Below are 288358 nucleotides of genomic sequence, written 5' to 3'. Positions count from 1 at the left end.
TGCGCTGACCTTTCTGCCCTGCTTTTCTAACCGCCAGGGAGCTACGGCCGAGGAGAAATAAGCAAGCAGTATATTACGCAGACACTGAAGTTAACCTCTAAGTCACCCCAGATACTGGAAGCCTCATCCTCTATAGAAAGGAGCAGAGACAAAAATCAGCCTCTGAGAAAGATGAGTCCAGGAGTATCTCCAGCCTTGGGTTCTCTGTATCCTGCACCTGGCCTGGTAGAGTGAGCCGCCAGGGATGCCGCGGCCCACCACTATGATGTGCGGCTTTTCCAGAGATGGAAGGATCGGGAACCCGGTAAACCTCTCAGTAGCGCCAAGAACCCTTATCCCTAGGCACAGCCTCCCTCTCTGACTTGACCCCATGGTGCACAGAGAGGACCTGGATTTAAAGGCCGGCACAGCATGTGACCAACAGTGAGGGGGAGGGGGACTGTGCAGGCAGGCAGGCAGCGTGTGTGTGTGTGTGTGAGTGTGTGTGAGTGTGTGTGTGTGTGTAAGGAGAGAATGTGAGCAGTGGGGGCGGCAGGCAACGGGCAAAGGTCAACTAGTAAAACACAGTTGGCTGAGAAGCTTAGGCAGGACTGACCGTGGTGTGGTGACAGCCATGAGGGGTTGGCCAGCAGGAGGAAGGAGCATCCCGTCAGGGCTGGGACAGAAAAGTCAGAGAAAATAGTACAGAGAACAAGAGAGAGAAGTTAGGGGGCTCTCAGCACCCATCTTTGGGAGCAGATGTGAGGTATGGAGCAGCCCTATAAAACTGTAGGCCAGCCGGTCATAAAACTATATTATGATATTATAATGATGTGTCCGCAGAAAGCATCGGTAACAATGTATTGCCTGTGGCCAGTTTCCACCTTAATTCCTTAAGGATGTGATTGAAATTAGAAGTGTGCCATGAGGCCCCGGAAAGGGGCCTGCGTGCTTTTCTTAAAGCAACCTTGTAGCAATTTCCTTACCCAAAGTAAAGTCAAGCGTGCAAAAAGTGGGGGAGGAAAAGGAGGAATATTTGCTTGGGTGGATGAGATCTTAGCAAAAGAAGTCACAAGAGCCTTGCGGGGAGAGCCCACTGGGGATACCTCCTTTACACAGAGAGCTCTTGGATTCCTTAGAGACTGGAGTCATCTGACCAGGAAATTTGCCCTTGAGCCTGTCGCCTTTCCTTTTTCTTCTCTCTGTGACCCTTCCTCTGTAGCATTTTCACTGCAACTCAAGCCAAGTCGGCTATTTATAGAGCGGGGACAATTTTACCACAGGGTGTGGTGTTTAATTTGAAAAGACGTCAAAGAGCGAGGGGCAGATGGCTGGGCCAGCCGTGCCTCTCGGTGACCTTGACGGGACCCCCAAGCCCACGGACTCACCCTGAATTTCATGCATTCGATCCTGAGTTGATCAAGCTCTGGGGAAGAAAGGATAAATTGATAATCCAGGTGCCTGCTTATTAATTTCTAGAGGATCTAGAAATGAGAGCAGTTCAGATGACCCATTCTGAAATTATTCGATTTGAGACACAATATAGATCACAAGATCGCTTGGATTTGGAAGATTCCCAAATCTTTTTTTTTTGGGGGGGGGGGTTCATAATGCAAACTGTAATGGCTATGCTACCGTGTGGTCCAATTAAACATTAAGCATCAATTCAGCATCTGGTATTAGCTACCACGGAGGAAGGTTTGGAGGTAACAATGGCTACGGCCATTCCCTGCCCTCAAAGATCCCACCGTCTATTAGAGGCGGAATGACTATTATATGAGTAACTTACTTAGCTTTTTCTCCCTGGCTGCAGGAGAAAGTTTAAAATATATTGATGCCGAGGTTCTAGCCCTGACCAATGAAACTAGAGCCCCTGGGATGGGACCAGCAGTATTAGTATATTTTAATAGTTCCCCGGGTATGATGGTCAATTGTATGTATCGACATGACTGGGCCACAGGGTGCCTGGATATTTGGTCAAACGTTATTCTGGTGTTTCTGCGAGGGGTGAAGGTCTGAATACAACTAAAAGGCTGACCCTCTCCTGAATAAGAGGGAATTCCTCCAGCCTGGTTGTCTTCATGCTGGAACATTGTTTTTTCCCTGCCTTTAAACTTGAACTAAAGCATCGGCTCTTTCTAGATCTTGAGTCTGCTGGCCTTTGGACTAGACCCACACCTTGGCTCTTCTGGGCCTCCAGCTTGCTGACTGCAGATCTTGAGACTTGTCAGCCTTCATAATCATGTGAGTGAATTTCTTATTTTATATGTATATATATATATATATATTTCCTTTGGAGAATCAGGTGATCTTAATATGAAACCAGCATTATTAAGAACCACTGACCTATAAATAACAGACAAGGGAATGATTAATTCTGCCTGGCGAGGAGACTTCACAAAAGCCATCACATTTGAGCTGGGCCAGAAAGAATGAGCAGTATTTACCTTGCCAAGCAGATGGGCGCAGAGGAAAGGGTATTAGCAAGAGAAGCAAAGAAGAGAGGTTGGGAAGAAGGAGGAGTAATTGGAGATGAAGCTAAAGTGGAAGAGTTGGGACCTGATTCTGACCTGCTGCAAACACAATGGCTCAATGGTAAGAATATTGAAAAGTGTTACATGTGGGAGTGGTGTGCCATTTCTGCATTTTAGAAAGATGAATCTGAAAACTGTGTAGAAGAGACTGAGAGTGAGGGGGAGCAGTTAGGACATCAGTGTAAAAGCCTGCTGTGGACTGAATGTTTGCGTCCCATCCAAATTCATATGTTGATACTCTACCCCCCAAATGGTGATATTAGGGGGTGGGGCCTTTGGGAGGTAATTAGGTTTCAATGAGGCCATAATGTTACCAAACTCAGGTCTGGCTGCTTGCCACTCAAAAACCAATACCTGAGAGGCAGTTTTTGGTAGAAAGGAAAGTAGCTTTTAATCAGAATGACTGCCGGCAGTCTGGGGAGAAGGTGGACTCATATCCCCCCCGCAAAACCAACTACCAAGATTCTGCTCGGCCATGAAATCTTTTAAAGGGAAAAAAGGGAACTCATCTCAGTTCATCATTGACATAGGGGGTCAGAGTGGTCACCATCTCCCACTGTGTGCAGGCTTGTCAACTCCTTGTGATCTTCTTTAGATGCTATCTTGTTCATGCAGTTTGTTTACACAGTTTGCTTGCGAGATTACTGAAGGGAAAGCTAGGGAAGAGATCTGGTCATCTGTTCATTACTCATTCTTCATTTCTACTTATTTGATCTATGGAAAGACCCAACAGGTTAGGCAAGGTATTGTGTGATCAAAAGATTTGCAAGGTGTGCTAGGGCCAGAGATGGGTAGAGCCTGGGGGTGCCTGGTTTCAGGTTAGTTACAATATAGCTCTGCTAAAGTGACAAGACAAAGGGGTTTCCTGCTCAGGGCTATTTCCTGCAAAGAGCTGCTTACAGTGAGGGTAGAGACCCTGTGGTTGAATGAGTACCCTTGTAAGTAGAGGAAGAGACACCAGAGCTCTCTCTCTCTACTGCACAGCAAGAAGGCAGCCATCTGCAAGCCAGGGAGGGGGCTCTCACCAAGAACCAGATCTTCTGGCACCTTCATCTTGGACTTCCTAACCTGTAAATCTATGAGAGATAAATGTCTGCTGTTTCAGCTGCCCAATCTTTGGTATTCGTTATAGCAGCCCAAACTAACTAAGAAAAATCTCAAGCAAGAGATGCCATGGTCCTGGACTAGAGAAGAACAGAGGATTTTTGGTATGTTTTAGAGCTAGTCAACAGGATTTTGGTGACTGGTCTTGAGAAATGAGGCGGTGTCAAATATAACTTCAAAGTTCCTAACTTAGGTGACTGAGAGGAGAGTCCTGTTAAGATTGGGAGGACAAGAGGAGAAACAGATTTTGTGAAGAACATAATGGATCCACTTAAATTTGAGGTGCCACAGGACATTTGCATGGAGATGTCCAGTGAGCTGATAAAAATAGATTTCCAGCCCTCAAAAAAGGGGTTGTGCTCTTTATAGATAAAGTTTAGGAATCATCAGAATAACAGAACTGATAGCAGAATTCATGAGAGTGGGTAAGATTAGCTAGGAAGAAAATGAAGAGGGCTGAAAACAGAAGCCTGGGATATATAACTGTTTAAGGAACAATGAGGCAGGGGAAGTTATCAAAGAAGCTAAAAATGAGTAATCAGTCGAATAAAAGTAAAACAGGTGAGGATGGGGTAGCAGAAGGCTTCTGAATCTGGATCTAATCAGTAGACAGAAACCACACATTCAAAACAGAAGTAGAATACAAAGAATTATTAAGCAATGATAAAGATAGAGAACTCTAAGGTTTACCCTAAAACTGAGGGAGAGTTTGCAAGGAGGAATAAACATAGAATTCAGAACTTATTGAAGAATATGTAGGTAGGAACATATACTCTTCCCATGGAAGTCAAGGAAAGGATTTAATATTTGCCAAGTAATAATCTAATCTAAAACAAAAGCGATAATTGTCCAGTAATTAGAGGGAAACCAGAGAAGAGATACACTTGGCCATCCCTGGGGTAAGTGATTAATATTCTAAAGCATTATCTTTCATTTTAAATCAACTGTGAATATATAATGGAACAGAAGGGGAAATTAGCATAAATTTTAAAGATTAAAAGGGGAATTTCAGGAAGTGTGTTTGCAGGTACATCTAGAACTACTGATACAAAGAACTTGGGTCCTAAGTTCTCCTCTGCCATTAGGGGTGCTGTGTTGGGAGAGTCTGAGCTGGTTCTTCTTAAAGAAAGTGGACCCATTTCTGAGAAAGTGCTCAGAAACTTCAGCTAAGCAAACTACCCCTTGAGTCTAAATTCCAATCTAGGGATTTAGAGCAATCATGGTAGTCCAGTGACTTTTTTTTTTTTTTTTTTTTAGAAAAAAGTAAAACCTGGGAGGCAATTTGGCATTTAGCAAGACTCATCTTACTGCTTCCCAGGACTTCTTTTCTTTAGAGAGAAATTATTCAGTTCCACAAAACGTTTTCTTCTATTAAAAGCCTATAAAGCAAAAGAAAAAGCTTTCCATTGGCTGATATGAATTCAAATAAGTGGCCATCTGGTCTTCCCATCAAGGCTTTCCAGCAACTCTTTGATCAGTCGTGACCTAGTATACTTTGTCTAAAAATATAGCAAAGCCTCATTCTCTGAGACCTGCTCATTGAAAATTGGTCCCTATCTTTTCAAGGCTTCTTTTCTCTGCAAAACTAGTATGGTTCCTTATCTTGTGACTTCTTTAGGAGAAAGCCCAGAACATTCACACAGCCCCTGTGGACGGTAATCATCTGGATCACAGTGTCCTCACTGCTTTGGACTAGAGGGCTCTAAGATTCTATCTCCCCCGGTCTCGGGGTCTCTAAAAGCATTGCTAGAATGAATGCTCTGCCTCGCCTCTTGTGACAGTTCGTTACATTGATGGACCCACAGAACACCCCTCCTGATACATGCATGTCCTGGAATTAGTGCCCTGTGTATTCCCCTCCCACTGAATCAGGGCTGGGCCTGTGACTTGCTTTAACCAAGAGAACGTGGCAGCAGAGGCGCTGTTCCTGTTTTAGGACCAAGCCTTACGAAGGCCTGGCAACTCCCACTTCGTCATTCTTGGGAGCCCTGAGGTGCTCTGTGAGACGTCCGGCTTCTCTGCTGGAGAGATCTTCTGGAAAAGGTGAGGCCCTGAGCCCTCAAGTAGAGGGAGAGAGAGAAAGAAAAAAAGAGAGGTGCAGCCATGCCAGCATCCCAGCTGAGCCAGCTCAGAGCTGCCTGGCTAGCTAACTATAGTCACATGAAGCCAGCAAAAGAATCACCCACTTGAGCTCAGTCCTAATAGCAAATCATGAGCAAGTAAAGTGATTGTTGTCTTTTTTTTTTTTTTTTTTTTTACAAAGGGGAGACAGATCTCAGAGACGTCTCAGGTGATTGTTGTCTTTGACCACTAAGTTGGAGGGTGGTTTGTTATACAAGAATAGACAGCCAAAAAACAAATACTGTTATGATCCTATAAAACAAAGGCTGGCAAGGGTTGTGTGATATGCCAAGGATCTGACCCTTTTCCTTGCAGAGGTGAAAAAGGTAGAATTACTAATTTGCCCAACCAATTATTGTATTAACCATGTCTTTTTATTCTGCATTTTTGATGTTCACCCCAAAAGGATTGCCCCTCCCTGGGATAACCAATTCTTAGAGATAATAAAGGGCGCCATACCTTTCATATGGAAACCAACAAATCCAGAGCCCATACCCACACCACCTCCTTTATAAAGTGCTCATATCTGGGCCACTATTCACCTGCCCTAATCACCCCAGGGCCAGGTACTAGACCACTAGGGAAGTCCCTATGCCCCAGAGCCCACTGAAATCATTCAAACTAGCCAATTCTAAGCCTACTTACCCTGCCTTGCCTATTCCTTCACTCAGAAACCACAATAAAGGCCCTTGTCCAAGTTTTCTCCTGCTCCCTCTGCCTCCTGACTAACCCTGGTGCTTCCCCGTGTGGCTCCCATAGCATGGCATGCCCCCTCCTCTTGGGATATGTGAATATAACAAACTATTTTTTCAATGGCAGTCATCACCTGATCTGTTGGCCTTGCTACAGCTAAATAATAATAAAACCTATATAATAAGACAATAGCTTGTGAGTAAAAACGAGAGGGCAAATATGGCCAGTGTAACTCTCACAGGAGACTAAGACAGATGAGGCAGAGGTGATTGGGAAGGACCACCTTGTAACACTGTGCAATGAAAAATAATAATTACTATTTTTGAATGCTCCTCATTAATCCTCAGGATAAGTCTAGAAGGTGGGTTTTATTGTTCCCATTATCCAGAAGGGAAAATTAAAGCTTAGATTAAATAATATGCCACAAGTTAAGTGGCAGAACCAGGATTCCAGCCCAGTTTTGCTGGAATCCAAGACCAGAACTCTTCTCCTATGCTGTCCCAACAATCTTTGCCAGGCTCACCATAGTTTGCCAAGGCTTCCTACGTGTTATACCATACCTTGGTAGGTTTTCTGTGTTGAATTTTTGAAAAATTAGTTTTATCTTCTTTAATCACCTGATTATAAAAGTAATAACTCTCACTGACAATTTAAAATATAAGGAAGACATTTTAAATCACTCCTACAAGCACTCAGAGATAACCACTATTAACATCTTGGTGTATGTCCTTCTGGTCTTTTTTCCATACCTATTTTGCATATATTTTACAAAACTTACATTAAACTCATTATCTCTTATAACCTATTTTCTTTTTATGCAAAAATATATTGTGAGCATTTTACCATGCCATTCATTATTCTCCTAAGATAGGAATTTTAATAGCTAAGTTTTAGTTTCCTAGTTCATAAATACTATAGCCATTTATTAGTGCTCCATTGTTATGTGAATAATTTCTAATATTTTGCTAATAAAAATGCTCTGCTTAATATCCTCATATGTCCTTATGCATAATTTTTTATGAACACCTTTGATATCTTAGGAAAAATCCCTAGGTGTAAATTGCTGAGTCAAAGAATATGCATATTTTTAAGACTTTTGATACTTTAAAATTTTTTATTGAGGTATAGTTGATGACAATATTTCATAAGTTACAGGTGTACAACCTAGTGATTCACAATTTTTAAAGGTGATATTCCATTAATAGTTACTACAAAATACTGGCTATATTCCCTGTGTTGTACAATACATCCTCATAGCTTATTTATTTTATACATAATAGTTTGCACCTCTTAATCCCCTACTCCTATTTTGCCCCTCCCCACTTCCCTCTCCCCACTGGTAACCACTAGTTTCTTCTCTATATCTGTAAATCTGACAATCATTTGTCAAATTGACCTGCAAAAATGTCATACCAATTCCCACTTACCACAGAGCCCTTTGTTGTTTTTTTTTGTTAATGTGTATTTCTGTTTTGAAGTATAGTTGATTTACAATGTTGTGTTAATTTCAGGTGTACAGCACAGTGATTTGTTTTATACACACACACACATATATACATATATATATATATATTCTTTTTTCACATTCTTTTCCCTTATAGGTTAGTACAAAATATCGAGTATATTTCCCTCTGCTATACAGTAGGTCCTTGTCTGTTAACTACTTTATATATACTAGTGTGTATCTGTTAATCCCAAACTCCTAATTTATCCGTCCCCCCCCAACCCTTTCCCCTTTGGTAACTATAAGTTTGTTTTCTATGTCTCTGGGTCTTCTTCTGTTTTGTAAATAAATTCAGTTGTATCTTTTTTTTTTTTTTTCTTTTTTTTTTTAGATTCCACATATAAGCAACATCATACGATATTTGTCTTTCTCTGTCTGGCTTACTTCACTTACTGTGATAATCTCTAGGTCCATCCATGTTGCTACAAATGGCAGTATTACATTCTTTTTTATGGCTGAGTAATATTCTATTGTATATATATATCACATCTTCTTGTTCCATTCAACTGTTGATGGACACTTAGGTTGCTTCCATGTCTTGGTTATTGTAAATAGTGCTGCAATGAACACTGGGGTGCATGTATCTTCTCAAATTATAGTTTTCTCTGAACATATGCCCAAGAGTGGGATTGCAGGATCATATGGTAACTCTCTTTTTAGTTTTTTAAGGAACCTCCATATCGTACTCCATAGTGCTGTACCAATTTACATTCCCACCAACAGTGTACAAGGGTTCCTTTTTCTCCACACCCTCTCCAGCATTTATTATTTGTAGACTTTTTGATGATGGCCATTCTGACTGGTGTGAGGTGTTATCTCATTGTAGTTTTGATTTGCATTTCTCTAATAATTAACAATGTTGAGTGAGCCTTTTATCATGTGCCTTGTTGGCCATCTATATGTCTTCTTTGGAGAAATGTCTGTTTATTAGATCTGCCCATATTTTTATTCTTTTTTTTTTTTAATATATATTAGCTGTATGAGCTGTTTGTGTATTTTGGAAATTAATCCCTTGTCAGTCTCACTGTTTGCAAATATTTTCTCCCAGTCCATACGTTGTCATTTAGTTTTGTTTATGGTTTCCTTTGCTGTGCAAAACTTGATTTTAATTAGGTCCCATTTGTTTATTTTTGTTTTTATTTCCATTACTCTAGGAGATGAATCCAAAAATATATTGCAGCAATTTATGTCAAAGGGTGTTCTGCCTATGTTTTCCTCTAGGAGTTTTATAGTATCTGGTTTTATATTTAGGTCTTTAATCCACTTTGAGTTTATTTTTGTTTATGGTGTTAGAGAATGTTCTAATCTCATTCTTTTACATGTAGCTGTCCAGTTTTCCCAGCACACTTCTTGAAGAGACTGTCTTATCTCTATTGTATATTCTTGCCTCCTTTGTCATAGATTAATCGACCATAGGTGCGTGGGCTTATTTCTGGGCTTTTACTCCTGTTCCATTGATCTATGTGTCTGATTTTGTGCCAGTACTATACAGTTTTGATAACTGTAGCTTTGTAGTATAGTCTGAATCCAAGGAGAATGATTTCTCCAGCTCCATTCTGCTTTCTCAAGATTGTTTTGGCTATTTGGGGTCTTTTGTGTTTCCACACAAATTTAAAATTTTTCTGTTCTTGTTCTGTAAAAAAAAAAAAAATGCCATTGGTAATTTGGTAGGGGTTGCCTTAAATCTGTTGATTGCCTTGGGTAGTATAGTCATTTTGACAATATTGATTCTTCCAATCCAAGAAGATGGTATATCTTTCCATCTGTTTGTGTCATCTTCAAGTTCTGATTTTTCATTGTTAGTGTATAGAAATGCAACAGATTTCTGTGTATTAATTTTGTAACCTGCAACTTTGATGAATTCATTGAGCTCTAGTAGTTTTCTGATGTTGTCTTTAGGATTTTCTATGTATAGTATCATGTCATCTGCAAACAGTGACAGTTTTACTTCTTCTATTCCAATTTGGATTCCTTTTATTTCTTTTTCTTCTCTGATTGCTGTGGCTAGGATTTCCAAAACTTTGTTGAATAAAAGTGGTGAGAGTGGGCATCCTTGCCTTTTTCCTTAACTTAGATGAAATGCTATCAGCTTTTCACCATTGAGTGTGATGTTAGCTGTGGGTTTGTCATATATGGCCTTTATTATGTTGAGGAATGTTCCCTCTATGCCCACTGTATGAAGAGTTTTTATCATAAATTGGTGTTGAATTTTATCAGAAGTTTTTTCTGCATTTACTGAGATGATCATATGGTTTTCATTCTTCAATTTTTTAATGTGGTGTATCACACTGATTGATTTGCAGATATTGAAAAATCTTTGCATTCCTGGGATAAATCCCACTTGATCATGGTTTTATCATCCTTTTAATGTATTGTTGGATTCTGTTTGCTAGTTTTTAATTGAGGATTTTTGCATCTATGTTCATCAGTGATATTAGCCTGTAGTTTTCTTTTTTTGTGGTATCTTTGTCTGGTTTTGGTATCAGGGCAATGATGGCCTCATAGAATGAGTTCAGAAGTGTTTCCTCCTCTGCAGTTTTTGGAATAATTTCAAAAGGATAGGTGTTAACTCTTCTCTAAATGTTTGGTAGAATTTACCTGTGAAGCCATCTGGTGCTGGACTTCTCTGTTTTGGGAGTTTTTAAATCACAGATTTGATTTCAGTACTTGAAATTGGTCTGTTCATATTTTCTATTTCTTCCTGGTTCAGTCTTGGGAGAATGTACCTGTCTAAGAATTTGTCCATTTCTTCTAGGTTGTTCCTTTTACTGGCATATAGTTGCTTGTAGTAGTCTCTTATGGTCCTTTGTATTTCTGTGGTGTTGGTTGTAACTTCTCCTTTTTCATTTCTAAATTTATTGATATGGGCCCTCTCCCTTTTCTTCTTGATGGGTCTGGCTAAAGATTTATCAATTTTGTTTATCTTTTCAAAGAACCAGCTTTTAGTTTCATTGATCTTTTCTATTATTTTCTCAGTCTCTATTTCATTTATTTCTGATCTGATCTTCATGATTTCTTTCCTTCTACTAACTTTGGTTTTTGTTTGTTCTTCTTTCTCTAGTTGCTTTAGGAGTAAGATTAGGTTGTTTATTTGAGATTTGTCTTGCTTCCAGAGGTAAGCCTGTATCACTATAAACTTCCTTCTCAGAACTGCTTTTGCTGTGTCCCATAGGTTTTGGATCGTCGTGTTTTCATTTTCATTTGTCTCTAGGTATTTTTTTAATTTTCTCTTTGATTTCTTCAGTGATCCTTTGGTTGTTTAGTAGTATATTGTTTAGCCTCCACATGTGTGTGTTTTTTGCAGTTTTTTTCTTGTAGTTGATTTCTAATCTCATAGCCTTATGGTCAGAAAAGATGCTTGATATGATTTCAGTTTTCTTAAATTTACCGAGGCTTGCTTTGTGGCTCAGCATGTGATCTATACTGGAGAATGTTTGATGTGCACTTGAAAAGAATGTGTATTCTGCTTTCGGATGGAATGCTCTATAAATATCAATTAAGTCCATCTGCTCTAATGTGTCATTTAAGGCCTGGGTTTCCTTATTGATTTTCTACCTGGATGATCTGTCCATTGATGTAAATGGGGTGTTAAATTCCCCCAATATTATTGTGTTACTGTCAATTTCTCCTTTCATGTCTGTTAACATTTGCCTTGTATATTGAGATGTTCCTGTGTTGAGTGCAAATACATTTACAATTGTCATATCTTCTTCTTGGATTGATCCCTTGTTTATTATATAGTGTCTTTCTTTTTCTTTTGAAACAGTCTTTAAAGTCTATTTTGTCTGATATAGGTATTGCTACTCCAGCTTTCCTTTGATTTCCATTTGCATGGAATACCTTTTTCCATCCCTTCATTTTCAGTCTGTGTGTTTCTGTGGATCTGAAGTGGGTCTCTTGTAGACAACATATATATGGGTCTTGTTTTTGTATCTATTCAGCCAGTCTGTGTCTTTTGGTTGGAGTTTTTAATCCGTTTACATTTAATGTAATTATCAATATGTATCTTATTGCCATTTTGTTAATTGTTTTGGATTTGTTTTGTAGGGGTTTTTTCTTTCTTCTTTTGTCCTCTTGTGATTTGATGATTATCTTTGGTGCTGCTTTTGAGTTCCTTTTTCTTTTTTGTGTGTATATCTACTATAGATTTTTGGTGTGTGGTTACCATGAGGTTTTGGTATAGCAGTCTGTATATAAACAAGATTGTTTTAAGTTCCTGATCTCTTAATTTCAAATGCATTTAAAATATCCTGCATTTGTACTCTCCTCCTCTCACAATTACTGATTTCAATATCATATTTGTGCGTGTATGGTTTCATGTCTTACTGTATGTTTGCCTTTAGCAGCAAGCTTTCCCATTTTGTAATTTTCTTGTTTCCAGTTGTGGCCTTTTCTTTTCTGCTTAGAGAAGTTCCTTTAGTATTTGTTGTAAAGCTGGTTTGGTGGTGCTGAACTCATTTTGCTTTTGCTTGTCTGCAAAGCTTTTGATTTCTCCGTCAAATCTAAACAAGAGCCTTGCTGGGTAGGGTGTTCCTGGTTGTATTCCCTTTCATCACTTTAAATATATTGTGCCACTCCCTTCTTGACTGTAGAGTTTCTGCTGAAGAGAATCAGCTTATAGTCTTATGGGGATTCCCTTGTATGTTATTTGTTGCTTTTCCCTTGTTGCTTTTAATATTTTCTCTTTGTCTTTAATTTTTGTCAATTTGATTACATGACATGTTCCTCCTTGGGTTAATCCTGTATGAGACTCTGTACTTCTTGGACTTGGGTGACTGTTTCCTTTCCCATGTTAGGGCAGTTTTCACCTATTATCTCTTCAGATATTTTCTCAGGCACTTTCTTTCTCTCTTCTCCTTCTGGGACCCCTATAATGGGAATGTTGGTGCATCTGATGGTCTCTTAAACTGTCCTCATTTCTTTTCATTCTTTTTTCTTTATTCTGTTCTACAGCAGTGCTGTCCACCATTCTGTCCTCCAGCTCACTGATCCTTTCTTTAACCTCATTTATTCTGCTATTGATTCATTCTAGTGTATTCCTCATTTCAGTTATTGTATTCTTCAACTCTGTATGATTGTCCTTTATATTTTCTAACTCTTTGTTTAAAACTTCTTGTAACTTCTCACTCTGTGCATCCATTCTTTTCTGGAGGTCTTGGATCATTTTTACGATCATTACTCTTAAGTCTTTCTCAGGTAGATTGCCTACCTCCACTTCATTTATTTGTTCTTCTGAGGTTTTGTCTTGTTCCTTTGTATGGAACATATTCCTTTTCTGTCTCATTTCGTTTAAATTTCTGTTTGGGGGCTTCCCTGGTGGCGCAGTGGTTGAGAATCTGCCTGCTAGTGCAGGGGACACAGGTTCGAGCCCTGGTCTGGGAAGATCCCACATGCCGCGGAGCAACTAGGACTGTGAGCCACAACTACTGAGCCTGTGCGTCTGGAGCCTGTGCTCCGCAACAAGAGAGGCCACGATAGTGAGAGGCCCACGCACCGCGATGAAGAGTGGCCCCCGCTTGCCGCAACTGGAGAAAGCCCTCACACAGAAACGAAGACCCAACATAGCCAAAAATAAATTAATTAATTAATTAATTTTAAAAAAATTTCTGTTTGTATTTTTATGTATGTAGTAGGTTAGTTGTGTTTCTCGATCTTGGAGAAGTAGCACTCTGTAGGAGATGTCCTGTGTGTCCCAGCAGCACACTCCCCTCTCATCACCCAAGGCCCAGGGACCAGCTGGTTCCAGGGTAGGTTCTGACCTGTGTTTGCAGACTCAGTTCCACAGGCTGTGGGATCATAGCTTTCTTGCTTCTGGTATCTGCACCCTGGTGTGTGAAGCTGGTATAGAGGCTTGTGCAGGCTTCCTGGTGGGAGGGGCCGATGCCTGTGCACTGGTAGGTGGAGCTGGGTCTTGGCCCTCTGGTGGACAGGGCCTCTCAAGGGGCATGTCTGCAGGTGGCTATGGGCTCAGGATGACTTTAGGCAGCCTGTCTGCTGATGGGTGGGACTGGGTGTTCCCAGTCCCTGATGGGCACCCTGATGGGTGTTGCCACCCTGTTGGTTTTTTGGCCTGATGCATCCCAGCACTGAAGCCTACAGGCTGTTGGATAGGGCCAGTTCTTGGTGCTAATGACCAAGGAAGATGTTTGCCTCCAGCAAGAGTTCCCATAGATGAACCCTCTCAGATATGTCCGCCACCAGCTTTTATCACCCTAGGGATAGCCACAATGGCCCTCCACCTCCTCAGGAGACCCTCCAAGACCAGCAAGTAGGTCTGGCCCAGGCTCCTATGAAGTCACTGCTTTTGCCCTGGGACCCGGTGCACACGGAACCTTGTGTGTGTCCTCCAAGAGTGGACCCTCTGTTTCCCCCAGTCCTATGGAGCTCCTGCAATCAAGCCCCACTGGCCTTCAAAACCAAATGCTCTGGGGGCTCCTCCTCCTGATGCTGGACCCCTAGGCTAGGGAGCCTGACATGGGGCTCAGAGCTCACACTCCTGTGGGAGAACTTCTGTGATATAATTAGTCTCCAGTTTGTGGGTTGCCCACCCAGGTGGTATGGGATTTGATTATATTGCAAGTGCACCCCTCCTACCATCTCACTGTGGTTTCTTCTTTACGTCTTTGGACGTAGAATATCTTTTTCTGGTAGGTTCCAATGTTGTTTTTTAATCAATGGTTGTTCAGTAGTTAGTTCTGATTTTGGTGTGCTCGTGAGAGGAGGTGAGCAAAGCCCTTTGTTTTTAACATAAGATAACTTACCACTAGGAATTGTTCTCTGTGTCTGTGTGTGTGTGTGTGTGTGTGTGTGCTTGAGTGCGTGTGACTAAACCACACACAGGGTCCTTTTCATGCTAAGTACAAGCAAAGTTTAGTCTTTAATTATCTCTATAGTTGGTAAATAGAGATAGTCCCTAGAATTGAAATCTTTGCTCTAAAAGAGCAGCTTCTCTGAGGGGCTTGCCAGTCTGATGGTGGAGTCGCTATTGTTTTTCAGCCACACAGAACTATGACACATGACTACCTATATTGTTTAAATGACAGGTTTCTCTGTGTCCCTCTAACATAGTCAAATATATGGTGAGGAAGCTGTATACAGTAAGTCTGGAGAGAGAAGGCCAAAAAGCAGTGCAGTGCATAGACTTCAATAAAGGAAGTGTGGCTGGAAGGGGTGGCATTTTACCTGATTCTAAAGAAGCGAGAGATGCAGAATGCTGGAATGCAAATAGGAGGCTGGATTGCTCCCCTCCACGCCTGGGCAAAGGAATGCACTACTTACCTGGTATGAATAAAGTGTCCCCCAAACAGATTCCTGCTTCCAAATGCCACTCCCCACCAGCCTTTTGTTGTGTGCCCTAAATTCTAAGTAATAACACCTTTGGCTTTAAGCTGAAATGTCCCTGTTAAGATGCAAATAGATGAGTTGGAAGGGCTAACACCTTAAACCATTAGCAGCATTAATAACTTAGCTCAGAGGAGCTTATCAAGTAGCTATAGTCACCTAGAAAGGCCCCAAGGAAATGAGACTGGAGTATGCAGTATTATACAGAAGCCAAAGTCAGGGTACAGTGGGTAGCAAATTAATGTCCTGGATGATCTGGAGACAGAGGATGGCTCTGGTGGCAAAAGGGACAACATAGGGTGTTTTTAAGGACCCTGAGGAGAGAGGCTTCTAGGGAAGTGTTCAGTGAGGTTCAGGCAAGTCATTGGACTTGTTGGATTGTTGGACTAAACCTAGAGTCCCATTCCCTGCTGGTCTCTTAACCACACTGGTTCAGAGCAGAGGTCACATCTGTGGCTTCTACTCGTTGCCACCCACAGAACTTGTAGCAAGCAAATTACTCCAGGTGGCCACACGGCTTATGTCTCCCTCCTCCAGAGGTATAAACCCCATCACATCCATTAACAAGGCCCTGGTTCCATCTACGGCAACCCTGAGGAGATTCTTCTGTGCAGAAGGAAGGCACTAAATATAATAGCCTCTTAACTGGCACATTGTTATTAGTATTATTATGGCTTCTTCTTCATGTCTGTCACTGGATTATGGTAAATTTTTTAGTCCTGGGTTTTAATCAGAGTTGAAGTCTCTGAGTTACTGACAGCTCGGGAGAGCTGTAACTGCTTCAAGATTGACTTCACACTGTCACAAAATCATAACACAAGGAGAAAGCTAGAGCTTCTCAAAAGCCTCCTCCTGCTAATTAAAACCAAAGCAACTTTCTAAACAGCAGGCTCTCTTTCCAGGCTCCACACAAAAGGGAGGGAGACAGAGGGCACCTACACCTCCCGCCTCCTCCCCTCAAAGTTCAAACCAGGAAACAATGATCCTGGCAAGGGAGGTCCTAGAAGCAGACATTGCAATTTTGCTAATGGTATCTACAGGAAGCTAGAAATCATTCCTTTGACACACTGAGGCACTTACACAGCATCAGGTCATGTTGAGTTCTCCTGACCTCGCATTGCCTCTTCCCAGACATTGTCCACGATCACTCATGTGAATGACCACCATGGACCAGAGTGAACGGGTAGCCATTCTCTTTGGAGGTGATGAGACAGAGGCAGTCAGAGCCCTGGCCTTGCCTTCTTATCATCACATGTAATGGAAGTCCCTTCCTGACCAAATGGGGTGATGACTGCTAGGCATCTAGCATTAGGCCATGTGTTAGGCAGAGATCACTACACCTTTTTCCTGTCACCAACCTTCGACAGACCCTAGATATTGCTCCATTCTGCCTTTGGGGTCCTTCTACTTCCTCCACATGCAACCACATTCCCTTTTAGTGCCATCATTCTTGGAACCCCATGACCAGCATCTAACTTAGTTTTGTCCTTCACGTCTATCCAAACCCTCATTGACTGAGGTCCTGATCTCAAGTAACTATTGTGGAGAGTCGACCTGAATACATCAGGCAGGATAAGCTAGGTGATGCTGCAGTAATAAACAATCCCAAAATTGCAGTGGCCAAAACAAGGGTTTCTCACTCCTGTTGCCCATCCATCGCAGGTTGCCACAGGGCTCTGCTCTTCAGAGTCACTCAGTGACCCAGAGCACCTTTAGTGACCCAGGCCACCATCTCAAAAGTTGCAGTCATCATCAGAGGAAAGAAGGCTCTAGAGTCTTTTCCTGGCAATTAAATGCACTGGTTCAGAAATTATAAATATTACTTCTACTCTCAAGTCATTGGCCAGAATTAACCACATTGCCCCATCTAACCAAAATTATCCAGGAAGTACAGTCCTCTTTTGTGCATCAGAAGTATAGAAATATTTGGTGCATTATATAAATGACTAACACACCAATTCAATAATGTTCACTAAGAAGAAAAAATGAAGGTTCACAAGGTGTTACCCCTCCCAGTGGTATCCACTAGTACAGTGATGCTTATGATAGTCAAATCTCCAGTGCTGGGCAGGGGCGACCAGATCACAGAAACAAGGAAAACCTCTCAATTCAGACCCTATACTTGCTTGATTGGCTAACAGTTCTCAAAGTGGTTTGCCAGAGTGAATCAATAATATATAAATATGTGCTGATGATGAAAAAGGATGTGGTGAGAATGTTTATCCAAAAAAATGCTAAATAATTTAAATTTAATTTGAGGGGATCAGGGTAGAAAGAATTGGAAGCCAAGACAGGAATCTGAAAGGGACTCTGGGATGATGAAAATGGAGCTGGACAAGGATAATTTTTGCTGCTGGTTGCTCACTTTCTGGAAGCAAGAAAACGAAAATGCCGGTATGAAAATCGTAACATCAGTCTAACATGGAGCAATTAAGGCTTGGAGTGGAGTTGGAAGGAAAGAGATATCTGATCTCAGAATCTGAGACTCTGGTGAAGGAATCATAGATATGATGAGATGGTGGTGTGGGGAGAAGAGGACCCTTGTTGTTCCCGGATCTAGGAAAGCAGCCGGGCACCAGCAGGAACTCTGGACATGGGCAGTGAGAAGCTGAGTTTCAGCAAACAGAAGGGCATCAAAATAATCTTGTGCCCTGGCGAATGCTATATATGTGCCCAGGGCAAAAAGAGCAAAGGCAGAAGCAAACCCCAAGTATGACCCATGGTGTAGTGTTGAGAACTCATCACCAGAGCAGGAGCAGGAGGGGGCAGAAATCACAAGGATCTCTGTGCACCTGGGCAGCAACTCCAGGCTAGTGGGCCTGAGGGGTGACACCACATCCCACCTGGCAGCCAATTCTGTGGGCTCTTCCATGTAACCAAAAGTAGACTACGTCTCACCACCTCCACCTGCCACCTTCCGCCAAACCACTCTACTCTCATGCCTGGGTTTTTTCAATGGTAGCTTCCTAACTGGTCTCTTACTTAAACTCTTGCCTCCTGAGTGTCTATTTTCTATGAAGCAGCCAGATTAATCCTCTTGAATAATCATTTCTCTGCTCAATGAGAACTCAGTGTCTTCCCAATCCACTCAGAGGATCCCGAGGCCTTCCCATGCCCTAGAAAGCCCTGTAGGATACAGTCCTCTGAATCTTCTGGGACTTCATCCCTTGTCACCCCTTCCCCACCCACTCACCTTTTGTTACATCAGCATTGCTGCTCCTTCTACCAAGCCTTCCACCTCAGGGCCTTTGCACAGACTCTCCTCTCTGCCTGGAAGGCCCTTCCCTCAGAGATCTGCCTCAGGCCCAGCTCACAGGCCTCCTTTGGATCTCTGCTCAGATACCACCATATCAGTGAGGTCTTTCTTATTCATTCTATTTAAAAGAACAACCCAGCTTCCAGCCCTGTAGGCCGTATCCCCCCTCAACTATCTTTCCTTAACCAGTTTTGTGTGAAATGACTCGTCACATGGAAATAACATATTTTATATTCTACTTGTTTAGCTGTAGTATAAGTAAGCTCCAAGAGGGCAGGAGGGTGTCTTGCCTGATTTGTTTACTGCTGTAACCTCGGCATCTAGAACATACCCTGCCACATAGTATGAGCTCCATAAATATGTTAACTGAATAGACTGAAATTTATCCCAGTCTTACCACCACACAGATTTAACGTCAAAGCCATATTCAAGAGACAGGCATTTCTTTTTCTTGAAATGCCCTGTGAGGATTCGGAGAATCTGCCTCCTCCTACCTGGTATCAGCTGCCATGGATACAGGTTTCTTAAAGGGGTCAAGGATGGGACAGATGCTTTATATTAGCTTTTATATTCTCCATAAAATGAACAACAAGCAAACCCTGAGGAACGGAGCTATAATTCTGTCTTGCAATTCTGATCCAACACAGAGTGTAAGAGCTTGGCTCTCAAGGCTAAAAGCTGCTTCCAGAAACCCTCAATGGAATTATACCTCTGTAATTCATTTACTGTTATTCATTTTATATATGTTTACAGATAGAACCCCCAAAAATCACACAGCCAGCAAAACCAAAGCAAAGAAGAAAAGAAAACCTAGTGGTTTTCATGTTTAAATTACAATCATTATGTAAGATATAATATTTTGTCACCCTACAGCTCTTCTAGACTAAATATGAAATACACTTCACAACAAAGTAAACATAATAAAATAGCTTTTTTAAAAAATGAATATTACCTCGCTCTGTCTTCAGGGATGTTATTCTCAATAACAATATCAATTCACAAAGAAAAGTCAAGAGAACAATTATGGCTCTTTAGCCAATAAGATTCATGGATGTGAACAAGATAAGCAAAAGTATTGGATAAAATCCTTGAAAGATCTCCACAGTTATTTTTCAGCTACATGACCAAACACAATCCAATAAGCCTTCATCATTTATGTCCCAGTTTCTAATGAAACAAACCTCATGCAAAATAAACAAGTATACAGATGGACTTGGAGAGATCTGGAATCAAATATGCCTCATTTTTTTTTATTTTATTTAGTTTTAAAACCATTCAGGGCAATCAACAGTGGTTTGTTAAAAAGAAACACTGGGGGGAAATGGCATTTTCCAAACACCAGAGACAGCGTAGATAAAGATAAGACAGATACACTTTCTCCAGCCAATGAGCTCCAACCTCACTTGGGAAGGAACACAGGGACCTAACAGGTTCTTGTGGTGTTGATTTCTATCCACAGGGCATTTGTCTGTCACTTACGACCCATTTCATATATAGGCCACTGAGCAGCCTCCAGATGGCGTGTATAAGATTTTACAAATGTTTTTCTTGTTCCAACCAGACATGACCTTTCAAATGTATAAAAGCATACACAAGAGCACTGCCCACAAGACTTCTAGAAAAATTCAGCAAATTCAATTCACAAATACTTTGGAGCACCTACTGTGTGTGAAACACCATTCTAGGTACTGAGGAAACGCTCATGAACAAAATGGACTTTAAGCCCCTGCCTTGATGAAGCTTCTATTCTAGTGTGTGTGTTGGGGTCGGGGAGGGGTGCACAGACAGTAAACAAAATAAATTATATATTTTGAAGGTGATAACTGCTAAACTCCTTTCTAAATAGAATTGGAGTAGGCGTCATTGGAAAAGAGACATTTAAGCAAAGACTTGATGGATGCCAATATCTAGAAGAGCCTTCCAAGCAGAGAAAACTGCAAGTGCAAAGGTCCTGGGGTGAAAACTTGCCTGGCATGTGACTGGGGCAGAGTGAGCGAGAGGAGAGCAGTGGGTGAGGTCAGGGAAGTAGTGGGGGCCGTATTTTTTAATGACTCTGGGCTTCTCTCCCAGTGAGGGAACCGTGGAACAGGGTAGTGACATGTGACCAATGTTTTCAAAGCACCACTCTGACTACTTTGTCGAGTATAGCTGCTGTAAGTAGGGGGATGGGAGGTGAGGGCAAAAGTAGAAGCAGGGAGACCAGTTAGAAAGCTATGGCATTAACATAGGCAGGAGAGGATGGCTACCACCCCGGGACCAAGGTAGTAAGTAGCCATGTGGATGATACAACACCGTCAGATTCTGAATATATTTTGAAAATATATAAGATAAGACAGGAACGGCAGGACTGGGCCGCTCCCACAGGCTCATATGGCTACTTTAAGTATGTATGATCCTCTTCCAACCAGGTCCAGAGCAGTGTTATTTACATCATCACTCCCCCATCAAAAACTCACTGGCATTAATGAATATTTTGAAGGCTAGTTCAGAAATGTGGCTTATTTTGGAAGATTAAGAACCACGTTAGAATTTGAGTTCCTGAGTCAACACAAGGCGTCACATCTCAATATGACATGTTGGAGGGGGTCAGGTTGACCCATCCCTGTGCTGGGAGCTGCCAGCAGAAGAGCCACGGGGGTACCATACCTGTGCTCAACGATTCCCAGTCTGGGATACGAGGTTACCTCCTCCTTTCTTTCTCTGCTCTTCTTCTCTGTTTTTCTCCTCCTCCTCTATCTCTGCCAGAGCTCCCTGGGGCCCTCGAGGCACCAAGGTCCAAAGAGCCGCTGACTCACACTCCTGACAAACATGAACTCCATGGAGACTGCTCTCTCCCGTTTGCTCCTGTGCTCTTGTCTGCTGCCTGATGCCCGCTTATGCACAGCTTCCCGCTCAGGAGTGGGGTGGCCCTGTCTCTGACTTCCTTCTATTTCTTTCTTTGGCTCCTAGTTAATAAAGTAAAGCCCAAACCAAACAGGATGCAGCCCTATAAACTCCAGGATCAACCTAAGATTAATGACAACGAGACCTTCCATGGGGCCTTTAACTTAGATGTTCTTCGACCTGCTCCTACCAGGAAGAAGGGAGAGTAGAGCATTCCTTTCTGAACAGCTGTGGCCCATGTTCCAGGTTACTTGGACCTTTCATTAAATGAGCCCTCCCAGTGATGGAGACCTACAGAAAGTCACTACTGTTTAGGCTCCTGATGCCTTTGAAGATACAAAGGTTTTGTACTGGGGATCATGTGGGCCTAGGAAATCAGAGTTTTACTGTCCACTTAGTTTGTAAACCATGTCTTTTCAGCATATGCTGTGGCAGATGGTAGGTGATACCACGGTGTATTCACTTAGATGGGCTTCTTGCTAATATCCACCTATCCTACCTGCACACTCCAGATGCCGGGACATTCTTGTACCTGTGCTAAGAAATCCACCAAAACCAAGAAGACATTGTAAAATGGTCAGTAACAGTAACGGGTCTGTGCTAATGAAAATGCAGAGCTTCTCCTCTCAGTGGAAAAAACCAAGTTGAAGCCGCTATCAGTGACTTTCCAGCGAGGCTGTCACTGTGATCTGTGATGCGCTATCAAGATGAAACTGGAACCAGTGTACTTTATTCAGGACATCTGTGAGATAAAAAATATAATGCTCCTTTTCTATCTTTGTGACATTGTTCACAACGATGTGATTTGGCTGTTAAAACCACTTGCGCTGTATCTCAAGGCTAAGGCTGACAATTCAAATAAAAGCCTCTCCCTGTCTTTGGTTTGTTATCAGAGCCGCATTAGCTGTCATGGCTGCTCTACACACAGGGGCCTTGGGGAGGGGGCGAGGCATTTGACTGACCTGCTCTAGCTTCCCATCTGACTCTGTGCTTCTGATCTCATTTAATTTCCTGGGGGTCCTGGAAAGTTTTTTTTTTTTCTTTTTCAGTGCCCTCAAAACCAAGTGCAGTGTTAAAAGACAAAAATGATGTTTAATTTTTAATAATTTTACTGTATGTACTTTGTAGAAATTTTAGAATATACATTATTGGTACAAAAAGGAAAATAGGATGCTACCATTTTCAATTAGCACTTTGAGTATTTCAACGCATTTCCTCCCAATCTTTTATTCTATGTGTGTGTGTGTGTGTGTGTGTGTGTGTGTGTGTGTGTGAGTGTGTGTGTTTTGGGCTTGTTTTTGTTCAAGGGGAGGGGTCTGAATGAAAATTTTGTGAACTCCTCTTTAATGATGTATAACAAACCTTATTCCAACAACCTTTAATTCTCACCAGATGTGAGCACGCTATTTTTTTGCCATCATCATTAATCTGCCAGGAACCCCATTTCAGACAAGTGTCTCTCTGATTTGTCATAAATCACTCTAGAAGACAATCAAAAGAAACCCTGTGAAATGTGTCTCTCTACAGAGATGCAGTGTTGCAAACAGAGAATCTTACCGAAAACACTCAAGTTCACTGGCCCTTTTGACTTGAGCTCCAGCAAGCACTGCATTCTTGTTTGCTTAACCTGAGAACCTCCAATATGCCTGGGATGGGGGGCCATTCTGGCCTGCAAAGGGTTCCCCCAGGGTGTCCTACTTACTCCTCTTTCTCCCCCAAGAGTGCTTCTGGCTTTCTGCAAAATAAGTCATTCTTACAACTAAACCCAAAGGGATTAGTCCTCTATAAGAATGCAACTTTCAGATAAATATATTTGTACATTCTCACTGGAGAGACTAGGTTATTGAGTTGATATTGAAAATCCATTAAAAGCCCGTGGTGCTAAGCAGGAGAAAGAAGCACAATTTAAATCCAAGAAAAGGAACACTAAAAAGTCACTCGTTGGGATCTAGCATTGGCTGGCAGTTATTGGGGCACCCCCAATATGTGGCACTGTCTTGTGACCATGGTATACCCCCCTATTAAGGAACCTCAGGGAAGCTGTAGTGGTTTAAGGAGGGGCATTGTGGCCTCCTTGAAAAAATTTCACTTTTGGAATAAGAAAACGGGGTGCAGTACACTCTTGTCTTTTGTCCTCTGAGCTGACCTTGCATCAAATTGGGGTCAAGATTTCCATCTGGGAGGCGGAGCAGTTAGGACTAGCCCGGGGCTGCCCTGTCACTTCAGGTGCCTGGGACCAATGTTCACGCTGACACCTCAGGCAGAGAGTTGCTTGCTTATTTTCTTTTTACCACAGTCAGTGTAGACATCCATTTTCAATTGCATACAACATTTTTAACATTTTGAGAGATGGACATAGAGAAAATGAAGACACAATCATTGTTTCTTGAGGGCTACAAATGGCAGTGGACTATGAAACAGACCTGAAATCTCATCTCTATCAGCAGGGGATGAAGAAAACCTGTTGTATTAAATCGTTATTAAATTCCCCTTTCCTGGGCTGTGGAAGGCGAGGAAAAGAGAGAGGTGCTCAAACTTCACTGGAACATTTAGAAAAAATATGGCTAAGACGTAGCTCATTGATTGCTACTAGAAGAAGCTGCATATGGGTTCTGTAATAGTCTTATTATTTAAGGGCAATCACAGTCCTGCAATGGTTTTTCCATCTCTACCCCTGATGATTTCCCCCTATTCCTTTCATCATTATAAGTTACTATTTCATGTATTTTTAAGTAACTACTGCCATCCAATAGGTGAATCCCAGGCTTCTAAGCAATGAGAGTTTATCTTTTACATTAGGACACACAACCTGAAGTAAACTCATTGATTGTATAATTAAAAATCCACAGGTACTAGTGGCAATCTCTTAGCCAATTGATTACACTTTGTTATGCTAGTTTTCATGCTAAAATTAATGGAAGATCCAAGTTAAAACTGCCAATATGAATCAGAGGGGGAAAAAGCTAGAAAAAACAGCTTTCAAGTATAGAAATATTGGGTTCAAGACCTGGCACAAAAATGAGACAATATAAAACGAAATTTCATTTTTATATAACAGGTCAGGGTCAAGGGCACTACCATTAAAAATAATATTCTATAAATATGGAAATCAGCCCATTGTTCTCGGGGAAATGTTGTGACACCTAAGAAGAACCTTGCAGGTGTTGGCATTTTCCGTGAGTAACAAATGCTGACCACCAAGGAAATCCATCAACAAATGCCTAACCTAGAAAAGAAGAAAAGGGAACTCTAGGAGAAAAAGACACCTCCAGAGAAAACCTGAGTGGTTCTTGTGAACTGAGGAGGGTGGAGGAACTGGGAAACTTGAGTGGAGAAGTAAATCTCAGATCTGATGGTATGAGGAGAAAAGAAACCAACCAAGGAGAACAGGAAAACTACATGAAATGGACAAGCTCACAAAACAGAAATCCCCAGTAATGCATGTAATGGAGGGTGTTTAAAGGACAATTCATTGAAGGGAATTGCCCGAGACACTAACACGGGTACCTCTGGCATCCCCTTGAGTGGAAGGCAAGATTTTACACTGCAGATTGGAACAGTCATTTCCATTTCATAAAGCTTACATCTCTGGAAAATTGGGTTCCATGAATTGAGATTTTTGTTACATTAAGCTTTACTTTTAACTTTCCAGTAGTTTTACAGGGGTAATTTATTTGAACCATTCAAAAGGATAGAACAGGCTTGTAAGATAAAAATGAGTCAAAAGTTTTAAAATTAATTGAATAAATCAATTTGATAAGTAGTCAAACAACACTGATTTTTCAGGAAAAATAAATTGCATATCAATTAATAAATCTGAAATTAAATGCAGTCAATTTTCAAATATCAATGCTAATGGAGAAAAGGCAGAAATGAGAAACAAGATCCACAGAGAATTCTGAAATCTCATTTCCATTCAATCTTTTCCCCCATTTCCATTTCAGTCTTTTTACTGAACAAATTTGAGTTTTAAAAAGCCTCTCTGTTTCCTTACTGGTCATTAAATAAACATTTATGAAGCACCTGCTATGTGCCAGGCCCTCAAAAAGACATTCAGAAGAAAGAGACCAGGGCCAAGGGGCTGACCAGGACCCTAATAATAACAGTTGGTTTCAGTTGTTTCCTTTTATCACCCCAGCAAAATGCAGAGCATAAATTAGAATTAATAAAAAGAAAAAAAATGTCCTTAGTATGTATGGATATCTTTATCACTTTTCTTCTCGAAAATAGAGTTTTCACTAGCTCTCATTTTTAATCCTGATCTCTGTGTGAACAAGAAAATAGCAGCTGGGGAAAAATGGAGAAGGAACAGAAACTAGGCAAAAAGCAAAAGCAAAGTATATAGAAAATTAAGATACGAACAGAAAAGCAGAGTATAATTCATCTACGAACAACATTGAAGTTAACCTCAATTTTCCTAGCAGATGAAGAGCTATAAAAATGGATTTATAAATGGGAATGTCCTGCTTGACAAGCAAAAGGCTTATATAGAGAGGATGTAGGAGTAAGACAGAAATGATGTCCATCCCAACAAGTAGCCAGGAGGAAAGGAAGCTGGAGAAATCAGTGAGTAGGGGCATCTGATCCACATTCATTACAGAAGAGACCGGTCAGCAAGTCTAGGACACAAGGAGCAGGTCAGGGCCATGATATGAGGAGCTCCTTCTACAAACTGTTTTCTTTTTTTTTTTACACAATTTTTAAAAATTGAAGTATAGTTAATTGACATGTTGTATTAGTTTCAGGTCTATAGCAAAGGGATTCAGATAATATATATATTCTTTTTCAGATTCTTTTCCATTATAGGTTACTACAAGATATTGAATAGAGTTCCCTGTGCTACACAGTAGGTTCTTGTTGTTTACCTATTGAATATTTTATATGTAGTAGTGTGTATCTGTTAATCCCAAACTCCTAATTTATCTCTCCCCCCACACTGCTATCCCCTTTGGGATAAGTTTGTTTCACAAACCATTTTCTTACCTACTCATTCCACAAACATTGGAGGTGCACCTATTGTGAGCCCAGCAACCAACAAAACCTGTCCACCTCAACGGTATGCAATAAGTTTTTTTTTTTTAACCAATAAACGAAAGAAGAATATAATGAATGATCAATCCAATGCTTCAGAAAATCCACCCATCCTTTAGCACCTGCAGCCCCTGCTAGGTATTTCCTTATCCTCGGCTTCTGTTGGGCTCTTTCTCATCTACCCATTAATAAGGACTCTTAAATCCCAATCGCTATGACTTCAAACTCTCACGGGCCACACCAACCAAATGAACCCAAGTGAATCTGGTCTATTAATGTTGAGGAATCTGAATAAAGGCAAGCTGTAGAATTCCAAGAAATAAGATTAATAAATCTTATTCTTACTTCCGTCACTCATGGACAAAATGGAAATATAAGTGTTACATTGCCAAATACCACAGAGAGAGCAGATATCTCCATTAGATAGCTTTAGTGTCTCGTAGAGAAAAGTTCCCCTAACTTGAGCCCTCACGCTCAGCCCCATGCCTTTCTGCTGTAATAAGACATGAACTGTGCATGATGTGATCTCAGGTGTCCATGACACTGGGTGGGATGACATTGCAGGTCTTGACACGGCCATCCCCAGTGGTCTAACGGTGCAGCACAGGCTCACACTAAAGTCAAATATGTGATACCAAGGGTTGAGAAGAGATGCATACCAGAGGCTGAAGAGTGTCACCCAAACACACGCCAATGCCAACAGCTGGAACAGAAGTATCACAGACCCAACTTAACTACAGAAATACAGAAGGAATTCTTCCAGAATTCAGTGCCTGATCAACACTGTCCCAGAAACCAGAGCTTAAGTAGTAATAAACTCTTTACACCTGACATGTATATATATTTTTAAAGCTCCCCAGGTGATCTCAGATTGAGAACCACAACTACAGCATCACAAAACTTCTGGTTCTTCCTCCTCCTCCTCCAGGCTCCTTCGTGAAAATGACAGGTTCTTGAAACATTAAAAATTCACTAGATAGGGTATTTGAGAGCGTCACAAGCCTTGCCCAAGGCTAAATCCTTAGGAACATGCTTGTCGACCTAAAATAATTGTGGGAAATTGTAGAGTAAAATTAAGTGGTTGACTGATCAAGGCAGTGGTGAAATGTGGTCCGTGCCTTAAGGAAGAGAACAATATGGTCTCTTGGGGCCCTTCCCCTAAGTTGTTTTCCCCTGTAGGGGAGGAGAAAACCTTTCCTTTACCCATCTTAGGTTCATTGGCTAGAGTCCTGCAAATTAGACTGACGAAAAAAACCAAACAGATCAACAAGAGAAAAACAAACAGAAGTTTATTCACACATGCATTGCACAGACACACAGGAGTACTCAGCAATAAGTAACTCAAAGGGGTGGTTAGAACTTGGGCTGATATAACATCTTAACAAAAGATGAATAAATTTTTGTAGAAAAGTGACAAGACAAAGGAAAAGAGCTATAGGCTTTCACGGGTAGCAAACTCTGGGGAGGTAAATATATGGGGGAAACTAATGGAAGATAAGGGTTGTTCTATGGATTCCTGTGGTGCTGCCACCTCTGGGCTGATAAGAGTCTAGAGTTGTCTCCTGTGATTAACAATTGCCTTACCCTTCCTAGTAGGAAGGTAGAGGGCAGAGAGGTTTTCTTGTCTACTTTTTTTTTTAAATTGCTTTCAGCTCAAAATAATCCTTATGCCAGAGTGGCATATTTGGGAGGAGCATACTCTGAACTCCTACACCCCTTCAAGGCTGTTTGATGGGCTGGAAAGCCCTCCGTGCTCTCCCCACCAAGTTATTCTCTCTATGTCATCACCCAGTTGATTTCTTCTTTGGCACTTGTCACTGAGTAACTAGTAATTACTTAGTATATTAGAAGCGATATTTTGAAAATTATTTAATTAGCTTTTCCTGTTTGCTTTTGTACTAGCAGGCCCAAGGTGTCCATCTGCCATGGGGGAGATTAGAATTTGCTGTGGGAAGTAACAAACAAAAAGGATAAGGGTGGTATTCACTTGTAACATGCAAAATAGGATTAGGCAGCAAAACAATAGCTTTACTAGCCAGGCATTTGTATTGAGAGGATTTTCCAAAGTCCTCTAAGAGCCACTTTATGAAGCACCATTGGTAGGGCTCTTCTGTTGTGGCAGAGAAGCTATCCCTTTCCTCCTAAGACAGGAAAGCTGATGAGGCTTGTTGCTCAATAGGGGGAGGATGTAACAAAGGGGAAGTTAAAGAACTAAAACAAACAACAAAAGCCTGGGGAAGACTGGGGTAGTGGAGAGGAAGAAGAGAGAAGAGAGAGTCTGTGGACCAGCTTTGAACCAGACAAGGGTAGTTGCTGTAGATAAATGAGGATGTGAGGGTAACACCAAGGGCAAGTATGGGCTCTTGCTCCCACCTTCTGTTAGGGTTCTGGAAGAGACCACCCAACTTCGAACTTGGCTGCTGCAAATTGGCCCGGCAATGTCATTGGGCAGAGAAGGCTCTAAGCCACTCTTGTTCTCATCGAATAGGAATTGAGTTGAGAACAAAGAATCCTGACATTTTGGTTAGCCTGTGCAGCCTTTCTGTAGAAACATGTACCATCTCTGTCAGGTTTATTGAAAGAGTGAAACTAGTTTTACAATGTGAAACTATAGTGTTTGTATCCACTCCAGCCAATATTCTGCAGGATAGTGAATTCTAGACACCCAAGCAGGAGTCAGGGGCCCTTTTCTATCAAGTACCAACATTTCCCCAACTCCCAACCCTGTAACTGTAAATACAAACATTTGTTTATTCATCCATCAGTCATCATTTATTGAGCACTGTGGTGTCCCATGTTCTGGGATAGGTACAGCTGAGACAGAACTGTCCTCAAGGGGCTCACAATGCAGTAGAAAGAGGTGACAATGTAAAAAAAAAAAGATTAAAATACTGCTATGAATTGAATTGTGTCCCCAGAAAGATATGTTAAAGTCCCAATCACTGGTACCTCAGAATGGGACCTCGTTAGGAAATAAGGTTTTTGCAGATGTAATCAGGTGAATGGTAGCAGAATCGACCACCCCAAAAAATGATTGTAGTAGTTCAAGACAGGCCACCTCAAATCATGACCCTTTAGTATTTTGATGATTTTGAGCTGTAAGCACTTGAGAAATAGCAAGTGCAGGGAGAGGATTTCTGTGAACTCCCCTTAACTACCTAAAGACAGATCCTCCAAAAGGAGCTCCGTTATCATAAATCCCTCCCCGGGGGTTTCATGAACCAGGGAAGATGGACTCTCATCACAGGAGAAGACACTAGAGGTGGGCACCACAGCCGGACAGACTTGGTCCCAAACCATCCCACCTTCTATCCTTCCAAGGGCTCCTTCATCTTTCCCAAGAATCATTTCCTCTCCCCTAAGAGGCCAACTTCCCGCTGCCCTCTTCTCTATTAAGATGGTATTTAAGCCCGAATTCTAAGCCACCTCAGAGAGTTACTCATTTTCCCTTGAGTGTCTCCCATTTATACATGAGGTATACATGTTAATAAATTTCTGTTTGGTTTTCTCTTGTTAATCTGTCTTTTCTTATAGGAGTCTCAGCTAAGAACTCAGAAGGGTAGAGGGAAGATTATTTTCCTCTCCTACACAAGTTAAGATGAGGTCACACTGGAGAAAGGGGGCCCTAATCCAACACAACTGGTGTCCTTAGATGAAGAGGTTAAGAGACGCAGACGCACACAGGGGAGGACACCACGTGGAGGAGTAAACAGAGACTGGAGTTAGGATGCCACAAGCCGAGGACAACAAGAATTACAGGCAACCCACAGGACCTGGGAGAGAGACGTGGAAACAATTCTCACTCAGAACCTCCAGTGGGAACCAACCCTGCCGACACTTTGCTCTGGGACTTCTAGCCTCCAGAACTATACAAGGGTACATTTCTGTTGTGCTAAAACACCCAGTTTGTGGTAATTTTTTACAGCAGCTTGAGGAAACCAGCACAAGTACCATGCGAGGGATGCTTCAATGGGGCATTCTCACAGGACCGGGAAGGGCAGTGAAAGGAGCATCTCTTTCTGTAGAAAATGGAACGCTCTGTCTCATGGGCGTGGTGCAGAGGTGACTGCAAGCAGCAGCTGCACGAAGTTGCCAGCTCAGCCAGAAGGACGCAGGAAATCTGAAAAAGAGACTTCTCCATACACAGAACCTGTCCTGTGGTTCCCAGAGGAAACCAAGCCTATGGTGGACCGAGATGGAAGTTAGTCTCAGCATGTAGGGCAAAGACATTTCTAACTGTAGAACAAAGGAAATGAGGAATTTATGACAAAACTTGAAAGCAGGAGATGGAACAATGATTCTCTAAGTCTGTGTGAGTTGCTCTAGTGCCTTAAGTGGAGGAGCCCTAGGAAATGAGGCATCAAGGGAGCAATGGAAATTCATAATATGCAGATGCAGACAGCCGGCCACTGATGTTCTGTGGAAAAAAAGGGACGAAATGATGCTCAATCTCTTTCTCAATGAGATATTATCATCTTTATTATTATTACTTCCACTTTATCTACCAAGCTGGTATTTCAAGAAAGGATTTCTTAGTTGAAATTAATTCCTATCTTTTTCTACCAGATTCTGAGAATAAATGCATACCCCAGAGAATGCATATTTGGAATTCCAAGGGGTATTCTAGGTAAAATCTACTCTGCCATTCTTTTAAAACATATGAGGTCGGTTGCACAAATACATGCATGCCAAACCATTTCTAAAAGAAATGCACATCAAGCTCCACAGATCATTTTTGAGTTTTTATTCCCATATTAAATGTCACTGTAAATCATAGAAAGAGTAGAGGTAAAAAAGCTTGAGCCATTGTTTCACATTGCAGGAAATGTTATTTTTTCCTGATTCCAGCTTAACTGAAATTATTTACCTTGCAGGGAAATGTTTCAAAATACAGGTAGAAGGAAACACATACATTTTTCTCAGTCAGACGATTGAGCAGAATCATTGGCAAGTCTTCTGAAAAAAACATATTTACCTTCTGTTTTTCAGAGACTGATTACCCAGGTCTGTCTACTCCCTCCTACTGTTGACTGACCAAAGTCAAGAAGAAAAGGCTGAATGAGTCAGAAGCTTCCCAGGCCCTTCTCAACACTTCTGATATGTTTGCATTTTAAGCTTTACCTCTATGAAAGGGTATTTGGTTCAGAAAGCATTATTTTATGTGGCACAACCTAAAATTTCAGAACCCAGTAAGCAGCATTCTCCTCCTCTTACGGATAAGGCCAGCTCTGCAAATCCAGAAATAAGTGATATTAGAAAGAAATAAGCAAACAGAAAATTTCGGTGCAATTAAGGACCCCAAATCCAAAGGGGTAATTTTGATTAACATGTACTCTTTTCCTAATGCTAATTCATTTGTTCACTTATTGGATTTCAGAATTGCACCCTATGCCCTCCAGCCTCAGCAAACAAAGACATAATTTAAAATACTGAGACACAAATGTGCTATTTATTACTGTGTAAAAGAGCCATTATTACAGTGACTTTTTTTTCTCCAGGAAACTAGCTCTTTTCAAGTTATTTACCATGTTGTCAATTATTACCATCATTAATAATGATAATGATAATCATTAAGAACTAGCAATGTGCTAGGGAATAAATAGAGCACAGAGCCAGGCAGGGTCCCAAACTAGTGAAACAATGGTGATTTTTGTTTCACCCCAGATTTCACAAAGTGAGGATGGCAGATAGATAGCAGGACAGTCTTTACCCATTATCCTCCCTCAACTTTTTAGTTTCAAAGCTCCCCTTTTGCAATTCCTTGGGCACGCAGAGGGTGTGAATTCACAGTCGCCCTCTTTTGCATGACCTGGCATGTACCCCAGCCCATGCAATTCCTCAGGCTGGCACTAATTGCCAGATTCCCCCACCAGCTGAGAGGGACTGGATGTTAGTCCCACTGGGTGTGCTATTAGTGGAATCTGTTATCAAGTCACAAGACAAGATGCCAGTCTGGCACTATTCTGCAAACTGGAAGTATATGGGGGAAACACAGACATCCTGTCTGACGATGAATAGCTAAGCTGTGAAACCAAGTGACGGGGCACCTACTAGAAATGAGCCTGTCAAAAATGATTGCACTGTATGAGATGGAACATGATGTATTCTTCTGTCTATTAGCATGCCTGTGCTTCCTTCAGCTTCATAAACGCATGTGTATGTCTATAACAGAGTCAATAACAACTGAATTTCTTGGGAAGTATCTTGCTTGGGTTAATGTGTTCTGATAACATTCTTCACATAAATCTAAGTGAAACGTTAAGGGCAAGAGTAGAAATTATATAATAGCTCTTTTCTAAGGAATAATTCTTCGGAATAATTTATCTCACTATTTTCATGGATGCTTAGAATGAAAAAGACAATTTATTTTTATCATATTATAGAATTTGACTTAATACAAACTTCAAGGCATACCCCTCCCTACAATGTCAATGCTTTTCATGCCAAGATTCTGAAGCTTTACATTAAACATGAGGAATATGGCTGTGAAAGAAAAGTAGTAGCCCTTCTTGTTGTCCTCTGCCCCCTTCTTGGCTTAGCTGTCCATACGACAGGGGTTGGAAGGAAAACCACGCAACACGGGCGAGGGGAGCACTGGCAGATCGTACCCTGGTTGGTGACATTTCTGTTTCATGGCCCCATTTCCTATTTATCCTATTTTTTTTTCACCTAGAGGCTACCAAATAAACACAGAGGATCAGGAAGGATCTCCATGTGCATGTGTTTGTGTGCACACACACACACAAACCCCTAAAACATAAGCTTTTCTGAAAGCCAGAAGTAGAGATCACTTAACAAGAAGGAAGGCAAGTACTCATTCTCTTAGCCCTCGTAACCTAGTTATTCAGTTCTCAAAAACTTTCTCTTCAAAGGCAGTGGATGGAGACCCAGAAACACTATGCATACATACAAACACTACATATGGACACAGGACACATGCATACATGATACAGATCAACTTCTGCTCTTGGAAATACACATATTGTTCTGAGATCCAAATACAGCCTTGGCTTTTGTATAATTATCTCAGCGGGAGTTATCTGTGTGTATCAAAAGGTGAAATTCAGTCTAGGCTAATTAAGTTTGTTTTGCTTTTATCATTTAGACATGTAGAGTGGTATTCCCAGAATACATTTATTGTGTTTTTAAGAAGGCCTTTTTTCTTACATACACTTATAAGTTAAAAGTGCTATGGATAAGGACTTAGTTGTCAATAACAATCAATTTTTTCTTCATTGGGAGCTACAGACCTATATCAGATTATTTCTCATGGAGACATTTTCCTTCAATATTTAGAAGAGGGAGAAGGTAGAAGGAATATTGAGCTTTTTATTTAAATGACCTGAGATTTGTGCCTTTAAACTTCCAATTAAAGAGCACAGTTTTGCAGCTGAACCTTCTGTAAACCTATCAGTTAAAAGCCTGTGTAGTTTGATGGCATGTCACTTCCAACCCCTGATTAGCAAATTGCAGGCCAAGCTTATACGCTTAAGCAATGCTGCTGCTTGTCTCAATTTGGAGGACTAGATCATTACAGTTTGGTAATTTAGATAAATCCTTGCAGCCTATACTTCTTCTCTCTGTAGAGATCTGTAGAGAAGGCACTCAGGGCCAAATTACACACTACATTTTCCTTATAAGAACATGCCAAAGAAATGTGCATTGATGGAATTTATAAGAGTTCATTGCATTCACTATCTGAAATTACCTTGTTCATTTACTCATTTATGGGTTGTTTCCTCCTATAAAATGTAAGCTCCATGAGATCACAGACCTCGTCTCTCCTGGGCATTGCTGTATCTCCAGATCATTGCACAGAGCTCAACAAATATTTGTTGAATGGATAGATTCATTCATTCATCCATTCCTCAGGTATTATAGATGAGAAAAATAAGTTCCCTGCCTTGGAGAAGTGCAGTCTTTTAGAGGAGACACAAACACCAGACCACTACAGTGCAAGTACGTGAGCCTTGGGGAGGGCAGCAAACACTAGATAGTACTCTTAAAGATATGAGCTACATATTACCTTCATGTATCATATATGTGCTATATATGAACATGGACATATTCACTATATTACCCACCAGTGATTACTTATTCAATAAATATTCATTGAGTACTTGGGCAATGCTGCCATGCTTAAAATTTAGAACCAAGTCAGAGCATAAAGCTGGCAGTCCCAGGGCAGAGGCAGCTTAGAGTCAAAGGCAAGCCGGGGTAAAGCTGGGGCTGATGAGTGGCTTAGCCAATCTAGTCACTGGTTGAGGTAGGCAACTAGTCTTGGAATATTTGGAAGTCAGGAGGGCAAAGTTCAGTAAGTTCTGTAAGTTCTCAATTTTTGCATCAAATGGAAAGGCCATGATGTCTGAAGCTATTCACAGATGCCCATGAAGTCAGGAAGACTGACTAGGAGATAATTCAGCCCTCTTCCCCTTGTTGTTTCCCAATTTCAAGCTTCTACTTTTCAAGACAGAATCAGTACTTGGCCCAGAGCCCTGACATCAAAATGTCTTCAAATGTTCTCACTCTATCCACCCCTGGCTTAAGGACCTAGGGGACCAGGGACACAGGACTGGAGGCCCTTTAGATAATGAGCCACCTTGTGCCAGGACAAGTCATCTCTATTTATTTATTATGTGCAAATTTATTTTAGTGCTCAGATTAAATTACATGGCTCCAAATGATGACTCAATGCATGGTTGATACAGTTGCTTTGTTGTTTAGCAGCTAATAACAATATAGTAGCTAATATTCCTTGAGTGGTGATTATGTGCCAGGGCACCATTCTAGACACTTTCCATTGACTAACCTGTTTAATATTCATAACCACCCTATAGGGTGGCTACTGTTACTATCCCATCTTACAGATGGACAAACAGGCCCAGAGAGGTTGAGTAATTTGCCCCAAATCACACAACTCATAAATGGTTGGATGCGACAGAACACACACTCCTGGCTCCAGAACCAGCAAACCCCTAACCACTGAAAATTGCTACCATATTTTGAATGCCAGCTAAGTGCCAGGGGCTTTACATTTATTTTTATCTCTGTAAGTCTGTTTCAAACAGCAACACTGCAAGGTAGACATTCTTTTCCGCATTTTGCAGACAAAGATACTATGGATGGCCCCAAAAGTTCTGAAATCAGGGTGTGAACCCTGTCTGTCTGTCTGTCTGAAAGTCCTATGCTCCATCCACTGCTCAGAGCTTCTTCTGTGACCTTCCTTCCCACTGACCTTGAATACTATCTTACCTGAGTCTTGCTTTTTCTATTCCTGATTTATTTAGTTTTCCCTAGTCAAAATAGCAACAACAAAATTTAATTAAGTGTTCATTAGGAGGTGCTGTGTTCCTTTCTGAGAGCCTTAATCTTTCACACTAATATACCACTATATATATTTCCAATAATGTTCATTTACATGCCCTCATTTGATCATCATAACATAACTAGCATAAAAGGTAGGCATTATTGTCCCCCATTTCTGGAATGAATAAACCTTATGAGAGAGAGAGAAAGAGAGAGAGAGTAACATGCCCAAGGGGCTTGCACCTGGTCCTGCTCTACTTTCATTTACTTGCCTTTGTTTCTACTTTGTGTAAACATCCCGAAGCAAAGGTCGATATAGGTGGGAGAATCGGGCTAACAAAAGGAAATATGGCTCCCATCTCAGAGAGACCCATATGGATTTCTGCAATAGCTCCCCTGCCTGCAATAAAAATATCTGAAAAGATATCACAGGGTTCTAGTTAAATACAGAGGACTAGACACTTGTATTTACCATTTCTTCTTCTTGAAATTATATAAAAATGACAGAAAATACATAAACAGAGCATAAACCCACAATAACAAAGATATGAGACAGAAGATGATCAATCTAGGTGGCCCAACATCTGAAGAGTAGGAGCCCTGGGAAGAGAGAACAGAGGGGGATTACTAGAAACATAATTCAAAATTTTTATCCACAACTGAAAGACATAAATTTTCAGATTGAGATGGTCAATGGAATGCCCAGCTCAAGAGATGAAAAACGACCCACATAAAGAGATAATGTTATGAAATTTCAGAATGTTAGGAATAAAGAGAAGATCCAAAAAGCATCCAGAGAAAAAAACAGGGGACATAAAAAGACTGAGAAGCAAATGGCATAGCACTTCTCAACAGTAGTATTGAAAACTAGAATAAAACAATGCCTTCAAGAAGCCTAGGGGGAAAAGAAAAAAATTCTGAGGAAAATTATTATTTTTTTTTTAATTAATTAATTAATTTATTTATTTTTGGCTGTGTTGGGTCTTCGTTTCTGTGCGAGGGCTTTCTCTAGTTGTGGCGAGCAGGGGCCACCCTTCATCGCAGTGCGCGGGTCTCTCACTGTCATGGCCTCTCGTTGCCGAGCACAGGCTCCAGACGCGCAGGCTCAGTAGTTGTGGCTCATGGGCCCAGTTGCTCCGCGGCATGTGGGATCTTCCCAGACCAGGGCTCAAACCCGTGTCCCCTGCATTGGCAGGCAGATTCTCAACCACTGTGCCACCAGGGAAGTCCCTGAGGAAAATTATTTATTAAAAATTATATTTGAATTTTAAGCTCATCCAAATTACCAATCAAGTATCAGGTTAGAACAAAATGCTGTAAGATATGTGTCTCAAAAATATTTACTGCCAATGTGTCCTTTCTCAAGAAGCTACTAGACAATTTGCCTTACCAAAACAAGGAAATAAAGCAAGAAAGAAGACAGCAGATGGGAATGAGGAAGTAGAAGGTCCAACATATTCACAAAGTGAATGGAATCCCCAGGATGATGATAGGATTATTCAGGAATACAGTTGTGTATCAGGACCAGGGAGCAACCAGCTCAGATTGGAACAAGAGGAAACAGAATGTTCCAGGAGCATGTCTCTAAAACAAAGATGAAATTGATAGACAAATATACGTTTGGCTGCCCTGAGATGCAATTTACACTTAAATTAAAAGCTTAGGAATAAATTAGGGACATACAAAACTAAGCAAAGGAAAAATAATTTAGTAAAAATTTTAAAAATATATGTAACTACAATATACTACATAACCCAGCTTTGAATCGTATTAACATAATAATATAAACATTGAGTACTGAGTGAATAAAATTATGACATAACTGTATTGGAAGAATGGGTGAAGGGAACTGGGAGTGGTATAGGCATTAGGGTGTAAGAGCAGTAAACTTCTCATTTTCCATAGTAAAATAAATAGATACTATTTAAAACAAGAAAACAATTTGCAGCACAATGTTGTTTTTGTCTGAAAATGAAGGTAAATATTAGGAGAAACAGAAAAAAGAGTTGAAAATAGTTGCCTCTAAGAAATGAGAATCAGAATGAGAAAGAAGATGGCAGAGAGGATATAGTTCTTAGCAATTCTGACAGAAGTGTTGTTGCCTACCATTCTCTTTTTCCTTGGTAATAGAATCCCAATTTTATTCAGGAAAGCAGTATGCCAAGATAAAATACCAGGTTTCTCTGTACCTCTGCAACTAGATGTGGCAATATGGGCTTCATTCTGGCCACTGAGATGTAAGCAGAAGTTGTTGGGTATGACATAACTTTTATCTTTCCCTTTTTTCCTTTCTGCTTCCTGGAATGCAGACATGAAAATGGCTGGAGCTTATTGTGACTAAGGACAGAGAAGCAGAAAGCTAGAAGGAGCTTATGTCCCTGACAACATCAGGAACTGCCAAACAAGCCCTGGACTATCTAGCACTAAACGGCTTGTACTATGAATAATAAGCCTTATATATTTAAGATACCGTCATTTGGAGGTTTCTGTCAAATGCAGCTGAATCTAATTCTAAGCAATCCATATTCCTTAAGTATGTAACTGGCTTATTAAACTATGTATGTGTTCCTTGTATCACAATTAAAATTGAAAGAAGGGATGGATGGTCAGCAAATGCATAAAGAAAAGAACTGCCAAGTACCCACTTTGGAAAAGTTCTTTAGGACCCTGAATATCCACATGATGAATGACTTCATTGCTAAAGACATGTCTGAGATAAAAAAATACACTGGATGGAACTTATGGTAGATGAGACATTAAAGAAAGAAAAAAAAAGATTTCTGACTTGAAGATACAGTAATAGAAACTATCTAAATAAAAATGCACAGAGAAAAATGAAATTTAAAAAATGAAAAGACCCTCAATAAACTGTGGGATATCTTTAAGAAGCCTAATATCTATGAAATTGGAGTTCCTGAGAAAAAGGTGGGGCAAAGGAAGAGATGGATGAAAAAAATATTTGAAGAAATAATGACTGAAAATTTTCCATATCTGGTGAAACCTATATATCCACAGATCTAAGAAACTAGACAAATCACAAATAGCATCCTTTAATAGAATAAAAATTTTATTAAATTTTAAATTTTAAAAATTTTATTAAATTGCTAAAATCCAGTGATAAAAAGAAAATCTTAAAATCAGCCAGAGGGGGAAAAATCATGCTAGGTACAGAAGAACAGTAAAGATTACAGCAGATTTCTTATCAAACACAATGGAAGTGAGAAGACATTGGAATGATATCTATAAAGTAAAGGATGAAAAAAAAAACCCAACAATTGTCAACCAAGAATTCTACTATGAGACAAATGAAATGAAAACACAATTATACAAAATCTATGGGATGCAGCTAAAGCAGTTCTAAGAGGGAAGTTTATAGCAAAACAAGTTTACATCAGGAAACAAGAAAACTTTCAGACAACCTAACCTCAAACCTAAAGGAGCTAGAAAAAGAAGAACAAACAGAATCCAAAGGTAGTAAAAGGAAAGAAATCATAAAGATCAGAGCACAAATAAATGGAATAGAGACTAAAAAAATAGAAAAGATGAAACTAAGAGCTTGTACTTTGAAAAGATAAACAAAATTGATAAACCTTTAGCCAGATTCATCAAGAAAAAAAAAGAGTGTCCAAATCAATAAAATCAGAAATGAAAAAGGAGAAGTTACAACCAACACCATAGAAATACAAAGGATCATAAAAGATTACTACAAACCGTTATACGCCCAAAAAATGGGCAACCTAGAATAAACGGACAAATTTCTAGAAACATACAATCTCCCAAGTCTGAACCAGGAAGAAATAGAAAGTATGAACACACCAATAATCAGTAATTTAATTTGAATCAGTAATTTAAAAAACTCCCAACAAGCAAAAGTCCAGGACCAGATGGCCTCACAGGTAAATTCTACTAAACATTTAGAGAAGAGTTAACACCTATGCTTCCCAAACTATTCCAAAGAATTGCAGAGGAAGGAATGCTTCCAAACTCATTCTAAAAGGCCAGCATCATAGTGATATAAAAACCAGACAAAGACACTACAAAAAAAAGAAAATTACAAGCCAGTATCACTGACCATAGATGCAAAACTTCTCAACAAAATATTAGCAAACCAAATTTAACAATACACTAAAAGGATCACACACTGTGATCAAGTGGGATTTATCCCAAAGGTGCAAGGATGGTTCAATATTTGCAAATCAATCAACATGATATACTACATTAACAATTGAAGAATAAAAATCATATGATCATAAATGTAGAAAAAGCTTTGGACAAAATTCAACATCCATTTATAACTAAAAACTCTCAACAAAGTGGGTATAGAGGAAACAAAACTCAACGTAATGAAGTCCATATATGACAAACCTTCAGCTAACATCATACTCAATGGTGAAAAGCTGAAAGCATTTTCTCTAAGATTAGGAACAACATGAAGATGCCCACTCTTGCCACTTTTATTCACACATAGTATTGCAAGTCCTAACCACAGCAATCAGACAAGAAAAAGAAATAAACGGCAACCAAATTTGAAAGAAGAAGTAAAACTGTCAGTGTTTGTAAATGACATGGTACTATGTATAGAAATCCTAAAGATGCCACCAAAAAGCTGTTACAACTAATAAATGAATCTAGTAAAATTGCAGGATACAAAATTAATATGCAGAAATCTGTTGCATTTCCATATACTAATAATGACCTAGTCAAAAAGAGAAATTAAGAAAACAATCTCATTTACAAGTGCATCACAAAGAATAAAATACCTAGGAACAAATCTAACCAAAGAGGTAAAAGGCCTGTACTCTGAAAAATGTAAGACATTGATGAAGGAAACTGAAGGTGATACAAATAAGTGGAAAGATATTCCATGCTCATGAATTGGAAGAATTAATATTGTTAAAGTGACCCTACAACCCAAGGCAATCTACAGATTTAATACAATCCCTTTCAAAATACCAAAGTCATTTTTCACGGAACCAGAACAAACAGTTCTAAAATTTGCATGAAAATGCAAAGAACCCTGAATAGCCAAAGCAATCTTGAGAAAGAAGGATAAGGAAATAAGTAAAGCAAAGAAAGACAAGCACCATGTGATTTTGTTTATATGTGTGGAATCTAAAAAACAAAACAAACAACAAAACAGAAACAGACTCCTAGATACAGAGAACAAACTTGCTGTTGCCAGTGTGGAGGGGACTAGGAGGATGAGGAAAGTAGGTGAGGGAGATTAAGAGGTACAAATTTCCATTTACAAGATAAATAAGTCACAGGAATGTAACGTACAGCATAGGGAATATAGTCAATAATATTGTAATAATTTTGTATGGTGATGGATGGTAATTTGACTTATTATGGTGATGATTTTGTAATATACAAAAATATTGAATCACTATTTTAGACACCTGAAACTAATATAGTATTGTAAGTCAATTACACTTCAATTAAACAGTGGAAAAATTTACATTTAAAAAAAGAAATTAAAATTTTAAAACAGTACCATCTATAATAGCACCAAATATAATATACTTAAGGATAAATCTGACAAAATTATGCCAGACATATACACTGAAAACTATGAAACATTGCTGAGAGAAATTAAAGCAGAACTAAATAAATTACACAAGACTCAATATTGTTAAATGTCAGCTCTCCCCAACTTAATCTACAGATTCAATGCAATCTCAAATTCCCAGCAACTTTTTTTGTAGAGATTGACAAACTGATTCTAAAATTTATATGGAAATACAAAGGACTAGAATAGTCAAAACAACTTTGAAAAAGAACAAAGTTGGAGAACTAACACTAACCAATTTCAAGATTTATTATAAAGCTATAATAATCAACACAGTGTCATACAGGTATAAAGATAGCCATATAAATCAACAGAAGAAAATAGAGAGTCCAGAAATAGATCCAAATATACATGAACAACTAATTTTTTTTTTACAGTGGTGCAAAGGCAATTCAGTAGAGAAATGATAGTCTTTTCCACAAATGGTGCCAGAACAATTGAATATCCATTAAAAAAAGAGAAAAAGAAAGAAAAAAAAGAACTTTGATCCATACCTTACACTACACAAAAACTAACTCAAAATATATCATAGAACTAAATGTAAAATCAAAAACTATAAAAATGTCCAAAAGGAAAATATATGAGAAAATCTTTGTGACTGGTTCCCAGATTCATAATTTTGGAGCTCCTCTTCTACAATGCAAAAACTCTTTTGCACATGCAGGGTGACATCTGGTTATCACACTGCCCTGAAAGGGGAGAGTAGAATGTGAGGAATATATATATGTTTTATAAATTTTAAAATCACACTATATGTCCCCCACCCCAGATAACTCCTGCACTCTCATGGTCTTAACCCCCACTTATCTTCTTATGACTTCCAATTTATATTTCTAGTCTAGACTTCTTGGTGTTCACACTGGTATTTTCCACTAGCCCTGCATGCATTCACTGAGATGTCTCACTGACACCTCAAACTCAATGTGTCCAAAACTGCACTTGGTATCCTCTTCCATACATCCACTCATGTTACTGTGGAGGCATCATCTCTACCGAGTCACCCATGCCGGAAACCTGGTGATCACACAATGCCCACGATGGTTAAGAGAGACAAGATTCACTTATAATTTCAATGCTTGTAGCCAGAATAACTGAGAGAGTGGTTTCTTATTAACAGAAAAAAAAAAAAAAAAGTCCAAGGATGGAACATTACGTTCAGGTGGTAAGATGCTGAGATTGTGGACGTGTTGATTTCTAGGTACTGGCAGGGCATCCAGGTGGAGATTCCTAGCAGTCAGTTGGAAATGCCACTGTACATGACAGATTGCTGATCTTGGTTACAGGAATGAAAGCTCAAGAGCTTTTCTGAAAAGTTTAAGCTGTGGTTTGACAGGAACCATACTGTTTCTAAGAGTGAAAACACTCAGAAGCATTCGGCTGTGGAGGACAGACCACAGGGAGGAAGGGAAAGAGAGCATTGAGAAGGAGGAGGCATGGCATTTGGAGAATGATTCTCTGGCCAGTTAATGGCCAGGCAGCACCAGCCACAGTTTTTGTGGTAGGTCCTTTACTAGAGAGTTCTTCACTATATGACTTCTCTCTCCTTCTCTGCCTGACAAAATCTCTTCCCTCTATTCCTGTTACATTTCTTATCCTATTTTTCTACCCTGGAGCCCTGCATGGGAGAAGGCAGCGTGGAGAGCAAAGGTCTGGCTGTAGGTTTTTCACTCCACTGAGTTAGGAAGGCAGACAGTGAGGAAGATGTTCATAGGAAAATTCTTAAGGCTTTGGCTACCCTTTTGATTTGTGCATTAATGCTGTGGAGTTGATAGCCTGCCTCAGAGAGGCTGAAGGGATGTGTGTTCTGCATGTCTGGAATTTATTCCTTTGGCTCTGTAATATGTGACACCACATAATGGCCATGAAGAAGTAATTTTGATCCTGTGACGGACGATCTTGGCAAAAGTTCCAGAAAGACATATGGACATAATCTTCTGGACATTTGTAGAGGAGCCTTCCCTTAGGGATGGTCTTTGCCGCCTTGGGTTCACTTCAAGACCTATGGCTCTCACTTAAGCTTTAGCCTGTTGTTACTTAGGAGATAAAAAGCTCAATTGTATTCAATTGAAAGAACTAAAAATATTAATGTAAGAGCAAGTCATCATTATGCCACATATCAATTTCTCACCTCTGAGGCGGTGCACAGAAGCAGGGCTCTGAGTAATAACCCAGCCATGATTAGGAAAAAAGAGCTCTAGTGGATCTTAGTACACACTGTGAAAATATGAGTTTTCACCATGATGGGAGCCAGCATCTTCAGCTATAAACTTACAGAGAGGTGACATAAACAAAAAAGTCTTCCTAGGAATGAAAACTTGCTTAAATATTATTCTGTAACAAGCTATTATGAATCTAGGACCCTACATATCAGGTATATTTAAGGAATTACTTATTTCTCACTGGAACAGATTTCAATCTATATACATTTTTATTTTAAAATAGTTGAGATAGCACAATAAATCCAGCTAACTTTCCCCTAAGTTTCTGTATGTGTTTGGGAAATAACCATTTATGCAATTCAAACTTCATTTATGGCCTTCATTTAATCCTAGTTCTTGTTTCTTTCCTTGATAAGTCTAATGTGGTGATAGAAAAAACTCAGAAAATACCAAAGCTCAGCCTCAGTCCATGGAGAATGACCATGCCTGCCCCAAAAGTTGCCCCTTAAAACCATCTCCCAGAAGAATGCCAGTTAGGAGGTCTGCCAGGAGACAATCTTTATTCATTTACTAGTGTTCTGTGAATCCCCTTTGAGAAAACTTTTTTGAGTTGTACTACTGGGAACAGGAGAAAGAGACTGAAACTGTGGAGACAGATGTTCTCTGGGGTATGAGGTCTTCTTTGCTTCGTGGTTTTCCCCCAAGGAAGCACTCAGAGTCACCTTGCTAAAAAATTGCCTTGGCTGATGGCCAGCCTTAAAGGGATGGGTTGTTTTTTTGTTTTGTTTTGTTTTTTAATCTCAGTGGTCACTACAATATCAAGATCTAAGCAAACGACTGTTCTATGAAACTTGGCTGAGAAAAATGAGTGATCACGAACTTTTCTGTATTCCTACTCATCATGGTTATACATGAAGTCAGTCTTTTAGAATCTGATGATAGATCCAGAGAATTACAGATCTTGAAAAGGCTCAAGAGGTCATCTGATCCAGCCTCCTGATGCTCAAGGCTAGTGGATAGTACGTTGCAGGGGTGCAGGGACCACTAGCAGGCTATCAGGACCTTAGCTGATGTTTGGGCATGTACAAACTAAATTCCCCCACACACGTCTGAGGCAGAGTGGAGGGATGTGTGTTCAGCATGTTGATGGCTTTCTTTTCATGGCTGGAAACTAGACTGCTGATAGGCCCTCAGTTTTACCCAAGTGGGACAAATTGTTTTCTTAGTTCTGGTCCAAACAAATAAACCAGGAAAGGGCTCTGATTGGTCTTACTTGAATCAGATATTCCCTTCCTCCAGGACCCAAGAAACCATGTTCTGTATGTACATGTGTACACAGTGGGACTGGCTTCATGGGCATGCAACCTGTACAGTGGTATAAGGACCTGTGCTTAGAAGGATCTCATGCTTGGCTCAAGGCTCTGCTGTTGCCACCTAGAAATTTTTAGTAATGTTTGAACAATGGATTCTGCGTTTTAATTTTGCACTGGACCCCATCAATTATACAGCCAACCATGGCATGGAGTCCTAGCTCAGCTTGGCAGTCCCGAACATAGTCACATGGATGGTGTAGGTGGGGAAGGGGAAATGATTCCCTGGATCAGTGGGTAGATGGTGGCCAGTATAGCTAGCATAGTTCTGAGAACTAAAAGGACATGAAACATGAAAGATATGGTCCTTGTACTCAAAAATCTCAGTCTAGTAAGACAGATTCTCTTTCTGAAAATTTGTTTCTGCAGTACACACATATCCAAATGAATATATTTATCTTGGGTGCTAATGGGAACATCCAACTGCTGTAGGAAAGCAGAGGCTCCTCAAGGAAAAAATAGAACTACCATATGATACTGTAATTCCACTTCTGGGTATATATCCAAAGGAAAAAAGATCGCTTGAAAAGATATCTGTACTATGTTTATTGTAGCACACAATAGTCAAGGCATAGAAGCAACCTAACTGTATATATATGGAGAGAGAGACGTTTAATATACAAATAATACATGAATAATAATAGACGGAATATTTTTCAGCCTTTAAAAAGAAGGAAATCCTGTCATTTGTGACAATATGGATGAAACTGAAGGGCACTATGCTAAGTGAAATAAGCCAAACAGAGAAAGACAAATACTGCATGGTATCACTTACATGTGAAATCTAAAAAAACAAAAAAATGGTTGAATTCATAGAAACAGAGAGTAGAGAAGTGGTTACCAGGGGCTGTGGGGTGGACGAAATAGAAGTTGGAAAAAGGGTATAAACTTTCAGCTGTAAGATGAATAAAATCTGAGGATTTAATGTATAGCCTGGAAACTGTAGTTGATAACACTGTATTATATAATTCAAATTTGCTAAGAGTGTAAAACTTAAATGTTCTCACTCCTCCAAAAAAAGATAAATATGTGAGGTGATACATGTGTTAATCAACTCAATTGTGAGAATCCCTTGACAATGTATCTGTATACCAAATCATCATGTTGTACACTTTAAATATCTTATCATTTTATTTGTCAATTATACCTCAGTAAAGCTGGAAAAAAATGTAAGTAAAGAAAATATATGGAGAACGTCCATCTTTGCTTTCAATATCACAAAGACTGGTTTTTATAAAACTGTAAGCTAGTCTATGATTACAGATGGAAGTAAGAGTCCCTTGTACAACAAGAGTGACGCCGTACTAGCAGCAGTCCCTTACTATTACAGACTGTTAAAAAAAATATTCTTTCTACCAAAGATACATGCACCTCAATGTTCATAGCAGCACTATTTACAAAAGCCAAGACGTGGAAGCAACCTAAATGTCCATCGACAGATGAATGGATAAAGAAGACGTGCTATATGTATGTATGTGTGTATGTATATATATATATATATATATATATATATATATATATATATATACACATACATGCTATATGTGTAAGTATACACACACACACACACACACACACACACAATGGAATATTACTCAGCCATAAAAAAAGAATGAAATAATGCCATTTGCAACAACATGGATGGACCTAGAGATTATCGTGCTAAGTGAAGTAAGTCAGACAGAGAAAGACAAATACCATATGATATCACTTACATGTGGAACCTAAAAAAAGATACAAATCAAATCAAGTACAAACTTATTTACAAAATAGAAACAGACTCACAGACATAGAAAACAAATTAGCAGCTATACACTACTGTATAGATAAACAACAAGAACCTACGGTATAGCACAGGGAACTATATTCAGTATCTTATAATAAACTATAATGGAAAAGAATCTGAAAAAAAATTCTTTCTACCAAGATCCATGAAGAATAGGACAAAGTAAGCCCTGGAATGGTGCCTGTAGCCTAGTAAGGACTCAATGCATAGATGGACTATAAACAGGAGAAAGAAGTTGAGTGAAGAAGAAAAGGAAGGAACGAAGGAAGGGCGGAGGTAATTTGGCCATGCTCTGTTTTTCAAGGTAAGCAAGTTGTCCGGGAAGATGGTGGGTGGAAACCATAAAAATGACGGGTAAGCCATAGCTAGAGCAATAAATTTTTGTATGAAATGTTAATTGGGTTAACTCTCAGAACTCTTCCTTTCATTATTCTGTTTAACAGCAAACACTAAAAAATTAATCAGAAAATTCCATCTGGCCAACAATTTTAATTTATGAAATTCCTTTTGCTTCTGAAAATTAAAAGCAATCCTCTGAGTGAATTGAGCATTCTAAGAGAGCCCCAAACAGCCCTGAACGAAAACTCTAGAGTGTTGCTTCCTTTTATATTGTAACATCTTTGAGTCACTTACAATCTATAAATAAATTTGCATTTTACAGGAATGGCTCTACAAAAAGCAGCCCCATGCTGGAATTCAGTACTCAAGGCTATTTTTTAAAGTGTTTTGATTTTTAAAAATTAATTATAGGCCCTAGATAACACAGCAGTTATAACTTGGCTTACTACAAGTTTTATGTTGCTTAACAAGTCTTTAAAACAATTCTTACACCTGTGCTTTAAGTGCACATCAATGTTACTTGAAGACTCCATTGAGTGTGGCTGCCCTGTTCTACAGCAGGAAAAACGGGATCACTAATATTCTGAAATCAGCAATTAATATTGTTTACCTTTAAATATATATATTTGGTGCTCCTGTTTTTCGATCTCTTTGGTTTCCCTAGGTGTAAAATAAGAAGCTGTCTGACACCAAAATGAATCTTTGAAACAGAAGCCGTTGCCTTAAAAACATACAAGAGAAAAGCAAGGAAAATTTTGAGGCAGTGTTCATCTTGGAAGAAAGGCATGTTCAACTGCAATTCTGTGAAAAAAATAACATTATGAAATAATGAAAACTTTTGACCTAAATATACTTTTCCAATTGAACTTGTTAGTTGATTCTATATCGGGGATAACAGAGAAGAGTTCTTGACGTAGAGGAGAGTTAGGTGAAACCACATGCCTGGGAAATATTATAGCCTTTTTCTCATGTCAAAAGGCATAGATAGTATGATATAGAAGTTGTAGTATTTGGAAATTTTAGGCCTCAGAAAGTAAATGTTAACTGCTCTTTCAAGAGTATGGGATTTAAAAGTATAGGAAGCAAGGTGATTATTTCCGCCACTATCTTAATTAACAAAGATTAAATGTCTAAGTCTTATCTGGGTTTTGCTCTAGAAGAACAATCTTTGAGTGATTTTCTCCTAAGAAGTCCTTTGGAGAGAAGCAGACATTAGCCATAGTCATCAGAGACAGGACAGGACCTCGGATACGTTACCCCTGTAACAGAAACAAATCGATTTTCCATAATTTGGCCTGTCTTGACACATTACATTTCAGACAGAGGGAAGATTACTACTTCCAAGCTTGTTTCTTGACAATGGAAAATAAATAGCAGCATTTTTTGAAAGAAGAAAGCATAAACACAACATTTGATTCAATGGTGCCATAGAAATCCAACAAAAAATACGTACTCAATTTTACTTTTCAACTCCATGGACAACTACTAACTTACACAGTGAGAAGCACAGTTCATGTACTCTATTACACAATAGAACCGATGCAAAGGGATATTATCACTTTGAAATGAGTGACACAAAAGATGATTTTTCGGAGACACTAGTCTGCCATCTTCTCGGTCTGCCGGCTTTCCGAATAAAGTCGTATTCCTTGCCTCAAAAACAAAAAAAAAGAAAAGAAATAAGTAACACCTTAGATCTCCGTTGGGCCAAGAGAACAGAAGGGCGTAAGGATAAGTCTAGTTGGAGTTTCTAGAAAGAGATAATAAACAATGTAGGCCAACAGCAAAATATTGTTGGCCTTCCTTGGGGAAGTGAGCTACTATTCCAGTAAACAGAATTGCTATAAGAGAGGTTGTTATACAGCCACTAATGTCCTCTTGCCATAGATCCCAACAGAAAGGCCCCGGGCACCTAAAATGGTTGCTGGTCTAGAGAACTAAGCAAGACGAATTATTTTCTTTCCTAAACTCAAGATTCTTCATTTTGACAGCTGCTCTGGACACTAAATTCTGAGAGATTGTGCAGTGTCAAACCAACCGTCATAAATTGTGAGAAGATTTCATAAGATTGTGTGAGTTTCAGTGTGGCAAGTAGAAGGTAATGCATTTATTTAATAAATCTATATAAAATTTTAAAAATCATGGGCTCTGAATCACGGCAAAATGTTTCCCAGAGATACTTTACCAATGTACTATGGCAGCCAAAATAAAGATAACAGCTTTAGAGAATGAACACAGAGAGAATATTAGGCTAGATGGGCCCTTGTTATTTGCTAGCATGGCATTTTACATAATCTTACTTTCTCTTGTCTTTTGAAAAACACAGTAACCAGTCCTATTCTTAACATCATTTCTTTTCATTACTACTACATGTGAAAGGGGTGAAAATGCCTTTTAGCAGGAAAGCTGGTCTAAGTGTAGAATCAACATCAACTTGAAATCATTGTTGAGTCAAGCTATCAAATCTTATTCTTTGATAAGAATAGAATCTAGAGTCGGACTCCAAGGAGACATGAATAATGTCTGTGCTGGTCTTTCCCTTCCTAATTAGTATTCATGAATCGCTGGGAATTTTTTGCTGTCTCTCTCTTTGCATTTATCTCAGTAGTTGTATCATTTGATTGCTAATGTGTTTGAATTAAGCTGCTTGATTTTAATTCAATCTGGCACCTCTTCGTGGAGTACTAAATTTCCCCTCAACAGCCATACGTTGAACTGCGGGGAGCCCTGAAGGCTCTGCCACCAACAAGATTTCAGCCTTTATTGCTTTGTGCAGCCCATCCATTCTTGGTTCAAGGGCAGCCTAGATACAGAGATCCCAGTTCAGATACTCACAGGTAATGACACCGATTACCTGACAGAATGTGCAAGATGATCCTATCTGTTCTCTTCTGTACCACCCTGGTGGACTCTGATATATCTTCCCTTCAATTATCAAGTAGGGGTTCACCCAATGAGGGAAAAGTGTCATCAAAGCTTATGCGTCTTGGTGGCATAGTTCTGTACTGTCAAAATTGTACTCCTCATAATCTTTGGACTTAAAATCAAGAGAACCATCTGACATCCAAAAACATCATGTTTTGAAACCTAAAATCCTCTGATCATTATCTTTGCAAGATCCCAAAAAAAGACACCACTTAGCTGTGTGTGTGTACAAACTCTGTAACTTTAAAGGCCAAATACCCGATTCCAAAACACAAAAGAAAGAGCTTCTTAGAGCATAGCAGAGATCTGACCACATAGCTTCCAGGCACGCAGAGTTTAACATGTTCTACTACCAATACTTGCAACTCAGGAGCATTTTCTTTCAAGCAAGCTGAGTCAGGGGGATGTGAAAAGGTGGAGCTTCCACACATAATTCCTGACTGCTTCCAGGATTAGTCAGATTTCTAGAAAAGCAAAGGCCTGGGAAAACAGCAAGCCATCCCTTGAAACCATATAGAAGAAGAAAGGGTGTGGAGAGATGATAGTTCACGGACCAGGCAAGCCTCACTGCAGCGATACACTGGCCCCATCTTCCCCAGACAGCACTTCATCTCTACAAAGACGTTGGACAGGGTGTTCTATTTCCCTGCTTTGGAAGGAAGAAAAAGTTATAGATTTCTTTGCCTCAAAGCAATCTTCCATAAAAAGTAATTGTTCCCTCCACATCAGTATTTTACCAGAATAAAGACTTAATTGTAAAATAAAAGAAAATGAATCCTGTTCTCCTGATTGCCCAGTATGCATGTGGTCCCAGCCCTTTTTCTTCCCCTAATGACACTCACTGGGTCCTACAAGGTGGTTTTTCTAAAAAGGAACTTTATGCTTTCAGAATGCTTTTTCAAAAACAGGCCCTCCTCTAGTGCCAGTGTCTTCCTTCCTGAAAATGATGCTGTCAGTTTTTGTCATCTGTACATCATCTGAAGTGGACTTTTTTCTTTTTTTTTAGAGAATTTATCCTGACCTTCCTTCCTCCCTCCCCACATGAATTAACATTCAAGACAGCAGGTTAGCTGCTGTAGCCATAGAACAGATAGAAACTAACAGTTGCACAGAGGAACTAAACTCACAACTGTGTTAAAAAATACTAAGATAGCCGTCTACATCCAGCTCTGTTAGACTGCAAGGGACATTTTGTTTATTAGTCTGCTAGATCTCTTTAAAGTGCTGCCTTTGTTTCCACAAAGCAAAAGTCATTAATCAAAGAATAGGTTAGTTAACACAATTTTCAGATTCAAAGTTGTATACAAATCGATTTTGAGATATACTGCCAGGATACATTATTAAAATGAGGAGTGGAAACTACCTCCTTTTAGTTTTACTTAAAATTTTAATGTTTCCATTAAAACTGTTTATTTCATTTTAAAAAATGGAAACAGAGCCACTTGTGTCATTCCCTCACATTGTACTCATGATACTGAAGAAGTTATAAATCCTAGAATACCATGTTTCCACACATCATTTTGCCCATCTCAAACCAGTGAAAGGATGAGAAAGAAAGTGATTACAATTAAACACCACTTAGATTTGGGGGGAAAATTATTTGTATTAAGAAGTCAATGTGTTTATACAGATACCTGGGGATTTAGAGTCAAACACAGAGGTAAGCCAGTCTGTTCCAACTCTGATATTCAAAGACTCTCTGAAGCATACTAAACAAAACCAACCATGTTATTTTAGGTATACTTCCTAACTATCGCCATTTATAAGTAACAACTCGAAATTCTGTCCTGGCTTCCATATCTTTTTAGGAACCTGTCCTAAATTTATTTGTCCTGTGTCAATTATGTGAATAAAATAAGAGCTGAGAGACTCTCCCTAAGAAAATGTTTTTGCTAGGAACCCTGTCCTGCCACTTTCTGAGCTTCTTGAAAATGAAAATCTCTGTGTCTTCCAGATGACAGTCACCTTTTCGGTGAAACCAAAATAACTCTCTCAGCTAGAAAGGTGTCAGTAAGAATTCTGATAGATATCAGAGTTGGCACGCAGGAGGAAGGCAAGAGAAATGGTTCCATGGTAGGAGGTTTGGTGGGAGTCCCTGACTAGGCAGGAGGGAAAACAATGCACCCCTAGACACTAGACCAAGCACGAGGAAACCAATGGGCATTTCCGGAAATGACAGATAATCTTGGGGGAGAAGGGAGACATTAGGTCCTGCAGGATTTTTAAAGGACTACGTCATATGCATCAAGCTGGAAGGTGTCCATTTGTTAAAAGAAATCAAATACACTTACATGCATGGGATTTTCTCTCCCTCTAGTGGTGGGGTGGGATATGCTATTACTACATGATACTACCTCATAAACAAAGATGAGTTTCCATTATAGCACATTTTGCCCATAAATAAGGATTTTCATGAGGTGTGCTGCTCTCTCTTATGGTGGTTTCCAAACACCCCCAAACCCTTCATGTTAGGGAATGAATTGCCTCCTAAGTAGGCTGATTATCAGTGGGAAGGTAGCAAGGATCTCCTTCTCCTTTTGGCTAAAGAATGCCCATGCTCACTTCCAAGATACAGGATGCCCCTCTCCCCTGTAGTTCCGATCAACAGGTTATTGATCAATAACTATAAATCTATCAGTGTGAAATATATAAAGTGTCCAGCTTTTTCCCCTGCTCCATACCATACGCAGTTAGGCATCAATGATGCTTATTTGACTTCTCCTCTTGTATGTCTCCAAGGCAACCAAAGTCATATTTTCCTGCAAACCTGTTTCTTTTCTAGTTTCCTTATCTCAGTGAATAACTTCATCGGCTATCCAGTTGTACAAGCCAGAAATTCAGGAGTTACTTGACCCCCACCTAGTCTTCCACCATCATATCCAATCCATCACAAGTCCTTCAATCTCACCTCCTTAATCTATCTCACAGAGGTCGATTTCTCTCTGCCTCAACCACCACATTATTTCATTATCTCTTTCCTACACAACTACTACTCCAAAGGGCATCCACTCCATCCCTTGTCAAATATGCATTCTTCACACTGCACTACTTCATTCAACAAATATTTTTGAGGGGCCTACTCTGTATTCTGGTAGTACTGTGTTGAATAAGGCAGACCAATTCCCCATTCTCAAGGGGCTAGTGGAGACAGGATATAGACATTAGATAGTCATTAGCATAATGTGGCGTCGTAAAATAGGGTGATCTAATAGAGAATGGTTGAATGGCTATTCTAAATTGTGTGTTCAAATACAAGAAATCAGTGGGAGTTTCAAGAGGGGATGAGTTTTGAATCAGGAAAACAGAAGTCCACGGGGATGATGGTATCTGCTATCAAGACTTCCTCGTAGGTAAGGAAAGTGTTTCAAATACTGGCCAGGATCAAAAAGAATAAGTTAAAATGTTCCTGAAGTTTCAATCTAGGTCTGTTTGTCTCCAAGCACCTCTGCTGAAATATAGTCCTTATTATCTATGTGAAACCATCCTATTTTCGTTAACTTTTCTGTACGTGTCGTCTACCAATAATGTAAGCTCCATGAGCAGAACGGCCATAACTACCTTGCTCATTGCTGAATCCCCAGTGCCTAAGAACTGTGTCTGGTATATAGTTGGCATGCAAATAGGTATTTGTTGCATTAATGCACAAATTGGTGTGTGAAGTGGAAAAGGAAACAGAAAAAATTTACTGAGTGGGTTTGGGGTTCACGAAGCCTTCGCGGAGATGTCAAGGTCATTTACTTCAGCTCGAACGGTTAACTGGGCTATAAAATCCTGGCCAGGTTTCTCCGCTTTGGATCTCTGGCACCACCTGCTCTCTCTCAAACTCACACACGTGCTCACAGCTACAAAGCTCTCCACCTCCCCACTAGGAGGAGTCACACCTTCCGACCCAGGACCCCTCCCACCCTCTCCCCTATTTCTCATTCCATTCCCTCCCCTCCCCTCTCCTCCCCGCCCGGTTCCGGAAGCCTTCGAGTCGCAGTGCCCCCTGGGAATAGTAGTCTTCCGGTCCGAGCCTAGAGCGGTTTATCCCTTTCCAGAACTACGCTTCCCAGAGAGCATTGCGGCAGAGGGAGGCTGTATCACCTGACCAGGATTCTGGAGAGGCAATGGCGACCCCCATGCTGCGCTGGTGCTGTCCTGGAAGGCGTTGGGTTTTCGCCGGGATTGGCGGCGGTTCTCGCCACGGAAGAGGGGTTCCAACTGGGTCCACGTCCAGCGGGAAGAGGGGACAGAGCTCAGTGGCTCAGCAGCCCCTCATCACGGCCCAGAAACCGAGGAAAGGGTATACTCTTTCATACCATTACTCCCCGCTTAAGCGTGAGGTGGAATTGCGTGACTGGAGAGATGATGGCCACTACAGCCCGGCCTTCAATCTAGACGTTTTGGTGGGCGGGGGGTGCTGGGCTGTAAGTTGCAGCGCTGAAACCTAAATGAAAGCACGAAACTGGCCCTCTATCAGCCCCGCCCCCACACATAAACCGCTGTCTTCAGGTAGACAGACATATTTGGGTAATTAGCGAGTGTAAAATAGCACGTGTTTTCCTGACTCGAAAGTTGCACAGACAGAAGAGTGGATTCAGTCACCTTAGCTAATAGCGCCAGTACTGGGGTTGGTGACAGTAGAAGATGAATCTTATTTACCTGACATTTATTTAGCGCTGTTACAAGCCAGCAGTGTTGTAAAGGTAAAAAAGAGCCTTTACCTACAAGCTCTGGTTGGTGGTGGCTTAATGTTATTAGTAAGAAAACACCACCTATCTGTGGAGGCGTTTCATTTTGAACATGTGTGTCTAGACCTAGGAGAATGCAGCCAATACAAGAGATCTTCCCTCTGGTTATGTAGAAAGTGTTGCTTATTTTGCTCAATATCCACTGAACAGCTGTTTATATTTCACTATATGAGACCTAAATAGTTTCTTTTTAAGTACAGAAACATAAGGCATGTGTCTAATATTCAGTTTTTCTTTTGAGATAGTTAGGTTGCCGTTATTTTTGCTTTTCTGTTGGAGGAGCAGAGGGAAAATGTCCAGAAACACTGTTTCTATTCCTTTCATAAATTAGGTTGTCTCACTGTGAATGGAAAGTATTTTTTTCTCTCATGTAATGAAACTGCAAAAATACATTGAAAAAGGTTTTAGTGAATGCAAATTTCTGATGAGTTCTTCGTTTAATTCCTCTCAATTACAGGTTGTGCTTCCCAACTTTAAAAAGAAGGAATTCATCAATACTACAGATATAGAACTTCATGTGTTGAAATGACTGAAACAAAACCAAATACATGTAAACAAAAATTTCGATAATATAGAAAATTGCTTAGGGGAAGAGCAGGATAGGAACAGTCAGACTATGGAGAGAGTAGGTGTACACCAGGTGATCTGCAGATTGCCCAGGATACATGGGATTAATAATAACCCATGGAATAAGCACACTTATAAGAACCTGGAGAGACCTCTGTATGGAATGTTCATACAGACCCAATAGAGTAGGAGTGGCCAGATAAGAGATTATTGTAGCATTTAGGTTGCATTATTGCAGCTTCATAGGTTTGGTAGCAATCAAGTATAAAACAAGCAAAGGAACCTGACACTAGATCTTTAGAATTTAAAGTGATCTGGGGAACCAGAAAAAAAAAAGCCACTTGCAATGGTTTAATGTTTCCCTTTGCACAAAATTCCCAGGAAGGGTGTCATTTAGTGGTGATCTATTATATCTTTGTCACTCTGGTTACTTTACTTGCAAACCATTGTTAGAAAATGAATTCCAAACATGACTGAGAATTTCCCTTCCTTTTTAATAATGAGATGTGCAACTATTTACCATTATTTCTCTAGTAATAAAATCCTGATGTTTATGTTAATTCTAAAAACGTTCACAAGATCAGCTTTCTTCATTTACTGAGCGATTAATTGACAAAGCACAGTTAATTTAGAAAATGCTGCTTTTCATTAAAGTCAGCCAAGCAGTCACCACCTGATACCCATTTCTAAATTGTTTTCAGATGCCAAATTGTTCTTTTCTGTTACCTTCTTGTTTGCACAGTGAACTCTCCTTATGCCATGTTGTAAATGAATTTTGCTTTGCCGGTCCTATAGGTGTTCATTTTGCATTGCTTTTGAGTTAGTCACCGATACAATATGACACATTTTTTAAAGTAGGATATAAAATTTTAATAAGTTAAAAACACAAATAGGAAATTAACATTTGTGGTTTCAGCTTTTAGAAATTCATGCATGGTGACAGATCTAAGAACTTCTTAACCATTATGTCTTCCTCTTTAGTGAACGTGAATGGGCAGCTGTGGTAGGTTTGGAGATTCATGCCCAGATTGCCTCCAACTCCAAACTCTTCTCTGGATCTCAAGTCGACTTTGCAGCACCTCCCAATTCTTTGGTATCTTTTTTTGATGCATCTCTGCCTGGAACTTTGCCGGTAAGGTTTTTATTGTATGCTGTTTTCATTACACAATGTTCATGTTTTATCGAACATAACTCTTAGGAAATACTTGTTTAGGGAGCTTTGCATGAAGTGGGTTGGACTAAATGTTTTCCAAAGACTCATCTCTGTAGTTCTGTTTCTAAGTCTAAACGTCATCCGTTTGTTCATGTATTCATTCACTCTTCTCACACACAATTTAGATTGTCTACTCAGTACCAGAGTGTCCGGTCTGTGCTATGAACTGAAACAGAAAGATGAGCGACGATCCTTGCCTTTGAGGAGTTCAGACTAGCTGGGGAGATGTGTCTTATGCACAGAGTACTGTGTCACTGCTCCTGTGGAGGTCATATGCGGAGTATGGTTTTGGAACCCCACGCAGGGACTTACCGAATTCAGTAAGAGAAGGACTGTTGTGAGAAATTGGGGAAGAGATAGGGTTGGTTAAGGAGGGGTTGTTGGAAGAGCAACAACCTTCTGAGCTAACTGAGAAGGCAGGCGGGAGTCAGGCAGATACATGGAGGAGGGGGAGGAGGGGGAGTCTCGTCAAAGGAAGCAACATATGCCACGTGATATTACAGTATAAGGTCAATAATGATTGTGGTTTTAGAAAATTAAGAACTGGTCAGTAATGGAGAAAAAAGTCAACCACAGTGTGCTTTGAGTTAACTACTCATTTATCTATTCATTTTCACTGAAACTGGCAATGACTGGGTCCAGTGTACTTACTCATCAGCAAGATTTTTCGCATATATTTTCACATAGGTGGTTGAAGTTTTGAAGGAAAGGATGGAAGGAACAATGTGAATATTTGGGCTAATACATGGCTCATAGTCTGTCCGGGACACATAATATCAACTGGGTGTGGGTTTCCTGCCCTCCTTGCAGGGAATGTGTAAGTGGTGGTGATGCAGGCAGGGAGAGGTTTCCTGAGTGAGTTCCACACTTTCTAACATTTAAATACAAGTGAAAACTGGTTGAACTGCGCACTGGCAGGCGTGCAGAGGCAGAGGTTTTCTTTTCTCAGAGTCACTGCCATGGAAGGTCATGGACAGTGCCTCCAAAGTACCTGCTGCACCCAAGGTTTTGGTTATACTGGGGCAGTGTCTCTGTCTTGGAACTTTTTCCTTACTTGTGCTTTTTGTCATGGAGGACTCCTATTCCTGTAAACCATGTTTAGGGTCACCTTTGACTTGCTGTTGGGTCTTTCTGGGAGAAGACAAGTATAGGAGTGTCTGTCCCTCCCTTCCTCGCTCCCTCTGCCCTAGAGTATCTATTGATGGAGAGATTGTTTTTGTTTGAGAAGAGACAATTTTCCAGTTATAAATGTACGAATTCTTTTTGGTGCAGAGACTCAGATATAGTAGAAATAAAGTAATATCTATTTAGACAAGTGAATGGAAAGCAATTCATCACAACACCTCTTCTTTCTTCCTTCTGAGCTCAAAACATTTTTTTTCCACATGGTGGTTGGTTCATTATCAAGAGACTAGACGTAACTGCTGAGTTCTTTCTAGGTTTCTCCAGCTGGGAATATAGTATCTAGCAAGGTATTCATTATAGTTCACATTGAAAACATCTATTTGCAGATAGACATGTTTTCTATAGATAGGCTCTTTACTTGTGGCTAACTGTGGTCAAATATTAGAGACAATTCAAAATAACTAAATGTCAACATGCTTTGAAGACATCTTGTTATGCCCCCAAAGAAGAAGATACTTGCCCAGTGATAGGCATATCAACATGACAGTGAAGTCGTTTGGGACATTGGAGCATTGAGAGCTTGGCTTACATTCATTAAATGACAATCAAAAGCTAGAAATCCAGTTTTGCTCGAGCTGGGATTTGTTTTTCCTCTTCAGAGCCTACCACACTCATTGTTTGAGCAGCCTAATGGGTTATTCTCGCAACAGAGTTAATCTGCCTCTTTTTCAGAAATGTTTCTGTCTTTAAAAGACCTATGTTAGCGTGTGACCCAAATTATACCAAAACTACCAGAATAAAACGTTGTCATTCCCACAGCCCTTCAAAACCCAGTGATGTACCTAGATAGAGATTTTAAATATACTGAAACATTTAGACAGTTGGCCTTCTCTAAGCCTGTGGAGATGGTGTATTGATGCTCTGATATTCTGACTCTGCATTTGGTTATTTTTATACAAAAAATGTTGACCATTTGTCAGATACACTGATAAGAAGATAGAAATAGGCAGCCAAAAGAACTTAGGTTATAGTGTCAAGTCTTTTTCTGTAGACCAGATTCATTTGCTCTGCTGGCCCATTAAAGAGAAAATATGATAAAGTGTGTCTTTCTGTAGGTATTAGATTCTTCCCCCTCTCTTGATTGTGTCTTTATTCATTCGCTCAACTGACATTTATTGGATGCCTCCCATGCACTAGCCATTGTAGAAGTTCTAATGATACAGGTTTGAAGAAGGTAAAAGATCGCTGTGGGTCTTGTCCTCACGGAGCTTGGACGATTAAGTGGGCAATTGCAGTACTTTTCAAAGAACATGCTGGTAGTGGAAATACAGTGTGCTCTAGGAGGGGCGTTCAACACAGATATAGGGAATTTGCAAAACTTGGCCAAATAAAAGTGAATGGGATGTACAAAGACCAGAAGAAAAACAGGGCATGGCTTGCTTTAGGAACTGAAAGAAGTTCCGTGCGTTGTAGCATAGAACTGGAATATGGTGTGGCAAGAGTTGAGGCCGGCGTGGAAAGCATAGTCTGTACCATACAAGCCCTGCTAAGGAGTGTGCATCCCATTGCAACGAGGTAAGAAGATGTAAGGAGAGTACCGGGTCAAAGACTCCAAGGGACGGAGTATTTTGAGGAGTGAGTACACGGTATCTAACTTACTGAGATTCAAGTAAGGTGAGGACTAGGCAGTAGTCATTGGATCTAATAAGGGGGATATCCTTTACAAGAAGCGTTTCCGCGGTGGGGTTAGAGGGGAGGTGGCAGAAGGTTGAAGATCTCGGGGATGTTGAGGAAGAGATGAGAGAGTGTGGGCAACTATTTCAAGAAGTTTAGCTTGGAAGGAAAAGAGAATGCAGTAGAGAATTCCCTGGCAGTCCAGTGGTTAGGAGTCCGCGCTCTCACTGCCAAAGGCCTGGGTTCAATCCCTGGTGAGGGGAACTAAGATCCCGCATGCTGCAGGGTGCGGCCAAAAAATAAATAAATAAAGAGAGTCGGTTTAAAAAAAAAAAAGCCTCATTTTCCTTAATGTTGGAGAAACTTGAGATTGTTTCAGTGCTGATGAGTTATAGTCAACAGTAAGGTATCGTCCACTTAAAAATATGTTAAGAGGGTAGATCTCATGTTAAGTGTTCTTTCTGCAATAAAATAAAATTTAAAATAATTTTAATGCTGATGAGAAGGAGCCAATGAGGGGGCAGTTAAAGAGGCTTTTGATTAATGTGGCAAATTGAACGTATACATGTTAATCTGTCCTTCTCCTCCTACCCCAAAAAAACCCCACTGAAATGACAGTGAAAGAATTCAAAGTTATAAACCTATGAGAGAGTGGGAGAGTAGACCAGAGTGCATGAGAGACGGTAGATGGAGGAGGGCCTGACTTGGCAGAACGAAGTTAAGTGTAACCCAGGAAAGGGACAGAAAGCCTGCAGAAAGAGACAGTAGTCAGAAATGAGATGGTGTGCCCTGTGCAACCCCAGAAGGGGTCCAGATGTGAGATCAACAGATATTGTGGAGGGTCAGAGGGAGGTAAAGACAAAGGGATTAATTCGGAGTCTGGATACAGAGCAGTTAGACCTGAGGTCCTCTTCTGCCCCTTGGTAGCTGCCCTACCTCCATAGGAATCTATAGTTTGGGGAGAAATTCAGCTTGTGACACACTCCCCCTAGAGACCCCAGGCAGAGCAAGAGGTACTGGTGTCAGACAGTGTCTGTACTCTGAACCCCAGGGCCTGCCCAATCCTTTCCCTGCCCCGTTTGAGGAGCTCAAGTGAACTGGTAGGGCCATCGCTTCTCTTTCCCACCTCCCACAAGCAGGAACCCACAGGAACCTGACAGAACTTGACATTTAGGGCGATCTCAATTAAAAAAGCTACCTGGCCACCTCACTGATTGTCCTAGAATGAAGGCCACCAATCAGCAAGCCCTGGATATTTACATAGAATGCTTAGTCAGCATTTTAGTACCTTACTTAAAATATAAATTGACTGGGAGCTCCCTGGTGGTGCAGTGGTTGAGAATCCACGTGCCAGTGCAGGGGACACGGGTTTGATCCCTGATCTGGGAAGATCCCACATGCCGCGAAGCAACTAAGCCTGTGCGCCACAACTACTGAGCCTGCGCTCTAGAGCCCGTGAGCCACAGATACTGAGCCTGCGCTCTAGAGCCTGTGAGCCACAACTACTGAAGCCCGTGCGCCTAGAGCCCATGCTCCGCAGCAAGAGAAGCCACCGCAATGAGAAGCCCACATACCACAACGAAGAGTAGCTCATGCTCGCTGCGACTAGAGAAAGCCTGCGTGCAGCAATGAAGACCCAACGCAGCCAAAAATAAATAAATAAAAAGTAAATAAATTTCCTAAAAAAAAAAAAAAAGATCATTTCAAGAGGTAAATTTAAAAAATATATATATGTTTGTGTGTGTATGTATGTATGTGTGTTTGTGTGTGTGTGTGTATATACATATATATATATATATATATATATATATAAATATAAATTGACAGCCAAATATCACCAGACATTTGAAGAAATTCTCCGATGTAGTGGACAGAGCCCAAAATAAAAAGAAAACAAAAAAATAAGAGGCAACAGATAATGCACAGGGTAAAAGAATTCTTTAAAAATTAAAAGCTTTTATAAATATCCTTAGATAAGAGAAGGTAGCTGCATCCTTGAAACAAGAACATGATACCACTGTTTAAAAATTAACAATCAGGGACTTCCCTGGTGGTCCAGTGGTAAAGACTCTGCCTTGCAGTGCAGGGGACGCGGGTTTGATCCCTGGTCAGGGAACTAAGATCCCACATGCCGCAGGGCAACTAAGCACATGTGCCTCAACTACTGAGCTCGTGAGCCTCAACTAGAGCCCACGTGCCACCAACTACAGTGCCTACGCGCTCTGGAGGCTGCGCACCACAACTAGAGAAGAGAAAACCCGCATGCCACAATGAAGAGCCTGCGCGCCGCAACGAAAGATCCCACTTGCCTCAACAAAGACGAGCCTGACTACACAGCATTACAGCTACACTTGAATCTCAGAATGTCAGGGTGCCCTCCCGCTTTATTTTTCTAAGTTAAAGTTATGATTGGAAAGTAATTGGCATATGAAATGTTTTTATCTCACCTGAGATGTATAGAGTAGTATTTTTTCTGAGGATCACTCTTACCTCTTTTAATCTTGACGGCGTTACCCGGCCTACTTCCCTGTTGCCATCACTCAGGAGAGGAGACCAGGGTGGGGCCTGGGCAAGGACTCAGACGCCGAATGCCTTGGGAACCATGATTTTGATTATTTTGCTGTTATGAAACAGCTATATGATTTTTTTTGTTGTACTAATGTGAATTTTTTCCTCCAAATGCTTCTTTTCCATCCTAGAGAGAAGCCGGCCCCAGAACGGTGAATAGTGTAGTGTAGTTGTGAGATTTCCCCTGTAGTTTTTCTCTCCGTGGACTTGAACCAAACGCTGCTGCCACATCAGCCTTTAAAGCACAGGCTCATGTGGGGCATCCTCCCCAGAGGGTCTCATCACTTGGGGGAAGAGTTTGTATATTTTTTCGGTTGGCTTTTCTTTACCAGTTTCTGGCTTTTATTCTCAATATATTTTTGCTGAACTTGTTTCACAAATTAAAAAAAAAAAAACAAAGATCCCATGTGCCACAACTAAGACCTGACCTGACGCAGACAGAAATAAATAAAATAAATAAATAAATAATAAATAAATCTTTTTAAAAAATTAAAAAATAAACAATCAGAACAAAAGCTCTTAGAAATTAAAATTAGGATGGAAAAAAAAATCCAGAAGAGTCAGAAGATAAAATCAAGAAAATCTTCCAGAAAGTGTAACACACACGCAATCGGACAATCGGGGAAAAAATAAGAAAATTAGAGAATCAATCCAAGGTGTCCAACCTCTGATTAACAGGAGTTCCAGAAGAGAGAAGAGAGGAAGTAGACAAGAGGAAACTATCAAACAAATGGCACAAATTAATTTCCCAGAACTGAAGGACATGAGTCTGCAAGTCAGACGGGCCTGCCAGTGACCCAGTGAAAGGAATAAAAATAGCCTCCCATGCAGAGCTGTCATCATGAAGTGTAGAATTGGAACACCAGGGATAAAGATAAGATACTAGAATTTACAGAGAAGGAAAGTCACACGCAAAGGACTGGGAATCAGAAAGGCATCGGACTTCGCAAATCAGCACTTAAAACTAGAAGATAATGGAATAGTGCCTTTAAAAATCGTAGGGGAAAAAATAAAATCATCCTAACCTAGAATTCTGTATCCAGCACTATAAATCAAGTGGAGCAGTAGAATAATGATATTTCAGACAGGCAGATTCTCAAAAAATTGTCCTTCCATTAAACGGGAACCTGCTGAAGTCATGGAGAGGCTTCAGATTGCTGGCTGTGTAGCAGTGGGAAAGGAGGAGATGGCTCCAGAACAGAGAGTTTTCGAGAAGAAAAGGAAGGTGGGGAGGGAAGAGCAGGTATCTAATGCTTGTGTAAATAAGAGATTTTACATAGAAACTGGAGTCTTTTTATTTTATTGAAGTATAGTTGATTTACAATGTTGTGTTAGTTTCTACTGTACAGCAAAGTGACTCAGTTATACATGTATGTGCATTCTTTTTCATAATGGTTTGTCGCAGGATATTGAATATAGTCCCCTGTGCTGTCCCATAGGACCTTGTTTATCCATTCTATATATATTAGTTTGCCTCTGCTAACCCCAAACTCCCAGTCCATCCCTCCCCCACCACACCCCGCCTTGGCAACCACAAGTCTGTTCTCTGTGTCTATGAGTCTGAGAAACCAGAGTCTTTGAGAATAATAAGGAATAGGCAATAAGAAAATAAAGCAAATGATAAAATGAAAGACCTATCGACTCCAGGAAGAAACAAAACGTTCAAGAAAGGACATGTAATCGGTGTGTATTTTACAGCTCAGCGGAGAGACATATTTACATAATAATAATAGAAACACCAACCACTCATGTAAAAAAAAACGGTGATATAATTGGGATATTGGCAAGTAAAAGAACTAAATTCTTATCTACCATAATCAGAAGTCATGTCCTAAATTGATAAAGTAAGAAAAAAGTAATGTAGGAATATGCGTTAGGAATATTTTTGGCCACAGATTAAGGGGAGCCTCTTTTTCCTTTTCAGGCCCTAAGTTGATTGATTGGTTTTGTTTTTGGTTTCGTTTTTTTAATTGGCTGTTATTATTTCTTTTAGCTTTTAATTTTTTTTAATAAGGTAATGAGTGAAAGATTTAGAGCTCCCAAGAGACAAATTATTAGGCAAAAGGTTTTTCAACAAAGTTTTAAAAGTTTTTATATATAGATAATATTAAGTAATAGTCATATATCACCTCTGCTGGTTTCTCAGCCTTCTGTTGGTGACATTTCTCTCTTCTTTGTTCCCAAAGTTCGAACAGTGACAGCATCCCACCTATTCCCCCACCTGTAACTCCCACCCTTACCCTACTCTTAAGAGAAAAGTCTCATCCACATTCTAGATCCTTCACAGCCAAGTTCAGGCATGTGGCAGGAGTCCCTGCTTCCCCATGGGTGGAATGACTTACCTACCTACCAACCTGACTTTTCCACTTTAATGTCATTCAAGTCATCATGGGCTTACACTTAGGGGCAGCTTATGTTGTTCTTGAATAGAAATGTGATAAAGTAACAAGCACGGGTAAATTCTATGGTACAGAATAAAACATAAAAGTATTGCAAAATATCTCACCTTGTAACTGATATACATTATCTCTTGGGAATGGCATGGGCCTAGTCTGGTGGCTCCATATTCCAAAAACAAGAACATTGGGTCATTGGGGCAGTTTGTCAAGTCTGTCTTTTCCCCAGATTAAGGAAGGATTGTTACATGGCAAATGGCCAGTAGCCTCGGCCAGAAAGTGATGGATTTTCCAAAGGTCCCCTGGCACAGCATATTTTTTAAAAATAGGAAGATAAATACCAGACATGACAGCTCAAAGATCTGAAGGTGGTTCAGGACTAGCAGCAGAGGGTGGCGGGAACTGCTGCTTTTCGTTGTAAATTATTGCTAAATACGTGCCTCTAATATTTTGTTAAACAATCAAAGGTAGGTTTAAAGGAGTGACATATAGGGGAGAGGAAATTATTGATAGAATCAGGTTCCTGAGAAATCCGGAGCTGTCCCTGGAGCACAGGGAGAAAGACATCTCTCCCACTGGAACCTCAGGGAAGGGGTGCCCCTCCAACCACAGCTAAAGACAACTTTTGGGGTTGGGTTGTGGAAGGTTGAGGAGGCTCCCATCTGATTTTTCCTTCTCTAGCAAACACTGTTTCTTGCATCTCACTCTCCTCCTGGGTGCTCTTTCCTGCCTCTGTTAGTGTGTCTTGAGTTCTGGGTCTGTGGGTGATCCACTCTCTCAGCTTTTCTGGCCTCCAGTCCCTTCTGTTTCTCCCTGGCTCTTGAATGACAGTATAGAATCCCAAGCTGACAGTTCTGTCCCCTCAGCACTTGGAAGACATGATTCCGTTGTCCTCAGGATCTGTTACTGCCGACGAGAAGTCTGCATCCTTTGTAGGAAATCTGTGTTTCCTCTCTGATAGCTTTGGCCAGGATATGTCCAGGTATGGATTTGTTTCTGTTTATCCTGCTCAGTACTCAGTGAGATATCTCCACTTAAAGACTCGCCCCTGGACTGTGGCGGCATCTCTGGAAGGAATTCATGGTGACTGTGTTAGGGCCCATTGGGCTTTACTGAACAGACAGTTTCTCTGTTCATTTATTGGCCCCCAGCTGTCACACCGCTTGGATGGTGCCGCCCTTCAAGCCCCACACCCACGCCAGGAACAGGGCCAGGGGCTCTAGGTGGGTGGCCTCCTCCATATCAACTCCTCAGTTGGTGGCACAAGATTTTCTGGCTGGACCAGGATTTTGTGGCTCCCGGCTCCCTGCCCCCAGTGGAATGCCAGCCTTGACTTCTGTGCCATAGGTTCTTGAAATCGCCAACGACTGGTGTCTCTTCAGTGTGGTTAACAATGCTGTTGGTAGTAAAGTCAACTAACATTTACTGAGTGCTTTCTTTATGTGTGTGTGGTCATTTTAACCTCATAAACTTTATGAGGCAGCTCCTGTCATTATCCCAATTAGAAAGTAAGTGGACAAGCTAGATTCAAACCCCGAGTCTGGCTTCCAAGTTCATACTCTTAACCCCTTTGCTGTTCTGTCTCCTGGAGTTATACCCCTGGGTGATGTGGGCGCCAGGAGATTTCCTTTCTATGTAAATGTCTGTGTGTGAAGACATAATACTTGATCTCATCCCCATGTCCCCCCCACCTCAGCATGTCTGCACCACCAGCTCTGTATCACTTAGGCTGCTGTCTTTACCAGTGGTTACAACCTCCCCCCTCCATTCTGATTAGTGACCCTTCTTCTGAATGTTTCTTAGGACTACAGGCACTTTATCTTATTTTACCTTTAGTTTTAGAATTATGTGGAATCCCATCATAAATCTTCAGACTGAAAAGGTTACTCAGCCTATTTTCCTGCTGGTAGGCAGGATTACAGCTAAACCAAGGACAACACTCTTTGTTTTTATTAGCAGGCATTCAGCTTCGCTCATTACTTTGACCTAATAAGACCCCTTACTCTGATACAGAATCTCCCTTAATTTATTAAATCATTATTTGTCTGTAGAATTATAGACAGAATCTTAGGTTAGTTGCTTCGAGTCAGTTATTTCCTATTTATCCATGTCATTCCAACTCTCTACTTGTAATATTTTGTATGTGAGATGCGAAATGGGAAGAAAAATAGGAAAGGAAATATATTTGTTTGATAAAACGTCTTGAGATATACAAGTCTATTTGTTCATAATTTACAAATGTTTCCAGTAATGGTGAGATTTCAGCAAGGCATCAAGTCTGTTTGAAATTTATGCCTGTGCAGACCGCCCCCCCACCCCACACACACACTCACACATACTCTCAAAGTGCTTGCTCCCTCCTGGTGTTGATCCCTGTGTAGGAGAAAGCAAAGCGAAGAGAACGTTGTTGCTTTGCTGATGCCGGCAGGTGGGAGGCTGTCAGTCTGTGGCCATGAGATACCTGCTGCTGCTGATCAGGCTGTGCCACATTCCATTAATGAGAAACTAGTACCTCTAACATGTTAATAAACAATACTGGTCGATTTCATTTCAAAAAAAATATTAAAGAGACTAGTAATTCTGCTCTTGTTTTACTTGTTTGAAAACGTTTATCTGTACATAACACAGAACTGCCTAGTAACTATGACTGCCTCTTGCTCCTAGAACTGGGGAAAGGGCGATAGAAGCTCTTTTCCCCACGCATATGCAAGAATGTTCTGCGCTTTTCTCAGGATCAGCCTGTCTGAAAAAGCATTGGGAGTTTTCCATGTCAAAGATATTTTAGATTGGCCCTGGCAGCTATGGCATGAAAACTGGAGCTGAGATATTGTTTACCCATTTTACAAAACTTTTCTTTTATTCACAAGAGTGTTACTAATGTTAGCAAGCAGAAGGGGAATGAAGAGGGAGGAATATCTGATGTGAATAAATCTAAAGTAATGCCTGCCCTGTGGGAACTAACAAACAATGCAGTTACCATGCTTTATGTTGGAGATTTCTTCTTGAATGTGTATGCAGATCACTCTGAAAGGGATCCTGCCCCTTTAAGAAAAGATAACGTGAATGCTTATGTAAAGTACTTAGAGATTAATTTATTTTTAAAATTTCTTACAGCAGATTTATTTAAAGCTGAGTAAATCTGCAATATTCTAGCTCTCGGAACATAGCAGATATTGGTAATAAGTTTTGTTTTGAAGGACCTAATAGATTTAGAAATACTTAATAGTTCTAGAGAGCATTAGGCTGAAGCGCTCTTCTAACCCTTAATTCTAAATGTAATTATAAACATTTTTTTTCTTAAATAAATCTAACTTTTTTTTTTAATAAATTTATTCATTTATTTATTTATTTTGGCTGTGTTGGGTCTTCATTTCTGTGCGAGGGCTTTCTCTAGTTGCGGCGAGCGGGGGCCACTCTTCATCGCGGTGCGCGGGCCTCTCACTATCGCGGCCTCTCTTGTTGCGGAGCACAGGCTCCAGACGCGCAGGCTCAGTAGTTGTGGCTCACGGGCCCAGTTGCTCCGCGGCATGTGGGATCCCCCCAGACCAGGGCTCGAACCCGCGTCCCCTGCATTGGCAGGCGGACTCCCAACCACTGCACCATCAGGGAAGCCCTTATAAACATTTTTTAACTCAAGACTTCTAAACAAAATAGAAATTCAAGAAAACAGCATTCAGGAAAAGTGTTTAAATGCATACATTTATAATCAGATCTGTATTTGCCTCTCTGCCCATTCACACTTAAATGATGGTTAGTTATTTGACTAAGAAGACAAAATGTGACAGTTTTCTATTAAAATGTTTTTCCACTTCAGTGATTTGCTTTAATGTAACCTGTAGAATTTATAATTACATTGTGTTCTCAGACGCTAATCTTGCTGTTGTCTGAGCCACTGTTATAGTTTTTCCTCATCCCTCTGTAGAGTGGGGTGTTCCAGGGGTGTGGTGTTCTGCCCTGTGACCCTTGCTTCTACAAAAGACGTGTGTCTGTGAGCTCACGCACACAAACGTGGAGAGGCTCCCTTTCAGCTCTTAAACTCTCTGATGGTCCAGACTTGCCCTCTGACGTCATTAACTGGATTTCCCCCGTGGACTCGGCTGACGCATGACCATCATGGACCTTCATGTCCAGTAGGCAGCGTGACCTCCCCTCCCTTCGGGGAAGCATTTAACTCCTTCCTGCCTCGGATCTTTTTCCAGCGTTCGGTGGGTTCTTGAAAGCCTCCCTCTTCACGACCATTCTCCCTTCCCCCACCCTTCTGCCATTCTCACATGCAGTATTCCCCACAGTGAAATCTAATACTAGTGCTTCTACGTTGTATCAATATATATTTCACAGTTGACTGACCATCCTTTATGTATGTTGTTTATGGGGATTTCTGCGTTTGATTGTAAGGTTCTAAAAAGCAGCTCATAGATCATACTCAGACCACTTGACAGTACCTTGCACAGAACATGTATGTATAACACCCGTAATAAATATCTCTCTATATAATTGCAGATACTTATGAGCACATACATGAGTCCACATGAAAGAATTTTCCAGGTATCTAAAACCCTTTTGGTACGTTTTAACTTCTTTATAGGAATCTTTCTAAAATGCATTTTCTACTTTTCTCCTTTTAAATAGTGTATGTTGAACATAAGCTAACCTTTTCTTGATTGCTCAAGGTTATCAGCAATATGTTGTAATATAATGGTGCCTTCAGGGTCTACTGAGGTGTGTAAAATTATCTGATCCTACAGGAAATGGCTAAAGATAGCCATTCTTTTTAGGTTTCATATTACAGTCTTTGTTATTGCAGTCATCTACCCCTCAACTCCTTCGTGAAGCTACTGTCAGTATATTTGATTCTAGGAACCACTTCTTGCTCATTTTTCACTTCTCAATTATTACTTCTGGTCTGCTCCAGCCCAGAAAGCCAGATGATTGCATTTCTTAATGTAAGTAAGAACAGGCTCTGAGTAGAGACCTGTCCTACAAAATAAAGTACATGAATGGTATGAAGCTAGTTAGCTTCTCGACATTGTAAACAGTGTGAGAATAGAGTAGGAGGAGATCCTGGAAGTCATTCAATTTAGTCCTTTTAACTTAGATGAGAGAACTGCTGTTGTGACTTGCCCGGCCGTCACTCAGTTACTTCATGTCCTAGTCAGATTAGAACTCATGTTTCTGACCTCAGTTTAATGCTCAGCCTCCAATCTCTGTTCTACCATAATTGCTGGAAGTCTTATTTATGTAGGTGCTATTATTTTGTAGGTATGTGTATATTACAAAACATGGATACCATCAACTGGTGTATTTGTGGTAATGTTAATAGATGTATGTCCACATACTGTACACACACACACACAGGCATTGACTGTTCAGCATTGACGCTGATCATATGTGCTATTTATTAGTGTCCAGTAGGTGAGAGATCTAAATCTGGGGGGAAGAGAAAAGAGGAAAAGAGTGCTGCTTCCAAAGAAGAATGGGTGAAAGGAGATCTGACCTAATAAGCTACCAGTTCAGTGCCCCGGACACTGGATTTCTCCAGACGCCCCACTAAGAGAGCAGCCCTGACTATGGGCAGCTCCCAGCTATACATTTTACCATGCAAATAGTAGCCATAATGAAATATTCTTTTAGAATCTTTTATCGATGTTTCATTCTGGGAAATTTTCTCTACATTTTCTGCCAGTTCACTAATTCTCTCTTTGTTTTATATGCTCTACTCTTTAACATACCCACTGAGTTGTTTTTTGTTTTTTGTTTTTTCACTGAGAGTATCTTTTATTTATAGAAATTCTGTTTTCTCTTTTAAATCTCTCCTGTCTTTTTGAAAATATCTTGTTCCTTTTTTATGTATTCAGTTCTTCATTTCTTTGGTAACTTTAAATCTAAATATTTTATAGCCTGTGTTCAGAAATTCTATTACCTGAAGTTCTTGGGCTATCTTTTTTTTTTTTTTTTTAAACATCTTGATTGGAGTATAATTGCTTTACAATGGTGTGTTAGTTTCTGCTTTATAACAAAGTGAATCAGTTATACATATACATATGTTCCCATATCTCTTCCCTCTTGCATCTCCCTCCCACCCTCCCTATCCCACCCTCCCTATCCCACCCCTCTAGGTGGTCACAAACCACCGAGCTGATCTCCCTGTGCTATGCGGCTGCTTCCCACTAGCTATCTATTTTACGTTTGGTAGTGTATATACGTCCATGCCACTCTCTCACTTTGTCACAGCTTACCCTTCCCCCTCCCCCTATCCTCAAGTCCATCCTCTAGTGGGTCTGTGTCTTTATTCCTGTCTTACCCCTAGGTTCTTCATGACCTTTTTTTTTTTTCTTAGATTCCATATATATGCGTTAGCATACGGTATTTGTTTTTCTCTTTCTGACTTACTTCACTCTGTATGACAGACTCTAGGTCCATCCACCTCACTACAAATAACTCAATTTCATTTCTTTTTATGGCTGAGTAATATTCCACTGTATATATGTGCCACATCTTCTTTATCCATTCATCTGTTGATGGACACTTAGGTTGCTTCCATGTCCTGGCTATTGTAAATAGAGCTGCAATGAACATTTTGGTATCTTGGGCTATCTTGTTCTGCTTTTTAATGTGTCTGCTGATTCTGGCAAATGGTAGATGATCTTCTTGTTGTATTTTGTATTATGAAGTCATGTTTGACAGGACTTTATTAGCGGGAATCTTCTGGCTGGGGTAAGAGGGAATCTCTCCAAAGAGCTTTTACTTTGGCTTTTGCCAGATACCCCAGGTCTAAGCCAGGCCATTTTTCACGTTTATCTCTTAGCTTGGGGGTTCCCAGACCACAGAGTTAGTAAATTTGAACCCCAGGTTTGCCCGAGAGCAGGTTGTGGCAATCAATTCTTAGGGCAGACTTTTTTGTTTTGTTTTAACCTAAGTCTGGGCTGAGACTTTACTACAATTGAAACTTTACAGGAGGGAACAGAGGATGTGACCATGTAGCTGGGTCTGCAGCCCAGGCTGTGAAGGTGAGCGACTTAGACTCCGACAGGAAAGGCATCTTTATGTTTCTCTCAGGCTTCCTTTCCTCTGCCACCAAGATATCCTTCCCTTCTGATTGCAGCTGAGGCTGAGATCTGTACACCTCCCAGCTCATCCTATCTGTCCTGTTATCACAGACACAGATCAAGTGATTGAGCTCTTTCCAAATTCCCTCTGGTTGTGCAAGGATGCACACTCTCACCCATTGCCTTTAAAGGTTATCACTTTCCAAAAGCAATTCAGCCTGAATGAATTGTTCCCTTCACCTTTGTGTGGAAATGGTGATGCCATCTTGTTCCTCTCAAGGAACAACAAAAAGTAAGACAGTAGAATTAAGAGGGACAGAGGATTTTGGCGGAGGGAACCCACGAGGAAGCCGAGGGGTTGTTTTCCCCTCCACCCCAGCCTCAGGGAACCTGAGGGACCTTGTCTGGCCTTCTCCCCAGGTGACTCTCTGACGCGGCCACATGCTCCTTTCTGGGAAAGGAACGTCTCCAGGCAGCACACGCATCTCCCCAGAGATTCATTCCTGAGCAAGAAACCTTCAGTATTGGGCTTAGAAAGGGCTTTTCTCCCATTTCCACATCCCATTAGGCAGGTTTATTTTCCCCTCAGAATATGCCCTTGGATGAGACATTGAGTACAATAACACCAAGCCCTTGTTAGAGGAGATAGCGCTCTACTTAGAACTCCTAAGTGTTTAAAATGAATTTGGTACACTACTGCACCCACAAGTCTGTAATGCTAAAAAATGAGGTGGGAATGTGTAGAAAATAAACTAAAAACACATTACCAAAGGTGCCCAGGAGTACGAAAGCTTAGAGGTCTTTTGTTGCTATAAATATAGAGTAGTTTAAAAAATTACCTAACACTGTTCTGTGACACAGTTTTTGTCTCTGCCGTTCAAGCAGCTCATACTGGCTTTGTTCTGGTGATTTACGCTAGAAGCCTATAATAAAAATGCAGCCTGAAATCATGCAGCTGGGTACCATTCATTTTTCTTCCACGGACAGTTCCAGAGCTTAAAAAATTGCAGCAGACCTGTGAAAGCTCTGCACCCACAGGACATGCATCCTCGGCCACGGCAGCTGGCTCTCTCAGGTTTCTTCTGCTCTATGGAGTCATTGGTGATGCTGTCAGGGTTTCTGGACTGGTTTAATGAGTACTAGAAAAGAGTTTCCAGGAAGATATTGTGCGGTTTTAGGGCATCAATAAAAATAATACTCCCTTCCCCTCTTGAGTCAGAACCAATTGAGAAATCAGCATAGAATTAAGACAACCTACCAGCTTCATTACTGATAACAGCTTGATTGAAAAATGTAACATGATGTATCCAAATGGCTTCTAGTACTTTCTGCCTCAGTTGAACTCAGCTCACCCAAAACCATAGGCCTTTCACTTGCAGAAAGCTTATCACATGGCCAGAGTAAACCAGAATATACCATCTCGGTGGGCATGCTGATCAGAAAGAGCTCAGACGGGCTGTGTTCTGGTGATTTCTACTAGAGCCTGTAATAAAAATGCTGAGCCATAAGGGGCTGACCACATGTGCTCGATTCCTTTTCCCAAAGTCACTCGTCAGAAAAGTCAGTCCTCTCTGAGGACAAAAGAATATGGAATAGAGAGCAGAATCCAGCCACATGGAAACATGGGGGCAGGAGAATGGAGGATGCCCAGTTCTGCCTTCATTAGCCCGAGCCAGTTTTACTGTGTCTGCCTTGCATCTGGGAGCAGGTGTGAGATACTCTTTTGGGGTGGGTTCTGTGGAATTCTTTCTCCACACCACAGGTATATACACCTGTCTTCTGAGGCCATTGGGATAGACCTTTCTTGACCATTTCTACATGTATTTTCAGCTTCATATTTAGTTTGGGGGAAGAAGTTGGCTATTCTCTACACTGCAGCATCTTGGGGAACTTTTCTCCTTAGCTCTTTTAAAAACCTTGGCCAAGTTAAGAAGTCATTTGCCATTGGCATCCCAAATATGACAAGCATAGGCTTGGTGATTCTGGCATAGTTAATGTAGTCAGGCTGGGCTCCTCTGAAGAGCGTTTTGTTACTCATGGCAGAGGGTTCTTGATAGCGAACGTTCATGTTTCCCAGCCTTCCACCACTGGTTGCATCCTTATAATAAGGCCTGGGTGCTGGGGCAGGGAGAATAAGTGGGAATCAGAAAACGTTAGTGTTCCCAGGAGCCTTAAAAGTACTCTATTCCAAATTTTGATGCATGAATCTCTTTTCACAAGTATAAAAGCAGGAAGCATATAATCAATCAAGAGTCTTTGTCATGCTCTGCAGCTTTCTTAGGAGATGCAGACAGGCAGTAATATGTGATTGTCAATAGCGTCTTGAATTTTCAGTGATGCTTGCCAACTCATAGGCCACCTCAGTGAACCAGGTTGGGGCTCCAACCCCAGTTGGTAGGAGAAGAAATTGAGTGCCTTTTGGACTTATGCAAGGTCACAAGGAGGTCGGGAACCCAGTTAAAAATAGAAGTGAGACTTGCCTGGTTCCCATTCTTAGCATAAAGCACCAGACTGCATTCCCTTCTGCAGAATTTGCTAATTGTTCATTTCTGACAACACAACAGGGAATTTTTCCTTTATAGCTGGTTGTAAACATTTAAGATGCCTGTCATCACTCATAACCTTTGTTTATTTATCACAGCTAGCTAGCTCTCTTATTTACGTATTTCTTGTTCTTTTCCATTTTTACTTCTATGCAGAGAAGTTAATGTATATGAAAGCACTTCATAAGTCTCAAGTGGCATGTAAATGTTACTTGCTATTATTATGGTACTCATATTCTAAACTTTGCACCATTAAAATATTAATACAGATAGTACTTCTAGTTTATAGTGGCCAGTAGGTTTCAGCACTTAAAATGGCACAGCTCACAACAGCATGAATGGCAATTAATATGAAGTTCTTCATCACAGATGTATTTCAGAGAAGCACAAATTGAGAAATTGCCTGTGTGTTTACATAGTGAGGCAACAGAATGGGAGCATTAACGGAAAATAAGATACCTATACAAATTTGGGAGAAGCTAAAAGTATTTTTCAACTAGAAAAGATATAATTGGGGAAAATTATTTTCCTACCAGGTAAAAGAACACATCTTCCCTTCATATTCTTGTTTATATATATGTTGTCTATACTTATATATAGATGGTACAGAATTCCCCGTTAACAGATTTTTCACATGTAAAATGAAATACTTAATAGTCCTACGAGTGTTGCACTATATACTTCATTATCTACACAAGGAACTTAATGTGTTGACAGCATAGGAAAGTTTAGACAGATTATAGTAAGTAGAATATTTTCTTTTCTACAACTGATTTTCAGCAATGCTGAATGGGAGCTTCCAGTACACATGTATGGTTTACAAGTTAGCATCAGTTTAAATAACTCCGGCCTCCTCTAGGCTCTCCTCCTGAGTTAAGGCTTGTAACATCTCCCCATCCTCTTAGATAGGAGAATTATCTACTCCTTTCTTCCTCCCCCAGACTTTTTATTTCGAAAGAATTCAAACTTATAGAAAAGTTGAAAGAATAGTACATTGAACGTCCATCCTGCACCTAGATTTTTTTTCCCCCTTTGGATTAGCCATTTGAGAGTAAGTTGCAGACATCATGGCCCTTCACCCCCAAATATTTCAGCATCTGTCTCCTAGGGATGAAAACATGCTCTTATTGACGGCTGTATAATTATCACACTCAAAAAAGCTTAACCTGCTTACAATACTGTTATCCAAGACACAGTTCATGGTCATCTTAGTATTATCCTTTATTTACTTCTTCCCAACCCAGGATCCAGTCAGAGATCACACACCACATTTAGTTGTCATGACTCTTTAGTCTCATTTTTTCTTTTTCTTTGTCCTTTCCCTTTCTTTCTCTCTCTTCCCACTCTCTTCCTCCTGCTTTCCCTTTTTTTCCTTTCATGACATTGACATCTTTTTAGAGTCCAGGCCAGTTCTTTTATTACCTACTCTTGAAGCAAGCATAACTAAGGAAATAGGGGGTTTGCCTTATGAAGGTTTGGCTTTTTTCTTTTTTTTTTTTTTTTCCTTTTAGCCTCCATGATTTCATGGCTTGCCATGAAGCCTCTAACGAGATGCCGCATACCTACTGGATGCATAAAATACAGGTTGGTTTTTTCTTCCTGAAAACTTGTGTCCTGATAGACTCTTCCAAAGGCTCACTCCTCAGGGCATTCCTGGGACTGAGGAACAGAGCTAGTGCACTTTCAATAGAATGGCAAGTGTCTCTAGGAATTGCTTTCGATATTTACAAGCCTTGTTCCCTATCCAACTTCCCTATCCATACCAGTAGTGAATACCTAGCTAGCATTTCTTAGAGTTCAGTTGGTTCAAGCCAGTTGCTTTGTTTCTCAGCAATAGTCAAAGCTTTCAACTAAGTACTAACCTTTTATTTAAAGATAAAAGTAGATCTCTTTCTGGGTCATTAGAGCTTTTCACTCATGAAATTAATGTTTCTTATCACTATCACTGATTACTCTTAATATGAAAAAGTTTGTCATTCCATTGAATCTCTCTAGGTCTTGGGAGTAAATTTTAGGGTAGGTTAGAAAAGACGTGGCAGTTTCAGTGTGGGGACAGTGATCTAAAATGAACGGATTTGTATGCTTTAGCCTTTTTAATAGTAATACACTCTTCTTAAAAGCTATAAACAAGAGAAAGACAAATATTCAGAGTTAAAGTTGGGGGAAATCTTTCTCCATTAAAGATCCTGGCCCGATCCCAAAGTTTTATTCAAAAAGGACAGTTATTGGGACTTCCCTGGTGGCGCAGTGGTTAAGAATCCGCCTGCCAATGCAGGAGACACGGGTTCGAGCCCTGGTCCGGGAAGATCCCACATGCTGCGGAGCAACTAAGCCTGTGCACCACAACTACTGAGCCTGCGCTCTAGAGCCCGCGAGCCACAACTACGGAGCCCAGGAGCCACAACTACTGAAGCCCGTGTGCCTAGAGCCCGTGCTCCGCAACAAGAGAAGCCACCGCAGTGAGAACCTCATGCACCGCAATGAAGAGTAGCCCCCGCTCGCTGCAACTAGAGAAAGCCCGTGCGCAGCAACGAAGACCCAACACAGCCAAAAATAAATTATTTTTTTTTAAAAAGGGACAGTTATTTTTTTCCCCTGAACAAACTCTTTATTTTTTTTATTCAAGTGTAGTTGATTTACAATGTTGTGTTAATTTCTGCCATACAGCAAAGTGATTCAGTTATATATACATTCTTTTTTAATATTCTTTTCCATTATGGTTTATCATAGGATATTGAGTATAGATCTCTGTGCTGTACAGTAGGACCTTGTTTATTGTATCCATTCTGTGTATAATAGTTTGCATCTGCTAACCCTAAACTCCCACTCCATCCCTCCCCCACCCCCTTCCCCCTTGGCAACAACAAGTTTGTTCTCTATGTCCGTGGGCCTGTTTTGTAGATAGGTTCATTTGTGTCGTATTTTAGATTCCACGTATAAGTGATATCATATGGCATTTGTCTTTGTCTTTCTCTTTCTGACTTAGTTCACTTAGTATGATAATCTTTAGGTCCATCCATGTTGCTGCAGGACAGTGATATTTTAAGACGTGATTCCCGTGTCTCCTTTATGCCTTCCTACATCTCTTCTCCACAGACTCTCTTTGAATTTCAAAAGTAGCTGCTTTCTTAGAAGACAGGAAGTCACAGATGTGTGGTGGGCAACAATGAGACGGCAGTAAAAATGGACTCAGTTATCTGGTATCTAAATGTTCAGCTTGTCAGAAGGTAGTTTCTCTCACTTAAGAATGGGAGCTTTTTCCAGCCACAGGCAAGCATACAGTTTATCCAAGAAAATTTTGCTTCACGATAAAACAGTTTATCCAAGAAAATTTCGCTTCACGATAAAACAGAGAAAATGAAGTCATATAAGCTTCCTGAGACGTTAAAAAATATGGTCTCTATTCCTCTGCAGATAACAAACTAATTATCACAAAAGGTGTTGGTTATCATTTAAGCGGGAAATATGATGTTGACATAATACATAATTTCAGCATCTGTTGTGCCTTACTTTGGATTGTAAATCCAGACTAATGGGTCTGTGGAACTGTTTAGACCCTTTCTTATTAGATTCCCTTGCCTCTTAGAAAAGCTTGCATATGAAAGATTCAGTTGATTTGGGCATTTTGCATTTAATAACACTTCCATTCTGAAACTAGTATGTACTAAATGTCTACCATATGTCGAGTAATTTTATTGAATTCACCAAACAATCCTGCAAAATAGTTATTTTTTTCCCCTCGCAGATAAGAAAACTGAGGCTGAGAGAGGTTAGGTGATTTGTGCAGGGTCAGACAGCTGATGAGTAGAGAGAAGATTGAGGCTCAGGTCTTTCCGACTCAGTCTTGACCCAGTTTGTGTTCTCGAGATCAGGATTAACTGCCATGCTAGTAACTGCCGGGAGTGCTCTGGGAACAAGGAGCAGAGCCCAGCCAACCTGCACTCCCAGTCTTGCTTTTTATTGGTCGCCAACCCTTCTCAAACCTTCCTCTCTGACCTGGCTCACTGGCCAAGTCTGAGGCTCCACAAGTGAACACTGGAGTAATTGGCTTGGCCTCCGACCCCAAAGTGAAGTCCAAACAAACCAGGCTGTGTCACGTGAGAGCTCTTTTTCCCTGGGCTAGAGGGAGGCGTGGATCTTTCCCTTCTTTCTCCTACAAGCCCAGAGGTGAATGTCAGGTCCTAGTATCCCAATGGTCCATGGAAAAGCAAGAGGGATTGCTCCAGTGTCAAAGGCCAAGCTGGTCCAGGCTGCCCTGTCCAGCCCTTCCTTGTGGGGGGAGTGTGGGTACCAGCCCTAGGCCACCTGACCTTGCCAGGGAGGTGGGGGCAGGAGGAGAATGGAATCCCAAGTGAGGAGAGCCGGCCTTCCGGCACTTTGGACCAAGGAAATATCCTTGCCCTTGATCCTGACCTGTCCTGGGGAGCGGAATTGGTGCACGAGGGCTGAGAACAGAGAGGATCCTGGAGCTGAGGGACCCCTGAAACTGCCAAACCACACCCCTCCTCTCTGAACAAGAATTGTTTCCTGTGATGGATATTTGATGGTTTTTTTTCCCTTTTGTGAAAGAGGGATTTAAGCAAAAGAGAAATTGTAACATTCACGTTCTCCTTTTCCCGAGGCAACGCCCGTGTTTAGGTGTAAAGAACATATATATTTATGTGGGCATATCTAGATAAATATTTAATATCTACAGAAACCTGGTAACTTTTGATGGTAGAAGTCCACTTTTTAAAAAAATTGTCTTAACTGAGCAGTTTTAGCAAGCTTAGTCGTCAGTGCTCTAAGTGTTTGTATTTATATCGGGTGATGATAAAAGAGCTCAAGGGTGAGAAGGAATGTGGTGGGGGGGGAGTCGATGGGATGGGGAACAACTTTCTGTACCATAATGAAAATTTATCTGTGTGGGAACTTTGGCTTTGAATATGAATCAGAGGGAGTTCGTGCTTTGAGACAAATTTATGGTTAGCGGTAAAATAAAATCACGTTTTAGTGCCTTATTTTTACTTAATAAATCTTAATTACTTTCTTTCCATAAATTAAAGCATTTACCATGCTATATCTTAATCATCAGGTTCGTCATGTATAGCATTAATTTCATAGAGTAACTGCCACTTGGGCTTTTTGTAAAACATCACCTTAGAGTCTTTGTTTGAATGCTCCAGAGGAGTTGCTAACCGGATTTTCAGTGAGTTACACTAGTCTTGTCATGTTGCCTCAATTTTTTAAGGAGGTACTGGTACCCATTGGACTAACTTTGGGTATCATGTCACTGTGGGCTCACCAGTTGAGGGTAAAGGAGGAAGGGGAGAGAAATGGTGTGAACTACAGACTATTTTGAAGACTATGCAGTTTTACTCCTTTGAAGTATATCACAAAATATTTCCTGGCATAGGTCCCCAAGACTGACTTCTGTGAATTGATTTATTTGTAATTTGTAGAATTTCACATAAATGTGCTAAAATCCTAGGGAATATTTTATTGACTAAATAAGTTATGGAGTCTTCTTCATTCCGTAAACTTACTTAGCAAATCGTTTCCTAATAGTTAATGTCACCTTAGAGTTCGGTCCAACCCAAGTTGAGTTATCACAAATCCTCCTTATAAATTAGTAACATTTCATAATTCTTGGATCCCAGTATGTGAAAAAGGAGTCCACAAGATTTTCATTTGTATGTTGATTGGATAGACTTGAGAGTGGCATCGTTTGATCAATTAGATATTTAACAAAAGAAGGAGTCATAGAAGTGAATATAAAAATGGATGGGATTTGCTGTGTGGTCGTGGCCTGCGTTCCTCAGATCCTCGCCTCACCATTCGCCCACTCTTTTGAGTATCACTGCGGGGGGGGGGGGCGAGGGGGGGCGGGGATCGTGGGGCATGTGCTCCCGCAGGCTGATGTTCCTAGTGTCCCCCCAACCCATCCCCGTCAGCTGGCTTCCGACTGGTTGGGCGGGAGGCTCTGATGAAAGACTGGAGCTGGGAGGAAAGAAGCAACAAGGAATTTCTCCTTCCCTCTTCCTCCGTCAGCATCTCAGGTAGTGGAGGGGTCATGTCCACTGCTTCTGCTTCTCCCCACCCAACCCCTCCATCCCTGGGGTATGAGTGTCTTCCTGCTGCTGAGAATCTTCTAAGTTGCCTTTTTGACATCCCGGCTCGTCTGTCATCTGTGTAATAAGGTCTCTGCATGAAATCTGTTCTATTTTACATTCTAAGAGTGGTTGCTTTTGCTTTTTCCTGACACATATTTTATAGAACAGTTTTGCTTTTATTTCATAGCTTATGGAGTTTGGGATGTTGATAAAGGGAATGCTAAATTATTCATTACCTCAGTTAATGTTTAATCAGCTGGTTTGCATTTGGTAATGGCTCAAAGAAGATAAAATGACTTGACTGCCCTCAGGGAGCGTAGTCTGGCTGGGGAGCCAGTGCTTTTCCAGAGCGCACGGGAGCTGAGAAGTGAGGGATACCTACGCTGAGGTACTGGTGGGTCAACCTGGAGTCTTGCCAGGTCCTAAGATCTTGCTCAAGTGGATGAGGAGGAAGGGCGTTCCCAGCAGAAGCAGCAGTTGGTACGAAAGCGTGTCACGTGCCGAGCTGCACAAGCATCTGTTGGGTTAGGGGTAGTGGAGGGAGAGGAAGCCAGCAAGGTGATGAGAGGCCAAGTCACAAAAAGCACTGAAGACTCCACCAAGCACTTGAGTTTATCCTTTCGGAGGTGGGGAGGAGCGAAGAAGGATTTTAAGCAGGGGAATTACATGAACAGATTTATCCTTTAGAAAGATCACTCTTGAATGGGTGTGGAGGAGAGATTATAGGGCTGAGGGTTGAGGTAGAGAAACCTGGCCAGGTGGCGGGTGCAGAAGTCTTGATTGGAGGGGAGATTGTTTGAATGGAGGCCTGAATTAAATCAGGGGATTTGGGAGGAGGGGAAAAAATCAAGACAGACTAAGAAAATAGAATGTGAATTACTTGATTATTTATTTATTTATCTTGTGTGTGTTGGGAGTTGTCGTTAAATGATTAAACGATTGTTGTGCTCAGAGATCAGGAAATGTTTCTTTGGTTAGGCTAAGTAAGTCTTAAAACTTGAAGACTGCTTCTCATATTGGGGTCACAACGTGTCCTTGGAGGTCTCATGATGTTTCTGGGCTGTTTATGCTGCCTTATGTGCTGGATGTATTTTAGGTTCCACACAAGTTACGGTTTCAGGACTGCTTATTTTTCAAACAAGCCGAACAAGTGATGATTCTTTTTAAAAACCATTCACTACCCCCCCACCCTGTATCCTTTTTCTGGCCGTGATCTACCCGGTCTCTCTGCTGGTCATGACATTTATTGGCTGTCTCATCTCCTGCCTCCACCTCTCATACCTTTCTTAACTTCCGATTAAGGAATTAGCTCTTCACTTATTCAATAAATCGTTTCACAGGTACTTGTGTCTAAAGGTTTCAGAAGTCGAGCGATACAACATCCCCTGCTGATCGAGAAAAACCGTAGGTCCACTCACTCTCCAGCTCCCACATGCCAGAGCCTGTGTACAGAGTGTTCTACAAAGTTCAGAGAACACGAGGCTCACCCTCTAAGAGCTTGACATCTGAAAACAAGACAATGCAGGTAGAAACTGGCAGGAAGAAAATACTGGAAACAATATCTGCCTTAAACTCTACGGAAGGGTTTGGTCTGAGCCGCTGCTACAGAGTTACGGCCTGAAGTTCGGGTCTTGAGAGCTAACACTAATGCACTTCATTCTTTGAAGACTTATGATGAGTGTAGCCGAGAGCCCGGGTTCTGGGGGTCTGACGTCCTGGCTCTGCCACTTACCGTGTGTGTTGCCTTGGGCCAAGTTACTTAATCTCTTGTGTTTCCCTTCATTATGTGTAAGATGAGGATTATAAGAGTATCTGCCCTAGGACCGCCGAGGGGATTCAATGGCACATGCGTGTGGTGTGCAGAGCACACCTCCTGACACAAGCTGAGTGCAGTCAGCACTTGCTGTTGACGGTTCCCGAATCCAGAGTGAGGTGTCCTAAGGCTCAGCTGAGAGAGTTGTGCTTTGTGAGTTCCAAGGAGCATTGCTTTCCTTCCACACGAAAGCTGCTGGGGTTAGCCGTGAGCTCCTTTGTAGTCACTTTATGTTAATTGCAAAGAAAGTTCTGTAACAGGCTTCTTCAGGACAAGTTAGTCTTTGGAGTTTTTGAGTTACCTCTTTGATCGTATCATACGTGATTGGTCATCACTTCAGGGCACTTCCAGAAATAAGTCTGAAGGCCAGCAGGTGGCAGGTACGACCTTGGAGGAGAGTGAGGCATCACTGCCTCTCTGAGACCCTCCCTGGATACCCGTCACCTCCCTCCTCATTTGAGTTCAGCACACATTGAGCACCACTGCCTTTCAGTTCTGTTTGAGGCTCCAGGGGTCCAAGGCTGAACAGACAATTCCCGTTCGCATGAAACTTAGTTTAGTGGAAATATATGTAAACACATCTAATCCACTGTGATACAAGCACAAATGGAAGCGTGTAGAAGGTCAGAGAGGTACATAGGAAGAAGCGTAAGGAAAGTTGCACAGACTTGGTGACATCTCAGTAGACTGTGAATAAGAATAGGGCAAGTCAGCGATCAGCATGGTTTGTACAGGAGAACTGGACCGTGGGGTGGGGTTGGGTGGGGCGCTGTGTTACTGGAGATAAAATTGAAAATGGAGGCTGGAGCTAGACTGTGTAAGAGCTTGGCCTTTATCATGTGGACGCGGGGGCTGCTGAATGATTTTAGGCAACAGAATGCCATAAGATTTGCATTTTTAGCAGGATCATCCTCACGTGGAAGATGAACTTGCAAAGGATGTAGGATGTGCCGGCAGGTTTATGTCCTCAGTGCACATTCATTGAGGCCAGCACCGGAGTCCTATGTCCCTCTGCATTCCTAAAGCCTAGTATTGTGTAGACACTGAAGACATTTTTTGGAATAAAGACAGCCCCAGTTGAATTTTCCAATTCTGCATCCTCTTCTCAGAACATGCTGACCTGGACCTCCATCTGTCACAAGCAGCTTGACTAGGATCGTAATAAATTCTTTTTTCTTGGCATTCCTTTAACTGGCACTCTCTATTTACTAGCCCTTCTGTGCAACTGTAGTGTGGTGGTGATTGATGCTTATAATTCTGACCCTGAAGTGCTCCAAGCCGTCTAAATCATCAAAAAAAGATGAAAGTATATTCAATATTGCTGTAATGTTTGTGTGTTTTACTGAATTCTTATTCTTTGGAAATTGATGGTTTATCAAGTGCTCGTGTACTCATGTGCATGCGGGGACAGTGAGAGTCTGTGATCATCCACGACTCTTCACTCCCGCACAGCACCAGGCGAGGGGTGTTTATTAGCAATGCACACTCAGAAATTAGCAAGCAAAACAGAACTGGGCTCTCTTCATGCCTAGAAGGAAGCAGGTTGGCCCCAAAGGGGCAGACTGGACAGAGATGAGAGAGGAAGCAGTGGTTAGAAAACAGTGGGAGTGATAAAGCAAGAACTGGACAGACAGCCAGTCGGGCAGTTTCCGAGCTCACCCATGCCGCGGCCCAGCCCCGGATGAGTGGGGTTCGGGGCCGGGACCCCAGCTTCAGGTTCTCGTGTGCCTTGACCCGGGTCAGATTTTCAGGCTTGGATTTGGCAGGATTTTCCACCAGCTCTGTTTGTATTGCAGTAACAACTGTTCAGTAAAATGCCAAACATTAGCAAGTGAAAACATCAATAATTAGAGCATCCTGTTCACGCCGCACACACATCTTATCGTGAAAACCATTATAACTGCAGAGCTGACAGTATTATTTGGCCCAGAATGAAGAGCTCCAAATGGAAGCTGTGAGATGGCTCCATTTTGTAACCCAGTTTCCAAAACCAGGCATGTGATGATGTTATTAGGAGGGAGGTTTGCTGTTGGCTTGTTCTTTTGGAGGTTGTATGTTGCAGTGAGTAGAGACGCCTCTTACATTTTCTTGTACAGATTTGTTTTTAAAATCTGCGTGTTTGATCAGCAAGTCCTGCCTGTGTCTGGGTGCCTGGTCCCTGCACCACAGGGATTCTGTTTGTCACCCTCTGGACAAGGGCACTTGCGGACTCTCGAGCTGGTTTTAACATTTTCTGATCCGAGATTCCAGTGAGTCTCTTGGTCTCTCTGGGTCTTAGTTTTTTCTTTTTCTGACATATTGGAATAATACAAACTCCCTCTTTACAGGGTTGCTGTGGGGCTGAAATAAAACGGCGGATGTGAAAAAGCTTAACTGGAAAGCCCTACGTAGATAATAACATACTAAACACACTAAAGGACATCATAAATAGTCTAATAAAAAATAGAAATATGTTTCATCAGCAAGCATAATGTCCTCAAAACTTTCCCCGAAGAGGTGTGGGGAAAATGAACCATTTATTGAATTCCTGCTGTGGAGTAGATTTGCCAGCTGTGACTTTGTCCCCTCGGCAAGGTAGACATTGAACCCCTGTCTCAGAGGTGAGGAAACTGAGGCTTCCAGCCCCACAGCTGTACATCTACACAGCGGAAGTGGGGTCTGGACCTGACTCCAGAACTGACTGTTCTTTCTCCTTATCTCTAGTTGTCTACCTCATTCCAGCCACCTACCCACCCCGCCAAAGTGCTAAGAGCTGTTTACGTCCCTTGGGGCCAGAAAGTTGGCTAGCCCTTTCTTGGTCTTTTGCTCCTGAAAGTGGGACGGGGTGGGATCCAGAAGGAGCCCAGGAGCCCCAGGAGCCCTGGAGGGACCAGCAGCTTGGGGAGGGGAGGGGGCACGCTCAGCCTCCACTTCTAGGGAGTCGGCCAGGCCTGGACCGAGACTAGGAGGCAGGAGTGCGGCATTTCCCAGCCCTTGAGGAGATGGCTGCAGTCCTGTCGTTTCCAGAGGTTCATTCTTTCTGTGTCACAGTGTCTCCCAACCTCACCGAGGTTGTTTGGGGAGCTGCTTCTCAGATCCTCCTCTCGGGGATCGGTGCCTCCTGTGTGTTCTGAGCAGCTCCTTGCTCTTCTAGCAGAGGCAGTGAGATTAAGTTTATTTCCTGTAGTAACCACTCTGCTGAGCTTTTCTGGGACCTTCCCTGTTAACTTTGATGTCGTGTCAGGTATGGGTAGGGGGGAAGGACCCCCGATGTGGCAGTTACTAGGTGCCCAGGGGGACCCACCACCGCACACATCTCCTTTTTTATATAAACTTTCCCTGACTCCAGATACACTGAGTCGGCTTGTAAGCCGAGCTGCCCACACAGAACCAGAGCTGATGCCCATCGAAGGGCCGGATGGCCAGATTCAGGGAGGATATCTGCAGGCGGAGGAGCGTTTGTTCAGAAGGTGGGTCTGAGAGGAGCCACGTACGTGTTCTGTCCCCCCAGGTCCTCAACAGGCGGTGTGTGGAAGCGGCCGTGATGACCGGCCTGGCCCTGGACTGCCACATCAACAGGAAGTCCTTGTTTGACCGGAAGCACTACTTCTACGCAGACCTCCCTGTGAGTAAGCTCTGCCCTCCGTCCATCCATCCGTCTGTCCACCCACCCGGAGCCGGGGCTTAGCCGCGGGAGGGGGCTGAGTGCGTCTTCAGCCAGAGCTCCGTCCATCCCGGCGGGAGGCCCTGCCCAGCCTGATGAAGCCAGTGCCCCCCGACGTTTACTAGATTGGATGCCAGGGTCCTGATCGCTGGCTCTGGTGGAGCCTCGTGCTTCTGGCGGCTCGCTCGTAACTGACTGTGGAGGGGAAGCAGCCCGCGCTCTCAGGCTCAGCCCAGCTGTGGGCTTTGGTGCTAATTGCCGTTAGGACAGAAGCTACTTCCGTGGCTGACGCAGCAGTCAGTGCATCCTGTGGCTCCGGACACAGAGCGAGGCGTCCCTCTGTTAAGTTGGAGGTCCCAGTAACAGGACCGGCTCGTCTGCAGACATTCGTGTCGTCCCCAAGCACTGAGTAAGCGGGCAAGAGCAAGCGGAAACGTGAACCAGAAGCCTGGACGGATGGCAGTAATTGGTCGAGCAGTAAACCCAATAATAACCTGCTTTTTCCTTAAAATTAGAAAGGTTTTTTTTCTTTAAGAGGAAAGCCAGTGTGAACTAGAGCCAATTTTTCATAATACTGAACTGAACCAAAACTGTAATGCCAAGTGGGTTTCCCAAAATAATGTTTGATTTGCTCTGAGCCTCTGATGGTAAGTGTGGCCCTTCTTGAGGCTTAGGAAATCAGTAGTGATGATATTGCTTCACGTTATTCTCTCTGAACTGAAGACGGGCGTGAGCTGTTTTCAGCAGGTGAGGGCAGGAGTAGAATTAAATAAAAAATACAGCTGGAACCTGAATTCTCCAACTGCTGCTGCTTTTTCCCTCTGGCTGCCAGCCTTGTAGTAAATTCTACTGCTTGGTAGGGTGGAGAGAATTAAACTGCATTTTTCTCATCTTTTAAGAGTGATAACGTGTTTGGTTCAGGTGGGAGACTTAGCAATATGTGACTAAAATGAGATGTTTTATTAACTCTGGCTTTCTGGTTTTTCTGGCCCGGGTAGCTCAGATAATCTGGAGGTCGTGTTGCCAAATATTACATGAGACAGACACACTTATACTAAAAAAAAAATTCAATTTTATCTGAATAAACAATGTATTCAGATTATTCCAATTTCACCAAGCATCTGTATTTTATTTGGCAGCCCTGCCCAGAGTTTAATTTTCACAGATTGAGACTTCCTGTCTCAGCACAGAGAGCAAATTGACCTAATGCAGTGGTTCTCACAGTGTGTTCTCTAGGCCACTAGCATCAGCATCTCCTAGGAACGTGTTAGACATAAATTCCCAGGCGCCACTCCAGACGTGCAGTCAGAAACGCTTCAGATGGAGCCAAGAGATCTTTGATTTGACCACTCTACCGGATGGTTCCAATGCAGCTAAAGTTTGAACAATGCTGGCCGGGTAGCTAGGAGCGCAGACTCTGAGTCAGACCATCTGAGTTCAGATCCCGACATTGATACTTACTAGCTCTGTGGCTTTGGGCAAGGCCTTTCACCCCTCCCTGCCCTGTAGCTCCTTCCTAGGGTTGTCTTGAGGATTAAATGGTGTGAAGTACCGAGAACAGTGTCAGGGGACACTCACTGTGTCAGTGTCATTCTCTGTTCTTCCCCAGTTCCCCGTCCTGACCTGCCTTCTCTTTAGTGTGTGTTGATGCACGTGTGCATTTGAAAGTAATTCTTCCTCCCCACTTAGAAGGTGGCGACGGGAGCTCTGGCAATATCCATCAGTATTTTAGTACTCCGTGCTTTCCATTAGCCGGGCGTGAGTGTCACAGCATTTTCTGGCTTGAGGAACAAGGGAAGTCGGGTCAGGGAGGGCAGCTGACATGATGGGTGAGCTCAAAAAGCAGGAGTGAATCCAGCTTCACCACACTAGCAACTGGTGTTAGTTGTGCTGAGAGTAGATGGCAGGATGCTTAGCCAGCACTTCCAATAAGAGGGTCTGTCAGGAGCCCAGTAATCAGATGCAGGGCTGAGCTAATGAGCTTAGTGGAAACAATACGTTCTTTTCTTAGAGGCTTCAGACAGAGAGATTATTGTTATTCCCCAAAATGGTACTCCCTAGGGAAGATAGGATCCATGTTTTTGACTGCTTCATTATTGGGGGTGTGGGTGCAGGGATGGGGAAAGGGGCGTCCAGAGAAGCCAGAAGAGGCCAGGCTAAATTACGGCCGCAGCACATAAACTGATTTGTGTCTCCTTTTCCTTTTTTCCTTTTCTGTTCTGTTGTGGTTTAAGTAAGCCTGTAGTTTTACGACATTAAAAGGAATGATCAACTAGTTCCCAGCTTTGACCTACAGACGAGTGACTCTGGCTCACATTTGCGTGCAGGCCGGCTACCAGATTACCCAGCAGAGGCTGCCGATCGCCGTGAACGGGAGCTTGGCGTACAGCGTCTGTGTGGGGAAGAGGTGGAGTCAGATGGTCACCAGGACAGTGGGGGTCAAGCAGATCCAGCTGGAACAGGACAGCGGCAAAAGCCTCCATGACAACCTGCGGTCCCAGACGCTCATTGATTTGAACAGAGCGGGTAGGCTTGGAGAGTTCCCATTTCCCTTCCTGCCACTTCCCTTCCCCTCCAGAGTTTTCCCAAACCAACTGAGGAGACAGGCCCCGGAGCCTGGCAGATGGCGATCAGAATATCAGCGTTGGTGTTGGCAGAGCTGATGAGAGAGCCGGGCTAGGACTGTGCTTTCTATGCGCTTGCAACTAACCCACCCCTAAATCGAGACAGCATCGCCGCCTAGTCACAGGCCCAGCAGCTTGACATCTGAAGCAGACATTGAAAGAAAAGAACCAAAGTTAAAAATCCAAAAGTGAGGGGAAAGAGAAACGATTCAGGGCCTGTCAGTGCTGCAGGGTTTTCCTAAGTTTCAGCCTGATGTATCTGCGGATCAGACTGGAGAGCTCCAGTCAGACTGACTCTGCCTCTCTTTGGTAGGGGTCGGCCTTCTGGAAGTGGTCCTGGAGCCTGACATGTCCTGTGGAGAAGAGGCGGCTGCAGCCATCAGGGAGCTGCAGCTGATTCTTCAGGCCCTGGGGACCAGCCAGGCGAACATGGCAGGTAGCAGCCACAGAAGCAGTGCCCGCCTCTTGCCCATCTCCCTTTCCACTCCCGGGCTCTCTCCTCACTGGAGTCTTATTCTCTGCAGCAGCTACGGTGGGGTTGTTTGCATCCTTTTCTCAGCCTTTTCCACCTCAGGGTTTTGGGGTTTTTTCCTTAGGATTTTCCTTGGATTTTTTTCTGAGCCCCCGACCAAAAATAAACACACAAACAGCGGCCCTGCAGAGGTGCTGAGCCCAAGAGTGTGAGATTAGGAGTCCAGGGACTGGAGGTGTCCTCCTGGCCTCTTGCATCAGGACGTTGTGAGAATTAATAAAATAATGTGTTTGAACAGCTTCATCGTCCTCAGAAGGCCCTGTGTTTATACAGAGTAGCTCTTAGTTTGTGAGTTCCTTGTGGGCAGTGCTTCATTGCTACTGGATGCTTTTCCTCTGGGTCTCTTTCCACCTTTTATAGAATTTTCATCCAGGTAAGCTGAAGCCAAATTGAATCGACTACAAACCAAGGTTATGATTTCACAAAACTTTAACTTTGAGCTAAAGTCTGAAATTCAATAGAAATATACTAGGGAATTAAACAGAAGAAACAATGTGAAAACTTGGGATCAAGGAAACTCTACATTTTAAGTGTTTGCAAATTGGATACAAAGATCACAAGTTTTGGTCAAACTCAGTTTCTTCATGAGCCTTTCCTAGCACTACTTTGCCGGCCCTTACATCCCTGAATGCTCGTCTCTCCCGTGGTTTTCCCCTATTTTCTGTTCCCAGGGGCTTTTAAAAAACGTCTGCCACTCGCAGAGCACTCCCTGACAGCGTGGAAGAAGGGTGCAGGTTCTGCATCTACAGTGGTGAATCTATCTCTCAGTACAGTGGTGTGTTAGTCAGGGTTTTCCAGGGAAACAGAACAAATAGAATGTGTGTGTGCACGCGCGTGTGACATGTAAAGAGATTTATTATAAGGAATTGGCTCATGTGACTATGGAGGCTGAGGCGTCCCTAAGATCTGTAGTCATCAAGCAGCAGGAGAGTCAGTAGTATAGTTCCAGCCCAGGACTGAAGGCCTGAGAATCAGGAGAGCTGAGGACGTAAGTTCCAGTCTGAGCCAGAGTCCAAGACAAGACCAGTATCCCCGATCCAAGGCAGTCAGGCAGAGACAGCAAATTCCCCCGATGCCGAAAGCTCGGCCTCTGTGCTCGGCCTGTGTGCGCTGGTGCCAAATCGAATCTCAGAGACAGAGTTTGGGGTGAAGTAGAAAAGAACAGCTTTACTCCTTTGCCAGGCGGAGGGGGACACAGTGGACTCATGCCCTCAAAACTGTGTGTCCCAAACCAGGGGGATTTGGTGAGGAGTTTTATAGCAGTGGTTCAAGGGCTGGGTTGCTGGTAAGGATCAGGGTGTGTACAGGGCCTGCATTCCTTTAATCTGGTCTCCTGATGAGCTTCTGTGGTTCTTGAGGCTATCACATCATGACCTTCTCTCTGGAATGAAGAATGCTTCATCAGGTCATTAACATCTTCCATTTGTTGGAGGTTTTAGTTCTGTAAAGATAGTGTTATGTGTATCCCTTGAGGGGGCACCAGGACCCTGCCCCAAGGCTGCACTGTTGTTTCTGGGCTGCTCCTCCCTTGTCTCTGCATCCCCTCCCTTCCTTGATTATCAGCTGTTTGAACCTGCCCTTTGGAATTCAGGGAAGGTCATGGAGGCTGGAGTCTGGTCTCTACAAACAAGAAACAGGGACACAGAAAGGCTTCCATGTCCAGGAGCCCCGCAGGGTCCTGCTTGGCTTCACCCCCACTCCGCCTTTTGCTCTATTCTGGTTTTCAGCAGATTGAATGAGGCTCACCCGCAGTGAGCAGGCAATCTGCTTTACTCAGTATATCAACTTGAATGTTCATCTCATTCAGGAACACCCTTATAGACACACCCAAAATAACGTTTAACCAAATATCAGAGCATCCCTTGGCCCAGTCAAGTTGACACAAAAAATTAACCATTGAACATGGTCACAGAGGGTGCCACTAAGTACCATTGGTGGGGATGATTCGTCTCCCTGTCGGTTTATCATACCATTTACCGACCATTTTGTCACACGTTTATTCACATGTTACAAAGGGACTTCGGAATTTGTAATGCCACATTTGTCACATAGGACATCTAATGGGCAACGAATTGTAACATCAAAGCCCTGGTACAAGTTGAATCTGGAGATGGAACTTGCCAATTTGCTCTCTTCTTTAAGCTAAAGTCTGGAAAAACACAGCCAGCCACATGAGTTTGAGTGGAGTGCTCTGTGTTAGAGCAAGAGAATTCTCCATTGTAGATTTATGGCTCATGCTGTCTTCTTACCCACAGAACAGAAATGAAATATGGGCAGATTGGATGGTTATCCATTTATGCCCTGTTGCTTTAAAAAAGTTTTATTATTCCATTCTTCTTCAAAATAACTGTGATTCCTACCAAACCTGTGGAATAATAAACAGGCCACCTGTTAGCTGAGAAATAGTCCCGTCGGGTCCTTGCCAAGAGATAAACCATAACAGCGAGAACTCATCAGGCAGTGACAGCTGAGAGGGTTCATTAAATCTCATTTGTTTTGACACTTTTTGTTGCTTTTAAATACAAATCAGACAGCTTTGCCCCCAGCACAGCAGCAGAGTGGCTGAGGTTGTCCTGAAGTGCTCTGGGTAGTGAAGGTCTGCCTGGAGTCTGCAGGGGTCCGGCTTTTGGTGCTCGCAGCACTTTATCAGCCCAGGCCCCTTTCCCATCCTTCTGTCCCACCACCATAGGCCACTGTGTCGCCATTGGAGAATGCAGCCTGGGAACCAACCGAAGGCTGCCCTGGAGAGCACCAGTGGACCCCCAGCGTGCTTTTGGAATGAAACTTAAACTGCTCCGGGCTGTGCTTCAGTGAGTTCCTGATAGTTTTGCTAATGAGCTTGGACTAGCTCAGCTTGGGTTCCAGAAGTCACTTCCTTCTTAGGATGTTTGCCACTGTTGAGATCCTCAAAGCAGTCTGCTGAGTTGAATGTGTACCAAAGTATATAGATACACTAAATGTTTCCAAGGTTGTAATATCTGCCGGTTTGAACATCGAGTATGTGCTCATCAGTTCAATAAGCATTTTTAAAATTAATTTATTGTCTCATTTAAACTTTATGACATTCCTGAGAGATGGGTATTACTGTGCCTACTGTACAGGTGAGGAGTTGAGGCTTCCAGAGGTTGGGTTATTTGGCCAAGGTGCACAGGAGGTGCCCGAGCCCAGGTGTGTCTGACTTCAGGACGCCTTCCTTTGTAAGCACTGTCACCCCGCTTCCTAGTGCCAGCCATGACAGTGTCTCCGCTGCTGTAGATAACAACCTTGAGGGCTTCCCTGGTGGCGCAGTGGTTAAGAATCCGCCTGCCAACGCAGGGGACAAGGGTTCAAGCCCTGGTCCGGGAAGTTCCCACATGACGTGGAGCAACGAAGCCCGTGCGCCATAACTACTGAGCCTGCGCTCTAGAGCCCGCGTGCCACAACTACAGAAGCCCGAGTGCCTAGAGCCCGTGCTCCGCAACAAGAGAAGCCAACGCAATGAGAAGCCCTCGCACCGCAACGAAGAGTACCCCTGCTCGCCGCAACTAGAGAAAGCACGCACGCAGCAAGGAAGACCCAACGCAGCCAAAAATAAATAAAATAAATTAATGAATTTAAAAAAAAAAAAAAAAAAACAACCTTGAGAGCTGGGTTAGCAGAGTGTGAGTGCTGAGGACACCGCAGGCCCAGACCTGGGTTGGAATCCTTTCCTACCGCTTCTAGCTATAGAAACTGGGCGAGGTATTTGACTTCTCTGAGCCTCCCTTTCCACACTTGTGAAACGAGTCCCTAAATAATTGTATACGGAAAGAGAAAGGAAGAAGCCAAAGAGGAGAGGAAGTCATCCAAGTCATCAAACAGAGTTGGGGCAGCAGGGTGGGAAGAGCAGGCGAGGACTGGCCTTGTGGAAGAAAACCTGGAATACCGTCCTGGAAGTGTCAAGTGTGAATTGCCTAAAGGACGTCTGAGTGGATGTGTCATTAAAGCTCTGTTGTAGGGAAAGAACGTGGTAGTGTGCATAAAACGTATCACAGGTCCTGACAAATAGCCTGTGCTCATGAAATGTCAGGTGCTTCTATTAACAATAATAAGTAGTATTACATTCACAGAATCACCACTCATTGTGGATGAATAAACTTTGTGATATATGTTGGATAAAATTGAGCCACATTATTTATTTTACTTTATTTTTTGTCAAACCCTGTTATTTAAGTTCTGGAGGGTATTCAGTGATCAGAATGAGACAGCTTAATAGACTTTCTCACTAAATCTTCAGGCCCCTGCTGTTTACAGAAACAGTTTTCTGCCCTGATGTTATATTTCTGATGTGTGAATGTGTTTTAAAAAAAAAAAAAAAAAAGTGACTGCACCATATCACTGTGCTCAGTAGTACAGTTTTTTCGTTTTGCTGTTACAAATCTCTAGTTCTAGAGGGTGGAAATTGAGCTTGATAACGTTCTTGTGAAGGCCCTCCCCCAGTGTTGGAGAATGCATTGAAGCGAACGTGACTGTGAGGCTTTTGTGGACTTGAGGCAATTTACCTTAATTTGTTTAAAAGGTATTTTGTCTTCACTGGGTAAATGCCTTTTGTGAGTGTTGGATAGTGTATTTGAATCCAGGCAAGTGAACTGTCTTTCAACACTGCAGGACACTAAATGAGTCCCCTCAGACATCTATGGAGTGTGGTCTTCTCTGGGAGAGACTGAAACTCATGCTTTTATTCCTTTTCCAAATTAAAAGTCGAAATTGTGAAAGATGGTTTTATTTTTAAAAGCAGGAGAGGTCCAATTCAGGGTTCTCAGGGCTCAAAAAAAGTTCTCTCCCAAGTATCGAGGTTTGGCTGGGCAGAGCTCAGCATACTTGGGAAGTTTTCCTTTGAGCTGAATGGGCCTTTCATAGGATTCAGTAGATTAGTCCTATTCAAACAGAACTTTAGAACTTGTCGGGAACCTACTGTGAGACCAGTCAGCTTACTCGTGGCTCAGGGAAATACCAAGGTATGAATTTATCAAACAATTACCATGGGCCAGAGGCAGCTCTAGGTTCTGAACAGAGCAGTGAAAAGGGCATTGTTCCTGCTACCTAGAGGAAATATTGTATTCATGAGGGAGACAAATACATTAACAAATAGAACAAAGTAGTTATACAGTGATAAGTGCTTTATGGAAATACAGAGGGTGCCGTGATAAAGAATACATTGGATGGTGAGGGCCTCTGGAGAATGACCCGAGGCCCCAGCCCCAGGGAGCTAGAGGATGAGCATCCAGGAAAGAGCCAAAGCAATGTCCCTGAGGTGAGGAAAACGTAGAGTGTGCTTGGAGGTAACACAGGTGGCAGAAGACCACTGTAGGGAAAGCACAAGGAGCAGGGGAATGTGGCCTCAGGTAAGACTGAAAAGGTCTGCGAGGGCTAGATCACCAACAATGATAAGAAGTTTGGATTTCATTCCAAGTGCAGTGGGAGGTCAGGGAAGGGCTTTTAAGCCAAGGAACGACATCTTCCTCCCTCGGCTGCTGTGACCTTACTCACCCTTAGCTGCCCCCCTACCTCCTGGACACTTTCCATGTCCGTGTCATTTGTTCCCATCCTGACATTCAGGAGTTATCAGAACTTGGATGGTGTTTAAAACCATATACATTTACAGAGAGAGTGCAGGTAAAGAAGACAGTCCTGAGTCTGGATGGGAACAAATGACACGGACATGGAAAGTGTCCAGGAGGTAGGGGGCAGCTAAGGGTGAGTAAGGTCACAGCAGCCGAGGGAGGAAGATGTTTCAGGGAGGAAGCGTTGGTTGGTAGGTCACATGCCGCCAAGGGCCGGCGTATCCAGTGAGGGGAAGACACAGCGTGTCCTGCGTCCGTGGGATTTGGCAGCCAGGGGTTGATGGTGACTTTGACGAGGCGATTTGCCAAGAGGTGGGGACAGAAGCCAGGCTGACGTGGGTGTAGGAGTAAATGGGAGGTGAGCTCACGGAGATGAGACGCCAACAAACAAGCAATACTTGTTTGAGAGGATTTGCTGAAAAGGAAAGCAGAGCAATAACAGCAGAATGATGGAGAGAGAACTGGGTTCAAGGGGGTGGGTCTTTGGGTTTTGTCTCTAGTGAGAAATACTGTTGATTATGGATACACATGCATAGAGGGAATGCTGAGGAAGAGAGTTAAGGAGTGGTGTGGGAGAGAGGAGAGAACTGAAGGAGTGATGTCTTTGGGAAGGCACGAGGGGTGGGAGTTTTAAATCTGGGCTCCATTCCCAAGGGCCTTCCATCTGGTCTCAAAGAAAAGACTAATTCAGAATAGACTACAATCACGTGCTCTACTGATTGCATGTATTCTGATAACTCCGAGGAGCCACCAGTGGAGGCCGGCCTACTGATGAGGGTTTCCAGGAGGAGAAGGTGGTACCGCTTATGTGGGACCTCGAAGGATGAGCCGAGGTTGAAGGAGGGACAGTATCGGTGATGACGAGGGCCTGTGGGAACCAGCGAGCAGGCAGAAGCTCCCCTGAAGGGAGGAGGCTTTCTCAGGGAATGAGCAGCAGGAAATGCGGGGTGCATCAGTCAAGACCAGACGAGGGCTCTTGCATACCAAGCAGAGGAGGTGGGATGACCCAGTGGGAGCCAGCTGTGCACTTGGTCAAGCGCTGGGAGTGATGCAACCGTCCTGTAGCAGGATGTGGCTGGAGCCGAGCTGGGGGTGGGGGGGGCTGGACCAGGAGGGGTCACTGAGTTGAAGGTCAGGATGGGATGCGGGTGCTCAGGCAAGGATGGCAGCCGTGGGAATGGAGAGGAAGTGACGGCTCTGAGGGATGTTTGGGGGAAGGAACTGACAGGACCTAGTCAGACTACAAAGGGCCAAGAAAACAGAGCAGCAAAGGATGTCGCAGGGTTCCTAGACCAAGAGTCTGATGATATCAGGAGTCGTTGGGACTTCTTGAGATTCAGGGAAGCACGTGTTGTCCTAAAGGGGCTCTGGGATTTTGTAAAAATGTGAAAGGTCCGTGCTGGAGACATAGAGTAATTTCTGGGCTGACAGGCACCTTCTCCCTGCCTGTCAACGTGGGTGGCCTTTGGAGCGGCAGAGTGGGAATGACAGCGACCTGTTGCAAGGGTCTCTTTTTCTTGGCATAGAATATATTTGAGCTATTGTATTATTTTAATATGCTTTTGCTATGAAACCTTGGAAAAGAAATTGCTTTCTTTAGCCAGTCGACACATTCCTCTTTGGCAGATTCTTTTTTAGTTCAAAGACTTGCCTAAGAAAAATCCAGCATTTTGTTCTGTTTTAAATATTGTAAGTGGAATTGGAGAACAGAGAATTGGGACCTTACCTTGCAGGGTATAAAATGTGATGATTTCTTATCTTTATCTCTCTTTGGCTTGAGATTTTGCCTCCCTCTCCTCCTCAAGAGCCTCTTGGCCCTCTCCAAAAACCACCTGCTTCCTTAGGGATTACTGTTCCCAAAATGGGAGGGCTTGCAGGGTCAGAGAAGGTCCTCCCAGGATGGGGATGGCCCCCTCTGAGTCCCTCCCCCACAGACCGTCCCCTTCATAACAGCGCTGTCTGTCTGCTGCGCAAACCCTTACAGCAGTCAGGAAGGATTCCGAGTCCTGTTTACAGAAGGAAGAGATCATTACAGTACCTGGAGGAAGGATGAGGGGAAAAGCCCAGGTTTCTGGCTCTTGCCCTTGAGCTGTAAATTCTCAAGGACTCTCTTATAAATCTCCCAGAACCACTGTTGGAAATCCACATTCCATTGGAGAGCAGTGTAGGGCTATCACATGATCATTTCTGAAGCCTTCCCCCCCAGCCCAGCTCTGACGCTTTGAAAAACACTTCGGAATAAAACTGCAGGGTATATCTCCATTTTTAACAGTGTTGTTTTTCTTATTTGGCATGAAAGAAATTAGATTTCCCAAGCCACTATATCCAGAATGTCTCCTGCCTTCTGCATGTGCACAAGTGCACAGAAATATACACACACACCCCTCAGATGCCTTAGGACTGTCATTCTCGCAAGTGGGCAGAAGTACTAGCCATGAACTTCAGGACCAACCTTACTTCCTCTGAGGTTAGGCTGCTGTAACTAAACAGCAACTAGAGTTAGACGTTGCTTGCACTCTCTTGCCTTAAAAAAAACCACGATTGCCTCAGAGAATTTCTAAAGTGTTGTCTTTTTTCTTTCCTTACAGAGGGCCAGTTGAGAGTGGACGCCAACATATCTGTGCATCACCCTGGGGAGCCTTTGGGTGTTCGAACCGAAGTGAAGAATCTCAACAGTGCCAGGTTTTTGGCCAAAGCTATAGGTGAATGTCAGCTGTTACTCCTCATATACTTCTTTTTATCAGTTATCTGTTGCTGTGTAACAAGCATACCCCCCCCCAACTTAATGGCTTACATGATAACATCTCAACTTCAGAGTTTTGTGGTTTGGGTGGTTTTTCTACTTGTCCTGCCTCGGCTCATTCATGTGGCCATGGGGAGCCAGCAGCTCTGCTGAGATACAGGGTCCAAGATGACCTCACTCACTTGTCGCAGCCTTGGTGCTGGACGTCTGCAGGGCTTCTCTACCCACGTGGGCTTGCTTCATTCACTTGCCTAGCCCAGCCCTTCTTATTTGGCAGAGGGGGCATCCCAGGAGGATGAAGGCAGATGCCTCAAGGCCTCTTGAGTCCTTAGCTCTAGAACTTGCACAGCATCTCTTCCAGCACATTCCATTCAAAGCAGTTTCAAGGGGACGGGAAATAGACTTCACCTCTATGGGAGAATCTGCAAAATCCTGTAACTCTGTTTTTCCATGTACCACATTCCTTCTGACCAGCCCGAACTGTATAAAGTCGTATTTGTTCATGATAGATTGGCCACGATCTGACCTAATTGGTCAGTATGTTTTTCTGCTTTTTACCGTTTTAACGAATAGATTACTTGGGCCTGTGTAATCAGGTATTGGTCTTATTTGTTCACATTGTGGATATTTCAGTGTGGACAAATGTATGCTAGTAGTTAAAATAGAACAATTGAGCAAGATCAACATCTAGGGTGGTCCATAGAAGTTGATATCTGTGAATGTGAGGGGAAGACATCTCAGAGGAATGAAAATATTCTTTAAAACCAAAGGTATCTAGAGAGGAAGAGAGGAGGGAGGAGGTGGAGGTTAAGGTGCATCCTTCAGGGTGCACAGAGAATGGGACGGATGAATGTGGAGTCACAGCCAAAAGGTTTAGTAGCATCCTGGGTATTAGAAGGAACACAGAAAAGATTTTCTAATCTTGTATAAAACTTTATTATCCTGAACATGAAATGATCAACTAGCCTCAGTGAAGACACTTTGAGTCTACAAATTTTCAGGAAAAAAGCATTAAAATGGTGAAGTGCATGACTTACAGGAGAGGAAGGTGTTGGGGAAGGTTCCCGCGTGAAGACAGACTAACGATGGTGGACTCTTCTGCCTGTAAAAGGAGACACAGTCCATATTTCTGAGTCCATGATAGGTTTGGGTCAGGGAAAACTCTCCAGCTCAGGTTTGTGAAGGGGAAGCTTGGAATGAACAGAAAGAAAGTTCCACTTCACCTTGTAGGTGGTGAGTGTTCTGGAACTCATTATTCTAAGAGGTGGTGATGGGAACCTAAAAGACAAACAAGATTTTAGGTAGATTCATCCCTGATGACCTATGACGGAGACCCCTGCCTGATTTTGGCTGTCCCTAACCTGTTATCTTATGAAGGACCCTTTGGAGTAGTCTGAGGCAGAATTCTACCTGTGGTCTGACTCAGGCTGGAAGAACCGAAGCTTTACTGTTATGGGCTTAATTCTCCAAGCCTGTAATTTTTCTACCCCATTTTTCTCCCTACATCACGCCTTTTAGCCATCCTCTTAGTGTTGCTGCTTTTTATCAGCTATGATAAGAGTTTGGATTTGGGCGAGGGTAGGTGTGGTACATGTTGGGGCGGGGAGTTGAGGGGGGAGGGGAGGCTAAAGCTGTCTTCATAAAGAAGCTTAGCAACTGTGGCTGTGCTTTGCTTACCACTTCTGTCTTGTTGGGTGGTGAGGGAGCGTGGCATAGAGCAGTGGCTGTTCATCATTTGGGGTCATAGATCCCTCTCCATATTTTGGAGAGAGGGTCCAGAATTTTCATTCTGGACCCTCTCTCCAAAATATGTGCCTGTGCACACATGCACATTTGCATATAATCTCAGGAGGTACTAGAACCCCTTGAAGGCCACCCATAGATCCTGGGATAAAAACTCTTGATAAGCAGCGATCTTAGATCTGGGGTCATTCAGCCTAGATATTGGTCCTAGCCCTGCTTCTGCCACGTTGTGTAGCCTGTACTGAGCCACGCAATCTCTCTGAGCCTGGGTTTTCTCAAAAAGTGAGGGAGCAGAGCTTCCTCAAAGGCCCTTTCTAGCATGATTATTCTATGACGGCAGCAAGAATAAAATATAGCATCTGTGGGAAGAATTATAAACAACTCCCTTGATTAGTTTTTGACATAAAGATTGAAAAAGATGTCTAATTATTGCTAAACTGGATGAAAGGAATCAAAATATGATACTAAACTATTTTTTTTAGACTATGAAATTCAGAGGCAAATCAGTGAACTCGAGAATGGAGGTAAAATTCTGAATGAAACTCGCTCGTTCGATTACAAGCTGGGGTGAGTTTGCATGACAGCATCTTGAATACAGGTAGGTGGGGTTCCAGTCTGGGCTTACCACAGACCAGCCATGTCACCTTGGAGAAGGTACTTAGCTTCTCTGCCCTTTGGTTTCCTCATTAGTAAAATTAGGAAAATACGGTTCCCTACAGGGTCGTGATATGCCCTCCAGGGCTGTTAAGAGGTTTCACCTGACTGCCATCAGACTTGCTGAGTCTTAAGTCCTGGCACTTCCCTGGCTTCCAGCTTACCTCCTTTGTTCCAAGAATTTTTACTTCTTTAAATTCTATCAGACCTAAGTTCTGCCAATTTAAGCTAGAAGTGGAAGAAAGCTTAGAACTGGTTGTAGAGGTGTCTTTTTCTGTTTAGATATCTTTGAGTCTAACTTTCTGACTCTGAATTTTGAGGATTTTATACACTTAACAGAAGACTGGGGAAAAAAGCTCAAGAGCCTAGAGTTTGAGCTGGTTAAATGTTGGAAATGTTGAAGCAATTTCTTTTCTTTTCCTTTAATTATCATGCTAAACATTTGTCTTTCTTTAATATTACTTCTGCAATGTATTCATGAAAGTGTCTCCCAAGGAAGGCTGAGGAGCTTGAATCCCCTGGGTCCCCTATTGGTAGGGAAACCCCTGTCTGCATCTACACTAGCTGATGCTGCATGCAGCGTTTTTTTAATGTTTTCTCGTTTAACTGTCACAGGTGCACCATGCCGATGAGAGACAAAGAAGGAAAACAAGACTACAGGTGGTTACTCCTCTTGTCAAAACTCCATTCTGTATTTGGGTCATATTCCAAATCCACTTACAGACCAACATAATGATCCTAGATTGCTTTTAGGAACCCCTTTTCCTTGTTGTTGTCACATAACGGAAAATCTAGGCTTCCTGTTTTACGTGTACACTGAGAGGAAGAGTATTTTCTTGATTTGGTATCCTTGGAGTACCTTATTTGACAGGATTCAACAGCTGGAGAACACTTGTTCACTCACCTCTGTGTCAGAGTTTTCATAATTGAGCTAAGAGGATGGCAGTTGTGGGGTGGGGCCTAGGCTGTTCTTATTCTCATGTTCAGTAACTAATGCAGTAACACTGAAGTTCTGTGAAAAGGTAGAAAAAAGAGATGTATATATTAACGGCAGTTCCCTTCAAACCTCAGGTGATGCTGTTTAACACGTTAGACCTCATTTGAGATCCAGAAATAAAGCAAATAATAAGAATAGCTTCCAATAAATTGAGGCTTTTGTTTCTTCCCCAGTTTAGCAGACTGCAAAAATTAAAGATTTAAGCAACAAAGTTGTGGGGGTTGGCACTTTCCTTTGCGAAGTGCAGGAAGAGGTAAGAGTAGCCATTGCTGTCAATGAGGAACAAATATAGCATCGAGATTTAGGAAAGACGAAGCTCACAAACCCTTAGAATGCATGTCACCTCAAGGACTCCTCTTGTGTGTCTGTCAAAGTCACCATTGTTCTAATTATAGTGATCCCTCTAGGTTCAGTCTGTTCTTCCTAAGAACTTCTTTGTTTTCCGGTGTCACCCCTACTCTGTTTATGCTGCTTTCTCACTGAGCGTGGAGTTGGCTTTTAGCACAGCCAGTGGCTTCAGCTCAGTCTCCCAGGTTAACAGATGGGATTCAAGAAGCCTCCCTTTGGTTTCCTCTTGCCTTCAGAAGTCAGACTAATTCATAGCACAGATTTGACATTGAGGTGATGGGTTGCTTGCCCTTCTGAGCTATTACCTTGGAGCCACCATTTATTCTGCATTACCCTGCTTTTGCATAAGCCCTTTGACAAGTATGGGCAGAGAGAAAACGTTAGATGCTAGAACAGAACAGAGGGAAGGACATCTTTATTTCACAAGAGCATATGCGGCGGTGCGGCTTCCACATTTTTTTAAAAATTAGTTGACTTTTTTAGAGCAGTTTTAGGTTTACAGCAGAACTGAGTGGAGGTTACAGAGTTCCCATATACTCCTTGGTATGTCTTGTATCCCCCCACCCCCCACACACACTCACACAGAGTTTCCTCTGATAACATCTTGCATTAGTGTGTAGTGTGGTACATTGGTTAAAATTAATGAACCAATATTGATACCTTATTATTAAGTAAAGTCCATAGTTTACATTAGGGTTTGTGCTTTATGTTGTCCATTCTGTGGGTTTTGCCAGATGTATAATGACATGTAGCCACCATTAAAGTGTCATACAGAATAATTTCACTGCCCTAAAAATCCCTTATACTCCCCTTATTCATTCCTCCCTCTCCCCTAGCTTCTACATTTTATTTAGGCAAAATCCATTTATTTCTTGCACTTCTCAAGAAAGAAAGTTTTCTTTTTCTTTGACTTTTCATCTGTTACACAAATGCTGCTAAAAATATTTTAAAATTTATAATCTTTCTCCCTAAAAAGTAAATTGTTCTCATTTGGTCCTATTTTTTCCAGCCTATGTCTTTATGAATATATACTTTATCCACAATTGTAAACCACAGTGTGGCATCAACACGGTGCTGTGCCTTTTTCACTTAATGCTCGTTTAAGCATAGAAAGTGGTGGATTTGGTCAATTTGACCTTACACTTGTACAAGGACTAGTTCCTGGAAAACTAGGAGACTTGATATTATGGGATGTTGGAAAATATTTGCAAGTAACATGGCATCCAGACACAAACTTTCATACTGACGATAGGTTTGTTTCTTCCAGCTAAACCGAATACTCAGTCATGCCATCTCCTCTGTGTGCCAGGTTCATGCCGGAGCCCAACCTGCCCCCGCTGCTGCTCTACGACTCGGGGTCCCTGCCCACTGGCGCAGACCCACAGCAGGTGATCGACATCGACCAGCTCCGGGAGCGGCTTCCCGAGCTGCCCCGCGTGACCCGGGAGAAGCTCGTGCGACAGTACGGGATGCTGCCGGAGCACAGCTTTGCCTTGCTGGTGGGTACTGATCAGAGGCTGCAATCAGCCCAGCCCAGCGGGGGGCGATGCTCTTCAGGGGGCTCTAGGTGCAGCAGCCCATGCCTTCAGCTGTACCGTAGAACCAGGCGCGCTAACCTTCCTCACCAGCCTTTATGGTAAATGCTCCTCCGAAAACCAGAAGATGAGGCAGGCTCTCGTGTCAGTCATTTCTTGTGTGTAGACACGAAGAGCTGCTCACAGCGGCCGTGGAGGCTTCTTGAAGACAGTCCAGATGTTATGGATGATTGTTCTCCCTTGCGTCTGCAGGGCAAAAGGAACTCAATGTATAGGCTTTCTAGATGTCTGGCAGTATTGAACCATGACAGGGTCTGGCAGGAAGTGGGGTTCTCAAAAAGCCAGCCAGTTGTTTTACCAGTTGTAGAAGAAACATTTATTCCACATGAAATGCTGAAAACTATGACTAAAAGTATTGGTCCTTGGAGGATGCATCTGAAGGGGCTGTTAAGAATCTGACACCGTGTAGATGTGCTCAGGGATTTCCATCCTTTCCAGGGCCGTTGGGCTTTGCAGTTTCCTTTGTCACGGCAACATTAAAGTGACACAGCGTCCGGGAGAGTGGCATTTCGTCACAGCTGTCTTCTGCTTGTCTGTCAGGGAGGATGTGGAAAGTTTCTCTGCTGCATCTCTCGGGGATGAGGTGTCTGCCACACTCATCATGCGGAGCGCAGAATCCCTGGAAACTCTGGGCTTTTGCATTGTAATTGACCGATAATAACTCCGTAGGGATGTTAGAATATTCATATTTGTATATATATGTATACACTTCAATAACAAAACCGGGCCATTTCTGGTACAAGGTAGGCGAGCGAATGCTTGTTGAATGAATGAGTCTCTCTTTATCATCCATAGATCAGCTCATTTGAAAAGTATCCAGAGTATACAAAACTCAGTTTTGTTAGATCGACCTTGGAAAAACACACGAATCCTAACAGGCTTTCTGGTTAATAGGTGTTCTGTACGAGATGCACGTGAACCCTCTTTCACCACCAGTGATTAGACATGATGGGTTATTTTCTCATGCTTTAGGCAGAGTTGCTCACCGCCTCCCATGGGCTGCTGTTGTATCTTATTCACACCTCTGAGGTGATTATGTCACTGTATTTTAATTCTTTGTTAGTGTATTTCATTCAGTGCCTTGAGGGCAAGGATGGTTTCATCCTCTCGCTCTGTTACTCGGTGCAGATTAGCACATCAGCAGTGCTGAATGCCAACTCTTTGTAGGAATCAGTTAGTGAGCTTCTTGTTCAGAACACCTCTTAACCTGAAACCTCTGGCAACTCACGGCCTGTTCCTCAGTTGATTTAAGAAACCTGAGTTTTAGTCTTACACATCTTCCCCACCATCTTGACTTTCCAGCCCACCTGAAATAAACTTCAGACTCAGTACTAAATGCTAAATTCCAGTCCTGCGTTTCATAACGGATTTACCAAATTAAATAAGGGATGGGAGGACACAGACCGAGGCTTCTCAGCCCCAGAGATAGTACCCTCACCTCCAGCAAGTTCTCTGAGGCAGAGACACATTCGCACTTGTGTCTGTGTCCCAGGCTCTGCTCCCGTGACCTTCAAGTGCCACAGCCTAGGAGGTATCGGATAGATGATTGCCGAGGGTGACAACTGAGTGAGTCTCTGTTTTCATAGTTTAAGGCCCTGTTTAGGGAAACTTACTTTTGATCTCTTCAGTACAGCACTTTTATTAGCGTCTCCTGTGTAGCAGGTACTGAGACAGTGACAGTGACTCTCTTTTCTGTTTGTTTGCTTTCCAGGAATATGTATAGATGACACTACAACTAACCAGCCCCCAGGGCAGACTGCACTAGATAGATGTGTGAGGTAGGCTGGGAGCCCAGAGGAGGTAGTGACTACCTTGATGGAACAGAGGGGAAAACTCTCAAGAAGGAGGTGGTTTTTGAGCCACTTTTATAGGGACTTATTTTTTTGGATATACTAAAAATATGCTTATCTTTATAGCTTGCAGATAATGTATTAGGTGACTCATTTCGGTTTTTTCTTTTTCTTTTAATGGCTAGTACTTGAAATTTTCAAGACGGTTGAGAAGAGAACTTAGTAGGAATGGAAAGAGGATGATTCAGACAAATTTTTTTTCCTGAAATTAGGCATCCTGAGCCCTTGATGACTTGATAATCACTGGAAGCTGAGTTACTCATAACATACCCGAAAATGGTCTGTTCACGTTTTTTCCTGCCTTCCTCAGAAACACAACAGATTGCCGAGAAGGGCAGATGCACAAATCTGATGAACTCTCTTTCAATTTAAAGAGTGCCCAGGAGTATTCATTAAATCAGTAGCCGTGGTGGAGGTCTGCTCTGCAGAGCGAGTCCCCGCTCCTGCCTTTGGGTCACTTACTAAATTAAACATTAAGCACATACCCACCCCACACGGGCCATACCCACAAATGATTTTAAAAAACTTCAGAACTTAACTCTAGTCTTTAATTTTTTTTAATTGAAGTATAGTTGATATACAATATATAAGTTACAGGTGTGTACAATATAGTGATTCACAATTTTTCAAGGTTGTACTCCATTTATAGTTGCTATAAAATATGGGCTATCTTTCCTTTGTTGTACAACTCTAGTCTTTAGTTTATCTTGTCGTCCTACTGTGTGGTGAGCGCTGAATTGCGTATTGATCATTTCTCCTTGGCATTTACAAAACTAATATAGGTCTATCTTAGCATTCACCACAAAGTCTGGCACACAGTAGGCATCAGTGAACGGATGGACAGGTAAGTGGCTGAATAGGGTACTGTCACAGTACTCGTGAAAGTCCTGGGAGAAGCAGCGTTCCTGATAAAGCATCCCTGTTTCCAAAGGTCAGATACATAAACCACCCTTTTGACAGCCCAGCAAATCACAGGGTGGTACCTGTGTACCTTGAGCTCTGGGGGAGAAGCCTGGGGTTTCCGCCTTAACCTCACGTGCCGTGACCGGCTGCAGGTCACTTGGTCTCTCTGACTCTTCTTTTCTGAACTGGTTTTTTTAGGACATTAAATATCTGCATTCTGATTTCATCTCTTAAACCCGTCTGATAATCCCCTCCGAACAGGTAACCTGTATGACTATTTCTTCCTCTGGCCTCATGGAAAGTATCATGTCCCACCTGAAACTTCAACCTAGTGAGCTAACCTTTCCTCCCTATCTTGTGTCAGACTCCCTTGATTTCTGACCTCATTTGTATGGATTATGGAATGGACATACGGAAGCTGAGATCACGGCATTAGGATTTTGAAAACTGAGAGATTGTAGTAGCAGAAGCATAGCAAGTTCTTCTCTGAGTCAGTGTATCCAGGATTAATTATGAGAACAGTCAAGGTTATATGCAGGTATGTTTTTCTTAGTAGGTAATCCAAGGTGTTTTCTTTGGGGGCATCTCTTCCTAAACCTTGCTTTGCTGGACTCGGAATGCAAACGAATTGTTGTCATTGGCTTGATAGGCAGCACAGAGTCGAGGCTGTTGGCTAACAGCAGGTTCTGCGGTTCACAGCAGACCACTTTCTAATCCATCCTCCCAGCACCCCCTGCTGTCGGTACCATCCATCTCCCCATTTTCCCGGTGAGGAAACATCACATCTGTGGTTGAGTGGTTGAGTGTAAAGACACTGAGTGACTTCGTCAGGCCTGTGAGGGAGCTGACTTCAGGGCCCAGACTCTTTACTTCCAAGCGTTTCTGCCTGCTGGCACATACAATGTGCCACAAGGCCAAATGGAAATAATGTTTCAAGTTCATTGCTGTTTTGACTCACCTAACAGAGAAAACAGAATGTTTACTTTTGTGGATATTAATGCTTTATCTAGCCCCACTGATGCTTCATGAAACAGAGCCATAGAAATTAGTCTATTTAAAACTTTTGCCTACACCTCTGGGTTTTTAAGATACCAGCCTGCCCTATAAATAAACATAAAAGGTGCTGTCTACTAAATTTAGTGAAAATCAGTCAACTCCAATGAAAAGCAGAAATTTTATTCATTTTCCAAGTAGAAAATTTAAGTCAGAGGAAAGAAATGTAAGCTCTTCTCTGCAGTTTTATTTATTTTGTTTCTTCGACTTTCTGCCTTAGGTACTTGGCCCCTTCTGACGGAATCATTGAGAAGGGCCAGCACATAGTGCGTGGGGTTTGTAGGTTTTGTGGGATGATTTTGCCCAGTGCCTCGTATCATGCACTTGGTAAGAATGCATCTGAGCTCACAGGGTGGCTGGCTGTGTATGAATTCAGTGGACAGATTTCAGTGTCATCTGTCGTGGGAGGTTTAGTGGAGGAATTACATAGCAGCCTCAATTCAGTGTTTCTTGAGAGCCCGCTGTACCCACCACAGTGCCCTATGCCGTTGTCAGATGTAAGAGCTTTATCTTTTCTGTGTTGTGTTTAACTCTCCTGAGGAGCCCTGCAGGGCAGTGGGTTAACACACTGACTAAGAGACAGACGCTCTTTTTTTTTTTTTTTTTCCTGACATATAGTTGATTTACAATGTTGTGTTAATTTCTGCTGTACAGCAAACTGACTCAGTTATACACATATGTACATTCTTTTTTATATTATTTTCCATTATGGTTTATCCCAGGACATTGAATATAGCTCCCTGTGCTATAGGCCCATGTTATCCATCCAGTCTGTATGTAATAGTTTGCATCTGCTAATCCCAAACTCCCATTCCGTCCCTCCCCCACTCCCCCCTCTGCCTTGGCAACACAAGTTGAGACAGGCACTCTTTCTTTTTTTTAAAGATTTTTTTTTTGATATGGACCATTTTTAAAGTCTTTATTGAATTTGTTACAATATTGCCTCTGCTTTATGTTTTGGGTTTTTGGCCCCGAGGCACGTGGGATCTTAGCTCCCTGACCAGGGATTGAACCTGCGCCCCCTGCATTGGAAGGCAAAGTCCTAACCACTGGACCGCCAGGAAGTCCTGAGACAGACACTCTTGATTCCAGATCTCACCTCTGGCACTGAGGAGCTGGGGGGACTCTGAGAAGGTGCCTGAAGCTGTTCCCTCCCCAGAGGAAAGAGGAGGGGAACGAGTCACTTACCCCGAAGGTGACAGGCAGCATCTTCACGGAATCTAAAAAATCTACATACAACCGACCAGACTCCCAAGAACATGCTGCCAGGGTAAAAGAGCACCAGACAGCTGCTAACATATCAGGAGCCACGCAGGGCAGAACTTTAGGAAAAATGCAGTATGGCTCCTGTGAGACTGTAGGGAGATGTGATTACCCTCTGAGCCAGTGACTTCTGCTGCTATGTGTCTGTCCGTCTTTGTGTGCAGCCTCAAGATATGTGGTCTTATTTGAACAAATTCCTTTGCCCAGCTGGTTATTCCCCATTTAAAGTCATAATCTTTTGTTTCTGGCATCATGGAAAAGGGTACGATGTCTCCGAGGAACAAAGAAACAGAAAGGATATCATGATGATGGTTGGTTGTCGAATGGATTGTTTTCCAAGAGTTTTGCTCTGGGTCTCTTGTTACCTTGAAATGGCCTGGTTTTCTGTCTGGATGAATTGCCTATAAAATAATTTCCCGTGATAGATATCTGTATTTCCCATAGGTAATACTACTTTAAAGCTGATAGTTAAAAAAGCAACTGAACCTTATTGACTGCTTTTAACCGCCCAGACTTATTGAGGAGCAAAGGACTCACCGTGTAACCATGGCTGAAGGAAAATCCATTTGGTCAACACCATCGCTCACCATATTTCAGCTTCATGCACTTTTCAAAATCGATTTTACTCTTCATTTTATGAAATTGCCCCCAGTGCTCGTCAGCTTAAGGGTGCTTTCACAGTCTGTGCACTGAAAAAATAACCAATGTGTTGTTCTGATCAAGTCGAATCAAAAGGTGCGTCTTCTAACTTGACTCCCGCAAAACCCACAGTTCATTCACTTCAGGTGCAAGAGACAAGGGGCTTTCAGAGGTGAGGCCCCTCTGGACCCAGGCACCTGCCCACTGCAGGGTGCAGTCCTGAGCGCCAGCCTTGGGGACTCTCAGGGGCTCTGTCCCCAACCCATCCCAAAGCCTCATTTCCTGTCTATACAGGAGACAGGTTTCCTTTTGGGGACAGTTAACAGAAAGCTGCAGCTGAGTAACACAGGTTTCGTCCGTGTCGGGACCATTTTGACAGCAGTGGTTTTAGGCTCACTGAAGTGTGATTACCATCAGAATTGATTTCTTGACAACATCCTCTTAGTGTCCGATTCTCGCAGTCTTTGATTACGCCTGTCTGCTGTCAACTTTTATTACCTGAATTATTTGGATTTTGATTGTCCAAGGGAAAGTCCTCCTCTCAAATTGGTTTCTCTCAACGTCTCTCCTGGAGTGAATGAATGCATCACGGAGAATGTAGACTCATTTCCATGCGTCTAAGACAGGGGTCAGTGAGAACGCTCCCCGAGTCCAACTCAGAGGTGTGTGCTTCCTGGCTTTGCTGGGAACAGAGCACAAGTGAAATTGATGGGACCGGAGTTTCGCTCAGATTTTAGGGGCTCCCAAGCTCTCTGGGAACGTGACCCAGAGGTGGAAATTGTGGGGACCAGAACAGGACTGTAGACTCATCTAATCATGTATTCCTTGAGTCAGACTAAAGAGCATACGCTTGGTGTCTTGAGCCAGTTTCAGAGCCGCTTGAAAGTGGCAGTGATGGTTCAGGATTCCAGCTTCCTCCACACGCTCGGTGGAGAGTGCCGTTTCCTATGCCAGCCTCACACCACCAATTAACTACCTTTTGTTTTTCCCCACTGATGAATCCTCTGGGTGAGTCTTTTGTTTTCCTTCTCTCTCCCTGAAGGATTTCCACAGCCCCTCCTTGTTTCCGTGAAAAGCAGAGGGAGGCTCCGTTCACAGCGTAGACCCCGCCTCCCGCCCCAGTCCCTCCCATGGCCGTCCCTCTTAGGGACTTCCTATCACCTAATTTACATTTCCACCCCAACACTAGCAGTGATGTTATCTTCAGGGCCATGTTTCACAAAGTTGTTGGGTCCGAGTTCTTTTTCTTCTCACCTTGTAAGAAGAATTAGACCCAGGAGTGATGGGGTAGCACAGAGCTCCCGTCGACGTGCAGATGCCGGGCCCTCTTCCCGTGGCGCGGTCCCTGTGGGTACCTCCCTCCGCAGGGCGACTCCTCGTGGCTCCTAAGAGCGCGGCCCGGGCGGAGCCGCTGTTTCTCAGTTGCAGGTACGGGGTCCCCCGAGCTGTCAGCCACTCCCCCCCACAGCACGACCTGCCCAGTTAGGTATAACCTCGTGCGTGAGTCACCCGCATCGGAGGAGCCAGAGTGCGACGAAATACCATGTGCTTGACGCCGAAACTACGTGAGTGACAACAGGGTTTGTTCTGCAGTGTCAGGGATGCTGCAGAATCGGGCAGCACTCATGCAGGCGCGCTCCTTGACTTCTCTGGGGAGGGGGGTGGAGGGACGCAGGAGAGAGGCCCCGGGGGCGCTCCGGCCGCCCTCCTGGCACCCCGGAAGCCCTGTAAGGGGGGTGCCACCGTTTCCCCGCCCCCCCCCCCCCGCCCCGACCTGGGAACCGGTGTGTGTCAGCCGCAGCGGAGAGCACCACGTGCTCTAGGTGTACGTTGGCGACGGCAGCACCTGAACTCGCCATTTTCTCTTCCTAATTTCTAAGCTAATTGCTGAGGGCCTTTGCTACATTTTTAGTATGTTAAGAACCTTTGAACAGCTGGCAGCTCTCAAAATAATGCAAGTGGTGGGGAAGTGCGTTCTTTGGATGTGCAAGTTGCCTCGTGTTGTGCCCGGCCCTGGCGGGTGCTCAGTTTCAGTCCCCAGGAAGGCGAGGGTGTGACTGTCCTTCGTCAGCGGCAGCGGAAACCAGAGGGTGAGAGCACAGGCTGCAGAGCCCCAGCTCTACTGTTTTCTCGCCGTGGGACCTCAAGCAAGTCAGTGCTCAAAGCGTCCCCACCTGTAAAAGAGAATTCCACTAGTACCTCGCCCACAGAGTCGGTGGTGGCCCTGGATGAGTTAATGTAGAGAAAGCACCCATTATTGTTGCTGTTGGAACTACTATTAACATCATTAGCAGCAGCAGTAGCCACATGCCGTCCCCCTGCCGTCCCCACCCCCTTCCCACGCAGGGCTGGCCGCTGATCCTCGTGTAGCAGGTATTCAGGCAATAAAGCCAGGGTCCCCATAGCTGACGGGTCACTCGCTGCCACATAACCAGCTGTCCCACAATGTGTGCTCTGTGGCCTTTTTCTTCTCCGAGTCTGCCACGGGGCAGCTGTCTCTATCGGGTTTCATTCTCCTTCTAAATATAGTCCAGCCTCATCCTGCCCTATCATCAGATTCCCAGGGTGTGTGACTTAGGACAGGAATGGCAGTTGAGAAATCAGCCGTCATTCTCTTGCAGCAAGTCTTCTGGCATTTGGTCACCTCTGAAGGTAGGCTGGGAAAGTTGGCTACGGGGCACCTGGCTTTAGGCCCTGATGCAGGCGTGGGTCAGGTTCCTTCCCAAAGCAGCAGGGAAGGGGAGGTGACCCCTCTGCCTTGCCTCACCCCAGCAGTGACCAGCGGACAGACCCACTGGCAGTGGAGGGTTCGTGTCTGCATCCAAGAGGCTGGCCTGGCATTGGCTCTGGGTGTCATGGGATGCTTTGGGAAATTTGATTAAAATGTGAAAAGGATGCTTCCCAGTTAGTCGCAGAGCTGTGAATAGTGTCTGGTGTTACACAAAAGCCAGGACCAATTGTCCGTGCCACTTGGGCTATCTCTTGAAGGAGCAGTTTGAGACATAGTCGGCTGGGAGGCTTGACTCCCTGTGTAGCTTAAGGTTCAGCTCTGTCTGATGTGGGATAGATTAGTGCTGGCTTGTTGCCTCTGAGAAGGACGTTAAGGGTCCCCTAATGCAGTGGCCTTTCTGCGTTGCTCTTTTTTTTTTTTGGCTGCACCACGCGGCTTGTGGGATATTAGTTCCTCGACTAGGGATTGAACCCATGCCCTTGGCAATGAAAGTGCAGAGTCCTAACCACTGGACTGCCAGGGAATTCCCCGGCGTTGCTCATAATATGGTTTTCATGTAAGGGAATTAACTGGTCCATTGTTTTCCTGAGAAAACCAGGTGGCTGCGCGGCCACGTTCACAGGGACCTCTGAGATCTGGACCAAGCTTATTAGCAGTTGCCAATCTCACAGAAAAACGAAGAAGGCCTTACCTAGAATGCTGTGTGTTTTTTTCTTGGTAAGCGGGCTTCTGATGTAACGAGCCCGAGCGGGCAGCCCATGTGTGACTTTGCGTCCATCTGTCATTCTCCGGGCGGTGGCAGCTCGGCCTCCTGCAGCCCCGCTGCCCACAGCTCGCCCTGTCACGATCGCAGACTTTCCCGTCCACTGCAGATTGTGTACTGAACCCACATATCCCCCAGTGAAGCACAGTTCCAGCTCGGAGAGGCTGCCTCACAGCACTGACATGAAAAGACAAACAGAAATCTGACTTGCCATGTTATCCATCCAACAAAAAAGCCACCCAAGGGTAGAGGAATAGATACTCATCACGTCCCAGCAACTCAGCCAGGCCTGTGAGTTCAAGTGCAATATTTCTAGGTGGATTTAGAAAACCTTTCCTCGGCAAGGCAGAGTCCTCCTCCTGACAGCTCTTTTCACCAGCAGGCCAGCCTCTCTGGGTTAGAACAAAGGGAATCCTGCTTATCTGATTTGGGCCGGTAGCGGGTTTTCTCCCTCTCCAGTGGTTTGTGTGCCGATGTGGAAGTTTGAATACTTTTCCATAAGTTAAACAGAACTTTCTCTTCATGCTGCCTGGGTTTGCCTTTATCTGTAGTCAAGCGTTGGCTGCTGAGGTGGCCTTTGCCCTGGGTTAGCATGAGCAGAATAATACCATCAGCTTGAAAAGAGATTCAAGAGATGATTATGGGATTATTCAGTAGGCTTGTCACCAGAGAATGCAACTGTTATAAAGGGCACGTAGTTTGTTTTTGTTTTTGTTTTCTTACGGAATTTCTATTTTAGCAGCTGTGTGCCTGTGTGTATACTACAGCATCTACAATAATGAAACATTGAGAGCACTTTTGTTAGTGTGTCTCGCTTCTTCCCAGTATCGTATTTTTCCAGAATGTTCTTTTGGTTAATGAAGGTTCTCTGAAAGGGGCGAGGGTGAGAGCCTTACCTGCAGTATAAAGTTAAAAAGGAATATTTTAAGGAAAGTGTGGTTTGACTTGAATTTCAGCAGGTAGGGGAAACCTACTATTTAAAATGCATTTGGAAACTTCAGCCTCCCAGATGTGGGTGGAACATGTTTTTATTTTCCTCATTGAAAAACAAGGGGTGGGCTTAGCCAAATTTCTTGGTTTTGCCAAATCCATCTGAGCAGGCAATGTAGTGTATAACTCAGTGAGTGCCTTGGGGGTTACTCTTAGGCATAATTGTGGCAATTCCAATATTTAAAGGTGAACATGGTATGATAAAGGGTGAGCATTCACATGTGATTTTTTTTTAAGAAAACACAAGGCGATGGGAGACGTTGATTCAGCCATCGATGCTAAGCAGGCAGCTGCCATGACCCAGCACTGACGGAGCTCAGGTCACAGGGAGAACGGGCAGCGTGGCCTCTGACTCACAGAGTTGGCGGTCCAGAGGGGGAGGAACAGTAGGGGCTTCTTCAAGCACGTCTGCTTGATGAGCCAACCCAGGTGATTGTTTTCACAGAGCGCAATGAGAGCCAGGATCAGCTGGGCCTCCCGCTGCTCAAAGGCCTGGCACCACCCTCTACCCATCACGTGGTCTAAGTGGGTCACGTGCCTGTGTTCTTCCTCATTTTGAAAACATGTGCAAACCGCCTCTGTCCCCTCTGGGGAAGATGTGAAGATGAGCACAGTTACCATCCACTTTTGATTTTTCAGAGGTAGAATATTCTGTCTGTTCCATCTTGATCTGCTGCTTTTCTTACCTTCTTTTTCTAGCCATCGCTAGGACTTATAGGAGAAGACAGGCCTGGAAAGCGACAGGACGGTAAACTCAGGCTAGACATGCTGCTCAAGGATAAAGGTTGTAGGGTAGGGTACCCATGGCTGACACTGAGAGGGCGAATGCGTTCAGGGGATGTCGGGTTTCATCATCCTCTGGTCCACAAAGTCCAGGCTCTCTGCAGTGTGTTCATTCCTTTGACAGAATGCTGTATAAATGCATGGTGACAGTAGTAGAAGTAGTAGAATACTTGCTATTTACTGAAAGTGATCAGAATTTTCTGGTGACATCTCTGTGTTTGGGGAAGTACCAGTAGATGTCTCAGGGCTGCAGAGGGTGACAGTTTCAGAATGCTGATCTTTCATTTTTTGGAGGCTTTATATCATTTTCTTTTTCTTTACAGAATGAAGTTGGCCTACTGGAGTTCTTCCAAAATGTGATAAAAGAAACTAGGGCAGAGCCAAAAAAAGTGACTAGTTGGGTCCTCAACACTTTTCTGGGCTTTTTAAAGCAACAGAACCTTGCCGTCAGTGAGAGGTGAGTGGGGTCTGGGGGCTCATTTTCCTTTGTGGTGAACTCTATGTCCAGAAGCAGTTGACACAGGGCAGGGCTGGTGTTCTGCCCTCCTTCTTCCCCCTCAGGATCTCCTGACGAGACACAGACATCCCTTGTGAATGTCAGAGTCTAAAGCTCTCCGCCATCCCCTTCACATCTGAAAGCTCATTTATTCCGATCTCTGACCGTCCATGCTGTCCTTTGTACTGTGCTGGGCTGGGGGCCTACAGATGAGTAAGATGAGGAGTTTCCTATCTGCAGGGCATCCAGACTGTAAGAAAGCAGACAGTCAGCTCAGTACGATCCCGTTGCATCGCAGGTGTGTTCAGGCCACCACGAATGCACAGAAAGGGGACCTGCACCGAGGCTGGGGCGTCAACCAAGCTTTCCCTCAGGAGGGAGAGTGAGGTTCCCTCAGAGACCAAGCCCTGAGGAGTTGCCAAGTGGAGGGAGGGTTCCGAGCATTCTGGACCATAGATGCGATTGTGTGACACTCAGAGACAAGAGGCGTGGTGGGCTCAGAAGGCCCAGACGCTCCAGGGTGCTCGGGAGGGAGCAAGGGAGCTGCAGGGATAGGCAGGGTCACCCGGGGGGCTTCACACGCCTTTGTCAGCAGCTGTCAAAGGCCTGAGAGCGCACGCTCGCTCCAGTTTCCCTCTGGGGGGATGGGATGGAAGATGGAGCCGAGGTGGGAAGCCCAGTTGGGCACCTCTTGCAGGCGCGCCCGTGCGAAACTCCCGGTGCCTGGGCCCGAGTGCGGTGGAGCAAGGTGAGGTCAGTGATCTCAACCCCACACGACTTGCACCTCCCTCACGTGGGCAGTGGGGTGAGATGGAGTGGGGCCTTTCCACCTGGTGGGAGGTAAAGGAAGAGGGACGGGTGGGGAGGGTGCCATGTTCCTTTTGGACACGCAGGGTTTGAGTTGCCTGTGGGACAGACGTCCCCCTCGTGGGGTGACTGATAGGCAGTCAGATATATGGGCCTGCATCTGCTGGGAGACGTCTGGGAGTGTAAATCCCAGAGTTCTCACTTGTTCAAAACTCAGCACGTGTTCATTGAGACTCTGCCCTAGGCTGAGTTCTGTGCTGAGCGTGGGGAAAGCCGGTCCGCGAGACAGACGCGGTCCCCGTGGTCCTTACAAAGCAGCGAGTTGGGTGCCCTGAGAAGGGGGAGAGAAGAGCTGAGCTCCCTGCTGAGTGAAGGGTGAGCGGGGCCCAGCAGACCAAGTCCAGCATGCGCTCCAGGCGTGGAGAGCAGCGTGTGCACGCGGCTCGAGGGGAGCCCGAGCGTGGCATCTCGGGGAAGGCAGTGCACGGTCCAGCGTAAGCGGATCGTGGACTCAGCGATGTGTAGACGGTACTGGAAGCCGTTGGAGCGGGTGAGAGCTGTCGGGGAGGATACCGTGTGACCGGGCCTGAGACTCCCTGGACTACCCAAGGAGCATGGGCAGAGAAGGAGGGGGAGAACCAGGAGCATGGGTGTCGCAGGAGCCAGAGAAAAGGAGAGTGTCAGGAAGGAGAGAACGAGCAGCGGGTGTGCATCAGGGACACACAGGCAGGTGGCGGGGCCCAGCTGGTCTGGGGGAGCGTCGTTGCTGCAGCAGCGCCCACGGCCACGGGGAAGCAGAGCCGGGGAGACAGGCGCGTGCTGACTGATACATGAGTCCAAAGAGTCGTCTGTTCAGAGAAGTTACCCCTGTGCGATGCTGGCTTCATGTTCGGCCTCTTGCTCGCAGTGTGTATGCACAGGTACCAGCGTGGCCACGTGGCTCTGTTTCACCTCCTCACGTGGCTTCTTACCAGCCGTGACCTTGGATGAGTCACCCTCAGTGCCATACCTGTAAATGACAGTGATAGTGCCTGCCTCCAAGGGTTTTTGAGAGGAAAACACACGGCGCCCGTGGGCCCCTAGTGTCCGTTTCCTTCTCTATTCCGTGCTGGTATGTGAGGTACCAAAATGATGCCCCCCCCCCGCCGACCCCCAAACTCCCATGGCATCTCTTGCCTGTTTGTCTTTCCTTCTTGTCCTCTCCGGTTTGACCTCTCTACTCAGAAACTTCAGTCTTCACACTGAAAAGCCCGGGCCCATTCAGGCAGAGTTGATGGAGGAGGTGTACCAGAGCCTGAAAGGATGGAGAGGACTTGGTGAAGGAGGGGCCAGGCGACATCTGTGGGGAACCAGGGCGTGGGGATGGCGAAGAAGCAGCAGCTTTGGGGAGCAGAGGGTGGAAAATGGCAGAAAAGTACAGTTGACCATATGACTGGGGTCAGGCCGGAGCATGGAGGGTGTGGAGAGTCGCGGGAGTTGAGCCGTGAATCCGGCACCGGCTGTAGAGCACCCTCTGTGCGGAGCTCGTGGAGAGCCAAGCAGGACCCCGGCCCGGCCCTGAAGAAGCTCTGTGTCCTGGGGAGGACTGGACTTGTGCACCAACGCTTTTACCTCAAGGCAGAATGGGGTGCCTCTTGTTTAGAACTACTCACAGTGCGGTGCAAGCAGAGAGGGACGAGACCACGTTCACCTGAAAGGCTCCGGGAAGGAGCGGTTGGAGCTTTGGGAGGAGATCTAACTCTTAGCTTTAAAAAAGCGTTTTCCATGTTGCTGGCTGATTGCTAGAGTCACTGAATTTCAGTCTCGGCAGAGACCTGAGCTACCTCTGGTTCAGCTCTTTCATTTAACAGAGGAGGAAATCCAGGCCCTGAGAGGTAAGGTGCACAACTGCTCAGACTGGAAGCCAGCCCCCTGACTTCCAGACCAGTTTCTCTATATGTTGATCTGTGACATTAGGGGTTTGCTAACAACCATTTTAGGAGCTTCTACAGGAGCTGAAATTGATAAATTAGCCTGTCAAGGGAACTTGGAGCCTCTGGTATTTATACAAACAATTTGTAAGCACTAGAGTCTTAGGAACTCCAAGGGCGGCTTCACCTGGTAGCGCAGTGGTTAAGAATCTGCCTGCCAATGCAGGGGACACGAGTTCGAACCCTGGTCCGGGAAGATCCCACATGCCATGGAGCAACTAAGCCCGTGCACCACAACTACTGAGCCTGCGCTCTAGAGCCTGTGAGCCACAACTACTGAGCCCGCATTCCTAGAGCCCATGCTCCGCAGTAAGAGAAGCCACCGCAATGAGAAGCCCGCGCACTGCATCGAAGAGTAGCCCCCGCTCGCCACAACTAGAGAAAGCCTGTGCGCAGCAACGAAGACCCAACACAGCCAAAAATAAATAAATAAAATGAATAAATTTATTTTAAAAAAAGAAAAAAAGAACTCCAAGGGCACCAAACTCTAAATAAAAGTGTGCTTGGTTGTTCCAAAGTCAAGCAAGGAGGAAGCTAAGGAACAGTTCTGTGCTAGAATTTATGTAGAACAGGAACTGAACAGGAAGCGAGCTCTGTGTAGCAGCTCTCACAGTCTACACAGTTCAGACAACCATTGCCTGGGCTGCATACACCAGCCTCACCTTGGAGCAAACATTAACCAGTGAGCAACCTCGGCAGCTGGGCTAACGTTTCCAAAGCCTAGAAGGGCAGTAGCTGCAAAGCTAGCAATAGTCTCATGATGACACCAGGCAAGGGACACTCCAGAGATCACGTTGGCAGGAAGTGATTTTGCAAGTGAGCGTTCATCTTTAAAGACCTCTGAGAAGACTGGTGTTTAAAGGGTCTGGCCAGAAAAGTGCTTGTTGAACTTGGCTTTTTCATTATTTTGAGTATATTGCTTTTTTGGTTAATAACTTATAACTATTCATACTAGGTTTGATTTAGTTAGGAAAGTGGAAGTTACTGATTCCGTGACCAAGTATTTCCTGGTAATATCAGGCAGGTGCAGCTGTCCAGTTGTTCACTCCAGCCGAGGGCCTGAACTTCCGGGTCAACTGCGGGCAGCAGCTCCTGAGGCGCTAGGAAACCAGGGAAGGCCTTTGAGCTGAGAAGGGGCTGAGGCTGACAGGAGGATTAGTCCGGCAGTGTGATATGCGGGGCAGTGTCCAAGAATGGGATATAGGAGGTGGGAGCCTGTTAGAGGTCACAGCCGCAGGCCTATTTGTATACAGCCTGTGAGCTAAGGATGGTTATTACCTCGTATATTTAGAAACCAAAACAAAGAAGACTACATGACCGAGACCAGGTGTGTCCTACAGAGCCTTAAATATTTGCTCTCTGGCACTTTCCAGAAGTTTGCCGACCCCTGGCTTAGAACGTATGGGGAGACAGGAGCCTGGGCCACTCCTGGCCAGCGGGAAGAGGTGGAGGAGGGCAGTCAAGGAGGGGGAAGAGAATGGGAGGCCCAGGGAGAAGGGGTTTTCTCAGGGGGCTGCAGCAGGGTGGGAAGCTATTATGTTTGGTAACTAGTGAGGGGAGGTGATTTTAAAAGAACAGCATCTGCAGAGGGATAGGGTTGGGATCCAAACAAGGGCAGACAGTAGCCACTGATGCTCTTCATTGGTAAAAAATAATAATAATAATAATAAGGTCAGGCAGAAGCAAGTGACTGCAAGATCACTTGGAGGCATTGTCAAGACAGGGCAGATCTGAGCACTTGTGAAGGTGTGGGGTCAAAGCCGCAGGAGGGAAGAACCTGGCATCCGAGTAGGATGCGTAGCAGTGGCAGGTGATGCAGGCAAGAGCATGGGTCCAGGGGGCTGTTTGATGGGAGAGGAGGAGGCGGGCACCCTAGAAAATTCTGAGCCTTCCATCAGCGGGTGACCTTATGATGCGGGAGGTGAGGGTCCGTGCTGAGCAGGGGCGTGGGCAGGAGACGCTCTAGAACAGCAGCTTGGGTGGGAGTGGCAGGCAGGGGCGCTGGGATATTAGCGAGATGAGTGGAAGGATTGCTGAGCAGCCGCTTAGGTGTCCGTGTCTCCCTGTCTTTCTCCGCGAGCCTCTGTGTCCCATGAGCTTGGGCCTAAAATGAGCTTGGGGGTTGCGATGGGCGGCACATTTCACAGGAACGGGGGTGGCTGTGGAGGTGTCAGGGTGTCTGCTTCCAGAATCCAGGCTGGAGATGGAGTCGTGATCCCATAAGAGCTCTAGGGGACTGGGTGAAGTTAGAAGGCTTGAGAGATGCCATTTCCCCTCGTCTGTAGATGCGCTGGCCTGGGGATGGGAGACTAGCCTTCCACGTCAGGCTCTTCATTAGTGGAGACACACTCACGGCCCAGAAACCAGCGTGATCTCACAGCAGCCAATCAGTAGCTTGTGCTTCTGCTGCCGTTCTGTTCCAAATCGGCTGATTTATTTATTTAACCTAATGAGGGGGGCCTTTCAAGGCCAGGGTGACAGGTCCTGATCTTTGTCATCGTCTCACTGGAGGTGAGCCCTGGCACAGCTGGAATTAGTAGACACAGTGTCCCAGCCATCCCTGTTGGGGGGAAGGAGTCTGTGACACAGATACTGCTGACCTACTATGTGTCGAGCACTGTGGGTACAAGAGGGCGATTGAGAAATCCCAAGTCAGTGGAGATATTTCATAGTGAATGAAGGTCATTGGATGAAAGGCAAAGTATTTTTAGTCATGCTGTATTCTATTTCTGTCCTTCTCCGTCCTCACATCCCTTTATCATCAGCTCATGTGGGAGTGGGGACCCTTTTGTTTGCAGGCTTGAGAAATCTAGTTCAACCTCAGTGCTTATTACAGGTTCTACACACAGTCTACACTCTAATTGGCCTTTATGTTTACTAGGATCGTAGAACATCCAAGAAACCCGAATTTTTAAAACAACCTGGATTCTTTATTACTTGTCAATAAGGTGGGAAGTTAGAGAAAGGGTGTCTTGATTTCCCAGCCCTCTGCCCCTCGTCCTGCTGAGATTTAATCAGGGTGGTCCAGACACTCTGCAAACCTAATATCCTCTTGGAATGATCTTTTATCCATACTTCGGGATAAGCAGACACTTGGCAGGACAGTGGGCTGCCTCTGTGTGTCAGCTGTCTCACGTGAACAGCCCTGTGAAGTTTCACTGTGCCTGAGTCAGACCTGGTGCACTTGCACTCTGTTGGCATGGAATTCCGGGAAATTGGCGTAGGGGCTAAGCGGTAGTTTCCTTTTTACTATCTAAGAGCTTAACAAAGAAATTAATAGTGAGTGATGGGAACTGAGACTTAAACAGAAGGTGTTTTCAAGTAGTGTTAAACGTTCCAGAAGCTTTCGTTTACACAGACACACTAACGTGCTATTTATAAGTCGTTCCAGTCTATTTAAAACTAGTCCCCTCATGACCTCAGACAGACAGCGTTTCATTAGCCTAGTTGCTGTATGTGTTTAAAAGTAGTAAAACCGTGTATTTTAAAAGAAATAGTCTGTAATTCAGTCTTTCCACTAATCCTAGGCACTCACTGCCCCCCTCACCCCAGAATGTCAATTAATGACACTTTACGTGTTTGGTTGCCTCTCAGCCTTTTATATCATGGGATCTTGGCAAATAAGTCCCTTCCTAGAAGTGTAGGTATAATGAATTCCAGGCCCTTCTGTGAGAAGCTGTTGAGAGCCTGCGGGAGAGAGCAGCATGTGGTTGCCCATGAGGATGGCTGATGACATGGCTGGTAGTCACTGCGTCCCTAAAAGACAAGCTCTTACAATTAAAAAGAATTTATATTTGCACAAAAACCCTCGAAAACTGGCCTTGTTAGCTGTTTTGTTTGAAGTAATTTTTAGGCTGATCTTTCAATCGAAAATATTTGATTACTGGGTTTGGGTTTTTTTCTCTTCTCGTCATGGTTAATGAATTTTGCAGCCACCTCCTTTTTTTGACTAATTAAACTGAGCAGTTGTCTGTCTCTAAAACTTCTGCCAAACTGCGGTTATCGTTGGGTAGTAAAATAAAGAAAAACAACACTGGTCACAAAAATGTGTTCTATCCTAAAGTGCAAAGTAACTAAATAACATAGAGCCTAACTGGCCTGTTACTTTTATTCCTGGGTGTGGATTTCATTATTCAAACCTACAAAATCACGTGCTTTGATTTTAAATAACCATAAGTGCATACACGGACAGAGTGAAATGTACATGTTTCTTCTCTCCTTTTCTTTCTCTCCTTTTTGGGGCTGCTAGTCCTGTCACACCCTCTGCCCTGGCTGAGCTGCTTGACCTGCTGGACAGGAAAGCCATCTCTTCATCCGCAGCTAAACAGGTATGTCCCCACCCCCCAAAGTGTCCGACCACCCTGCCAGCCCAGTACATGTTTTATGTGAAACTCAAATGCCATCGCTAAGTGAATTTCATCATTGAAGTACTAAATGCTTCTAAGTGCTACTTTTATACCGAGAGGTAGAAACATTTTATTTAGCAAATGAAATAAAGCCAGTACTATGTATGACGCAGGTAATTTGCTTCTCATCTTTGCTAACCAGAGGGGGTAGTTGTTTGGCTTTGCCTGGAACGTTTCCCCAACATTTGTTTACATGAAAGGTGGGCCCTGAAGCTCCTGGGGGCTCCGGCCTGTGCGCGTCCCCCGTGCCCTGTGTGGCCGACACTGCTCCCTGGCCCTTGTCCTCCCTCTCCCGTCCTCTGCAGCCTCCCACCCAGTACCAGGGGCTCGTTTGTCTTGTCACGTGGTTGCCCCTGAAAGTCAGTCTTCCAGCAAGAAGGGTGAGGCCAGACAGACTGCCTCCCGCTTAGTAGATCAAATTTTACACACAGGCCCAGTGTGTGAAAACCCGGAAAAATAGCATCCTCATCAAAGGCGGCCTTCCGCCTCATCTCCAGCCCCACCTGACAGTCTCAGGTGGGCGCAAGGTCCCTGGAACTCAGAAAACTCTTACAAATAAGCACCCAGAAGGATAATGAACACCAAGGCGGCCGCCTGATCTCGACTTCAGATATCACAGCTGTCAGTGCTTCAGCCAGTAACTTAATGTTATTTTAATGGTGCCTTTGGCATTTAATATCTATACATGTCCTCAGTAGTGGCAGGTTACATAGCGAGGCTTTGGAAAAGCGGCTGCTTTTGGCTAATTACGAGGCACCATGGAGCATACACCCAGCTCTGTGCTGTGAAACTGGGGACGGGAACTAATAAAGGCTCTGTTTACCCACCACCAAGTGAGGCTGTCAAGTATAGGGACTGCGCCACATTTAGGAAAGGGTTTTGGTTGCCTGGATGTCAGAGGAATACAAATGTTTATGACAGTGCTCAGCAGTAGCAGGATGATTAGATGGCCTGAGGGCAGAAGGAAACTCTGTATATACACATAAGAGCAAATGAATTGTTGCATTTGAAACCAAAGAGGAAAAAAACCTTCCCCTTCCTACTCCTCCTGCCCCAGCAAAGAAAACCTAGTGCAGATAATGTTAGGTTCAGAGGGAAGAGACTGGAACTGCGGGGGAATGCTGACAGCTGGGTTCAGATACAGATAGAGACATTTTTGGATTCTGTCGGCGTCCAGCATGTTTAAAGGAGGTGGGGTGAATCCTGGCTTCTGTAAGGCAATCACAGAACTAAACTAAAAATCTGATTGTGTGTCCCATGAGGGCATCTCCCTTACACACCATTGCCTTAGGGGATTTGCTTTTTAATTTTTCTACTTTGTTTTCTGTTTTTTTAAAAACTCACTGATCTTTTGGTGGAAAAAAAATGGTATTTGTTCATTGTGACAAACTTAAGTAATGCTGAAAAATATAAAGATTTTCCAATTCTACCACCTTGAAATAACTACCATTAATACTGGGTGAACGGGACTTCCCTGGCAGTCCAGTGGTTAAGACTCCGCGCTTCCATTGCAGGGGGCGCGGGTTCAGTCGCTGCTCGGGGAACTAAGATTCCACATGCTGCACGGCATGGCCAAAAATTTTTAAAAATTAAAAAATATATATATATATTGGGTGAACATCATCCCAGGCAGCTTTCTGTGCATACATAGAGTTAGCAGGGTGGATTGTGGGCTGGGCAGACAGGAGGTTAGAAAAATAAGGCTTGTGAAAATACGAGCTTTTAGTGTACTGTTTTTTAGTTTTATTTTTTAAGAAGCGTACAGTTCATTGGTTTTTAGTATAGTCACAAGGTTATAACCATCACCACTATCTAATTCCAGAACATTTTCATCACCGCAAAGACATAACCCTGCATCCAATTAGCAGTTTCGCCCCATTAACCCCTTACCCTAGGCAACTGCTAATCTACTGTCTGTCTCTATGGATTGGCCTAGTCTGGGCATTTAAGATAAATGGTCTCATACAATATGTGGCCTTTTGTGTCTGGCTTCTTTCACATAGTGTCATGTTTTCAAAGTCCATCTATGTTGTGTCAGTACTTCATGCCTTTTTATGGCTAAAGAATATCCCATCGTGTGGACAGAACCACATTTTGTCTACCATTCATCAGTAAGTGGACACTTGTGTTGTTTCCTGGTTTTGGCTCTTATGAATAATGCTGCTGTGAACATATATGTACACGGTTTTGTTGGCGCATATGTTTTCAAATTTCTTGGGGCTGTACCTATAGGAATGGAATCTCTGGTTCATGTGGTAATCATATGTTTAACATTTTGAGGACCTGCCGGACTGTTTTCCAAATGGGCTGCACCATTTTACAGTCCCCTCAGCAGTGTGTGAGGGTTCCAGTTTCTCCACATCCCCGCCAGCCCTTGTAATTGTCCTGCTTTTTGATTGTAGTCATCCTAGTAGGTGTAAAGTAGTAGCTCATGGTGTATTGATTTGCGTTTCCCTGATGACTAATTACATTGAGCATCTTATTTTTATAGTCTACTGTAAAATGTAACACATAAATGTGTTATAATTAATTTTTACTGAATCTGACAGAGGAATCCGAGTAGGCCTTAGGTTTTAGAAACCCTGGGAGGCAGAATGACTCTGGTTCCACTGGTTACTGGTGTTTCCTCTGACAGAACTGGAAGAGGTCCTACTAGTGATTGAATAACCAGGAGATGAGAAAGAAAGTTGACTGAGAAAATGACTCCTAAGGATGACAGATACGCAGAAGGAGTCACCCTGCCCTGGGAACGTTCTGAACTCCAAAGACTCTCCCACTTTACATCTAATTTATTATTAATCCACCTCTTGCCATTCGGCTCTCCCTTCCATGATTGTCCATTATTTTCATCCCTGACACGTTTCACTGCCCCTTCCCCCCAGGTGTCCCAACGGGGCTTCTGAGATTTACAGACCTCACCCCCTCAGCTCCCTGGGCCCCAGGGGAGTTAAGAGTTTGCTGCCATGAGGCAGCGCTGTCTTTCAGAAACAGAAACTCAAAGATTATTTATCATCGTGAGCAACCGCCTGGTAACTGTAGACAAAAGCACCCGGGCTTCTCTCACAGGATCCGGTTCTGTCTAATGAAGTGGCCCCCGTATCCTCCCCTCTCCAAGGACAGGGCACACCAGACTCCCACCTGCAGAATCACAACACCCCTGCTGCTAGCATGCCAGGGTCCTGAGCCTCTGGGGACTCGGGAGCCCCGGGCGTTGTCCAGACTGCTGGCCGGCCAGGCCCCAGGGGAGATCACGCCAGATGCCTACGTGTCTCCTCGGTGCGAGCCTGGAGTAGGTGCAGACGGTCCACCGTCTCCCAAGGATTGTCCCTCTGCTGCTTCCTGTGGGACCAGGCTGGACTGGGACTCCGCAGAGAGGGAAGTTGGATTTTAACACGCGAGTGTGCCATGTAAGCAATTTCCTCTTGTCTACTTTGGGGTCTACTTTAAACAGAAATCACCAAAAACCTTTTAATGTAGAAAATGTTACGTCGTGCAGTAAAACTTAGGAATGATTTAATGTCTTTTTCTCCCTTTTAGTGCGTCAGTTCTTTGCACATTTTCCTGTGCCCTGCTTCTCTTAAGGGCCTAGATTGATGTCTGTGCCTTTCTAGAAGAATGACCTTTCACGATACTTGCCTTTGCCCAGAGGGGCCCCCTCTCTGTCTGTCACCGCTCCCTCCCTGCCCTCTCCCTGGAACAGGTCTTTCCGCCACCCTCTGACCCTGGAAGCCCCAAACAGGCAGGGACAGGCCAGGAGCCTGTGTGCTCTCCTTTTGTCCTTCCCTCCAGATTCCTTAAAAATAGCTTTAGCTAGAGAAATGGTTGGGTAGTAGTTAGGAGGGCGTGTGCTCAGTCACCAGGAACTGAAGCCTGAGTTTCCGCCCCATGTGTCAGAGCCGGCTTCGGTAGTCGGGGTGTGATCGGGGGTCCCCAGCTTGCAGTACTCCCTACCCCGGTGGCCATTTATTAACCCAGATGACCGGCCCTGCACCAGGACCCCCTTGTGATGTGGTTTGTCTTGGGTGAGCAGCAGCAGGCCTGGGAGCCGCACGCCTGGCCAGAAACAATTGCACTTCGATAGCACTTCCCAGGGTGGTGATTAAACACGGACAAAAGCTGAGGATTTATGCCGCAGCACGAGGCTGGCAAGCACAGAGCCACGATGTCTGCAGCCAGGAGGCCAGGGGAGGCCGCAGAGTCTGGCCTGGAGGCGGCTGGGCCCCCTTCAGTGGCTCCCGCCCTGCTGGGCTACAGCCAGGAGGGCACTATCTGTGCCTTAAATAGGAACAAGCAGAGGATTGGATTCTGGAATCCACTGTGTCAGCCCAGGGGAGCTAATTTGGGAAGTGAGTAAGCTGATGTGTTCTAACTCTGGGAGTGGGAGAGCCCTGCAGCCACCGGGCATTTGCTCCTGGAGGCTGCTGAGGTGTGCTTCCCTAGGTCACTCCTTGGTACCCCTCCCCACCCTCTCAGGGAGCAGCCAGCCTCTCTGCATGTAAAAGCATCGTCCCAGCATTGTCCTGCTTCTCCTTCTGAAAGGTGTGGTTTGGCCTTGGTCCCTGACTGCCTCAGTTGCCTTTATTCTTGTTATTTTGGCCCAAGCAGATCCAACCAGTGTTTGGGCCTGTCGGGTCCCAGCTGTATTGGGTGCCAGGCAAAGGTTGACCCCTGGGCGGCCAGCTCAGCTCTGCACTTGCAGCCACAGTGGCTGCAGGGGCCTGTGACCACCAGGCGTTCAGCTCCTCCCAGGCCTGGGCTGCAAGCAGCGTCCACACCTGCGGGGCTTTCCTGTGAAGAGTTGCTGCGTAGATTCTCATAAGGGAGACCTTGCAGGTGATTTCTGTTATGAGCCAGGGATCTGATCTCTCTTGAGATCTCCAGCCTTGCTTCCTGAATGTTGGACATTTTCAACTAGAAACTTCTTTAGGAGACTCTGCAGATGAACAAAATAAACACTGGTCAAAATCTACCAGTAGGGGGTCATTTAATTAAATCATGATATTAGATTTTGTTGTTAATAAAAGAAAGTACTTCTGTAATCAGTGAAACAGAAGCAGGTTACAAATTGTATATGTGCTGTGGTCACAATTATGTTACAAAACAGAAAGAAAACCATGGAAGGGAAAATACCAGAATACTAACATTGGTCACCTTGAGGGGATGGGAATCGGGTAAGATTTCACTTTGTCTTTTCTGTATTTCCTTCCTTATTTTCTACAGTGAACACGTATTAAATTTTATAATTAGGAACAATGTTTTAAAATTGTAAGTCTTATTCAAGAGAAATAAATCTATCAGGGAAAGGGGGCAGAGAAGCTCTTCAGACACTGAGTCTGATCCGCATCACAGATTGTCTGTTCTCCGGTTCCTGTGCTGTGGGCACGCCATCAATACGTCTGCTGAGAGCAAGGGAGGTTCTTACCGGCTGTGTGCCCCTCTCTCCTCAATGCCTTTCTCATTGTCGGCTGAATACACATTTGAAGAATTGAGTTGGAGGCACTTATGTTCAGTATTTTTCTAAGAGCGGGGACAGGTCTGCGTATGCAGCCAGGGCTGTGTGGTGGTCGCCAGAGTGTGCCCTGTGGGGGCGCTTTCGGAAGGATGCCCCAGAGACGCCTCCGGACCACAGTCACCGTGGGTGCCCGACAGCCGAGCTGAAGGCACACTGTTCCGGGCAGGGGGGCTCCTGGCTGGAAAGTGCTCAGTGCTGACTGCTGGCTGAGCTGGAGGCTAACGGGATCCCCTCCCCTTCCAGCTCACACTAGAGAAACAGGCACTGTGGAAAACTGCCCTGGGACACCCCTTCTTTACAAATGTCTTCCTTTTTTTCCAACTTTATTAAGTTTGGGAATTGGTTATTTTTTTAAGTAGAAAAATACCCACACCGTCAACTGCTAATTATCCTAGCCAGGTTCGGGGCCACATCCACCTGTGGGGATGGATGTGGTAAGCCTTGGGCCCCGAGGATTGTGATTTATGTTTTTCGTTATTTTTCATTCTGTATCTTCGTTATGGGCCCCTCGCTCGCCCCCTCCCCGAAAAAACTCCCATTACCCAGCAGAGGCCGAGTTTTCATGACCCCTCTAAGTGCAGTGGTTCCCTCTTGCAGCCCGTGTGGCCCCATCCTTCACCAACATGTCACCGCAATTGATTGATTCAGTGGCATTCCCGTCAGCAGGGGCACTGTGAGTGATCATCTTCTCACACTCCCCGCCCTCCCTGCTGTGCCCTTGGAGTCGGCGAGTGGGGACGACCCGTCTCCGCCAGCGTCTGCACCGGCAGGGTCTCGGGCTCTGTTCTGAGGGCACAGCTCAGCGCGGGGAGGCCCCGGGTGTGTCTGCACGCGGCTGGGAATTCACTGACTGCTCTTCCACCCCAGCAAGTGGAGCTGGCAGAAGAGCTGACCCCGCCCCTCTCCGCCCGCAGGTGTTTGAGGAACTATGGAGGAGTAAGGGCAAGACCCCAGCACAGATGGTTGCAGAAAAGAAGCTTGAACTGGTGCAGGATGCAGAGGCGCTGGAGCAGCTCTGCCGCTCCATGCTGGAGGCGCATCCTCAAGTGGTAATTAGCCCCTCGGGGGAAGGGGGTCTTCACGCGCAGCGGCAGGTGGGCAGGGGGTTGCCGGCAGAGGCCCAGGGCCAGGGCCGCCTGAGGACTCAGCCAGGAGCCCCTCTGCTTCTCCCCCTTGCAGCCCAGCGGTGCTTCCTAATAACGGTTGGCCCGGTTTCATCAATAATCCCCCAGTTATTTTTGTCAGTTTTAAGCTAGAATCAAGAGATGAAATTAGGTGACTATTGGAAAAATACAGCTTTTCCTAGAAGGAAAACTCCCCCCTGGAGCTTAATCTCATGGAGTTTCGGTTGAAGGGGGTGTTAGCAAGTTTCGACCTCCCAGGCCTGCGGCCCTCTCCCAAGGTTGCCGAGCTCTGCTTTGTAAGAGGACCTCTCTATCAGGAAGCAGCAGGCAGCACTGCACAGGGGCAGAGACAGGGAAGCACTTCAGTTCCGTGCCTTTGAGAGCTGGGAAGAAAGGCAGAAGGGAACATTATTTGTAAATTACGGAGAAAATCCTTGACAGGAACATAGCTGGAAATCAAGTCATTCTGTGTTCTGAGCGTAGAACAAAATAGAACAGCTAAAATGAGGAGCATCCCTCCCTCCCCAAGTCTAATCATATCGTCCAGAGATACTTTTCAGTGGGGAATTAAATTGCTAGCATCCCTTTCAGAATGATACCACCTACCCAGACACTTGCGGGGACACTAACAGCTCTGTAAAGAGCTCTCGATAAGGAAAATGAGCTTGCGCAGGGTCTCGGCAATCTCCATCTTCCAGCCTCATCTGGAGTGACTGATAAAGACACACTTTTAGTTTCAGACTCAGAATGCAGCACCGCGCGCAGATACTCGCAGACGCTGTTGCCGATCAGAAGCAGGAGGTCGGGCGGGTGGCCCTGAAGGGGTTTCTGTTTGACAGGCACTCAGCGCCCCCTGCCCCGGCCCTTCCGGCCTGCCAGCCAGCCACTCCCCCACCCGGATGCTCGGGGAGCGTTGCCATCTCGTGGCTTCGTCTTCTAGCAAACGAGCTTCTTGGCAGGGAGTGGGGGGAGGAGAGCCCGCTGAGCCCCCGGAGGGTCGGGGGCTTCACGATCCGGCACCCGGGTCCCGCGCACCGAACCCTCAGCTGTGACACGTCACGGCCCTCCTCACTCCCTTTTAATCAGGGGACGGGCTAGCACACACCTCCTTTGCCAGAAGCCCAGAAACCTCCTCCGAAGGTCACCCCCTCCCCTTTTTCCTTTTCTCATTCTATATCTAATACAGAAAAAAGAAACTGAATTTAAGTTTCCATAAACGTAAACTTGATTTAAGATTTTTAGGCGAGAGCCTCTATTTTCTCCTCTAAAATAATCTGTCTTTAAAGGTCACGGATGTAAAGAAGGGAAACCCCAGGGCCATAAACAAACTGATTGGGTTGGTCCGAAGAGCGACTCTCGGCCGAGCGGATCCGACGGTGATAAAGGAGGTGCTGGAGAGGCAGCTGTCGTCGTGACGGCTTCGGGTCCCCCTGCCACAGCCGGGCTGGAGCCTGTGCGCTGACATCCTAGGCCCCAGCCTGACGCCCCGCCCGACCTGCACCTTGAGGTGCCACCTCCACGCAGACCAGGCCTGGCGCCGTTGTTCATCGACATCACACGCTTCCGGGGGAGGTGCAGCAGTGGTGAGAAACAGCACGTCCTAGTGCGCAGTGACGCCGAGCTCAACGCCACATGCTGTTTCAGATACTGTCACCGCCCTAGGAACACGTTTCATTCCGCAGGTCCCTCGACAAATGTTTTTAAGCCCATGCTAAGGGCCGGGCGTTGTTCCAGGTGCTGGGGATTAGCAATGATGAAGCGAGGCCATGATCTGGATGTGGTCTTTTGTTTGGGGCGCTCTCATTAGCCTTAGTACCAGGAATTAGCTGTATTCTCCCATCCACTGAGGAAAAGTGATGTTGCCCATTCAACGCCCAGGGATCCCAGAAGGCAGAGGTCTGAGAATAAATGATTTTTTTTTTTTTTTTTTTTTTGGTTAAAAAAGACAACAGAAGTTTTCAAATAAATTTAATGAATAAAATTTATACTGAAATATCACATAAAAAATTAACTTACACGTCGAAGATCGGGCAGTGGACAACCCCCCCTCCCCACCCTCAGACCGAAAGTTTTAAAAGGCGAAAAAAAAGCTGTAACATTAAACTGACTTGTTTTGCCTGGAAAGAATAAGATGGTAAGCTAGTAAATCAAAATCTTGACCTTTAATGGTAACTGTGGTACAGTTAACAGTAGTCCATGGAGGCTGCGTTGCCCTCACCCCTGTTCTCGTGGCAATAATACTATTTCTCCGTCGCACTGGGGCACCCCTTTGTTCACTGCACGCCTTTGTTACCTCTGACTGACAACACTAAAGACCAGTTTTGCAAGTGCTGTTTTTTAAAAGCACATGTCAAATAAACTGTGACATAAAATTTTTGGAGGCCCTGATTTTACACTGAATTCTCTCTTGTACTAAGAAGAGTACAAACATTTCCATCATGAACGGTGCTCCAGTGGCAGCTGGGGACCCGGAGGAGAGCCACCAACTTAGCAGCTCATGGTTCCTGGTTGCAGACGATCGCTCAGGACTTCTTCCCTAACTAGGAGTAAAGAGAGGACTGCCCCTCTTCCCAGCCAGAAAAGCAGGGACCAGTCATCTGGCTTATTTCAGACAAGCATGAAGAGGTAAGGTTTTTTAAAAAACTAACTTTTTAAAAAATGAGTGACTTAGAAGTGTTAAGAGAATACGGTACGTTACATCACCCAGGAAGCCGCGTGCCCCTTGCGCATCCCGTTGCAGTACTGAAAACTCCTGGGCCTGACAGTAAAATACTTTCATCAAACCTCTTTTCGAGGGAGAAAGGCAGGGCCAGTCCCCACCCCCCCAACCCCGTAGCTCCTGAGTCTGGAATCTGGCGGGATCATGATTTTGTAAGAAATGATAAGATTCAGTTTTGTTTTACAAACTCCATTTTCACCAAAGGTCTGGCTTCTTGGTCATCAACACTTACAGAAAGCACTGGACGATCTTTCCAGACCATTTTAAATCAAGGGCTTACTTAAGTGGGGTCTGGGGAGGGGCAGGGACAGCCAGATGAAGGCCATTTACCAACAATATCATGTCATATGTAAACCGTCTTATGGACTGATCAGGAGAAAAATGCCATTGCTGGGGTCAGGGGTAGAGGGAGGGCGGAATGGGTAAAGGGGGTCAACTATATGGTGGCAGACAGAAACTCAGCCTTTGATGGTGAATACACTGTAGTGTATGGAGAAGTCAAAATATAATGTTATACACGTGAAACATATAATGTTATAAACCAGTTACCTCAACACACAAGAAAGCACTTGATCTTTACAATGCTAACTAACTGTCATCCAGCTCTGACAATTGCTTGTTGTCTTGAAGGCCCACTTCTGAAATCCTAAAAATGAGATTGTGTTGTTATAACTGCTCATAGAAAGAAAAAAACATATCAAAGCACAGCGCAGATATCTTACTTGGAACCTGACTAGATATTCAAAATATATGTTTATCAAACACCCTAAGAAATTCACAAAGTATGGCTCTACTTGTAACTGGGCTTCAGTGAAATACAATTTTAAATACATTTTTGCATGAGTGTGAATTTAGTCTGGTTCTCTGTTTGCTATTCAGGGGGAAATCTCATTAAAAGGTATGAGTTGGCGCCATAGGTGAAGCCAGTGCCATCTGTCATTGGAGCCCACACACCTGGAGGCTGGGAGGGCAACATGCTGGAAGACTGGCTCCCCCGGGTGGGCCTGCACCAGCTCGGCCTGGTCAGGCCCAAACCGGGTGCCCTGTGGCTTGAGGAGGAGGTTGGTTGGTCGGCTGGTTCTGGGGGGAGGGGAGGAATGGCGGCCTCAGCACTCGGCATGCTACCTGGCACAGGATCAGTTTTTAGCAAAAGTTCATTAAGTTTATAAAACAAAATTAATCGACAACCTTTTGTGGGAGTCCCTCTGTATGAGGGGTGGGTGCTGCCATCCACTAGGCTTTTAAACTCTGGGTCTAGGAAGGAGCTTCTTGACTCTGTCCAGGCTTATGCGTCAAGGTGAACTTCTGTTCCCATCTTTTAAGATGTAGACAACCCAGGGGAAAAAACGTCATTATTTATACCAAGTTAAGGATGTTTTTAGCTGAGCTCCCTCCCTCCCTTCTTTTTGGTAATTATGGCTAATCTGGAAGAAGGCTATGAATTGTTTTCAAGTAAACACTCTCCTAGAGCTTTGCGTTGGTTGGTTAGTTCAATATATAGCTTACGGCCAGGACCCACGATCCATATTGTATTTTTCATATCTGATGAATTTAGCCGCATCATTTCAAGGATTCCACATAGGACTATTTGAAAAAAACCACTAGATCTATATGAAAGGCCTTGTTACTTACCCACCACCAAAAGCAGCATGGAAATGGCTGCCATGCCTCTTCAGCAGATTTTAGACAAGTTGCCTTTGTGGATTATTTGTGAACAGAGCGGACCCTCGATGGTGAGATGGAAAGCGCTGATTGAAATCCTCTCTTGTCTCCCTTAGACGTCTCAGCAAAAATCATTTAAGTAATATTGTCAACACCAAATAATCTCTTTTAAAATATCTGCAGGGCAAAATGGTACCTCGTTATAGGTGGGCCTTTTCTAGCCTTGTCCCAATAAAAAGTCAGCTGCTGCCCTAAGAAGCACAGACTTGTGCAGCCTCAGCTCCGTGAAATGCATAATCTGGCCTAAGAGCTACCATAACCCTTGTCCGGTTCGGAAAGCACACAGTAAATCTAAGGTTCCCCAAAGATGCCTGAAATATGTATGGAACGCATGCGGGCAGACCCTACTGGCTGCCTTGTTCCTTGTGTGGGTGACAGGAACAAAATTCACAATGATGACTGGACAGGGAGGGGCATTCCCAGCTAAAATCGGCCCCTGTCTTAGGGTTCCAAGTGCAGAGGCCGAAGAACTTTGCCCCTGTCCCTCTGGTCCCTACAAAGCCTCAGCGAAAATCTTTCACTGAAGCCCCTGTTTATCCAGTTAATGAGCTGCCAGGATGATCTGTCCTCCAAAACAAGTAATGGCCTAATAAACGCCTGAACATAGAGAGGATTTACTGAGGCAAAATTATCCCGAAAACAATTCTTAGTCTTTTGAGAGCTCTTTCTAAAGCGTTAGGTTTATGATGGTCATTCAAAAAGGAAAAAAAAAGTCAACTCCATTTTCTTAAAATGTTTCCTCCGTGATGTGATTTAAGAATGGAGTATAAACCGGTTTGACAGTGTTCTGTCATAAGCTGTTATCTGATGGAGAATGAGTGTTGTGTGATTTACAGTCTGATGGCTGAAGCGAGAAGGGGCCGAGAATATCTTCTTAATGACTTAAAGCGTTGTGGCCTCAGCTACAGAGGGCTGCTGTTCAGGAAGAGCTAATACCGCAAGGCTGGCTGGGACGCGAGGTGAGCCACAAATTACCCCGGCCTAGCCAGTGACTCGAAGTAGCACATGCAGTAACAGCTGTCCCGCAATAAAGTGTTGCATAAAAATGGCCAAGCGTGCCAGCCATTTCAGTAAATACACGGCTGGTAGTTAGCAATTACATTGACCCATCCCTGGGTGAGAGCTGGGCCTGCGCTGCAGACATTCACCGTCACACCGGTGACACATCCCACCCCCGCCGGGGCCGCACTTCCCAAGGAGAGCAGCCCAGGCACACTGACCCACGTTCAGAACGGGCAGCCTACCCACAACCCCAAACCTCTGAACACAGCTGGAAACCCACCCACACTGACCCTGGCAACCAGGCTGATTCAGAGACATCAAAAACGACTTTCAACCCCGAGTACCATGGGCTGCCCAAAATGAACAGGTAACCTGAACAGTCACGTATCCTGTCTCTAGATTCTACTCATACGAGGATGCTCTCCTGACAACACCCTGGACCCCTGGGTGTCTTAATGGATTGAAAATCAACAACTGCATCAGACCTAAGTAAAAGCCACTTGATGAGGAAAAGGTACCCCTGAGGACCCGCGGAAGAAGTGAATGCGTCCTCCCTACACGTGACAGAGACATCGATTCCAACCCCAGCCCGTCGAAGTATTTTACTAATAAGTCAAATGGGGACCATTTCACAATTCTTCTCAGTACCAGGGAAGGAAAGGAAGTACCTACTAATAAAACCACATCTCTGATTGGTTACTCCAGCATTCCCATTTCATGTCTGGGAATCTGTAATTTACTCCATAAAACTGTATTTTAGGCTAAACTCGACCTGGAATCGCTTTAAAATTTTAAAAACAAACGTTTTTAAACATTTGGCCACTTCCAAAAATCAATTTTAAGTATCCCAGTGCTCTCCTATATTTTGAACCACAAAATCCACTCCACCTAGAACTTTACGTCAGACTCTGAGTTGTGAATCAAGGTGAAGGATGTGATGTGCCAGGAACCGGTGACTCACCTCTGCTGCCTGGGGCCACCAGGCTCGACACAGCGACGCCAACCTCAGGGGCTGCACCAAAGCCCGTGTCCACTGAGTCCTGGGAGCCTGTCGCATGCAAAAGCATCCACGCACTGGCACATTTTAAAGCATGCCAAGTATCGTTCAAAATCCTTCCCCAAACTCATTGCAAAAGAGATTTCTAAGGGTGTCACCTATTACTTTATGACTAGAATATTCTACTTCATTACCGAGATTTTTCCCATCAAGGAATTCCCATCGCCACCCCCTGCTGTTCAGTATCTTCCTATCTATCTGCCTAGATCAATGTTCATTCCTCCAAACCCCCCAGGATTTGTTCTTCTCCTACTTTAGCTTCCGGTTTCTGCTGTGTTCCCTCTCGCATGTCCACACCACCCCCGAACCATCCTTAACCTAACCCACCTGGCTGTTCCCCTCAACTGCATGGGTTCACCAGTTCCCTAGCATATATTTCCAGATCCATTTTCTGACTTCATTTTGAGAAACCCTGGACTCAGTACTCTGGTGGAGGGCTGCAGTGGTTTCAGAAACCTGAACCGGTGTCCACCTCCAAATAGATTGGGTTGTCATGTGGGTTTGCTACCAGCACCCCACCATGGGAGTTAGTTAGTTAATTTTCCCGCCTCTCACCCCACACCAGTCATCTCTGTCCTCCTTTAAAGCAAATCTACTTTTTTTTTTAAGTACCTACTTAAAAAAATACTCTTGCCCAGATGATGCCTTCCACAAAGGGAACTGTGGTTTTCTATAATAGAGCAACACGGACTCAAGGAGAAGAATCGACACCATCACCAGATAATGGAGAGACGTGGAAATCAGACCAGCAAGCTGAAGAATATGGCTCTCAGACGTGACTTTAGCATCTTATATACCTGGTGAGTCCAAACTGGAAGATAAATACTTGTGCAAAACAAAGTTGGAGGACAATACAGTACAGCTGAAACTCATCTTCTGCTCCTCGCTCTCGGTCTCTGAGCCACTGACTTTTCCAGTAGAGACACTTATGCAAATACAAGTGGATGTCGGGAAGCCAAGAGCAGGCCAGTCCGCTGGGCCTCGTACATTCTGGCTGCTGCACCGCAGCCGGGCAAACCATCTTTCAAGACAAGTTTGAAGTCAGAAATGTACAACGAATCACTATCTTTGGTTCCTTGCCTAGACTTGGAAGCACCGCGAAGCTGGGCTCCTGAGAGCCACCCAGCCCCGGCCAGAGCTCCTGAGGCTTCATTCCAGGACTGGCTCACTCGCTTCAAGATCCCTGAAACACAAAAGGCAGCCTCGGCTCTGCAGCGTCTCAGATGATGTGCTTCTCTCCTCCACGCCCCTCCTATACTAGGGCCTGATTAAAACCAAACCAGTGCTCCTGAGGCACCACCACCAGCCCTGTGACTGCCCCCGGGGCTCAGCAAGATGCCCGCAGAAAGAACAGAGAGACCCGGGGCCTCCAATTTCCTTCCAAACGGGTCGGAGGTTGGGGGTCGGGGGGGGGGGGGTCCATCCTGCTTACGTGTTTCTCACCTGCCCACAGAACAGGAGAGTGGACTCTAATATCCATGAATATCAGTCTTTTATTGTCTCGTTCTTTTTTAGCCCACAATTATTTTGTGTGTTTGCCCCTCTCTCTGTGGTAGGAGACCATGGCTGTAAGTATAATTACACCTGGCAGAGCAGGCGGCAGAGCAGGCTGCAGAGCAGAGAGGCACTAATACATCACGGTGGGGCCTCCTGATGAACCCCATTACTCAGAAGGCAGCGTTTCTGTGTGGAGTGAGGCCCCAGCAGGCACTTGGCTTGGCGGAGCTCCCCGCGACCTGTTTGCCTTTACGTCCTGGTTCCCTAAGTGGCTGTACAGTTCCTGTTTCTCTACAAAGTGAAACATATTAGAAAAAGGAAACAGATTTTAAAACAATTACCAAGGTTTGTACAGATTGTATTTAGTTTACTTTTATCCTTTCCCCCACACCATACCCCTCCAAAAAAACCCACTATGAGATAGACAGTTTCACAGATGAATCAGTTTGTTTTTCATAAAACAAACACTTAAAAAAATAATGATGGTTGTCTTCTTACATAAGCATATACCACGCTTTGTTCATCACACTGATCAAAGTCCTAAAAGCCAAAGTAACATTTTGCATAGGCATAGTTCATTTTGTGCAAATCTTACTAAAATAAGGCTATTTTCAGTGTTTAGGTAGTGATATACTGAGCAGAGAAAGCCCTCGAGCAACAAGAACATTTCCCTGCATTCCAAATTCCCTCCAACTACATCTGACTTCCCAGGCAGAGAGCTGAGACCAGTGGATTTGCCTGCACTCTAAGGCAACACGTGTTGGGCGGAATACAAGCCTTGGAAGTAAAATGCAAAGGGACGGATGCTGTGTGCTTGTGTGACGGAGGCAAGAAGGGCTCCATCTTTATTCTTCTCTTTATAAGACGGAAGCCATGACGCAGAAGGCCACAGGGGCAGGTGTGCGTTCTTGTGTGCTGTTGAAGGGCCGGCCTTCTGAGGTGGGCACCTCCAGAAATCACTGACTCCCGGTGTTCGCTGGGTGTGATCTAAGCTGCCAGCTGAGTGACTCCGAGGGATGGGAGAATAAGGACCAAGAACTCTGAGGAGGAAAAACTGAGCCAAGACTTAGATTCTAGGGGGTACAAGGTGGGAAGATCTGGCTGGGGAGACGAGGTGCACAGAAAACCCCCCTCCCCACGTATCAAGTATCGTCAGGAAGTCTCAAAGTAGAGGTGTCTGTAAGCAGCTTTGCATTTAACGTTCAGTCAAGACACTAAAACCTTAAAAAAACAAGAACCTCTATGTGAAAAGAAAAAGCTAACAGTGGCTGTCATCCAAGTCGCCCAGGATCTTGCAGCAGAGAATGGAGTGTTCCTGGGCCAAGGCAGCCAGCTCCTTCAGGAACTCGGGGAAGAGGGCGGCCGCCAGCATGGCGTCCCGCACGGGCGGGGGCAGGTTGGGGGGCGCCCCGGCTGCCTTGGCTCTGTTCGTCAGGAAGGGCTGAAGCACTCGTGGGGGGCCATCCAGGAAACTCCTGCCGCTCCCTGTCCTGGAGGCGTCCTGAACGGGATCTGAAACTAGAAGGAAGACGGCCATGGTGATCCTCCAGAGCCCTTCCAGCCCACCCCTTAAATGAAGTGTGTGTGCTGCGGGGTGTGGAGTGGAGTGTCTCGTGCGGGCTCAGCTCCCGCTCTGACTGGAGTCTCAAGACATGGCCCCCAGTCCCCCCCCCCCCACTCCACTCTGAGACACACGGATCTGCCCAGATCAGCTCCAGCACTGGGCATGTGACATGAGAGTTTGATCCCAAATCCTGTAGGACGACCTTCATGTAGAAACTGTGGCAAGAATATAGGTTTATCAAGAACCCTCCCCGCCCAGGGCGTGGCGAGGGGGGAGAAGGAAAAAGGCACGTCCTGCGGCCGCATCAACCAAGTGAGGACACAGGTCACTGCGATGGTTATTTAGGGGCGTCCAGGGGCCCCACCTGCTCTCCTGGCCTCCCAGGGTCGGGGTGACCGTCCGCCCTTTGCCAGCTGAGCCCTGACCCCTGACCACCCGGCAGAGCTGCAGGAGGCCGCCTGGGTTACACCACGCCCTGCTGTCCGCAGCCCGGGCTCCGGCCTCCTGGGCTCCCTGCTGACCCCCAGCCCCTTCTGGCCAGGACTTCCAGCCTTTGTGGAGAATAGAATGGAAGAAGGCTTTTAAAGGCTGGAAATAACGGAGAGGAAGCTGGGTGCTGATAAGACCAGACTGGGAACTTCCCACCGCCGTGGGCAGCTCGTGGCAGCAAGTGGCTTGGACCTTCCCTTCAAGGAAGGTTTCCAGGAGTTTCGATTTCAGTTTCAAAAATGTAGGTCTAAGATGATATGAACCAAACTTCAACATACCCAAGTGATTTGCATTTTCATATCAAATCAGTTTTACCAATTAAAATGGTTCAACTTTCCCAACTATTTAATTCCTGAAGCTCTCCGGCCTTCACATTGACAGGAATTATTTATGCCTTCTTCTGCCCCTGACTCAAACCGACTCATTTCTCCTTATAAATCATTATATTCAAGCTCTTCATTATTTTGGCTGCTTTTTAGAATTCAGTCCCATTTTTCAACACTCTTCTCAGAGTGTCGCTTAACTGTGGTACTAAAAATTCTTGACATTTATAGTGCTTTCCACATCTCACTACTATCGTCTTTAGTGTTAAAAAAAAAAAAAAAAACTTCCGCTTTACTGCTTTAAATATCCTTTTAGATTAAAGCTTATCACAGTTCATGCCATAAAGAACTGGAGAAGTTGTTGAGAATCTGCTGCTACCTTTCAGCAGAAACTCACAATATGTCTTGACAACAGAGTGAGGACGAAAGTGTTGACCTCCCTGAGGACACTGCCAGCCTTGGGGGACCAGGCCTGAGTACCTCCACCCCAGCCCTCCAGCACTGCGGCACCCGGCTCTCCAAAGGGCCTGGCGAGGCTCACCCAGGAAGCTGGGCTGATGCCGCGGGGGATGGGACACGCCGGGCACCAGCCCCAGAGCCACACTGCTCGTGCTGGTTCCCCCACCTGGCATTCCCTTGCCCGTGTCTGCACACCTAAACCTCACCAGGCTTAGACTCTGCCACTTACTGGCTGAGCGACATCAGGCAGGTTGCTTTACCTCTCTGTATTTTAATGTCCTCATCTGTCAAAATCTCACGGCTGTAAGGATTAAGTGAGTCAATAGGTGTAACGTACACAAGGACCTCTTGGTAAGCGTCAGCCATCACACCACCGTCAATTCAGCCGTCACTGACTTTACAGACCACTCCCGTTTCCTGCCCTGGAAGCGATGCCCTGCTCTAGCCTCCCCCTCATTTTATTTACCAACTGGGGCTTGCAGTGCCCTTCAGACTTGTGTTGCTGTTTATGTTCTTTCTCCTCTACCAGGCTTTCAGGTTTCTGAGAGCTGAGCCCCTAAGCGATGTGTCCTTCGTGGCCCCTAACACGCTTCCTCACCCACAGAGGAAGCTAATAAACATCTGCTGAATGAACGAGGGAAGGGACCGACCAACGTCAGGTCCTCCCTATACCTGATCTTCCTGGAGCTGGTTCATTTCCTCATCTCCGTCTTTCTCTTTCAAATTCACTCCTCTTTTCCCCCAAAAGGGCTTTTGTGGATCATTTATCCAGCTCGATCCATGAATTTAAAAAGTGTCATCGCTTAGGCTCATTTACCCAGCTTGAATCTAAGAATCAACACTGTCTTCGCTAATGAAGGCAGGCGGGCGCCCAGGGAGGGAGACGGAGGGCCAGCAGGGAAGTCCTGGCGGTGGTTCTGTCCCGTCAGCGTGGGACTGGCCCTTCCGTGAGTCAGACTCAACTCAAAGACAAGGAGACCCGAGTTACGGTCCCTACCTGGCAACCAGCTAATCACATAACGTCTCAGTTTCCTTTTCCACACGATGGGGATAATACCTACCTGGCCCCCTTCTAGAACCAGAGATCAGTGAAAGGACTCTGAATACAGGTAAATACTAGAAAATACCACCTCTGTGGCTTGAAGGGAAAATGAAAAGACTGGCAAGTAGCTGAGCCTCAGAGACCAACAGTCTCAAGGGTGGCAATGTGACAGGGGCACAGGAAGTCCACCCGGACTTCTACTTCTGTTGGAAGCGTTAGGAGGCTGGTTTCACCAGGGCCTGCGTGATGGAGCAGCTCGGGCTGCGGGCGCCCCTCGTAAAAGGGCCCAGGGCACGGGTGCAGCACCCGGAGGGGAGGCAGGGAGGAGGGAAGTATAAGTAAACATCAGAACCGGGAGTGGTTTCCTGAAATGTTGCCCTGGGTCTGAAAAGCCACAACAAAGGGTTTTCAAGATACTACTGGGAAGACTTGAGAAGTTAGGAGAGAAATCCGTTACCCCTCACCTCCCTGTCAGCGGCATCAGACAAGGTGCACAGCACACGGACATGGACACCCCAGTATGTGGCCTCTTACAGGATTCTAATCACTCATGGCTCTGCGTCCCGGTGAGAATAGGGCTCCTAGATTCATCTCATTTATAGGCAATCACATCACACGCGAGGCTTCAGCTTTGTACAAGGGGACGGAGACCTTCGTCATTCTGTGAGTTGAGAGATTTTTGAAGTTGAGGGGAGGGTGTCACTTTGCCAACCTCAACGAAGTTAGGAGGTTAATCTGAAAAATTCCATCAAGCAGAAGCCTTCTATCCCGAGAGTAGCTTCCTACTAGTCAATGTCCCCTGAGGGTCACAGACCTTGGAAATCATCTGCCACAGCTGCCTAATTGACAACCTTACGCAGTGGGAACAAGATCCCCCTGGGCACGTATCTGGCAGCCGCAACCATCAGTCTGAGGCCAGGACAGAGCACAAGGCACGCTCACCCGTGTAAGTCAAGTGTAAGTCAAGGAGGCTGGTCAGGGTGTGTAGGCGCCCGAGCTTAGTGATCCTGGCTGACCACCCGGGCCTCTAACTTCAGCTTCCTTCTATGCAAATGAAGCTAACAGTACCTTTCTTGCCCATTGCACAGTGCTGTTTGAAAAGTAAAACTGTCTGGGAAAGCACTTTACAAACTGCAAGATACAAGTGAAGACCAAGCCCAGAGTGCAGTGTGGGGAGACTCAAGTCACCTTCTGTCTGGAAGACTGCAAGAACTGCCATAATCCCTTGCAGCTCTTCCCATCAAGAGGCGGGGGTCTGCTCCACTCCTGCACCTGGGCTGACCCAGTGGCTTGGCCAACAGAATACAGCAGAATCGACCCGGTGGAGTCCCGAGCTGGTGCCTCAAGAGACTGCGTGTGCTCCTTCTCTCACTCTTGCAAACCTACAGCCATGAAGCTGCCAAGCCAGGGCTAACCTGCTGGATGACGAGAAACACGGACCCCCATCACCACGGTCAGCAGCCACCCCTGTGAGCCGGGCCATCCCAGATGCCCAGCCACCCGCTGATGGCAGCCCCCGAGAGAATCCTGCATGCATCAGCCACGCCCACCCGGACCAGCAGATCACCCGGGCAACCACACAGACTCACGAGCACATGTGATGGCTTTGTCTTGAGCCCCTGAGCTTTTGTGGTGGTCTGTTATGCGTCTCTCGCAGGGTGAGCCACGCAGCGTGCCCCTGCTCAGGAGGGACAAGCCAACAGGCTGACTGTCCACGGGGCTAGGAGAGGCCACGTGGGGCCCGCAGGCCACCTTCCCACAGGCGTGGGCGCTCCTCCCTTCCAGAGATGGCCCGCCTGCTCTCATTCAGGGCCAAGGCTAGAAGCTGCCCCTCATTTCACCACTGGCACAGGGGCCCCCCTTTCTTTCAAAGTGTGCCTTGCGGTGTCCTAATGCCCTTCACACCCCGAGTCCTACAGCCAGAAAGGACTCGAGAGATGGAAGACAAACCCTTCACTTAAGAGTCGAGGAGGGATTTGCCTGGTGGTGCAGTGGTTAAGAATCCGCCTGCCAATGCAGGGGACACGGGTTCGAGCCCTGGTCCGGGAAGATCCCACATGCCGCGGAGCAACTAAGCCCACGCGCCACAGCTACTGAAGCCCGCGCGCCTAGAGCCCGTGCTCTGCGACAAGAGAAGCCGCCGAATGAGAAGCCCGCGCACTGCAACGAAGGGTAGCCCCCACTCGATGCAACTAGAGGAAGTCCGTGCACAGCAGTGAAGACCCAATGCAGCCAAAAATAAATAAATTAAAATTAAATTAAAATTAAAAAAAAAAGTCGAGGAGCACGAGGCCCAGTAAGGCCAAGTGACCGAGATCAAACAGCTACACAGAGGCAAGGTCATGCCTTCACAGGGCTGGGGTTTCTTCAGCTTCCCTCAAAGGTTTAACACTGCCCTGAGTTACATTTCTGCCTCTCACTCCAAATCGTGTTCCCAATCACATGCTTTAGCCCCGGACCAAGAGCCCTGCTTTCTCCACTGTTCACCTGCCACAAAGAAGCCTGGCTTGTCCAGGGGAGATGAGCGAAAGCCAGCGCAATGTGGGCCGTTCCCTGGCCTGCCCTCTCACCAAGGCTGAGGCCACAGCTCAGGAGACAGCTGGCGTCAAACCTGCGCCAGCAGAGCCCACTCGAGGCCAGGCAGCCCTCTCCCCAGGCCTGGCCGCCGGCAGGGCCCTCAGGCTCCAGTCAGCGGCCACCCCCACCCTCCCCGCCCACTTGGCCAGGCCTCCTGAGCCGATGGAAGGCGCTCTCAGGAGGGCTAAGGTGTGCATAAACTTTACTTCTCTTGCTCCAAGGGAATGGTTTTTACCTTCCAGAGCCCTAAAGCACATTCATTTGGGGACCGAGAGTATCTGAAAACATAATAAAGAGAACGGATGCCCTCCTTAGGGTAGGACCGGCCAAAAACTGGCTCAGGGTGTGCACATAATGCTTCCTTCTGGCCCACACGTGCTAAGTTATTTATTCTAGCGGCTGTCCCCACCTCACTCCTGCCCTACACTACTCTCGGTTAGGAAAACAAATGCCCCGCTAGACCCTCCAAACTGGGACCAGGCCGGGTGCGGGCAGGGTGTCCCCACCTCACTCCTGCCCTACACTACTCTCGGTTAGGAAAACAATTGCCCCGCTAGACCCTCCAAACTGGGACCGGGCCGGGTGCGGGCAGGGTAGACTTTCCTTTGGGTTTAAGGACGCTCAGAGGAGGCTCCTCCCTGCTGCTTAACAAAGGAAATCTATTTAGTTGCTTTCAGGGTCCAGGAGCTGAGGCAGCACCTGTGACTCCAGGTTGGGAAGCTGGGGCAAGGGAGGAGCGGCTGACCTTTGGTGGGTGCCTCAGGGCTCGGGTCGGACAGGTCCACGCGGAAGAGCAGGTACTGCTGGGCTTGGATGAGGAGGCCCGGGAAGTCTGTCTCCGCAGAGGCGAACTGCTCAATCTTGTTCTTCACAGACGCGAGGACCTGTCAAAACCAGCACTAATGACGCGAACGCTTCAGCACAGAGTTGCACCCTGCGTTATCAGGACATCTGTCAGGCAGAGGCCCCGCCGCAGGAACGACAGGGCTTTAACTGCCTGGGTCTTCTGGGGAGGGCCCTCTCGAAACATCAAACCAAACGAAGCCTCTAAAGCTTCGCAGTTTGTCTAGAAAAATCAACACAACCAGCGTAACAGGTAACAGAAGGGGTAGGAGAGCAAATGAATGAGAACGGGGAGGGGCGGGGCGGTACCTGGTAGAGGGAGCGCACGCTGGGCTGGAAGACCATATTCGTGTTGAGCAGGAAGGAGCGCAAGAGGGGCTGCGGGTAGCTGGCCAGCTGCGTGACGATGCCGATGAGCAGCAAATTCACGTGCAGCGAGTTCTCCAGCATGTTCTCCAGCTTGGACAGGACCACACTGATGAACGGGCCTGTGGAAGGACACGAGGCTTCAGGGCCGGCTGGGGGCACGGGCCACCTCTCCCGAAAACCGAGGAGCCGCCGGAGCCACCCCAGGGCCACCGGGTGCGAAACAAATTCAGACAAGTGCAGCTGACGCAGGCAGGTCGCCTCCTGCCTCAAAACCAAACCACAAAACACACCACCGCCACAAAAAGAAAGCAGAAACATGGGCGTGGTAGCTAGTATTTTGACTCCCAGAGCGGTTTTAGTACTTTGAAAATTATCATAGACCTTTAAAAAAACCAGATGACCAATAATTTAATTTTTAAAATCAAAATATACTTTTCATACTACTTCTGTATCTCCTGGGGCTGCCAGTGCTCAAAAACATGGCGTTCATCATCCCGTGACGCTGCGTGCTGTAGGGCGTCATGCAAACATTAGAGGCCATCAAAACTTTTAGTAACAAAAAAATCTTCGTGTCGTTAAAGAATAGCAAACACATACAACTATGTTTACCAAACAGCAGCACTGTGAACGGGGGACTGTCTATCCCCCAAAAGCACCTGAGAAACACTCTGTCTTGTCAGTGTCACAATGTGGAAGAACCAAAAGAAAAGAAGATGAGAGGTAAAGGTGGGCTTGGCTGTAATTTTAGAGCCACGCTTTAATTTTCAGGGGAAGGTGGGGGTGAGGGAGAGGGAAGGGACTCAGTTTGGGGAGCTGGAGTTTGGTGTGTCCTAGGTTCCTTAAACAAGAAAATCCCTATCACTATAAAAGCAGTTTGTTAAAAAAAACAATAGGCAAAAAGAAACTGTGACTAATCTGGGTCACTAGAAAAATAATATGCTTTCTGTTTGAGTTCACTGAAGACAGGGAAAATCCAGACAATAAATCTGGCATTAATAAAACTACTTGAAGATATTTTCCATTTTCACCATAAAAGTGGTCCACTAAACAAAATCAATGAGAAATTTCTATTTCCCCCAGTGGAGCTATTGATGATGTCACTAAACGATGGCATATTTATGACAAAAGCATATAACCCTTGATAAATAAACATGCCTTATGAAGATTCCAGCAACATTAATATGAGTTTAACAAAAACATACTTCATCACAAGATGCTTCATTCAGAAGCCTTGGTAGCGGAAGAGGGTAAACCCTTTGTAAGAAAGCAGAAGCTGTCTGTGAGAAATGGGAACAGCAAACCACACCGGCAAGTAACAGGATGATGGCAATATTCCCGGTGCCACAAGCACAGAGGATGTCTTCTAAGGGGCCTTGGAACTCAGAAGAGACACTTTTCCTTTGTGTGTTGAGATTAGCCCCAACTTCCCCATCCTTGGGGGTTGGGGGCAGAGCTCCTGAGTCACTTGCCATGACACAGGAGGTCAATGAATTCTTTGAATAGAGAGCCCTTGCTTACAAAACTGGGAGAGTTTGCCAAACACATTCAGAAACTCTGGACTGGAACCCCATTTTGAAAGCAACTTGATGGGGTTCCATCAAGAACCCCGAAAATGTCACCGGTAGCTCTTCTTAATTCCAGTCTTCCAGGCAGACAGGGGAAGGTTGCCGCTGTCCTCACTCCTCCATCCCAGACCCGGGCTTTCCCTGCAGTCCCTGGGGCTCAGCATCTATTTCCTTCCAGAGGAGCAGAGACAGGTGAATCAGGTGATACTTGGGTGGGAAGAGTCTCCTATAAAACCTGTCTCCTTAGTGGAGCCCTCAGCGTCTCTGCCATAGGCCCAGGCTAGAGCTGGCCTCACCTGGCCATCCTACAAACACGAAAGCTGCACGGTGCGGCGGCAGGGGAGAGAGTCTACAGTCCATCACTACTGAGAGGGAGGAAAAAAACCCAGCCTGCCCCCGCGCCCTGCGAGAGGCAGGGTCATCACTGTCTCACTTGAACGACAGAATATTAGGTCAAGGTCAGCAGATTGTCATTATAATCCACTAACAACATTAATTACAGCTTCTTAGGCGTGTGCAGTAAGGAACATATATTAAACACTTTCAAGTTCCTGTTTTATTCTTAGTTGCTTTCTAGCACTTAAAAAAAAACCTCCTTAGCAAAATGCAGTTGCTAGGGGAAACTGGCAAGCAGCTGAAAACGAGAAAACTCAGCTACAATTCAGAAAGCCACAGGTGGGGGTGGGGGCGATGGAGGGTGTATTTTCCCCCTTTTCTTCCAGGAAGGCAGATAAATTCTGCACCCATAAAATACTGAATTTTCAGAACAACTAATACTATGCCGTTTCCTTCTCTCCCCTCAAGCCCTCTTTTCCCTGCCTCAGTGGCCCCCCACCCCGGCTCCCAGACTCCAAGGGGAGCTGCCATCACTCTGCACCTCAGCTCTGCGGAGCCCACCCTGGAACATCTCCCAAACGTGGACCGCCGCCACCTCCCCTGCCAGAACTGCCTGACACCAGAGACCCTCATTTCTTGTCTGGACTTCAGCAACGGTTTTTCTATTTTAATAAAGACTAAAATGATTAAAAATGTTTCTGCTTCAAGCAGTATAGGAATATAAAATAAAGAACAGGCCTCCTCCCTGGAGGCAACCCATGTTAACAGATCCAAGTGTATTCTTCCAGAAATGTTTCACATATGTAATAAGTACTAATAACTGAATTATCATTCAAAACATTAATCACTTATTATGTGCCAGGCAGTGTTCTAAGCACTCTTAAAGTATCAACTTAAATATTCACAGCAACCCTACAAAGTGTGCTTATTATTTATCCACATTTAAAGATGACCAGAATGCCAAGTGCACAGTTAGTAAATGGAGTCACAATTTTAATTCAGACCATCTGTTTCCAGTGCCGGGACTCTTAACCAACACACTATCTTGCGTGTGTGTGTGTGTGTGTGTGTGTGTGTGTGTGTGTGTGTGTGTGTGTGTGTGTGTGTGTGTGTGTGTGTGTGTGTGTCTTGGTATTTGTTTTTAAACAAATGATAAAATGACAACACTGTCTGCACACTGTTCAGTCCCTTGCTTTTCCACTGCACAATATCTCCCAGAGACCGTCCCACATCAGCACACACAGAACTGTCTCATTCATTCACAAGATACTTGGTTGCCATGGGTGTTGCATTAGCAAAACAGTCCCCTACTGGTGGACATATAGGTTATTTCTAGTCTTTTTCTATTATAAACAACACTGCAGGGAACATCTTTGTGTACACATCTCAGCACGTCCATGTGAGCACAGCTGTGAAAATGTTCCTAGAAAACTTATTGCTGGTGCATTCCAAATCCTGATACGATGACAAGTCTCTTACTTTGATCTTCCCGGCACCAACCTCTCCTCACTCCAGTGCTCTCTCCCCACTCTCCAAGGCTGGCCTTTCCAAACACGGATCTGGTCACATCACTCGCCAACTCTGATAATTCCAGGGCATCTTCAGTGCCAGGAGCACAAGGCCCCCATTCCTCAGCGTGGCCCGAAGGCCCTCCTGAGCCGGCATCAACCAATTTTGTGGCTTCCTCTCTGCCCCCCAAGACCCATGCCTTGTCACCCCCATGTGCTGTCCGGCTCCTTTTCTTTGCCTGTTGTTTCCTCTGCCTGGACTGTCATTCTCAGCTCCTTTTACCCAGAAGCTTCTGTTCACTGTGCCCCTCCTCTGCGAAGCCTTTCCCACTCCCCACACTGGGCTCCCATAGGATTTGGATACAATGACTAATAACACATTTCTCAGTAAGAGAGTATAGTTCTTTGTTGATGTCTCCTCTGAAAGTCTACAAATCCCTTCATTTTTGTGTCCTTAGTACATAGCACAGAACCTGCCAACTATTAGGGGATCAATAAAAGCTTGCTGACTTCATGAATAAATAAAATTAATTAGATAAATGAAATGGAATGCTTTGATTTTGCTGAGAAGCAAATTCATTTCAGCGGAAATCAGGATTCCATGGAGAGAGGGAAATTAAGCCAAATGCTGCAGAACAAACTCAGAAGTTTGGACACTACAAAGTTCACAAACGTGGAAAGAGAAGCTGTGTACAAGTTTCAAAGGAGGAAACAGGCAGCATTTTAGTTAAAATTACCTGTATGTGTCCAAATCTCAGGTTATGTTTTGGCGGTATTCAGGTGTATCATATTCAAAAGATTGACGTTATTTTATAGGTGGTGTATTAGCGCTTTTTTTTTTCTTTTTTTTTGCCCTAAGCTATACTTTTTTTCCTCAATTTACATATTGCCCAGGGATGAAGCTCTTTTGTAAGAATAGGCTGGCATTCTAAAGAACAATCTTCATTAGCAGTGGGTAGTCCTGATGTCTTGGAGAACACTGCAAAGCTAGGATTCCTGCTGGGGGAGAGTAAATGGGGCAGCCCTAGGGCAGAGTTGGGACTGAGCTAGGCTACTCTGCCCTCTTCCTCCCACCAAGCTCTCCCCGGGCCCCCTCCCCTCCCTCTCCCCTTATCAACTGGGAAGAGCCAGATTATCTAATCCTTTTTACTTATGATTGACTGATTGAATTTTAATTAAAACCCGTTCACACTGAAATGTTATCTCCGCTAGAACCTCAAGCCTTTTAATTGTGGAATTAAAAGCTTTCTCCCTGTTTAAATAAATTTTCAGGCATCCGTAAACAGAGGACTAAAAGTTGGAGGAGGGCGGAAGAGCTCCTTGAGATCACGTTAAGCCTACCTGGCTGGACCGGAAAATGCTGTGACTTCGTGTATTTTGGGTGATCCGAGGAGGTGGGAGCATGATCTCCGCCCACCGAGCTGCCCCCTGCTGGCCAGGGAAGGACAAGCCTCAGCTGAGGCTGCCGGAGGCTGCCTGTGATAACAGTAATGACACGGCCCACCACCCCAGCCCAGGATCACATTTGCTCCTCCCAGAGTTAGGGCACCGAGGCCACACGGCTGGAAGCGCCAGAGCCAGGAGTCCCCACAGGCGTGACTGAAAGGCCAGTCCGTCCCGCTGAGATGTTGGCTCCTTAGGACCCTCTCCTCCAACTGAACACCATTCAGGGGTCCCACCCCAGCTATCCCTGAGCCTGAGGACCCCTCCTCTGTGCCAGGTCCCTCTGTACCACGATGTGCAGATTCAGATTTTGTAACAGAGCAGGACCCTGTGGGGCCTTCCCAGGACAGACCCCCGTTCCCCACCCCCTCCATGTCCTCCACCTGCCTCTCGCCTGTAGAAAAACTTTAGCCAAAGAATAAATATAATCAGAGAAATGCGAAACTAAAAAAGCAAAGGAAAATAGTCAAGCAAGACAAAATAATAACAGTCTAGCCATGAAACAAAGTCAAGGCCCTTTAGTTCCTCCTCAAGGGCTGTAGATAATATTCTGAGCCATATCCTTTGAGCTGTTTTGTAGATACTGAAATCCCCACCAGGTGGAAGAAGGTAACTACATGATGACCTGACTGTATCCCTGACATAAGCTGCCGCAATTCTAAGAACTGGCCTCAGAGAAATGGGAACAAACCGACCCTGGAACTGAAGACTAACTGTACTTAAAACAATCAAGATGACGACGCTGATCAGACCACTGCATGACGAATTTCAAGAAGACTGTCAGCGCGGACTGTGCTGTTTCTGCAGGGAGCCCCCTCCCTCCGCCTATACACCCCTGAAGCTCCCCTTTAAAAGCTCTTGCCCCCTGATCAGCAGTGGGGAATGGGCTTTTGGACACGAGTCCACCTTCCTCTCAGGTTGCCGGCCTCCTGAATAAAGCAATCTTTCTTTTCCTACCGACAAGTATTGGCTTTGAAGCAGCAAGCAGCCAAATCTGAGTTCAGTAACAATTTTACTTGGGTAATAATTTAATGATAATAATTCTATCGTAATTCCTAACCTCAATCCACTTACCTGATACCCCATCCTACCCCTTTGCCTCATCCGTGACTTCTACCTGCTGTTAGGGGTTGATCACTGGAACGCAGCCACTCTTTAGCACAGTGATGAGTTTATGTGGGTCTACTCTACTTATTTTTGGATGCAGATTTTGTGATTAACTGAAATGAGCTCCCAGGCCCAGGCAAAGGCACAACTAACCCCACTGGCCACTGCTGTGCGTACACAGCCACATTGATTCAAGGGGTATTCTGAGTACCTGCTATGTGCCCTCTCCACTGTTCAGCACCAGGGATAGAGCAGAGAACAAGCCAACACCTGTGCCCTCAGGAAGCACACATGCCAGTGGGGGAAACTGTAATTTCTTTTTTTAAAATATACATAAAAACAAATGCTAAGGAGAAAAATAAATTAGGCTAGAGGAAATGAGGCCATTAAATAATGAGACTGGATTTCTTGTGTGGTTTAGTCAGTCCTACTACTTTATCAAAGGCATATCAAGGGAAGTTACTCAATGGCAAAATTCAACCTCTAATTTGCCGGGGGCGGGGGGGGGGGGAGAAAAAAAAACGACAGAATAAGATAAAAATAAAACCACCCCTCCCTGCTCCTTACAAAAATATTCCACCCCTCTGGTAGGTAAACTGATAACGCTCCTTACCTGCACCTACCTCACGCTCCTGGTGCAACATGTACAAGCGCTTTCAAAAGCAGAAACCACAGAGCAATCTAAGAGCGTCACCTGTGAACGGGGTGCTCTGAGTCCTCGCGGGACGGTGACGGGCAAAGGCAGCCTCATCTCTCGCTCCGAACGGGGACGGCTGGGTCTCTGCGGCAGGAGCCTCAGCTACGAAAGGGTCAAAGTCATCCTCCTCCCCTTCTGCTTCCTTCTTCCCCTCCTCCTCTTCTCCTTTGCTCTCATCTTCCTCCTCTTCCGGCTCCTTTGTAAGAAGCAAGGGATCAGGTGAGGAGAAATTCTGCTTCATCAAGCCCTCGGTGCTGGAATCCAGTTCTTTAATGATTTGGTCATACTGGGCAATGAAATCTTCACCCTCGGGGTTAGTCACTGTCAGGCGTGCGCCGTGCTCTGCCTCGGGGGCGGGGGCCGCTAACTCGGGGCTTGATTCTAGGGCGACTTCAGGCTCGTTCTCTCCTCCTGGTTCCTTGGACACACCGTGAAACACGTCCGAATCGTCCCTACCATGTTCCTCCTCTGAATCTGTCTCTGGCTGAGGGCCGGGCAGGGGGCCGTTGCTCACGGGGGGACCCTGGACCTGGGTCTGGGCTTGGGTTGGGGGCCTCGCGGCGTCCTCCCGTGAACCGCTGCTGTCCTCAGCATCCTTCTCAGCACACAACCTGTACACCATCACGTCGTCCTGGAAGTCGGACTCTTCGATGTAGGCCCCTTTGAAGAGCAGGATGGCGTTCTTCTTCATCTCCTGGATGTGTCTGGGAGGATCCACGGGGGCCGGGGGGCCCGAGTTCTCTGCATCCTCATATGGCCCAGGGCAGCCCCCGCCCACCCCCGAGGAGATCCCGGCGTCGTAGCTGTCGTCCCACTCCAGCTCCGTGTGGCTCTTCTCCTTTCCGGGAGCCACCTGGGGCCCCATCGTCCCCGGGACCTGCTGCGGGAGCCTGAGCACAGGGTAGGTGGCTCTGGGAGCCCTCTCCTCGGGCGGGCCCAGCAGAGCCGGGCAAAGCGCCTCGGGGTCGGGGGAGTCTCCATCGTATAGGGCGGACCACACGTGGCAATCCCTTATGCAGCGGAGGATGTTGGTGTGGGCCTCCCAGAGGTACTGCAGGTAGCTGATGTCCAAGGCTCTGCCGTACTCCACGATGCAGGCCGACGGCGAGAACGCCTCTGGGGGCGGCTGCTCTGAGGGCCCTGCCCCGGGAGACACACAAGATAGAACCGGGCGGGGGGACACAGGCAATGGATGGGAATGCAACTCATCGGGCTGCCAAGGCTTTGTCCCACCAGCTACTTTGGTTCTAAAAATTTCTGATTAAATGATTTCCAAACAACAAAAAAAAGTTAGATTTTAATAAGGAAAAATAAGAATAGAAACTCTATCCTCATAGAAGATACAAAACCAATCTGGCTGGTCAGATACTGGCCATCACCAACAGAAGTCTGTTACTTGGTATCAGTCTTTAGAGAAACGTGAGCTAATGAAGGCAACCTCTCAAGTTGTTGGGAGTGAGACAGGCTGGGACCTGGGGCCCTTTGCTGCAGTGCTGCAATGCTTGCACCTGGACACACGTCTCCTCAAGCAACAAAATACAAAGAGACTGTATGGGACTAAAACTAACTGCGTGCATGCGCAGTTGGGGCAAATTCTGGACCCAAGAGATTCAAAGAGACCAAAAAACCCAACTGCCACTTTTGAAGAGCCGGAAGCAAAAACAGGGTGTCGGGAGCAAAAGCAGGGTACTGCGCGTGCCCCCTGCACACAACACCACCTAACGGGTGGGCGGAACGCCTAAGCCAGCCCTCCCGCCTGACCCCTGGACACACCCCTACCCTCACCCCATAGAAGGAACCAGCTCAGCCCCCACTCAGGGATCGAGCAAGCAAGGGAACCTGTTGTTTGCTCTCACTCCCCCACTGCTCCAGCAGGGGACCCAATAAAGCCTCACCTGAATTTCTTGTCTGGCCTCTAGTCAACTTCTGTTGATTGGGTAAGGCCAAGAACCCTGGTCGGTAACAGGAGGATTAAGTTAGGTAATATATCCAATATGGTACCTGCCACTGAGTAGGCAATTAAAAAGATTTTTACTTTGACTCTAAAGTGGAAAGCCTATATAATCCATGAATTTGGGAAACAGATTTTCTCTAGAAAACCCTGGGTTTTTCAAAAAGCCTCTTAATTCATTCTGCCTTCCTGGGAATTATTGGGAATTATATGTACCAAATAGTGACTTAAGATAAAGTCATATTCACTCCCAAAATAGCCCTTTTAACCTAAGAATGGTACCCTGACTACCTTTGATGTTAAAAGCTCTCAACCGTGTAACTGAAATAGGTATGGAAACATCTGTATTTAAATTTACATTTTTCTTTAGGAAAAAAAAAAAAAGAACTCAGACAAGGGAAAACACAAACTCTACCATTTCTTAAACATCTACTACATGGCAGGTGCTTTCTCAGTGCTATCTAATTTAATCCTCACAACAACCCTACATGGAGATACTATTTTCTCCATTTACAGATGAAGAAATTTAGGCTCAGAGACAATGATCACCCAACGAGTCAGTGGCAGAGCCAGAAGTCAAGCAAAAGCTGTCTTACGTCAACCTCTCTCCTTTTTTCGTTCGATGCCACACCTTTCAACCCTATTCATTGTCTAAATCTCTACCTGACTGGGCCACAAGTGAATCTTTAAGAATACACAGTTTCACGTCGTTAGGGTGGACATAATCCATTTTTTACAGCTCTACTGTTAAAAGTTTACCTCTTATCCACTTTGGCTACTGATAATATTTATTTAGCACTTACTACATACTGGGTAGTTTTCTAACAGCTTTGTATGTCCTACATCACTTATCCTTGGAACAACCCTTTGAGGAAAGCAGATGAGGAAAAAATCTTAGAAAGATCAAGTAGTCTGCCCAAGGAAGGAGCAGAGCCGAGATTCAGAATCCTAGCTCTTAACTACTGCACAAAAACCACATTATCTATCTACCCACCTACCTACCTGTGTAACCACCTATCCATCAGGGCACTTAGCCACCATAAGGCAACCTCAGAGAGAGGAGAGCGGAAAGAAATGGAATTTGGAATCAGAGGACCTACCGACTGTGTAACCTTAAATAAGTCAATCCCTCACTCTGAGTCTATTTCTTCATCTATAAAATGGGAATACTGTCTTCAGAGGATTAAACGTGATAACACAGGGAAAGAACGTGGCGAGTTGCAGGCACTCAACCATCATACGTTTAACTTGAAATCTGAATTCTGCAGAAAGGTCAGCCACAGACTCATTCTTAAAACAACTTTTTTAGTAAATAAAAAAGACATCAATTTTTAAATACGTGTTTAAAAATGACAATTCGGTAGGAAAATGTAAGATATGCATACTAGTTTACCTAACAGGAAAAGATACTGAAAGTACAGCTTGTTACACTGCCACATAAAGTATTAATTTCCATGATACACTGTATCTTTATTTAAAAACTAAGAATCCGTAAGACAACCTTAACTTCTAAAAAATTACATTTATACCAAGTATGCTGATATTTTCTTAGTCAAGTAGCCCAGCTCTTAGACAGAATACTTTTTACCGAAGAGGACTACAGCTGGGCGGACAGAAGGACACTGTCCGGGGGGGATATCAGAATATAGATGGAAACGCGGAAGTCAGCACGAGGCCGGGACCATTTCCTAGCGGTCACAGGATAGGCAGACTCTCCTGAGCTGAAGCAGCCTTCTGACCACCAAAGACACACAAACGCCCCTTTGCTGCCTGCCAGAGGGAGGGCCGCGGTTGACACGGGGGGGCCATTTAAATTTTACTTGTACAAGATCAGCTGTGGCTGGCAAACACCACAGGGTACTGTGACTTCTGGGACCATAAGTATTTATGAAAAACCCCTCATGATGTCAATCAAATGAATCATATACTCTTGCCATATCAGACATTTCACATTTTCGAATGATATATCATTGGCAGGCAAAAGCATCCACAAATGGGTCCCTTTGGAAATAAAAATAAGGGCTAATTCTGTCTTAGCTAGAACCACCTCCACACCCTCAGCCCCATCTTGTTTAAAAAGACACGCGGGTACACTATTCATACTGGACTCTGAGGATGGCGCTAGGAAGCCTAGTTAAAATAAATGTCTGGGAACACTGAGCAGGTAAGAGCTGGGCACGTCCGGGAATGCTGATTACCAAATGTCCAGAACTCTTTACAAAGCAGAAAAGGAACCCCAGGTAGTCAGTGACAAAAGAAATGGGACTCACTGCATCACTCCCTGTCTTCCTAGAGACAGACACATCCAGGAGAGATGGAATTTGGCATCCTTTTGTTTAAAGATTATCACTCGAGAGTTCCTCCCCTGACAGGCTGGGACCTGGGACCCTTCGCTGTAGTGCCTGGACCTGGACAAACATGTCTTCGGCTCCTCCAGCAACAGAATACAAAGAAACTAAAAGGGACTAAAAATAACTGCGTGCATTCACAGTTGGGGCCAACTATGAACAACAAGATGCAAAAAGGCCAAAACCCAACTGCCACTTCTGAGGTGTCAGGGGCAAAAGCAGGGCCCTGTGCAGGATCCCTGGCCTGACCCACCAATTCGCAGCCCCCCCCCCTCACCCCACTTAAGGGATCAGCTCACCCCACCTTGGGGAGCAAGCAAAGGAAGCCGTTTCTTGTTCTCCCTCCCTCGGGCTGTAACACGAGTCCCAATAAGGCCTTGCCTGAGTTTCTCACCTGGCCTCTCTTCAATTTCTACTGATTAAAGAAGAATCAAGCACCCAGGTCGGTAACACTCCTACCTGGACTATCATGCGTGCACTTTGACCAGAGAATATAATCCCTCTCTTGGTTCCCAAGCGTCAGGGTGATCCCGCTGGAGCAGCAGACGGGGGTCAGGGCGAGCAGCTTGGCCGCAGAAACAGAGTAACAGTCTCTCTCCTTCACAGCCCACCTCTGACTCAGCATCATGTGATTGCAAGGGATCAGATACCTGGAAAGCCAAAAAGGGCCAGCGTTCAGTGTCTGCAGGTCCGTTCCCAGTCCACCACCGCCTAAGCCACGATTGGGACCAGTCACAGCCAGGGTGGCTCATCGTCTCCCCAATCTCACCCCAGCCATCCTACCAGCCCCCAGGGCTCACTCCCGTGCTTAAAACTTGTCAAGGGCTTCTTCCAAGGGCCTTCACAATTTAACCTCCACAAACTTCCCCATCTCTTAACGGATCCGCTATCCCTCTGTGCCTCCGGGCCTTTGCACCTACCCTAACCGTCCCCTGCAATGTGCTTTCCCCTCCCCCTGCCTGACAAATGCCTTGTCATCCTGCAAAGTCTGGCTTCAGTGTCCTCTTCTCCGGGAAGGCTTCTGGGCTTCCTACTCCAAGTTGGAACTACCCTCTCCCTCCACTATGCTCACAGCCTTCTACTAAGGCACTATTACTAGAATCACAATCATTTCGGTGTCTGCCTTCTCAACATAATGTGCTATCAGAGCAAGCACCTCCTTCAAGAGTTTTGTCTCATGATCCCGGAAACTCTGGCTCAGAGTGGGTACTGAATGACAGCAGTTGCACAAAAAGGCAAAGGACCCGTCATGGTGCAAACCTCCTCTCGTATTCTCGCGGGTGAGCACGAGAACATATTGTGCTACAGGTGCTCCATCCCCAGTTCCAAAGGGTGGGTGTGTGTAAGGCAGGGGCAGGATGTCCCCACCCCACCAAGCAATCAGTGGTCCAGACATGAAGGTGTCCTTCAGTTCTGCTCAGGCCTGACGCTGTCTAGCCGGAGATGGCAGCGCACCCCACAGGTTAAGGGTTCGGTCCTACAAGGCTTCCCCCGACACCCCCAACACACACACACACTTCAGACGCCACTCACAAGTCCAGGCTGTCACCTGTGCTTCCGAGTAACCGGCAATACATCGGAGGTGCCAACGACCCCCGTCCTTGGGTTCGATTAATTTGCTAGAGCGGCTCATGGAACTCAGAGACACTTTACTTACCAGGTTGCTGGTTTATTACCTAAGGCTATAACTCAGGAACAGCCAGATGCAGAGATGCACGGGGCAAGGGTGGGGAAAGGGCGGGGAGCTTCCATGCTCTCTCCAGGCTGCCTCTCTCCCAGCATTCAGCAACCCAGAGGCTCTCCAAACCCGACCGTTGCGGGGCTTTATGGAGGTTTCATTATATAGTCATGGTTGACTGAATCACTGGCCATTAGCGCTTAATTCAACCCTCTCCCCTCCCTGGATATCAGGCGGGTGGGACTCAAAAGAAAAAGGGCAAAGACCAAATATGTATTTCTCCTTATAAATCACAACATTACAGTGGCCAAGGACTCACCGGGGAGCAATGGGCCCTGTTTCACACAAAACACTTTTGGGTGGTGAGCAAAGCATCTCAGGATCATTATGAACCTGGAGAGAAGAAAATCTGGGCAATCGTTTCTGACACGCTTGGAGCACACCAGCGGGCTGTGTGGGTAGAATAAAGTGTGTTTAAATGGCTTCCTTTCCTAACAGGGAGATAGACCATACTGTTTATTTAAACAAAGATGGAACAAATGGGATGGAGGCCTCACGGCCAGAGCCGAGTGTCCCACGTTTGTGCAGGAGCCAACTCCAGAGACCCCAAGCCCTTAGGCGAACAACCACAATCTTCAATAAACCAGAATGTTTTTGTTTCTGTATTTAGCTTTGAGAGAGAGGCAGTACAGAGGAAAACAAGCTATGATTAAGGATTCAGTGAAAAAGATAAAAGTACAACTTCCAGGGCATGTCTTGAGGCCAGTAAACATTAAGCCATCTCCGCAGCTCCTGTTGATCCAAAAGAGGAAAACCTATGTTTGCATTAATGACTGACCCACTGCAAGTGCCTGAGTCAAGGAGGAAAAGAGATTTAATTCTCTTCAGAGCAGTTTACACTTAAGGTCTTAATAATGTTCATGGTATAAAATGACAAACTTGCCACTTAACCTTCTGTTCTCAAAAAATAAATCAAACCATGCCTCATTCAACCCAAACCTTAGCTAGGTGGCCAGGTAAGGGGGTCCCAGTCTCCCCTCCCCGCACTCATAGGCATACAACACACACACACACACACACACACACACACACACTTGAGCCTAAATCCCTCTCCCTAAGATCCAGACACACCCTGCATGTCTGATGTGGCGGCATGGCATCTATTTGCATAAGTTCAGTTGCATGGGAGTCAAAGGTTCTAAAAACAAAAAGGAAAGATTGGGGCAGGGCAGGGGGTGGGGGGGGGAAGTATGGGAAAGAGGCCCAATCTGTTCTAATCCTTAGCCCAGCTTTGGGGACTTGTACCTGAGCCCTACTGCAGAAGAAACAGATCCTGTAGGTAGAAAATGAAGGAGCTCTTTTCACGAGGATCTCTGTGCGCAGAGATGCTTTGTTGACCAACAGTGAGGCAGAGGAGAGAGGCCTTCTCCCACCTGTCTGAATCCAGCGCAGCTCTGGCCCCTAGAACACTCGAGGGGGCAGCGCTGTTCCAGCACCCGAGCGCCATCCCCGTCCCCGAGCACTCTCAGGAGGGGCGGGGACACGGCAGGGACAGAGGGGACGCAGCAGCAGCCAAAGGGGCTCAGCAGAGGTGATGCTGCGGCAACCGTCTTGATCATGAACGCACGTAAGGCCCCTCCCTTGGGACCCCCCAGAAGCGACGGCTGACGCTTTGCAGGGGGCCAAGGTCTTACATGAGGAGCAGGGGTAAGAGCCAGGAAAACCCATCCTGTGGTCGTTGATGTGAACGCTTCTGCTCTCACAGGCGAGTGAGGCTCAGGGAAATTCAGATTACACAGGATTTTTTTTTTTTTTTTCATGGTTGAGAAAAAAATTTTATTTATACAGCATACATATAAGTTAAAAAGTGGCAGAATGTTAACAATTACTGAATCTAGATACAGAATACATGGGTGTTCATTATACTATTCATTCAAATTTTCTACATATTAAAATATTTCATAATAAAAAACTGGAACATAATAAAATTAAAAGGGGCCTAAATGCAATGAGGTACCCAAGAACAGGTCCCTGAGACAAAAAAAAAAATACATTAGTAGAAAAACTGGCGAAACCTGAATAAAGTCTGTACTATAGCTAATATTATTGTATTAATGGTAATTTCCTAGTAAATGAGCCATGGTTATATAAGATGTTAAGGGGAAGCTGGATAAAGGGAACTCCCTATACCACCTTTGCAAATTTCCTGTAAGTCTAAAATCATTCCAAAATAAAAAGTTATTTTTAAAAGGAGGCAACCAGTATATAAAAGCTAGAAGTTTTCATTGATTTTTTTTTTGACAGAATACATGAAATAGGACTACTTCTTAATAATGCTAGTCAATCAATAATGAAAATAAGTGATCAGTAACACAAAACATCTGACTGTAGGTCTTCCAAGAAAGGAAAAAGGACTAACAAACAAGAATATAGTGCTTTACCATTTACAGATCTTTCACATACATTCCATTTGACCCTCACGACATTGCTGTGAGGTAGGCAGCACAGATATTATTCCCATTTAACAGATGAGGAAAGTGAATCTCAGAGCAATTAACTGATGTGCCCAAGGTTCTACAATTAGTAAATAATTTGTATTCATATCAGTCTTTGGCCTAAAAATTCAGCACCCCACCTCCCCTCATACTTGCCTACCTACTTCACAGGGATAACAAAGATAAAATGAATTCAAGGCTAGAAAAATACTTTGAGGGAAATAATTTTCCACGATATATGGCTCATTCCTCTTCTTGTCCCAGCTTGTGTGTGAACACAGAATTTTATATTGCCTCTGTTCTGTGTTCAGCTAAGCAACTAAGTAAGACAGGGGAACGGTGTGGTCCTCTTTAAAGTTATATAAATTACAATCGGGGTAACTGCTATTATAGCAAGTTGAAAAACAACACAGGAAGGCCAATGTGCGACTACACAGGATTTACTGTATCCTTATTTTCATCATTAATTATTTAAGAAATAAACTGCTTCAATGCTTTTATATACTGCAGGAACTCAATGACTGCTTACAGCTCAAACAAAGCATATTTCATGATTTAAGTTGATATATGTAGATTTCTACTCTTTGTTTGAAGTACTAAAACAAAATAGAACAGTGGATCAAACCTAATAAAGCTATTTATCAAATATCACCAGTGGGTAGCTTGAAATTATATTAGAATAAAGAGTTACTGGGAATTTGCAACTCTGCAAACACATGCTTTCAGTAGAAACTAAGAACTTTCTGCTGAGTAAATCAAATAAGGGAGATCCCCCATAGGTTGAAGGAGGGGGTTCTATAAAATTGGAAAATGGAGAGTCAGTTCAAATGAATAACACCCCTGTGTTCAAAGCAGTACTTCTACTACTGTGCCTTTAAAACGAAGGATTATCCCAGAGGGAAGAGTGGGAAAATTGTACACTGACCCTCTGTCTCTCCATCATTTACACAGAAAGATTAGAAACAGAATAAAGTCAGAAGCTCCCCAAACGTCAAACATCAAATACACCACCATGTATAAAACAGATAGCTAGTGGGAACCTGTGGTACAACACAGGGAGCTCAGCTCGGTGCTCTGTGATGAGCTAGATGGGGGGGGGGGGGGGTGGTGGTGCAGGGGGAGGTCGGTCCAAGAGAGAGGGGATATATGTATACATATAGCTGATTCACTTCATTGTACAGCAGAACCTAACACAACATTGTAAAGCAATTATACTCCAATAAAAAAAATAATAAAGTGGCTGTCGCTAGCAGAAAGATCACTTAGGAATTTAGTACAGATGTCTGTCATCAAACTATCTTTTCATTTCAACTATATTTGCCTGGGGTGGGATTTTATTTAAATTCAGGAAGCAGTAAATATAATCAGAGACTAATAAATGGCTTTAGAGGCTCAGATTACTCAAAGCCATCCCAATGCAGCAGGAAAAATATATTCCCCACATTGTCCTCCCTTTTTTCATTATTTCCCCAACCCTCTGCAACCCTGGGTCCATTTTCTATTTTATTGGATATTACTCATTAAAATAAATCACCATCAACTTCTGAAACAATTCAGTGGTAACCAGTCAATAACAAAGGACACACATTGCCTACTGCTACACTGACAATAAAGACAAACAAAACAAAGCAGTGAAGTATGATGAAGTAAGCAAGGTGCTTCTTAAGAGATGATGATAGCCTCAGTAATGTACCAACAGGCAAAAATCTTAAAAGCAACGTTAGTGAGTTTCAAAAAGCTCGTTTGTTTTTCAGAGACATTCTGGCTGTGTTTCTCCTATTCATCTTACCCTAGACTGGCATTTTTTCTCCCCTCTCCTCCAGACACCCAATGCCCACGTAAGATGGGAATGTTCCTGAAGAGAACAACACGCAGCTTCTCTTCGAGCAAAACAGCCTCTATCTGAACGCAACAGGCGAAGCAGTTCATAAACCTGACAAATGACCAGCACTTCTGAAAGAAACACCCCAACCAGAATATTCAGAAATGGCATTCAGGGTATTAAGCAATTAAATGTTGCCTAAACTGGGAAGTGCCAAGAACATGCAGTTGATCTGTCACTTCACTGCTTGTCAGCATTTCCTGCCTGCCTTAGGCCTATCAGAGGTCACATCCCTGGAGGTGGGCAATTTCTCCTTGGTTTTCTGCTCCCTTAAATAGCCTCTCTTTTGGGGGACCTTATTTCAACTTACTTTTCTAATATTTTGCTAAAGGAAATAAACAGATCAGTTACAAATGGATTATCACTTTGAAATGTCAATAATTAAGAGTATTTAGGTTGCAACAAAAATTGATGCAGTTTATTTATCATGGAACAAATAACTTCATTAAAAGGATTCACATAATCTTCACTGCTCTATTGCCTCTCCAATCTACAAGTTTATCATGTATATTCGAATGACTACAGTGGCAACAACAAAAAGGACAGGTTATAAATCTATTTTTAAAGTTTAAATGACTAGAAAAATAAGGATTTTTCATTGTCCTTGCTTTTGGTACAGATGTTAAATCAGAAAAGACATTGTTTTCATTACAGTAACCCCCCCGCCCTTATCTGTGGAGGATACATTCCAAGACCCCCAGTGATGCCTGAAACCACGGGTAGTACTGAGCCCTATATATATACTATGTTTTTTTCCTATACATACATACCTATGATAAAGTTTAATTTATAGATTAGGCTCAGTAAGAGATTAACAACAATAGCTAGTAATAAAATAGAACAACTATAATAATACACTGTAATAAAAGTTATGTGAATGTGGTCTCTCTGTCTCTCAAAATACCTTATTGTGCTGTACTCACCCTTCTTCTTGTGATGATGTGAGATGATAAAATGCCTATGGGATGAGATGAAGTGAGGTGAACAATGTAGGCCTTGTGACGCAGGCTGCTATCGACCTTCTAACATATAAATTAGGACCATCAACTTAAGGTGATCCTGGATCACTGAGCCATGAGGATGTTGATGGCTGGATATCAGGGGCAGACGATGTCAATGGCTAGGGATCCTGGGTGGGACGGCGTGAGATTCCATCACAATACTCAGAACAGCGCACAATTTAGAACCTATGAACTGTTTATTTCTGGAATTTTCCATTTAATATTTTGGACCACAGTTGACCGTGGGTAACTGAAATCTCAGAAAGTGAAACCACGGGTAAGGGGGTTCTACTGTAGTTTAAAATGTATTTTCTAGAAAATTCCCCTCCCTTAAATTTGTGTAGTGCTTTACAGTGTTTCAAAACATTTTCACAGATATCACCACAGTTGATCCTCCCCAAAACCTTATGGGATAGCAAATTCCAAAACCAGAATAGGTCAAGGGGTCCTAACTGGATTCGTTACACCCTATCACTCCAGCCACCATTGTTCATAGCCTTGTTCTCATATTTTGAAATCTCCTTATGTCTTTCTGCTGCAAATTTAGTAGTAACTTCTTCAATCTATCTTCTAGTTCATTAATTCTCTCTTAATCTGTATCTTAAATGCTATTTATACCAAACACTCAGATTTTCATTTTAATAATTACAGTTTTTACTTCTAAAAACCTCAGTTGGTTCTTCAAATCTGCCTGTCATTTTTGCTTGATTATCAAAATGCCATTTTTATTTTAACAGAAAGTAACAAGTACTGGAGAGGATGTGGAGAAACTGGAACCCTGTGCACTGTTGATGGGCATGTAAAATGTGCAGCTGTTATGGAAAACAACAAAAAAATTTAAACAGAATAACCATATGATCCAGCAATTCCACTTCTGGATATATACACAAAAGAAGTGAAAGCAGGGTCTTGAAGAGAGATATTTGTACCCCCATGTTCATAGCAGTGTTATTCACAACAGCCAAAATGGTAAGCAATCCAAGTGTCCAGTGGCTAAGATTCCACGCTCCCAATGCAGGGGGCCTAGGTTTGATCCCTGGTCAGGGAACCAGATCACATATGCTGCAACTAAAGATCCCACATGCCACAACGAAGATTCCACGTGCCACAACTAAAATCCAGCACAGCCAAATAAATAAATAAATATTTCAAAGTGTCCATCGGCAGATAAATGGGTAAACAAAATGTAGTATAAATAATGTAACATTATTCAGCCTTAAAAAGGAAGGGAATTCTGACACCTGCTGCAATATGAATGAACCTTGCAGACACTGTGCTAAGTGAAATAAGTCAGGCACAAAAAGACAAATACTGTATGAGGTAACTTACATGAGATACCTAGAACAGTCAAATTCACAGAGACAGAAAGTAGGATGGTGGCTGCCAGGGGCTGGGGGAGGGGAGAAACGGGGAGTTAAGGTTTAAGGCGTGCAGAGGGTTTGTTTTACAAGGTGAGAGCAGTTCTGGAGATGGATGGTGGCAACGGTTGTACAATGCTGTGAATGCATTTAATACCACTGAACTGTATGGCTAAGATGGTAAATTGTAGGTTCTGCGTATTTTACTACAATTGAAAACACTTGTTAAACGTGGGGGGCGACCAGCAGTTCAGAGGACAGAGACCAGGAAGCAGAGGCTTCCTGCGCGTCTACCGCGTGCTGCATATGCCCCCCACTCGCTCTTCTAAGATTCCCCCAGGCAGTGTGACAGAATTAGAAATACAGAAAGTATTAAATAAAGGACAACTACTATTATTATGGTCTCACCATCATCCTCATTAAGGAAACAGAGAAGAAACTCAGACTCAGAGCGCTGGACCCATGGTTACGCCCAGCACTCTTTCCATGACTCCATTCAGAACCTGCGACCACGTGCCCTTCAGGCGCTTTCCTGGGAAATGATGGGTCCTTACTCGCCCTGGAAGTCACAGCCCTGACTTGGATGCCTAAGTATTTCAATCATGAGCTGATTTCTTCACCTTCATAAGGCACAGGTCTGGGTCTCAAAAGAAGCTTTGACCAGTACAACCTCTGAGGACAGTTTTTACAACAAGCACCGCCCTATGAGTAGACAAAGGCCACTGAACAGAAGTGTCCACCCCCTGGGCTCAGTCTCCCCTGGTGACCCAGAGCTGAGACGCCGGGCCAGGCTTCCAGGACCACTGAAAAAGACAGCTGCTTTCCATGCCATCAAAGAAGCAGCATTCAAGAATCTAACATTTAAATATAATCAGGATTTACCCTTGTTGGAGGCAAAGTCTGGTTTTTGGCAATAAAAAAGGCTTTAATGAGTTGCTCTGATGGATTTCATTCAGGCCTTGCTAATGCACTGTCACATCAGTAGAGACTTGATGGGAAGCAAATGTAATCCTTTTAGGACAGATAACTAATGCTCTCCCGGACTCCCCAGGGTGTTTCTTTATGAGCGGATTTATTCTTTGCTAATGCCCTAAGATTAGTTACTGATGACCTGATCTAAACCCCTAAAAAGTCCAAAAGCTCTCTTTAAACTAAAAAAATTAATAGGTGATACTCTCCCATAAAAGAGTGACTCAGTAAGGCCACCGTCGTTCCACCCACCAGCCCCCTGTGGTGTGTGCATCACTCCCTTTTGCAGGACGCCACGTCTACACTGCAGCCTTCCTCAAACCAGTGGTTCTCAAACTTAGCCTCGCACCAGAATCCGCTGGAGAGTTTGTTTAAAGCACAGCTTGCCAGGCCCCACCCACCACCAGAGTTTCTGATTCAGCACATCTGGAAGAAGGCCAAGACCGTGTGTTTCTCACGAGATCCTGGGGGATGTCTCTGCCGCTGTTCCCAAGATCGCACGTCACCAACCCCTTACTTTTCCACAACCACTTCTGTGGGAATGCTGGACATCCTCTTGGAACGCCAGCTCCTCAGTAATTCTGCTCACGTCACGTCTAAACCCCAGTGGGGACCAGGGGCAGCCCAGGTCTCCTCCCTCTTGCGCTGCTCTCAGCTCCTTCTGTCCTTCTGCCCGAGGAGGGGTCAAAACAGGGTCTAAGGAAGGAGGAGGTGGAGGGCGTGCCCGAGGACCTGGTTGGCTCTTTCCTTTTTGCTTCCACACCACCAGAGGGGAGTGAGGGAGCACAAGCCCTCGCCAACTCTCTTGTTCACAAAAGGAGATGCTTCTCTCAGGGACCCTGAGAAGCAGAGACAGGGGTAAGGCAGGATCTGGTGTTCCTGAGTTTCCTGCCAAACGACCAAACTAATGTTGCCTTAATAGCAGTCTACTTTGACTCCTGACGCCTGTCTTCAGACACCAGTCCCTTCATGAAACCTTTCCCACCTGGACGTCTGAAGGACATACCTCTTCCGCCTTGTACACATGTATGTCCTTTTCAGTTCATCCCCTCCATGCCTTATTCCCTTCTGAATTGTACACAGAAAGCACTCATTAAATATTTACTGAATTTAATTGAAACATACTCACAGGTCAGACAGTGAGCACTGTACCATTTCTAAAGCAAGAGTCATAGAAATTATACATCAACAGCATTTCATATTTAGAAAAGTTGTTTTCAAAAACTAGTCCCCGAAAAATGTACTTCAGGAGAAAGACATGCAGCTACAGACCAGAAGAGCGTTCATAATACTTCTGAAAGTTTCCAAACATTCTACTTATTCTTTCCAGGAGCACATGTATAATATAATGCATTTGGCCCCCTAAAAACTGTTAACAGTAAAACTAAAATTAACCTTGGGAAATAATGCAGAAATTAAATTGATTTGCTTGATGATTTTCTTTCTTAGAAGCATGGCCCTTACTTCACTTATATTACCAAAGAAAAATGTAATAGCGATAGTGTAGACCTTTCCTTTAAAGGGAACAAAAGATGGCAACTCACCTTAGAATTAGTTGTAACATCACATCTTCACAGTGTAAACCGATGAGAGTTCTAAATAATGCTAGGGACACCACACAAAGCTGGGAAGCAAGAAAAATATCTATTTCAGATATTGGAAGGACAGCTCTACCCCACACAGATGGTAAATAAATCAGAATTACAAAATAAAATGACCCTTTTTTCTTTTTTTAGCAGTTTTGATTAAGAAAAATGTAGAATTACCCTCCTAACAAAACGCCTGTGCTCATATTTCCAACTTGTAAAGATCCAGATAAATATGTCCCCTACAACTCCCCAATACACACACACACACACACACACACACACACACACACACGATCTCCTATTTATGTCATTTGTTTTCCTAGTTATTTTCAAATATGACACTGGTTATTTGCAAGACAGGGCTAACAGAAAATTGCACATACCCCAGCCATCTCTCTCTCTCCAGAGCCCTCAGCCCTAAGCCTCATCTCTTCTTGCCTTATCTCTTGGCTTTGGGGCAAACATTCTCCTGAGTTCCATTTCCCATAGTGCTGAGGGGTGATGATATACTTTCCTAGGATGTTCATTAAAAAACAAGAGTTCTTGCAATCTCTGATTTCTAAAAAGGAAAGATAAACTGTCCAACAGAGAAGGTTCCCAAAGGTGCATTATAAAATCACCGTGCCTTTTGGGAGTAAGCTTTTGCTGTTTCATCAGGCCACTTAAGTAATTTAGGCTCTCATTCTTTGTACAGGAGATAAGGGCTAGCCTGTGTTCTAGGCAGGACAGGTTTACAAGCTGGTCAATGAAGTCCGTAACGGTGTTGTAGAGAAAGAGCTGGACTTGGTGTGCCCCAAAACATCTCTTGCGCTCAGGACAGGTCACACCTTACAGTTAGGCAGAAGCAAATACTTCATTCCATTCCTTCCATGCCTTTGCACATGCTGTTCCTCTGCCTGGAATGCCTTCCTCTGTCTCCTCTGCAGGATAACCCTACTTATTCTCAAAGGCTGACCGTAGGCATCACCTCTCCTAGGAAATCTTTCTTCTCTTTCTCCCAGGATTACCAGTCAACACCCCCTTGCCCCAGTCCGAGTCCTCTCTATATGTTGCCATAGTAACCCGGGCAAATCACTGTCAAGGGTGCTCAGCACCCTGTATCTGTCTTTTTATTACTGAGGCCAGGGAGTTCATTATTCTACATTCAAGTATCTTATCAGACACATGATTTGCAAAGATTTCTTCCTATTTCGTCAGCTGTTTTTTCAATTTCTTAATGGTGTCCTTCGAAACACAAAAGTTTTTACTTTTTTTACAGATTTTAGATGTCTTCTTGAATCAGTTTCAGAAGTTTGTGTCTTTCTAGAATTTGCCTGTTTCATCTAAGTTATCCAATATTTTGGCATGCAGTTGTTCATAGTATTCCCTTATAATCCTTTTATTTATTTATTTATTTATTTATTTATTTACTTACTACATTTTTTATCAATGCATACAGATGTCATTAACTATGAAGAAAAGAGAAGGCATATTTATTACAAAAATCAGAATCATGGTTATTTCTGCAGGAGAGGGAGAGGGCTGTAATCAGAGAGGGCTACCGAGGGGCTTCTGAGGTGTTGGCAATGTTTCATTCTCCCCTGAATGATGATGACATGGTGTTTTCTTTACAATTAAACTGTATATTTTCGCTTTATACAGTTTTGCTCTGTATGAATATTGTATCTCATTATAAACTCTGACAAGGCGTCATTCCACTGGGCAGAGGCTGCAATAGTAGTTCTCAATGTCTGGTCCAAGTCTTCCCATGGGTACAATGGATATAATCCATTTTAGTTCTATAAGGTCAACAGTAATATCTCCTCTTTCATTCTGGATTTTACTAATTTGACTCTTCTCACTTTTTTTCTTAGTAGTCTAAAAGTTTGTCAATTTTGTCAACTTTTTCAAAGAACCAACTTTTTTATGAGGTTTTTTGGTTTGTTTTTATTGAATGAAAGATTCTTTAAATTCTATAGTGCTTTACAATTTTCAAAAGTTTCACACACATTGATTCCATATAATCCCATAATATCCCTTTTCCCCCCTACCCCTATATTGCCCTTCCTTCCTTCCCTCTCCCCACTGGTAACCACGTTTGTTCTCTATATCTGTGAGTCTGCTTCTTTTTTGTTTTATTCACTAGTTTGTTGTATTTTCTAGATTCCCCATATAAGTAATATACAGTATTTGTCTTTCTCTGTCTGACTTATTTCACTTAGCATAATGCCCTCTAAGTCCATCCAAATTTTGCAAATGGCAAAATTTCATCCCTTTTTATGGCTGACTAGTATTCCATTGAATATATATATACCACATCTTCTTTAACCATTTATCTGTTGGTGGATACTTTGGTTGCTTCCATACCTTGGCAAATGTAAATAATGCTGCTATGAACATTGGAGTGCATGTATCTTTTCAAATTAATGTTTCTGTTTTTTTCGAATATATACTCAGGAATGGAATTTCTGGGTCATATGGTAGTTCTATCTTTAGTCTTTTTGAGAAACCTCCATAGTGTTTTCCACAGTGGCTGCACCAGTTTACATTTCCATTAACAGTGTAAGATGGTCAAAGAACCAACTTTTGGTTTTGTTGATTTTCTATTGATTTTGTTGCTTTTCTAGTCTTCATTTCCTTAATTTCTGCTCTAATCCTTATTATTTCCTTCCTTCTGTTTGGTTTGAGTTTGCTCTTCTTTTTCCAATGTCTTAAAGTAGACGGTTAGGTTACTGATTTGAGATTTTTCTTCTTTTTTAACACAGGTGTTTACAGCTATATATTTCCCTCTTGGCAGTGTTATACTGCATCCCATAAGTTTTGGTATGTTGTATCTTCATTCTCATTTATCTCAAAGTACATTCTCATTTCCCTTGTGATTTCTTCTTTGACCCATTGGTTACTTAGGAGTACTGTTTAATTTCCACATATTTGTGAATTTTCTTTCTGTCAATAAATTTTAATTTCAATCCATTGTGGCCAGGGAACATACTTGGTATAATTTCAATCACTTTAAACTCATTGAAGGTGATTATCACATGGTCCATCTTGGACAGTGTTCATTCCACGTGCACTTGAAGAGAATGTACATTCTGCTGCTGTTGGGTGGAGTGTTCTAGATCTAGTTGGTTTACAGCATTGTTCAAGTCTCCTACTTCCTCATTCATCTTCTGCCTAGTTGTTCTATCTAGTATTAAAAAGTAAGGTGTTGAAATACCCCACAACTATTGTTGTATCTTCTGTTTCTCCCTTAAATTCCATCAGTTTTTGCTTCATAAATTTTGGGACTCTGTTTTTAGATGCATATATATTTATAATTGTTATATCTTTCCAAGGGGTTGACCCTTCATCATTATAAAATGTCCCTCTTTCTCTCTAGTAACATTTCTTGTCTTAAAGTCTATTCTGTGGCTTATTAGTATAGCCACTCCAGCTTTGTTTTGGTTGCTGTTTGCATAACCTATCTTTTCCTGTCCGTTAACTTTCAATCTACTGTTATCTTTGAATCTAAAGTGTATCTCCAGTTGGCAGCACATAGTTGGATCTTGTTTTTTATCTAGTCTGACAATCTCTGCCTTTTGATTGAATTTTTAATCTATTTACATTTAATATTATCATTATAGTTGGATTTATATCTGCCCTTTTACTTTTTGTTTTCTATATGTCTGATGTCTTTTTGTTCCTCTATTCCTATTTTACTGTCTTCTTTTACATTAAGTGAATATTTCCTCCATTGTAGCATTTTAATTCCTTTAATGATTTTTTTACTATTTTTTTCAGTTACTAGTGGTTGCTCTAGACCTTACCATATACATCTTAATTTATCAGACTCTACTTCATATTTATACTAATTTTAGTGAAATACAGAAATGTTACTCTTATATAGCTCTATTCCTTCTTACCCCCCTTTGTGCTATTACTGTTATACACATTACATCTACATATGTTACAAACAATAACATTGTTAATTATTCCTTTACCTTTTTTCACATTTTTAATGGAGCTTTTTTCTGAAGTATAGTTGATTTACAATATTATATTAGTTTCAAGTGTACAACATAGTGATTCAATATTTTTATAGATTATACTCCATTTAAAGTTATTATAAAATATTGGCTATATTCCCTGTGCTTTACAATGTATACTTGTAGCTTATTTATTTCATAAATAGTAGTTTGTACCTCTTAATCTCCTACCTCTAGCTTGCCCCTTCCCTTTTCCTCTCCTCCCTGGTAACCACCAGCTTGTCCTCTACATCTGTTTCTGTTTTGTTAAATTCATTCATTTGTTTTATTTCTTAGATTCCACATGTAAGTGGTAACACACAATATTTGTCTTTCTCTGTCTGACTTATTTCACTCAGCATAATGCCCTCCAGTTCCACCCATGCTGTTGCAAATAGCAGAATTTCATTTTTTCTATGGCTGAGTAATATTCCATTGTATATTTATACCACATCTTTATCCATTCATCTGTTGATGGACACTTAGGTTGCTTCCATATCCTCGCTATTGTAAATAATGCTGTTATGAACATTAGAATGCATGTATCTTTGCAAATTAGTGTTTTCATTTTCTTCGATATACCTTTGCTTTTAAAACAATAATTGCACTTAAATAGACACCTTTGGGGAGAGAGTTGCAAAGGATTACACTAATGGTATAAGAGGATTTTCAAAGTTAATCAGAGCGCCGAACTAAAGAATGACTACCTAAATTCACAACTGCCCAGACTTGCATTTTAAAACACTTATGGACAGAAAAATGATCTCTAAATACCCAGACTTGATACACTTTGGTTCCCTGGCTTTACCTGAACTTAATTAAGCCCGTATGTACCCCTGTGCCTTGTCTCCTCAGAAGCACATTCTGCTGGTTCTACAGAAGAAAGTGCCAACCCAGACAAATTGAGAAAAATGTCCTATGAAAGGCAGTAACTCCCACCTCCCTGATAGAAGGGCTCCTGATAGCAGAACAAATTATCTAGTTCATCTCTTCCAAAATAGAAAAGTAATGGCTGAAAAAAAAAAAAAAAAGGGAAGGGAAAGAAAGAAAACAGAATATTCATAATTTTATTCCAAAAACAAACTCTCCTGAAATCTGTCTTGAGCTATAAATTCCCTTCCTCTGGGGCCTTCCTTACCCGAAATGGGGTGTTGATTCGGCTCGTGAGAGTATCTAGGATGTGGACGTTCTCATGCTGGTGCAACAGGATAAAACGGAGGAAGATCTCAAGTAGTGCTGGCTCGGAGATGCTACGCAGAAAAAGGTCCAGATATGCAGTTGTGGTCATGACCTCCTCCACAGTCACCTGGGACCAATGACAGAGTGAGCACAGGTGAGCATCCCCTCAATGCTGTGATACATGCCTCCTCAATGGCCCCCAGCCTCACCGCAGTGACCCCATCAAGGCAAGAACACGCCTGCCACAAGAACACACTTCAGAGCTTCATCTGAAGCCCATAACCTATTCACATTCCACAAAACCTCATGCTGCTTCCGCCCTTTAATTCAGTAAGGGAAAAGCAAAGGCAGAAAGAAGCAATTCAAATGTTCCAACAACTCTAACCAGATGCAGTTCGAATACCATCAAGATTTTAGCATGTAATCACAAAGGAGAAAAAAGATAATAGAAAGTACTTCCATGGTCAGTAAGGGATTAATTAGAAAGCTCAGTACAACTTGTTTCATTATTAGTCATTCAATAAACCTTTATTGGGACCTGCTATGTACAAGGAGCTAGGAACATAAGAACATATTTTCTGTCTAGGAAGTTGGGTTATATATCTGCTCTAGCAAACAAAATAATTATATAATAAATAGCAAATGAGAGGTCCAGACACAAAATGCTGCAGATGTTCAGATATGTTTCTGGAAAGTTGTAAGCCAAATTTTTATAACTGAATAATATATATATAAGTATTATTTATAAAGTGCTATAAGAGTTTACTGCTTATGAAGTAACTGTGACTTTTTAAAAATAATACAGATTACTATTTTCTATGTGGTGTGATTTTCCCACGCAGTAAAATGTTGATCTTTCAGGAAATAGAACCCTCTAAACAGTCAAGTTTTTCAAAGAGCTGAGGATTTGATCCTTAAAAATCAAAATTTTAATTTTACACATTATTATTGGGAATAGTTTAAGAGCTAATATACGTTTCTTCGTCTTCCTAAAAGCAGAATAGGGGTCATCAATTGCCTTACCATCTGTAATAAAGAAAGACTCAAACAGGGGTACGTGAAAATCACCAGGGAAACAGTTCAAAATTTCAGATTCCAACCTTATACCCTAGAAAGCTTAGAAATCTCCCCTGCCATGAGTCTAATGCACTTGATGCTAAATGAAACAGACGATGATAATTTTTGAGTGATTACATCTTTTCTTTTCCAGTATTCCATCTTCTTTCTTCCTCCCTTTAAAAGTGTTAACTGTCACTTTATCATACTGTTACTGGGCCATTCCTTTAAAAATACATTCCTCTTCTCCTCTTCTGCCTTCAAAATCCACAAATCGGTTTAGAAACCAGATCTCCAGACCTGCTATATAAGTGTAGATAGGCCTTGTGTGGATGCATCTTTGCAAAAAGGCTTAAATTACTTTTATGAATTTCTTGGTTCTTAGGGATGTTCTAGATAGATGAGTCCAAATAGATAAGATATTACCAAATCAGTTCTGTCTGTTTTCTTTATTCTAAGCAAGGCCCCTACAGGACCTCTGAATCCACTCTCAGAATCTATTGACAGCTCACCCGGCATACCATGAGCGGCCCGAGCACTGCGTCGAGCCCTTCGCTCCCCAGCTCAGAGCCAATCCTGTGAGCCCTCAAACACTCAACACACCCCTGTGTCACCTGGCCAACTGTAAAGGGCTCTCCGTGGCCCAAATATAGCAAAGGAATAGGTAAGCATCAAACGCATGGCAGATAAATTACCTCGAGAAAAGTGCTTCACGTGGGCTGCCCTGCTTCTGAAACAAACTGCTCCTATCTTGTGTTTTCCCGTGTTCGCTAGTCCCAGGCTCACGACACTTGTAATACTGTCCTGGGACACAAGCTTTGACTTTTTCTTTATTACTCCAGCGCAATGCAAAGAGCCTAGCGCATAGAAGGTACTTAATAAGCGTTTCCTGAACAAATGACAATCCCCAAGGACCTAGCAATTTACATTTGCCAGAGTTGAGCTTAAGTTTTTAATTCCTCCCTCTTCTCTGCATGAGATCTGAAGGCCCCAGTGAGTGGGGATATTTCTTTATAAAGACCTATAGAATAACTGATGTCACCAGTATAGCTAAGGGGGAAAGCGTTTAGGCAAAAATCTAATTCCCTAACAGTCTTGATCACTAGAAAAAAACTAGCACTAATCATTCCAAAGGGGCCTTGCATGTAGTTCCTGCAATACTGTTTTTTCAGCTTACCTGTGGAGTGCTGCTAAGCTGACACGTCACACAGAATTCCAGGAGCTGCCTCTGCATCAGTAATGCAGCACGAGTTTTTCCCCCCTTAAGTTACGCATGACCGTAATAAGCTCAAAAGCACAGCAATAAACTCTTTAGAATCTAAGTCTCAGTCTTCAGGGCCTGGCATGAAAGAAGGGCATTAAGCATCTATTGTTTACTACTCTTAAGCTGGATAAATGAAAAGATTTTTCTTTTTTTTTAAGAAATCGAAGCTGTCATTTATAAGCTAAGAGGATTTAAGAAAGCACTTGGAGGGGCGGCATTTACATAACATGCTATAAATATTAAAAGCCCAATTCTATTAAGCATCAAGTTACAAAGTCTTTATAAATCGAGGTCACACTCATCTTAAACTAATACCCCAACCAAGAAAACTGGGTTCCATTCTCTATCCATCTCTTCCCTCCTCCATATTCTCAGAGCCCTTAGAAGCCTTTTATCCCAGAAAATCTTCTCCTGCCCCATTACCTTACTTCTCAGAAACTTCCTCTAATCCTCCAAATAGGTAACCTCCTTAGTGAGAATGAGACTAGAGCCTAAGTGTGATCACTTGAAAGCTAACAATGAACCACCACGGGAAGGCGGCTCTGCTGGGCAGACTGTAAAATTCAGGTTCCCCTGACGCCCCAAAGAGCAGGTACCAGCAAAACGGGAGACAAGCCTCCTCCTCGTGGTTCAATTATGAAGGACAATCGGCTGCTGATGTAAGGAGGACCTTCTGCCTTATGGCTGACTGTCAATATTTATTGACCTGTTCTATAAAGAACTGCAGGTAGCTACGAATTTACATAGAAATTCTACTAGAACTGGTAAGTGAGGTTCTGCCACATAATATGCAATAATAAAGCTTAAGAATGCTAAAGCTTAGGAATGTTCTTTCTTCTTAAAGGTAGACCGCAATGGCGGCAATGACCTAAGGAAAACTCGGTTCCCACAAACAAATAATTATCCTTGACAAGAGAGGTACAACCATGAACCCAAACAGGATATCTGTTTAGGCACTTTCACATGCTTACTTGTCAGCCCAAGTTCTAGAATGGAGCTCTGACTCAGGTACTTAATTTTACTGCTATCCAGTCCAGTTTAGTCTATTCTTTGAAATCTCTTTCTTCGCCACCTTCTCCACCTCCACCAGCCCTTACCTGAGTCCTCCTTCATGCCAAGTGCCCTTCACCAACCCCTTAAACTGGTGTTTTTCAAACAACAGTTTGAGACCCAAAAGTGGGTAGTAAAATCAATGTATTGGTCCACTCATGGTTTAGACCAGATTCAAATACAAAATATTAGAGTACACTGCACGTAGCATGAGTAAGTACTGTTTTGTGAAACTCCTGTATACATATTTGCTTCAAACTATATGTAATACAATATATTATGTATGTGACTTCTTACATGTTCAACAAAAATATACACACACACGCAAATGTATAAAATAAATTTCTGGCTATGTGTTACAGTCAAAACTATCTGAAAACCACTGAAGTAGTACTGCAATAATCCAACCAATTCACAATCCTTTCTGCCATCCTTTCCCCACCAGTTCCTTCTACTCCAGGCCATCACCCAGCATGGCCTGAATCTGGGTGAAGCGCACGTAGAGTTGAGATCGGTTCTCTGAACAGGATGGCAACTGAATTTACAGTCAGTCTACTCCTTTTTATCTGAGGCTAAGAGCTCCAACAGTGCATTTTTATTTTTTAATGAAAATTTCAAGTTTCTCAGAAATGGACAAAATAGAGGTTTTGTTTTCTTTGAAAAAGGGGGTGAGTGGGAAGGGAGGAGTTGACACTGTGTGTCACATTCCACTTCTACAAAGTCAAAACTCTCTCAAAAGGGAAGGCTAGAACCAAGCCCAGCCGTCATGCCCACTTAATGCACAGCGTAGGAGGGAAACTGAGCATATAGACATCTTGACCTTTCTGTAATCAGCTCCAGTTGGGCAATTCCATTTGCATCTAAATTAGCACCAGAATCCTCGCTGTAATGCCAGGTTTATTGTGTGTCCTGAAAAATATATTTCCCACCTGCTAATTGTGTGTGTGTGTGTGTGTGTGTGTGTGTGTGAGATATCTAGTCACATTGGGACAAACAGATGGGTCCTACCTTCTGTCGCCCAGGGAGGTGTCAGGCAGTGGGATCAGGTGACTGTAGCACCCTCTCCAAGTTAGAAGCCACCCTTCCTTGGCTAGTCCTTTGGTGTAGAGGAGAAAACTAGCCAAGCAAGGGTTCCTCTGGGTCCTCTGTGAGCCCTCAGCCCCAGCGGCTCCACCCAGAGAGCAGGAAACAAGGAGACCAAGGGTCCCCTGCCCACTGAAAGCAGCAGCGGGGAAGGAAAGATGAGGCTGGATTGCATGAAACAGGTGTGAAGGGGTCTTTGCAGGGAACACAGGCTAAGACCCTTCCTGCTGCTGCCAGAGAAAGACAAGCTAACAGACAGGCAGGAGGCATGTCCACCCAAGTGCTGTCAAGGGCGGCAGCTGGAAGGGCTCTTCCCAGGCATCTCCTTCCCTCCAAGGATACAGAGCACAAGGAACATTCAGGAACAGAGGGAAGACAGTCACCCTGGTTCTCAGGGAGCGGCCCCACTGTTTCAGCCAAATTCAGGACAGAAAACATTCAATTATTCCAAGTCTGAAAAGAGTCTGCAGTTGATGACTGAGGCTCCCTCCTGCCTGGCCCCTTCTGCTCCTCGACCTGCAGGCACTCACTGCGCTGACCCCACTGCCAGAGGCAGGCAGGGGGCCGTGAGTGGAGGTAACATCCAAAATCCAGAAGTGTGGCTATTCATTCCTAAAACACCTGAGGAAGGAGGAGATTACAGTGATGGCTACAATGACTTCAGCAACATATTTTTAGGAAAAGATGTTAAAAATAAAGCCAGTCTCTGCCTCTTTCCCCCAGCATTTCCTCAATGTATCTGTAATATATTAAACATAATCATTAATTAAATTAATTAAATATTAATTGATTGACTAATCACCTATGATAGGGACTAATCACCACCGGGGCGGGTGGGGGCTGGGAGCTCTCACGTATCATAAACCTCTCCCTGGAGAAGTCAACAAATTATTTCTAAAGCCTTTCTTCCTATTCTATGCGTGTATAATCTGTACCCTACTACTTCATTATAACGTAACTTATCAGAGTATAATTCAATATATGATCCGTTATATTTGAACCACATCCAATAGAATTTTGTTATTGAAATACTCCAAATATCACTAAGAAAGGTATTTCATAGCATGGATTTCAGGTCAGAAATAACAAAGAAACTCCGGAGTAAAATATATTTTAGCTGAGAAGCAGAGACCTGAAGAGTATTCCAATGATCATTTGATCCATCCCTTTCCTGTTACTAATTGTTCCAGAAAGATTCTTCTTAGTTGCACTACAAAGAACTACAAAGACAAAAAGGGAGACCGTCAAGATGGAGGAAGAGTAAGACGTGGTGAACACCTTCCTCCCCACAAATACATCTACGTGTGGAACAGCTCCTACAAAACACCTACTGAACGCTGGCAGAAGACCTCAGACCTCCAAAAAGGCAAGAAACTCCCCACGTACCTGGGTAGGGCAAAAGAAAAAAGAAAAAACAGAGACAAAAAAATAGGGACGGGACCTGCACCAGTGGGAGGGAGCTGTGAGGGAGGAAAGGTTTCCACACACTAGGAAGCCCCTTCGTGGGCGGAGACTGCGGGTGGCGGAGGGGGGAAGCTTCGGAGCCACGGAGGAGAGTGCAGCCACAGTGGTGCGGAGGGCAAAGCGGAGAGATTCCCGCACAGAGGCTCGGTGCCGAGCAGCACTCACCAGCCCGAGAGGCTTGTCTGCTCACCCGCCGGGGCGGGCGGGGGCTGGGAGCTGAGGCTCGGGCTTCGGAGGTTGGATCCCAGGGAGAGGACTGGGGTTGGCTGCATGAACACAGCCTGAAGGGGGCTAGTGCACCACAGCTAGCTGGGAGGGAGTCCGGGAAAAGTCTGGAGCTGCCGAAGAGGCAAGAGACCATTGTTTCCTGGTGTGCGAGGAGAAGGGATTCAGAGCACTGCCTAAATGAGCTCCAGAGACGGGTGCGAGCTGCGGCTATCAGCGCGGACCCCAGAGATGGGCGTGAGACGCTAACGCCGCTGCTGCAGCCACCAAGAAGCCTGTGTGCGAGCACAGGTCACTCTCGACACCTCCCCTCCTGGAAGCCTGTGCAGCCCGTCACTGCAGGGTCCCGTGATCCAGGGACAACTTCCCCGGGAGAACACACGACACGCCTCAGCCTGTTGTAACATCACGGCAGCCTCTGCCACAGCAGGCTCGCCCCGCATCCGTACCCCTCCCTTCCCCCGGCCTGAGTGAGCCAGAGCCCCCTAATCAGCTGCCCCTTTAACCCCATCCTGTCTGAGTGAAGAACAGACGCCCTCAGGTGACCTACACACAGAGGCAGGTCCAAATCCAAAGCTGAACCCCGGGAGCTATGCGAACAAAGAAGAGAAAGGGAAATCTCTCCCAGCAGCCCCAGGAACAGCAGATTAAATCTCCACAGTCAACTTGATGTACCCTGCATCTGTGGAGTACCTGAATAGACAACGAATCAGCCCAAAATTGAGGTGGTGGACTTCGGGAGCTACTGTATATTTTTTTTTCCTTTTTCTCTTTTCGTGAGTGTGTATGTGAATGCATCTTTGTGTGATTTTGTCTGTATAGCTTTGTTTTTACTATCTGTCCTACGGTTCTGTCTGTCCGTTTTTTGTTTTTTGGTTGTTTTTAGTATAGTTTTTAGCGCTTGTTATCATTGGTGCATTTGTTTTTCGTTTGGTTGCTCTTCTTTCTTTTTTTATTATTACCTTTTAATTTTTTTTATTTTTACTTTTTAATTTTTTTATTTTTATTAATTATTTTTTATTTTTATTTTAATAACTTTATTTTATTTTTCTTTCTTTCTTTCTTTTTCTCTCCCTTTTCTTGTAAGCCATGTGGCTGACAGGGTCTTGGTGCTCCCGCCGGGTGTCAGGCCTGAACTTCTCAGGTGGGAGAGCCAAGTTCAGGACATTGGTCCACCAGAGACCTCCCAGCTCCACGTAATATCAAATGGCAAAAGCTCTACCAGAGATACCATCTCAACGCTAAGACCCAGCTCCACTCAACGACCGGCAAGCTACAGTGCTGGACAACCCATGCCAAACAACTAGCAAGACAGGAACAAAACCCCACCCATTAGCAGAGAGGCTGCCTAAAATCATAATAAGGTCACAGACACCCCAAAACACACCACCAGACGTGGTCCTGCCCACAAGAAAGACAAGATCCAGTCTCATCCACCAGAATACAGGCACAAGTCCCCTCCACCAGGAAGCCTACACAACCTACTGAACCAATCTTACCCACTGGGGGCAGACACCAAAAATAAGGGGAACTACGAACCTGCAGGCAGTGAAAAGGAGACCCCAAACACAGTAAGTTAGCAAAATGAGAAGACAGAGAAACACACAGCAGATGAAGGAGCAAGGTAAAAACCCACCAGACCAAACAAATAAAGAGGAAATAGGCAGTCTACCTGAAAAAGAATTCCGAGTAATGACAGTAAAGATGATCCAAAATCTTGGAAACAGAATGGAGAAAATACAAGAAACGTTTAACAAGGGCCTAGAAGAACTAAAGAGGAAACAAACAATGATGAACAACACAATAAATGAAATTAAAAATTCTCTAGAAGGAATCAATAGCAGAATAAGTGAGGCAGAAGAACGGAACGGTGACCTGGAGGATAAAAGAGTGGAAATAACTACAGCAGAGCAGAATAAAGAAAAAAAATGAAAGGAATTGAGGACAGTCTCAGAGGTCTCTGGGACAGCATTAAACACACCAACATTCGAACTATAGGGGTCCCAGAAGAAGAAGAGAAAAAGAAAGGGACTGAGAAAATATTTGAAGAGATTATAGTGGAAAACTTCCCTAATATGGGAAAGGAAATAGCTAATCAAGTCCAGGAAGCACAGAGAGTCCCATACAGGATAAATCCAAGGAGAAACATGCCAAGACACATATTAATCAAACTATCAAAAATTAAATACAAAGAAAAAATATTAAAAGCAGCAAGGGAAAAACAACAAATAAAATACAAGGGAATCCCCATAAGGTTAACAGCTGATCTTTCAGCAGAAACTCTGTAAGCCAGAAGGGAGTGGCAGGACATCTTTAAAGAGATGAAAGGGAAAAACCTACAACCAAGATTGCTCTACCCAGCAAGGATCTTATTCAGATTAGACGGAGAAATTAAAACCTTTACAGACAAGCAAAAGCTAAGAGAATTCAGCACCACCAAACCAGCCTTAAAACAAATGCTAAAGGAACTTCTCTAGGCAGGAAACACAAGAGAAGGAAAAGACCTACAATAATAAACCCAAAACAATTAAGAAAATGGTAATAGGAACATACATATTGATGATTACCTTAAATCTAAATGGATTAAATGCTCCAACCAAAAGACACAGACTGGCTGAATGGATACAAAAACAAGACCCATATATATGCTGTCTACAAGAGACCCACTTCAGACCTAGGGACACATACAGACTGAAAGTGAGGGGATGGAAAAAGATATTCCATGCAAATGGAAATCAAAAAAAAGCTGGAGTAGCAATTCTCATATCACACAAAATAGACTTTAAAACAAAGACTATTACAAGAGACAAAGAAGGACACTACATAATGGTCAAGGGATCAATCCAAGAAGAAGATATAACAATTGTAAATATTTATGCACCCAACATAGGAGCACCTCAATACATAAGGCAAATGCTAATAGCCAGAAAAGAGGAAATCAAGAGTAACACAATCATAGCAGGGGACTTTAACACCCCACTTTCACCAATGAACAGACGATCCAAAATGAAAATAAATAAGGAAACACAAGCTTTAAATGATACATTAAACAAGATGGACTTTAGTGATATTTATAGGACATGCCATCCAAAAACAACAGAATACACTTTCTTTTCAAGTGCTCATGGAACATTCTCCAGGATAGATCATACCTTGGGTCACAAATCAAGCCTTGGTAAATTTAAGAAAATTGAAATCGCATCAAGTATCTTTTCCGACCACAATGCTATGAGACTAGATATCAATTACAGGAAGAAAATCTGTAAAAAATACAAACACATGGAGGCTAAACAGTACACTACACTTAATAACCAAGAGATCACTGAAGAAATCAAAGAGGAAATCAAAACATACCTAAAAACAAATGACAATTAAAACACGATGGCCCAAAACCTACAGGATGCAGCAAAAGCAGTTCTAAGAGGGAAGTTTATAGCAATACAATCCTACCTCAAGAAACAAGAAACATCTCAAACAGACAACCTAACCTTACACCTAAAGCGATTAGGGAAAGAAGAACAAAAAACCCCCAAAGTTAGCAGAAGGAAAGAAATCATAAAGATCAGATCAGAAATAACTGAAAAAGAAATGAAGGAAACAATAGCAAATCAGTAAAACTAAAAGCTGGTTCTTTGAGAAGATAAACAAAATTGATAAACTATTAGCCAGACTCATCAAGAAAAAAAGGGAGAAGACTCAAATCAATAGAATTAGAAATGAAAAAGGAGAAGTAACACCTGACAGTGCAGAAATACAAAGGATCATGAGAGACTACTATAAGCAACTCTATGGCAATAAAATGGACAACCTGGAAGAAACAGACAAATTCTTAGAAAAGCACAACCTTCCGAGACTGAACTAGGAAGAAATAGAAAATATAAACAGACCAAGCACAAGCACTGAAATTGAGATTGTGATTAAAAATCTTCCAGGAAACAAAAGTCCAGGACCAGATGGCTTCACAGGTGAATTCTATCAAACATTTAGAGAAGAGCTAACATCCGTCCTTCTCAAACTCTTCCAAAATATAGTAGAGGGAGGAATATTCCCAAACTCATTCTATGAGACCACCATCACCCTGATACCAAAACCAGACAAAGATGTGACAAAGAAAGAAAACTACAGGCCAATATCACTGATGAACATACATGCAAAAATCCTCAACAAAATACTAGCAAACAGAATCCAACAGCACATTAAAAGGATCATACACCATGATCAAGTGGGGTTTATCCCAGGAATGCAAGAATTCTTCAAAATATGCAAATCAATCAATGTGATACACCATATTAACAGACTGAAGGAGAAAAACCATATGATCATCTCAATAGATGCAGAAAAAGCTTTCAACAAAATTCAACACCCAATTATGATAAAAACCCTCCAGAAAGTAGTCATAGAGGGAACTTACCTCTACATAATAAAGGCCATATATGACAAACCCACAGCCAACATCATTCTCAATGGTGAAAAACTGAAACCATTTTCACTAAGATCAGGAACAAGAAAAGGTTGCCCACTCTCACCACTATTATTCAACATAGTTTTGGAAGTTTCACACACAGCAATCGGAGAAGAAAAAGAAATAAAAGGAATCCAAATCGGAAAACAAGAAGTAAAGCTGTCACTCTTTGCAGATGACATGATACTATACACAGAGAATCCTAAAGATGCTACCAGAAAACTACTAGAGCTAATCAATGAATTTGGTAAAGTAGCAGGATACAAAATTAATGCACCGAAATCTCTTGCATTCCTATACAGTAATGAGGAAAAATCTGAAAGAGAAATTAAGGAAACGCTCCCATTTACCACTGCAACAAAAAGAATAAAATACCTCGGAATAAACCTACCTAAGGAGACAAAAGACCTGTATGCAGAAAACTATAAGACACTGATGAAAGAAATTAAAGATGATACAAACAGATGGAGAGATACACCATGTTCTTGGATTGGAAGAATCAACATTGTGAAAATGACTCTACTACCCAAAGCGATCTACAGATTCAGTGCAATCCCTATGAAACTACCAATGGCATTATTCACAGAACTAGAACAAAAAATTTCACAATTTGTATGGTAACACAAAAGACCCTGAATAGCCAAAGCAATCTTGAGAAAGAAAAACGGGAGCTGGAGGAATCAGGCTCCCTGACTTCGGACTATACTACAAAGCTACAGTAATCAAGACAATATGGTACTGGCACAAAAACAGAAATATACATCAATGGAATAGGATAGAAAGCCCAGAGATAAACTCACACACATATGGTCACCTTATTTTTGATAAAGGAGGCAAGAATATACAATGCAGAAAAGACAGCCTCTTCAATAAGTGGTGCTGGGAAAACTGGACAGCTACACGTAAAAGAATGAAATTAGAACACTCCTAACACCATACCCAAAAATAAACTCAAAATGGATTAAAGACCTAAATGTAAGGCCAGACACTATCAAACTCTTAGAGGAAAACATAGGCAGAACACTCTATGACATAAATCACAGCAAGATCCTTTTTGACCCACCTCCTAGAGAAATGGAAATAAAAACAAAAATAAATAAATGGGACCTAATGAAACTTCAAAGCTTTTGCACAGCAAAGGAAACCATAAACAAGACCAAAATACAACCCTCAGAATGGGAGAAAATATTTGCAAATGAAGCAACTGACAAAGGATTAATCTCCAAAATTTACAAGCAGCTCATACAGCTCAATATCAAAAAAACAAACAGCCCAATCCAGAAATGGGCAGAAGACCGAAACAGACATTTCTCCAAAGAAGATATACAGATTGCCAACAAACGCATGAAAGGATGCTCAACATCACTAATCATTAGAGAAATGCAAATCAAAACTGCAATGAGGTATCACCTCACACCAGTCAGAATGGCCATCATCAAAAAGTCTACAAACAATAAATGCTGGAGAGGGTGTGGAGAAAAGGGAACCCTCTTGCACTGTTGGTGGGAATGTCAATTGATACAGCCACTATGGAGAACAGTAAGGAGGTTCCTTAAAGAACTACAAATAGAACTACCATATGACCCAGCAATTTCACTACTGGGCATATACCCTGAGAAAACCATAATTCAAAAAGAGTCATGTACCAAAATGTTCACTGCAGCTCTATTTACAATAGCCAGGACATGGAAGCAACCTAAGTGTCCATCGACAGATGAAAGGATAAGGAAGATGTGGCACATATATACAGTGGAGTATTACTCAGCCATAAAAAGAAACGAAACTGAGTTATTTGTAGTGAGGTGGATGGACCTAGAATCTGTCATACAGAGTGAAGTAAGTCAGAAAGAGAAAAACAAATATTGTATGCTAACACATATATATGGAATCTACAAAAAAAATGGTTCTGAAGAACCTAGGGGCAGGAGAGGAATAAAGATGCAGATGTAGAGAATGGACTTGAGGACACGGGGAGGGGGAAGGGTAAGCTGGGATGAAATGAGAGAGTGGCATGGACTTATATATACTACCAAATGTAAAATAGATAGCTAGTGAGAAGCAGCTGCATAACACAGGGAGATCAGCTCAGTGCTTTGTGACCACCTAGAGGGGTGGGACAGAGAGGATGGGAGGGAGACGCAAGAGGGAGGAGATATGGGGATATATGTATATGTATAGCTGATTCACTTTGTTATAAAGCAGAAACTAACACACCTTTGTAAAGCAATTACACTCCAATAAAGATGTTAAAAAAAAAAAAAGACAACAATATCACTGATCAGTTTTTGAGCACCAATGTGTAATTAAGGACTATTCTCATCATACTGTTTCAGCTCTTTGAGTCCACACCATCTCAGGCGAACTGAGTTGGCCTAAACAGAAAAGATAACTTACTGGAAGGAGCCTGGGATAGGCTAACAGAATCACCAGAAGCCTGGAAAGCAAGCTTAGAGAAGAAGGGAGGTCTGATGGTTGCCGACCAAAGGCAATCAGACAGGGGATTACACAGCTTCCTTTGGCAACGCAGCTCAGGAGGTCTCTGCAATCAAGAAAGCACGCCTCAGTGTACAGGAAGATTCCACCTGCTATAATTTAAAGTGTGCCTTACTCTGCCCTCACATTAAGAAGCGGTGATGGGGAAATGCTGTCTCCCAAAACTCAACTTCCCATCCTATTCTAAGATTCTTATTAAACCTCTCAGCTTCCTCTCTCCTAGACTAAGTCCATTCCCTTTCTCAATTTTCTTAATGCATTCATCCATCCTTTAAGATTGCAAACTTACTGTGGAAACGACTATGTCTGACCTACAGTGTGAACTCTCAAAACACATGGTATACCAGCAGGGACCCAAAGGACAATCAATAAATGTGTTAAGATGGAAATCAGCTGCCCTGTTACTAATAAAAGAACAAATGTGGTCTTCACAGCCCATGTTAAGGATGTCTTCATTAGCAAGGTAGTTAGATTAATTTGAAGATACGTGAACAGCAGAGGAAATCTTCCTTTTATAGTGAATAACATTTCATTGAAAATAAGGAGCCAAACTCATGCCATGCTCTTGATTATGGCAACCGAGAAAAGTGATCCATTGGGAAAAAGGAAATGCTTCCTCGGGCTTCCCCCTAATTTCTCTTCTTGATTAACAAGACAAAACTATTGAATTCTGACAAGACTGACATCAAACCCAATGGTGGAGGGGAAATGGTTCATGGACCAGTCTCAACCAGCAGCTTCTTTAGAATGAAGTATTTGAGAACAATTATAAGCTGGTGGCATCTAATGCCTGCCACTCCCACCCCCCATTCAATCTGCCTGCTGGGTTCCATGTATTATTTGGGGATGGCATTTTATACACAGACAGTTTTCTTAGACACCAAAACTATAACAAAGGCAAGTTCTGATGATAAAGGACGGATTTCACTCCTGGCTTATTTTCCATGAGAGATGGAAAGACCTCAACACAGGGAAGACTGAGAAAACACACAGGTGTCTGCCCCAACAAATTCAATAATTCTAGTCTTTCTGGTTGTTTTTCTCTGTTTTCCCAAACCTACTCATCATCAGGCACTGGATAATCACAGGGTAAGGCACACAGAGGGGCATCCTGTCAGAATTATTCTTTCTCTATCTCACCTAAAATGCAAGTCAGACATAAAAATGATGGGAGAGCAGGCCCTTAAAAGAAGTAAGTGTAAGTATGTAAATATTACAACTTTCTATGCTATTATGTAATCTTCTATTTACTGGAAAAGTCCATTGAGTCAACCTCCCCAGCCATGTAACTAAATCACTTTTAGAATTAGGAAATGAATAAATAAAATAAAATACACAATTTTTTAACCAAGTTAGTGTGGGGCAAAAGAAAATTATACCAAGAAGGTAAAATAAGCAGACTATAAGCTTCCTTTCTGTTCTCCTTGTTTTTTGGTTTTCTTACAACTACTTGAAGAAAAACTTGCAGGGCATTTGTTGCTGATACACTTTTAATGGTCTCTTAGGAGAGTGCAGGGAGAGAATAAAAGATTTACACCAACTCCCAGACCAGATTCTCCCTCCCCTCTCCACATCTGTTTCCAAGACAAATACCGCCTGGCTGCCTTAGATAAGGTGGAGTTTTGTGTGAGTTATTTTTTGTGTTTCTCTGTGTAGAGTAGGTGAGACCCTTCCTATCTTTTCATAATCCTAATGCTTAAGAACTGACTCCTTTGGTACTGCATTATCTCCCTCATGCACTTGTTGAAAAAGAAAAGAAGAAATCTGATTTTCCACTTCAAATCAAAAAGTAAGTGTAAGCTTAATTTATAGCCCTAACTTTCCTCTCCTGCAACAGGAGAAAAGTGACGTGAAGAACTACAGGGAGGTCAAAGATGAGGAGACTTCACAGTACCTGGGACCTGCTCAAATGCTAAAATGTTTACTGTGTGTGTGTGTGTGTGTGTGTGTGTGTGTGTGTGTGTGTGTGTGTGTGTGTGTAAGACAAGGAATACAGGTTGGTCTCCTAACTTCTATAGTTTTTTTTTTTTAATTGAAGTATAGTTGATTTACAATATTGTGTTAGTTTCAGGTATACAGTATATTGATTCAGTATTTTTGCAGATTATACTCCATTATAGGTTGTTACAAGATAATGGGTATAATTTCCTGTGCTCTACAGTATATCCTTGCTGCCTACTAACTTCTATAATTTTTAAAGTAGCAAATCTAGGGGAGAAGAGCTGTCCTAGAAAAAGGGGCAGAACCAGGTATATCTAGAGTCACGTGTTTAAGGTCACCTGTAGACTACCTGGGACCCTGCCTCTGAGTCAAAACCAGCCTGTATAGTGCAAGTCTGTGAAGCAGTAAAAGCCACGCCCCCCCCCCCCCGCCACTGGCACCCGCCACCCGGCAGAGTCACCAACAGGGCCACAGTTTGGAAAGTAGACGGCTCTGCCAAAGCAGAAAGTGCCTGCTGCCCATTAGATCAAGGTGCCCGTGCTGCGGGTGGACACGTCCCCAAGCGAGGTCACGGTCAAGCAGGAGGTGCACTTCATTTCCCCCTCTGCCTGCTTAGCTGGGCATCCCTGTGCAGTGGACAACCTGCACAAGCCTATGCCCAGCCAGCCGGCGCTTTTTCAGTCATTACAATAACAGAAACTTCCAGCTGCCCATCAGCAGAAACAAGATTTTGTTAACGTATGAGAAATGTTGAGGTTTGGGGTAGGCACTTCTAAATGTCCCCCGATACTCAGTCTCCCTTTCTTCCTTGGGAATAAACCCTAACTTTAGAGCTAAAAAACTACATTTCCCTTCTTCCTTTGCATCTAGGTGGGGCGGTATACATCTTGGCCAGAGAGGTGTAAACAGAATTGGTGGATCTAACAGGAAGAGATTACTAAAGGGAGTTTTCCGTTATCTACAGTTAAACCCTATGCAAACTGATACAGTGTCTTCTCTGAAAATAAGATGATTTGCTTTGTAAGTAAACCGCTAAAGAGATCTCATCCCCTGCATTTAGAACAGTGACTCCCATATACTGGGTACTCAAAATAGAAAAGAATATTCTATACCAAGAGAAGACCAACTAACGTTTACAGCACATGATAAAGCAGAAATGTAGCATCAAGACTAATTTCATAACCCATTCTCCAGATAATCTTTCAAAAAATGATAACTGTCTTTTTCAAACTTTTTCAAACCATGACCCATCATAAGAATTATATTTTATGTAAAATAGATAGCTAGTGGGAAGCAGCTGCATAGCACAAGGAGATCAGCTCAGTGCTTTGTGACCACCTAGAGGGGTGGGATAGGGAGGATGGGAGGGAGACGCAAGAGGGAGGAGATATGGGGATATATGTATATGTATAGCTGATTCACTTTGTTATAAAGCAGAAACTAACACACCATTGTAAAGCAATTATACTCCAATAAAGATGTTAACAAAAAAAGAAGTATATTTTACAATAATATATGATATTTACCATTACTAAACTCAATGCACTCTGATATTTTCTATTTTATTCTGTTTTGAAGTGCTGTGACCTACTCAATTGACTTTGTGACTCATTAATGTGACAAGACTCAGTACTTAAAACTCTGTTTAATATATATATATATATATATATATATATTTACTTACCTGTTAAATTTTCTGTCAACTAATAAATGAATAAGAACCAACACTAAAGTATAAGTTTTTAATTTAAAATGTAATGGAAAGAAACAGTGGTAGAAATAACCAAAACATTGTGCTTCTTTTGTTTGACATTTTTATACGATATTTAAATATGATCACTGAAGTCTTGGGGCCTCTACAACATAAAGCAAATATTGAATCTGCACGGGGAAAACCTGCTTGGAACTTAGGAGGAGCAGAGAGCTGGCGAGGTGACCCAGCCTCCTCTGGTCTCGACTCCTGCTTTCTGCTCCTCCCTGACAACGGGCAGCATCTTCTCTCTGCACCCAGCAAAGCCAGGCTGTCCTTGCTCCAAGCTTGGTTCCTAACTTTCTACCCTGGGTGGGTAAATACTTGTGTTAGCTGTTCTTTCTTTCCTGAGCAGGAATTCAAAAGTGTACTTCATTTCTAAGCTGGAATTCTCAGAATCTAGAGATAATAATTTAAGAAAGAAAAAGGGCATTTTCAAAAGGTAGTTGAAATGGACTGCAGTGGGAATACAAAACACTTGCATCTTAACCTTTAGGAGCTGGGGACCTTGGGCAAGTCAAGTAATCTTAGGCGTATCAACTGCTGTGACTGTACACCAAGCATGGAGCCTCTGACCTGCTGCGTCACCTCGCGTAGGAAGTTTACCATATGTTAACGAAGAAAGTCAACGATGAGATGTGGTGACAGCTTCTGTGAAAAGCGCTTTTCTCCCCAGATTTTGGTGAGAACATAAAGACGTGAGCCTCTACAACATAACAGAAAAGCACTTTGGAACACTTAGAAGACAGCATGATGTAAATGTAAAGCTGCCACATCAACCTTCTGTGGATAAGATAATGTTAAGGAACTGAAACATCTATTCCATATCCTCTATTCCTCTCACAAATAGAGGAATAAGCTCTATTCCTCACAGACTCTGGATTGTACTTTTCCAATCAGGAGCCTTAGTGTTCTCAGCTGGAAAATGATGGTTTGAACTAGATGATCTCTCCTCTCAGTTCCCAAAATCTGAGATTCTTTGATTCCATGTGAGTGGCATGAAACAAGAGCTAATTTCAGTTCTTTGTCTTGGTAATTTTATCTTCCAGCATAACAAACACCTAACTCTATTCTAGTGCAGTGCTAAGGAAGCTAGCCACTGTTTTTTGATACATTTATTTAACCAACTGCATATTTATTGAGTGCTGTTCATGTGTACAATATACTAGCAGCTGAGGGTACATAAAAGAAGTATAAGAAACAGCCTGTCCCTCATGGTACTTATAGCAGCTGGCTGGTGAAATTCACGTGATGAGACAAGTGCTAGACTGCCTGGTCCATGGTCAAAAGCGCAGCAGCAGTTTAGGGATGAGAGAAAGCAGTGTGTGTTTAAGTGCAAGGCGGTAGCCCAATATGGGGACTGAACTGGGATTTAACAGATGAACATATTCTGAACAAACAGACAGGCAGTAGAAAGAATAATCTAGCAGGAACATGGTAATAAGCATAGAGGACCATGAGGGCACTGCTCTGACTTCAGATTTGCACTTGAAAATCATGGGGATGGTGGCCTCGTAGAATGAGTTTGGGAGTGTTCCTCCCTCTGTATATTTTGGAAGAGTTTGAGAAGGATAGGTGTTAGCCCTTCTCTAAATGTTTGATAGAATTCGCCTGTGAAGCCATCTGGTCCTGGGCTTTTGTTTGTTGGAAGATTTTTAATCACAGTCTCAATTTCAGTGCTTGTGATTGGTCTGTTTATATTTTCTATTTCTTCCTGGTTCAGTCTCAGAAGGTTGTGCTTTTCTAAGAATTTGTCCACTTCTTCCAGGTTGCCCATTTTATTGGCATATACTTGCTTATAGTAATATCTCATGATCGTTTGTATTTCTGCAGTGTCAGTTGTTACTTCTCCTTTCTCATTTCTAATTCTATTGATTTGAGTCTTCTCCCGTTTTTTCTTGATGAGTCTGGCTAATGGTTTATCATTTTGTTTAACTTCCCAAAGTACCAGGCTTTAGTTTTATTGATCTTTGCTATTGTTTTCTTCATTTCTTCTTCATTTATTTCTGATCTGATCTTTATGCCAGACAAAGATGTCACAAAGAAAGAAAACTACAGGCCAATATCACTGATGAAAATAGATGCAAAAATCCTCAACAAAATACTAGCAAACAGAATCCAACAGCACATTAAAAGGATCATACACCATGATCAAGTGGGGTTTATCCCAGGAATGCAAGGATTCTTCAATATATGCAAATCAACCAATGTGACAAAGCATATTAACAAACTGAAGGAGAAAAACCATATGATCATCTCAATAGATGCAGAAAAAGCTTTTGACAAAATTCAACACCGATTTATGATAAAAACCCTCCAGAAAGTAGGCAGAGAGGGAACTTACCTCAACATAATAAAGGCCATATATGACAAACCCACAGCCAACATCGTTCTCAATGGTGAAAAACTGAAAACCATTTCCTCTAAGATCAGGAACAAGAAAAGGTTGTCCACTCTCACCAGTATTGTTCAACATCGTTTTGGAAGTTTTACACACAGCAATCAAAGAAGAAAAAGAAATAAAAGGAATCCAAATCGGAAAAGAAGAAGGAAAGCTGTCACTGTTTGCAGATGACATGATACTATACATAGAAAATCCTAAAGACACTATCAGAAAACTACTAGAGCTAATCAATGAATTTGGTAAAGTAGCAGGATACAAAATTAATGCACAGAAATCTCTTGCATTCCTATACACTAATGATGAAAAATCTGAAAGAGAAACTAAGGAAACGCTCCCATTTACATTACAACAAAAAGAATAAAATACCTAGGAATAAACCTACCTAAGGAGACAAAAGACCCGTATGCAGAAAACTATAAGACACTGATGAAAGAAATTAAAGATGACACAAACAGATTGAGAGATATACCATGTTCTTGGATTCGAAGAATCAACATTGTGAAAATGACTCTACTACCCAAAGCAATCTACAGATTCAATGCAATCCCTATCAAACTACTAATGGCATTTTTCACAGAACTAGAACAAAAAATTTCACAATTTGTATGGAAACACAAAAGACTCTGAATGGCCAAAGCAATCTTGTCAAAGAAAAACGGAGCTGGAAGAATCAGGCTCCCTGACTTCGGACTATACTACAAAGCTACAGTAATCAAGACAATATGGTACTGGCACAAAAACAGAAACATACATCAGTGGAACAGGATAGAAAGCTCAGAGATACACCCACACACCTATGGTCACCTTATTTTTGATAAAGGAGGCAAGAATATACAATGGAGAAAAGACAGCTTATTCAATAAGTGGTGCTGGGAAAACTGGACAGCTACATGTAAAAGAATGAAATTAGAACACTCCCTAACACCATCCAAAAAATAAACTCAAAATGGATTAAAGACCTAAATGTAAGGCCAGACACTATCAAACTCTTAGAGGAAAACATAGGCAGAACACTCTATGACATAAATCACAGCAAGATCCTTTTTGACCCACCTCCTAGAGAAATAAAACAAAAATAAACAAATGGGACCTAATGAAACTTAAAAGCTTTTGCACAGCAAAGGAAACCATAAACAAGACGAAAAGACAACCATCAGAATGGGAGAAAATATTTGCAAATGAAGCAACTGACAAAGGATTAATCTCCAAAATTTACAAACAGCTCATGCAGCTCAATATCAAAAAGACAAACAACCCAATCCAAAAATGGGCAGAAGACCTAAATAGACATTTCTCCAAAGAAGATATACAGATTGCCAACAAACGCATGAAAGGATGCCTAACATCACTAATCATTAGAGAAATGCAAATCAAAACTACAATGAGGTATCACCTCACACCAGTCAGAATGGCCATCATCAAAAAGTCTACAAACAATAAATGCTGGAAAGGGTGTGGAAAAAGGGAACCCTCTTGCACTGTTGGTGGCAATGTAAATTGATACAGCCACTATGGAAAACAGTATGGAGGTTCCTTAAAAAACTAAAAATAGAACTACCATATGACGCAGCAATTTCACTACTGGGCATATACCCTGAGAAAACCATAATTCAAAAAGAGTCATGTACCACAATGTTCATTGCAACTCTATTTACAATAGCCAGGACATGGAAGCAACCTAAGTGTCCATCGACAGATGAATGGATAAGGAAGATGTGGCACATATATACAGTGGAATATTACTCAGCCATAAAAGGAAACAAAATTGAGTTATTTGTAGTGAGGTGGATGGACCTAGAGTCTGTCATACAGAGTGAAGTAAGTCAGAAAGAGAAAATCAAATACCATATGCTAACACATATATATGGAATCTAAAAAAAAAAAAAAAAAAGGTTCTGAAGAACCTAGGGGCAGGACAGGAATAAAAATCAGACATAGAGACTGGACTTGAGGACACGGGGAGTGGGAAGGGTAAGCTGGGACAAAGTAAGAGAGTGTCATGGACATATATACACTACCAAATGTAAAATAGATAGCTAGTGGGCAGCAGCCACATAGCACAGGGAGATCAGCTCGGTGCTTTGTATCCACCTAGAGGGGTGGGATAGGGAGGGTGGGAGGGAGACGAAAGAGGGAGGGGATATGGGGATATATGTATATGTATAGCTGATTCACTTTGTTATACAGCAGAAACTAACACAACATTGTAAAGCAATTATACTCCAATAAAGATGTTAAAAAAAAAAAAAAAGAAAATCATGGGGAAAGTTAGGTCAATGGGTAGGATGGGGTCAGATTAGGAGGGGTTTCTAAACACAAGTGAAGGAATCTGGATTATCTTCTGCAGGTAACAGGGACCCATCATAGGTTCTGGAGCATGGGAAGGACATTTAATCCACCCGTATTTGTTTTTTTGATATGATTTACTACTTGCAAATTTGTTAGCATTTAGAAAGGTTGGATTTTTACCGGCCCGAAAGAGAAAAGTGATGTCTCCAACCCTAAAGTTTCCTCCCCGACACAGGATCTCCTAGCAGGGTGCTCCGGGCCTCGCTCTGCCTCCCTCAATTACTCTTCACTTGTGGGGGGTGGCAGCAGGTAACGTGTCAGTTTGCTGAGCCTGTCCCTTCCTCTCTTTTCTTCTGGGAGCCAGGCCGCCAGCAGGAAGTACTCATTCTTCTCTGTGTCTGGGAGAGTCTGTCTAATTCTGGGGCTCAGTATCAGGAAATCTTACCCACAGATATAAACCCTATTCTCCAGCGTCAGTTTTACTGAAAATAAAGGTGCTATTTTGGTCCTCTACCTGCCTCACTCATTTTTTCTCAACTTGTCAGAACCCAGATGGGGAAGAAAGCCCTTTATACCAAATTAGACTATACTGACTTTTCTGAAACTGCATCACAGGTCGCTCAGCTACACAGATCCAGTTTATACTGATTCATAGAAATGCTTTCGACTCTAAGCCCAGTGCTTCAGTGAAACAGCACTGTCCTCCAGACACCGCCAACTTACCGCAAATCGCCAAGGTGGTACCAAGACAAACTTAAGGCAACACACGGGCAGTCCTAACAGGGACCTCAGTACAGCCATTCAAAATAGCCACTGTGTTTGGGCCCTCACCAGTCCCCCATCCTGGCATCTCCTCTTCTCGGCTTCCCAATGGTCAAGCCCTTTCTGTCTGTCCAAGGCCCACACCACCCCATTGTTAAGGAACCGCTGACCGAAACTGCCCACCCTGGCCAGGCACGATAATAACCACTTGCACGAGTTGTCTCACAACAGGAGGTCCCGATAAGGGACACGGTGCTGTCGCCGAAACTAACCGGGAGAATTCAGGAGGGGCCAGAAGGAGGGAGGAGACGCCAGCCCATAATACGTCCTGCCAACCTCCCAGAATCCTTCGAGCTAGAATCCATCTTGGCTGAGAGATGTACGTGCCACCAGAAAGGACCCTGAGTCAGACTAAGTATGGGCCAAGCAAGATGATTGGCCAGAGACAACCCGGAAACTCACCCCATCACCATAAAACCTGAGACTGCGAGCCACGTGGCAGAGCAGTTCTCCTGGGTTCCCTTACCCTACTGCTCTCCGCCCCGGTACCCCTTCCCAATAAAGTCCTTTGCTTTGTCAGTACGTGTGTCTCCTCACACAATTCATTTCCAAGTGTTAGACAAGAGCCCACTCTCAGGCCCTGGAAGGGGTCCCCCTTCCTGCAATACCATGGCACCAGGTATGGCTTGTATTAAAGTAATCCCCACGAGTCACATTTTCCCTTCTTCCCTGCTAAACCCCCGTTCTACATTGTTTAGATAAAAATCTATGTTCTATCCCCTCTGAGGTAAACAAGCAGAATATACACAAGATGAGTGATCAGTGAAATTAACTCTTCTAGGGAGCAACTACATTTTAAGGGATTAATATGGGATGAGGCTAAATTATAACATGTTGGTTATGTGAGGATGAAAATTCTGAATACACCTTTCCCAGCTGGGACCCCTGTTAACGCTGCTTTACCATCCCCATTCTCAGCCCACCGGGAGGACAGCTGGACACATGGACCACGAAGCTACTTCTCTCAGGTACCATTTCCAAAGGAGATGAAAAACGTTTATTACTATCATTATCATTAATTATTACTATTATTAATAGTAGTTCCAGAAACAGCTGCCATTTATGGAGTCCCAGCTCTGTGCCAAGCAATGTGTTAGGTGCTTCACATAAATACATTACCTGAGTTAATTCACCTGCAGGGTAGGCTGATGGGGTTCTCATCTTACAGATATGAAAATTGAGGCTCACGACCTTGCCCCCCAAAGTACACAGTAAGTGGCAGAGATCAGATTCATGAGAGACCAGATCTGCCCGATACCAAATTTCATGTTCTTTACACAATACTATTGTCTTGGAAAAGCCAAGACAAGGATTCTAACAATTCCTTGACATTCTCATCCCCTGCCCTCTGAAAACACAGCAGAAATACTTTGAAATTGAATAGTTGTATCAACTATGTGGACTGATTAAGATCAAAGACACTGTTTCCTACTGTAAGAGTTCAATTTATGGCATTTTGGAGGATTTATACCCATCCCTGTCCTTTTACCACCACACCCCTCCTCCAACCAATTCAGCTCCATTTCTCAGAAGCAAGCTGCTCCCAGTGACAGAGCAGGACTTTACTCCAGAAAACAGTTTCTCCAAAGAACTCTCTGAGCACCTTATTCCTGGACACCACAGAAAGAGGTGAAATTCATCATGAAGCCAACAAGAGAAAAAAATAGATTGAATGTGAGACACCAATTTTCCTACTGTCACTGGGACAAAATGCCAACAATAGAGTCAATGCCCTCAGCAAAGGACAATTATAAGAATACATTAAACTGCCACTCACAAAAGCATTCCCTTCTGGCCTCACTGCTCCTGTCTACCCTGCGAGTACTCCGGTTCCGCGGACCCAGATCATACACCAGGACTGAGTCCACGAGCACCAGCTAGAGATGTGAGCATGGAGTCACTTAGACACAATGATGACTTCATTACTCCAGTCACAATACAGTACCACTTCTAGTCCCAAAGAGAATACTGGTTTTCAAATATGGATCTCCAATATTCAAACTTGATTTGGAATCCAATGATTCACAACACGCTTTCAAGGATATCATACAGCAGTGGTTCTGAACCCTGGCTCCATGTTAGAATCACCTGGGGAGCTTTTAAAACTTACCCATGCTCACATCCCACCTGGATCCAGGTAAATCAGACTCTCCAGGGGTGGGGCCAGGCTTCCTTTGTTGATTCCGATGTGCACCAAGGTGAGAACCACTATCACAAAGGATGCCTACACTGCACAGGTGCTAAGGAAGTATTTAAGATATTTTATTTCAGCTGCTGGAGTAACAAAAGTAAAAAAAGAAAGAAAGAAGCCTGGTTTTCACCGAACAGTAGTCTGTAAATATAAAGATGACCAATCATATTCTTTCCAAAGAAAGCTCAGGCTCAGAAGGTAATGAGCATTTCGGATCTCAGGGCAAAGTCAGTGATGAGACCCCTCCCTGTGTTGCCCACTCAGTCATCAAGTTACCCTGCTTGACAGACACCATCATCTGCTACCGATCACATGAGATAAGTATTTTGCAGAGCTTGAGAAAAGATTTAAATCTCTATTGAAGGAAACAAAAGAATAATTTGGAAGCTTCCCAAAACTTCATTTATCCAACTGGGTAGAAGAATACTGTGCATTATTGAAAAAGTTAATTGCCCAAATGAGTACTAGTGGATTTCCCAGGAATAACAGCAGGATTTGACTAATTCCCAACTACTATGGGAAGACCCATTACAGAAGAGTTACTGTTCTGAATTAATGAGTAAAAGAATCCAAGCCCTGGTTGCAAAAATAGGTTGATATACTACCCACTTCCTTACCTTCCTTTCATCATTAAAAGAGCCTGGTCATGAACATCCCATGTTGTGCGCACGGTGAGGTACAAAGGGACCCTACCATCATTCTGGGCTTCCACCCTCACTCTCATGATACGAACAAAGGGTTCCATGTGAGAATCTGCAGATTAATTAAGTAAAAAATAGCTCCTTTCTTCTTTTTAAAACAGGGCCACCAAAAAATTAAACCCAAGAGCCTCTTCTTAGATCCACTAGATGGTGCAAGCTCTCCTTTTGGAACAGACTTACCAGGAGGACAAACTCAAGCAGGACATCAAAAATTTACTATGGGCACACCCAAGCAGCCCCTGCACTGCACAGGAGCCTGCATGGGAAGGGTACTTGCTGTCTGAGAATCTTTCTATTTTGCAATTAAAAAAAGCATAAGGAGGGGCTTCCCTGGTGACACAGTGGTTAAGAATCCGCCTGCCAATGCAGGGGACACGGGTTTGAGCCCTGGTCCGGGAAGATCCCACATGCCGTGGAGCAACTAAGCCCATGTGTCACAACTACTGAGCCTGCGCTCCAGAGCCTGCGAGGCACAACTACTGAGCCCAAGTGCCACAACTACTGAAGCCTGCGCACCTAGAGCCCATGCTCCGCAACAAGAGAAGCCACCGCAGTGAGAAGCCCGCGCACCACAACGAACAGTAGTCCCCGCTCGCCGCAACTAGAGAAAGCCCACGTGCAGCAACGAAGACCCAACACAGCCAAAAATAAATAAATAAATAATTTTTTAAAAAATTATTTTTAAAAAAAGCATAAGGAGAATTTTTCTAAATTCTGCATTAGGAGCTCAGGATTTAACTTAATGCCATGGAAAGACTCACTGGAACTAAGATTTACTTCTAGGGGAGTAATGGGAAGAGATGATACTAAAGCCTCAAGACCTGGAGATCTCGGTTGGGTCCAACCACGGCCATAAGCAGCTCTGTGAGCCTGAGCAAGCCACCTAACCTCTCCAGTCCTCAATGTTGGTATCTGAAAAACGAGGAGCTGGGACTAGACCAACTCTGGAATTAGGTCTAGCACTAAAATTCGATGAGTGTGCATAGCGCGTTACGTTTCTATCTCCAATTCAATCTCTGCATTTTAGATGTGGCAAGAACTTTAAACACAAAGGATATGTTTCATGAAGTCCATCCAATCTGAAATTTGTGTAAATTAGATATTAATTCACTTACTGAAAAACTGAGATGTTATTAATTCCTTTACTGAAAAATATCTACAGAGTGCCTACTGGGTGCCAAGCATCGGGCCACCACTGTCAGGGAATAAGGACATGGACACAGATGAGAAACACACACACCGGTCCACACGTAGCTCCCCAACGAAACTGAAATCCAGTGGACTTCAAAGTTCTAAACTTCAAGTTCTAGGAAAAACTGCACAGCTAAATCTACTAGTTGTATTAAAGCATTTAACACAAATATAAATATCACACATCTTACCCAGATAGTTTGATGTCTTGATAACTAACCATGGCGACCATATATTGTCAATTATTTTAAACTTGATATCTCATAGGCAACTCAAGCCAAAAACAATACGGAAAAGTTTGCCCACTTCGTATAATTTCATTATACGAAGATGTGGAGAGAGCACATTTCAGACATGAATCTTAGAGCCATCACTGATTCTTCAATAATATTTTTTGTTCACTTTCCTTCTGCTTCTTTCTGTAAAATATCTATGTCTTCCTTTACATTTTCCCAGCAATATCTGTCTCGAATCTGGTCATTTCCCTTCTGGACCTCCACAACAAATAAACGTTGTCTCACTTTCAGCAAAAGTCACGTCTATCCAATCCTCAGCACCCCTTCGCTCAAGTTCCTCACTTGCCTTCCACTCCATGCCGCCCCAGAGTGCCCGCTGTCAGCGAGACACCAGTTCACCAATCTGACGCGACCACGACAGCTCTAAACCATCCCATCTCTCTTCAGCTTTCTCCTCACTCCCTCATATTTGCTCCACACACACCCCCCACCCCGCACCTGCTCACCACATCCATGTTCACACATTCACTCTTACTCAGAAAACAGTACAATACCTATTATGCACAAGGCAGTGTGCTAGGTATGCTGCCACAATACTTGCTCAATGAAGAGATGAATAAATACACATGTATGGTCTCTACGCTCGTGGCATCTACCTCCTGATAGCACAGGTAAGACATTAAACCCATAACGATCATACGAGGGGATCTTGAAGTGCCACGTGAGTGATACCAGCCAAACTCTTAAGAAGTGAGGAGTGATTGCCTACTTCTGGCTTGATCACGAAGACTTCCAGAAGAAGGTGGCATATGATCAGGATCCTGGAGGAGGAGAAGGATTGGGGTAAGTATAGTCGCAGGAGAAAGGCCGCTCAAGTAGAGGGAAGCAGAAGCACAGGCTTTTAACTAGAAGGCTAATTCGCACTCAGTGTAGAGCAAATGGCCCAGGGGAGCAGGAGAAGAGGGTCTATGGAGAGAGCAGGAGGAAGACACTGGGATTGGCCTGGGGAAGATTCAGAGTCGGGCTCTACCAAGTCTACTTCTGAGTTATTTCTCCAGTACCTTGATGTCTACAGTTCTCTCCCCATTTCCTCCTGGCAATGTGCCAAATGTCATGTTAATACAGATAATAATAATAGTAGTATTACAGTATAGTATTACAGATCAATGAAAGCACTGCTGGGTCATCTAAAATTATGATTTTCCAACAAGTACATAGTAAATACAGAAATCGTTATAATAGAGTTAACGCATACGTATCACGTACTCTGTGCCAGGCATCATTTTAAAGTCATTAAATCCTCACAAATCCTATAAGGTAGGCACTATTATTATCACCCCCCATTTTACAAATGGAAATGAGGAAAATGCCTCAGAGAGCTTAAAGGTTCTGCCCAAGGGCACACAGCCAGCAAGTGGCAGAGCTGAGATATCGACCCTGGCGGCCTGACTCTCAAGTCCACATCATATTAAATCCTTTGCAAAGACCTTATTCACTGGATACCACTACATCTAGGTTTGTGTCAATGAATGAATAAATCTGCCCTCCTCTTTCCTCTCTATTTTAAGTCTGTTTACTCAGGCCAGTATTGTTTTTTGTTTTTATTTGTTTTGGCACAGCATTAGATACAGCAGTGTAGAGACAAGGATGCCCCCAAGACACCATGAAGCTGTCAACACCAAGGTGATGACATCATGAATCCTACGGCCGGTTAGTTCACTATTTGTTCTGTGAACATGCAAAATGGGGGGAAATATTTAGATTTTCATTCATATAACAATATGCCCAGGCCTTGGCTGCACACACACCACGTGCCTTACCTGGAACCTCCGTGTCTACAAAATATCCAAAGACACAGCGTTTAAAGCAGGCTGGAAACTTAGCGCAAGACCTTAGATATTAATTACAAGATTTTCTTTAGGAAAAAAAAAAAAAGAGGTGAATGTTCCAATAGCTTCTATTATAATCTACTGCCACATTCTCAGATGCTTTCCACAATAAATACTAGACATATCATCTTGTTCCACAGTTGGTCCACAAGTGATAGCTCTGGGATAAACAATGGACTCTCCTAGGCTTTTCTATATATTGATAAAGAGAAAAGAATACTTGTGTATGGATCTAAATATCTGTACATGTCATCTTTCCACTTAACGTACGGTATGAGAAGTGAAAAAGTAATAATGGTTACAGTCAACCCGAGAAAATCTGCCCACCTCCTCTTTATTGTGTAACCTCCAGTTACAACCTCCTTTTCCCTTCTGCCCACAGCACCAAAGCACCTGGTAAGACTAGGTCGGCAGTGGAAAGGCAATGCCCTGTAATATTCTGGGATACACATGACATCGGTGAGTGGCCAGGATTCCCACTGCCAAGCTGACAGCATTTCCATTTGAAAGGAGTTTTTATGGTATTGACATCACTGTCTGCATATCTTAACAGCATCACACAGGACAGCGGAGCTGATTTCAGGGTGATGAGTAATAAGTGGTATTACTGGGCAAGTGCTGCCCAGCATCCTGAACAATGAGAGGTACTTCCCTCAATCAAACACCACGCACACATCAGGGGCAGAAACACATTCCTACAACCCAACAATCTTCTTTCACTGCTCAACCTTTAGATACTACAACTAGTAAGTCTTTAAATTATGCAAACTATTTTCACCTATGTTTTCTGCCTTGCTGGCTAAAACAGCTCCAGAGGGGGCAGAGCAGAACCTCATCCCCATTTTTTTTTTTTTTTTGAGAATATATATATACTTTTTCTTTTCTTTTTTTTTTTTTTAACATCTTTATTGGAGTATAATTGCTTTACAACGGTGTGTTAGTTTCTGCTTTATAACAAAGTGAATCAGTTATACATATACATGTCCCCATATCTCTTCCCTCTTGTGTCTCCCTCCCTCCCACCCTCCCGATCCCACCCCTCTAGGTGGTCACAAAGCACCGAGCTGATCTCCCTGTGCTATGCGGCTGCTTCCCACTAGCTATCTATTTTACGTTTGGTAGTGTATATATGTCCATGCCACTCTCTCACTTTGTCCCAGCTCACCCTTCCCCCTCCCCATATCCTCAAGTCTGTTCTCTAGTAGGTCTGTGTCTTTATTCCCGTCTTACCCCTAGGTTCTTCATGAACTTTTTTCTTTTTTTTCTTAGATTCCATATATATGTGTTAGCATACGGTATTTGTTTTTCTCTTTCTGACTTACTTCACTCTGTATGACAGACTCTTATTAGAGGAAAACATAGGCAGAACACTCTATGACATAAATCACAGCAAGATCCTTTTTGACTCATCCCCATTTTAACACCTTACTCACTTGGAAGAGGCTTCACGGCTTCGCAGACTGTTGTTATCTACCTTCTTGTCTGATGTTCCCCAGTCCTGGGAAGCTGACGGGGGGGATTACTACGCGTGAAAAAACTGAATCCTTAAGTGAGTTAAGGTCCTTGCGATCCCACATAAAACTAGAACCTATGTCGTCCAAATCCTACTTCAATAGAAGAGCATAAACAGCCAAAGGGCCAGCAGAAGGCACAGATCAGTATGATCACCCGAGTGTGGCCCTTGGAGCGCCTGGGTGTTGGCTAAAGTGTGAACTCCTGGGCCTCAAGCTCACCCATGAAAGCCACATACCCAGCCCTCGGGAGTTTACAAGTAAGAAGTTCCCAGGGAACTGTTTTCGCACATTTACGTTTGAGAACCTCTGACACTGAGAATTAGAACAAAGAGGGAAATAACTCTATGAACAACTGAATTGACATCCCATTCTGAGGGAAAGAAATAAGGGAAGAGTAAATCCAAAGTCATGCTGTCTATGAAATAATGTAAAAATCTGCTAAGGAACAATAAGCATATTATCTAAAATCAAAGCACGATAGTACTAAAAATGGTAAAAAAAAAAAACAAAAACAAAACAACACAACTCACTGTCCAGTAACATACAGGGCCATGGGAGGGACATCTCATTTAGAGACTCAGCTGGTTCAGTTAACAGGTGATACGTATTCAGTACTAAGTGCCAGAGACAATAAGCTCTCTCAATGCGGCATCTCGTTTATTCCTCCCAAGAACCCAATAAGGTAGGTGTTATTACCCGCAGGTAACACATATACACAGATGAGGGCACTTGCCACAAGGCGCTGCTAGCTAAATCGCCAAGAGTCAGAACTCCAACTAAGGTCAATCTCAAAAGCCATTTTTCTCAACGTGAAGCTAGATTGCTTCCCCGAATTGTATTAATCACATATAATGCATTAACAGAATGTATTAGATTGCACATACTTTCAGTTTTCAATTAATAAATCAAGTATTTCCAAGTCAAAGCCTCTTATAACTGTCACTGAAATCTTCTAGGTCTGTTTACTAGCTGGGTCTCGTTGGATAGAGCAATTATTAATTTAGGCTGTCTCAAGCTTGCCCGCTTAATATGATTTTTTTCGATCCAAGTTTAACAGTGTCACATAGCTGCAGGCCCACGACAGGACTGGGCCTCTTAATTACCTCATTTGACTGCCCTTACTGATGGACGACAGTGACAGTCACAACATCTGGCCCCTCTGTTTCCACAGAACTCTCCTGTGGAGTCCAGGGTAACAGGAGACAGAATGATTGCTTGGGCTCTGTCCCCGCCATCCCAGATCCTCAGTCACCCCTGGGTCCCCAGCATCGGACAGGAACCACAATGCTATATATGAGCTTGAGGTGGCACCAGGCGCCCCAAGCCTTCCTGCTGAGCTCACACATCACAGCGCACGGCTGCCCCTGCTGCCAGCTGGCCCTGGAGGGACCCCTCCCTGCCCTGGAGCCCACTAGAGCCGCCTCAGAGGCTGTGAGGCCACGACAGCAGCTTCCAAGAGGAATAACCTCATTTCACCAGGACACGCCTGAGAGCCCTTCCCCTCACACAGACCGGCATCTGTGGGCCCAGGTGGGCACACAGCTATACTTTCAGCGCAGTGGAGAAGAGAATCATTCCAAGTAACTCATTTACTCCAGGCATGGTGAGAAACAAAGTTCCATATGAACAAGGACAGTTCAACATCACTGCAGGAAGAGGATAAGGAGCTAGCAGAAAACAGAGCAGGATAACATTTGGGAGCCTTCAGTGATTGCAGAGGTTGCATCAATAAGGTAGAGAATGCATTTGAAAAAGCAAATTGTTGAAATGCATAAATAGAAATATGAAAGGGAGAGACCAAAATATGATCCCACTACAGTTTTCGGTACGGTTCACCCCAGAGCTGGAGTCTAGTGTAGAGCTCCATGACTCAACGGAAAACTATAAAAGATTCAGCAAAGAACCACCAGACTTGAAAAATAAAATCTCAAATTTCCAGGGCCAAGGTGGCATCCTAATTTCCTCCTTCTTCCAATTTCCCACTGAAAGGGGAATGACCTGATCGAAGAAATTTTACAGCATTATTGGAAACCAGACATAAAACGTCACGGTATTTGCCTTCTGGAGGTGACACAGATGATAGCAGAGTGATGAAGGGCACCAACCTGCTAGGCATCCAAAAATGCAACAGGAAGTCTGCCAGAAGAGCAAGTAGGGGACTTGTCTCTATGCTCTTGCCACCCCGAGCCCCCTCCACCATCTCCCAGACAAGAGATGCGTGGAGAAGGACGGATATAAGTGACAGTTAAGTGACAGGCTGCTCCGTCCACTCCTCGCTGGAGACGAAACACCGGCAGAAGGGACCAGTGTAAACCTCCTCTACACTCAGCACCCAATTATAGCTCATTAACACTCATTAACGGTGATAATTTGAAGACGGTACGCAATTGCTCTTAAAATCTTCAGTCACTAGTTTCACTGGGCATGAAAGTCAAAAACATCCCTGGCTAGTGGGAGCCCCACTGGACTCTAAAGGGGTCCCAGCCCACCACACCCACAGACACACAAAGAGCAAGTGGGCGACTCACAGGTGTGGCTGTTCCCAGCCTCTCAAAATTTCCATCTTTTCTTCTCTAGTCCCCAAAAAACTTCCATCCATCAGCCTAAGTCAATAAGCCATGAATTATTGAGCTCACAGGATATAGATCATGAATATGTATGTGTGTGTTTGGAAGATGAGATTCTAAAACAAATGGGCTCCACAGTGGCTTATAAGAAGCCAGCACACATGCATGCCTTGGCTGAAACTAGTCTACCTGTGTATATTGTTCAAACATGGTTTTAGCACACAAGAGATGGTGGAAAAAATCAGTGTTTCTGGTGGGTTTTTTGCTCTGTTTTTCCAAGTGCACGTGTATGGAATAATTTGCTGAATGAAACACTGCTGGCTGCTCTCCGCAAAATCCAAAGGTACGGGCTTTCTTTGAGGTCATGGTTATTGCAGCTAGCGCCTGTGAGCTGCCATCGGAAAAGAATGGTGTGTCATTATTTTTCCTTCCATCCATCCTTTACTTCAGCACAGTCCCCTCAAGGTCTCCACCTCCAACCACCACAGAGAGCCCCAAACTTCTGCCCTAATTCCCTCACAGTCTCCAAATAAAGGAGCCAAAATAACCCACAAAACAGAACATCCTAGTTTACAAGATACTTGACAGAAATAATATGACGGAGCCCAGCATGCTCTGCATGCAACTCCGCCCCCTCTTGTAACCTTGCTGGGGCCAGGGCAGCACTGAAGCCATCTTTGGCTGCTACTGCCAACCATCCACCGGTCTCCCACCAGCCCAGGGCCCCTAATCGACAACCTGGACAAAGATTCCTCTAAGCTGGTGACAAAGCCAATCAGCCTGCTCCACTTCTGGCCTTGTCTGTGGCTCCTCAGCCTGATCACTATGTTCAAAAAAAAAAAAAAAAAAAGGGGGGTTGGGGGGCGGCATCTCTCTCTACCTGGAGACTTTCTTCTACTATTACCATCATCCTCAAACATTTATTGATCACCTAAAATGTCCAGGACACCATGCTACCCCCTATTGCCAGGATCAGCACTTTTTCTATAAAGGGCCAGAAAGGAAATATTTTAGGTTTCACAAGTTACATACAGTCTCTGTCATATAGTCCTTAAAACAAAAATCTTGGAAAAGCGTAAAAAAATTCTTTTTAAAAATTGTGGTAAAGTACACATAATATAAAATTTGCCATTCTAACCATTTTAAAGTGTACAGTTCAGTGGTATTAAGTACATTCATATTGTTGTGCAACCAATATCACCATCCACCTCCAGAACTCTTTCCATCTAACAAAGCTAAAACTCTCTACCCATTAAACAACTCCCCATTCTCCCCTCCCACAGCCCCTGGCAACCACCATTCTAATCTGTCTCTATGAATTTAAGTGTTCTAGATACCTCATGGAAGTGGAATCATACAGTATTTGTCTTTTTATGACTGGCTTATTTCACTTAGCATAATGTCCTCAAGGTTCATCCATGATGTAGCATGTACCAGAATTTCCTTCCTTTTTAAAGCTGAATAATATTCCATTGTATGTATATACCATGTTTTTGTCTAATCATTCATCTGGAGACGGATGTAAAAACCATTCTTAACATTCAGGATATAGAAAAACAGGCCACAGGCCAGACCTGGCCCACAGGTCGTAGTTGCCAAACCCTGCTATAGAGGCACCAAAAAACATACAACACAAACCAGAGGTTCTGAAATTTTCTCAGTCTCTGGCACTTTCAGTATATCAGTAATTTTTCACAGCACCCCTAAGCCAAAAGAAATACCCAACCATCCCATCTATTAAGGGTTTAAGTCCAAACAACTTACTATGTGGTTAGGTCCTAACAACTTAACTCCTGTTGGGCACTCGAACCTCAGAATCAGACTGGACACTGCCAACCTCACACCCTGTTCCATGTGGATTTTCATGTGATACTTGCTTTTAAGCACAGCACCCAACAAAAACTTGGTTTTGCAAAAAGTATGCCCATATTGAAAGGAATGTATATTTAATGCAGAAACTGGCTTATTTCAAGTTAGTTAATTCACGTGGTGTCCAACAGGTGTCACTGTATTTCCCTCATAAACATAGGCACTTTTCACTGAGTTCTCCCACCAAGAAGCCCAGGGTTCCTTGGCACACTGTTTGGGACCTGCAGATAGAGACTATTCCAGGGGTTTCAGATAGAGGTGGGGAAACAAGAGTCAAATACTAAGAATATGCTGAACAAGAGACAGTAGCATATGCTCAGTGTCAAATGACCACTGACAGACACTGAGCTACAGATTCTAGACAAGAGACAGCCTAGAGCCCCAAAGTCAGGGACAGCTGCAGGCAGGAGTGGGATTTAGGCTGCCCCTTGAAGAGAGAGTAAGACCCGACAGGAGAAGAACAAGCGAAGGGAACAGACTAAGTAGAGAAGAGGCCCCGACGTAAGAACGAGGTGGGTGGGAGGGGGGCCCTGGAGCCGCGTGCACACTGAGGAGACCTAGGAAATGAGCCACTCAAGGTTTCAGAGGAAGGTGGTGCATTTAAAGATGTGTTTAGAAAACTTAATCCAGCAGCTATGGGTGCAACAACCTGAAGAAAGAAGTCGTAGCAATGAGACCCATGTCGAGGTGTGGTCGAGGTATGTCCTACATGGACACTGTTGGGAGAAGAAACAAAAAGGATCAGACTAAAGAACCTTATGGGAAAAGGCTGGCCTTGTAGCAGGGGGGAGCATGAGAAGAGATTCAAGAATAGTCAAGGTTTCTAGACCAGGTAACTAGGGGAAATGATGTCATTCACACAAAGGAATTGTGCAGAGGCTGCGCTCAGGTGGCCCGGAAAGAGAATATGAGTGTTGCTTTTGATATTCTACGTCTGAGGGCATGGCAGGTCACTCAGGCCAAGGGATCCAGCTGGTGGTTGATCAGCAGAGCCCAAGCCCTGGGCACGCCCACACGTAGGGCAGGGAAGGAGAGAGGTCAGATAGACTCTGAAGGAGAACAGGAGAGTCTGGAGGGTGGCGGTCAGAGGGAAAGCAGGCAACTCTGGTCCAGGAGTCAGAAGCCTCAGGTTTGTAAATAAAGCAATTCTTTAAAATCCCAATATTTCAAACAAATGTTTAAAGTGCATTTAACGATGTGGCAAGAGGAACGCTGGCGGTTGTACCCGGGGAGCAGCAGTCTGCTCTCTCAGGTACTTTGGAGGATCTGACGCTTGGTGATCGGGACCATCTCTTCTCCTTGGAACCCTTACTCCCTGCATCCCTACTTTCCCCAGCCCCTTCACTTCTCTTGAACGTCCTTCCTTTCTGATTTTTCAGTTCCCCACCATGCTTCCCAAAATGCCAGTGTACCCGCCAACCTAACTTTGTCCCCACCGGACTGTCCCTGAGCCCCTCATCATTGGAAGCCCCCTGCACTGAAACTCCTTGCTATGGACGTAAGAGCTCACCTGCCCTGGGAGTCAGGGTAGGGCCCTTCCCCAGCCCCCACCCTCCTGGGCCTCCCCTGCACAGCCACACTCCGGGTGTAGTGTATCCAAACACAGCCTCCGAGCCTTGGCTCCTGCCAGCGCTCTGTCCCCGGATGTCCTTCCCCAGCTGCTCACCTTCACGGCTCAGCACCCAGTCGCTCTCCCTAATCACCCACGCCGTGTCACAGCACACCCCTCACCCACCCGGCCCTGCTGCCTTCTCTGTCATGGCACTCATCTTAGTCCACCTTGTCTGAAGTTTGTGGTTGGCCTGTCCGTCTCCTGGGTCCCAGATCACAAGCTCCATAGAGACGAGAGGGGTTTTCAGTCACCTCCATCTCCCCACAGGGTCTGATCACGTGTTTTGCACCCAGCACACACTCACCAAGTGGTCTTTGAACACACGATATTACCCTCTGCCTGCATATGAGATGGCAGACTCTGTCCTGGAGTGAGTACCATAATACCTTTGCGTGTGACAGTACACTGCTTTCAGAATGCTCTCATGGAATGGACTTGAGGACACAGGGAGGGGAAAGGGTAAGCTGGGACGAAGTGAGAGAGTGGCATGGACATATATACACTACCAAATGTAAAATAGCTAGCTAGTGGGAATCAGCTACATAGCACAGGGAGATCAGCTCGGTGCTTTGTGACCACCTAGAGGGGTGGGATAGGGAGGGTGGGAGGGAGATGCAAGAGGGAGGGGATATGGGGATATATGTATACATATGGCTGATTCACTTTGTTATACAGCAGAAACTAACACGACATTGTAAAGCAATTATACTCCAATAAAGATGTTAAAAAAAAAAGAATGCTCTCATGTTTGAGGCAAGAGGAGTGTTACTATCCCCACTGTGCAGCAGAGGAAAATGAGACTCAGAGAGGTTAAAAGCTTTGCACAAGGTCACACAGCAGTAAATACAAGAGCCGGGATTAGAACCCAGATCTTCTGACTCATGGTCTAGAACTCTTCCACCACACACCCTGCCTCTGTGTGAATCCGTGTAATGATAAGCTTGACTTGGTGATGGTTACCTGTGCTTGAGATATTGCTTTGCTGCTTATTCATGTCTCTTATGTTGTTGGCATATCCGCCTGTCACATTAAAGTCTAACTATGTTTTAGGTTCCAGAGGATAACGATCAATATACAGACTTAGGTGGTAACTCTGAACTGTACTTTCTTACGTGTTTCTAGAAAATTTTAAGCCGCAATTTACTTAAGCACTAAACCCAAACACACTCTTACAGTTGCCCTCTTTCGCTGCTGAGCAACACTCTACAATGCTGAAGCGAGTACAGACGTGTGCTGATGGTTCCCATTTGCCCGTGCATATCCGCTCTTCATCTTTTCCACCCTGCTCTGAGCCCCAATTCACCTGTATGCACCAATTTTCTCCACGATTCCCTTGCCACCTGGATTCCATTTGGGTTCACCCAGTGGAGTCCAGCAGGAGATCGGAGGCAGGGAGGAGAGTGAAGTTTGGCTATTTATTTCCCTGACTCCCTCCCAGATTGGCTGTGACCCACGTCTGAGGTTCTTGGTTCTTATCAGGGGGTCTCTGCATATAGCTCTCGGACCCTTTACGCACAAATCCGGTCTCAGGGTGGTGACCGTGGTAAACCTGCCCAGAATATGGCCACACATTCTTTGACATTCCTATCATCAAGATGTGGGGTCTATGTCCTCTCCCCTTGAAAGTGGGTGGGCTCTGCGACTACCAGGAACAATAAAACATGGCAGAAGTGACACTGTTTCAGTGCGCAGACTGGCAGCTTCTACCAAGGGATGCTAAGGCAGAACCGTTCTGGGAGACGCAGGCCTCCTCTGAAGGCCTTTCTCACACTGCACAGAAGTCTCGGACACTCCGGCCAACCTCTCCCCGCTCCCTTTACCAGGGGTCAGGTTTGCATTGCAGTCTGACAGCTCCCCCAGCCTTCCCCACCTTGCTTCCTATTTTCTCTCTCACAAGCACTTCCCCTAATAAAATCCTTGCACATTTAATCCTACCTTGGCATCCTCTCCTCTGAGGACCCAGACTAATACAGCCATCCCAATAAATATTCAGCCTTGAAAACTGAGCTTTGATATTAAACATATAAAGACAGTAGAACTAGCTTTTGCTGAATAAGGGCGGCCCCAATGTACGGAAAATCCCGAATGAACTTTTTGGCCAACCCAATGCAATGTGATGTCTGTATGTATGGCTGGATCTAATTCCTAAATGACCTATATTAACACGGTATCATTTTCTTTAATATGACTTTTACAAAGTATGATTTTCACCTATCTCCAGAAATGTATCCTTCCCCAGATGTCCAAAATAGGTTCCCAATCCCTCATCCAAAACCTGGAGACCATGTGCATTTTGGAATTCAAAACTTTTCAGAAAGTAATATGTACATCTGCCATAGTTGACATAACAAACCCAGCAGGTCTGGCGCAAAACTCTACCATCAAATACATTAATACAGCAAGTCCCCTACATATGAACAAGTTCTGTTCCGAGAGCACGCCCATAAGTCCAATTTGTCCGTAAGTCCAAGAAAGTTAGCCTAGGTACCCAACTAACACAATCGGCTAATTAGTACTGTACTATAATAGGTTTGTAATACTTTTCACACGAATAATACATAAAAAACAAACACAAAAAATAAAACATTTTTAATTTTACAGTACAGTACCTTGAAAAGTCTGCCAGACACGTGAACCAACTTATGTGACTGGACACGCAAACGCACATTTGCATCTTTGAAAATTCTCAACTTGCAGGTTCGTATGTAGGGGACTTACTGTACTATGTCCTCCATGAAACATACAAACATTAACACAAGTGGTATAAAAATAAATAGCCTGGAGACAGTGCAGGTATGGGTTTGCCACCAAAGGAGTTCAGCAAAGGTGGGACTGCACTGCCATACGAATGATTAAAAACATTCAGTTTTCAGGGCTTTTTGAATTTCTGAGTGTGAATAAGGGATTGTGGGCCTATATATGCACACTAAACTATGCAGCCCTTTAAAAAAAAAAAAAAACCAGATACTCCTTTGCACCAACACAGAAGAATAAACGGCCATCCCCCAGCGCGGGATGAAGACGGCGCCCAGCAGGACCCGTGCAGAGGCAGGGTGACGTTACGCGTCTCCAGAGAGGGCAGAAGAAAGGTGGAGACGATCTTCACCTGTCAAAGCCCCACGCCCACCTTTTACTGCCCTTCAACCCTTTGTAACGACTTCATCTCTGGTTAAGAAATGCTGTGGAAATATTGTTTATGAGTATTGACTGTGGTGTGGGAAAATTTTTAAACCTGGATTTATCTATACTATTTATGAGACAGAGAAAGTTCACCCCTGCAAACTGCCTCCGTTGATTGCAGGCAACTAAAATGCTAGACGTAAATTGGGAGCTGAGATAGTCCACAAAGGAAGTTTATGTAGGGTATAAAATAAGCCTCAAGGCGAAGGACTCTGAATATGAGAAATGTGGACCGGAGCCGCTCCAGTAGCCCTGAGACTTCTGGGTGTCCCTTCCCGGGTCAAAGGCAAGGACACAGGGTGTGTCTGCTCCCACTGGGAGCTCCTCAGAAACACCCAGCCCTGCACTTCCCTCCTCCGCCCTGAGCCCCTGTCCTGCCGCTCACAAGAGGCTCTTCTCTTCATCAGCCACATAGGGAGCTGAGAGCCAGCGGAGAGGCCGTTCACCTTCCTCCTCTGCCCTGCTTCCTCCTAAACCTCCTCATTCTAAGTGATAAAAACACAAACAATGAAAGATGAAGAGCAGGGAGAGAAATAAATTAGGAAGGAAATATTCTCCCTAGTCGCTACATAGCCCTGGGAGGAATGGTCTGCAATGGGTAAAAGTTAAGGAATCTTATTAGGGATGGGAAATTCAAATCTAGTAACTCCACTTAGTATTTTATATATTCAGTATTGACTGTTTTTTCCCACAATAAGCCTGTATTAACAACTTCATGATTTTTCAATCTCATATTTTAATTATGGGCATAACTGAGAACAATGTGAGTTAACACATGTAGGTGCTGTTATTTTTCTCTAGGAACCACTGTCTGGGAATGTACTGAGTGCCAACACTCTGCCCAGCACTTTAACAAACATCATTCCATACTTGTGCTGTTTATTCAACCCCCAGGTCTAAGGGACTGGAGATTCAGCACTGGAGATTCCCCAGGAAACAAAACGGGTGTGAGCCTTACCCTCAAGAAGCAGGCAGAGCACTGTGGAGACATTACACAAGGTCCTGCACATTGAATGATTTAATTCCACTCGTGGTAAGTGCTGTGAAGGAGAAGTACTCAGGGACCAGTCAGAGCCTCCTAACAGCTCTCTGAGGTGGATCTCATCCTCGATTGTGGATAAAGAGTTATCATTAATATTTGTAACATTAAGGTATGCTAATTATAATAACATAAAATGTCCTGAACAAATAATAATTACAATTATCACTATTATAATAATGACTTGGGAAATAATTTTATATCAGCCGGTCAATGAGAAAAAGGATGGGAATAAATGAGGAAGAAAGTCTAAATGCGCGAGAGAGTACGTGGATAATTACTGTCAAAGAATTTCCAGGGCACCATTCTATTCCCCCATAAAGGAAAATTCCTCCATGCAGGGGCTTAGAGACCTTCAGACACCCACCCCTCCTCCAGAACAGCAAGGTACTAACAGAAGGACAAGGTAGAAACAAATACAAGGTTTGTATTTTCCAGAGATGTGTCCCATATCTTCCAAGACAAATTTAATTTCAAAGACTTGGTTCCTTGGTTCCCATAAACCAGTGAAATAACCTGGGACCCTCAATATGTTCAAACCACATCCAAGATTACCTCCTGAACCCAGAAGTAACACAAAAATCCTAGTCAGACCAAGTACCCTGTTTGTTTTGCAAAATATTGCTACTGTGCTCAAAAGGCACTAAATGGTAAGAGGTGAACATCTTCCACCAAGACCTGCTGCTCTAAACGAGAACTCCCATCAGCACCACAGCCAGGCTTCAAAGTTGCCATGATCAGGTGTTCTTGGTTTCTATAAAATGTGAGCCCATGGAAATGGAATGTCCAGATATACAAAGGTGGGCGTTCTATCAGAAGGCATGTGATATGTTGTTCTTTGCTTCTCTCCCTGCCAGGGCTGTCAATGCCAATAACTTGACAACGATCCTCTGAACTAAGTACTGTATATCTGTCTTAACCTAGTGAAAAAAAAAAAACTCCTTAAAATTAGAATGCTAGGTCCACGATGTCTCCTGACAGCTCACAATAGAAAAGATATCAGTTGATTTATTCTATAAAATGAGAGCGTCATAAGGAATTCAGAGTGATGCTAATGAGACAGCCAACCTTTGATGGGACCTTCACTTGGCTTCACTTTAATTTTTGCTGTCACAAAGCTGTTATAATAAAAAACTATGTTCTATTAAGTAGATGGCAGCTCCAGGGCACTTGTGCCACCAGTGCCCCTCTCCACGTCCACAGGAAGCCTCACACTCTCTATGACAGACTTCTTAAGCTCAGAGGACAGCTTCACAGAGAGTTCCAAGTAGCCACTACCTATGAACTCAAGTAGACACAAGAGCCAGTCCAGTTGCCAATGCTTGTTTAGACTCCCTTACTTGACATTCACAATGTCCTGTTCTACGACATCAAATGGATCCCATCAGACTTAAGCTGTTGCCATCATTAAGACCTGTAATTGATACTGGTAAGGAATATGGATGGAATGAGAAGGAAAATAAGGCTAAAGTCACCATCAAGTCAATTACACTGTGTTCGCCTTCCTCAGTTTCCATCCGTTGTACTAGAAACAGGTAAAAGATTACATCAGCCAATCACTGACCTTATGGAGAGCTGGAGCCAAGACTGGTACCAAGAATCCATTGTAAATATAATTGACAAGCTGATTACGAATCAAGGGGTGAGCCACCTAAGAGAGAAACAGTAGTCATGAAAAAGATAACGAGCGCAATCTTTAGGTCTTCTTAAACTCAAACATTTCTGTGTACATCCTGAATTCAAGAAGGAAATCCAAATGTTGGCCATTTATTCCATGGTTAAAGAAAACTCAGACTTCAAACCAACATGTAATTTTTCCAGATGGTTTATCCCATTATAAACAGCCTGGACCTTCAAATTTTAAAACAGGTAATTTTAAGTTTCTATCTGAAAAAACAAGAATAAAGACTGATTATGTATAGGGACTCATAAATTGAAGTTGACAAACTGGAAAGTATAATTTTTGCTCCATAACTTCGTCTATGTCCTATCTCAACCTGTGACTAATTAAAAAAATAATAAGAACTGTCAAAATAGACAATTAAAAACATTCATTTTGGTAGCAGAAAAAAAATTCTCATTTTGAAATGCATTTTCTGATAATCATTTATATTGGGGAAGAAAGCATTTAGAAAATTTTTTCATAAAAAATAGATACTGTTAAAAAGCAGAAAACATTATCAGAGGTACAACACTTCCTATATTTAATTTTCAAAATATATTTAGCATGGATAGCCTTACTAATATCTTTTATAATTACAACCATCCCTGGGTGTCTGTAGGGAACTGGTTCCTGGATGCCCACCCCCACCAGCATACCAAAGGCGGCAGATGTTTAAGTCCCTTATATAAAGTGGCACAGTATTTGCATATAATCTACACACATCTTCCCATATACTGTAAATCATCTCTAAATTACTGTATAATACCTAATACAATATACATAGTTGTAAATACAATGTAAACGCTGTGTAAAGAGTTGCTGGTACACAGCAAGTTCAAGTTTTGCCCTTTGGAACTTTCTGGATTTTTTTCGAAATATTTTCAGATCCTCTGTTGGTTGAATCCACAGCTGTGGAACCTGCAGATACAGGGGTCAACTGTAACCTATTCACTTATACCCCCAAACAAAAAATCTTAAAAGTATATGGCTTCAGTCTCAAAATATGATACAAAATATATAATTTCTCTGTTCTTAACCATGCCCGTTAGCTTTCTCCTTCTCTAAAAAAATAAAAATAGCATCAAACAATAAAGTAAAAAGCAACTTCTAGGGAAGTGAGGCTAGATCTTTAAATTACTGACAATCTCTCTGTGTGTGTACATTTGGGGAGAAACTAATAGTTCCATCTTTTTTATTTCCACATTCTTCTGCAAGAAAATATTGTCAGACTGTAATATTAAAGGAAAAAATAACTTCAGATGTAATCCATTTATCTTATACATAAATAAAATTTCCTTTGCCTTAGCAATAAAAATGAGATGGGAACTAAAGTAATTTACTTGCATTTTCTTCCAGAAGCTATTTCTTTATTTGGTAGATACACAGATTATAACTAACATTTTTCACCTTACAATCACCATAAAGAAAATTTGATTTCTTAATAAATCCAATATTAAGGTAATATTTGTGCTATATAGAAATAAAACATTTTTTGATGAAAACCTACTACACCCTTGAGTATATATAAAATCTGTTTTTTTAATTGAAAACAGTAACAAGAAATCTGAAGGTAAAAATCTAATCAAAAAGCCAATATACTAGAGTTCAGTGGTTATTTGTTCCCCGAAGCAGGCCAATTTCAAACCAAATTTAATTTGTGTTGCTAAGAAGATGCTTAACTTCTTCTAAATTCAATTGGAATAACAATATTCTTTATGCAGTATGCACCATTAAGCAAAATAAAGTGTTTTCCTTTGTAGACTCCCAAGAAGACCTTCAAGTAAAAGTGGTATAATTTGGAGTACTTAGAAACCTAAAAATATCTATTTACTGAGTCAGGCATTCAACTTATTTTTGATGGTTAAGCGGATAATCAAAACAGAATTAGCACTTTTTATAACGAAGGTAAAGAAAATCTACTCTTTTTTTCTCAATTGAAACTTCCCAGAAACCTATAAACTAACTCTTTTACTCATTTGAGAACATTCAGTAGGCTTAAAGTAAAGCATCAGTATTCCATAAAGGTTTATTGAAATAAGAAAAGGAATGTTTATCAACTGATCCTTCACAACGCTGGTATCCTGAATGGACCATGACGAAGGGTTCCTTGCCTGCTCCTACCTGAATGACGGCGTTGCAGAACTCAAGGGAGTTCATGAACTGGACCAGGGGAGGGAGCAGGAGCCAGTCGTCCTTCAGAAGGCAGTGCCATTCCTCATCTTTCTCTTCCAGCTTGGTAGGCAGGGAAGAGTAGAGACCACTGAGCCCGGTCGCAAGCACCTGTGTTCAGAAATAAAAACGTTAATAAACACTTCCCCCAGGTTCTTAACCTGCAACAAACAGCTCCCAGGTGATGCCACTGCCACTGGTCCAGACCGTACTTTAGGTAGCGAGGTATTCCAGCATCAGAGGCTGTCAGCTAGGAAGGATTCCACAGCTGGAGGCAGGAGGGAAGGACAACTCCAGCAGAGGGGACAGAAGCACCAGAGGTCTTCGGCTAATACCTACGCAATGCTCCAGGTTGTTTAATCTCTTATGTGCCAGGCCTACGCTGGGCAGTGGTAGAGGGAGTGAGGGAGACACATGCAAGATGAAGAAAACATGATTCCGGCACCCAAGGTATGCAGGAGAGGAGCGAACTCATAAACAATGCGTTCTATTACACGACACTGAGTGCACACACAGAGATGACCCACACCCCCCGTCCATGGGGACACACCCTGGACTGAGGTGGCCCGGGACAGAAGATCTCACACGAGCAGCATGAGTAGCTTTATGAGAAAGATTCCTGCAGGCATGTTAAAGCTCATGACTGACACGTGCATGTTTCCAGTTTAGAGAGCACTTTCATCTCATCTCCACAAATTATAGTAAGAAGAAAGAACTGGGGGTCACGGGTCAGTTAGATGTGACGATACTTCAAACAGAGCTAAAGCGGGTCTAAACTGAAGCATCAGCAGTGGGAAAAAGAGGAGTAAAGAAAGGAGAGGATCACATGTAAGGTGGACATGAGGGTGATCTAACTATCAAATCTACCTATCCAGTATTAATCCAAAGCTCACAAGGTTTACTTTCTTCCCCTGCTCGGTTTCTAAATGACACTGACAGTGTTTGGGCTCAGTAAGTGATGGTGAGTGAGAACTCCAAACTGTCACTTTATCCAGCTTGGTCATTAAGAAAATGCTGATGCATTAAATTGAGACAGAAATATAGAAAAAGAACACACATGTTGACTGCCTATTAGTTTTATCTTGTGGAGAACAGGACCAAGGAAAACAATGAATTTCACAGTACGGGGAAGTGATGCTAGCCTAATAGCACCTTAGGGCTCCTGGTCTGGTAGATGTGCAAAGGATGGACAGGAAGTGCCCAGAAAGAAACACAGAAGTGATTTATAAAAGGTGTTGCTCTAGGGTAAATCCTGAGGTCGTAAGGAACTCAAATGGGATAGAAACATTCAAGAAAACATTCCATTCCGAGTTACGCCCAGAAAAGAAACAGCAAAGTATTCACTGATCTCACAGTCTAATAAGAGATGAACAGGCAATTATAACAGTGTAATAAATGCTCAAACTACATAATAGAAAATACGTCACCACGGATAGACAAACCCAGACTTGGAGTGTTGGGAGCAGGAAATGTTCTCAGAAGAAGTGATGTTGGGCTCCCCTGGTGGCGCAGTGGTTAAGAATCCACCTGCCAATGCAGGGGACACGGGTTCGAGCCCTGGTCCAGGAAGATCCCACATGCCGGGGAGCAACTAAGCCCGCGCGCCACAACTACTGAAGCCCGTGCATCTAGAGCCCATGCTCTGCAACAAGAGAAGCCACAGCAATGAGAAGCCCACGCACCGCAACGAAGAGCAGTTCCCGCTCACTGCAACTAGAGAAAGCCCGCGCGCAGCAACGAAGACCCAATGCAGCCAAAAATAAATAAATTAAATAAATAAATTTTTTAAAAAAAAGAAGTGATGTCCAAGCTGCTGAAGAATGAATAAGAGTTAGCCAGAAAAAGAATGTTGGAAAGAAGAATATTCCAAGCAGAGGATGTACAAAAGCTCAAAGGAGCAAGAAAAGATGGCACCTTCTGGAACTAAGAGAAGTGCAGTATTACTGGAGCATAGAGTTAGAGGTGGGAGAAGCCTGGCGAGGTACGCTGGAGCCAGATCCTGCAGGGTTCTGCAGGACAGAATACAGAGCTGGAGCCCCGTGGAGAGTCCAGCAGACAGTGTGTGGGTCTGATACCTACGAGAGGGATCTGGACTAGAGATGGAGCCCTGGAGCTGTCCACATGGCGATGAGACCCCAAGCTAGACAGACCAGAGAGAGAGGGAAGGGAGGTGTAGACCGTGAGCTATAACAAAATAATCCATAGTGCCTGGTGTCAGACACAGAAAGTCAGTAGGAGGTATAGGGACCTCCCTGGTGGTCCAGTGGTTAAGACTTCTCCTTCCAGTGCAGGGGGTGCGGGTTCGATCCCTGGTCGGGGAGCTAGAATCCCACACGCCTCGGGGCCAAGAAAACCAAAACATAAAACAGAAGCAATATTGTAACAAACTCAGTAAAGACTTTAAAAATGGTCCACATCAAAAAAACTCCTTAGGGAGTTCCCTGGTGGCACAGTGGTTAAGAATCCGCCGGCCAGTGCGGGGGACACAGGTTCGAGCCCTGGTCTGGGAAGATCCCACATGCCACAGAGCAACTAAGCCCGTGCGTCACAACTACTGAGCCTGCGCTCTAGAGCCCGTGAGCCACTCCTACTGAGCCAGCGCTCTAGAGCCCGCGAGCCACAACTACTGAGCCCGAGTGCCACAGCTACCGAAGCAGGCGCGCCTAGAGCCCGAGCTCCGCAACAAGAGAAGCCACTGCAATGAGAAGCCCGCGCACCACAATGAAGAGTAACCCCTGCTCTCTGCAACTAGAGAAAGCCCGCACACAACAACGAAGACCCAACACAGCCAAAAATAAAATATAAATAAATTTATTAAAAAAAAATTTTTAAAAAAAGGAGGTGTGGATCCAGGCATGCCGAACTTGGAAAAATTACCTACAAACTGTTGCCTCTCCTCCCCGTGTCTTGATCCCAGAGCACCCTCTGGAGCCCTCTGTGTAGCAAGTGTCCTCCATGCATTTATTAATTTATCAGCTGTCTTCTCCACCTCACCTGGCCTGACGTGTTCATTCTCGTCCATAGGGCAGATGTGGGTGACTTGCCCAGTCAGACGCTAGCAGTACTTCCCCTGAGTGACACATCCGTCAACAACAGAGGATAGGCCTGAGGATTGGTCACCTGGAGGTCTCAGTGCAGAGAAACCAGATGCTGCCGGGGAGGCGGGGGGGGGGGGGGGTGCTGGGGGGTGGGGTGGGGGGGGAGCAGGGGGAGGGGCGGGAGGGGGGGATGGGGGCTATGAGCCCACAGTGGAGTGTGAGGGCAGTGAGAGAAAGACACGAACCGCCTCAACAGGGGAGAAACAGAAAGGTTACATACATTTTTCTGTTCTATTTCCTAGTGACCTTGATTTATTCGTTCATTCACTCACTCATCTTAAAAAAAAAAAAAAAAATCAGTGAGCACCTTCAGGCCAGGTACTATGTTAAGTACGGGACGTACGATGGTAGACAAGATAGTGCATGTATCTCTTTCAAAATCAGGGCATCTGTGGTCCCAGAGGAGAATGTCCCCGATTTAAAAGCATTTAACTCCTTGTCAGCAAACCCAAACAAATCACTTTAATTCCAGTTTTGAATGTGACCCCAAGTGAGCTGTTTGTTATAAATTAGAAACCGCTGGCAAGAGAGAACAGAGACCAAAAGTTCTCCTTGAAGGGAAATCTAATCTTGATGCCACATTTTTAAAATCAATTACATTTGCTAACTCATGCTAAATTAACCACAGAACAAAGGCTTTAATTCTGCATACTCCCGATTCCTTAACCACTTTGAGGCTTTGAAAGTGAATTCATAAAGACAGCTTAATTTGTCTGACTAAGAAGCTGGGAATAACTATTCAGTATATCAGTATAATTACAGCAACATTAATTTTCAAATTACATACATCAGTGGCAGTAATTAAAAATAATACATACCTAATATTCACTTTTTTTTAAAAGAGTGTTCTGAAAAGGGCATGGCTGAGATGCGATCACGGCCTGCCTGTGCGGGAGGACAGTGCGGTGTGCCCGCTGGACACGCACTCCTGCCATGTGCTCGCCCCTGGAAGCAGAGCCAGAGAATGTTTCTGCAGTGGTCTCCAGCGTAACGAAGAAACACAGAAGAAAACAGTCTGCACAATAAAGAGGACCTCACGGGCTTAAGAGCAAGATTCCAAATCTTTACTGCTATTTATCCTTTCCAAGACTTTGCTCAGAGTTCAGATTCCTTCATCCAATCCACATATAATTCTAGAAGACCAACGACAGGCCAGGCACTGTGTCAGGCCGGTGCTGGGGAAAGAGCATTGAGCTAGTCAGACTGGGTGAGATGGAGAAGACCACCAATCAACCAATAAATGCAAGAAAGACAATTACTTCAGGAAGAGATGCAGGTGGTGCTGTGGGAACAGGAAGAGGGGAAAGGAGGGGCAGCAACAGGTTTGCAGGTAATTCTTCCGAGAGTTTGATGGCACAATCTATTTACTTTCAAGTTTAATTTTTAACTTAAAAATTTAAGAATATATAGACATTCAACAGCGAATTTTTTTAAAAATGCTCATCCACTCTTTTAGCCTTTTACTGATCCTGACCACAAAAAAGTAACTGTAAAATATTATATTTATTCCCAACAGATTAAGTATTAACTTTTTTTTTTTTGCCGCGCCGTGCGGCATGTGGGATCTTAGTTCCCCAACCAGGGATCGAACCCGCGCCCCCCTGCATTGGGAGTGCGGAGTCTTAACCACTGGACCGCCAGGAAAGTCCCATAACCCAATATTTTTAATTTATCTTTTCTCAAGAGTCTTAAAAAAACGAATCACCATATAAAACCACAAGGATGACAGACAATTTAAAAAAGCAAACCACTTCCCTGATGGCAGTATAGCATGGTAATTGTTGAGACCATGGATTTCAGTATCAGACTAATGTGGTTTTGAACCTGACTCTGCCATTCACAGGCAGAAAGTCCCTGAAAGTTCAGTTTCTTCACTGAGTTGCTGCAAGGATTGAAGGAAATCGTGCACGTAAAGAGGTGGGCTTGATGGCTTACACACAGCAATGTTTCCGACGGAGGGAAGAGAGATGATGTGCACAGAGCAGTGAGCAATCTGGAAAGGTCCACCTTTAACTCTAAACATCTAATAGTACCCAGCTAATTTCAGCAAAAACAAAAAGATCGTAAGCAGATGGCTCTAGTCTGAAGCTAGCAGCAAAACACCTGGTGGGGACCATATGTGGCAACTTGCTGAGATAAAAAGCCTCATAAATTTTAGATATGGGATAAATAACTTTCTACCAGCGGCTGTGTACCGAAAGGTTGCTTATTTCAATTTGCATTTCCTAATGTATGTATAGGCTGCTTTTGACTTTTGCCAATATGTAACAAGTGACAGGGCTTAATCATCAATACTCAGTTTAAAAAAATCAAAAGAAGCTACGGTCATATACTCCTCAACCATTCATTGGCACTAAATAGTTCCCTAGAGTATCCTCATTCTCTTTCTTTTCTTGGGAAAACACAGCTTGAGACAAGAGGCAGCAGAACCAGCAAGCTCTTCCTATCAACCACAGAACAAAAGTTTCCAAAAGTGGTCCAGTTTCCTGGAAGAGTCATTACTCTTCCCAAAGCCTGATGCTAACACACTTTGACAATCATACTAATTAGAGAAAGCTTTTTGTCAATTGTGGTCCTTAGCTGGATGGTTAATAGAGTATGCTTTTATCTTCAACATAAAGAGGTCTTTTTTTTTTTAATTATGTTGTCAGTTGTAATTATAGAAAACTGGGTACAAATGAGATTACGGGATCTATCCTGAGGGGCAACTTAACACAAGGAAGCTCTGTGTTCCATTCTGGCAAATAAGGTCAGCTGGAGATGTTTTTCCTCTTATTTTAATGAACTGTACAGTGTTTTAAAACACTTTTTTATAAAAGCAACTACTCAGTGAAATCTGCCTATAACTTAGTAAGTGGAAATCTAAACGTTAAAAGCATGCTCCGTTCTAGTCCTAATATGTTTAAATGTGTAAAATATGAAATATTACAAAAATGTAAAACATAATAGAATAGAAAACCATCCACAAGATTTAAGATTTTAATATTTTGCCATAATTTCTTCAGAGTGCTCTTTATTTTTTAATAAATAAAACATTACAAATAGAGCTAAACCCTACTCCCATCCCATTACCATCCCTCCTCCTTCCTTTGCCCCCAAAAGTAACCACAGTCCTGAACTTAGTACCTATTATTCCTGTGCTTGTTTTTGTACTTCTACTGTATTCATAGGTATCCCAAAACCAGTATACACTAAGATTTCGTCTTAAAACTTCATGTAAATTTTATCTAAATATTAACATACTATATGTAACCTTTTGCTACTTACTTTTTTATGTTTCTAGATTTTATGCTTTTTGTTTTTAGGTTTATTGGTGTTCACACATGTAGATGCAGTTACATGCTAATAAATGTGAAATGTGATTCATTCTTTTTTTGTTGAAGTACAGTTGACTTACAATATTATATTAGTTTCAATGTAACATAGTAATTTGATATTTTTATAGATTACACTCCATTCAAAATTATTATAAAATATTGACTATATTCCCTGTGCTGTACATTACATCCTTGTAACTTATTTACATTATACCTAGTAGTTTGTACCCTTCACCTATTTTGCCCTGACCCCAGCCCCTCTCCCCACTGATAACCATGAGTTTGTTCTCTGTATCTGTGAGTCTGTTCCTGTTTTGTCATATTTCTTCATTTGTTTTATTTTTTAGATTCCACATATAAGTGAAGATATATTTGTCTTTCTCTTATTTATTTCCTAAGCATAATACCCTCCAGGTCCATCCATGCTGTTTCAAATGGCAAAATTTCATTCCATTTTTATACAAAGAAAACAAAACACTAACTCGAAAAGATATGCGCACCCCAATGCTATAGAATATCTTTGTGCATGTACCCTTGTAAACATGTGCCAGATTTCCCTAGGGCAGATATCTAGAAGATGCAGGATCACATGGTATGCAAATATTCAATTTCATTAAATATTGCCATATGGCTTTCCTTAGTTATTGTACCAATTTATATTCTCAAGAGCTCCTGTTTTTCCATCCCCTTGACAGCACTTGGTGTTATCAGATGTCTAATTGTTAGCCACTCTGATGCCATTACCTGGTGTCTCATTGTGGGTTCATTTGTATTTCCCTGACGCTAGAGAAGATGAGCATATTTTCATATATTTATCAGGTTTGGGGTCTTTTGGGAAACGTCTGTTCATATCCTTCACCCATGTTTCCTCATTTTCTTATTAGTTTGTAGTATTACAAATATTTTTGTATATTTTGTGTACCAACCACTTGTAGTTATGTGTGTTGCAAATATCTTCTCCCAATCTGTGTTTTTGCTTTTTTTAAAATTTATTTATTTATTTATTTATTTGGCTGCTCTGGGTCTTAGTTGAGGCACACGGGATCTTTGTTGCCGCGCGCAGGATCTTTAGTTGCAGCATGAGGGATCTGGTTCCCAGACCAGGGATCGAACCCGGGTGTGGTTAAGAATCTACGCTTCCAATGCAGGGAGCAGGGGTTCCATCCCTGGTCAGGGAACTAAGATCCCACATGCCATGCCATGCCGTGCAGCCAAAATGAAAAAAAAGAGTCATTTGGGGTCTAATTGGGAAACTGGATATTAGATCATATTATGGAATTATTGTATAATTTTCTTAGTGTAATAATGGTATTGTGATTATGCAGGAGCATGTCCTTATTTGTAGGAGATACATATTAAAATACTTGATGTCTATAATTTAATTTCAAATGGCACAGCAAAACAAATAAAGGGCATAGGTGATAAATATACCGAAGTATGACAAATATTAACAATTTTGAATTTGTGGTGTGTACATGGTGTTCATTTTAATATTCTTCCAAGTTTTCTGTGTTTTGCTTTTTTCCATAATAAAAAGTTGTAAAACATAAATTGCATTAACTTTATGGACCGACTTGCAGAAAAGTGTCCTCTACACAATATCTACAAACTGCAGGGCTTTCCATTTACTTCTATCTTATTTTATGGCCTTCGATAAAGTTGTATAATTTTCCTTGTAAAGGCCTTTTACATATTTGTTAGATTTATTCAAGATAAATTATGATGCTTTTGTGAATGGTACCTTTTTATTTTTTTTTAATAAATGTATTTATTTATTTATTTATATTTTTTATTTTTGGCTGCGTTGGGTCTTCGTTGCTGCGCTCGGGCTTTCTCTAGTTGCGGTGAGCGGGGGCTACTCTTTGTTGTGGTGCACGGGCTTCTCATTGCAGTGGCTTCTCTTGTTGAGCAGCACAGGCTCTAGGTGCACAGGTTTCAGTAGTTGTGGCACACGGGCTCAGTAGTTGTGGCTCGCGGGCTCTAGAGCGCAGGCTCAGTAGTTGTGGCGCAAGGCTTAGCTGCTCCGCGGCATGTGGGATCTTCCCGGATCAGGGCTCGAACCCGTGTCCCCTGCATTGGCAGGCGGATTCTTAACCACTGCGCCACCAGGGAAGTCCAATGGTACCTTTTAAAAATTGACCTGTAGATACTGAACAGGTGAACCACGCAAATGTTTTGATCATTTGTTTTAATACCTGCACTCCTTCTTTAATAGCAGAACTACCCAAAACAATTCAAGTAAGCCCAAACTCAAACCTTCCCAGAGCCCCCGCACGAAAAGCCTCATTGTTTAATGAGCTGCTGCCTCCACATCACTGCTCAGATCCAGCTTCTCTCTTATGTTCTCATTCCTGCCACTCTTGTTTCTAGACCCTAATGTGTGTCCCTGCTTCCTCCACAACTCCCAAACTTACATAGACAGATTAAACTCCTACAAGAATTTTGATCATGCTGTGTTCTTGATCAAATCTCTTCAAGAGCCCTCCAAACTGAATGAATATGGCAAGTGTGGTAGGCAGAATAATGGTCCCCCAGACCTGTCTATATCCTGGTTCCTGAGCCTATGAACAAATAAGGTTCCATGGCAAAGGAAAATTAATGTGGCAGATGGAATTAAGGGTGCTAATCAGCTGATCTTTAAATAGAGATGATCTTAAAAATCTTTAAATCCTGGATGATCCAGGTAAACACAATGTCCTTGTGGAAGTGGGAGAGGCAGGCTGAAGAGCAGAGTCAGAGGGAGACGTGACTACAGAAGGATGGTCAGAGACACACAGTACTGCTGACTGTGAAAATGGGGGAGGGGACCATGAGCTAAGGGATGCGGGTGGCCTCTAGAAGCTGGAGAAGGCAAGGAAACGGACTCACCACAAGAGCCTCCAGAAAGGAACACAGCCCTGCCGACATCCTGATTTTAGCCCAGCGAGACCTTCTGGACTTCTAACCTACGGCAAGACACTACTACTGTAAGATAATAATTTGTGTTGTTTAAAGCCGCTAGAGTTTTTGGTAATTTGTTACAGGCACAGTAGAAAACTAATACAGCAACATATTCCAAAGACGCTTAGATTCAGGGTGAGACGTTACATTTTTGCCTTAAGATATATTCTTTAAAAAGAGTTTATAATCTAGTTTATAATTCTGTTGAAGGAGATAAGGAAGGGAGATTTAATATGTTGGCACAGATGAATGGAATCAGTTCTTCACTTCCCATTTGATTCTCAATCTTTGTGCAATTTCTTATTCCATTGGTCAGAAGCCAGAAGAGAAGAGATACATGGCACCCTGAACTTAAATGAAATTCTATTTTTCAAAATTTTTACTCATTTGTTTCCCCTGAAATAAATATTCACCGCACACTAGGGGACTCTGGTTTATTAGTGAAAATAGGACTCAGTAATATAAAGAAGATTACTGCTTTTGAACCTCAAAGCAAAATACAGTATGTTACTCACTAGGATTGCTATTAGCATCTGGGGCAGGTCAGTTCTTTCCTGTGTGTGACCGTTCCACAAACTACTGGACATTAAGCATCCCTGGTCCCTGCACACTAAATGCCAGCTGACCTCCCTCCCAGGCGACCCCATGTCCCTTGACAACCAAACACACCCCACATACATTTCTAAATGCCCTCACCCCGGCCAAGAACTACCCACGGAGTGTTAATTAACAATGAATCTGATCTACTTTATGGCAACTTGCCTGGCCTGTTCCAATAAAACTCACTAATGGTCTTAACATGCGATTCCAGCAGAATCGGGAATATTTAAGGCAATACAGTTTATAAAGTAACCTAATGAGATGATTGGTACAAAGAACAGATAATGGAAATAAACTGGAAATGTTCACTGATTTAGGAAAATAAAAATAGCTGTGGCCCAACATTTGACAAACCAAGAGAAATAACACCAAAAAATAATCAGAGCCCTAAGGCTTCTTAAGAATCTCAGGCAGCTCCCAGTATTTTCTAGGACTAGGACTGGGCCTGGCTACTCGGGCGTCTCCAAAAGGTCTTACCCTTTATTTCTCACCAGCCAACTATTAAGAAACTATACAGGGACTTCCCTGGTGGTCCAGTGGGTAAGACTCCTCGCTCCCAATGCAGGGGGCCCGGGTTCCATCCCTGGCCAGGGAACTAGATCCCGCATGCATGCAGCAACTAAGAAGTCCGCATGCCACAACTAAAGATCCCGCGTGCCGCAATGAAGACCTGGTGCAGCCTAAATAAATAAATATTAAAAAAAAAAAAAGAGGGCTTCCCTGGTGGTGCAGTGGTTCAGAGTCTGCCTGCCAATGCAGGGGACACGGGTTCGAGCCCTGGTCTGGGAAGATCCCACACGCCGTGGAGCGGCTGGGCCCGTGAGCCACAATTGCTGAGCCTGCGCATCTGGAGCCTGTGCTCCGCTGCAAGAGAGGCCGCGATGGTGAGAGGCCCGCGCACCGTGATGAGGAGTGGCCCCCGCTTGCCACAGCTAGAGAAGGCCCTCGGACAGAGGCGAAGACCCAACACAGCCATAAATAAAATAAATAAAAATAAACAGAGAATAATCATTAAAAAAAAAAAAAAAAAAAGAGGCCGGTGGTGGTCGTGGGAATTTGAGCTCTCATTTAAAAAAAAAAAAAAAAAAGAAAAAGAAACTATACAGAAGAGTTCTTGCTACTTCAAAGTGTAAATATGTATTCCTTTCTTTAAAATAAAATCAGTGCTTTGGATCTACAATTTTGGTCATTATCTTGCTGGGAAACAAATTAATTTGTGAAGCCAGCTGTGAGGGGTCTGACCATATGCCATGATTCATTGGCGCAGAATCAACCTGAAAAGCTAAGAATATAAGAAGAGCAGGTTTTACCAATTGCTCAGGATATGCTCTTAGAAAAAACTAAAACAGCTCGTAACCCAACAGATATGAACCAAGAAACAGTAACACATATAGTTTCCTCTGTTGGCTTATTTCGAGCTGACACTGCTCAGCTGAATGGCATCTCAACTTAAATTCCTCTGCTCCCTCCAAAAGATTTCCTCTAAATATCTTTCCATAGAAGGTGCCAAGGACAGTCGGCTGAAAAGAAAGGAATAAAAAAGTATTTGTCATTAGCCCAGGAAAGGAGAAGAGAAGCGGGTGGAAAATGGGCCAACAAGAAGGACTTACTGGACAAAAGTAGGTGTTCTCCACGATGTGATGGGCCACCATGCTGTTCTCAGCAGAGAGAGACATGATGAAGAGCAAAGCATCCCGGGCCTGCTGGCCTACAGTCCCCTCCCGGTGAATGAAGGGAATCAGAAGGGAGAAGATGAGGAAGTTGGCAGCCCCTTGGTCCTCGCTAGTGTGGAAGAAGAGTTCCAGGATGGATGGATCTTTGGTAAGAATGGAACAGAGCTGATTGAGCAGGACCACCAGCTTCCCCTCCACAGTGGGGGTGGTTGTTCCTGAACAAGAGCTCAGCAACATCATCAGGGGCTTCAGGATGGGCTTGTGGTGCAGCAGAGGCTGGTGGGACTGGATGATCAACATCTCATACATCTTTAGCTGCTCCATTTTAGTCTCATCAGTAAATTCCCGTCTCAGACTCCAAAGGAAGAGTTTTTCCATGATGTTCTCAGAGACCACAAATTCCAGGATTGGCCCCATGGCAGCATCCCTGGCTTGCTCTTCAATCAGCAAAAAGAGCATGTGTTCTACATAGTTCTGCACAGCACTGGCCTCGTCTGGAGGGATGACCCCATATTTTGCCTGGGTGTTCTTCAAGGGGTCATGCTTCTCTAAGATTTTCACAACCTGAAACCAAATCAAACATGTGTCATCCATCTGATGTTTACCATAACTACAAAAACACACCACTGCTAATTGTACCAAATCTTCATGGAAGATGTAAGAGCCATGACCCCCAACAAGATACATGTGAGCATTCTGTGTCTCCCTCTCATGAGAATAAAATGAAGGGGTTAAACTACAGAAAGAAGACGTCTGAAGTTGTTCATTTATCATAGTGACAAATGTTGGCAACCTAAATGTCAAAGAAAGTAATATGGTTATGTAAATTAAGCTACATGCATTCCTGGGTCTATTATTATGAAGACCATTGAGCAAAATGAAAAATAAAAAACCTGTAAGTGATACGTCAGATGAAAAAATAAGTCACTTGTATATAGTTAGATCCATCATTATCAACTATGTCAAAAACACGCAAGTGAAAAAAGACTGAAAAGAAACATGGAAAAACAGTAATAGCTTTTGTGTTCAAAGTAATGACAAGTTCTTAAATTTTTTTCAAACTGTCAAGAATATAATTCACTTTGTTATAAAGCAGAAACTAAGACACCATTGTAAAGCAATTATACTCCAATAAAGATGTTAAAAAAAAAAAGAATGTAATAGTGCTTTTAGGGACTTCCTTGGTGGTGCAGTGGTTAAGAATCCACCTGCCAATGCAGGGGACACGGGTTCGAGTCCTGGTCCAGGAAGATCTCACATGCCACAGAGCAACAAAGCCCGTGTGCCACAACTACTGAGCCTGTGCTCTACAGCCCGCATGCCACAACTACTGAGCCTGTGTGCCACAACTACTGAAGCCCGCACGCCAAAGCCTGTGCTCCGCAACAAGAGAAGCCACCGCAATGAGAAGCCCGCGCACCACAACAAAGAGTAGCCCCTGCTCTCCACAACTAGAGAAAGCCCACGTGCAGCAACGAAGACCCAACACAGCCAAAAATAAATAAATTAAATAAATTAATTTTTAAAATAATAATAATAGTGCTTTTAAATTTTAAAATACACTAAATAAGTAAGACTACCAGTGTTCTCCTACAAATAGAGTTGACTTGGAGATTTCAGCAGCGGAACACAGCTCCTCATATGCCCTTGACAGAATAATAGCCCTCGCTCCTCTCCTTGGATTGGCACCCTCTTCAACCAAGCATGCATCATTAGGAAGGATGAAAGGAAACGGATGAACTGGTGAACAAGAGACACGTACCTAGCAGAATCCCCAAACATACGGCATATGTTGAAATTTTAAGCACAAAGAGTTTGAATTGTGCATTTTTTTTAAGCCAGAAAAAAATTTTGAGATAACCAATTACAAAATAAAGCCCTAAAGCACAGGGTTTCTATTTGGGGTTATGAAAAAGTTTTGGAAATAGTGGTGATGGTTGCACAACATTGTGAATGTAGTTAATGCCAGTGAATTATACACAAAATGATGAAGATGGCAAACTTTGTTTTATATATATACATATATATATATTTTTTACCACCAAAAAAGAAAAAATCTATTAACTGTAAAAACTGAATAAATCTCATGTGACAGCCCAGGTGTTTCTCTCCCTTACCACTGCTGGCATTTGAACACTTCCTAACTCTCTCTGCCCATCAATACTTAATTTCTACTTTGGGACCTGAAAATTAAAACAATTTTATATCTCAACTTCCATTTAACTTTATGACTTGGAATTTCTATTAATATCCATTCAATCTATATTATCCATTCAATGGATAATATCCATTCAATTTACTTCCTTTAAAGTGTATACACATGTTAATTTTTAAAACATCAAACATTTTATCAACATTTTTAACTTGTTCCTTTTTGCCTTTCTGAACTGCATGTTCTGTGGAATATGTTTAATTTCTGCCATACCCTCCCAGCCCAGTTCTAGGACATGCTGTTACGTGTTCTGGTATTTAGGTTACAGAATTTTTGCAAGTCACTGTGGAAGCTGGCAAAGGTACAAGCTATGTCAGCATTCATGAGCAATGAGGGAAATTTATTTCTCAGGGAAAAGTCTAAGCTTTTCCCCTGGCAGAAGGAGAAAAAAAGGAACCTTTATAGACTAGGCTAGTATATCCTTATGAATGAGTAGATTTCCACAGAATCTGTAATCTCCATCAACTTCCATTATAAAATTTAAAATACTGTCAGGAAAAACATCACCCCAACACCCCTGAGTTGACAATGTCAACGAGGAAGCCCTTGGTTAGCCGCTACCCAGGAGGTACACGGCTCAGTGACTGGTGGCCTGGGTCTCCGCACTGGCCATCCCCTCTCCTTGGCTGCGCGTGGACTGCAGAGTGCCTCCACCATCCCCCAACCTCCAAGAAGCCCTCCAGGACTCCTCGCAGGCCTGAGGACCTCTCTGGCAGAAATGCTGGGACCTACTGTGCTCCTTTCCTTTCCCTTGGCTCTGGCCTTGACATCTCATAGCGTGGGGCTGCAGTACCGCATTTGTCCAAAAGGGGGCTCCACCTCAACACAGCATGCTCTCCAGCCCCGAAGCCCCAACTTGAAGGCTCCACATTCTGAAGAACAGATTAGCTCTACATTTTACCAGTTCTATAATTTCAAAGTCCACATATTGAGTTTACTTATGAGAGCTATCTATACAGCTAGGCCTCGGGGTAGAAATGTAATTATACTTGTCATGTGTGCTCAGACTGTCTAAACTATCTAAAATTGGGACTGTGCATTATACATTGATAGTGGCACAGCAAATTAGCTCAGTCTTTCTGGAAAACAATCTGGCAACATGTAACAGAAGCTATAAAGTCGTTCCTGCCCTTTGACTTGTTAATCTCACTTTGGGAAAAAATGCCAAAGGAAACAACACAAAATAATTTGTTTTAAAATGTTCACGCCAATGACATTTTCAGTAATGAAAAATAAAAATATTATTGACCCAAATGGTCAAGAATAAGAGAATTATAATCATGATGTTACATCACTATACACTAAAGCTATTAAAAATAAACACTTAGTGAATCATATCATTACATGCCAATATATACAAGAAATAATTTAAGTTAAAAACTAAATATATGAGGTATTTGTAATGAGGTGGATGGAGTTAGAGTCTGTCATACAGAGTGAAGTAAGTCAGAAAGAGAAAAACAAATACAGTATGCTAACACATATATACGGAATCTAAGGGAAAAAAAAAAAAAAAAAGGCCATGAAGAACCTAGTGGCAAGACGGGAATAAAGACACAGACCTACTAGAGAATGGACTTGAGGATATGGGGAGGGGGTGGGGTGAGATGTGACAGGGTAAGAGAGTGTCATGGACATATATACACTACCAAATGTAAAATAGATAACTAGTGGGAAGCAGCCGCATAGCACAGGGAGATCAGCTCCGTGCGTTGTGACCACCTAGAGGGGTGGGATGGGGAGGGTGGGAGGGAGGGAGATGCAAGAGGGAAGAGAAATGGGAACATATTGTATATGTATAACTGATTCACTTTGTTATAAAGCAGAAGGTAACACACCATTGTAAGGCAATTATACTTCAATAAAGATGTTTAAAAAAAAAAAAAACTAAATATATTGATAAATAGATGTATGATTAGAAGTGAGTCTGAAAAGATACAAATGAGATTTTAAGGTTAATTAGTTCTTCTTTCCTGTAAATTGATCTAATTTCATAGTATAAATAAAAACAAAGTAATTTTGTACTAATGTCTAAGAAAAGGATCAAAACACAGAGTTAAAAACAAAAATTCTCAGAAATTCTTAAGCAATATAAATTTTTACATATGCATATGTATTTATACTATATGCATGCCTGTAAATATTTATAAAATATCTAAATATATATATGTAATGTAGACCAAAACTATTTACATGATCACAAGCTACATTTATCTCATGAATTAATCTTCACTTACATTATTTATTCGAATGCAGTCCTCTGCAAAAAGACCTACTTTGGTGGCGGGGGTGGGGAGGGTGGTGGCTATGAAAAACCTAAAAAAGATTTCATTCTGAGATTTTTATACAGAATGTAAACTATTCAGCAGCTTTTAAACTGAAGCATCTCTCTCTACCCCCTTTATAGAAGCTCCTCTACTCGGCCTTCCGGGTTCATGGGCAGAGAAACATGAAAAGAGAGCTGTAATAACCCACCAAGATAGAAGGCTTGTTGATCATTTGGAACAGAGTCCTTTACTCATTCCCATCCCTGGCCTGGAGGTTTTCCTGCCTAGAAGATGGGTGTGTTACAACCAGGGCCTGTGAGTCATGGAAAACACAACGCTCAGCAAAGGGCTGATTATGCCTGTGTTGTCACTTGTCCTTAACCTCCCTCCTCAGGTGTCAGGACCCTCCCAGGCCACCTCCCTCTCCCTTCCAGGCAGGCACACCGATGACCTGCTTTTACAAGTGGGCTCTCGGGGCCCACACCCTGGGCCTGGTTCCCATCCTGACAGGGAATGCCTAGGAAACTTCTTGGCTAGAGCACAACTGGCATTGAAAGGCCAAAGATCTTCTGTTACGATGTCCCAAGTTAGCTGCCCAGGTGGTATCATAGTTCTTCCAGTTTCTGTAGGCTGATTCCTGATGTGACCTCGACTTTTCCTTATTTTTTCCCTTGTGTCCTCTTCTCACATCACTCCCACCGAAGTCCAATATTCCTGGGCCCCTGATTTCTGCTTGCTGGGATCTACTATGGATCCATGATCTCATGCTGCTCACAGGGGCTTCCCCAGGCCTGGCCCACTCCTCTGATCACCCTCTATCTTATACTCTCAACCTTCCCTCCGATTCCCCAGCTCTGGCTGCTTCTCAGCTATGTACTCTCACGCTCAGGGATTCAGTTCAGGGGAAAAAACACAATTATGGTGGCTGCAGAGATACAAGTAGGAAAATACAGTTTGCAAATATTTCCTTTACTAAACAAGTTCCTTCGTTAGGCTAAATAGCATTTAACAAACTGATCAACCCCTGATAAAGCCCACGCTTATTAAGTATGTAAGCCAGCTGAGATCAGATACATCACTGTAAATGGTTTACCAATCATAGCTAGGCATTTGTTCATCTACAAACTTTAACATATATAAGCTGGTATGTGTATATATGTATATATGTATATATATATATATATATATATATACGGATCATGAGCCTAGATCACATATTGTGACTCTAAAAAGAAAAAAATACACAAAAATAAAAAGAAAAAAGAGAAAGAAAAAAATACACAAAAAATCAATAGTGTGAACAATGGTATACAAATTATCATCTGACCAATACAGTTAAATTTTAACCTAACTTCAAAGTCATTTGACCTATAAATATGAGGATCATTGGAGATCAATAAGATGAACAAATAGCATATTTCTTTCATTAAGGAATATCAGCTACTGCTATCCTCAGCTCCAATGATGGCCCCCATCACTCAGTGATAATGGGCCTGAATTTCAAATATTCACAAATTCTAAATAGGAAGCTCAAATGCTTTCAGAATGAAAGATATACATAAATCACATAATCACACCTCAAGCTAACAAATTATTATTCTTCGTGATAAACACAAGTGTTTCTCTGACAGAAGATCAGCTCTGACTCCATCTGACTATCATTCTATGCCTTATACACATGCGTGTATCAGTAGATGACTATTTATGCTACTTTGGTTAGAGCCTAGTTACTTCAAGAAAGCCACGTGAGTACAGCCCATACTTCCAAATCCTTTGGAATGCTAATTTAAAGTGGCATTGTGGAAAAAACCAAGTTCCTAAGCAACATTTTCCATCACACAGAAGGACAGGATTTAGTGATCAAGCCAAATTCCACTTAATGTACCAAATTACAACAAAAGTACGTTTCCATCCAGTCCCTGTTTATTACTTAGCAGCTGTGTCTTTCGATTTAGGGTTATTTCTTACACACCTATTCCCATGGGAGACCTTAATGGAGTCATTTCTTCTCATATTAAGATAACGGCCTAATAATACATGTGTACTTGCAGAACTTGGTTAATGTCAGCTCCAATCCTCAACTACAGAGATGTGTCTACATCTGGAATTAAAACTGATAAAGCAGAAACTATATCTACATGCCATACTTCCTTGGGACCAAAGTAGTCTAGTAATTACTCTAACACAGAAACATGGTAGGAGCATCAGTCAATAAAATAACATAGTAACCTAACCCTTAAGTTAGGTATATATAAATTTTTTTTTAATTTCAGTATCAGGGGAGGGACTGAAGAGTAATGATATATGTAATAATATTCCAGAGAACCCTGTAATTCCAACCACAGTGAAAACAGACTTATCACCGAGCATACAGTGGGAGAGCTTCTGACTTTTCAACATGTTCAACCACTTTAGAGTCTAATAGAGGCACAACTCCATGCCCTGGCCCTCTAAAGAAGCATAGCTTTTGTTCTGCTTTACTTTCTACTGTGAAGTTTAGTAATGAATGTTAACAAACATCACTTTACTAAGATACTGAGAAGGTTAATCAGAGTTCCCTAATATTTTCTAACTTTTCATCTCTCAAAGACTTCATGTAATTTCTCTCTGTCATTTAGTCTATGACAAGGCACAGACCAAAAGAGTGAAGATGAAGAGAGTGAGGGAATGAGTGTCACAGGGAACAGACTGGAATGCAGATCTCAAAGCCATGTATAAGTGCTCTTTGCTTCTTTAATGGAGTCAGGCTACTTGGAGCTCTATACAGGTTACCATACATAGGACATATTGTCTATTTTTCATTATTGTAGGAGGACATTTGACTTACTTAATCCAGATGATTCAGTTTTTTCTCATCCCCATCCCCTTCCAAGAAGAAAAAGGCTACTAAATCCACTAGCTTTTCTTTATCCATCACCATTACTCTATCTGAACTCTGAAATGTTCTTAGCTTAAAAAATTGTATAATAGCTTATATTTAGAGGCTGAGGGTGGTAAGGAGAAGCTTTGCGCCATTAACAAGCACACAGAAATGTGCATTTCCAATTGATTTTTTTTCACCTCTGTTCTCCTGGCTTTAAGAGCAGACACCATTTAGTACATAACTAATACCGATTCAGTATGTGAAAGGAGAAGATAGAGAATGAATAGAGCAAGGGCCATGAAGCTTCACAAAGTAAAAATGTGCCATTAAGGATACCTAGTGTGGGACTTCCCTGGTGGCGCAGTGGTTAAGAATCTACCTGCCAATTCAGGGGACACAGGTTTGGTCCCTGGTCCAGGAGGATCCCACATGCCGCGGAGCAACTAAGCCCATTCGCCACAACTGAGCCTGCGCTCTAGAGCCCGTGTGCCACAACTACGGAGCCCGTGTGCTGCAGCTACTGAAGCCCGCGCGCCTAGAGCCCACGCTCCGCAACAAGGGAAGCCACCACAATGTGAAGCATGCGCACCGCAACGAAGAGTAGCCCCCGCTTGCCGCAATGCAGCAGTGAAAGCCCGTGCACAGCGACAAAGACCAAACACAGCGAAAACAAACAAAAAGCAACAACAACAAAAGAATACCTAGTGTGTGTGTGGTGGCGGGTTAGTTCACATGACAATATACTTGGGCAGTTTGTTATCTGATGGACCAATGCTTCTTACTTCTTGCTCTCTCTTCCATTCAGAAGAAGCAAAGAAGCAAAGGCAAGAGATAAGAACAACAGTCTACTAGACTACAAACCGTTCTTATAGACTACTATAAAAATTAAACATTCTCTCTCTCTCCCCCACCCCCACCCCTCAAGATCACTGATCATTAAATGCAAGTCTAAGGTTCTTACTGGTAGCAATTTATAGCAAATGTTTTAATATTAGTATATGTTTTCCAAGCCTTCTAGCTCTTCTAAAGTTGCATTAACCAGGCGGAGGGATGTTCCAGGCAGAAAGAAGAGGAAGTGCCTAAGGCAGAGAGGCCTGAAACAGCACGAGGTGCGCTGCCAGGAGAGGGGGTGGCTAGGAACGCCAAGTAATTTTGCATTTCTGGAGACTACATGAGAGACACGGAGTGAAAGAGGCCACGACATAAAGAGCCAGATGCCACTAAAATGTCCAACTACAGGAATGCTCCAGAAGAATCTGGGTTTTAGGTTCGTTGCTCTGTCTACTACGGCACAAGATGGCACCTCAGAAGACAAGAGGACATACAGGCCAGAGGCTACTTCCTAGAGCCTGGATTCTCCAATGTTAACTATTCCTGGATGTCCACTATAGAACTATTCTGAGGATAACGTGAGAGCACTGGACCCAGGGACCGGTCTGGAAACTCAAGTGCACCACTGGGCCACTCAAGGTCTCTCCCCTGGCAACCCCCCCTGAATCTCGGACTGCCTCAGATGATGCCTTGGATGATGGATGGCTGTATAACCAGCTGTCCCTGACAGACTGCAAGGTGTAGGTGGGTAAGCGGATATCCTTGACCGCCACTCAAGGTCTGAAGTAGAAGCTCCTAGTAAACAGTAGAACAGAACCTGCCAAATATATGTTAATTATGCTGAATTTGTACTGAAGTATCCTAACAAACAGAAGCACTTTAGACACCACTGACTTTTGTTGCCTTCATTTTCCCTAACTTAACATCTGAAAAAGCATAGTACTTGCCAGCTAATGGAACACTTTGGTAAATAGAATGTTGTCGCCCAGTTCTGTCTACACATTTCCTACCAGCCTTACAGTTTCCTTGGGTTGCCTCAGGGGAACCCGAGGGCTACGTCACACTAGTCACAGAAGTTTATGTCAGATTGTAGCTCATTTCCCAATCCTCTGCAACTGCTCTTCATCCGCCCCCAGCCTGAACAACTCACAGCAAAGCGCTAATGCATGAAACTCCAAAAACAATAAGTAGCACTTTCTATCAGCTGAAAATCTCATTCCTTACCTCAGACTTAGCCCCACAGCTCTGCCTTGTCCTGACTTCCTCACCTTTTTTATTTCTAACCATCCAAAAAAGACAAAGCTGAGCACTTGTTCCTAATACCCCTTCTCTAAAATGTTCTTTTCCTTTCTGTCATCAAAACCTTCTTTTCCCACAGTCAAGCTAACAAAATCTCACTTCCTGGATTTCACAGGCCATTTCCATCCGTAATAGTCCCTTCCCTTGACTTAATTCCTGTGATCAATATTATTCATTTTATAATAATGTATCTCACGTTGTCATCCAAACTAGCTTATACATTCTTTAAAAGCCCAAAGGAAGGCTTATACATTTCTACGCCCCACGTGTGACGCCCACAGTGAGGTAGCTGAAGTTTGGACTCAGTAAATCTCCATTTAACAATACAGTCGGTCCTCCTTATCCACGGGTTCTGCACCTGCAGATTCAACCAATCACGGATCGAAAATATTTGAAAAAAAATTTCAAAAAGTTCCAAAGAGCACAACTTGAATTTGCTGCACACTGGCAACTATTTACATAGCACTTACATCGCATTTACACTATTCACATAGTATTTACACTGTATTAGATATTATAAGTAATCTAGAGATGATTTGGAGGATGTGCAGATGTGCATAGGTTATATGGAAATATCATTTTATATAAGGGACTTGAGCATCCACAGATTTTGGTATCTGCTGGTGTCCTGGAACCCATCCCTCACAGATACCAAGGGATGACTGTAATCACATTGACATCGACATGAATTTCTTCAACCAGTATTTTTATTCATAAAGGTAACAATAAGGCCCTCAAGAGCCTTTGGAACTACAGAGAGACTGAGGGCATTTACCAGATTTATTTAAAAGGAAAAATCAAGACTAAAGGGGTAAGAAACTTGGCCAAAGTTAAAGAAATGGCTGAAACGATAATGAGACCAAGAGTGTACCCACTTTACGAAAGGAAGTGTTTAATAAGCTAAACCCCAATCCCTCTGACAAAGTTATCCTTACCCTCAATTCAATATTTTTCTGCATTAAACAGAGGGTGGTATGCGTCAGCACTAAATTACAATGCCAAAGGTAATTACTCTTATTATCTGGAAAATTCCTGAATTACTTTCTTCCCATTGCTAAAGCAGATGTGCCCTTAACATCCAGAGCAAACCCATTAAGACTATAACAGTAAAAAGTCAGAGAAGGGGAAATGCATAAAAAAATCTTGGAAGCTTTACACTGGATAGTGACAAGAAGCCACAAAGTGTAAATGACCCAGAAGCAGAATTGATTTTGTTTTTGATCTAAACTGTGTCCCGTTATAATTGCTGTGATTTACAGGCTCAGTGCTTTAACCCATGGGCTGTTTCCCGCCACAGGAAGGAACTGGATAGTCATTAAAAAACTGTCACATAAATAGCCACTTACCAGCTCACCTGGGGAGTGTAATGTTGTACAAGTAGTAAAGAATGCCAATTTTATTTATTTTATTACTTGTAAACTCCCTGAGGAAAGGGGCGAGCTGGTAAGTTTCCTGACCATTCAACCCTTAATTATCCATACAAGCAGATCAGAGAAGAGTCACAGAGAAGTCAAAATGAATAATCAAAAAACTTTTATAATCAGCTTTGTAATGAATTCAGATGCTTCCAGGCACCTTCTTTCCTTAAATGAATAGGGACCACCAGCCTGAAAAGTGCTAGAGCACAGAGGTCAAATACGCTGGTCTTGGAGTCATAGGACCAAGGTATCGGTACTTGACTGGAAACTCACTAGTCGTATAATCTCAAGCAAGCTATTTAACATCTATAATTTTCCATTCCCTCATCTGTAAAATAAGGAAGCTAAAACCAACTGCCTTACTGGTTTGCGGAGAAGATTAAATGTAAGGGATTTGATGTATTCGGCACAGCACTTCACAAATATTTAATAAATATGTATTTTAGTATTGGTAGCGTTTAAGGACTGAATGGAAATCAGCAGGGAGGAGGGAAAGAAAGAAGATGTACTCATGGTCAAGTGTATTGCAAAGTGAAGGACAAGTCACTTGAAGGCCAACTGCTACTCTTATAAAAATCACTGAGGAACATGCATGTCCCCTAATTGCTTTCATGAAAACCAAGGTTTTTAACCAGCTACCTATTCTAGGAATGCAAGTAGAGAAATTTGCTTTTCTTCCTACTTGAAAGGGTTTCCTCCCTATGTTTTCTGGAAGCCCACCTGTCACACAGGTTGGGAACCCTGGTTCAGTGCAATAGAGGCTTCTAGGGCTACCTAACCAGCAGAGAAGGTGGAACTCATACATTACCTGCGCCCAGTGGTTTTTAAATACAATCATGCACGTTTCTGGGTCAACTCCCTGCAAGCTCACAGCCTGCCGGAGTTTGCCTTCTGTCGCAACCGATGACATCATAAGCCTTCATAAACCAAATGCTTCTAAGTCATATTTAATTTTCATGAAAATTTGGTAAGCAGTCACTAACTTTCAAGTATCACAGTAGAAATGTAACTTCTTCACATTTCATTGTCACCTTCGAAACCTGTAATGACAATAACAAAAAATGTATCCCATTACATTCATATATTAAATAGGACACTGACTTAAGTTAAAATCAAAACACAGACATTCTCAAAGTCCAACACTGAGCAAAATATCAACAAAATAGACATTTATACTCAACCTAAAGCCTTTCTTCTGTTTTCTCTCACTTTGCTACTAAATATATAAAATAATGATGCTACCAAAGCTACATGAATAAATTAAACAATTATTGGATTTATTCTCTCCACTATCACCAACCACAACCCCCTAGATTATTATTCTAAATCACTCAAATCTAGTTTCCAGAAGCAATAAACTATGATAGCAATGTTAGTGGTGTTTAGAAACACCCAGAAACAGGAAGATCATTAGTTAATAGTGACTGAAATAAATGGCTTGATGTAACTTAGGGGAGTTATAACACAGCACCCAGACTCCTGGGTCCAATAATACCAATTTTTTTAATCAATGACTGTCATAATGGAATTGAAAGCATTCTCAGTCATTTCATGGCTACAACCTAAGTTAAGGTTTCCAGCTTTCCTGAAAAATAAGAGAATTCCAAGTAACCTTGACAAATCAGATAGAAATGATCCATCAAAAACAAGAGAGTGCTTACTTGGTGTGAGGACAAGGCAGCAGCGCACTTATCAATGAAAAATGAGTTATGTGGACAAAATATGAAGAAAGCCTGACTCCAACAGGGCCAGTGGGGAGAAAAAAAGATACTGGGGTCATAGAGTATACAGGCAATGTGATCCAGTTGTGTGGTGCTAACTCTCTGACAAAAGCACTAAGATACTGGTATTATTATCTTAGATTCATCAGCCCAAAAAGGACTGGGGACAGTTCAAAACGTTATTTGTTTAGTGTACAGACTAGAGAGAGTTCAGAGAAAAGTAATTACATTATAATTACCAGAGCACTGGAAAACAAAGTCCATGATAAAATTTCCAGACTCGTAGTACCAAAAGATTTAGGAAAAAAAAAAAAAGAGGCTATTTTCAACTGAGTAACATGAAGGGTATTACAAGGAGAACACTGATCAACTATTCCTCCTATAAACAATAAAATGTGAGAGGGGGGACTTCAAGTGATGATTCAGGTTAGACTTATTGATCAAGTTCTTTGTGGGAAGAGAAATTAAACACTGGAAAATAGTTAAAGGAATATTCAAAACAAGTACTTCTGTTGGGGGCGTAGAAGACTAGCCAATCAACATTAGAAGATCTTTATAATAAGTTTTAGTATATAAGAAAAGAAACTTGTAAGAATTAATAATTCTGGGGAAAGAAACATTTCTTAAGGAGAATGATGAGGGATTAAGGTGTGTGGAAAGAGGGAAGCCTGTTAGAAGGAGGACTGCGTAGATATTGTAAGTGAAACAGTTTACTTGTATCTTTCATGACTATGTTTTATTATGTAAATTGGTGAATTCCCCAACATATAATTCTTAATAATGCAAATGTGTTGTTTTCTTTTTTTTTTATAAATTTATTTATTTATTTATTTTTGGCTGTGTTGGGTCTTCGTTGCTGCACATGGGCTTTCTCTAGTTGCAGCGAGCAGGGGCTACTCTTCTTTGCGGTGCACAGGCTTCTCATTGCGGTGGCTCCTCTTGTTGCAGAGCACGGGCTCTAGAGCACAGGCTCAGTAGTTGTGGCACGTGGGCTCAGTAGTTGTGGCACATGGGCTCAGTAGTTGTGGCTCACGGGCTCTAGAGTGCAGGCTCAGTAGTTGTGGCGCACGGGCTTCATTGCTCCACGGCATGTGGGATTTTCCCGGACCAGGGCTCGAACCCGTGTGCCCTGCATTGGCAGGCGGATTCTTAACCACCGTGCCACCAGGGAAGCCCAAATGTGTTGTTTTCAATAAGACACTGCCCGTTACCAACATGGCCCTTTGCCACTGAGATGCATGTTACACTGCGCCCAACTGGTGTTTTAAAAATCAGGAGTGGCTACCCATGCACGCAGAGTATGTGTTCCCAGTCGCACACACACACACACACACACACACACACACATACTCCCTGTGATCCTCCCGCCACTCTCTTGACCTCACTTTGGTTCACAGGCTAGCCCTTCTAGACAGCATCTCATTGTGCAACCCTGTTTTAAGTGATAAGAGATAAAACAAGTTCTGATTCAACTTCCTTGTTCTCCTAAACACTACATTTCTTTGAAAATGTCAAGGTCTCTTATTCAGATGGTGTAATGATAATAACGAAGAAAATCAGAGTGTTTGGGTTTATCCCAGAGGTTGAAAAAGTTGAAGACTCTCTGAGATGCCTTCCAGCTCTGGGATTCTCAGATTCTTCTTCGAAGGTATGAAGGGAACGTAAATCATGCCAATTGCCTCTAAATCAAAAATAGAAAGATGCTCTCTAAGATCCTTCACATTAGTTCTTAAAGGGACTTCACATGCAGTCTTTTCAGATGGTGCGACCGCAGTACAGACAGGATAAATATCTTAGCCGAGGCCAAAAACTTACAAGTCAGTTTTGATGGAGACAGAAATGTCTCTTGACTCCTAGTCCAGTGTTCTCTCTAGAAACTGTATTCTCCTTGCTCCTGGCTATAATCCCTAGCCCTAGTCCCTTAAGGAATCTGTATCTTCTCTGAGAAAAGTACATCTCACTTGGTTGATGCTTATCCAATCATACTCTTGAGGCAGATGCCTGAAAAATCTAAATATGCCATGAATACAGAAACCACAACATCGAGAGAACCTGGGAGAGAAAGCAGAGGGGGAGGCAAGTCCAGCAAGCCACGTTTGGGAAGCGAAAAGCTATTGCAGGAGACCCTGTCAAAGAAAACACCACCTAAGCACCCAGAGGCCACTCTCTCTCTCACTCCCAGGTTAAAGTGGTAAAGCACTGGCATGTCCACAGGGCAGTGTGAAAATGAAAGAGATGGCTCCATATTTATGAGCGATGTTTAAGGACCCATTTCCTCAAGCACCAAGGTTTTCAACATATTTCTGCATTTTCCTGTTATCAGCCTTTCCTTTTTCCCATTCCAAGCTTTTTACTTAACTCTCAGACAACAGCTAAAAACCCCAAATGAAGAAGACAGAAGAACAATACTAAGCAAAAGGCTGTGAGCAGGTAGGAGAGGCTGCAGGTGCTAGATCGTGTGCTTATGGCATGCGGCATCGCTGGATGTCACCGCTTCTTGCCCTCTGCTCTCTTCAGCCTAAGGCGTCTGAAGTTGGGAATGGTTAGGGTAAAGCTTGCTGCTCTTGGCACACATGCAGCCTGTTCTCCCCATAAATACACACATGCACATCAACTCGAATTTCATGCCTGAGAGAAAGCTCTAGAAATCGTTTAGCCCCTAACAAGTGAATTTTTTCCTTTCTTCAAACAAACCACCACCAACAAAAAATACCCAAAGGACTCTTTCTCCCACAGTGGTTGCATGTGGTACTGTGGTATGGCTGTTGAGGTTTTTGGTCTTGGGGGAAAGAGATGAGCTATCAAACTACATGTATGTATTATGTATGTATGTATGAACGTAGGCTGAGATATTAGCACAGTTTCTGTACTTCAAAGACAGAACCAACTATATTATTTCCAAAGACATTACTGAGTCATCACATTTATATATCTCATTAATATTATATATAAAAATATTTTGGGCTTCCCTGGTGGCGCAGCGGTTGAGAATCTGCCTGCCAATGCAGGGGACACGGGTTCGAGCCCTGGTCCGGGAAGATCCCACATGCCACGGAGCAACTGGGCCCGTGAGCCACAATTACTGAGCCTGCGCGTCTGGAGCCTGTGCTCCGCAACAAGAGAGGCCGCGATAGTGACAGGCCCGCGCACCGCGATGAAGAACGGCCCCCGCTTGCCGCAACGGGAGGAAGCCCTCGCACAGAAACGAAGACCCAACACAGCCATAAGTAAATAAATAAATAAATAAAAATTAAAAAAAAAAAAAATTTCCATCAATAAGGAGAGAAAAATTCTATTAAATATTGTTAAAGGCAGAGATAACTGACATAAGAATTACCTGTATTTTTATTTGCCCTTTTTTGAAAGTATATGGTATCTTTTATTTGACTATGAAAAAAGCACAAGCATATGCTTCCATATCACGGAATTATAAAATGTACCACATAATCATAAAAGCCTAGATTCTAGTCATCTAGATCATACCTTTTTCCAATGTAAAAATTCCTTCTACCTCCCTCCCAGACAGACATCTTATCTAATTTCAGACCCTCTCAAAAACTACATTACTTAGGAGAGCTGTAAATGGGTCAAAATCACATTTTTTCCTGAACTACCAATGACTATATTTTAATATAGCTCTCTTTCACTATCAGGCTGAACTTCTAATGTATACGTTTTGGCATTTAATTATATAGTATTTCATACCATCCTTCAATTCTTCTACATATTTAAATATAATATCCTCTAATAATGGACTATAAAAAAATCCTGAAGGGAAAGAAGTGGATGGCCACCTTAAGGGAGACACAGCCAAGGGAACATTTTTTTTAAGGGAAAAGTGATCATATTTGTAGGTCTAACGAGAAGGAATCAACGAACATGGAGAATTTGAAGATACCAAAAAAATAAAAGGGGATTTTGATGGAGCAAGAGGAGGAGAAAGGTGAGGTCAAGAGCACAGTTAGGAGAGACCTAGAGAAAAAAGAGAAGCAAGGCCGAGTCTTTTCATAGTGAGTCACCAAATCTTGAACTTGATGGAAAGGCTCCCTTCCTACCTTTCCTTCTCCTTCCCTCCTGATATACCTCTGGTTGGTTTCTGGAGACAGTCAGAGAGGATAGGTGGATTTAAAGTGGGGAACAAAGCATCAGGGCTAAGAGTTTTCAGCTCAGTTCTCCAAGCATGGAAGTCAGAAAACTTAGGTCCCTACTGAGGGACTTAAGCTTTGACTGGGAGACAGGGCCCAGGACTCTAGCTCCAGCTCTAACCAGCGGGAGACTCGTGGTTTGGAACCTCGCTTCGGGAGAGTAGTTAGGACTAAATGATTATTTCTTAGGTCTCTCCCAGCTCAAAAGTCATCATTTTACATACTCTTTTGCAACTGTTATACTAATTGGGGAGGGGTAATCAGACAATCATTAAAGGAGGATAATGGCCATGGTACAAAAATCTTTGAAAGAATTCTAGTTGTAAACAGGATTCTACCTGTATTCTTTCATGATTAATGCATATTTCACTTAAGGAACCTAAAGCACAGAAATCAACCATCTCAAGTATAATTTGTGTTTGGTTTGTTTTTTTCCTGAGCAACTGCCAGCAGAAAAACTCATTGTTTTAGAATGCACTTCGGAAGGCTCTGAATTGGCTGCTATTAAATACATAAAGAGTCTATTACTGTAAATGTGCTTATCAAGTAAAATTCCATCTAAGGGTGAAGACTCTTCAAATACTGGGAAAACCTGAAGAGATGGGAACCGTGTGCCCTCAACTATAACTAATAGCAGTGGGGAGAATTCATTTTGGGTCAGACTACCTCAGACAACCTCTACTTACAGCCTAATAAAATCCTATTAAGACTAAATCCTCCCTGTTCTCTAATCCTCTGGCCCAGTTTCCTTTTCTCTCTTGCTGTCGTATCACATGGCAATGCTGGGCTGTTGGAAATAAAGCCAGCATCTAATAGCCCCGACTCTCCTGGACCTTGTCCTAAGACTCCCTCAACTTGTTGGCTCATTCATTGTTCACTATCCATCATTTCAGTAAAGTACACCTTGTTTTGTTCCCTCAAGTTGTAGGTCACCAGTTAACACAGAGGGTGTACGCAAAGAAAATTCTTGCAACATGTGCATTCCAAATGGTTTCAGGCTTTGATAAATGCATGCCTCAAAATAGTAACCAGATTGCAGAAAACTGTTATTAATGCCATGAAATAATTCCACCATGTTTTACATCTTAATTTCACCAAAACAAGCTGCCAGCCAACTAGGTCATACCCGAGTGCCATGCAAGTGACTGGTAAACAGAATAAATGGAGAAGAAAAATTAAAATTAATATTCAAAACATAACTAAAATTTGTTATGGGACTTAATTTTTAAGGCTGCTTAAGAAATTAAACCCCTAGTGGCAAGGATTTGGAATGTAAAAATTATAGCTTTTGAAAATTGTAGCAAGTGAATGGTGACTGAAAAGGAAAGTCTCTTATACACATGGAGTAATTTGTCAAAACGTGAAAACTGGACCACTCTTGGGCAAAGTCTCCCCAACAACCCAATCAGTCACTATCATCTTGGTAGTATGCACCGTCCTGCCACATCACTGTCTTGCTGAAAGCTATTAAGGGACAACTCAGTTACAATATCTGCCATAAAACCCTAAAATTTAGCTAAGGTAAATTCAGAGATAAATTTATCTGACAAATTCTGTGGGACAGTATTTTAAAGCAGAGATTTGAGGTAGATGCTTGGAATCTCTCTCTAAGAAGAACTCTCTCATACTAATGAAGCTCTTCTCAATAAATGTTCCTGGATAAAAAAATATGTAAGTTTTTGACCAACATGTCTTGGTCACTATCCCTAGAAAAGGAGGTGCCTTTGGAAAGTTATGCTGTTTAGTCTAATACTTGTCTTTGCAGCTCTATCAATCAGAATTAGTTCCCTACCAGCGGCCTTTCAAATGCCTTTATGTGAAAAATTTCAAATATGCAACCTGCACTGTAATTAAGATGATGTGATGATTATCTTTTGGAATAGCAACATGAAAAAATCTCCTTTTCGAAAATGTCCTTCATCCATGCATGGTTTAAGACATACTAAGTGGAATGAGTGTAGTAACAATAAAATTCCATATATGTCCACCAATCTCACAAACTGTGGGCATATTCTTCTGGAGAGAGGTGGCTATAGTTTTCAGCCAATTCTAAAAAGGGTCCATGAGTTTCTCCCCTTCAAAAATGTTTAAAAGCCACTTTAAAGATGCATTCATTGTAAAACCATGAAGAGTCCCAAAACAGAGACTAACAGCCAGTTCAAATTCTAAAGGTGTTACTGGAGAGACAGCCATAGAGCTTTTGTGACTTCGGTGATACAAAAAGTTCCATTTCAGCAGCTTGGGGGTTGTTCCAGCCTGTGAGTAACCATGATCTTGAGTAACAATCAGGGCAGGCCTCAGTGCCTTACAAATTTCATGGCTGGTTAGATACTTCAACTCAAAACACTGCAAGGTGTGGCATCAGAGATACAAAGTGATTAGAATTTATTATAATGTCAGCAACAGGCTCAAAGAACATGGTCCTATGCCAATTAGGACAAAGCACCTTTCTTCACCAGTCTATGAAATGGGCCACAAGGAGTTTGGGGGCCTTTTGTGCACTACAGACATGACAGAAGTGGAGTAAATCACTGGTACTTGAAATAGCCAATACAGGTATCTTGGAATTATAGATGGAATAATATTAGCACTTATGTGGTAACCTAAGACCACAAAGTTCTAATTTCACATTTCTTTACTTTTTATGAACATAAAAATAATGAAAGACTTCCTCACATGTAAATATAATAATCTAACAAATGGTATCACTGCTGTACCAGAATTTAAAAGACTATATTTTCTCATCCAAGAGTAGGCAAAAGATTCTAGAAGTTCATAATAAAAATGTACTGGTTTAAAGTAGTTAACCACTCACATATGTATTATTGCTATGATCAGTTTATCATCAAGATGTCATATTGATAAAAATAAAAAGCCAAATCTAGAATCACTGAAAACTTTCAGGGGGAAGAAGATTTTATCTTGAAATCTCTCCCTCCTCAGTAACAGCTACATGGGCCTCAGTTATATACTATCAGTGTCCAGATTTACACATTTCAAGAGGTGACTTAGGAGAAGTAAAAATGGGTCCATCTCATACACCTCAGGTGAGAACATAAACTGGTGTTCTACCTGCAAAGGGCAATTTGGTAACTGTCTTCAAAACTGAATTTGATCAGCAAAACCACTTGTGTGCATTTATCCTATAAATATACTTTTACCTTACAAAATGACATATTGAATAATAGCAAAGAGTTGACACTTACTGAGCACTTCTCTGTGCCAGATACTATTCTGAAGACATTACACCATTAACTCATTAAATTTTCTCAGCAATCCTGTGAACTACATTTCCCTCTTCTACAGATTAGGAAACTGAGGCATAGAGAAGTGAAGGAGCTGGTCTAATCAAGGTCACACAGATATTCTGGGGTCTAACCTAGGCACATTCTCTTAACCACTAGCACCTCTCTAACTACAGAGATATCCTTTGTAGCACTGTTTAGATAGTAAACAATTGGAAAGATCCCAAACATCCATTAGCAATGGTCTGGTTAAGTAAATATGGCACTTCTATATAATGAACTAACTATGTCACAATTTTTAAAAGGATGCAGCAGATCAGCCAAGATGGCAGAGTAGAAAGGCCCTGAGCTCACCTCCTTCCACAATCACATCAAAATCACAACTATTTGCAGAAAAAGACCGAAACCTATCAGAAAAGACCTCTTCCAATTAAAGACATACAGAAGGAACCACAAGGAGATGGGTAGGAGGGGCAGAGTTGCAATCTAATCAATACCCACAAACTGGAGAATAATTATATTACAGAAATTCTCCCACAGGAGTGAGAGTTACAAGCCCCACGTTGAGCTCTCCCACCTGGGGGTCCTGCACCAGGAATATGAGCCCCACAGCATTCAGCTTTGAAGGCCAGCAGGGCTTAATTTCTGGAGTCCCAAAGGACAGGAAAAGAGACATTTCACTCGTAAAGGGAGTACACAAAATCTCACAAGCACTGGGACCCAGGGTAAAAGCAGTAATTTGATAAGAGGCTGAGCTAGACCTACCTGCTGGTCTCGGACAGTCTCCCAAGAGTGGCAAGGGGCAACTGCAGCTCACCCTGGGGACACAGACACTGGCGGCAGCCATTCTTGGGAGCCCCTTCTACCACATGGACACTGGTTTTGGTGGGCACCATTGTAATGTCCTCTCTCTAGCACATTAGCACCAAGACCTGGCCCCAGTCAACAGCCTACAGGCACGAGCGCTGGGAGGCCTCAGGCCAAGCAACTAAGTGGGTGGAGACACAGCAGGCTGCCTAAAGACTTCCTGAGCCCACAGCCACCTCTAGACACGCCTCTAGAAACAGCCCTGCACACTAGAGGTCCAAGACCCAATTCCACCCACCAGGCGGCAGACACCAGACACAAGAAAACCACAATCCTGCAGCCTGCAGACCCAGCCAGCCCACAGCAGGCCAGACCCACCCGGGACCATCTGGGCCCCGGCCCAGCTCACCTGCAGACCAACACAAGCTTCACGACACCCCAGACCCTACACCCAACTTTGTCAGGAACCACACCCTCACCACCAGCAACCTGACACCAGCTATGGGATTCCTGGGCCCTGCAACCAAACTCCAGGACCTGGCTCTGCCTGCAAGTAGTCTGGCACTAACCCCAGGACCTGGCTTCACCCACCAGTGGGTAGGAAACAGCCCTGAAGTCTTCTGGACCCTGACTCTGCTCACCAGTGAGCCAGCAGTAGCCCTGGGGCCCACTGGGGTTCTGTAGTCAGCCACCTCTTAACCAGAGCTCACCAAGTAGAAGCCAGCAGCCTCCACAAAAGGCAGGGCCTGGCAACCAACTGGGACAGGGGCCAAGCAAGCCCACCAGACCGCCCACATAGTCAACCTGCCACAAGAGAAGGACCCATGCAGCCCTCATGGGGGGAACCCCTAGAGCACATAGCTTGGGTGATGAGCAGGGCATGCGCTACTGGGATGCACAGGGCGTCTCCTACAGAGGGCCACTTCTCCAAGGTTGAGAAATGTAACTAACCTACCACATACATAAAAATACAAAGAGTAACTTAGACAAAATGAGGAGGCAGAGAAAGATGTTCCAGATGAAGAAACAAGATAAAACCCCAGAAGAAGAACTAAGTGAAGTCGAAACAGGCAATCTTCCCAAGAAAGAGTTCAGGGTAATGATCATAAAGATGGTCAAACAACTCGGGAGAAGAATGGATGCACAGAGTGAGAAGTTAGAAGTTTTTAATAAAGAGTTAGAAAATATAAAGGATAACCAAACAGAGACAAAAAATACAATAACTGAAATGAAAAATACATTAGAAGGATTCAGCAGTAGACTAAATGATGCAGAGGAACAAATCAGTGAGCTGGAAGACAGAGCAGCTGGAAATCACTGCTGCTGAACAGAAAAATGAATAAAGAATGAAAAGAAGTGAGGACAATTTAAGAGAACTCTGGGACAACATCAGGTGCAATAATATTCACATTATAGGGGTCCCAGAAGGAGAAAAGAGAGAGAAAAGGGTTGAGAACACATTTGAAGACATAATAGCTGAAAATTTCTGTAACACTGGAAAGGAAGTAATCACCCAAGTCCAGGAAGCACAGAGTCCCGTACAGGATTAACCCAAAGAGGAACACATCAAGACACATAGTAATTAAAAAAAGAAAATGATAAGGGAGAATAGTAAAAGCAGCAAAGCAAAAAGCAACAAATAACATACAAAGGTTATAGCTGATTTTTCAACAGAAACTCTGCAGGCCAGAAGGGATGGCACAATCTATTTAAAGGGATGAAAGGGGAAAATCTACAACCAAGAATACTCTACCCAGCAAGGCTCTCATTCAGATCTGAGGGAGAAATCAAAAGCTTTACAGACAAGCAAAAGCTAAAAGAGTTCAGCACCACCAAACTAGCTTTACAACAAATGTTAAAGAAACTTCTCTAGGTGAAAAAGAAAAGGCTACAACTAGAAACAAGAAAATTACGAAATGAAAAAGCTCATTAGTAAAGGCAAACATATAGTAAAGGTAGGAAATCATCCACACACAAAGCTAGTAGGAAGGTTAAGGGACAAAAGTAGTAAAATAATCTATATCCACAATAAGCAGTTAAGAGATACTCAAAACAATGAGATGTAAAACATGATATCAAAAATAGTAATCATGATGGGAGGAGAATACAAATGCAGGCTTTTTAAAATGCATTTGAAATGAAGATTTCAATTTAATTAAAATTTAAAACAATCACATATATAGAGAGATTTCTATATAAAAACCACATGGTAACAACAAACCAAAAATCTCTAATAGATATACACACAGAATAGAAAAAGGAATCCAGGGCTTCCCTGGTGGCGCAGTGGTTGGGAGTCTGCCTGCTAATGCAGGGGACGCGGGTTCGAGCCCTGGTCTGGGAAGATCCCACATGCCGCGGAGCGACTGAGCCCGTGAGCCACAACTGCTGAGCTTGCGCGTCTGGAGCCTGTGCTCCGCAACAAGAGAGGCCACGATAGTGAGAGGCCCGCACACCGTGATGAAGAGTGGCCCCCACTTGCCGCAACTAGAGAAAGCCCTAGCACAGAAACGAAGACCCAACATAGCAATCAATCAATCAATCAATTAATCAATAAAATAAATCTTTAAAAAAAAAAAAAAAAAAAGAAAAAGGAATCCAACATGACACTAAAGACAGTCATCAAATCACAAGAGAAGAGAACAAAAGAAGAAGAAAGGGGGGGTGGGGGAAGAGGTACAAAACAACACCAAAACAATTAACAAAATGGCAACAAGAACAGACATATTGAAAACTACCATAAATGTAAATGAACTAAATGCTCCAATCAAAAGAGAGTGGCTGAATGGATAAACAAACAAGAACCCTATATATGCTGCCTACAGGAGACTCACTTCAGATTTAAAGACACACGCAGACTGAAAGTGAGAGTATAGAAGAAAGATATTCCATACAAATGGAAATCAAAAGAAAGCCAAGTAGCAATACTTATATCAGACAAAATAGACTTTAGCATAAAGACTGTAATAAGAGACAAAGAAAGACACTACATAATGTTCAAGGGATCAATCCAAGAAGAAGATATAAAAATTGTAAATATACACGCAACCAACCTCAATATATAAGGCAAATATTAACAGACATAAAAGGAGAAATTGACAGTAACACAATAATAGTAGGGGACTTTAACATGCCACTTACACCAATGGAAAGATCATCCAGACAGAAAATCAGTGAGGAAACACTGGCCTTAAATGACACATTAATTGACATATGTATATAACCTATTCCATCTGAAAGCAGCAGAATACACATTCTTTTCAAGTGCACACGAAAAACTCTCCAGGATACATCACATGCTAGGCACAAAACAACTCTCAATAAATTTAAAACTGAAATCATATCAAGCATCTTTTCTGACCAGAACACTAAGAGACTAGAAATCAACTACAAGAAAAATACAGCAAAAAACATAAACACATGAAGCCTAAACAATATGCTACTAAAAAACAAATAAATCACTGAAGAAATCAAAGAAGAAATCAAAAAATACCTAGAGGCAAATTAAAATGAAAACACAACAATCCAAAACCTTTGGGACATAGCAAAAGCAGTTCTAAGAGGGAAGTTTACAGAGATACAAGCTTACCTCAGGAAACAAGAAAAATCTCAAACAACCTAACCTTACACCTAACAGGACTTGATAAAAAAGAACAAACAAATTCCAAAGTTAGTAGAAGGAAAGAAATCATAAAGATCAGACCAAAAATAAATGAAATAGAAACAAAGAAAACATAGCAAAGATCAATAAAACTAAAAGTTGACTCTTTGAGAAGATAAAGAAAATTGATTAACCTTTAGCCAGAATCATCAAGAAAAAAGGGGAGAGAACTCAAATCAATAAAATTAGAAATGAAAAAAGGAGAAATTACAACTTACACCGCAGAAATACAAAGGTTCATAAGAGACTACTACAAGCAACTATAAGCCAATGAAATGGATAACCTAGAACAAACGGACAAATTCTTAGAAAGGTACAATCTCCCAAGACAGAACCAGGAAGGAAGAAAAATATGAACAGACTAATTTACAGTAACGAAACTGAATCAGTCATTTAAAAACTCCCAACAAACAAAAGTCCACAACCAGATGGCTTTACAGGTGAGTTCTACAAAACATTTAGAGAAGAGCTAATACCTATCCTTCTGAAACTCTTCCAAAAAATTGCAGAGGAACACTTCTGAACTCATTCTATGAGGTACCACCCTGATACCAAAAACAGGCAAAGAATCACACACACAAAAAGGATTACAGGTTAATATCATTGATGAACACAGATGCAAAAATCCTCAGCAAAATATTAGCACACCAAATCCAACAATACAGTAAGAGGATCATACACCATGACTCAGTGGGATTTATCCTACGGATACAAGGATTTTTCAATATCTGCAAATCAATCAACGTGATACATTAACAAATTAAAGAATAAAAACCATACGATCATCTCAACAGATGCAGAAAAAGCTTCTGACAAAATTTAAAATCCATTTATGATGAAAAAACTCTCCAGAAAGTGGGTTAAGAGGGAACATTCATCAACATAATAAAAGCCATATATGACAAACCCACAGGTAACATCATACTCAATGGTGAAAGCTGAAAGCATTTCCTCTAAGATCAGGAATAAGACAAGGATGCCCAATCTCACCACTTTTACTCAACATAGTTTTGGAAGTCCTAGCCATAGCAAACAGGGAACGAAAAGAAATAAAAGGAATCCAAATTGGAAAGGAAACATGTCATATGCAAACTGTCACTGTTTGCATATGACATGATACTATAAACAGAAAATCCTAAAGAAGCCACCAGAAAACTATTAGAGCTCATCAATTTGGTAAAGTTTCAGAATACAAAATTAATATACAGTAATCTGTTGCATTTTTATACAATAACGATGAAATATCAGAAAGAGAAAAATTAAGGAAACAATCCCATTTACCATTGCATCAAAAAGAGTAAAATACCTAGTAATAAACCTACCTAAGGAGGTATAAGACCTGTATTCATAAAACTATAAGACACTGATGAAAGAAGCTGAAGACAACACTAATAGATGGAAAGATATATCATGTTCTTGGATTGTAAGAGTTAATACTGTTACAATGACCATAGCCAGACTGGTTCATGATGGCGGAGTAGAAGGACGTGTGCTCACTCCCTCTTGCGAGAGCACCAAAATCACAACTAACTGCTGAACAATCATCGATAGGAAGACACTGGAACTCACCAAAAAAGATACCCCACATCCAAAAACAAAGGAGAAGCCACAGTGAGATGGTAGGAGGGGCGCAATCACAATAAAATCAAATCCCATACCTGCTGCGTGGGTGACACACAAACTGGAGAACACTTATACCACAGAAGTCCACCCACTGGAGTGAAGGTTCTGAGCCCCACGTCAGGCTTCCCAACCTGGGGGTCCGGCAATGGGAGGAGGAATTCCTAGAGAATCAGACTTTGAAGCCTAGTGGGAATTGATTACAGGACTTTGACAGGACTGGGGGAAACAGAGACTCCACTCTTGGAGGGCAGGCACAAAGTAGTGTGTGCATCATGACCCAGGGGAAGGAGCAGTGACCTGCTAGTGTTGGAGGGTCTCCTGCGGAGGCGGGGGGGTGGCTGTGTCTCACTGTGAGGAAGAGGACACTGGCAGCGGAAGATCTGGGAAGTACTCCTTGGCGTGAGCCCTCCCAGAGTCCACCATTAGCCCCACCAAAGAGCTCCAGTGTTGGGTCACCTCAGGCCAAACAACCAACAGGGAGGGAACCCAGCCCCACCCATCAGCAGGCAAGCGGATTAAAGTTTTACTGAGCTCTGCCCACCAGAGCAACAGCCAGCTCTATCCACCACCAGTCCCTCCCATCAGGAAACTTGCTCAAGCCTCTTAGACAGCCTCATCCACCAGAGAGCAGACAAAAAAACAAGAAGAACTACAGTCTTGCAGCCTGTGAAACAAAAGCCACATTCACAGAAGGATAGACAAGATGAAAAGGCAGAGGGCTATGTCTCAGACGAAGAAACAAGATAAAACCCCAGAAAACCAACTAAATGAAGTGGAGATAGGCAACCTTCCAGAAAAACAACTAAATGAAGTTGAGATAGGCAACCTTCCAGAAAAAGAATTCAGAATATTGATAGTGAAGATGATCCAGGACCTCGGAAAAAGAATGGAGGCAAAGATCGAGAAGATGCAAGAAATGTTTAACAAAGACCTAGAAGAATTAACGAACAAACAAACAGAGATGAACAATACAATAACTGAAATGAAAACTACACTAGAAGGAATCAATAGCAGAATAACTGAGGCAGAAGAACAGATAAGTGACCCGGAGGACAGAATGGTGGAATTCACTGCTGCGGAACAGAATAAAGAAAAAAGAATGAAAAGAAATGAAGACAGCCTAAGAGACCTCTGGGACAACATTAAACGTAATAACATTCACATTATAGGGGTCCCAGAGGGAGAAGAGAGAGAGAAAGGACCAGAGAAAATATTTGAAGAGATTATAGTCAAAAACTTCCCTAACATGGGAAAGGAAATAGCCACCCAAGTCCAGAAAGTGCAGAGAGTCCCATACAGGATAAACCCAAGGAGAAACACGCCGACACACATAGTAATCAAATTGGCAAAAATTAAAGACAAACAAAAATTATTGAAAGCAGCAAGTGAAAAAACGACAGACAACATACAAGGGAACTCTCATTAGGTTAACAGCTGATTTCTCAGCAGAAACTCTACAAGCCAGAAGGGAGTGGCATCACATATTTAAAGTGATGAAAGGGAAGAACCTACAACCAAGATTACTCTACCCAGCAAGGATCTCATTCAGATTCGATGGAGAAATCAAAAGCTTTACAGACAAGCAAAAGCTAAGAGAATTCAGCACCACCAAACCAGCTCTACAACAAATGCTAAAGGAACTTCTCTAAGTGGGAAACACAAGAGAAGAAAAGGACCTACAAAAACAAACCCAAAACAATTAAGAAAATGGTCATAGGAACATACATATCGATAATTACCTTAAATGTGAATGGATTAAATGCTCCAACCGAAAGACACAGGCTCGGTGAATGGATACGAAAACGAGACCCATATATATGCTGTCTACAAGAGACCCACTTCAGACCTAGGGACACATACAGACTGAAAATGAGGGGATGGAAAAAGATATTTCATGCAAATGGAAATCAAAAGAAAGCTGGAGTAGCAATACTCATATCAGATAAAATGGACTTTGAAATAAAGAATGTTACAAGAGACAAGGAAGGACACTACATAATGATCAAGGAATCAATCCAAGAAGAAGATATAACAATTATAAATATATATGCACACAACATAGGAGCACCTCAGTACATAAGGCAACTGCTAACAGCTATAAAAGAGGAAATCGACAGTAACACAATAATAGTGGGGGACTTTAACACCTCACTTACACCAATGGACAGATCATCCAAAATGAACATAAATAAGGAAACAGAAGCTTTAAATGACACAATAGACCAGATAGATTTAACTGATATCTATAGGACATTCCATCCAAAAACAGCAGATTACACGTTCTTCTCAACTGCGCATGGAATGTTCTCCAGCATAGATCACATCATGGGTCACAAATCAAGCCTCAGTAAATTTAAGAAAATTGAAATCATATCAAGCATCTTTTCTGACCACAACGCTATAAGATTAGAAATCAATTACATGGAAAAAAACGTAAAAAACACAGACACATGGAGGCTAAACAATACGTTACTAAATAACCAAGAGATCACTGAAGAAATCAAAGAGGAAATCAAAAAATACCTAGAGACAAATGACAGTGAAAACACGACGATCCAAAACCTACGGGATGCAGCAAAAGCACTCTAAGAAGGAGGTTATTGCAATACAATCCTACCTCAAGAAACAAGAAACTTCTCAAATAAACAACCTAACCTCACACTAAAGCAATTAGAGAAAGAAGAAAAAAAAACCCCCAAAGTTAGCAGAAGGAAAGAAATCATAAAGATCAGATCAGAAATAAATGAAAAAGAAATGAGGGAAACGATAGCAAAGATAAAGAAAACTAAAAGCTGGTTCTTTGAGAAGATAAACAAAATTGATAAACTATTAGCCAGACTCATCAAGAAAAAGAGGGAGAGGACTCAAATCAATAAAATTAGAAATGAAAAGGAGAAGTTACAACAGACACTGCAGAAATACAAAGCATACTAAGAGACTACTATAAGCAACTGTATGCCAATAAAATGGACAACCTGGAAGAAATGGACAAATTCTTAGAAAGTTATAACCTTCCAAGACTGAACCAGGAAGAAACAGAAAATATGAACAGACCAATCACAAGCACTGAAATTGAAACTTTGATTAAAAATCTTCCAACAAACAAAAGGACAGGACCAGATGGCTTCACAGGTGAATTCTATCAAACATTTAGAGACGAGCTAACACCCATCCTTCTCAAACTCTTCCAAAAAATTGCAGAGGAAGGAACACTCCCAAACTCATTCTATGAGGCCACCATCACCCTGATACCAAAACCAGACAAAAATACTACAAAAAAAGAAAATTACAGATTAATATCACTGATGAATATTGATGCAAAAATCCTCAACAAAATACTAGCAAACAGAATCCAACAACACATTAAAAGGATCATACACCATGATCAAGTGGGATTTATCCCAGGGATGAAAGGATTCTTGAAAATATGCAAATCAATCAATGTGATACACCATATTAACAAATTGAAGTAGAAGAACCATATGATCGTCTCAATAGATGCAGAAAAAGCTTTTGACAAAATTCAACACCCATTTATGATAAAAACTCTCCAGAAAGTGGGCATAGAGGGAACCTACCTCAACATAATAAAGGCCACATACGACAAACTCATAGCAAACATCATTCTCAATGGTGAAAAACTGAAAGCATTTCCTCTCAGATCAGGAACAAGACAAGGATGCCCACTCTCACCACTGTTATTCAACATAGTTTTGGAAGTCCTAGCCATGGCAATCAGAGAAGAAAAAGGAATAAAAGGAATACAAATTGGAAAAGAAGAAGTAAAACTGTCACTGTTTGCAGATGACATGATACTATACATAGAGAATCCTAAAGATGCCACCAGAAAACTATTAGAGCGAATCAATGAATTTGGTAAAGTTGCAGGATACAAAATTAATGCACAGAAATCTCTTGCATTCCTATACACTAATGATGAAAAATATGAAAGAGAAATTAAGGAAACACTCCCATTTACCACTGCAACAAAAATAATAAAATACCTAGGAATAAACCTACCTAGGGAGACAAAAGACCTGTATGCAGAAAACAATAAGACACTGAGGAAAGAAATTAAAAATGATACAAACAGATGGAGAGATATAGCATGTTCTTGGATTGGAAGAGTCAATATTGTGAAAATGACTATACTGCCCAAAGCAATCTACAGATTCAATGCAATCCCTATCAAATTACTAATGGCATTTTTTTACAGAAGTAGAACAAAATATCTTAACATCTGTATGGAGCCACAAAAGACCCCGAATAGCCAAAGCAGTGTTGAGGGAAAAAAATGGAGCTGGAGGAATCAGACTCCTTGACTTCAGACTATACTACAAAGCTACAGTAATCAAGACAATATGGTACTGGCACAAAAACAGAGATATAGATCAATGCAACAGGATAGAAAGCCCAGAGATAAACCCACGCACCTATGGTCAACTAATCTATGACAAAGTAGGCAAGGATATACAATGGAGAAAAGGCAGTCTCTTCAATAAGTGGTGCTTGGAAAACTGGACAGCTACATGTAAAAGAATGAAATTAGAACACTCCCTAACACCATACACAAAAATAAACTCAAAATGGATTCGAGACCTAAATGTAAGACTGGACACTATAAAACTCTTAGAGGAAAACATAGGAAGAACACTCTTTGACATAAATCACAGCCAGATCTTTTTTGATCCATCTCCTAGAGTAATGGAAATAAAAAGAAAAATAAACAAATGGGACCTAATGAAACTTCAAAGCTTTTGCAAAGCAAAGGAAACTACAAACAAGACGAAAAGATATCTCTCAGAATGGGAGAAAATATTTGCAAACGAATCAACAGACAAAGGATTAGTCTCCAAAATATATAAACAGCTCATGCAGCTCAATATTAAAAAACAAACAACCCAATTAAAAAATGGGCAGAAGACTTAAATAGATATTTCTCCAAAGAAGACATACAGATGGCCAAGAAGCACTTGAAAAGCTGCTCAACATCAGTAATTATTAGCGAAATGCAAATCAAAACTACAATGAGGTATCACCTCACACCAGTTAGAATGGGCATCATCAGAAAATCTACAAACAACAAATGCTGGAGAGGGTGTGGAGAAAAGGGGACCCTCTTGCACTGTTGGTGGGAATGTAATTTGATACAGCCATTATGGAGAACAGTACGGAGGTTCCTTAAAAAACTAAAAATAGAATTACCATATGATCCAGCAATCCCACTACTGGGCATATACCCAGAAAAAACCATAATTCAGAAAGACACATGCACCCCAATGTTCACTGCAGCACTAGTTACAATAGCCAGGTCATGTAAGCAACCTAAATGCCCATCGACAGACGAATGGATAAAGAAGATGTGGTATATATATACAGTGGAATATTACTCAGTCATAAAAAGGAATGAAACTGGGTCATCTGTAGAGACGTGGATGAATCTAGAGACTGTCATACAGAGTGAAGTAAGTCAGAGAGAGAAAAACAAATATCATATATTAAAGCATATACGTGGAACCTAGAAAAATGGTACAGATGAACTGATTTGCTGGGCAGAAATTGAGACACAGATGTAGAGAGCAAACGTATGGACACCAAGGGGGGAAAGCAGCGGGGGGGTGGGGGTGGTGAGGGTGTGATGAATTGGGAGATTGGGATTGACATATATACACTAATATGTATACAATGGATAACTAATAAGAACGTGTTGTATAAAAAAAATAAATTCAAAAAATTCAAAAAATTGACCACAGTACTTAAGGCAATCTACAGATTCAACGCAATCCCTATCAAAATACCGGCAGCATTATTCACAGAACTAGAACAAATAATTTTAAAAATTTTGTGGAAACACAAAAGACCCTGAATAGCCAAAACAATCTTGAGAAAGAAGAATGGAGCTGGAGGAATTCCACTCCCTGACTTCAAAACTACACTACAAAACTACAATAATCAAAACAGTATGTGTACTGGCACAAACACAGACACATAGATCACTGGAACAGGATAGAAAGCCCAGAAATAAACCCACGCACTTATGGTCAACTAACCTATGACAAAGTAGGCAAGGATATACAATGGAGAAAAGGCAGTCTCTTCAATAAGTGGTGCTGGGAACACTGGACAGCTACATGTAAAAGAATGAAATTAGAACATTCTCTAATACCATATACAAAAATAAACTCAAAGTGGATTATAGACCTAAATGTAAGACTGGAAACCATAAAACTCCTAGAGGAAAACATAGGCAGAACACTCTTTGACATAAACCGTAGCAATATTTTTGGGGATCTGTCTCCTAAAGCAAAGGAAGTAAAAGCAAAAATAAACAAGTGGGACCTAATTAAGCTTAAAAGCTTTTGCACAGCAAAGAAAACCAGCAACAAAACGAAAAGACAACCTACTGAATGAGAGAAAACGTGCAAATGTTATGACCCATAAGGTGTTAATATCCAAAATATATAAACAGCTCATACAACTCAACAACTAAAAAACTGCCAAAGTAGGGAAGCAACCTAAATGTCCATCAACATGTGAATGGATAAAGAAGATGTGGTATGTATACACAATGGAATACTACTCAGCCATTAAAAAGAATGAAATTTTGCCATTTGCAGCAACATGGATGGACTTGGAAGGTATTATGCTGAGTGAAATAAGTCAGATAGAGAAAGCCTAATACTGTATTATATCACTTATATGTGGAATCTAAAAAAAATACACCAAACTAATGAATATAACAAAAAAGAAGCAGACTCACAGATATAGAGGACACACTGGCCTAATTTCATTGCCAGGAGGGAGAGGGAATCAGGGCAGGGGGCAGGAGGGTGCAATATGGGGTAGAGGATTAAGAGGTATAAACTATTAAGTATAAAATAAGCTACAAAGATATATTGTACAACATGGGGAATATAGCCAATATTTTATAATAACTATAAATGGAATATAACCTTTTAAAATTGTGGATCACTATATTGTACACCTGTAACTTATATAATGTTGAACATCAAGTATAGTTCAATTTAAAAATTGTTTTAAGTTTTTTAAAAAAGGTTGCAGCTCTGAATGTACTGATATGGAAAGGCTGCCAGGATAGGTACAGAACAGCAAGTATATTATGCCATCATCTGTGTAAGAAAAAAAAAAGGCATGTGTTACTCTATATGCTGGTAAATGCATATCTCTTCTCTGTGAAGATACCCAAGTACTCTGAGGTGGTTGCCTCAGCACAGGGGCACTGGATGGCTGGGACAGGGAGGGAGGGAGACTTGCTTTTCACTGTGTGCCCTTCTTCACTTTTTGAATTTGGTACCATGATTATGTACTACTTAGTGAAAACATTTTCTAATTAACAAAATAAAAGCAAAAGAACATCCAAACAAAAGGAAAGTACCTAAGTCCAGCTTAAGTATAGCAATTACAGTGGACTTGAAGTCTCCAACTCTCTGGGAAAGGAAGAAGCCTGCACAATGATTATATAGCCTGGTGGGTATGAGTAGGGATAAAAGAGTACATTAACGTAATATGCTATTTGAATCAATTACATTGACCACAAAATGTCTGAAGAGTATTAAACAGAAAACACACAAAGGGAGCCCAACTCGATTTGTAGCATATAAATTGTTAACTTCCAATGGAATAAACATGGATGAAAATGACATGTTACGGAAGCGTAAAGAACTCAGCGTAAGAATTCTTATTTTTAAGGACCACTTTTTTTTAAAATGCTTATTTTAATTATTATTGTGCAATAATACTCCAAAAGTAGTCAGAGGAACCCTAGGGTTCCACGAGCCCCTTTCCAGGGGTCTGCGAGTTTCTCAGTAATTTTTAAGAACCTCTTTTTAAGAAAATCAAAATCAGTCAGAGTATATATAGCTCACTATGAAGATGTCTCATACCCAAGAAACCTTCAGCACTGCAATTTGCTGTAGTTACACTTGAGCAGTGTCACCACTATTCACTATAACCTTTTAAAATTATTTGGCTTTTTTAAAGGATTTCTTTCTACTTATACAAAGCCTTTCAAACTATCATTTGCCCTGAAAATCAAAGATCATTATGCACCTGTAAATAAGTTGCTTAAACTTTCTCTTTCTCTTTAAAAATGTTGTACTCATTAATGGCAGATCTCACTGTTCTGAAGTCTCATTTTGCCACAAGCATCATTTTGTGGAATGCTGAAATGGAACCTGGTAAGAGATTGGTTACCCCTGAATGAAGCACTGCTTCACCACTCTCTCCCTCTCATGCATGGAGTTTCACACATGTCCATGTGTGGGCATGTGCGCGTGCACGCACACACATATCTAGCTCTGCACACAGATGTAAATGCTAATCATTAGTTGCTACCTTTTCAAAGACTCCACAATAGAAAAGCCATGTGTCATTCGCAATTAACAGAGGGTAATGAAGGCTCTAATTTCTGCTTGGGGGTCCAGCATTTCGGCTTACTGGGACGCCTTTCCAAGAAATATAAGTAAAAACTGCAACACCTTATATTAAGCAGTTCCTCTGTTGCAACAAGGGTGGCTTATTGACTGGATGGCTGCCAGCCTCGTGAGCAGACTTGCAGAGAGGCTGTCCTCATGGAGAGGGAGGCATTAATTTATCTATAGGCCTCCAGAAGCAACTGAGTAGATCGCAACTCTCCCATACTCTGCTTCAATTTACATACACTTGCCTCTAGAGTGACTGGCACAGACTTGAATGGTTTCAGGCTATCTATACTTCTTTAATTAAAACTCTTCTCCACTAAATTAACATGGGGGTATCCATGTATTTTGTATGGAGGGGAAAGAAAGAGAAAGCAAAAGCAAGAAAAGAAAATCAAAGACAGTGTTTTAAACTTCAGTTTTCCTTCAGGTAAATTCTGCATTGGCACTATTTCTCCCCAGAGTTGGTGCTTCCGGTCGAAAACTAGGAGCAAGAAGAGTAGACAAGGGTTCCTACTTTCCCCTGAAAAGCATCCTGCACTTTAGAGCCAATCAACCACTTAAAATCAAAGAAGTTGTGAAGAGGGTATGAAAGCAAAAGAGGAAATTTGGTCAGTTCCTTTTTTTTGCAAGAATGATGTTATATAATATTAATATATATGCATAATAATTCACTCCCATGCTATGCCCTGCAGGATTACCAAAAATTGATAATCTGACTCTATACTATTGGAATAGAACCTATCTGGAGATTAGGTTCTAATGTCAGTATATAAAGCAAGACATAAAAACACTCCTGAACACCCCTTAGCAAGGTGCTTGTTGGAAATCAACATACTTTTTCTCATTAAATTGGAGAAATGGTTGAGTATCCAACAAAGCAGCAGGCATTTGGCGTCGGGTTGTACAAACAATAATGTGTACCTTCGACTGTAAGAATTACTTTCGGCACAGTGTGATAACTCACACCATGAGAGGCAGGTAGAAACTGGGACCAAGCAAGGAACCAGCAGGTCTACACAGCTACAGTTCCCCAAGAATAAACTCAGAAGTATCCAAACCTTTTAAATTACTGTCCTCTCTTTCTCTTTCTGATTTTTTTTTGGGGGGAGGGGGGAGGGTCAAGGGTATATACAGTAGATGAAGTTACCACACAACACTGGCGCTTTCTTCAGAATAACTACCCGGGAGGAGCTTCACAAACATTAATTACACAGCAAATCTGCACTAACTTCCAGGTAAATTATATTTCCTGTTTTCATAGAAAAGGAATCTAATATAGGTAAACCATCCAGGAGACAACTCAAGTAAATTAAAGACAGATTTTTTTCCATTAAGAAACAGAGGTTTCTAAAATATTTTAGATTTACACCCATAAATATAGCACACAAACATTGCCAATTAGTAATTCAGTAATAAACATCATACTCTGGAGAAAGATTTCTCAAAAGTGAGGAAAAGGATGATTATCCAATGGGAACCAAACAAATATGAGGATTTCGGTTTCAGGTGGACCTGGTCATGCAAATATTAGTATTCCTCTAATAAACTGATAGGGCAATTAGTAGCACTAACTTCTGGCTCTGCCATATGAATTGTTCATGTCTAGGTTCTTTCTGTGAGAAATCTTTCTGTGAGAATTTTGAGCTTTAAATAGGACCATATTTAGTTCTGAGGGCTTATAAAAATAGGCTTATTATTATTAAAGTACATTTAGAATATATGTATTTACCTTAGCACCAGAGAATCTTCCCCACGTTTATGTATTGATTATTGAGAGAATAAAATGAGTCTCTCTAAAAAGTTGCCACAACATTTTTCTATCAAGTGTTCTGAGAACTTAAGCCCTGAAGTCAGAAAAAAGGTAAAGGACCGCTCTAATGCTAGAATTAAATACTGTATATGATTATATCACAATAACATCTTCTTCGGTCTAACAAAATCAGGATTCTATATTTGTTGCCGGCACAAAACTATAATTACTCGTTGATTTGATCAAAATTACTAGCTGACTTGAGCAATTCAGTCTGCCTGCCAGCCAGCCTTCAGGGTAATTAGTCAAATCAACGGTGTATCAAAATGACTAATATGCTTGTGAGTCATGGTTAGACTATCTACGACATCACGGCAATGCTTAGATTCAGTTCCAAGAGCTCAGTTCATCTTGTTTAACTCCAGACTATTTTCCTCATAATTTAATGTACTCTGTACAAAGTTCAGAGTTTTTCCTCTCCTTCAGGGGGAAAAGGAAAGTGACAATAAGAACCAAAGTCCAAAATTCAATGAAATCAGATACTCTTGTTTCAAAGAAATAAGAGGAGGAGGAGGAGGGGTGTTTCCTTCTTGTGTGACAGGAGTAAGGTCAAGGAGAAAGAAAGAAAAATGGATTCTCACCAATCAAACCACCTGTCAGTGCTTCAGATTCCATTAAAGGCCACAATTCTGTTGATTTGATGCCAAACACCTCTAAAATGTTCTTACAGTTAAGAAAAGTGTGTTTTTTGAAAGAATAAGGAAAGCAATACATTTAAAGTTGGAGAAAATTTTCTTCCATTTACTTGGGTCAGTGAAACATCCATCATACAGAGACAAACACCTCACAGAATAAAAGATCAGAGGAGCTACGCTAGTAGAAGATCAAAGAACCAGTACCGCTGGGAGAATCAAACAAGTAACTGTCTGAACAGAGCCCCCCTGTGATTTCTCTCCTAAATCTAGCTGATATGACTGAGGTGGGGGAAGACAGAACATGCCAGCCCCAAAAAATGTGATTAAAAATAATTAATTCTAGTTTGGCTCTCTCTCTGGAGAAAGAATCCTTTCAAAGCCATTAAATAGAATAACTACATAATGAAAATTTTAAAAAAAGCAAAATGTTCAAATTATCTACACACTAACTACAACCAAGCATATGAAATTAGCATATGCTCAGCATAACAGCACACCCAGCGTAAACAATGACAGATACGTATAGTAAATGGTTGCAAAAGTGTCAAAAAGACCTGGATGCATTGAACAGATGCCCTCAGATCTAATTCCACCTGCTTGGGCTAAAAAAAAAGCACTCTGCCCATCCCTGTCACATGTACAGTTCAAAGAACAAGTTGTCATTAAAAATTGAGGAGTAGAATTCAGAGCAGAAATATAACATGCCCAGTATAATCTAGCAAAAACTTTCAGCATCCCAAAACCTTTGGTTGCCAGGATCAAAAACATTATGCTGAACACCTACTAAGCACCTGCCTTAAACCTGTCTTATTCACGTCTTTCTGCTCTAAACCTCTTAGTTTAATTATATCTCCCTATGGTGATATAGTTTCTGCTTTGTGTTGCAGTTATTTCAGAACCAGACTCTGGTCTCCTTGAGGGTAGAGATGGCATCTGATGTTATTCACGGGTGATTCAAGAAGTATTCATCCACTGCCCAAGATGTGCAGTGTAGAGCATGTGAGAAAGATCCAGTCCCAGGCCTCAGGGAATAAGCAGCTCACTGTGGGGTGATGTTTGTCTTGGCAAGTAACGGTCATAGCCACCAGTGGCAAGGGGTGCCATCTATTGGGCACTTACTCTGTGCCGGGCACCACATTAAACTATTTAATTCTCACAACCACCCCATGAGGTAGGGACTGTCATACTCATTTTACAGATGAAGAAACTGAAGCTTAGAGAAAAGTGAATAGTGACATTAACAAGAGGCAGAGTCAGGAGAATTGGGAGGACTGGGAAGACTGGATGGGAGAGAGGAGGAGTCCACTTGCAGCCGTGGTCAGGAAAGGGAATGAGGAAGGGCTTCACCAAGGACGGGCTCCTTCGGTGATATCATGATAGTATAGGAATATATCTGAGGTGACGAGGAAGGAAGTCACCTAAGCAAATGAGAAGTGTGGTGTGGATTTTAAAAATATGATGTGATTCCCTGCATTCCAGCCCCTAATGAAATATCTCCATTTGCTTATTTGTTTTACCATAACGTCCACAGAACAGTGTCATGGAACTTGTACCTATCACAAATCCAACCTTTAGGGAGGTTAAAAGTTTGGGATGAGGCAAAACGATGGCTTGAAGAAGCTGAAACTACTACTCAGCTAGTCATGGCTACCACTGCAGTGTATCTAAGAGTCCAGAAAACTTGGGGTTTCAGTCACTGGAGATGCTGTGACATTTCCCTGCTTACACAAGGTCTAGCTATGCAAACAAAGTCCCACTGGTTAGTAATTCTAATGCCTGTTAGAAAGATTAACAAAACTGATTATCCTACCAGTAAAAAGAAAGAAAAACCACTAAACATGAGCCATTTAATATATCCAGATTCATCACTTTAGTTCTAAGAGAGGGGATATGTTAACAGCTATTGAAAGATGCATTACCCAAAATGCTGATTCCAAATACGTTTTGTGTTTTCCTTTTCACATGGTATATACTGATCAATATTGCAAGGAATAGCTCATAAATTCAGTTGGATATCTATGGTAACTTTTTGTATACAATTTAAATTAGCAAATTAAAATGTAACTGCATGTGTTTTTCCATGATTGTTTATGAAATATAAAACCATGCAATATTTTCAATGAAAATTCAGGTCATTAATCCTTACATGAAATCCCCCCTGTGGATTAGACTCTGCAGTCTGGCTTCTGGTTTTATAAAACTTCTGTAGACTGTGCTCATCTTCCCCATGCAGCATGGTCCCAGCCTTTTCCTCGGACAATTATAATACAAAGCACATTCCTCTGTGAGCACTTGAAGGATCTGTGACTTAGCCAGATTGTGGATTTAATACTAGAATAAATCACACCATGAATTAGGTAAATTGTATTTTTAAAGTGGTTCTACTTTCATAGGCTTATGTATCAAACTTTCTTACACACACACACACACACACACACAGAGAAGGGAAAACTGGATTTGCTAACAGATTACATCTTGTACAACTACCCGTCTACCTTAAAACCATATTCATCACACAAAGATTATCTGACGAGCTTCTCTCCAGCCTCCCCTACCCTTTTACTGAATTTGAAGAGTTAACGGCACTGTACTCGATGCTGTGACATCCACCAGTCTCTCCAGGATGGAGAGATGGGTTCTCCCAGCTGCTAGGAGGGCCGCTGGCTGTCAGCCCTCTCCAGAAATTGTCCTCTGCTGAAGACAGCCACTTTGCCAAGATTAAACCCTCCCCTTGAAGGCAGCCCACATCCATGCCTGGACTAAGAGAGGGTGCAACTCCCTTGCTCCCAAGTCAGGACAGCTCTGTAGGGGCAGCCCAGGCCTTTGTGGAGACTTCACAGCACCCTTCCTTCCGCCACCTCTCTCTGCCCAGAGCCGCCTCCTTCTCTCCCCACAGGTGTAGATTCAAGGAGCACACCCAACAAACTCCACCATCTCAGAGTCTGCGTCCCAGAAGGCCCTGCAGTGCACATCACCACCATCAGTCAACTACAACAAAGACACTTAGACAAAAAGACTTTTACAAAATAAAGATGCTTTAAAATGTTACAAGCCTTCAAACAGAGAACGGACATCACTTTTGATAGGCAAACTAACAAAAACAATACCAAGGCGGCTTCGGTTATTTAAATCAACATTTTCCAATATTCAGCCTTTTATAGTTCTAAATGATTCCCAAACCAATATTAAGAATTAACACAAAAAGTGGTTTTTGCTCTAAGTGCTGAGATTACCATTTTAAAAACATTTATCCCTTATGTTAGGCTGGTAGGTAATCTAGGTAATTTTAAATACATACATACATACACACATACACACATCCCAACAGCCTGAAGAATAAGAAAAATAAATTAACCTAGCTACTAACTTTTCATTTCAAAAATAAACCCTTTTGAAAGATTTTTCAAGTTGTCTAATTACAGCAAAAAGAGCAAGGGAGGAGAGAGAAGGAAGGAGAGATTTTTTTTCCCTCTCTACTTTAACACATGTTCATCTCCCTTTTAAAAAAAACTATTCTTAAGCTACATGAAAAGAAGGACATGTGTCCTATTAACTACATTTTGTTTTACGGGAACTGTGTTTCCAAGAAACTAGCTCATCTATTAACTATCACTCTGATGCTTCCAGAGCAGTTGTCACTATGATACACACAAAGACCACTGGACCAAGGCTCAGAATTCCTGGGTCCCAATCCCAGTGTGGCACTGACCACAAATGTGATCTCAGTAAGGTCATGACCACATATTGTGTCATTCAGTGCCGATGTCCCACTAGATCAATGATTAAGGGCTTTGGCTGGTCAGTCACGGACACCTGGGTTCAAATCCAACCCCCACTGCTTACTAGCCATGTGACCTTGGGCAGGAGACTAAGCCTCTCTAAACCTAAAGCCTCATCTGTAATACAGAGATGATCAACACCGTGCCTACCTCGCAGGGCTGCAGGGGAGATTAGATGTGAAACTGCAAGCAGGGCTCAGCACAGTGTCTCTCATTGCAAACACTAATAAAAGTGAGCTATTACTATTAGCTCTTTTTCAGGCTGTGCCTGTCAGAACCCAAGAGCTTTAGGGAAAAGCATTGCTTCAGGCATTTAAAAATAATGAATATTAAAACTCTCTAAGGTGTCAATTCATTGCTTTTATCAGATTTATATTCTAGATTTCCATAGAAGACTTTGTTGGGAGAAAAAAAAAATGTCTAGGAAAGTTCAAAGAACATTGACTAGGTGACCTTGAACTTTAGTTTTTCTTTCTGTGAGTCCACCCTCTGCTCCAACGGGCGGCTTTTCTCTGAGCGCTGCTATCTTCACACAAAAGTAGAGAAGTGCATCCTGTTTCAGCAGCCCTTCTTTCTAATACGTCTCCAGCACTGGGTCTGCAGGTACTTCTGCCACTTCTCACACAATGTATGATGCATCCAAAGGCCTTCAGTCCCTTATGACAACACTCCAGGGGACAAGATACAGCCAATCTATGGCACCACTGCACAAAAGCATGTCACAATTATTTTCTCCTGGTTTCTGAGTCAGAATAATCCACTCTAATCAGAACTGCCAACCTAGAGGAAAGAATCTCCACGCAGTTTTCAAACTACAGGAACAACTGGCAAGGCACAGAGGAGCTGGAGCTGCCGGAGGGGATGCAGAGGGAACCAAAAAGAATGTCTTTGCGATTGTAACCCAAGCCTTCGAATCTCCCCCCCACCCCACCCCCTCCACCCCCAACCCCCCCACCCCTCCGCTAATGAGGCCTGGTCATGTGGAGAAACAATATTTAAGTTCTAAAAATAATAGCAAACGGTTTTTGTTTCTGAGATGAAGACTCTGTAATTAAACCTGAATATTTCCACGGCCCCCTTCTTCAACATATTGTACATGTAGCTCCACCTTCCCAAGGCACCTCCAGATCTATCCATAGTAGGCACCATCTTCAGATTTCTTCTCACTCCTCGGGTCTCAGCTTACATGGTTCCACTACTAGGAAGTCTTCCCAGAAAGACTTGACTTTTTGCCCACAAGACGCTTATAAATTCCGTGAAAGCAAAGTCTACATTTTGTTCATTGCTATATCCCCAATGCCTTACACAGTACGTGTCACACAGTAGGCCTGTAAGAAATCTCTGTTGAGTGAATTAACTAATGAGTAAGTGAATGAACAAGTAAAAGGGAGGATGGTGGATTGTGCCAAAAATTTAAGCCCACTTTTACTGTCATTTCCGTGATGTTTAAAAAACCATAATATATCCCTAAAAAATAAATGGGACATGGTCATCTTTTAAAAGTTCCTTTTCTGAGCTTCTCATCCAAAAGCACATCAAATAGCATTAAGACCTTTCCCCAGAGGCGAGAGGCTATCAAAGCAGGTTTCTTTTTTGATTACTTTTATGGGAAAATTAGAATCTATCAAGATAATTCTTGTAATGTGTTGATAACATCCTTTGTTCTTTGTTAAGGACAGGGTGATAAAGGGAGGTTATTCTGAGACTTTCTAAGAAAGAAAACATTTTGCCTTGGTAATTTTAGTCAATCTTATTGGCAATAAAGATAAGTATTTAACATGTGTTTCCAGCCTTGAAGCTGCTAACCTTTTTCTAGCTTAATCATCACAATATCAAATAAAAAAAAAAAAAGATTTGAACTGCAAAACTTCATTGCATTTACTTTTCATCCCACTATATCGATATACAGAGAGAGTAATACACGCTACCCAGACCTTCCTGGGAAACCAAGTGCTCTTAAGACAAATACAAAAAGAGTGAGGGCAGTGAGGACTTCCACACTGCCGAACCTGCAGAACAAAATCTGCATTAAGATGAAGGTTCCCAGGACCGTTTTCCGGGGCAAGGTGCAGTCAGGCTGAGCCAGCTTCTGTGGGTTAGCTCCGCACCGTAGCTTTTCTCCACACCATGGAAGAAGAGAAAGGCCACGCAGCCAGACATTGCAACTACCACACAGCCCATAACCCTTAAGGAAACTTGTTTCCAGGCACAAAGCACTCTAAACAACCTTATGGAGTCTGAGGCCTCTGTCAGGGAGAGGCCACATTTCAGGTCCCCATCTTCACATCCCTCCCATTTTATCTGAGTTAAACATTGGCACCTGAGAAGTTCTAAGTGGGGAAAGGAGGAATTAAATGGTGACAAACCTGGACTGCCTGATGAGGTTAATCAGAATCCTTTACCTTAGTCCCAGAGAGTGGCAAGCATTGATTACTTTGTTCTATGGTCACAAGCACTACCCCCTAGTTTGGTCAGCCATGTCAGGGAAGCCAGATGGAGGGATGTTCGATGAATAATTAAGGTAAATGAAAAACCCTGTGACATAGTGAAAAATCAATGAGTTTGAAAACCAGAAATCTAATACTCGTTCTGCTCCTAACCAGTTGTAAGAACTTAGACGGGTTACTTGACCTCTCTGTGTCTCACTTTCTTTATCTTCAAAACATGGGGCTATATTAAATGGACAGTGTCCTCCAGTTCCTAAATCCTAGAGTTCTACAAAGCCCATCACATCCCTACTGAAAAACCAAGTAAATATTCATGGAACACCATGTGCTTGTTACTAAAAGTGCTTTGTGTTCACTGCAACTTGAACCATAACCTTTGCCCTAGATCATCTACCACATTAGCAATTACTAATCAAAACATTATTGGTAATAAGAACAGTGAACAAGTTAGTCAACAAGGACAGTGAAACACGTGGAGTTTCAATAAAACACTGTTTTATTACAGTGGAAGTATTAAATTGGTGCAATCTTTGAAAGGCAATTAAACACTGTTTTATTACAGTGGAAGTATTAAATTGGTGCAATCTTTGAAAGGCAATTTTGCATACAGACCAGAAATCTATTTTTTAAAGCCATGACCGGGCTTCCCGGGTGACGCAGTGGTTAAGAATCCGCCTGCTAATGCGGGGGACACGGGTTCGAGTCCTGATCTGGGAAGATCCCACATGCCGGGGAGCAACTAAGCCCGTATGCTACAACTGAGCCTGTGTTCTAGAGCCCGAGAGCCACAACTACTAAATAAAGCCCTCGAGCCTAGAGCCCATGCTCCGCAACAAGAGAAGCCACCCCAATGAGAAGCCCGCGCAACCCAACGAAGACCCAATGCAGCCAAAAGTAAATAAATAAATTAATTTAAAAAAAAAAAAGCCATGACCTATGACCCATCTAATTGTAGAAATGTTTATTAGTCATTTAAAAATTGGAAGTAAACAATATGTCCACCATAGACAAGTTAACTAAACAATTACGTTGTTTGAACTCATTATAATGGTGACTTAAAATAATATTTAATGACACAGGCAAATGCTTACACTATAACGTGAAGCAAGAAAAGCAGGATACAAAAATTATATACATGGCATGACCATAATTATATATAATGTGTATTTATGTCCTATATTGTCATGTGTATATGTATAATATTTATAAATAACACTAGGAGGACAGATAACATGTATAGTAGTTATCTCCAGGTGTATTTTATTTCCTTCTTTGATGTTTCCATAGTCCAGATTCTCCATTTTAGCATGTAATAACTTTGTAATCAAAGGAATTTTTCATACATATACAGGACTGAAAAATGTAAAACAATGAGGGCTTAAGCAATTATGAACTTATTCTGCTGGATGCATGCATTAGGAATTCAGAGAGAGAGGCATCACTACAAGCTATGCGGCCGAAGAGATTCCTGGAGGGGGTTCACAAATAGAATTTAGGTTTATAGAATAGTGCTTAAGAGCACTGATTCTAGAGCTAGATTTCCCAGGTTCAAATCCTAGCCCTGCCACTTACCAATTGTGCGAGTTTAAGCAAGTCACTCAAACTCTCTCAGCCTCAGTTTTCTCATCTATAAGATGGGACTTGTATCAGTTCTTACTTCATAGAGTTCTTGTGAGGATTAAACAAATTCACATAAGTAAGGGCTTTAGGACAGTGCCTGACACATAGTAAGCATTATATAAGTACTAGCATAATTATTAAAAGGGCATTTTAGACTACATGAGCATAATACATTAGTAGTTCACCCTTTTGCTGAATTCTTACTATGTGTCAGACACACACACAACTCACACTTCGCACTTCTAGGTAGGAAGGACCATCATTATGCCCAATTTATAGATGAGAAATCTGAGGCACAGAGAGGTTAACGGCCCAAGGCAAGTGGCTGAACCAGCACCTGATCCCAAGCTAATCTGACCCCAGTGCCCATGTTCTCAACAATGGCACCGTCCTGTAGGGAGCAGTAAACAAGCTTACCTCGGGCAGACAGATGACTTCTTCCAAAGAGCACCGGAACTACCATCGACAGAGGGCGTGCAACCGGAAAATGAAGCCGGACAGGGAGTCAAGCTCCACTGCATTGGGTAACTGGGAGAAAGATTTCTGAGCAAAGTGGTTACAGGACAAAAGAGGGATGTAAGGAAATTAGTGCAGCAGATAAACAGGGAATGAAGCACAAGGAGGCTGTTGACAGAGAGAGAGCAGTTATAGACAAAGCAGTGGTGCGCTGGTGAGGGACTGGGCCAGGTGACAGCACAGAGAGACAGTAGAGCTGGCAAATCAAAACAACGCTTTGAAGGGAAAATTAAGAGAACTCAGAAACACTGAATACTGGAAGCAAAAAAAGAGAGAAACATCATATCTCACAACCCATTGAGGGCTGGACAAGAAATGTTTCCTTTTATTTTGATTTCTATAAGTTTTGTGAAATGTTTAGTGTATTTACTTACATATTTGTAAAGCATTAAAAAAAAAAAAAAAACCGAACCAACAGTAGTACAATAAAAAGCATCTCACAGCACTGTACTCTATACAAGCAACGTTGACTGAAAAGGTGTACTGCAGTAAGTGACAAAAGTGATTAGCAAGAAATCATAGAGCATAACATCTTTTGTGTAAAGGAAGTGGCTATTTAGAAAATCAAGATAAAGAGCCCACTAATGGCTAATACTGACAAAGAGCCCAAGTCTGATAACATCTCCCAGCACAAAGACAGGCTGATTTATCCCTTGTTTTAAAGTGGCAGCCAGAGCTTGCCAACAAAAATACGTGATTAATCTAATTAGCTTACTGAACTGAGGAAACAACGTGCCAAAATCATATGTACTCACAGATTAGCCCTTCCAGGACAAAGCAGTGTCACATAAAAGCCTATCCTTCAACTTAAATGTTCACGCTCATTAAAAGGGATGAAGCCAGCAGTACTCAGCTTGTAGGAGCTTAATGAATATTATTGGATGGTGATGACACAGACATGAGCCTCAAAAGAATCAGTTCTCATGGCGGAAAAGAGGAAGGATCACAAAGGACTGCACGAATGTATGTGCCGTGGCAAAAGTCCAATTACCCGCTCAGGCCAGGCAATTGGACCACATTACACCTGCATTAACATTCCCACTCTCAGCTTAATGCTTTAATAGCCTCACTGACAATGCCTGTCTTCACTTGGGGTTATCAGCAAATACAAGCCACGTCTGTTGAGACTGGCAAAGTCATCCATGTATTCAACAAATATTCTTGGGCCCTTACCATGCACAGGCAATAAGTGATTATCTCTCTCTCATCTTTTGCTGCTAAGGCAAGAGAGGATCTAAATACCAGTTTGGTGCATGAAAAACCCTTAAAGGTTAGAGACGAACAGCCTAGAGAAAAGAAAAGTGACAACACTAGCTTCATCTAATAGTCTGCAGATCACAAGGGCGGCTGCCTCATTGGTTCCCATTAGGGGGGTACATATGTATCCAAAAGGCAAACTTTCTTCTTCGGCAGGGTGTTGTTCAACAGTGTCTCTCTCATAGACTCTGACCCAAGTCACTATAAGGAAAAATGTGAGTAATTGTTTATTCAAATTGCCTTGCCTCTTCTACCTTCAGCATCACTGCTTAGAAGGGTCCCTGGTCCAGAGAGCCACAGAAGCTGACACTCCTAGAGCCATGGGTCAGGTGAGCTGACCTGAGCAGCTGGGCAGCCTGCCTGGCATGGGAAAGCAGGACACACCCGGAGGGCACAGGGGGAGTAGAACAGAGTCGGGCGTACAAGCAGATGGTTGATATTTGTTATTTTCTAGACCTCTTATTTTTATCACTAAGATCCTATATAAAACAACGTATCAGTTCACTTCTGAAGTAAAGATAATTTATTATACCCGATTTCACTGCCATAGAGTAATTTGAGTACCCCTGAACTTGAAAAATGAATCACTTTGTATCACCTTATATCAAATCATGAGCATCATTTATATGAAAAATTTTTCACAGGAAGAGAAAACAAAAATGTTGATTTTACCAAATGTATAATTACTGATAATTAAGTATTTGACAAGCTGAAACTAGATAGAGCTATGGTATAAAAGAGTCAAACTTTAAATTTCAGTAAGAATTTTTTTAAAGGTATTTATAAATACTTTGCTTTGGGAGCATTGTTTTCTCTGAAGAGAGAACCTCCCCAACCCCTTGACTACAGACTAGTCTCAGTCAATCGTCAGCTACTCAGTCGTCAGCATGTAGCCCTGCAGGACCGATGACTGCAGAAATCCTGCTGCAACAAGGTGGTGGTTGGTAGATTAACAGACAATGTCATTTACAGCAGGGAATCACTAAAAATGACATATACACACATTTTAAATACCTTATTTCATCATGAACCGTAAAAAGGCAAATTTATTTGCCAATATTTTCACACAGGCCAAAGCTATTTCTTCAAGTACAGGTCTACTGATTGAAGTTCAAAGCTGTCTTTCTTGCACAAACCATCCTCATAATGTATAATATACGATTTCCAGTTTGTCTACTTGAAGCTGAGAAAAATCTCAGTGTGAATCAATCTAAGTGTAGAATCATTCTATATTTTAAACGTCTTCCCCATCTTTTAGTTATCTCTTCCACATCCAATTTGACAGCAATGTCTTACAGCAATTTGCCTTTATTTAGTCTTTGCAAAGAATTCAACTTCAGAGAAACAAACAGCTTTCTTTTCACACACACACATTTCATCAGATTATATGTTACTTGATGAAAGTATATAATTACTGTAACAATGCACACAACTCAAAAGTGGGAGGAGAAGTCTGGCCCTCCAGAGCACCCAGGAATTAGCCAACCAGACAGAGCACTCAGCAGGGTGTGGAAAGAAACCAGTGTGTTCTCCAGAGAGAAGAGAAAGAACTGGCAATCCAGGGGCCCACTTAGACTGGTGAAGAGAACTCCTGTTGTATTATAAAAAGAAGCCAGCTGCGCTTTCAAGAGCTAGCTTCTAGCTTAAAACGGTTATCTCCAGGCAACTAATGTTACCTCTTGTTTAGAGGAAATGTCAGTTAAGTCTCCCTGGGAAGAACTGCTATGTCCTTCTGCGACATCCCTCGTGGGAAAAGTCCTATGGAGTCATTCTTTGTGAGAAAGGAAGTATGTACTGCTGTCTATATAGCCTGAGGTAATCTCCGGACTTTAATTTCCATTATTTACACTGGATGATAATCTGTAATAGACAAGCCGGTAGAAAAACTGCTGGCCTTGAGCAGCCCGTTTACAAGAAAACTGACACACAGATTAGCAAACAGTCTCCCACACTGCCCCCCACCGCCACAAAAGACACAACTCCATACCTGTGCAAGATCATTAAAGCTGGCAGCCAGAATGCTGAATCCAGCCCACAGACTGATCTTTTTTATTACTAGTTTTCATTTGGACGCCTTTAGGTGCGGTATTCATGCTCCAGTTTACCACAGACTCCAGCACTCCCTACGGTCTCACACCTGCCTCACCCCAGTGGTACAACAGAGTCCCACCAAAACTCGACCCTACAGAAACTTTGGTTAGTCTCTGGCAACACTAGGCATGCTCACAGAGGGAAGGCATTCGCCTTGGCAGAAGCACCCAGCCACACCAATAAACAGACACCAGGGGGTTCTCTTCCCACGGAGAAACAGAAATGATTGGCAGCTTAAGCAACTGTTCAAAAACCGTAGCCTTTGTAACAACCATGCGGGGAACTTGCTGAACTGCAGATTCCTGGAGCCCTAACCCTTCAGATTCTGATTCAGTAGGTCTAGGAGCGGAGATCCAGGAATCTGCATTTCAACAAGCACCCAAGGTGATACTGATGCGAGAGGTGTAATAATAAAAACATTAGCAACAATCGTAAGTGCTTACCAGGCCCTGCTCCAATCACTTTACATATAATGGCTTAATCCTTGGAACAACCCTATGAGGTAAATAGTATTCTTATTCCCATTTTACGAGTGAGAAAACTGAAGAAGTGAGAGATTAAGAAACATGCCTCTGCTTACTCAGCTAGTAAGGGGAAGAGCCAGGATGAGAGGGTCTCTGAGGAACAAGTCAAAAGTCCATGCTGGCTAGGCCAACAGTTCTGAGACTTGACACCAAAGGCACAAACCATAAAAGGAAAAATTGACAAACTGAACCTCATCAAAATTAAGAAAACTTTTGCTCCATAAAAGACTACATGAAGAAGATTAAAAGACAAACTAAAGACTGGCAAAAAGTATCCACAAGCCACATACCTGACAAAGGACCAGTATCTAGAATATTAAAGAACTCTCAAAACCTCAACAGTAAAAAAAACCAAATAATTCAATTAGAAAATGGGCAAAAGACATGAGCAGACATTTCACCAAAGAGAATATACGAAAGGCAAATAAGCACATGAAAAGATGTTCAACATCATTAGTTATTAGGGAAATACAAATTAAAACCACAATGATGCATCACTACACACCTATCAGAATCAGCTAAAATAAAACAGTAACAACGCTAAATGTTGATGAGGACGCAGAGAAACTGGATCATCCATACACTACCGGTGAGAATGTAAAATGGTACTGCCACTCTGGAAGACAGTTTGGCAGTTTCTCTGAAAACTACACATGCAATTACCATACAATCCAGCAACCGACCTACTGGGAATTTGTCTCAGAGAAATGAAACTCCCGTTCACACAAAAACTTGTACACAAATGCTCACAGCAGCTTTATCTGTAACAGCCAAAAACTGAAATCAGCCCAGATTTCCTTCAATACGCCAATGGTTAAACAAGTTGTGGCCCATCCATACCATGAAGTATCACTCGGCAATAAAAAGGAACGAACTATCGATACCAACAACTTGGATAAATGACCAGGGAATTATACTGAGTGAAAAAAGCCAGTTCCAAATGGTTATATATTGCATGACTTCTTCTACATAACATTTTTGAAATGATAAAATTTTATTTATTTATTAATTTATTTTATTGAAATGTAGTTGATTTACAATGTTGTGCTAATTGCTGTACAGCAAAGTGATTCAGTTATACATATATAGACATTATTTTTCATATTCTTTTCCATTATGGTTTAATCACAGGATGTTGGTCATAGTTTCCTGTGCTATATAGTAGGACCCTGTTGTTTATCCGTTCTATATATAATAGTTTGCGTGTGCTAATCCCAAACTCCCAATCCATCCCTCCCACCCCTTGGCAACCACAAGTCTTTTCTCTATGTCTGTGAGTCTGTTTCTGTTTCGTACATAGGTTCATTTGTGCCATATTTTAGATTCCACATATAAGTAATATCACATGGTATCTGTCTTTCTCTTTTTGACTTACTTCACCTAGTATGATAGTCTCTAGTCCATCCATGTTGCTGCAAATGACATTATTTCGTTCTTTTTTTATGACTGAGTAATATTCCATTGTATATATATACCACGTCTTCTTTATCCATTCCTCTGTCAATGGATAGTTAGGTTGCTTCCATGTCCTGGCTATTGTAAATAGTGTTGCTATGAACACTGGGGTGCATGTATCTTTTCGGGTTAGAGTTTCCTCCAGATATATGCCTAGGAGTGGGATTGCTGGTTCATATGATAGCTCTATTTTTAGTTTTTTGAGGAACCTCCATACTGTTCTCCATAATGGCTGCAACCAATTTACATTCCCACCAACAGTGTACAAGCGTTCCCTTTTCTCCACACTCTCTCCAACATTTATTATTTGTAGACTTCTTGATGATGGTCATTCTGACCGGTGTGAGGTGATACCTCATTGTAGTTTTGATTTGCGTTTCTCTAGTAATTAGTGATGTTGAGCATCTTTTCATGTGCCTGTTGGCCATCTGCATGTCTTCTTTGGAGAAATGTCTATTTAGGCCTCCTGCCCATTTTTTGATAGGATTGTTTGTTTTCTTTTTGTTATTGAGTTGTATGAGTTGTTTGTATATTTTGGAAATTAAGCCCTTCTTGGTCACACTGAAATGACAAAATTTTATGAATGGAAGACAAATTACTTGCCAGGGGTTAGGTATGGGAAGATGGGGGCTGGGAGCACAGGAGGGAGGTGGCATGATTATAAAAGGGCAATAGGAGGGACCCTTGTGGTGTTGGAACTGCTCAGTGTCTTGACTGTGGTGGTGGACCCACAAACCCACTCCAGTGGTAAACGTGAATAGAACTTAATATAGTAATACAGGTACACACGAATGAGTACAAGTAAAACCGGGGATCTGAGGATTGTATCAATGTCAACATCCTGGTTATGATATTATACTTCTGCAAAAATGCTTCCTTTGGGGGAAAATGGGTAAGGCATACAAGGAACGTCTCTATTATTTCTTACAACAGCATAAGAATTTACAATGATCTCAATAAAATTTCAATTAAAAAGAAAAGGTCCATGCTCCCAAGTGTGTAGGTGAAATCAGGCACTGTATTCCTTCACTAGGAATATAAAATGGCACTACCTTTCTGGGGAACATCTGGCAATGTTATCAAAAGTGAAAAACATATATATCCTTTGATCCAACAATTCCATTTTTAGGCTATTAATTGTAATGAATAATTTATGATGTGTCAAACATTTAGTTACAAGAGTACTTAATTTCAGCAGTGCTTTTTTTAATAATTAAAGACTAGAAACAACTGAATGTGGTACGTCCACAACAGGAGATTCTATCAAGTCAGCAAAATAATCTTTGGGAGTAAAACAGCTGACCTGGAAAGATAGGCAAGATAGATGCAGATGGTCTATGGATATTTATTCAATTCCTGCTATGTGCCAGGCACTGTTGTTGACTGGGAACTCTGACACAACCAACAAGGCATGGTCCCTGAGCTCAACTATACAGTCTGATGGACTGTCCTCTACTGGTAAGTAAACAGTTGACAAAATGCTATACATATATCTCCGTAGGTGATTACAAATACACACGCACATACATATGCACATACTTTTTATCTATATATAATATAAATTCTGGAAGGATATAGCCAAAATGTCAATAGTGGTGATTTCCGGCAAGTGGGATTGTGTGTATGTGTTTTATTTAATTTTATTTGTTTTGCACATCTATGTATTCTAAATTTCTACAATTAACAAGTTTCACTGGTATTAATTTTATTACTGGGAGGAAAAAGGCTGGTCCCCAGAGAGTGCCTTTTTTTTTCTCTTTTTAGTTTCTTTTGATTTCTAATAAGGCACAATCAGAGTGAAATTTTTCTAAAACCTGATTCAAAGAACTCAAAGACCTCTTCAATTACCAATGTGAATAAAGGCAAGTTAACCAAACTGGATTACCTCAGGACAAGAATTGGACCTGTTTGTAAAAATTGCATTTCCTTACAAATTCAGCTTTGTAAGCAATTTCTAGCCCTTGGATTGAGCTGGGGTTTCTATTTCAGGAAGTTTGTACTGTTTGCTTTTGCTAATTTCTTAAAACAATGCAGATTCTTTACAGAAAAATGTTTTAAATACAGATGTGCAACAAAAAGTAATATCACTCAACCAGAAAAAAACAACTATTTTAAGCTCCAGATATACTACTTTAAACTAATATCTATGTGTGCATATTTGCTAGTTCATGTGGTTACACTAAGATGGTCTCACACAGCACATACTGCTGTTTAAACTGGGTAGGGTTTTTTTTGCTTAGCAACATATGCCATTTTAATGATATATTTTAACATTAAATATGTTTATTTAACCGATCTGCTAATGGTTGGATATTTAGTTTGCTTCCAGGTTTCAGAGTTACAAACAGTTGACAATGAACATCCTTTTAACTGAACATTTGAGCATTTCCTTGATTTTGTCCTCTAGCTGAAATCCCAGAAGAGGACATTCTGGCTCAAAGGGTATGAGCCAGAGGGTATGCACACCCGAAAGCTATTGATATAAGTGGGCTCCCAAAAAGCTGCACCAACCTACACTCCCAACAATCAGTACGGGAAGGAAAATGATCCAGTTTCTATCAATACATGCTCACTAATGCTGCTGACCAGCATGAGAATTAACTTGTTCTTGGATTCTCTAGAATTTCACTTTTGGGGGAAAATAAAATCATTTTAATAGCAGATCAAAACAGAGGGATTACCTGGCTGTCAGTTAAATTAGAAATTTTACTTTGTCAACTTCACTTTAATTGCAGAATTTTGTCAGACCCGCTAAGGCAAACCAAAGATCATCTCCGTAGGACTCTGTATTCAATTCAATGATCTTTATTTAGATAATCATTGTGAATTCTTATCTGACATCCCCAAATCTTTACCCTACAGAGATCAGCCTCCCCACCAAGAACTCCCAGGCTAAGACAGAGGTGGCCATTTCATAGTAACTACCTCATGGGGCAACGTGGGAATAAATGAGATCATGCAGCGTTCATGCACCTGCCTAAGGCACAATGTTATTACTGCCCATCACATATTAAATGGTTCAAAAATGTTTACTATTAGTGTTCTATTAAGTAACTCACCTTCAGCATGACATAATGAGGACTTAAATTCCAGCTATTTCGATCCTCTTTTATTTTTACAGATGAAGAAACTGGGGTTCGCAAAGCTAGGTCTAGAACTCAGGCCTCCTTGATGCCAGTCTGATACTCTTTCTCTAAAACTATTTTGTCTGCTGGTAGGTTTTCTCTAGTGAAGGCTACAGATACCTTGATTCACACAATTACACTTAATCAGAGCAATCTGCAATTTGGGATTTAAGTCTACATGTTCAAAATATACTTGGCTTATAGATATCTGCCTGGTTAAATAATAATTCTCTAAAGCAGGTATTTTAAGTTGCAGGCTAAAAGCAAATGGGTTTATACCCACCTCAGAAGATGATGAACGATTGATTATAAATCTCTATGCTGATCGTGGGTTTCTGATTACATTAGACAGAGGGCATGAAGACTAATTAAAAATGCTCATACATTCATCACCGCTGATTGCGCATAATCCCACCGCTGAAAGTACAAGTGCAGCACCTTCTCTAAAATGACAGAGGAAACAGATGAATTTCCACTCAGAACTCCCAGAGGCTATCTGTCTTGATTTCAGGGTAAATGGGTTTTCCCTAAAAACCTAAATCACAAACAGAATGAGAGTCCAAAAACCCTGGACCAAATTTTACTATTCTATCTGAGCAGGGGCTGGCCAGGTCTGGTCACATGGCACATGATCAATAAATAATTACAGATCGATTGGTAAATAGGTCTATGGGCATACTTTAGGGATTTTCAAAACTAATTTTTCTAGACGCCTACATAATTGGAAGTCATGGTGTGTGTTCCAGTGAGCTAAAGGAGCTACATCCTAGATGCCACCAAAAACAGTCCTTATATGCACTCCAGACTCTGGTTCCCTCTTATATGCACTCCAGCCCTACAGTGAGGGGCTTGTACTGATCTCTCCCCACCGGTTCGGGGCCACAATTATTATCTGACCGTCAGCAGTGTCGCATCCACCCAGGAAAACGTCACCAGGTAAAACACAGACAGGTGCTTTCTAATAACAAGGCAAGATGGGTGGTTCTGGCCTCTGTCTTCTAAGGAAGCCTCCACCCACCACACATCACAGTCGTCAACACACGCTGCTGAGCTGAAAAGGGAAGGATGGGAGGAGGCTGATGGTCAGCCTACGCTCTCCTACTCCTCACCCCCGACACACACACACACTCCACCCCTATCCAGGAAAGCCACCACCACCAGCCTCCTCTCTGACCTGATTCAGGAGTTAGAACCCTTACCTAACTTCAGGATGTGACGATAGGAGAATCTACCCATTATGCTGCCTGAACGCGCCCGAGTGTTTATTGTTGGTTTGCTTGTTTTATTTTGTTTTGTTTTTGGCCGTGCTGCATGGCACAGCGTGTGGGATCTTAGTTCCCCGACCAGGGATGGAACCCACGCCCCCCACTGGAAGCATGGAGTCTTAACCCCTGGACCGCCAGGGAAATCCCTGAGCCCGAGTGTTTAAGGAGCATTTACCCATCTTCCTCCAGGAGACCCCTGTGGCCCCTCTGTGTGCCTGCAGGGGGGGCAGCCAGGGGAGTAGGGAAAGGAACAGTACCTGGCCCATGCAACCTGCACAACAGAGGGCATGTTTGGAGAACTGGCTTAAAACGCAAAATCCTGTTGAATGAAGATATCTGTCATGCTAGCTTTTGATCCGCTTGATGTATAAAGAATCAGAAAAATGAAAATGGGTTTTAAATTACATAATCTGCATTAATAGCAAGGAAAAGAGTCTTGAAATTAATGGAAATTCAACACAGCAACCATAAACCTAAGGTGGAAAAGGGAATCAATAATGAGACTCTGAGCTTGCAAAGTCATCCTAGTTTAAGCAATAAAAGGACAAAAACCAAAAAAAGACACAGGCCAAACAATACCAAAATTATTATGCAGCTGCTCAACCTCTGCTTTCTGAAAAACAATCAAATGTCAGCAGGGAATTACACAATGCTACACATCCACAATACTCTATGTTCTTTCCATGTGAATTACCAGCAAGTGAAATTTACATTTTCTATTTTGTAACTTTCTTATACATTCTTAAATATGTTCCTATGCCACTTTATTTTATTTTTTAATTCTTGCCTTTTTTACTTCATTCCCTTTTTTATACATCTCTCACTGGGCCCTGGAGATCCAGATTCTGGCCCAAGCTCTGTCCCTGTAGATATCAATGTAATTTATATAAGTATCAGTGGGCCTCTGTTTTTCCATTAATGTATTCAACAAATTCTACTCTGCACCAGGTTCAGTGCTAAGTACGAGGCATACAACACGGAACAAAGTCAAACATGGGCCCTGTTCTTAAGGAGCTCAGAGTCTTTAAAGACGACACTTAGATATGAAATCAACAATCCATTTAAGTTCTCATGGTTTTGTCCTTACTCTTCTCCCTCTTTCTTCTGATTCTCAAGGCACTAACTTCAACTTTTTCATTCCATTATTAATCACCTTTAGTGCCTCCACAACAATCAGTGCCACACAAAAATTTTATGCTCTAACACGGGGATTTAGCCAGATTGGTTCACAAGGCAAGAAGGAGGAAAATGGAGAAGAGGGATTCTATAAAAATCAAGGCCTCAAAAAAATGTAGAGCAGCTAGCTCTGTTTTAGATGAACACAGAATGTGAGTAAAGGTAACAGCGGGAAAACAAGCAGCAAGAGAAGCAGAGAAAGCAAAACTGGCTCCTCCTCCTCAGAAAGTGGAACCTGACCCCCTGAAAGTCTGGTCACTGGGTTATTCAATCCTGATTGCTTAATGAAAGTGTACGAATCAGCAGATATTATGCCTGAGCGTTCCAAATGTCCCTAATTATGACCAAGTAGATGAAGGCCTTAAAAAAATCACACTGCACCTCATTGGAAGGGTTTCTGGCACATCAGCAATTACAACACCTCAGTTCCCAACTACACTAGAAACATGATAATTATCTTCATTCGAAATTTGCTTTATAACACTTGAAATGCTTCAAATCCTAGGATGACAACAGAATATAAACAAAAAGACCGCAGATTAATAAGGCTTCTGTCCATGACTGTTGCTGCAGCTCAAAGTTAAGAGCTCCCCCCTTTGGGAAAAACGAGCATTAACAGTCCCCAGAAGAAAACGCATGATTATCATGATTATCATTATAATATATTAGCAGCACCTAAATTTTCTTGAGTCATTACTATGTGCCACGCCTGTACTAAGTGTTTTGTTACATGCCCCGAGCTCAGAGAGACTGAGTAACTTGCCAAAGGTCACCCAGCCAGGACGTGTCAGACTAGGGAACTGAACCCAGATCTGCCTGGCTCCAAATTCATCACTATGCAGCCACCAAAGAGGTAACGTCAAAGGGAGGGAGGGGGCAGGACAGAGAAGGAGCTGGCAAAGCACAGTTTACAAGATTAAAAATCATTAGAGCCATAGAAGTTGAATGCTGAACCACCAGAGAAGCCCAAACAGAATTCCAAAGAATTCCCCAAACAGGTATCAGAAAACCCACCTTCTTGCCCAAGGCTGGTAAAATTTGAACAAAGAGAAATGGTGAGGCTGTGGCATGAGGAAAAAGTGATTCATCCAGAGGGTCCTTCCCTGGAACTTCTTTGGTGGTCCAGTGGATAAGACTCCGCGCTCCCGATGCAGGGGGCCCGGGTTCGATCCCTGGTCGGAGAACTAGATCCACATGCCGCAGCTAAGAAGCCCGCAGGCCACAGCTAAGAGTCCGCATAATGCAACTAAGACCCGGCACAGCCAAAAATAAATAAATATTAAAATAAAAAAAATTAGCACTGCATTTATTTAAAAAAAAAAAGAGGGTCCCTCCCTGAGGACAGGCAGTGGAGCCAAGTTGTCCAGTGAACATGGACCATATGCCTACTGTGTGCCAGTCGCCAAGCTACTGCCCTGGTTATGGTCTCTAGGCTCCATGTGCTGGAGAGAAATGACAAATCCCTAAATGAGGACGAGAACCGGTACACAGACCCTGTGACGGGGAAACGAGCAGGACTGACGGGATCTTCTCCTGGAACATCTGCCTCCAGGGTTGCTGACTCAGATGAAGACTGCTCAGTGTGAGAGCCCTTCCAACGCAGCCCCCAGCTCAGCTGTATTATAGCGAGAATAGTACCACCGTCAAAAGACTGAGTTTGAACTATTTCCTTTCAATAACAGAAAACTCACAATCTTTCTTAGAAGCTCTTTTCCTTGAGAGGGGAAAATAAGAAGCTATCCTGGTTATCACGCACTAGGAAAAAACTCACGGCCCCAGCCCCTCCGAGAAAGTACAAAACACGTCATGGCCTAGTGGAGTCAAATAAATCTAGCTTCAAATCCCAGCGCTGCCGCCAACTAAGTCGATAACTTTAAGCATAGTACTTAACCTCTTTTGGCCCCAATTTCCTCAGTTTCAAAACAGGGATAATAACCTCCATCTTACTGGTATCTTGTGGGCATTATGTGAGGGTGGACGTTTCACCCCAATGGGGTGCTTGCCCTGCCCACAGCCCCTTCTAAAGGAAATTGGTAATATTCCCAACCAATGTTTGAGGGCAGCACTTGGCAATGATTTTCTGTACATGCGCGTGCGCGCGCGCGCACACACACACACACACACACACACACACACACACATACCATCAACCCGCTAATCATATGGAACAGAATCTGAGAATCTGACAGAATCTGAGAATCTGACAGGGGTGGGAACCTGATCTAAAAGCAACTAATCCCTAGGCTGTCCATCAACCATGGTTTAATCTCAGAGGTGATGGCTAGTTAGTTCAGCCACTCAAAATCTACTGGTGAGTTGAATTAGGAAGTAAAGCTAGTGGTCAGCACAGAGTGAAGCAGATAGGCCCCAAAACAGAACAGCAACTTGGAGAGTAGCAGGGTTAACAGTGAGAGGTCGATGCCCAGAACGACACTCCACAGCCCCTCAGCTGAGGCTCCCAGAACCAGTGGGGATCCAAACACCTTCTAATTCCAGCCTCCAGGTTTCCAATTCCCTGCCCTTCCTGAAGCCGGGCTGTTCCCTTTTCCTAGGATCTCACAATAAACTTCCTATGACCTGAGGTCCCTTGGATGCAGAGGTAACAGGTAAGGAGTCTCCATCCATCTGTGAGAGAGGCAGAGGGGCAGAGAATCATTCACCAGACTTCTTTGTAGGACCTCACTGAACAGACTGGGAGACAGGACATGATCCACCTGGCAAAGAAAGGCTCAGGATGCCTTTCAGAGATCCAGGCTAGCCAAGAAAACAACCCAGGGGAGGGGACCCCCGTTATGCTAGGTATTTGATATCTTCAAGAAGTTCCACGAAGGGAAACACCAAGTCACGTTCCAAAGCCCTCGTACCTTTGCCACCATTGAGAGCCTCCTCTGAGGGGGGAAAATAATACTCTAACCCTTCTTGAGATTGAAATGAAGACCAATGTTGCTGGTTTTCTCTTTGGGGTAAATTTTCATTAAGGAATGAAAAAAAACCAAAGCAGTCTACCCAAGCCCCCTGAAAACAAAAAACAAAACAAAAAAACCTTAAAGCAAAGCCTCCCTCCTCGCCCCACACAAATACATAATTTAGAAAATGACAGTCAAAATAACCAGCTGCATCAATCACGCAGGAGCTATTACACGAAGCCCTTCCCGACACCCACCTCCTCCAGCCTGGCCTCCAATCCCATGCCAGCCCTTCTGGAGCAGCTTTGGGGTCCCATTCCATTTATCATTTATTTTATTATCTGGCTTGCAAGCCAATTTGTTCCACTTCGTGTTTCTGGTTTAAATATGTGAGTTGTATATTTCAACAGAATGCACAAGGGCTTCGGGGACACCCTTGATGTACATTTCACAGCTACCTGCTTCAGTGCCTCTCTCCAATCTTCATGTAACATAGCAAATTTGTTTGCTATATATTTAAACGAGGCAGCAGACAAGCACTTCTGCACAAATCAAACCTGGGGAGGGAGACAGGGGTATACTAACAGGCCAAGGTGTAATTTACCTAGATTTACTTTTCCTCAGACCACTACTCAGCTGAGCTTGAAAATTGTTGTTCCTGTTAGCTTTTCTTTCAGCCACCAAAAGAAAAAGGCTCAAAGCAGCTGCTGTTTTGGCAAAGTATTCACTTCTCACGGGTGGGAGTGAACAGAAAAATTCAGCTCTGAAGCCACTGGCCTGAGTCCATCTTATATGTTATAAGAAATCCCTGAGATAACACTTAGGCTTCTGTTTCAAGCTACACGGTTTTTATTCTATTCTCTCAGTGCACAAGATTCAATGCCTTCCTGGCACTGAGTGGCAATAGCTCAAGGTGATGAGCAGTGAATCACAACAAACTTCACCGAGTGTCTTCTTGCAGCCTATAAATAAAATCAGAATCTGTGAAGCTAGCAAACCTTCTGAGGTCTGAACATCCCAAGGTTATTCATTTCTAAACCTCTCTGGGAAGGATAAAAACACAATCAAAAGAAACGTGGTTTATGATGAACAAAATTTCTTAATGTGTGAAAATTCCCATTTTAATTGTCAGGGACATTATACTAAAGTATTGCAGACCTTTAACTTCTCACTCCCTGTGTTACCCCCAAAAAGCTCATTTTCCAACAGGGTTTGGAAAGTAATAGAGGTGACCAGCAAAACACCAGCTGCAAGGAAAAGCTAGGGTTCTGAATTATTTTTATATAATGAAGTTGATAAAATGGGCTGAATAGATCTAATTCCTCATTATGCCACAAAGAAATTTCAAAACATTTATGCAACAAATGGCACATAACTTTTTAGGAATTTGGGTAACTTTAAGTGGGGATTTTCAATTTGTTGGGAGTATCTGCCTAGGCCCTCTTCTCTGCCCCCAACACCTACAGTTCAAGGGTGGGAACTGCAGCCATTCTGGTGTTACATGAGCTGGCTGCCCTGTCTCCCACCTTTGCTGACTATAGGCTGAGTCCATCAAATTTTCTCCCCTAGAAATTTAAATCAGGATTGGAAAATGCTAAATGAGTTTCTCCAGTTGCTTCAATCACTGGGACACAAACTCAGGAGGTAAAAAGCGGCCCAGTTTGGCTACGCGGAATGAAAACTAGTTCAGTGATAGAAGGAAAGAAAATGAGTGCCGAGCTGGCATTCCAGTTCCTGGTCTGAGGGCAGGCTGAGCCTAAGTCCCTTAAGATACCAGAATCCTATTGATAAATTTCCCTTTTTATTTAATCTAGTAGAGGTTTCTCTTAATTCCAACCTAGTTCAATCAGGGCTAGGGCTACAGCAGCATAAGCATGGGATGAAGGTTAAGTAATACTAGCATGATCCTTCAGCAAGTGAAAACAAAATAAGATAATCATCAAAATTCCGAATCAGAAAACCGACTTTGATCAAAAAAGATGGTGCTGACATGCCATTTGAGAATTTGATTCCTACTTCTGTCATGTATTTATTATAGCATGTCAGTTCAAAATCAAAGAGCCTAAAGTTTCTATGTGTCAAATGGGTAACACTTCCCTTTCAAGGTCACTTCTTGCTGTCCTCCCTGCCCCCGACCGTACTGACACACAGCAGCAGCCAGGATCTCTTGCATCTTCCCTTAGGGTTAATTTGCTCACGTTAAGCTTCCTCTCAAAAGCCTGCAGTGGCTTCGAACTGCTTGACATGTCAAATTAAAATACCCGATAAAGTGTTGCATCTATTAGTTCTGCATTACCTAACCACTGTCATAACCCATTATGCCTAAACTCACAGCCAGTCCTAGAGTCGGCTCTTGTGTTTGTCATCCCATGGTCACAAGACGCCCACTCCAAGTTGAGAGCATGGCACTTGCTGGTGCTTCCTCTTGGAAATGAGTAAAGAGAAGGGATCTCAGAGCCTGGACATCTGGATACCAGTCATGATTCTTCTATTAACCATCGTCTTTTAATTTCTATAGGCCGAATTCCTTCTCTATAAAATAAAGATGCTGGGACTTGACCACTGGCTTTTAGCTTTTTTTCTGCCTCAACACATCTAAGAGATGTGACAAGAACACAAGAAAAGTTACATAATAACATGAAAACAGGACAAACTATGTCATATTAACTGCATAGACTACCCAGGAGACTGCTATTGGCTTGGCTGGCGTCCTGGCAGAGGTAGAACCTGAGCTAAGCCACGAAGAAGAAGGACAGGGATCAAAGGAAGGGCACGTGCTTACGTCACTTAATTTTTCACCTCCTTCTGTGCCCGTTAGTGACAAATGGTATTAACAAACCTCTAGGAAAAAACACATATTAAGAGATTGTACTGGGAAGGAGGAAGAAAGGAACTACTCTAAAAATCTATCAAACACTTACTGAGAAAGGTGTCTGTAAGGCAAAGGATAGTGCTAAAGGCGGAACCCGAAGGTAAGTGGACGTGGTCCACTGCATCTAACATCTAAGGTCCAGGACCACAGCCGCTTTGCTCCTACTGCACTCCCAAACCCTAAAAGCACCTAGCTGAACACTCAATAAATTTCTGTTGAAAGAATACATAAATATAGCTCCTACTTTAAGGACTTCAGATTTTTTTAATGGAGAATAAAAGAGAGAGAATATGTTGTCCTTTCCTTTCAGGATCCCTAATAACTACGGCATCAATTTCACTTAAAGGGAGCCCTCCTAGGGATAATAGAAAGAAGAATGCAAACCTCACACAATAACCATTTTATACAATAAATGATCAAAT

The 288358-nt window shown here is 42.8% G+C and overlaps 2 protein-coding genes across 6 annotated transcripts; one reads left to right on the top strand and one right to left on the bottom strand.

Annotated features, from left to right (window-relative positions):
- Positions 1–53998: 53998 nt before the first annotated feature.
- Positions 53999–147888, top strand: GATB (glutamyl-tRNA amidotransferase subunit B). 5 transcript variants are annotated; one of them, XR_011073903.1, is made up of 14 exons: positions 53999–54185; positions 56182–56332; positions 85161–85274; positions 87641–87839; positions 88251–88373; positions 96640–96753; positions 99020–99104; positions 99807–99851; positions 101846–102035; positions 113430–113563; positions 120629–120707; positions 127212–127346; positions 128708–130046; positions 147766–147888. XR_011073903.1 is itself a non-coding variant. In XM_068542625.1 (13 exons), the coding sequence occupies exons 1-13, from the start codon at positions 54010–54012 to the stop codon at positions 128834–128836; spliced, it is 1674 nt and encodes a 557-aa protein (XP_068398726.1). In that variant the 5' UTR covers positions 53999–54009; the 3' UTR covers positions 128837–130972. The 5 variants fall into 5 exon arrangements, 3 of the variants coding, with proteins under 3 accessions (XP_068398726.1, XP_068398728.1, XP_068398727.1); XR_011073902.1 differs by lacking the exon at positions 147766–147888 and adding an exon at positions 145454–145658; XM_068542625.1 differs by lacking the exon at positions 147766–147888 and having other exon boundaries at positions 128708–130972.
- Positions 136677–237728, bottom strand: FHIP1A (FHF complex subunit HOOK interacting protein 1A). Its single transcript, XM_068542624.1, has 11 exons — positions 237624–237728; positions 225863–226489; positions 214250–214408; positions 212030–212116; positions 170133–170300; positions 164967–165046; positions 154499–154689; positions 149738–150880; positions 143025–143203; positions 142618–142756; positions 136677–136930 (listed from the first exon to the last, which is right to left on the bottom strand). The coding sequence occupies exons 1-11, from the start codon at positions 237726–237728 to the stop codon at positions 136677–136679; spliced, it is 3132 nt and encodes a 1043-aa protein (XP_068398725.1).
- Positions 237729–288358: the final 50630 nt, after the last annotated feature.

The sequence above is a fragment of the Eschrichtius robustus genome, chromosome 4, assembly GCF_028021215.1.
Source record: "Eschrichtius robustus isolate mEscRob2 chromosome 4, mEscRob2.pri, whole genome shotgun sequence".
NCBI lineage: Eukaryota > Metazoa > Chordata > Mammalia > Artiodactyla > Eschrichtiidae > Eschrichtius > Eschrichtius robustus.
Note: the sequence above shows the minus strand (reverse complement) of the source record. Positions and strands in the feature narration are given on the sequence as shown.

Bases quoted from the DNA above. Each gene is read 5' to 3' on its own strand.
- FHIP1A (XM_068542624.1), bottom strand. From the start codon at position 237,728: ATGATGTCATCGGTTGCGACAGAAGGCAAACTCCGGCAGGCTGTGAGC. The intron at 170,301-212,029 runs GTCAGTGATTGG...CATTGGTCCCAG, and splicing joins TGGCTCCAGCTCTCCATAAG to GTGACTGTGGAGGAGGTCAT. The intron at 142,757-143,024 runs GTACCGCCCCGC...TGGTTTTGACAG, and splicing joins GCGTGCGCTCCCTCTACCAG to GTCCTCGCGTCTGTGAAGAA.
- GATB (XM_068542625.1), top strand. From the start codon at position 54,010: ATGGCGACCCCCATGCTGCGCTGGTGCTGTCCTGGAAGGCGTTGGGTT. The intron at 88,374-96,639 runs GTAGCAGCCACA...CTTTCCTTACAG, and splicing joins CAGCCAGGCGAACATGGCAG to AGGGCCAGTTGAGAGTGGAC. The intron at 99,852-101,845 runs GTGGTTACTCCT...TCTGTGTGCCAG, and splicing joins GAAGGAAAACAAGACTACAG to GTTCATGCCGGAGCCCAACC.